Source organism: Brachionichthys hirsutus, chromosome 18 (assembly GCF_040956055.1).
Source record: "Brachionichthys hirsutus isolate HB-005 chromosome 18, CSIRO-AGI_Bhir_v1, whole genome shotgun sequence".
NCBI classification, from domain to species: Eukaryota; Metazoa; Chordata; class Actinopteri; order Lophiiformes; family Brachionichthyidae; genus Brachionichthys; species Brachionichthys hirsutus.
Window position 1 is genome coordinate 8,645,100 of NC_090914.1, and position 220,501 is coordinate 8,865,600.

Genomic DNA, 220,501 nt, shown 5'->3' on the forward strand with positions numbered 1-220,501 from the left:
TGTTGGTAAAGCTGCGTGTTACAAGGCACCAGCTGCAGAAAGGTATGCGATGCATTGAGGGTTAAAAAGTTGAGCAGGATGAAATATATCAGATGGATAAACTAACGCTTCGGGAGCTGTCCGTGGTGCTGAAACTCGGGGGGGGGGGGGGGGGGGGGGCACTGGTTAGGGAGCTGTCCGTGGTGCTGAAACTCGGGGGGGGGCGCACTGGTTAGGGAGCTGTTCGTGGTGCTGAAACTCGGGGGGGGGGGGGGGGGGGCGGGCGCACTGGTTAGGGAGCTGTCTGTGGTGCTGAAACTCGGGGGGGCGCACTGGTCCAGACGTTTTTTGCATTTCAAATCCAGCATTTAGATTAAAGCTTTTAATCTATGAACACCTTCTTCATAGGATGTTGCATAATTTAATGTGTATTTTTGATGCTATTTTTTTAAATATGTTTTCAGTCTCCTTTGCATGATTTGTTATAGAAAATGATGGACATTCCACGCTTTTTTGCATTTTTAGAGTTATGATGCGACCTTCTAATAAAACAAAGATAGATAGAGACACCTGCAACATTTTTAGTGCGACAACTACATGCATTTTTCATGATTATTCATGTGAACAATGCATAGCACCATTTTCTAGAGACGGTTAAGTTTATTCAATACAAAGAAAAGACTTGTATTTGTGATGTTGTAATCAAATTTTGAAAATGACTGAAATTATTTGATGCATCACAGTGTTGCAGATTGTGTGTTTCTTTTTTGGTCATATCACTGAATTAATGCATTCTGTCTTACACCCAGGTCTTGTGTCTCACACACAGATTGAGAAAGGAGAAGCACCAGAGTTAATTCCCTCTGTCATCTAATAGTGGATTGATGGACCTTCATTAGGTCCAAGTGGAATTGATTCACCACCTGTGGCGCTATGTTGAATATGATTTCCCTGATGCCTGTTTTACTGTTTGAGGCATTTGTGTTGACCAAGGGCAAATATGAGAGGTCAGTGGTGCCGAGTTCTGCCTCTCGTCTGGTGGCGAGGATGGATGGGGATGTTATCATAGGTGCCCTCTTCTCCGTACACCACCAACCATCGGCAGACAAAGTAGCAGAAAGGAAATGTGGAGAAATCCGTGAGCAGTATGGCATCCAGAGAGTGGAGGCCATGTTCCACACGTTGGATCGGATAAACTCAGACCTGAACCTACTGCCCAACATTACCCTTGGCTGTGAGATCAGGGACTCTTGCTGGCACTCCTCTGTGGCTCTGGAGCAGAGCATCGAGTTCATACGAGACTCTCTCATCTCAATCCGGGATGAGGGGGACGGTTCCAGGTGGTGCATCGAGGGGGAACCTTCCAGTCAGCCACCAGCATCCAAGAAACCTATCGCAGGAGTGATTGGTCCCGGGTCGAGCTCAGTAGCAATTCAAGTTCAAAACCTCCTGCAGCTGTTCAACATCCCACAGATTGCCTATTCTGCAACCAGTATTGACCTGAGTGACAAAACTTTGTTTAAGTACTTCCTCAGGGTTGTTCCCTCCGACACTCTTCAGGCCAGGGCCCTCCTGGACATCGTCAAACGATACAACTGGACCTACGTGTCTGCAGTGCATACAGAGGGTAAGTCACATTTGTTTTCAGTATAACACAAATAGTCCCGCATAATGTGGGACATCATGGTCAGTAGAGTACAATAAAGTTGTATCTTTTCTTTTATTTATTTAACCTCTATTTAACTATAGGAACCGTCCCATTGAAATTTAAAATCCCAATTTCTATGAAGTGTACAACGTCTTCTTGCGCTGTCGGCGTTTCTCAGGTAACTATGGTGAGAGCGGGATGGAAGTGTTCAAAGAGCTCGCCTCGCAGGATGGTCTCTGCATCGCCCACTCTGGCAAGATCTACAGCAACGCCGGGGAGAAGCACTTTGACAGGTTGCTGAGGAAGCTGCGTGAACGTCTGCCTAAAGCCCGAGTTGTTGTGTGCTTCTGTGAAGGCATGACGGTCCGAGGGCTGCTGATGGCCATGAGGCGGCTCGGGGTGGTCGGGGAGTTCCTCCTAATTGGCAGGTTTGTTAGAGACACGAAACATAAAATTGTATATCTTTTTATTATATCAACTTATTGACTGACACAAATTGGTGACTTTTGTGATGATAATGAAGTCAAAGTCAGGCCAAATTAGTTCTGAATCATTTGGTCATATCACTTGATATTCCTCAGCAAATAGAGCTGATCCAGTTGTCATGGAAATCTAAAAGCTACATTTTGGCTTGCTTGAGATGAACTACATTTTTGGAAAGTGGACAAGGGAGCAGCAGCAGTGTTTGGAGACAAAAATCTGCAGTCATGCAACTATGTCAAGGCAAAACGTTGAACTTTGCTGTGCTGCCATGGCAACACCTTTCAAGTTTTGCAGAGTTCTTTTTCACGATTGAGGTGATGAGAATGTACTGACTAAATTTGAAGTCAATCTGATTAATTGTCAAGGGTGACCTTGCTGAAGGTAAATGGCAAAAAAGAAGACTTGGACACATTTTGTACCTTGTGGTTAAAACATCCAGCGGCAGCTACTTCATTGAACCTTTCTAGAGGGCGCTTTGGAGTTATTATTGCCACACCCAATTCTGAAACTCATACCAGCTCAAAATATTGACCAACTGTGATGAGTGCAACAATTTTCGTGAGTTTTCTAGTAAGCCCCTTAAAATTTAGTAAAAAAAAGAGCACAAATAATAATAATGACCTCTACAAAACTCAATAGTTTGGTGGACCCTTTGTGCATGAGCCTTAACAATATTCATCCATGCTCAGAATGATCTGCATTTGCAATGCTAGAAACAAAATCTTTTCCCTTCCTGCTGGGTGGGTAGTTCCTCTGAAAGCCAAAAACGGCTTTGAATCAGGCACAGTAATGAATAATGCATCCACGCAGCGAGCTCTCCTCCTCTCTCTGCCTGTCAGATCACAGGCAGGATGGGCTAATATGGGACAGCACCTCAAGCATAAGCTGGGGCGTGTGGAATAGTGAACACCGCAGCGCACAACAGCACTTAGACAAACACCGGTGCACTGAGGCTCACCTCGTGTCCTGTTGTAACAGTCACAGTGTGTCTGATTAAAGCGCTCTATGGTTCATTTACTGAGAATGGCTCTTTGTTATGTGGAGGCTTTATTCTAAAAGGCTGATGAGAAGGAGTCAAAACCCTTAACTTCTATCATGCGTGCGTGAAAATAGTTTTTTTTTTTTTTTTTTTAAACGAAACGTGCTCTCACCCCTTTCTAGATGAATTTGTGCTGCTTAAGTCTCAGCGGAAAGACAACGAGGACTTGAGTTTTGTATAGCGGTGTGTGTGTGTGTGTGTGTTTTCTGGGTCAAGGAGACAACTGAAAAAGGAAAATGTTTTCAGATCAACGCAGCAAGTGAACATTTGCAGGAAATGTGCAACGAGCCAATTGAATATGCCTGAGCTGCTGGTCATCCGTCTTCCCTTCTCACAGCGCAGATCGTCCACATCTCACTCAAATCATTTGATCAACTGCCGAGCGAAGCTGCATATGGCTTTGGATTGAACAATGCATCAGTTTTATGATGCAATGCTTGACAGATGATGTCTCCTCGTAAATGATTTACGGACGTGTGACATTATTAGAACTGTGTTATAAATCTGCACTGCGTGGCTTGACGTCAGGGTTGTAGGTTTTTGGCACTCATGGTGTTGGACTGGAGGCAGTGCGATGCTGTGAAGCAAATGGCCAGGTAGAGTTGATGCCGCCACTCTGGGCAGCCATTGTCGGTTCATCCTTGATGTGCGAGCCAATGCAGACATATCATGATGAAAGCAATATTCAGTGTCTTAAAATGTCTATCTGCCCAACCATCCATCTGTCAATCTGTCCATCTGTTTGTCCATCCATCCACAAATACCAACCTCATAATAGTGCTAAAATAAAGTCAGTGAGTCTGGCAGCCGGTAAACACTGAGGTACTCTATATTCAGAGTTTAGACTCCTTCCTTGGGGTGGGAGCAAGCTAACAGGCTACAAAAAAAATTATCTGTAAAACACTGTGCAAATATTATCCCTTCAAAACAATGTGAAAACTTGAATCAGACGGTTTGAACTCTGTGGGTTCATTAGATTTTTGTTTAAGGCCTCAGCATCTTCCTTGTTTACTTCTTATTCCTGCAGTAACAAATGTATGCAAATGTCAATAATTCTGCTTTGAAGATTCTTAAGCAGCATTTGCAACTCAAATGAAGGGATGCTCTTCATTAAGTGTGATTAAAATCTGCGTGAGTGAAGGTGTGCGGTACAATTCAGAATAGATTATCATAAAACAGAGGCTGCAAATGCAAATGACACAGCAGAGATGTAAAGTAACATGGAAGCGTCTGAGTGTGTGGAAGGTGCAAGCTTGTTTTCACCAGGGCAGATTGTGCAGCTACATCACTAATCTGTGAATTCTCACTGCACTTGTGATTGGTGTGGGTTTTTTTTTTAATTATTATTCTTTCAGCAAGTACAGTGAGCCTTTCCACGCCCTTCAGTAAGACAGGGGAGAAGGTTTCTGAAAGCTTGAAATGTCAAAGTTTGAAATTAATCCATGGGAAACCAAGATAAGATTGTTGAGGAAGCCAAATTAGTAACATGCATTAATGGTACCTGAATGTGCAGAGGAGGAGCGAGAGCGGTCGAGAGAGAATCTCAGGACATCGTGGGAGGTCATAGTCAGAACATTCCGTCCTAAAAACATCAATGATTTATAATCCATCAGATTCACACACATTAATGTTTAATGCTTTTGTGCCTGCATTGCTTTAACTGAATGGATCTACATGTATGAACCACAGCGGCATGGCATTGGAGGTATTTTGCTTGCAAACCCAAATCCATAAAAAAAAATCTAATCTGTGGTTGTGTTTAAGCAAAAAAAAAAAAGAAAAAGGCATTTTGTTTTAGGTTAAGGAAAGATATTTTCTATAATTTTATGTAATCAATGCATTTATCAATTACCCATAACCAATTATTTCAGGGCCGAAGGGTGCTGGACCCTCAGCAAAAGGCAAGGTGCAGCAGTTTATTACAGGGCCAATAATCATTTGTGTCCACATTTACATTTCATTACAGGAAATTTAGAGTCTCTAATTCACCTAAACTGCATGTTTAGCTCAAAGTTAACACATGGGATTAACAAACTGGTGCTGGTTCTCTTGTTACTACCTGCCCCGTGCTCCTCTCTGCAGCGATGGCTGGGCCGACCGAGTCGAGGTGGTGGAGGGATTTGAGCAGGAGGCTGAGGGCGGCATCACCGTGAAGCTTCAGTCTGAGGAGGTCTCCTCCTTTGATGACTACTTCCAGAGGCTGGGGCTCAGCACCAACACCCGCAACCCATGGTTCCCTGAGTTCTGGCAGTACCGCTTCCAGTGCCGCCTCCCCGGACACCCACAGGAGAACCTGAATTATGCACGAAACTGCTCAGGTAGCTGAACAATCCGCCAGATGCTTCCTGCAGTTTTTCAGTGTTTTCCCACCAGCAGGAACTGCTCGTCTTTTTGAACTGTGTGCAATGCCCAGAGGACGATGCCACAAGGCCCTGGAAACTGGAACACGTGGTTTAATAATGAATTAGAGTGCCAGAGGGCAGAATACTCTTTGCCTCAATTCAGTAACGTTTGTTTCCATATTGTTCATTTCCATGACACCTGGCTTTGCAGAGGATGATCATCTAGGTAAATTAAACCCTCCTCTTTCACAAGGCGCAGAGTTCTTGAAACAATGCTCAAAAAAGCATGTTTCTCAAACATCATCCTGCTCATACATGTTTTTTTTTTTATTATACAACACAAGTTTATATTTTCAATCTTGATTTTTTTTTGGGTTGATAAAACATTCAGTATTTCTAAAATCTCTGCAAATTCTTTAATATCAATGAACATGAATATAAAATAATGCAGTACTCAAGGTTATTCAGTTGTAATCCAAAATGCAGACATTAGTGTATGTTCTTTTGTCTCATTGGCATAGATTGAGTTCATTTTTTTATTTTTATTGCATATTTTTATTTATTTTTTGGCATAGAACTCCAAGATGGTGATTGAATCTGCTGAATGGAATATAAACCTCCTCACTTTGGGAATATACATAGAGGTTGACTGACATTGAGGTCAATCTCAGTTAACCTCTAATATATGAAGCTATTGGGATGTTTTTCCCCCCCTTACTCTGTGATGAAAACCCAACAATTGATTCCGATCTGCTCTCACACAATTTGTGTTCTAAGACGGTCCTGTCAAACAGCCCAATAACACTGAGTGAGATGTTGGCGGCTGATCCAGCTTAAGTTGCATGCAGCCACAGCAATAGCGAAGCCATACTGCGGCAGATGCGATGAGATTCATTGTATTTCTATTTGGACAGAGATGGTTCTTGCAGCCGACTAATCCCGACGTGCAGCAGTAGGTCCTCTGCTTGCATGCTGACATCATTTCATCATGACTGAAGCTCGCACAGCTCAGCGAGTGTCGCAGCCAAGGAGCTGTTAAACTAGGTCATCGCCAGCAGCTCCCATCGGACACTCACCCAGCTGCTAGCCAAGTGAATTTCCCATTTATGTGTTTATTTTTTGCGAGTCGTCAGGTTCCTGCCAGTCCTTTTCACCGATGATTCATTTAACACATGAAACTCACCAGCCTCGGTACCCAACAGTTAAATGTTGTGTGACTCTTATACAGACTTTAGAGAAATTCGGCAACTGCCAATATAAATGGGAAGTTATGTAACAGGAAAACACAAAAGAAAGGGCGAATATCTCCTCGAGTCTGCACACAGACCGGTATCAGCTAAAGCACAGTGATGGACAGTATGCCATTTCAACGAGTGTCTCGGCATAGGTTTGATGCTGAGACACCACTGTAAGAAGTTTGCTTTGTCCTTACCGAACTCTCACTTGTGGACAGGTTATGAAAGTCTGGAGGACAATTATGTTCAAGACAGCAAGATGGGCTTTGTCATTAATGCCATCTACGCCATGGCCCACGGGCTGCATGACATGCAAGCTCACCTCTGCCCTGGTTATACGGGGCTCTGCGGTGACATGGAGCCCATTGACGGCAGCCACTTACTGGACTTTCTTTTCAAGACCAGCTTTACGGGGGTTTCTGGAGAGGACATATGGTTTGATGAGAACGGAGACTCACCTGGGAGGTAAAACGCACTCTCCTAACATGAAGATGATGATGAATATATTTATTAGATAGAATGTTAGAGTACAAGTACAGTCACACAGTAGCATGTATTACAGTACAAATAAAGTCAAACATCCTGTCTAAGAGGAGCATTTCAAAAAAGCCCTTGCGGTCTTGTTTCCGTTGAAAGTCGACATTCGTCTAGAAGCGCTGTTGTTTAATTTGCCAGCTACTTTGGTTTACCGGCGGTGTATTTATATTATTTACTGTAATTATGGGACCTACAACTAGTGATGAAAGACTGCAAAAAATATGAGCTAAAATACTTGAATTAAAGTACGAGAAGATGGTTTCTGAGTAATGAAATTATTGTTTCATGTGGCAAGATAATTTCACTTTTCAAGAATCTTAAAATACATTGGTTTCAGTGTCGAAAACTAATAAGCAGACCCCCAAAAAGTAAACAAACAAACCAACTTGAACGAAACTTTTAAAATGAGATCATCACTCCACTCTTTCCACTCCCAGGTATGAGATTATGAACTTCCAAAATATGGGGCCTGGAGTTTATGACTACATCAACATTGGATCTTGGCATGAGGGAATACTCAGCCTCAATGAAGAACTGAGTCGGATAAATAGCAGTGAGATGGTCCGGTCTGTGTGCAGTGAGCCCTGCTCCAAAGGAGAGATCAAGGTGAGTGACGTATCCTTTACATACTCTTCTGCTTGCTTGGTGACTTCGGGTTGAAACTTATGTCACAAAAATGGGAGTTATTTAGTGGAAGCAAACAAAAGTCATTTTAGCTTCTTGATGCAATCCTTTCCAGATCACCTGCAGCCATTCTCTACAAATAGAAATGGTGAAACCAGTCGACGGGAGATTTCACAGCTCACGAATTGTTATACTGGTGTCAACAGAGAGTGGAGCTCCGTTTCACTTGGAGCTAACTACAGATGGGTACTTGCAGGAATGTATTTAATGGTTGTCTTTGTTGACCAGGTCATCAGGAAGGGAGAGGTGAGCTGCTGTTGGATCTGCACAGCCTGTAAGGACAACGAGTACGTCCAGGATGAGTTCACATGCAAGGCCTGTGAGCTGGGCTGGTGGCCGGACGAAGAACTTGAAGGTAGGCTGAGTCGACGCAGGCGATCAGAGACCAGTGCCACTACAGTTCCCCCTTTGGGAGACTTCATCTCCTCAGCAAGAAAAGCGAACAAACATAATTCGCCATGCATCTGCCGCTTTAAATAATCTGAAGGACATTTTTCTGCAGAATTAATCCAAGATAATGATCCTTATCATGTTGAATTTAAATCAAAGTAATTTTGAAGAAATTAATTTGGATGAATTTGAAAGAAGCGGCACAGTGGCTCCCGTGACCCTCAAAGTGGAAAAGCGACTGTACAAGAAAATGGATGGATGGATGAATTTTAAAGAAAGGTAAAGAGCTTGTTGCACGACTGATGCCTTCAGAGAGAGGAGTAGATTATTTAATCCTACCAGAGGCTCAATATAAATTTATGTTCATCCAGGCCTCTGTGCCTTTATTCCTCACTCTTATACGATTTCTGCAGCAGCTTTGAACAAACCTGTCCTGTCCTATTTTATTGGCTTCCCATGACACCTGAGAAATATTCATCCTCTCATAGTCACCTGACAGCAGCCCTACTTGCCACTCTTCTGGCCCACTTTCAAAGCCCTCTGCTCTGTTCAAAGACAAGACACGTTCTCATCCAACAGCCACAATCTTTCATTTTTCATCACAAGACCTTCAGATGCATAAACAAAGAAAATATATATATACAGTATACATAAAAATGTATTGGTTTCCAGACTTTAGTTATTGTGCAATACATAAATGAACAATCAATATCCGATATTCAGTGTTTATTGTCACCACGAAGAAGAAAGCTCGTATTTGGATGAGGAAGTAAGTGACTTTGTCCTCCTCTGCTGGCAGCAGCTCAGTGCGGCCATGGCCGAGCAGAAAAGGGGTTATTTATAGTTGAGCTAAAAACCTACTTTGAGACTTACTGTATTTTCTGAGGCTAAAATGTATTTGATAAATTATGAATGTGTCCATATGACAAAGCCTTAAAAAGTTTCCCCCTACTTTGAAAATGTGTTTTTATTTAGGCTTTTTATTTCTCTCCAGATAAATCAGAAACACAAAACATCTCATTCATTTCTTTCTCCTTCAGGCTGTGAGCCGATTCCCCTGCGCTACCTTGAGTGGAGCAACCCAGAGTCCATTATCCAGGTGGTTTTGTCCTGCATGGGCATCCTGGTCACGTCCTTCGTCGCTTTCATCTTCGTCGTATATCGTGACACACCTGTGGTCAAATCCTCGAGCAGGGAGCTTTGCTACATCATCCTCGCCGGGATCTTCCTGGGCTACCTCTGTCCTTTCACCCTCATCGCCCATCCCACTGTGGCCTCCTGCTACCTCCAGAGGCTCCTTGTCGGACTCTCGGCTGCCATGTGCTACTCTGCCCTGGTGACTAAAACCAACCGCATTGCGCGTATTCTGGCTGGCAGCAAGAAGAAAATCTGCACCAGGAAACCAAGGTTCATGAGTGCTTGGGCTCAAGTGGTCATTGCTTTCATCCTGATCAGTGTCCAGCTGACCCTGGAGGTTACGCTCATCGTCATGGAGCCTCCTGAACCCATCAAATCCTACCCCAGCATCAGAGAAGTCTTCCTCATCTGCAACACCAGCAACATAGGTGTTGTGGCCCCTCTGGGCTACAATGGCTTACTCATCATGAGCTGCACTTATTACGCCTTCAAGACCCGAAATGTTCCGGCAAATTTCAATGAAGCCAAATACATTGCCTTCACTATGTACACCACATGCATCATCTGGCTGGCCTTTGTGCCAATCTACTTTGGCAGCAACTACAAGATCATCACCACATCCTTCTCCGTAAGCCTCAGTGTGACTGTAGCCTTGGGCTGTATGTTTACCCCAAAGATGTACATCATCATCGCCAAACCAGAGCGGAACGTCCGCAGCGCATTCACCACCTCTGACGCCGTGCGCATGCATGTTGGCGACGGGAAAATAGCCTGCCGAAGCAACAGCCTGCTCAGCATGTTTAAGAGGAAGAAGAACACTGGAAACGGCAGGTAGGTTCCTTAACTTAGCGCGTGGGTCGCGCTCCTGAGGCACCTCAGGGATGCTGGTTCGACTGCAATTCCCTCTCTGAGGGAAGCTGGTGCCTTTACTGTATTCACCTTCATGGGTACACCTGTTGTAAAGTCTAATGATGTGGCTCAGTGCTGAATTCACAGTTAACCTTTGACCTGTCGGTAAAATTAAAACGGGTGTGCTCAGGGACGCCAAGTGGATATTGAGAACAGGGTTTCTGCAGGGAAAGAACAATTCATCCAAACGTTTCTTAGTATCTCGGGGCTTCAGGAAGCATCTGTGGAAACTAAATTCAATGGTTGTTACGATTTTTAAGACCTGCAGATACCCTGGATTAGGTCCACAGCATTATACATTTTTAATGTTTTAAACTCATCATGAGCCAGAGATGCTGTTTTTATCTCCACTGTGCGGGGTTCCTAAAGTAACAGCCATTTTCATTTTCTTCATAGTTCTAATGGAAAGTCTGTGTCATGGTCTGAACCAGGTGCAAGGCATCCTCCCAAAGGAGATCACATGTGGCACAGGCTGTCAGTGCACGTGAAGAGACAGGAATCAGGTTCTAATCAGATGGCAGTCATAAAACCCTTAACTAACACGCTCCAAAACAGAGGCCTGGACTTCTCAGACCTCAGCACGAAAACCTTGTACAATGTGGCTGAGGAGGAAGAGGGTGATTCTGTCAGATACCATCACCCCGCCACTCCCACTGTGACGGCTCACGGGCAAAATCCTGCTTGTGAGCTGATGAAAGACGTGGATGAGGAGATGGAGCTCTACGCGACAGAGCACTTGCAGCCTAATAGCGTCAACCCCCAACTGGTCATACTGGACCACCTACACGGGGAGATGGTGGTAAAGCAAAAATTCAACAGTCATAATAATGATGTGATTGGCATGCCTGAGGCTGCAAGCGGCAGCGTGCCCTTTTACCACCAGGCCGACCTCATCCAGCAGGACCCGTTCCTGCCTGTAAACCTCGACCCGTTTGATGAGGAGCCCGCCTCCCTCTTTGTGGAGGAGGGAATGGAGGATGAGCAGTTCGGTCTTCTTCAAGGCTATATCTACAACAACGTCCAGATTCATGAGGAGGACCTGCTGGAGGTCGCATTAGCCACTGAGGACTCTGTGGCTCTGATGCCCCCTTCTCCTTTCCGAGATTGTGCGGATCCGCCGCGGAGCCCCTTTCCCAATTCACCACTGTCTGAGTCCATATTGTGCTGCACTCCAAATGTGACATATGCCTCTGTCATTCTCAAAGACTTAAAGCAAAGCTCCTCAACTCTCTGAGGACAAACTAAACATTACCGGTTTTACAATATTTAAAATTTGATAATTACATGTGTTGTACCTGTATATGATACAAAAGTGAGCTTTTATTTAATATGGGTGAACAAGACAACAAATCTTTAAAAAATCATTTTAGATGTTGTCCATAACAGTAAAGAATTAGCATATATTACACGCATATGTTCAAATTTTAACACAAGCTTTTAGGATAAAAAAAAAGATTTTGTGCTTCAGAGACAACCGGCGTGTGTGTACATTTGTTAACAGATTTATTCATGAACATAGATGACATAACAAGCATATGAGCTTGTTGAATTTAAATTTTATAACTTAATAATGAAGATGTAAGTAAAGTATTACTGTTACTCTTATTTCAGGTATTTGTAGCCTGACACACAATATAGTCTGCATTTTTAAACAATGAACTTATGTAGAACATTTAATATGACACCCGATTGACTGGAAATAAATTTCCTTTGTACGCTTTGGGCTCGTTTTTTATGGTGAAACGTGAAGTAGCTCTGTGGTGCAGCTCCAATAAGAGTTTTGACTCAAAGGTCAAACATTTATGGGTTTCGGTTCAGAAAAGAATTCACAGCAGGAAAACTAAGAACTATTCCTACAGGGAGCATGTAGAGTTGAGACCTCGAGGGTAAATGCAGACTATTTGCAATGTGATTCTGGGATATTATCTGTAAAACTGGATACGAGGAACACTTACTTTTGGAATACTAATCGTAACATGGCTGGAAGTGCAACAACTTCATGGACAGAGAGGCTGTTTAAAGTTTTAGTCATTGGGGATTTAGAAGTTGGAAAGAGCAGCATTGTCTTGCGTTATGTTCATAAACGCTTTAATGAAACATATAAATCTTCTCTTGGAGTTGATTTTGCTCTTAAAACAATTGAATGGGGTCCCAAGACTCTGGTGAGAATGCAGCTTTGGGATATTGCAGGTGAGTCTTAAATTCATGAAAGTCTGTTGCAGTTTTGTGCCCTGCAATTCCAAACACAATTATATATTGACTTTTTGGCGTCTGATTTTCAATTTTAAAGGTGATTATTCCTCAGACATGTGTAATACCCCAGAAATAGCGTATAAAACCTGCAGTAACTACAAAACACCAAGCTAAAAAAAAAGGAAAGCAGTAAAATTAATTATCCAGTATTTTAATGTGTTTGGCCGGTTTCAAAAAATAAATAAATACAAATGGGCCAGGAGCCATTCTATACTGTTTTGTGAATGATAATTTTTCAGAGGTGTCCATTAAGATATACCCGGTCAATCATAACAAATGTTTTATAAAATGGGGGCAATGCAGAGCAAAAACTTAATATGTGTGAGATGACTTTAAAGAAATGTCCTTCAAAGTAATGTGCTATTTTTATGCCATTCTTTGAGCTCATCTTCAATACAGTGACTTCCAAAAATACAAAATAAATCACAAGACAATCTCCAAAGTGGTTTTTTTTTATTATCTGTTCATGAACTACTTCCTCTGTTTAAATAAAAGGCATTTTTTAAATAAAATAACGGTATTGTAACCTTTTCTAAATTGCTAGTCAGTCTTTTTTTCAAATATATGGAAATGACTCTCACTACAAGATAAAACATATGCAGGTTTAACTCTAATACATCTTTTGCTTTGACTGGATTATCACTGCTGAATGAGTTCAGCATACATCTTTCAGTCTGTGGAAACTGCAGTCAGACTGCAGCCTTTCTCCTCGCTGTTATCTCACGTCTAATTTTAATCCTATCCAGTGTCCATGGAAACATTCTATTTTACTTCAGAAAATGAATGTTGCCTGTCCCTCATATGCTCCACAGCATTTACTCAAAAGTCTTATAAAACTTGATTTCATGATGCATACATAGACTCGCCTTTGTGAGCTGTGTGAGGGCCAATTTTAATTTCCTCTTCCCTCCAGGCCAGGACAGGTTTAAGAAGATGTCCAGAGTGTACTACAAAGGTGCCATGGGAGCATTAGTGGTCTTTGACGTTACAAACAGCTCCACCCTGGAGGCTGCCGCAGAGTGGAAACGGGATCTCGACAGCAAACTCTGTCTTGACAGCGGGTGTCCAGTCCCCTCTGTCCTGCTGGCAAACAAATGTGACATGACAGGAAGAGACAGAGACTTGGTGAAATCTATGGATGACTTCTGTAAAGTCAACAGATTCACAGGCTGGTTTGAGACCTCTGCAAAGGTGTGTGCTATATTGATCAAGCCTGATTGGATTGGAGTTGATAAATATGTTCCGAGTGATTCTGAGAAAAAAAAATCAGGTTGCCTTGTTATTTTGGGGGGTAAGCCTGACTTTAGGTTAAATAAATGGACAATAAGTTAGCCTGTTTTTATTTCCTTTTTGATGCCATACATTCGAATACATTATATAATGATATATTATTGCATTTCCTTTACAAATAAATGCTTAAAGTCCAACTCTAGGTAAATGAATGGCATAGTGTACAAGTCCAACTTCACCTTTGTTATGATGACTTTTACTGATGAATCAATGAGATCTAATCATCTATTTATCCTTTTAAACTACCTGAGGAAATGCATCAACATTGCTGGGACATTCGTCACCAGTGGATCATGTGACCAACAATTAGAATTGCACGAGGTTATAGTAGACTGGGTGAACTTTGACACTGCGTGCAATAACATGCTGGCACTGCTCATAAAATGAATTCAAATATTAACAAATCTGCAGTCAAGGTTTGAGCCAGACACTTAACTCAACTGATGCATTCACAATGTTCTAAATCACATCTCCCTCTTCACCATTTGTAGGACAACATAAATATTGATGAGGCAGGCGCCTTCCTTGTTAAACAAATGATGCTCTGCGACACTGGCCTGTCCAATGAGGAGCTTCACCTGGACGGGATCAAAGTGGGCCTGACATCGGAGGAGAGTCAGAGCCAAACATTGTGCTGCTGGAGTCCCCGGCTCTGAGGCAAAGACCCAAACAGTGGAGAGAGAATTCCAAAAATCAGAATTCACATATTGCTTTAGGACTTATCAGAGATTGTGTTTGATTGATGATTTATTTGATTATACCACTTGTGTATTTTGATTTATGCAAATACAATTAAAAGGCAAATTTAGAAACAGCCATTTACACACTGATGTGTGTATATTGCGCAGGTTATTTTTGCACACTGAGCTGTGATTTTCTGTCCTGTAGTTTTTAATTTTCACTTGCCTTGCTGTGCATCGAGGGAACTATCCTGCCACCAAGTACATAGACTCAGTAGCTTTTGCTGAAATTCCCTCTAGAAATGTTGTGTCTTTGTATATTAAACTCGCAAAAATCCCCTCTCTGATTTATTAAACTGTCAGTTATATACTTTGCTGAATACTTGAGTGCAACATGAAAGGCAGGAGAGGAGTTCACCTCAATTTTGCCTGAGGGAAAGTGAGGGAAGAAGTAAAACTCATTATGGATACTGTCCCAGATACTAGAGACCTAAATTCAAGAGTCAAACAGTGATGCCGTTCTCTTTTTGTGTCTTGAGTGGCCCGTTTTATTCTAAAGTATTCTCTGTCTGGTGGAAAGCAAACTGGTAATTTATGTCAGGGAATTGAACAGCCTGTTCCTGCACAAAAATGGAACCTTTTAAGCATTTAACCAAATGCCTGAAATGTGAATTGATTAACCCATTGACCACAAATCCTCTCCTACGCTGTCAAAGCAACCAGAGAGGTCAAAAAGGAGGAGGGATCTTTATTTTGCTGTCCATGGTGCTGGATTTAGGTCCTAAAAGGATTCTTCCGATACAACAGCCGCCAGATTGCAGGATGGTTTGATATTGGTAGACGACTCCATCTTGTGTACAAAATATGGATGTGCAAAAAAGGTTCTCCATTTGAAAGAGAGAGTGAGAACGGCTGAGTAATGTTTTATTTTTGGCCATTTTAAATGCTCCGCCTTATAGGCAGACTTCAGGTCATTTTAACGTTAACGTCGTAATACCATATTGTGACAGTCATGTAAAACAGAGAGAGGAAGAGAGAAGTAGAGAGAGAAGGAGGAAGAGATAGATGGGGAGACAGGAGGATTGATGAACAGAAAGTAGACAAGTACAACAACAATGGCAGGAGATAATAATTATTAGTATTTATACAACTGCCAACAACAGCCATAATAATTATCACCATAATAACAGTGACTGCGATGATGATGATAATAATAACAGTAATAATTATAAGACAACAACAATCTATCATGCAGTTTACTCCATGGGAACAACCAAGAAACCTCATATTAACATCTCTTCGGTGTATTTTTTAGATGTACTATTATGTAATGAGGTTTCATAATTAATGTTTCATTTGCATTCAATATCAGTAAAAATAATAAGTGCCAAAACAAAGGGCCCCCTGAATTCGTAAAAGGTAACCATTTATCTAGGTTTTCTGGTTTTTGTCCAACCAGACTTTCTGGTTTTCTAAATCTCTCTGAAGGCAAAATGACCCCCCCTCCTTAGGGAACAACAGAAAGGAGGAAACATGGCCTGTTTCCCTTGCTCTCATAAAAGGTTGACTCCTATCAAATTTCCACGGGAAGGTCCTGTATTGAATAGTGTTGCGCATGTGCGCCCCCAAATACTGTCCCGTCTCCACAGCATCACTACTAGTCAGTGGTTAAAGTTAGTCACTTGTTGGTTAAAATACAGCTTCAGATCTTTCTAACGAGCCCCTGATTGTCTCTGTGTGCAAAGAACTCATGTTAATAACCCCGTGCGTAAAGTGCGTGATGTCTTACTCAGCCTCACACATGCTCTCCCACTCTTACGCGCTTACTGCTTATACCGGAGGACAGATAACTAAACCGTGTATATTTACTAAACCGCCGGCTCATTGTGATTAGACACTGACGAACTTATCGACTGTTCATCATTTGGGGACGCTGCCTTGTGTCGCTGCTTTATTTGCTGCCCCCCCCCACCAGCATCCGGGTGACTGCAGGGCGCAGACGCAGTTCCTGCCGCAGCTCACTGCGTTTCCGTAGCCGCTTTGCTACCCGCTGAGCCCTGGCCGGGGAAGCAGCTCCAGGAAACGATTGATCCCGATCGAATAACGTCAGCGCTGGTCACACAAATGCCTGGATTAACGCGGATATCGGAAAACTGACTGAATCGATATCCATGACGCGGGTGCTTTTGGAGAGTGCGCTGGCAACACCCTCCGGAACCTGTAAGATGTATCCAGAAAGATATTAACTGTGCGTAATTTCGGCTATCTCGCTAGCAGCTACCTCCTACATCCGATTCGCGGTAGCTCGCCTGATCCGTTCCTTAACCCGTCGCGTCTGCACCGGAGGAAAATGAAGAAGTTCAACATCCGAAAGGTGCTGGACGGCTTGACGGCGGCGTCCTCCTCCCCGGCCGCTGCGCATTCGGGCATTTCCAGGGAAAACGACGCCGTCCAGGAGACTCTCCAGTCCGAGCATTTCCAGCTTTGCAAGGTGGGTTTGCGTGTTTACGCGCAGTGACAGACAGGTGACAGCGGCGCGACCGCGCTCTGGGGCTTCTTTTCAATGAGGAAATCTATTCAGCACGCAGAAACAGCCTGAAAATGTGGATCAGCTGGCGCGTAGAAGTTGAAACTGTGACACCGAATAATAATATTGACTGTCCCGTCGCAGCGCTCGTTGTTTGCCTTGCACAGAATCGTTGCCTGAAGTCACAGTTTCATTATTATTACTATTACGCGTTGAGTGGCTGACACACGCAGCTCCCGCAGGAGTTGGAATATTGAAGCCAGTTTAATGCAGAGTCAGTGGCTGCTGGAAAGAACCTCCCTGCAGCTACTGACCGTGAGGGAGAGCCCAAGGACGAGATCCATAATTCTCATTCAGTGGACGAAGTCAGTTAACCTGCAGTTCAGATCAAAAATGATGATGATATGTATGAGATGAGACGTGCAAACCAGAATACCCCCCGAAATAATCCGCTTTATTTCAGTCAGGTTTTAACTAAGATTAAGTGTGTGGCCCTAAAATCATAATCTGCAGATTTGTGTGTGGAACAAGTTGTGCACACACACACACACACACACACACTGAAAATATCAACGGCAATAAAAGGACTAGACCGGAGGCTGATATAAATTCTGCTCTTTCCCGCAGACGGTGCGTCACGGATTCCCATATCAACCGTCCTCGATGGCTTTTGACCCCGTGCAGAAAATCCTGGCCGTCGGGACTCAGACTGGAGCTCTGAGACTGTATCCTTTTTTCTTTTTTTACACCGGACAGTGGAGGAAACCACATGAGGAAAGTAAATGAATGATGATTCCTGGGACACACACACAAACTTAAAACTTAAAACAAGCTCATGCCTAAATCCGTCCTGTGAATTCACACAGGAAGTGAGCTAACATTGCGACACGTAAACAGCGACGCCGTGTTTATTTTGTTCAGCCTCCTTCTCCAGGAGCACCAGGCTCATTATCTCTGCAGGAGCATGAACAGCTCCTCTGCCATATGCTGGAGAGCCAACCTCATTTACTGTGGTGCACCAGGATACCACCCAAACACGCCCAAGGCGCTACAGCGCTGTGTGGCCCTCCAGGCAGTTGGAACTTTAGTTCACATGCGAGGATAAAACATTAAGAGGCGTGTTCCAGCTCAGGCACATCTAAACAGCACAAAGTTCCGTTCATGCAGGAGAGTCAGGAGTCGAATATTGAGACGAGTTGTAGCGTGATGGAGGTCTCCCTGTTTCCTGTTAATAACGTGGGTCCGTGGCAAAAGCAGAGGAGTCAACAGGCGGTTGATGGGAATGTTTGATTACAGCGTGTCCTCAGGGTTACAGGCCTCCTGGCATGTAAGCAGTTTCCCTTAGCGCAGACCGTCCTGCATCGGGTAGCCCTTCTGATTTATTTAGATTTTAATTAGACGCGGCTCCATCCTCGTCTTTATCCACTCCCCCCAGATTAAGACAGCTTTGCGTTTACAGGGCGACTCCCAGAGAACACGCGCCGCTTCCGCGCTGCCCTGATGTGCGAGGTGGAGCTGATGGGCTTACTGTCATTCAGGCGACGGGTCCATTTATCAAAAGACAGGCGGTATTGATCCACCTCATTGCCGCCGGCGTTTGGAAACGCTTCCACGGCTCGGTAGACAGAAGCTCAATGAGGTGTCTACAAGCAATAAATGCCTGCTTGTGAAAGATCTGTCTCCGGTACAGTGTTTTAATCAGCGTGTTACTGAAATGAAAAGGCATTATTGTAGTTCAACGTGAAAGGGTCAGGCTTCTGTAAGAACGACCCGCCAGCCTGCGGCTTCGTGTTCCTCACGCGACACTCTCAGCCAGGCTTTTCGAAAATGCCCGAACATTCATGTGATGTTTGTTTCACGGAATGTGGAAGTGTTGATGATGAAGAAGTGTGACCTAATCACGCGATGTGTTCAAACTCCTCATGAACCTTTCTCCCGTGCTTCTAGACGAGAGCAACAAGAACTTGTGATCTGGGCGCACGTTAACATACCATTGATTACTTGTTGTCCAGACATGTCGAGAGAGAGAGAGAGAGAGCTGATCAAGTTGATCTCATCTATCTGTGCAAGTCTCATCTGATGCTCCTTCATTAGACGGGTGTGAAGCGGATCCGTTTTGCATCTCAAGGTGTTGGGAGACCTGGATTTCTAATATGAGCTACATGGAGCCGTTTTATATTTACTTTCAAATCCTGAAATTCATTCATTCATTTTCTTATCCACCTAATCTGAAATCCTCTCGCCTGCAGTCAACACGCTCATTCAGCCAAAAAGCTGCTGATGAACGGCGCGTGGTGCCAACGATGAAGCTCACGGGACCTCTATCCCAACTATTTTCCAGTAATGAGGGAAGATATTGACCAACAACCGATCTGGCGAGAATCCGGGACGAGGACGCTGCCCTTTATCCCGCTCCGTCGCGCCCGTGTCCCATTCTTCTACCAGCGCCTGTGTGGGAGTCTGGCATGCTTGTCTGTAATCTTGTTAACAAAACAGACACAGGAGAAAACACGGGCTAGGAGGAGGTGATTGCAGGCAGCACCTTGCATCTCCATTGATCATGCCGTTGAAGCGATCTTACTCATGAATATAATTAAAGTGTGGCATGTTTTTCCTCTTTAGACTCCTTATTAATCGCTGCCAGAGGCCACGAAGCAGACTAAGTGACTCATCGTCCTCCGGTGCGGAGACACAATTTGTGTTTCTGACGAATTCCCTTTCCTCGTTGGACAGAACTGGCTGCGCTAAGAGCTGAAGCCGCGCAGAAAGGTCACGGGGAGAAAGCGAGCCCCGTTGGCAGCAGCCTCCGACTGGCGCCGGCTTCGGCTTCGCCCCCATCGTCCTGCAGAAGCGATGCCCACTGTCGCGCCTGAAATGCTGTTGCAGCCCCACCTTAGTTTGTTTAAGGCACCGAGGGATTGTTTGAGCACCGCTCGGTTCATCCTGTTCAGGCAAATGATGCCGTGTCAGCGCAAAAAAGGATTCACATAGTGAAACGCGGCCCGTCCGTCTGTGGCGCTTGTCTTTGGCATTAAGAAAATGAGCGGCACTGCTTTATCCCCCCCCCCCCCAAGAGATTCTCTGCATGATTAGATCTCACGCTGCTGCCTCATCCTTCTTGTGTGGGTGTACATGATTAGTGCAGACGCTTTCTGTCTGCAAAAGTGATTACAGGCGTCTCGTTTCTGGGCCGTCAGAACTCGGTCGGATCTTATTTGTCTACACGTTCTGGCATCAGTATGTGGCCGCGGAGGTTTCCTCTTTATCTGAGGGTTGACATCTGCCGCTTCTGTCTGTCTGTCGTAGCAGGCGGAGATTCTCCGGCTTGAATAATCCAATAGGAAAATGACAAGCGTTTAAATAAACTGAAATAATCCACACTTGGTTTGCTTTCATGATGTTGCGGGTGTTGAGGAATGTTTGCGTTTTCCAACATGACGTTTTCATTTTCCTTTGACTGAGATGACTTTTAGCTTCGGCCGTGCAGGTGTGGAGTGCTACAGTCAGCACGAGAGCGGCGCCGCTGTCATCCAGCTCCAGTTCCTGATCAACGAGGTTCGGTGTATCACCTGCTCTTTGTTTCCTTGTTTGCTCCCCTTTCACTCTGTCTCTGGTAACTGTCTCTCCCTGTTGTTCCCTTCACACACCGAAGGCCTCGCTTTGGTTATTTTAGTGTCCTATGAAGCCACAAGTAGCCTAAAATAAACCGTTAATATCAACAAAATGTGACCCCGGTCTCACATTGTCCTGTGCTTGATCAGTTACTGATTTGAGTTTTGCATATTTAATTGCTTTGAATTTGATCCAGATTTATTGACATCCCTGGTATTCATTCCTTCATCTTTAATTTTAATTAAATTTGTTCAGTATCCCAGTGTTGAATTCTCTCTCTCAGATTCTCAGTTTATTTCTTTATCATATTTGCGGTTTGTCCTGACAAGGAAATCAACTTGACCCCTGCTGTTTCTCCCTGTAGGGGGCGCTGGTGAGTGCCTTAGCTGATGACAGCATCCACCTGTGGAACCTGAGACAAAAAATCCCAGCGATCCTGCACTCTCTGAAGTTTAGCCGGGAGCGGTACGTTTTCAGCTGCGTGTGTCGTCAGGGGCAGCTGCGAGTCTGAGGCATTGTTTCACGAGTGATTTTGTCCCAGATTGAACGAATTATGCAAAATATCATATTGTCAGGCAGAAGACGGCTAATGAATTGACTTTGCATGTTTGGCTTCAGGGAGATCAAACAACAGAATAAGTTAGCGAACAACAACCTGAGACTGGAACATTATACGGAGCTAAATGAACAGGGGATATTAGACCAACATGGATCAAGTGGCTGGAAATGTAACTTCAGTTATGATGAAGATGAGAGTATGGCATGCTAAGTGCTAATTTGGTTTCTCCACCCCAAGTCCCATTGTTTTCCCGTGGTCCTCCAGACATCCATTCCTTTCTTGCACATCTTGTTGTTTGTTAGAGGCGGATTAAACATAGCAGTCAAAGCGTTTCAGTGCTTTCCACTGGTTCTCCACGCTGGTGTTTTTCTGCCATGCTTACTCCTTTACACCCCCCCACTGCCTCCACTGATCTATATATAGTCTGGCTTCATTAGTGAGACACAGAGCAGGACCTTTGTAATTAAATCTTAGTCACTGGCTACTCCTTCCGGTTGTTGCAGCATGATTAGAGACGAGGGCGACTCTTTGATGGGGTCGAGCGATAAGCTAATGAAACGCTTGTTGTGATGTTTCCTGATCTCCTCTTTCAGAATCACATATTGCCACCTGCCCTTCCAGAGCAAATGGCTTTACATCGGCACAGAAAGAGGAAACATCCACATCGTCAACGTGGAATCCTTCACCCTCTCAGGCTACGTCATCATGTGGAACAAAGCCATTGAACTGTGAGGTTCTTTCCTTTTGTTCTCTTATCTTTGGGCTCGTATGTGAGCCGAGACTGCAGCTCTGCTCGGTGTGAGGGTGGGCCGGGGGGGGGGGGGGGGGGGGTGATTGTACCAGACTGTGTTGTTCAGGCTTCCGGAGGCGTTCCAGTTACATTTTAAGACTGTTTCAACCATGTCAATAAGAAGGAACTCCATCTGTGATGAAGCCAAAGTGGTCCAGGGCATCACTTCTAACCTGAAAAAGCTGGATATAAATGAAAGTTAAACATTAGATCATGGTAGAAAGCCAAGACGTGAGCAGGTCTGCAGCCAGCGCCGTGCTCCATCATTGGGAAATGATAGCATGTGAACTGCATACTATTTACACCGAAATATTACAGTAGCAATTCAGCCGGTTTTCTTCTTCTTTGGTTATTTCTGTCATCTAGTGCTGATGTTTTATCAGTTATGTAGGTATAAACGTTTTCTCTAGCTCCTCCCAGGTGTGTGAACGGCGCCCTTTCCCGAAGCTGCTGCTAGGACACGTCCAGCTGAAGCTACGTGGTCCTGATACCATTTCTGTGTGTTGTTACCGTTATTAGTTCGGTCCAACTTGAATTGATTAGGAGCCGTTAACCACCTTGGTTGATTAGATAATTGCAGGGTCTGATTCTGTGCATGAAAAAAAAAAAGACAGAAATGGAAAAATGTGACAATTATTGGGGGGACGCCTACGCTAGTAGAGGTAGTTCTCACAACACGCCCACCAGGGAACCGAAGATTGATTATTTCAGACAGTAACTGGTTGCTAAAATTGGAAATACAAAGGTGTGTGTGTGTGTGCGTGGGGGGGTGGGGGGGGACTGCTGGGGAAAGCTTCTAAATTGCTTTTTTAGATCGGGATAGTAAATTATGCCGTCAGCTCACATAAATATCCCTGAAACAGAGATGGGCAATGATTTTGACTGTCTGTGAAAGCGATGAAGGAGAACAGCTCTTGGCTGGTTTTGTTTTCTGTTTGTTAGGTTTTTTTTAACTTGATATTCTGCAATTTTCTCTACTTAAAATGAAAATTGTTGCATCTACTGTGCAAGCATATGTATATTTGAGCTATTTCTGAAGTCGTGTTTCACCACGTGTTCACAACTCATGTCTGGTGCATCGTGTGGCGATTAGTGGCCAGAGTCCTTCCCTGCTTTTATTTGCTGCTGCATTTCCGACTCATCAGCAGCAATGAGATCATTAGTCGATGGAGCCAGACCATGCTCAGAGGCAGCAACACTTTCTTTAAACCTCCTCTGTGCCCCTTGCTCTGTTGCCACGGTGATGGCTGTCTCCTCACTATAATCTTACGTGGGCCCTCATGTGACCCGGCTCTGCCTTCCTCGCTGTCTCACATATCAGATCTCTCTTCTGCCCTGATGCAAATGTTAGTCTTGTCTTTCTTTCCTCTCTTTTTGTAACTCTTCCCTAAATAATAACTTTTACTGAAGTTTTAGCAATATGCAAATATTCCTTAATGAACTCTCTGGATGTGTCCGCTTGTGTCTTATCTGCCCCTAAACGTGTGCACAGATCCACGAAGACGCACCCAGGGCCTGTCGTGCACATCAGTGATAACCCCATGGACGAAGGAAAGGTAACAGGAAGTTGGCTGCTGCTTTGCTCTTTCTCTCCTCTTTGGAGAGCTGCTCGGGCGCAGATGCCACAATGTCAATACGGCTCATGCAGCTACAATGGAGAATGATAAGGCAACATTTTCAGCTAATTAAAATATCCACGGCGAATGTCGGGTTTGGGTGTTAAATCAAAGAGAGAGGGTTTCTCCTAGCCTAATTGCTAGTAGACATGTTACACAGAGGCAATTACGGCAGAAGAGATGGGAATATTGATTGAGGCATAAATAGACCAGAAAGTTTTGCACCCTTTCAGAGTCTTCTAAATTCATACAAATTACACATTCCTTTAAACCAAAAGCAGTTCGGGGTAGAATAAAGTATTTGAAGCTGAGTTCTAGTGTGTGTGAGTTTGGTTTGGCTGTGATCAACTGAGTTGTTGTTTTTTTTTTTTGCAGCTTTTGATTGGATTCGAGTGTGGCATAGTGGTGTTGTGGGATTTGAAGTGCAAAAAAGCTGATTACCGCTACAGCTATGATGAGGTAAGGCCTTAGTTCCTTTCCACTCACTTCTTGGGAGAGGTAAATACCTCTCCTAATGTGAAAGTCTATCAAATCGTATGATCTGTGCCATAAAACGAGGCTACTTCAACATGCTAGTGTTATTTTGACAGCTTGAAATCGCACTCTGTTGGTTATTTTATTGGTCTGAGCCCAGCGTTGTGTTCTAGTGGTTTGACTCGCAGAGCTTCTTCAAAGCTTGTTACTTCTTGTTGCGCAGCTGTAAATGTGTGTGTTTATCACACTGTAATGATCTGCTGCTGTGTGTCTTTCAGGCCATCCACTCGGTAGCCTGGCACCATGAGGGCAAACAGTTTGTCTGCAGCCACTCCGATGGCAGTTTGACCACATGGAATGTCAGAGCTCCGGTTAAGCCGGGACAGATCATGACACCACATGGTAGGAACTGTTGTGTGTGTGTGTATATATATATATATATATATATATACTTGTATTTTCATCAAAGAAGAGCCACATTTTACTTTTTGTTATATCTTAAATGTGTTTTTGAAATTTGACATCCATTAGGAAAGCAGCCTAAGGATGGAAAAAAGCCAGAGCCGTGCAAGCCTATCCTGAAGGTGGAATACAAAACGACAAGGGCTGGGTAAGGGTCGATGGTAGCGAGTCCCCGTGCCACCCTGTGAGTTAACTGACTAGTTTAAAATGCACGTCCTGTACTGAGAGGCCTTTCCTGTTATTCTATCAAAACAGCATAGGACAGGTCCGTCCTGCTGTCTGACTGCTTCTGCTGATGGGAATCAGCTGGAAATCTTTCATCACAACAAATCATTTTGGGGTTGCGTGTTAATCAGTAACGACACATTTATTCTGGAAGAGCTTTCCAATATCTCAAGGTCACAAAGAAAAGCACAAAACGTCCCGATAAAAACACACCAAACCTGATCCAGTTATTACCCTTAACATTGTTTCTCCGGTAATCGAGGACGAGGATTAATATAGTTATCATTATAAATTAAAAGTAGGCGCCTCCTGTCATACATGCTCATGAAATGGGGGCAAAGAATCTCCAGAGAAAGCGCAAGAGTCAAATTTAACACGGATTATAGCTTTACAAAATGTACCGACGAAGCACTTAAGATGCATTTGTGTTTTCCCGCAACTCAGAGACCCCTTCATGGTCCTGTCTGGAGGTCTGTCGTATGACACAGTGGGGAGGAGAGCCTGTCTGACCATCATGCATGGGAAGAGTACTGCTGTCCTGGAGATGGACTACCCCATTGTAGATTTCCTAACGCTGTGTGAAACTCCTTATCCAAACGGTGAGCAGCCAGACGCCACTCAAGCAGGACGCGTTTGTCCCTTTGTCTCCGCGTTATGTATGAGCTTGTTACTTTTGCACGGTCTTTATCTTCTCAGACTTTCAGGAGCCGTATGCCGTGGTGGTCCTCCTTGAGAAGGATTTAGTCGTAATAGACCTCGGACAGACTGGGTAAGTATTCTGAATATTGTTGGTATACGCCAAAGCACACGGATCAGACTGGCCTTTCTCAGATACAGGTGAAGAGAGATGGCAGCATGTGGCTAGTTAGCTGAAGCCTCCCCCAGATAGCCAATTAGCGCAGCATTGCACTTCTCTTGTCCACTAGAGAGATGTCTCACCAGCAACAAGTTTCTGCAGGCCATGAGGTTCAATGCTACGATGCAAATTCTCCTTTGCTCCGCTGTGTTTTCCCTGTTACTGTGTTCCCAGCTAATAGCACACTTCCTGTATCTGTTTCAAATTAAGAGCATCCATCTCAATAGACTCGACCATTACAAGACAGACGCAGTTCGCCACCACGTCTCCGTTTGGATGAAATCACGCAACGTAAATGTCCTGGTGGCGGCATGCGCCTCTCTCTCGTCCTCTACTACTGGGCATTTCAATCAGCATAACACAGTAAAGACAGTTGAACTAAACTAACCTGCTTCTAAAGGTCATGTAATAAACACAGGCGTCTATCAACGTCGAAGACAATGGTTCCACTTTTCCACAGGAAGTTGAATTAGTTTACAGCAACGTGGCATCAACAGACGAGCATCGTGGCGACGCGCATTACCTGCAGAGTCATTAGGAACGTTTATTTCATTGTTAGTGTTCGTCTTATTATGAGTTCTGTCAGGTTATTCCACTTTTAGTCCACAGAGACTGAAAGGAAACTGCATGATCACTATATTTATGTTTGCCCCCACGCGTCTCGTGTTGATGTGCTGAAGCTCTCAGGCTGTAACCAGTTTGCACATCTAACCTGCGTTTTTTGTTGGCACGGCAGGTACCCGATATTTGAGAATCCATATCCTCTGAGTATTCACGAGTCGCCAGTGACCTGCTGTGAATACTTCGCCGACTGTCCCGCTGAACTCATTCCTGCACTTTATTCTGTTGGCAGCCGGCAAAAGAGACAAGGTTACAGCAAGAAGGTGAAGGGCCGCCCTGCGTTTCGATCACTGGAGAGATGTGTGTGGTGTTAAACCGGTGACGACATGTCTTCTCAATCATGCATAAAGTTTTGTTCTTTTTGCAGGAATGGCCCATTAATGGAGGAAACTGGGGCCAAGGGACGCAGAGTTACCCAGAGATCATAATTACGGGGTTAGAGATCAACAACGTGTTGATTTAGTGATTTTCTTTTATTCAAACTTGTTGCAAAGATTCAATGAGCTGATATTCTATCGTTTCATTCCCCCGCCCCTGACATTAACAGACATGCTGATGGGTCAATTAAATTCTGGGATGCCTCTGCTTGTAAGTGATTACTTTTATTTATTTTATTTCCCTTTAAATAAAAAATGTCAGTCATATTTATTATTTAGATGGCATATATTATTCATTTACCTTCCCTGTTATATGTTTTTGTTGATTTTATTCTTTGATTTGGATGTTAAATAAACTACACTTGCACATTGTGTTCCCTTTATTAATCTGTCAGAAAGGGTTAAATGTAAAGACACACTCAGCGTCAGAGCGAAACTGTTTTATATTTTCTTTAGTCCTATTGATGTTATCTTGGATTTCTACAGCTGCTGCTGATACTTTGATTCCTCTCCAAGTTATGCTTCAAGTGCTGTACAAGCTGAAGACTGCCAAAGTGTTTGAGCGAGCTCGCGGTAAGGAGGAGAAGCCAAGTGCGGACATCGTGGAGGAGGACCCGTTTGCCATCCAGACCTTGTCCTGGTGCCCCGAGAGCAGGATGCTCTGCGTGGCCGGGGTTTCGGCCCATGTAATCGTTTATCGCTTCAGCAAGCAGGAAGTCACCGCTGAAGACATGCAGGTCAGTGGTGGATCATTGACAGAGATACTAAATGTGCAGGTATCATCAGAGGAGGTATAAATAGGAGCCTTTTAGTGACGCATCATTTCTCCTTTTCCAGCTCTTGGAGGTGCGGATGCAGTGTGAGTTTTGTGACGGAGACTCCCCTGACCCTGGAGGGGAGCAGACCCCCACCCTGCCCACACCGGGAGTGTCCTCCAGCCCCCAGGAGAGCGAGCCTCCCACTCAGCCCTCCACAGGCAGCAATTCCTCCGATGGGCCCAGGGACAATATACCATGCCTGCAGTACAGAGGATTACATTTTTCTTTTTTATTTATTTGCTAGAAGTAAATGATTGGAAAATGTTCACAGGGTCAACCATTCACTCTGAGGACAATTACAAAAATTCTGTCAGTGTTTGACAGCAAAAGTCTCAAAGGGGGATTAAGAATATTAAGGAATGATACTGTCAGCGTGCTTTAGCAGCAGAGCGGTCCCTCATTCATTCACACTGTGCTTTCGATGCAGGGTGCGGAGTTCCCCTTTGAAGCAGTCTCCAGGCTACCAGGTGGAGCTGGTGATCCAGCTGGTGTGGGTGAGCGGGGAGCCGCCTCAGCCAATCACCAGCCTGGCTATCAACTCCTCCTACGGCCTGTAAGTCTCCACACGTCAGTGATGCTTCATCCTAATACAGTATTATGCGTTTGTGCGGCTTATTTAGATTTTCAAAGCAAACGCGTCATCCTGGCGGGAGCTCATTGCTTTCTGCGTGTTTCAGGGTGGTGTTTGGAAACAGTAACGGCCTGGCTGTGGTGGACTACCTCCAGAAAACGCTCCTCCTCAACATGGCCACATCAGAGCTGTACAGCCCGTCTGAACCCTACCAGAGGCAGCCTCGCTCGCCGCGCAAAGCGAGACAGCCCTCTGGAGGTGAGCTCCAGCAAGTCCCCGTCGCCACGGCACTCGCCTGCCAGAGCAGACTGAGTAGTTAGCGGAGCCTGATCTGACACTTGGCTTTAGCTCCTATCCCTCAACAGGGGGCATCACTGACGGGGTCGCCATCTGTTCAGTGGGACAGATCAAAGAGTGGAGCAGAACGAGGGCTGCATTCGGTTTAATGACTTGTGTTGGCCTTTCTGTTTCTGCCGCGTCTCACTGTTTCTGTTCATTCTTTTCAGTCTCGGCGGTCCGGTGCTCGACTCAAGCCCACTTTTCTTTCTGTTTTGCTCTTTGTGATTCATTCACGTTTGTGTTGGTCTCTCTCTGTGATTCGGTAAAGACATTCCAACTGTGACGTCTTGCATGCCCCGGCTATCTAACTTGTATACTGAGTCTGTGAAAAAACTACGTTCATCTCACCTCAGTAAGTTGACTTGCTTCTTGCCCTACCTACAGTAGCATTAGAGCTGCACAACATGGGTAAAAATCTGACTGGGGTGGGGAAGGGGCACGGATTTCCAGACTTCCAGACGTGGTTTTTCTATATATATTTTGTTTTATGAAGACCAGAGATTCCGCCAGATGACTAGTGCAGGCCTGGCTCTAAAGGATGATCATTCCTTCGGCATTTTTAAATGATGCCTGCTGTTTGCTTTTCCACGTAACCTCAAATGTTAAGTTCACGACTGCAAGCAGGAAGAGAACTCAAAGTTCTTTTGGGGATTTATAGCAGTGCCTCCTCCTCCTCCTCACTCATATTTTTCCATCTTCGGCGACCCGCCCTGTAGGCAGCAGATCAGTGATAGACGCTGGTCTCTTATTCACTACACTGCAGTCCCACCCACCCTTCATTCAGAGAGGTGACCCTTGAATCTTTCCATCTCACGTACCATCGGCAAGGGCGCAGATCTCATTAGAACGTATGGGCAGGCAGGAAAGAGGGGAAACTACTGCTGGAGTTTCTGGACAGACCCAGGGGTGGAGCAAATTAATATTAGAAGTCAAAAGTTAGGAATGTCCAAAACTTCTGGCGCTATGCTTTTCATTAAAGGGTTTGAACTTGATGTTGAAACTACCAAAGAGAGACTACAAATATGTCTTTATCATGCTGCACATCTGTCCAGTGTGACATCATCGTAATCGTTGGTTCAGACCATTTAGATGTATAGAGGCAAAATGAATTATTTCACAACTGAATTGGCCATGTTTGGTCTGCCCCGTCAGGATCTGCGCCCAAAGCTGTAGGAATCGGCATAGCTTTAGTTACATTTTCTGAATGTGTTCCGTTGTTACTCCCACAGCACTCTGCGATTCCAACGACGGGCCCAACATCTCAGAGGACCGCTGCAAGTCACCTACGTCAGGTAGGATTCCCCTCGCCCCATACAAGCAAGACCGATCCTCTAATTATAATCTTTTGGAGCTAAACATTTTCACACAATTCCATTTGGCACATAGGATCTACCTCCCCTTGCAACTCAGATGATGAGCGAAAGCAGAGGTTCTTAGAGAAGGGTACTGTATCACCAAGAGCTTTAAAGTTAAGCGTTAAAAATGTCTGCCATTGTGTGATTTGTCTCTTTGAACCCTGTTTCCAGTGAAGTCCAAAAGTAGGCGCTTTTCCAGGACGGTTGCCAGTGACTTTGGTACTGTATCATCCAGATGTGTTCACTCTGATCACGCCTTCCTCCCTGATTGACAGCGTCGCTCTGCCTTAATCCGATCTGTGCCTCTTGTGCCAATGAAGGAAAGGAGTCATTCAAGACATGGATTTGCACTAATCACTCAGTTTGTTGGGGACTTTGATTAAATTAATCGTGATTCAAATGCATGACAGAAAATCTTCACAATCCCAAACCTCAGATTTTCTATGCAGAGGGGCAAAAACAAAACAAAAACTTTCTGCTGTTTCCACATAAGAATTGGAAATATGATTCCAAATTACTTATCTGAAAGCATAGAAAATCTGCATGGCTCATTCTTTACAGTACTAATATCTAACCATGTTAGTGGATGTTGAAATCAGCTTTGTATTGATTCGCCGTGTGATTCTGATTCCAGGGTTTCAGCTGTGTTTGGCTGCCACTCTCCTCCTCCCACTCGCTTTGCATAATCATGTTCACTGGAATATAATCACCCTGTTTCTTCCCTGCCTCTCGCTTTGTTTGACATTACAGGCCCTTTCGGTTGCCATGCCTCTCAGCCTCATTTATATTCTCAGTGTTTCTCTAAGGGTGGTTATAAGGGTTAGCAATGGATCCTGGTTGTAAGCAAACATCAAATCATTATCTATTCACCCCCCCCCCCCCACGCTGATGGACTATTTGGGTAAAGGTTCTTCATCCACGGCTCTCATCAACGACATGAGAAGATGGAGACAATCTAGCACGAGTGAAAATAAGCATAAAGTGACTCCACAGAGCTCGTAGGAAATAATCCAAATCTCCAGAAGAGCTGAGATTCAGAATTGAATTGGGATTACTACAGTGAAGATTTCAATTAATAAGAACGTGGCAGTTATGCTTTTCACTATCAACTGTAGATCGCTGCACTACCGAAGACTTGGGTTGCACCTTTAGAGCTGTGTGGAGTCATCTTCGTTTAAGCAGCACAGTTTCACTGTGGCGTTCCCGAACCTGACCTTCCATCGCTATGGGGACGAGGAGATGCTGATAACTCATGACGTTGAATTCTCCTCGATGAGTGAAATGTTTCTTTGAAACATGGCATAAAAGGGCTGTGCTTACGACCAGCAACAGTTGTCTTTCAATTCGTGTCACCACTCTTTAAGAATGAATCAAACGCAGATGATTTTATATTTCATTTGATTTATTTCAAAAAGCTGTTTTTAGCCATCAAAAAAAAAAGTCAAATGGGAGTATTTGTTTCTGTTACAGCCAAGATGTCGCGGAAAATTAGTTCGTCTAGTGAGCAAAAGCCAGACAATGGTAAGCCCAACCGAGCGAGAGCCTTCGCACTCTCCTGCAAGGTGTGCGTTTTTGTAACTTGAATCTTCTGCTTATTTCAGCTCGTAGTCGTGCAGTATTTCCGTGAGAGCGCTGCTTAAGCTCTGATTGTATGCTGTTGTAAATGTGAGACTCTGTTTGCACTGTGAGCAGCGCAGAAACCTCAGCAGTGGCGCTCTCTCACGTGTCCAAAGCGCGCTCATTGCGCAAAGGAAGGAAATGTGGCACCCGGGATGATCGCGAAGGGGGGCGTCTATAAATCTAAATCCAATCCCAACTCCTGTGAGTGGACCAGTGCAGGTCCGGCTTGGTCTGAAGTGGGATAACTGGAACTAACCCCACCAATGCTTGCGTTTTGGCTCTGAAGGGGTTGGTACTAATCTTGTAGTGTACCGTTCTTCCTGAGGACGCTTCGCTGACCGGACTGTTAAAAATCTTGCTTTTCTTGTTTGCAGTGTTTCCTTGCGAGGATCACACGTGACGGGCGGCGTGTTTAGCCTTCCTCTGTTCCTCACAGATCTTCTTGTGTCTGTCAGCATCCATTGTTTTTTTGTAAATGGGGTAAAAGCTTGCGTTTCGGCCGACATCAGCGGCGTGATGAGGCCTGAATAATTCTGCTACGATAAAAGCACGTATTCCTTGGGAGTGCCCGTAGTACTACACACAAATCTGGAATGTCATTTTTAACATTGAGAATTGAATTGTAAAAAAGTGCATCATGGAAACCCTTTGAAGAAAAGGCCATCCTTGGAAGCCAATGAGAGCTTCTTGATGTCAAAAAGCTTTTTGTTGAGCTTGGTAGTAGAATCTTGCTCTGACTTACTTTTCTCTTGCTCTTCATGACCAAAAATAATTTCCACCTTTTCCTACTCCCCGTCCAGATGCCAAGGATAACTCATTCAGCCGCTCGCGTAGTTCCAGTGTAACCAGCATCGATAGGGAGTCCCGAGAGGCCATCTCAGCCTTTCACTTCTGCGAGAGTTTCCCCAGGAAGATGGACACTCTGGTCAGCCCCTGTCTGCTGGTGGGAACCACGCAGGGCTCCGTGATAATGGTGTCCCTCAGCCTGCCCCCCAGCGGCGAACAGAGGCTGCAGCAAGCGGTTGGCATTTCTTCGTGCGGTAAGACGCCGAGTTTGAGGATTCACCAGAAATGCACGGCGCCGTTCTCCGATGAACTATTATTATCCATCACTGGCAAGCTGAGGAAAAGCAGAAATACTTTTCTGATTCTCATTCTTCAGGAACTCTGACCGAGCTCAAAGGAGGCATTCTGACCATGGCCATGTTGGACGCCACTGGAGCTCTGCTGCCCCCCTCATATGAACCTTGGTATGACCAAAATGCCTCAGAGGAGGAGCGGGAGAAGAGCCGGAGGCGCAGGCCGGCCTCCCCGCCTACTTCTCAAGAGGGACAAGACTCCCAGTTTGCCGTGCTGTGCTCTGAGAAACAGGCCAAGGTCCTGGCCTTGCCCTCACAAACCCGCATCCACAAACACAACATCACAGAGTCCTCCTTCGTGCTGAGGGCCGACGTCGTGCAAACGGCCGGCGCCAACTGCATTGCCTGTTTCTGCGCCAACGGCCACATCATGACTCTGAGGTATCGTTTGCCCGGGGCAATAAGACGTCGGAATTGTATTGCATTAATTACAATGTGGCCTGAAAACCCATTCGTATGCTCCCAGTTTACCCAGTCTACGACCTCTGCTGGATATGAACTACTTGCCACTGACAGACATGCGCATAGCCAGAACGTTCTGCTTCTCCAACGTGGGACAGGCGCTGTACCTCACCTCAGCTACCGAGATCCAGAGAATCACCTACAGCCAGGAGACCTGCGATAACCTGCAGGTCAGTTACTCCTCGGTAATGAACCGGAGTATGTAGCACTGTGGTGTGATTACAGCATGGTAGGAATCATCTGGGTCAAGAGTGACACCCAGTGGAGACATTCAGGGCTTTGCGCTGGTCTTCAGTCAGACTGGATATCGAACGCTTTAAGACCGGCCTGAGATCTCTAGCGTTTTTGATTAACGTTGATAGAACATTTGTGTCCATGATTGGCGCCTAAAGTGTTTTTGAGTTGAAGCGGCCGTGTGCTGATGGTTGAGTCTTCTACAGGAGATGCTCAGTGAGTTATTTACTCCGGTGGAGACGCCCGAGGCTCCCAACAGAGGCTTCTTCAAAGGCCTTTTTGGAGGAGGAGCACAGTCCCTGGATCGGGAGGACCTGTGTAAGTACGCAGAGTACACAATCAAATGATGCTCCTTTTAGTCTTACAATCCGTCTTGTCCTTGTTGTCATGTCATTAAGTGGATTTCTCTTTGGTAGTTGGCGAAACGACTGCAGGCAAGGCCTCTCGTAGCCTTGCTCAGCACATTCCCGGCCCAGGGGGCATGGAGGGCATGAAGGGCGCGGCGTCTGGGGTCGTGGGGGATCTGGCCCGTGCACGGATAGCTCTGGATGAGAGAGGTCAGAAACTGGGCGAGCTGGATGAAAGAACGGCCGCCATGATGGCCAGCGCAGAATCCTTCTCCAAACACGCTCATGATGTAGGCACTTCCCTCGACGGCGTAAAACCATTGTTCTCAGTTTGACTTCTTGTCTTTGACTCTTCCTCTTTTCTCCCTTCAGATGATGTTGAAGTACAAAGATAAGAAGTGGTACCAGCTCTGATGGCAGCATGCGGAATGTTGGACTCTGTGATCTCTCAAGAGCTGCAGGTTCTCCCCTCTCTTTCTCTCCACCCCCGGGGCGGTCTACTCACACAGGCTTTTATTCTCAGCACAATATCATGAACTCTGCTTTACCCCAGTCTCTGGAGCACTGCAGTGGAGAAGACACTGGCTGAGCCAACGTCACCAGTGCGTCAGGAAACGGAAGAGAGGAAGCCCTTAGGAATCCCGCTTTCTATTTCACGCGAGAGCAACGATGTTCACGATGAGTCTGCAGAACAGGAGAGCGGGAAACCTTCTTATCCATAAGTCATGCACTCGCCTATATCGCGCACACAAACACACACACACATATATATATATATAGATATTCACACATTGTTTCTGCAAGAAGACAGTTGTGGAAGATGTACTTGTGGAGGCCTGATTGTTCTTGTTTCCTTTCTCTGCCCTTTATGGCGTCTGCCAAACACTTGAACGAGGAGAAAAGTCTGATGACACTGTAGTCTTTCAAAACCGGCTGTCTTTAAGAATGATTATTCAATGAAGGACTTTGCGTTCTTCTACTCTGGATATTTTTTTAAGCGTTTTGTCTGTTCATGTCACCTTTCAAGCACTTAAAGCCGCAGGGAATCGGCTGGGAGATGATGAATCTATTGCCACTCACCATGTAAGGGCTGGTAGTACGCTAGTTCATCACCCACCACTCCTCTTACAGCGTTCCCAACCTGGGAAGATGAATGGCATCGGTCACTTTTGAATTAGACTATTTATTGGAACAGTAATTTACGTTTCCATGTTGGGCATTAGACTTTAATTTCGATGTTGGGCATTAAACTATAATTTATATGACAATGCTGAAAATGTTTACCCTCCTTGAAGAGTTTACATTGATCCGTTGGAAAATGATTATACACTGGGAAACCCCTTTATAGCTTGCAAGGGGCTGCAGCTGAGTCACTTATGAAGGATGATTTATTGAAGGGCGAGTAAATGACTCTCCTCCAACAAAATAGTTTATGTAGCAGGTCATTTTCACTCATTATGAACTCTCCTCCAACCAACCAGAAATGACATCAATCATGTGACATAATCCAAGTCTGGAGAAGACTAATTGAGTTGGAGTTTAAAAAAAAAGTCTTCATAATTTTCGCTATTTTGGAGAAGACTGGAATGCTGTTTTGCCATAAAGCTACAGAAATGCAGCAGAGGTTTGGGTCGATGATATTTTCATTTTGAATGAAAGTGCTAATGCTGTTTTTGTATCTGTTGCTGCCGCTAGGAATGACCACGCAGTGCTGTCGGTCATCTCTGACCCGTTCTCTCCGCCTTCGGCTCACGATGCATTAATGCTAACCTCTACTTACATGTATGTCTGTGTGCTTGTGAGCATACATATATTCAGGAAATATGTGTATGATCGCCAATATTTATTATACATGCAGTGTAACACAATAGGTCTTTTGAGGTTTTTGCTTGACAGTGTTTTTTTCCCAGTGTGATTAACTCTATTGTAATCAGATTTCTTTTTTCATGAGTTGGACGGGGGGGGGGGGGGGGGGGGGGGGGGGGTTGCTGCTATTTGGGTCAATGTAGGAGCATTACCCATCGGTCTTTTATTTTGATAAGAGATGACGTCAGCTGCCAGTTGTAATTAAGGAGGACAGCTGGACGCAAATCTGGCAGTGCAGGTTCAGGCAATGTGACAACTGTAATGTTTGCAACCATGTTTTATGACACCAAAGATTTCAGAGTTGTCCTCAATTTATTTCCCAAACTGGTGAGAGTCCGTCCGATCTGTGTGTCCGTCCGCTCTGAAGTCAAGACTGTGCGTTTGTAAGATTGGCGTTCGCTTCTTCCTGCGGGCACCCTCATTACCCAAACTGCTGAGTTCAGAGGATGAAGCGGATTTGAAGAGTTTCATTCCGAAATCAGTTATCCATTAAAAATAAAAAATAAAAACATAAAAAATCATGGCTATTACATTTAAACTGTGTGGGGCTTTTATCTCTTGGATTTTCGAGAGAAGCGCTATCAATTATACCAAAAATCTATAATTCAAGATGGATATCAAACGTTTGGGAATAAAACCTTCCTCTTGCTGGCTAGTTTTAACCTCCTCTGTATACTACTGAGTTAAGCCCGTTTCAAACAGCAGTTATGTGGGTTTTGCACTATTTTTGTACTTAAAATGATTTTATTAGTATGATTTTCAGCTTTTTTCTCATCTCATTTTCGTATCGTTTAAAAGGACCAAATCGTGACGGAACCTATGCTTATCTATGCTGATTGCTTCACTCTCAGATTTGTTTTGTCAATGTCAGGTTTAATGATGCTAATGATATATTTCTATATTTGAAAACGTTTGTCATCTGCTAAAAATGAATACCTTTAATGTAATTATGAAATGTCGAGACATATAATTGCTGATCATCCAGACATGATAAAAAACATTTTCGAGTTATATATATATATATATTTAACATCTCAGTCCAGCTTTGCTCCTGCAGGAGGGTCACCTCCTCTCTGGGAGGCCCCTGAGCCTTTCTACAGAGCCTTGACTCGAATTTAAAGTGCTTCAGTTTGCTACATAAATGTCCTAAATGGTCTCTATTGCACATTGAAGGATGCATGATTAAGTGTTTACAACCATGAAAGAGCCATGTATTATCCCTCTTACAGTTTGTCAATTGAACAAAAATGTCCCGTCACACCTCAGAAGCGTGTCCCATTTTCATTTGATCCTGCCAAATGTGTAATTGTGAGAGAACATGTTTATTTTATTGGTACATCTGTGTGTTACCGTTTGCTTCATAACAACTTTCCCCACGCTGTATACAAAGCGAGACTCGCAGCGACGTGCAGGAGATGCTTCTCAGTCGCCATACTTCCATCCATCCGTCTGTCTGTCTGTCTTCTGGGATGAATATATCTGTGGCGTTGCAGTATTTTCTCACAGTAGGCAATTTTTGTACAGTTTTATTAAAAGAAGTTTCACATGGATGTCTGACTTGATCTGCTGCCACAAACAATTTAGACTGTAGATACAGTATACAGGATATATATAAATATATATTATTGTGCAATGGAAAAATAAATTTAAAACCAATCACGTGTTTTTGTCTTGTGTTGTCTGCGCCATCATGTATAATGGCTTTAACATTTATGGTTAGATGCGAGTTTACGGTTGTATTTTGTGGAGGAATATTTTGAAATGCTGCATAATTCTGCTTTATCATTGTGTATATTTGATTTCAAAAAGGAAGACTATTTCCATTTGTCATTTAGAATCGACTTGAATAACACATTGACAATATTTTCAAATATAATTTCATTCCTTTTTTGTTTTTAATTGGTTTGATTGAGTATCATTGCTTTAGAAATAGTCTCAATTGTCTGGAACCACATTTCCCTGAATCCCCTGCAGGAGGCGCCACTGCTCGTGGGGGGATAAAAACACCAGCAGTGAGGCTGAGCATCCTCATCCTCATCCTCACTGACCGAACCGGCGGTGGCGCGGAGAGACGGTGAAGTTGAAGCCCGTGAAAGCTCGAAAGGTCTTTTATTTTCTGCAACTATTTCGTCGGAGCGGCTGAATTTACGCAAATCTTTCCGTCGCTGCTCCGGGGGAATGTTTGAGGGACGTCTTGCGCTATTAAACGAGACAAAGAGGATGGAAACCGGCGGAGGAGACGCACACCGTTAGCCTCTACTTTATTATTTTGCCGGCAGAGGAACAGAGGATAAACTCGGTAAAAATATATATGAAATTACTTCAACAATACAAAGTAAAACTATTTGGAGTACTTTCGTCATATCCCAGCTGAAATGCTGCGTATTTAAACCCGTTTTAATCATCCCCAAAGGGCGTTCAAGTGATTTTGGAGTATATTTGCGCAGGAGATCATCTACTATTAAACTATAAGTGTTTAATGTGCACTAACTGTGCTTGTAATTGCAACTTTGCGTTCTGTAACTTCCCAAAGACGCATAGCAGCCCATTAGTGCGCATGTGCCTGAATTTCCCACCGAGGGATCAATAAAGTGTTCTGATTCTGATCAGCAACAAACAAACAAACAAACAAAGCTTTAGGAGCTCCAGCAGTTACAGGTGTTTGTCTGCTCGAACCCCATCCGGCGGCTGGTAATGGACGCGCCTGTGTCCTCCTAATGTCCTCCTAATGTCCTGAGATGAGCCAAGGTCCGAACCTCGTCCTGGGGTGGCTGTCCAGGCTCCACCTGGCCCAGTACGCGGAGTCCTTCATCGACAACGGGTACGATGACTTGGAAGTGTGCAAACAGATCGGGGAGCCGGACCTCGACGCCATAGGGGTCCACGGCGCGCACCACAGACGCAGACTGCTGGCAGCGGTGCAGAAACTGAAAGCCGAGGACCGAAGCGCCGCGCTGGGCTACTATTTCACCCTGGAGCCCCTGGATCCCTCCACTGGCGAGCCGTCCGATAGAACGCACGACCCGAGGACTTTGGGGTCCCGTCCACGGAGCAGAGGGGCGCACCCGTCCGGACCTGGGAGCCCGAGAGCCCCCGGTGACTTTGTGATTTACCCCAAGCTGAAGCTCAAAGTCCTGATCAGGGACAAACTCTCAAAAGACGGGATCGACCTGGGAGACGCGCCGTACACCTCCACGGTAGGCGGTTCCTGCGCTGTCTGTTCTGTTTGTGATGAAGAGCGATGAAGAGCGCGACGGATTTCTTTGATGGTTCTGACGTCCACTCGTGTGATGGCGCCGTGACCTCTGTGGGAAGGTCACGGCGCCATCCGTCCATCCTGATGACAGATGTTTAGTTTCACTTTGCTTTCGGGGAGCATCTTCCTTTGACAGCTGTCCATTCTGGGCAGCCTGTGGCGACTGTGGTTAATGTAATTGCACTAGATGGGTGTTATGATCGGGCATCAACCAGATCCGGGTCCTGAACGCCCTCGCCGGCTGATCCGTGCAACACGGCTGGGCACCAGGATGTATTTTATATTCACGCTTTGAAGCCGGAGGGAGAGTTTATCTTTTATCCGCGGTGGCACGTCGCCCAGAGAAATTTAATTCCTCTAATCCACATTCACTCTCATGTTGGTTTTGCCTTTCCTCAGCAAATGTGAGCTTAAAATGCGGCTCATCAACAATGAATGAATAAGCTCTGAGAGGCGGGCTTGCAGAAGGTCCTCGGTTCAAACCCAGTCATTCACAGTGTCCGTTGATGAACTGGTGACTTGTCTTGTGGGTGCACCCCTTCTCTCGCCCCATCAGCCAGGATCATGTCGTCGTCGTCCCCCCCCCCCCCCCCCAATGGGCATTTGACAATTCAGGTGCATCAGACTGAGTCCGTGGCTTTAGATGGTGTGTCTTGTGTTTTGATCCTTGTCTGTCTCCGGTTTGGTTTACATCTTTAATCCCACAATTTCTCATCCTCTCAGTTTAGCTTTGGACATACAATCAATTCCCAGTGAGCCATATGCTTTCCTGACTATTTCTTCATGCATGACTTGTTCGCACAGGCCCGAAGCTCCTAAAAGCGATGAGCGAGAGAGAGAGAGAGAGAGAGAGAGAGAGAGAGAGAGAGAGAGAGACAAACGCAATAAAAGCTTATTGAGCTGTGTCCATCATATTAAGTGTCTTACAGTCGGGGAGACGGAGCAGATACCCTTGTCTCTACATTTGAGTTTATGTGAATTATTTAATTTAGCTTCAAGTCCCAGTAGGATAAACCCGCGTGTGGATTATATTCATAATGCAAGGATGCAGGTACTTTTTTTCGGTACTTTTCAACATGACAGCTCAGATGTTGGGATGCATTAGCTGACACTTCTGTTGCTCACCATCAACTCTCCTTGGTCCTACACAACAAGATAAATATCTCCGCTTCAGGCATCGCTTGTCTCTCTATCGGTTTCTACATCTTCACAGTTTGTCATCGCTTCATGCAAACACAAGCTTACATTGACATGTCCATGTTTTAGGAAGAACCTTGGTCTTAAAGTTCATTTTTTTAAATCAATTCCCAAAATGTATAGTAATTCCCTTTGAATAGAATGTCCATTCTAAGTGCACATGTCAGTCGATGGTTAAGAAGCTCTCTCCTTGTGCATCAGCTGATTAGCTTTGTCATTTGATTACAAAGCATGCATTGTTCTTCTCAGCCGGACCCTGTTGGAACAGCTTCTCCTCATAGCTGTTTTAACAAAAGGCTCCATGAAGGCCTTGTTTAAAAAAAAAAAAACCTCTTCAGAATGGGGCACAAATCTTGGATTCCCCTGTTTTGCACTGCCGGCGGACCGGAGGGCCAGCAACACCAGCAGGCCGCTTTTGAATGAGGAAAAGCCTCCACTGAATGGAGCTCTGCAGCAGCTGCCGGCTGCCGCTGCCTTTGTCCCGTTAAAATAGAGACTGAATAGAACTGTCCAACAAGGATCATTCCCAAACACAAGCATTGATTTAACTACAAGGTGCAACATTATGTGAGAGAGGACCTGTAAATAAATGAGGAGTAGTCTGAATCCGTTTTTCTTTTGAACCAGGCAGCTTGATCAACAGGTACAAAGAGACAAGTCGTTTTCCCTAAGGCCTTGTGTGCGCCTTTCCCCCCTAACCCTTCTCTCTGCGCTGTCACCATCATGCTCTTGACATCTTTGAGCCACCGTACGCTGACCTTGATCATGTTCCATTACAAGGGCCAAACCGTACGCTTTGCTGGGCTATTTTTTTGCTGCGTGTGCGAGATTGGCCATTTCAGCAGGGCTAGCAAGTATTCTCAGTCAGTCAGGCAGAGGAACCGTGCAGCTCGGGGGCACCTTTCAAACAGCACAGTTCTATTTCTACCTTTTTATTTGGGCTTTGTAATATTGGCCACGATTTATTTGTCATTCTTCAGATTTGTACGACTCAACTTTTAAACATTTAATTCTGTAAAAGCCAGATCATTCATAAATGGATTTAGTTAAAAATCTAAATGTAAAATGTGTGTTTAAGATGAACTCTAAATACTTCGTTTACAGTCTGGCCAATAGGCTGCTGACGCTGACTGAATGTGGAACCATTAGGGGGGGTGTTGCGTTGTTAGCTGAAAGAATCAGGGCGAACCACATTTCTCCTCTCGGTGAGGCCATGCACGTACGTAAGCGTAGTAATGCTTGTTAAATATTCATTGTCACTTTTCATATCTGGCTCTGGTTCAGCAGTGCAGCTGGACGTGGCGCTGCTGCAGGCTTTCACAGCGCTATTATCTTTTGCTTACATTCTCACGTCCTCCTGTTTATTGTCGAGTCTGCTTGGAGGGCTTAGTGAAAGGGCTGCTGCTCTTGTGTGTGCTTTGACTTTACTCTTGCAGTGGGCCGTTGCACAGTGAAGTCGAGAGGTTGCTGACTGTCATTTCTACATGCGAGATTTAAAGTTTGCATGGTCACACGGTTAGTTTCGTGGGATGAATGTCTGATTTTAAGGGTCTATTTTTCTCTGTCAAGGTCAGGGAGAAATGAACGTCAATAATCTTGAGTAGGAATGTGAGTAAACATCAACAAGCATTTAGTTGTTTGAGTTATTTATAGTCAAAGGACAGATCCTTCAGCCTTAAATCTGCAACGTGCCACAGATGAGCTACCAGAGGTTTGCAAAATGCAGAACTTAATCTTAAAGGTCGGTCCCTATAAGGTCTGTTAGAGAACGTATTGTCGCGCTGTTGGCTCAACTGCCTAAACATAAATTAGTTCATGTGCAGTGTGGACGGGTGGGTTGCTGCTGCAGCCCAGACCACCCTAGTTGAGGGTGTTAATGTGATGTGTTGGAGTAGAGCCCAAATCGGTACGAGCCGAGATGGACCAAAGTAAGGTTGCCACGACAGAACGGTTTTAATCTCCGATAGGATCTTATACAAAATCTGTTACTGGATCATAACCCATGAATGGGGTTCAGTGTACATCAACAGAAATAAAATCAGCACATAAGAGTTAACTCAGTAACACCCTGGGGGTGGGGGGGAGTGGGTGAGTACTGGTTTGATATGAAGTCTGTTCTGCTGAACTGACAGGAGCCCCATTAGCTACAGCTTTCATGTCTAACCCCGGCCTGCTCTGCTGCCTGCACCGCTGCCCACTTTGCCCTGGGCTTTCCACAGACGTCCACCCAGACGTGACAGCTGCGGTGCGTGCAGAAGCCGAGGGTTCACCTTTGCTCTTGCGGTTTTCAGAAGTCAGTATATGTCATGCTGTTGGCGATTGCAAAGCTTTCACTGGGATTAATGCTGACAAGCCAGGTAAAATTCCATATGGCACATCAGCACCAGTGTTCCAATATACCTCTGACTTTGTGTCTGGTGCGTCACCGGTCATGCATCTAATGAATATTACAACATCGAGTTAAGAGATGGACAGAGCAGACTCCTTAAGACTTGGCCTGCTGCATACGTCTCTTTCACAGTGACCCCAGCAGACACGTTACACCTTTTGTAAATGTCACATAGTCACGTCACCATCACGAACCAAGTCAAGCCGCTCCTGACATTTCATTTTGAACTCCAGGGAAAGGTTGTGGACGCTGACATGGTTGAGATGTGAACGTATTGCCTTCTCTGTTTTCTTGAAACGGGCACAATGCAGTGCAAGTGTCTACAGTGATGTCTTTAATGGTTGTTTAATCAATTTGCGAGCTGATATTGATATTGTGTTGACCTAAAGCAGTTTTAGGTTGCACGCACTGGCATCTAGAGCTGCATTGATTTAGGGTCTCGGGTTTAAGATTAATCAATAATACAAAGCAAGAACGAGGAAATTGGGTTTGTGTATTTCTTTAAATGATCTCAAAGGAAAAAAAGTATTTCTGCAAAAGGGTCAAATGAACAGACAGCATCTCACTGCAAGGTCCCCAGAATCAAGCCAACACTGATGAATTAGAGGAACATTGTCAGTTTGAAATCTGATTTACGTTTGTGTGTTGACATTCCATAGTAGCGATGAACACCCCGCAGTCGTTTGTGTGCATAACGCGAGTTTTCAGGGATTCCTAGAACACTTGTTTGCCTGCCTGCAGGGCTGCACACTAAATCTATTTGTGGCTCAAATCTGCTGCGTTGAATATTTATCATGCAGATGCGCTTTCACTTTTCCTTCGTGCACCCAAGTGCCTCATTACTCAGCCGACTGTGGATCGCTGTTGATGACTTGAACTTCAAAGTGGAGCGGCTGACATTTAGCTCTCCTCTTCGGAGTTCTTCTCCACAGCCGTCGTTGCAGAAAGCGATTCGTGCATTTTACTTGGCCTGAAGCGTAGACGGACAGTTTCAGACATGACAGAATGTTTTTGTAAAGAACACCATAAAGCTTTATTTAATGGACAAGCTGCAAGTTTCTTAACTGTTGATGGGTCTTGGGTTTGACCTTATTGTTTTTAGCGATATGTCTTTATTGGCTCTTAAAACCTTTTTTCTAGTTGGAGATTGATTAGCCTCTCTGATATATGCAATAGATCAGTGTCGTAAGTGTGCACTGTGTATAAAATCAGCCATTTATAGATTGCCTTGCCTGCCTCGTCTTAATATCATCCTCAAGGTTATTTCCACATCCGACGCACTGTACCCATTATTCCGTTTTCTCTGAAGCCTACTAGTCATTATCACGTATAATTGCCGCCATGGTAGCCAATAAAGGCTAAATGAGAAACGTGACTGTGTTCATCTATTATCTCATTAGCTCTGTACAGTGACATTTATGGATGGTCCTCATGCAAGTACAAAAAAAACGTGATATTGCACAATGAGCTTTTGCTACGCTTGTTTTCTTCTGCTTGTTTTTTTTTTTTAGAGAGGATTCACTGCCCTGCTGTTCAAATTAACTTTGTTTTTAATTTAACCCTCTACCTCAGGGGTCCCCAAACTACGGCCCACCTCCACATTTGGCCCGCCCCCCCCCCTGAACAATAATAGAGACAAAAAAATAAAGGTGACATGAATGTCATTTGTACTTGTGCATTCTTGTGCATTCAGTGTTACACAATAAATAATAGTCCTTTGAGGGCTCGTTTAGAGAATGAGCAGGATCATGCAGTCGGACTCCCCCAGCGGGGCTGCTTCAGATCTCTCCACACATAATTATCGGCTAAACGCAGCGGAGAGGATCAGAGGAGCAAACAGGACTGTAGTCTGATTGAAGGATTACAGGCATAAATTACTGCATGATATTATTTTCTTGATGGGTCTGCGTGTTCTCTGTTTAAAATATAATTTAAAATGTAAAATTAAAGCGTCTTTGTCACTCAAATAGTCAACATAAAATTGAAAGGCAGCTATTTTGAAATGTTTAATCAATTCCTAACATTTTCTGCTTTACAAATTTCCCGATCTTGATTGACAGCTGCCCTTGACTCCCGCGCTGGAGGAGAAGTGGACGTGAGGCTCTTTTTGAAGGATCAGCCACCGCAGTGATTTACTGTTGGCAGCCGGGTCTCAGAGGATCACGGCGCAGTCGCACAAGGGTAATTACAGGAGCACGGGGCGTGAGGGGGGGTGGAGGATTTCAGCACCTCTGAATCACACATGGTCCGAGGAATATGAACAATCCACATCCTCCTTCACCGCCAGACCAAAGCAACCGGAGCTTCTCACATGAATTGTCTTGAATTTAAATAGAGGTCTCCGTATTTGATCGGAACACTGTTGAATTAAACATGCTTCAGAGAGTAAGAATAATATGAGGTTGCCCCCACTACAAAAACACAGTGAGGATCCAGAGAGGATGAATTTCTATGCAAGTGATTTAACTTCAATCTAGAAGGGGCGGTTCTCTGTTTGATCTCCGCTGAATTAAACATGCTCCAGAGGATGGGAACAAGCCCTTTTAATTCAATCCATGGCGTTTCTTCTAAAGAAATGATGGTGATAACGGGTTTTATGGCTGGAGCCTTTTGAGGTTTCCTGCATTTATCTCGACTGGTTTCAGCTTCCATATAAAATCCAGAACGAGATTTACGTCCGTGAACAAAAGGTTTGTTTGGTGCCCCCTGTCTGCCCTTTTAATCTTCTTTGGCGTTTCATTCACATCCTTCTTTTTAAATCTGGCTGCTTTCCCTCAGTGTCATCCATATTCATGCATTGATGCATGCCAGGAAAAACGTGTTGCAGTTTGTTTGTCTTTGGCGGAAAACGTCTACATTTTTTGTGACGTATCAGTTAGAAACTACCACAATCTACTAATCTCGGTCATGTTTCTGTTCTTTCTCCCCACCGTTTACAGTGTCTGACGTGCACTAGTGATGCCTGGAACACACAACTCTGCTCCTGACAGATCTTTCAAACACATTTCGATGTGCATTGTGCCGTCAAACCCCTCGCGCGGGGCTTGCCAAAATCCACTTACCACTCAGTCATGAATGGTTAAGCTCCCTCACTGATCCTGTTTTTCTCTGCAGGGAACCCTGGGGGGGTGTCGATCAGGACTGCGTGACACACACACGCACACCCTTCACACTTCATAGATCTAACACCACCGCTGTCACACGAGACTCTCCTTGATGACGGTGCTTAGACCTGCATGCGTTTTAGATGTTTCGTTCACACTTCCCTGCATCGATTCTTCCTCCGCTTGTCCAGCTGGAGTCCTGAGCTTTGTTTGCTCGGAGCACACGTCTTTTGTATACAATAGCTGGAACTGCACTGTTTGCATTAGACAGGGTCTCTGTGTAGATTGGATCTTCAGTGGCTTGTCCAGCAATGGCTGGATACGTACCGTTGTGTGTGTATATACACGAGTCTTTCCACTGACATGTGAATCCTGTTTCTCGCTCTCCTGATCACTGAGCGATCTCCGCTGAGATCAAAGCTCAGATGAGTGCTCACAAACCTTGACGGTGATGGGAATGGAGCTCGCCTGTCAGGGAGGAATGGCGTCTTTCTCCGATTCCCTCTGCACCTCAAAGTGATGAGCAGTCCACTGCTGTATAGCCAGGCGGGAAACTGCCCACGCTCAGAACGTAGCCCTCCACCATCCATACGCAGCTCAGCAGAGGATCTGACTCAAGTATTGTCACCTCTTGCTGCTCACTGCTCTGGAGTCAGTTAACCAAAGACGATTAGAGGAAAAGATGCTGACGGTTATCCCTCTTCGCTTTTCAAACTCCCTGACATTCAGGTAGCTGTTGGAGGACTCTTGCTTTTTGCTGCCACCTGCCGGTCAACAGGCCATTTTTCAAAAAGGCTGTGTGGCTAATTCATGTTTAGTTTCGTTTTTTTTTGGTAGTATTCTGTCCCAACTTTTTACTTTATATACATCATGCAGGATGTTCAGATGATGAGCTGCACCTCAGCTCAAAAGGGAGACGTTTTTGACCAATACATAGCATTTATTCCAAACACAATAAAGCCAGTCACGTGACTCTTCAGCCACTGCAGATATAAAATATGCAGACATAAAACTCGCACGCTAAGACTTGCGTGTTTATATGAGCATGTGAGTCAGCCGCTCCCTGAGGGCCACAGCTGGAGAGAGCGGAGCGCCCCACCCAGCAGGAGGGCATCACATGTGGTTGTAACTCCCTAACTAACCGCCCCTCCACCAAACGCCCTCTGACTTCCCCTCCCCTTCCCCTTCACTTCAGGATGTATTGTCCTCCTCTCATTGAGCTTCCATAGAGTGTCATTCACTCACAGCAGCGTGCAGCAGCAGAGGAGCAGCGAGGGTAGGGTGACTCCTGTCGGCCGCCAGATGCCCGGTTGTGGTGAGTGTTATTTTTATGTTTGTGCTGGAATGTGATCCTGCGGCTGGACACAATACTTTCCTGAAAATGAACGGATGAATATTGAATTTCGTGTCATGTCTCTCTAAAGAAAGCTCGGTGTGTTCATGGACTCTTGGCTCGTTTAATGAAGACTCTTTGAATAGGTAAAGCTTAAACAAGTCGGGGCTTGTTTGGGTGATCTATTCAGACATCCCTGAAGACAATATTCTTTTGTATTCACTGGGGTTCATAGCAAGATCTTCCCTGCTGTGCTGTGTAACAGAGCTGTCGCTTGTTTGATAAGGTTGTATTTAACAAGATAAGAATGTCACATTTGATGTAAGCACCTTGTCTGAGGTGTGCTGCCTTTGGAATGCGTTGCCAGATCCAGATTTCCCTTCAGGACGTTTGTTATCAGAGGCAGAAAGTATCTAACCCTTTACGAGCTTCTCTTCAGTGACGTTTGAACCCAAACCCTGTCTGATAAGAATGTTCTTGCACTTTGTGACCCGGGGTGTCATTGCCTGAAATATGTCAGAGGAAAAAGTAAGACCACTAATTTTGACATTCTGGGCCCTGGGGGCATCTTTTGTGCATCTTTTGTGCTCCTACAGGATGCTCGTCGCCTGAGAAATGCAACGCCACTCTCTCTTTTTCAAGCCTCTGTGGTCGATGCCTCATGCTGCAATTTTGGCTTCCAGACCATTAATTTGGAGACAGAGGGAAATAAAAAAGAGGGCTGGAATATTTTCCAAAAACAAAAAAGACTTTTTGGTGCGCCGATGGAACTTGCATTGTCTGTTTAGTCTGACATTGAGCTCAGTTTGTTTCCTGTATGCTTGAGCCGTGTTTATTTGCATGGCGTATGTACACATGCAGCATGTCTAATAAGCGCTCGGGGTGATGCGGCGCCGTGTAGCTGCGTGACAATGGGCTGTTTATGTGGATCGGTTGCGGTCGGAAGCAGCAGAGAGGCTGCAGCCAGACACGGTTCAGGAGTCCTCAGTCAGCCTCAGCCTCGTGTGAAAAACAGACACGTTTGCAGACGATTGTCGACCCTGAACGCGTCATTTACCAAAGAATGGCCCTCTTCTCTGGGTAGTTAAAGACAGTCGCAGTCTATCATTCCCAGACAAGAGAGCCCACTGTGTTATTTTTCACTCGCAACGGGCACATTTGCATACCTTCAGTGTACAACATGAGCTAATAACAATGCTATAAACGCTTGATGGATATACTGGAGGGCTTTTATTTCATTTTATTTCTCGTCACCAGACATCTTACATGTTGCATTACCCACAATGTAACCTTTTTATCTCCTATATAGTGCAGATAAACTTCAGTGTAGTAATAGCATCATTAGACGACCATTTGTAATCTCTCTTTAGTCAGGAATGAGTTCCACTGACACGGAAACGGGTCATGTGTGTCGATGAAGGTCACGAGGTCGTAAAACTCAGCAGAAATTCTCCCAAAATGATTTATCCCTCCTGTTCTCTCTTCCCACTCAGCCTCAGACACGCACCTTCAGGGGGGGTTGGAGTCGAACGGGACAAACGCTCATCCGACTGACTAATTCCGCTCGTTGTGATTTACGGCACACCGATCCGCGGCCTTGTGAGTCAACTCCTGAATAAGAGTCACGGCTGTGTCACATGATGCTTCCTTCTGGCCGGGGGGTCAGGCTCGCCGAGGTGGAGGAGGTTGCTGGGCAGGAAGGACAAACAAAGCGGAGCCGATTTCACAGCTGCGTGTCTCTGATGCTTTCACCCTGACGGGGCTCTATCTCGGTGTTTGTTTTGCTGCTGACCGTTCCAAACCCTGGAACAATGGCTGCAATCACCACGGCGGTCAGTGGTCTACCGCGTTTGCCTGATGTGTGGCTTCTTGCTCAACCTGAGCTGGGTGTCGCGTCCCCCCTCCCTTCTCTGCAGTCATGCCTGGGTGAGTGTCTAAATGTCTGCTTATCTCCTGCAGGATGGCTCTGTGGGGAAGCTCGATGACCTGGCTCGGGAGTATTCTCAGTATTACGCTACGCCGCTCAGCGACGTGTGTGAAAGGATGGAGGAGCTTCGGAAACGCAAAGTAGTGCAGGATGCAGAGATGGTAAACGGACTTCTCAGTCCTCTGTTTCTTCGTTCCTTGTGCTTGTTGATTCATCAGAAATCTTTTGAAGATTTGTCATTTGGGGAAATTAACTTAATTACCTGCTTCCTGAGCACTTGGGTGTGTTTTTCACATCTGTTCCTGCGTGCTCCAATCACAAGTGGGCAGCTAAAGGTGGCATTATAATATGTGACCACTTGCATTCTGATTTTATTTCAATGCTTGATATGCCAGTAAATACTCAGATCACTGAGACAAGCTGACACCAGTTTATAGACCCGCAGCATGAGCTGCAGGTCCACATAAATAAGATGTTGTCATCTCATATTAACATCTGTCTGTTAATCTGTGTTATTCCACGATGCGGCCAGGCCGATTCGGCTATTTCTATTTCTGTGTTATGATGACACTGTAATTTTCTCCTCTGCTAACCCGTCCTGTGATTCCAGGAACAGGTTGACTCAGCGGCCGCATCACTGCAGCTCCGATCCCAGATCCAGGTGAGCGTCCCAGTCCGGAAGAAGGTGCATCAGCAGCATCAGTGATTTGGCCTCGTCAGAATTATACTGAGCAAAACAATGAAAATCCAAAACACTGAACACGTCGGCGACACAGAGATCTGGCCTTGACGCTGTCCGGGAATGTGAGGGAACACATTCTGAAATGTGACTGCTGGTATAATATGCAGTATTTTCAAAGTACAACAACTTACCATTCAACAAATGACCTCAAATTCCTCTTTTGTTATTCCTACAGTTGGATCAGTCTATGCTAGAAGCGGCTTCTTTTTAATCTGCTTTCCTTTCTATAAAAATTAAAACTCACCCATGAATTAGATTCAAACGCCTCAGAAAGATGAATCATTTCTTATTTATGTATTCAAGTTCACGCTGTTTCCGTCTCTTTAAGGAATCCCTGGGGCTCAGCAGCAACATGTCCACTCCAGAGATGGAGAGAAGGTAAAAAGTGGATCCTGTAGTGTTTTAATATTATAGTCACATGCCAGACATTGTCAGCCTCCTTGGCTCTGGGAGCCGCGAAGCATCAGTAAAGAACTGGGACATGCGGGATGGAAGCATTCCAAGCATTCCAAGCTTTAACGTTTTTATATTTGGAGGTGTTCCTTGTCTCTTTGCCGTTGCACCGCTGTCCTTGGACACTATATTTCATAGCTGTTTCACTGTTGGGAGCTGAACTGTGATTCCTCTTCCATTAATAACGTTCCACTCCTTCCTGCTGTCCTCCAGTCACGTTCCCGAAGCGCTTGTGTGTCACCTTCCTTCCTGCCATTGTTTCTTTTGAGGGATTTCAGAGGATTAGTCATATTTTGTCATTGGACGGCTGGACGTCGCTCATGACTAATGACAAAAGCAGCATGTTGGTTTCACGAAGCTTGTTACGAGTTTTTATTTATTTATTACTCAGAACCAGGACGGGAAGGCAGCAGAGGGGCTTCATCGAAAACCTACACTGCCCCTAGTGGGATGAAAATATAACAGAGATAGAACAGTCCCACTGCATATTATTCACTTTCATGCCAAAATATTATATATGATTATTTTTGTCTCCTGTATTCCTATTCACTATAGAATTTAGAAAGCAGTTCTGTAGAAGTCTTTATAGGAAGCGTGATAAATAAATCTACACAAGCTGAAAGAGTCAGTTGACGCAACAAACAACCCTGATGGAGAGAGAGAGAGAGAGAGAGAGAGAGACGCCACGTTAGGACTGTGCTCTAGAATCCTGACTGGATGTGAAAAAGGCTATTGTTCGTGTGATGGCCGTAGAGCGCTGACTTCTGTCTATCAGCCAAGAACCTTTCCATCTGTTGTTGACTCTAATCTCTATGATGCTAGTGTCATGAGGGACAAAACACTTTTGTGTATTCTTTTTAATTTAGCGCAAGTCTAGAGGATAGACAGACGTGCAAATGTGGATGTAAATGGATATCAGAGAACATGAAGAGAATCACTTTGGACAGCAGGTAGTGTTTGGTTCAGGACTTTGAGTCCACATTTAAACTCTTTTTTTTCTAACAGATTCTTCTTTCTTTTAGGTTTCCTGTGCACAAATCTAGCGCTGATGATGGATCAGGAGGTAAGTTTGAAATTCAGATGACTTTTAGATACAGGCTTCCTATGCTTAGTTTAAAATTAGATGCCAATATTCCCCTGAGCTACTTTAAACCTGTTAAAATATCTTATAATCCACTGGTCTCTTCTTCGAGAGCCGCAATATTTTTTTTTATTATTAATGAAATGCTACAAATACGACAGATATACTGGATCACACATTAATTATGTGATGCTGTTTATATGTTTTCTCTGCACTAAATCAAACTGAATTATCTTGTGAAGGTAAATTGGACGGAAAGAAAAAGAGCAAATATTTTTGGCAGAGTTTTAGGAAGTCACAGAAAGAAGTGGTGCGTCAGACTTCAAAAGGTATGTTCAGACTTTAGTTTATCCTTTATAATGTGAAAACTGTCAGTTGAGGTTTCTGCTTTGTTTTTTACCTGACAGGTGATGACGTTGGTTTTGTGGCCAGTGAAATCACCATGAGTGATGAAGAGCGCATCCAGCTGATGATGATGGTGAAGGAGAATATGATCTCTATAGAAGAAGCCCTGGCACGGGTATGATGTCAGATTCTCTGTCGGATCGAATGTGACATTCTTGTTTTTTGTGCGAGTCCTGACGCAGCAGGGTTTGTGAGTTCTTTGTGAGCTTGTCCAGCCCATCATGTGCAGGACTTCATCACACTTAATGCTCCACTTTAGACTCCACAGTGAAGCTTGCAGCTTACAACATCTTTTCGCTCGGGATGTGTGAACATTAAAAACGCTGTAAATTGTCTGTTCGGCCTCATGAATAGGATCAAACCCTGATTTTATCTGCACGATTAAAGGACTGCAGTTCAAATGAATCCTCAGTTCGTCTCTCTTTTCAGCTGAAAGAGTTCGAGATACAGAACAGACAGACGAGCAGGTCCGATCCTGCAGACTGGACCGAACCCTCCAGTCCCACCTTGCATGAGATGATCGGCTGCAACGTGAGTCTCTCAAGCGCCCGATGGCATCTTTTTACCGTTGAATCACAACCCCTGATCTATTCGTGCCAAGGCTGCTGAGCTGTTCCCTCTATCCCTCGGATGAACTCGGGGCCCCTCTAAAGCCCCACAGCCCAGGGCCTTCCCCCCAATAGCAGGGCAGTAGATGGACTCCTATTCATTGCTGTCAAAGCGCTAACCCCCTATTATGCTGTAGTGGGCAAGTGGATTCAGCTCAGGGCCCTGTTGTGCAGGCCGCAGCTCTTTTATGCATGGATGGGGCGATTAGGGGGCTCAGGTTCAGGCACATTTTTCAGATCTGTGGTCTGATGTGTGTGTGTGTGTACATCTTATTGTGTCTTTATTCATTTATTAATAATTCGAAACTGTCATATTTAAAGCTGCAAATCTGGTGAAACCTGAGTAGGCGACTCAAGTCTTTTAAATTGCCATCATTTATTCCTTGGGTTTCTGTGATGGAGGGAGGGATCCTGTTGTTGTTGTACAACTAGCTTCACCAAACGTTGCATTAACTATTATTGAAATATGACAAGTATTTGAATTCGTTGACTGGAATCACAGCATGCTTTCTTTAAATACATATCATCCTGTTCTTTTCGTTCAGCCTTGCGACCTGTCCGACCCCGAACAAGAGGAATCTGTGTCGTTCCGGAGACTCCATAAATTGGTCAACTCAACCCGGAAGGTGAAGAAGAAGCTGATCCGCATTGATGAGTCTAAGAGGCCTGGAGCAGAGGGTACTGAAGGGCTTCATTTCATCGAGTCTCTCTAGACAACGGTCCCAGACTGCCCACGCTCTGGCCGTGTTTTTACTATGTATGCCGGGGGGGGGGGGGGGGGGGGGCAAGTTTTAAAGCAGGTGTTTACAGTAGAGGCACACGTTGTTTGAAGTGGATGTGGTGCGCCGCAACGCTGCATGTGACGCAGAGTCTAGACCAAACATCAGCTGCATCTAATTACTGTTTGACTTAGTATATCTACTACGATAACAATATTTACTGTGTGGTTTCACTAGTGGTGAAAATATGTTTTGAAAAATATCTCCTCCAACTTGTTTCCAAAAGACCCCCCCCCCCCCCACAGCATGCCATGAAATGGATAATAATCGGGGGTGGAAATGTAGAAAAGTCTGTATTTTTCCTTCCAGAGAGATTTAACATAGACGGTGTTCCTGGGGGAGATGCCAGCACATCCCTGGGTGCAGGGCTGCAGAGGAACTCAGCCATGAGCTCCCTGGCCTCAGCTCTGCGGGACCAGCTCGCCTATGACAGGGATTCTGACAGCCGGACCACCTGCCCCTCCTCCAGCAGCCTGGACACCTGCAGCAGCCAGAAGATTTTCCAGGTCTTTGCCAGATCCAGCGGAAGCCCTGTTCATCAGGAGACGAGTGTAGCAGGGGAGGCGAGGGAGGCGAGCGGAGGCAGCGGCTCCTCCTTTTCTGAAACGGAGTGTTGCAATCGCGAGGAGGTCAGAATGGCTCGCTCGGTTACCGACGGAGAGCTCCGTCATCGGATCCTCAACACGCTTACCCACCATGGGGTGAGTACAGAGAGACGCAATGAATGAATATTTTCACCCTCAGGCTGTAAAATGTCAGTTCCATCCTTCAAATATAAAGAAATGAAACCCAAGTCAGAAAAATGATTTTATTTAATGGGACTAGGGGCTTTTTGCTTTTGATTATTAGTCATTTATACTTTTGGCCTGAGTTCCTGAAACTCTCTGCTCATGCATGTCCTTTCTTTTGTTTGACAGAGAGCCGGCAGCTTTGGCGGATTTGACTTCTCCAGCCGCTCAGCTCACATGGTGACTTCTGACAATGCAAACTTTGTATGCATCACTCGCTTTCTCAATTTTCCACTGAATCAAATAGTTCTTTCTCATTTGCCCTTTTCTGCCTTATGTGTGCACGCTAATTAGAATAAAGACAGTGGCGGCTTGAGAGATCCCGTGAAGTCTCCACCAGCATCTCGTATTTCTCTGGGTAGAAAAGTCAAGTCAGTGAGGGAAACGATGAGAAAACACATATCCAAGAGATACCACAGCTCTCTGAGCGAACATGTAGGTACAGCCAGTAATGAAGCATCCGTCCGTGTTGCTGCTACAGCTCGTCCATAACTCTTTCATCGCCCGTTTCCTAGTCAAGCCCAGACCACATGCCCAGCTGCCCTCATTCACCTCAGACGGACGCAGACTCTCTGGAGAAACCCAAACTGAAGCCTGGAGGCTCTGTGGAGAGTCTGAGGAGTTCCCTCAGTGGACAGAGTTCCATGAGTAAGTCTGGGTGTGCATGAGCCAGATCCAGGTCTACTTTCAAATAATTCTTTGTTTGAACGAGAAGGTAAACACATCTGGTGTGAAAGAGAAAAGCATTTCAAGAGGGAGAGTCTAAACTTCCTAGTTTCACTGTCTGTGCCGTGACACCTGGCTCTCCAGGCGTGTGTGTTAATAGACGTGTGGGTGTGAAGTGGCTCATTTGTCTTCGTGCGGTCGTTTCAGGCGGTCGGACAGCCGGCACTACCGACTCCTCCAACAGCAACAGAGAGAGTGTGAAGTCTGAGGATGGGGAAGAGGATGAGATGCCTTACCGCGGCCCCTTCTGTGGACGCGCCCTGGTTCACACGGACTTTGTCCCCAGCCCTTACGACACCGACTCCCTCAAACTGAAGGTACAAACGCCTTATCCATCCCCCAAAAAACCATGCAATACATACACGGGAGCTGGTTCCTTCTAAGAAACTCTCACGCTGCAGAATGGAGACCTCATCGATATCATCAGCAAGCCTCCAATGGGGACGTGGATGGGGATGCTCAACGGTAAAGTCGGCACCTTCAAATTCATCTATGTGGACGTCCTGAACGAAAAGGAGGCGAAGCCCAAAAAGACGCGTAGGAGGAGGAAGGCCCGGCAGCCCAAACCCACATCTGTGGAGGAGCTCCTTGAGCGCATCAACCTCAAAGTAATGAACTCAGACTCGTATCAGGATCTGACACACACACCGGTGGAGGAAGAGCCTGATCTTTAAAAGGATTTTGTGGCTCGCGTGTTGAAATGGGTCTGAACAATGAGGCCAAGCCATTTCAGAATGGCCAAAACCCAAAAGCAAAATATAAAAGTGTTCTACAGTGTTTGAGAATGTAGAGAAACACAACTAAATCTGAGTTGTTGCAACAGGATTCGTTCTCTCATTTTCAATCGCCGGTTATTTTCATTTCATTCAGGTTGTGTGTAGATTTGTGCCGTTCTGTCTGAGCATCGGACCCCCCCCCCCCTCTCCACAGGAGCACCTCCCCACCTTCCTTTTCAACGGCTACGAGGATCTGGACACATTCCAGCTGCTGGAAGAGGAGGACCTGGACGAGCTGAACATCAGAGACGCCCAGCACAGAGCGGTGCTGCTTACTGCTGTGGAGCTGCTGCAGGAGTACGACGGTGGGTCGGGTGACCAACAGCACATTTAGTCTCACCCGAGCGCCGGATAGACACAACAACACCGTAAACAATCAGATGCATTCACCAAATGTAGCAATATTCAAAGAAGATTGACGATTTCAAAGATACTGGCCAGGCTGTCTGATCTAATGAAGGGACATTCAGGAATGTTATTTCAGTGTTGTGATTATTTTACCTGGAAAGAACCTTAAACTATTTAAGTATTGCATTTACAGCACTAACCGAACCCCCACCCCACCCCGTATAATTTGTGTCTGTCTTTGCCCTGCAGGAAGCAGCGACCCAGAGCGAAGCAGTCAGTGCGGCGGCTCACAGGAGAAGCTGCTCTCGGATGGATGCGGCGTCCCGGGCGACTCCCCGCGGGACTCCGGTTGCTACGAGAGCAGCGAGAACCTGGAGAACGGTAACCTGGACACCTGAGTCACCCGTCAACGGGCCCCCCCCCTTCCCACATCAGAGAGACGTGGAACATTTCAAGCCACCAGGCTCAGTTTTCGTGCCGTCTGGGTCAGACTCCGCTGATGTCGGATTCACTTCTCCAAGTCAAATCTTTCTGGTCTTCCTGCATCAACTAATGAACAAACTATTTTACTTTCACTTCTTGTCTGCTTTGAGACATTACACGCCTTTCTTTAAAGCGTAACATTTAAGATGGGACCAGGCGTTCTGTTATTATGGGACTTTATGCTTTCCAGAGGGCATGCAGTGGTTTTTGCTGTTGAACTGGTGATAATAGCTCCATAGTTTGTTTGTTTTTAGTTATTGCAGTGCATTTTCTGTGAATGCTTGCTTTACTCATTGCTATCACTCTTATATATATTATTAGGGGAGACTTAAAGGAACACCCATAAATTAGAAACATTAGTCATTGTCTATATCAGCGGAAACAACTAAAGATGAAGACAGCAAAAGCTCATGTGGCATAATCCACATCTGGTGAAGAGCCCATAGCGACGAGAAAATATGTTATTTACACTGTTTTTATGATCAAATTGCTGTATCTATATTCATAAGCAGGAAGGGAGTTTTCATTTTTGGCTTAACACTTCCTTTAAACTTAGACGTTGCAAAATGCAGAGATCAGTGTTTCCTGTGAAGGAGGGTCCTTGCAACAGTTTGTGTGTTCAAAGAACGACGTCACATTGTCGTTTGTGTATATTTTTTTTAGTCCAGTAAAAAAAAATCCACAATTTTTTATCATGTGCCTGAACGCTGCATAGTCATGCAGAATAAGTCAAATATTTACTTAAACTATAACTTGTTTCAAAGAGGCATTTTGTATACTTGTAAATGCACTGAAATGCAGAATTTAAAATGATTTAATGCGTTAAAAGCTGAACTTGTGGCAGGTTGAGGTTCTGAAGTCATTTCCTGAAGTGTGCTCCTGTCACGGCTCAGCGCGAGGAATAAATTGCTCCTTGCTTTACCAGACTGGATTGCTTCCTTCTTTTCTTTCACGCACCGAGCAAGAGGTTGCCATCCCTCCTGCATGGAGCTGAGAACGTTCTTCCTGACCACCCAGACAAACCACAGCACATGGGAAAGCACTGTGAGGTCGTGTCTCAATTCTCCCAATATTTAATCCGATCATATTTAAACACAGCACTTCGAACTCACACTAAATGCTTTTGCACAAAGAGGAGCTGCATCCAATCATCCTGTATTTTCGGAGAAGACGTTCATCTCATTAAGCCGGTTTGAGGCCTGCTATCAAAAATTAGAGGGACTGGAACCGGTGATATTCATCATTCATACAATGAATGTGAGTTTCCTACATCATAATCTGTATTATTTCGTTTATGGATTGACATTTTAGCAAGCAACCATTTGTGTATTTTCACAGCTATAAAGTAAACTAACTGGGATATGATTGCAATCATTCAAATTGCATGCGGTCGGTGTGGGCTGTTTTTTTGCCGGTGGACATCAGTTTTATGTGATGCTGAAATAATTTGCTCATGAAGATTTTTTCTTTTGTGACTGCATTTTTTTTTATTTAATCAGACAAATATTCATTGTCATAATATATAATATATTCATACAGAATAATTTACATTGTGATGCACTATTTCTTTTAAACTTCTGTGATTTTAAATTTCCTCCCATTTAATTTCTCACAATGAGACAAACGGCATGATTTGCTGTTCGTTTATAGTTTAGCCTGTGGCTGCATTTCATTAACGCACTGCCGGACCAGCCCCAGCACGTCCACGCTGGTCCCCCAGGCGAGAGTGACTCCCCAGCCTCCGTGACCGTAGTTGTGGATCACCGGCACACGGCGACCCCGAATCTGCACCACCTCCCTCTCCACCCTCGGGTTCCTCCTGCTTGGCCGCAGTCCAACCAGCTGGCTGAGAACTTTGGCTCTTTTGAGTGATGGCGCCAGCTTGCTGCAGCGCTTCAGGATGCTTTTAGCATCATCTTCGTCGAATTCTAATCGCCAATCGTTCTGCTGCCTTGTGCCGCCCACTGTGATGCTGCGTGCACCTGGGAAGATGTAAGTTAAACCATCTCCACATCTGATGAAGTGCTTTAGCCAGGGTGCCTCCACCTTGAGGATCTGACCTCTGATTGGGTAAACCTCGTCATCACCCACTAGCGTTTTGGACCCAAGCCCCACGCAGTTGACGATGATGTCATAATTCAGTTCCTCCAGGCTACTGATCTTCTTGCTTTCCACCACGCCTCCAGCCTTTCTGAACCTTTACGAATCAAGTACAAGACAAGAGATTGTCAATAAACAAACTAGTCACAAAATTACACGGTTCCCTGTAAAAAGCCATTTTGTGAATGAGGCCCACAGTGAAAGTTGAATGCAAAGGACAGACCTATCCTCCATCCACGGCAGGTAGCTGGAACATTCACACAATAGGGTGGTCACCGCCTGGCCAAACTTGTAACCTTGAAACCTCTTCAGCTCAGCCTCCGTCATGAACCGAAAGCTCATCACATGATTGGACCAGAAGGGCTTCTTATTGGCGGGAACTTCCTTGAAAATTTGCCATCTGGGAGGGGAAACGAAATAAAACAAAAATCAGTTATATAAAAGGTTTTAACGCTGACCTGGCGGAGTATTTGTAGAACAACGTCTACCCCGACAACAGCATCACTCCAGCGTCTGCTGCGTGTTCGGACTGAGCAATGGCCGACAGGTGATCGAAGCTGTCCATGACCCAGCGTCTCTGTCTTTCCAAGGGAACATCTGTTGGAGACAGAGACAGCAACATTCAACAGGCTAAAGTAACCTGCGCTGTATATGTACATATATCCACTATACAACCTCATAGAAGCTGCTTTATGAAGTAACACTGCTGTTAACTGCAAACAGGCCTCCCAGGAGGAGGTAATTATTTACTACCGTATACTATAATAAACGCATCACTAAATCATGAAGCGCTTGGTGGAGGTTGAAGTTCAATACGCCTGTGGGTTTCATAGAAACTGATGCTGTACTTTTTCTGTAATAATGAAAACAACCCCACTGCCGGTTGGACAGAATCATGACGTGAACAGAGGTGGACTATAACAAAAGTGCCAAATACTTACTTTTGCCACGTCTGAGGTTCAAAATCAGAGACGGACTATAAAATACCTGGAAACTCTGTAGGAAAAAAGATCCCTGCAGCTACATCGCTGGTGGTGTCCGGACTGAACTTGTCAGCCACCAGAGTGACGGAGCACATAGGAAGAGCCTCGGCGATGCAGACGGCGGTGGATGATCCGATCACGCCTGCTCCCACCACGGCAACCCGAACCCGCTTCATCCCGGACAGACTGGAGGTGAAACGATAATCACATACTACTTACAGCGAGATCACCGCGATGATTGGGTCTGGAAAACAACCAAGCCACAGTCCAAGGCTCAAAAATAAATAAGTTGCTGCTGTTAATTTTTTATTCCCACATGAGTGCAAAGGGCACAAATATGCAACACAAACACGTCTGTCTACGAGTCCTCAGAGGCTGCTGGACAGAAGTCAACGTTTCACACACGTTTTGTGCATCTCATAATCGGTTCCCTCAACTTGCTTATCTTTACAATTTGTAAACTACCACTACCCAAATGAACAAAAAAAAACAGGAATTTATATTTGAATCTGCTTAAATGTTCTGCTAAACAGTTGTGCACAAGTTCTTATTATTATTTTTGTTTTTACTTACAATATAGAACTGTAAAATATCGGCAGGCCAGAGGTGGAAAAAGTGTTTTGTTCTGCAACGCAGACCAACAATGTGACAGCGAGAGGGCGCTGTCTGATCACACGCCTGATTCACCGGTCTGCGTTTGATCGTAAACAGGATTACCTACACAAAAACACTTGACAGATTCTGATGAAACTTTTCCTGGACAAACCGAACCCACTCCAAAGTGAATATTTCCTGTGACATGTCCCTGACTTACAGTTTCATAGTAGTCCCTCAAGCAGTTTGTGTAGTTGACAAAAATACAAGTTTAAAAAGACAAAACAACAACGACCTCGCCGTTTGATCCGTGGGGAGTTCTTCTTTTCCACACGACAATCCTGGCCGAACAAACAAACCCACACCCTTCGTTATCGATAGATTTTGCACTAATACATAATCTGTGTATTATACTAAACTAAAAGTCACACCGAGACTCGTCCGCTCACCTGTAATGTTGCTTCTCCTGCACCTTGAAGGCGCGTAAATATTTAACTAATTTATTTATAATTAATTGTAATTAGGATAAATAAGATACACGCATTATGCGGCTTTTAATTTGTGTTCGGAATCTCGTTCCGTCTCATTCACAAAAGAAGACTCGTCACATTCAATGCAGTTCTCGCGAGAACAGGATCTCTTTCACGCCCTCTGTACAACCACAGACGTCGGTAAGGTCCTAAAAGATCAATATTTTTAAATTACAACTCGTTTCTAACGCCGAGTTGTGCCGGTCCGGTCACGGAGTGAAACTCGAACCGAACATTTATATTTTTAAGACATTTTTCCTGCTGCAGATTTCGTTATTTGTGCTAGTGGCCTGTTTCTGTTTGTTAGCTTGTTTGCTAAATGTAGCGTGAGGACAAGCTAGGGCAAAGTTAGAAATACTTTCTGTACTCGTTTGTTGTGGAAGATCGTGAATAATGTGTTGAAATATCTTAATTAATTATCCATAAATAAGAAAGAAACTCTTTATTTATCATGTGTGTATATAAGGTATGCACACAAAACAAATGCAATCAAATACGTTTCATAATCAGTACAAAAATGACCTAATTTCCAAAAATGTGTCCTTTTGTTTACTTATTTTATTACATTATTACTTAGTGTATTCACCACTTTGAGCTCTAAGTAGTATAAAAACCTCATTTTCCATATTTGGTGTAAAAATAAATAATTTCTTACCTTTCTCAGATACTTACTTCATATATAGTAACTTAATCTACTGGATTATGATTATGATTAGGATCTTGAACCGATTGGACATATTAGTGGAACAACATCATTTCCCCATGCCTGCGTTTTGTTTTGGGGTTTTTTGTGGGTATTTTGAAGTTGCCAATGTATTACTAACATCATATCATAATGTTGAAGAAAAGTGACCAGGGTTTAGCCCTGAGGTGCAACCCTCTATGACATTTCATCAGAATAGATGGATCAAAGTGCTTTAATACAAGATGTTTCTGTCCCTTGCATCATTTAACACTGCTTTTCATTCTGTTCCACAGGAACGATGACTTCAACAGCAAGAACGTCGTCACTCGTGGCTCTTCATTCCGATTCCCACAAGCAGAGCATCCTGAGCAAATTCAACAAACTCAGGCAAAGGGAGCTGCTGTGCGACATCACCCTCGTCGTGGAAAATGTTCACTTCAAGGCACACAAAGCCCTGCTGGCGGCGAGCAGCGACTACTTCTCCTTCATGTTCACAGCAGGAGATCGGACCGGTCAGCCCACCTATACAATTGACGGCATAGCGGCGAAGATGTTTGCAGCGGTGCTGGAGTTCATCTACAGCGCCCAGGTGCTTGTGGAGGCGAGCGCCGCAGAGCAGCTTCTGGCCACGGCTCGTCTCGTGCAGGTCGGCGACCTCGTGAAGGCGCTCGGTGAACTCGCACGACGCACTGCGACGACTGGAGGAGAGGAAGTGAATGCAAACACAGCCGAGGGACCGGATCCATCAAGACGCAAAAGAGGGCGACCGAAAAAAAACGCAGCTGCGACTCAGCCGGAGGGGAGAAGCGGACCGCATGGGAGCTCAGAGGAGGTGCAGGAGGAGGAGGAGGAGGAGGTGGCGGCGGCGGCGGCGGCGCGACCTAAAGACGATGCAGGAGCTCACCGGCACAGCAAACGCAAAATCCGGCCTCCGGTTAAATACAGGAGCTACAAAGTGGGTACTGACTCAGCACAAGGAAAAGAGCTCGGGAATAAAGGCAGGAAAAGGAAATACCCCAACACGGAGGCCCGATGCGAGGACTGCAGCAAAGTGTTCCAAAACCAGCTCCTCTTAAGGATTCACCAGAGGACCCACACGGGTGAGATTATGGAGCCGTTCTGGAGCAGAGCTTCACAAACGTCATTTTTCTTTTCCTCCTTTGCATTTGCTGCTAATGCTACTGATTCTTAAGTCGTCTGGTTGTACTATGATGTCAGAATGTCCCCCCCCCCGTCCTGCCGTCCTGCCCCACAAATAATCTGATTTTCCTCTATTTCAGTGTTAAAGAAAATAGAAAAAAAACACAACCTGTCTTTCTTTCTCAGGGGAGAAGCCTTTTCAGTGTTCGGTCTGTGGAAAAGCTTTCACCCAGAAACACGCTCTGCTGGCTCACCAGCGCATACACACCGGAGAGAAGCCCTTCGTGTGCTCCGTGTGCTCCAAAGCGCTCTCCTCCAAACACACACTGCAGGAGCACATGAACCTCCATGAAGGTAGAGCCGGACTTTATCGCTTTTGGGTCTTTGTATGTTTACCAGAACTTAAATCGTCTCTTTACCTGCATCTTCAGAGAAGAAATCCTTCAGGTGTGAAAAGTGTGGAAAGACGTTCAGTCAGAAGAGGCAACTCAAGAGCCATTCCAGAGTCCACACGGGTGAGATTCACACCAGCCTGTTGTTGTTGGGTTAGTTATTGTTGACATACCTGCTATCGTGACGCTCGGCGTGATTTTTATTTATTCCCTAAAATAAAAGGCAAATCATTACCAGAATGCGCTCAGTGCCATCACAAATTCATGGACACGGCTCAGCTGAAGAAGCACCTGAGGACTCACACAGGTAAAGGCAAAGGGCATTTTGTGAGCTGCTTAAAGTAAGATAAATCACTGCCAGTTAATGAACCAACATTAATATTCCAGGTGAGAAACCTTTTACCTGTGAGATCTGTGGAAAGTGCTACACAACCAAGAGCACGCTGCAGACGCACATAAGAATTCACAGGTAGGAGTAACACATATGTAACACACTTAGTTTGTGTAGCACCCTTCTGATTACGCTTTATTTTCACGTCAAAACATCCTCCAGAGGCGAGAAGCCGTACGGCTGCAGCATCTGCAACAAATCCTTCTCGGACCCCAGCGCCAGACGACGACACGTCACCTCCCACTCCGGAATGAGACCCTTCGCCTGCTCCGTCTGCAGCCTCTCCTTCACCCGCCTGGACAGTCTGAAAACACACGGCAAATCTCACAACAAGGAGAGAGCTGCACCAGCGCAAGCGCCGCAGCAGGAGGAGGAAGAGGAGGAGCCTAGCATCCAGCAGCTGCAGCAGTACCAGCTGCCTTCCAGCTCTGAGCAGGAGATCCAGCTGGTGGTGACGGGAGACGATATCAATTTCGTGCCGTCTCAGGAGCAGCAGTTCAGCATCATCACTACCGTGGGGGAGACGGCAGAGTCCAGACTCACCCTCCTCACCCGGTCGTCGGGAAACATGCAGAACATGGCTCTGGTTGCCCAGGGCGGCACGGCGGACCGGAACCCTCAGATCCAGGCGATCAGCATGCTGGAGGGGCAGCAGCCCGAGCAGATGCACGTCATCACTCTGAGCAAAGAGGCGTTGGAGCAGCTGCAGGCGCACCACAGCCCCCCGCAGCCCCTCCAGGTGATGCAGCCGCCGGGCGTCGCTCAGGAGAACCGGGACAAACGCAGCCAGACCAGCGAGCAGATCTCCAGCCACCACATCCAGGGACAGACGTTCCAGATCCAGGCGGGGACCGTCTCGTACCTGTACACCACCGGGCTGCACCAGGAGAGCTGAGCCGCGGGCCGGACTGGACCGGGACCGATAATGAACTAAACTCAACGAACGGAGGAAGACGTTCTTCCTGGCTCACTTCATCGGAGCCTCTATTTCACTCAGGCGTGCATCAACGACAGAAATCATGAGTTTATATAAGCTACGTTTCTCTAAATATTCTTCACAAGGACCAAACCAGGAGAATCCTTCAGAACAATGTGACCTGGGACTCGTATTCAAGTATCTTCCCTCAAACCACTCCTCATGTCGAATGGCAGAAAACCTGTTTGGCGTGTTGAATTTACGAAAAGGCCCGGGGACACAGTTCTGAGTTCTGGTAGCGTCTCTCTGGAGACGCAGGCGAGACGGATCCTACAAGAAGGAATGTGTGAGGGTTGATGGCGGGTCCGAGCAGACATGGAGTCTCTGTTGCTCTCATGGAGTCTCTGTTGCTCTCGTTAGAGGAGCTTATGCAGCTTCCTCAGATGAGACGATCTATTTAAACTGCTTTCATATGATTTATTTATTGCTCCGAGCTATTTGAGTTAAACACCAAACAGAAGGTGAGGGTTATAAATAACCTTCCTGACCTGGAGGGCATTGCTCTTTGTGGGAATCCACTCGCTTCTATTTCTTCCACGAGTGCTGAGAGTTGACGGGACGCCTCCGTCCAGCAACACCTTTAGGAACGGGGACACGTTTGTGGAAATACACATCGTCGAGTCCTACCTCATCTCTGCTTCCACATGACTGACTTGTCGTGGTGTAACCATGGAGACAGCATCCGAAGAATCACCATTTCCTGCCCATCGTGTGGGCAGTGGCTGGCCTATAGGGGGCCCTATCGTCACAGTGCAATCCTGCTTTTGCTAGAATATGATGTCATAATGTTGGGCTTTTATGCTTATCTGTAATATGCAGTGTATTAAATGTGACATCATGCAGAGCACCGGTTCTTCAGCAGCACACACCTCACCCGTCACGTGTTCCATAACCTGCACTTAATCTCGTTCCTCTTCGATACAGTGTGTGATTGGTTCTTAGCTCATGATGCGATCATCCAATAGGAAATCAGCCTCTTGGTGACTGCAGCTGTTCCAATTCCTCTAGAGAGAAAAGTAATATAGAAAAAGCAATTGTCAGTGGTTCTTTAAGCTTTATTTACACGCACCATCTCTGATACAACCATGATGGGAATGGTGGAATTACAGCTTACAGTGACGTTTCTCTGTTTTGTAGGAGCAATAGGAAGACATGATTGGCAGTGAGCGTTATCAAAAATTAAAGTGGACAACAACAAAAAAAATCATTGTGTTTTAGGATGAAAAACAGGGACATTTGGAAGCACTGTTGTGCAGATTTTATTGTGAACACGATATTTTCCAATTAAATTTAAGTCAGATTACAGACGTCATTCATCAGTTCAGATATTCCATGTTCAGAATTAGCGACCAGCTCCAACGGGAACACATCTGTCTCCCAGAGCGGCAGGCCTGCGTGCATCGATCTGTTTTTACATGAGTCGTCTGGGTCACCTAAAAAAAAACACACACACATTTGTGAGGCAACTCTGGAGGACGGCAGACGCTTTGTCAGCTTTTCAGAGGCAGCCGGCGGACAGGAGACGATCTGCATTGCTGTCATCGCTCCATTCTGGGTGAAAACACAAATCTCAAACTGACGAATATTAAGCCAGGGGTCAGAGATTAATCGAGCATAGGATTCAAATTTGATTTAAAAAATACCTTCATAGTCACAAAATTCTAAAATAAGTAAATATAATTTGACGAGTCGTAGCCTTTCATATGAGGTGCTGCACCAGAAACGTATTCAATTCATGGTAACAGGAGAAACACCAAGAGTCGTCACGCGCTGGACGTTGTTGTTGTTGATGCAGGTGACACATTCAGAAGCTAACAATGTTAGCATGCCTGCTGTTTTGGAGGACAGATGTGTTCACAATAGTGATGAAGGTGAACCGTTGAAAACCAAATGAACAAGGTTCGTGATGTGAAAGTAGTGAACGTCGAGCAAGCCATCAAAACAAAAGTGCTGCTACGCCGGCCCAACATGTCACACTGAATGAAATCACACACGTGCTCGTGGAAAATAAAATACATTTACTAATTCTGTTTTCCCAATGAGTAAAACAAATAATGGAAAAGACAAATTCATCCTGATGTTCCTACAAAAACTGTGCTGATGTCAATTTGTTGTTTTGCTCTCACAGCACCGCTTCTTCATATTTATACACTGCTTATCCTCTTATTTCCACTTTAGATGCAGAAATATTTTGGCAATATTTAAAATACTGTTTCTTTCTCAGATGGCGAAAAAAGATTCTACATCTCTCGTCATTCCTCCTTTCTCAGCGGCTGTTTTAGTGTTGATAAAGTTTAGTGCTCCATGTGCAGCCCCCCCCCCCCCGGCTTATGTTCTTATTTATAGCACCAAGAACTCCTTCAAATGAACACTGAAGCGCTGCAGTTGAGTTCTGTGGAGTCGCTACGGGCGGTCAATCGATCTATATAGCTCTGATGCAAGTCAAATAAATCTAAATCATGCTGCTCAATAAACATTTATTCTGTCCTAAACTCTGCATTGATCTATGTTTTCAATATTGCAATAAGTGGGAGGGGAGGAGCGATGGAAAGGGCCCTGCAGCGGAAACACCCCGTTATCAAGACTTGAGTGACGCACCTCTGTAAATGAACAGAATTCACAGTAAAGTCACTAAAAACAGGGTCAAACTTACAAAACAGAAGTAAAACTTTACATACATACGTACTCACACAGTGTAGATAGCACATCTGGATAACACCCTAGCCTCTACAGATCGATATTTGGTGCATGATTCTGTATCAATGAGAAAGATAAAACGTCAAGTATCCCCCGCTGGAGCGTAATAATGCAACATTCTCTGCAGCTTTTTCTGTAAACAGGCCGTCACCCACTCTGACGGCTGGTTTGGCAAACGTGTTGAACGAGGAGAGCAAGCCGGGCGGAGACACCGTTCGTCTTCAGTGTCGTGTATCATTTGCGATACTATACTAGCGATTTTCCCTGAGACTGACATGAGTCGATGCTTTTTTTTTTTTTTTGAAATGGTGTCGAATGAAAAGTCCTGCACTTCCCACCCCCCCGGGTCGTTCTCGCCACACAGCCGTTGTCTTTCCGTGGAGACGCCAGTCAGTGTCTCAGACACTTAGAATACAGTACCAAATGTAATGCCTCACGTGAGAAATAAGGAAGGAGGAGGGGGAGAAAAAAAAAACCTCTACATGATTACACGTTTACATACATGTTCTTTCTACAATACGGGACGGTGAAACTCAATTTACAGTGTCCAAACTCCCCAAAACGGACTTTTTCAGCTTGGGACCCAGCTGTGAGGGGACGTTGGCTTGGAGCTGGAGAAGCTTCCTGCACTCCTGTTGGTGTTCTGGGCGGCGGCGAGGCGAGAATCAAAGCTGAGGTCCAGGCAATCGGCTTCCATCAGCTCATTGCGGATGATGGAGTCCATGTCGCACTCCAGACTGCCGTTGAACACGTCGAGTTCCAGATCGGCAGGGAAGCGGTCCGGGGCCGACAGCTGCATGGAGGCGTTCTTGCTGGGAGTCTTCAGGCGCGGCTGCTTGGCGCCGTTGTCCGGGGCCGACACGCTTTCGGCCTGAACTTCGCCCGTGGGGTCTTTGCGGAGCAGCATGGCATTCCGGCGGGAATTTTGCAGGACGATGGAGGCGCTAGCTTGGGACATCAGCGGATCAGACTGGGTGAGCATGACGTTGGCGTGGCCGTGGGAATCCAGGCTGAGCAGATCTTGCAGGGTCTGTTCATCGCCGAAGTGCGAGACGCAGGAGAAGGTGGTCTGCTTGTTCTCCTGGATGGTCTGCATCGGCGACTGGCGCAAACTAGTGATGGACGGCGGGCTAAAAAGAGGGTTGGGCCCGTAGCCGCCGGAGGGGCTGCCCAGACTGCTTCCGGAGCAGCTGAAGGTAAACACTGTGGTCCCCTGACCGTCAGCGCCGATGTCTTCCTCTCCGGGAGGAGGCTGCTGGGAGGCCGTCAGGCTGATATTGTCCAAAAGGTCGTCCATCAGGTTGTCAGAGAGCCCGTCATTGAGGTTCATGGTCCCTGCGAGATCAGACAGCCCCGTATGGCCGGTGGAGGGGGACATGCTGCTGGGGCTGGAGTAGAGCATCGGGGAGAGGGGCGCGTCATCATCCGGCACCTCATCCAGCTCCAGGTTGGCCAGGATTGGGGACAAGCGGCCGCTGAGAGTGCTGGCGTTAGAATTGGTCCGAGAGCGGAAGTCTGTCCAGGCGTCCAGCTCGTCGCTGCTGCGGGAGGTGGGACTTCCTGTCCATTTGGCGAGGCTGGAGGAGCTCTCGGAGCCGCCATCCTGAGCCGCCTGCAGCGAGGCTTTCTTCTTGGTGGCCCGTCCTCGGGCTCCTTTGATGTACTTGCTGTTGTCCATGGATACGGCCCGCCGTCGGGGGGCTTTGCCTCCTTTGCCTCCTTCCGGGTTGACCATCCACCAGGAGCTCTTCCCAGTTCCTTCATTCTGGACTTTCACGAAACGGCTGTGGAGGGACAAGTTGTGCCGGATGGAATTCTGCAATAAGAACAAGTGAAAATAATTCGCTTTTAAGAAAGATGATTGTCATTAATGGCCTCAAACAGAGCTGACCTTTAACCTTCGTTGTCATTGGAGTGACAGAGCAAACACCATATAACATTTTAGGGAATCAAAATGTTAGTTTTGTATCTGACGAAAATGAATACAAAGTAACCAACTTCAAAAAATGCACACAAGAACGCTGCCCGTGCAGTTCCTGCTACGACACACTCCGCCTCACACTGTGCCCTATTTCTGGCAGTTCCAAAAAATGTGCAGGATTTCCCTGGAGGCGTTCCCAACCATGTACAGTATTAAAAAGCTGGAGCCAGAACGGGGCCCCAGCAGGTCACACTGCGGTAACAGAGGAACTCTGCAGCCCAGGGGAGCCAGGATTCAGTAGGATCCTCTGAAACTTGAATTAACACGAGTTTATTTCTACCCAACATCTGGAAAGGTTAAAGGCTTATACCAATGAAGCACTTTGGCTTCCCCACCAGGGGTGCGTTTAAAAAAACTAAACTTGAATATGTTGTCCCTGTTAATTGCAATTCTTGATAACTGCACGATTAAAATTACAAGATTAATGAACTCAATTAAAAAAAGTAGCACGATTTATATGTTCAGTTTGGATACATAAAAAAAAAACCCTGCATGCTCTTTCATCTGAGACAAATTCTGCTCGCTGAATGAGCCAAAACTGAACTAATGGTGGAATTCCAGTGCTAAATGTTCCTGAATAGCAGCAGGTACCACTCCTCCTCCTCCTCCTCCTCCTCCTGCATGATGTGAACGCTGCACAGGTACGATCCACACAGCTTTTTAAAGGATAAATCACAAAGAGCGACTCCTGCCGGCCTGCCCATCCCCCACGCAGCCATAGCAGCGCCCTTTGAGCAAAGCCTCGTTCTGAGCGGGGGGGGGGAATGGAGCAACGCCAGTTTAACCAGTGCCAGATCCAGAGAGAAACAGCGAGCGTCTCTCACACTGACCTACATAATTCAGAGTCAGCTGATCGATTCTGGTGCCACATGAAGAGACCGTGGGCCGCCGGCTCTCTAGCTGGATCCTCACGTTGGAGCTTTGGGTTCTGGTGTTATACTGGGTCCAGTCCTTAACTGCGTCTCGTGCCCATGTCCAACAGTCAGGCTGATCTCTGAGTGTCACACAGCTAGAAAGTGTCTCAGAAAAACTGCTGACGCCAGCAGTTCTGAAACATTAACCCCTTCCTCTGGGGTGGGGGGGGCTACATCTGAAGCATCAACCAGCTGATTGTGTGCAGATTAATCAGGTACACACACAGCTCGTATTTTAAAGCACACTTCCACACAAAAGCACAACATCAGGGATTTAAGGTCAAACATCTGACGCTCATCCAGACGAGTTCCAGACGGGGTCAGCTGGTCAAGATAAGCCCCGGTTACTGATAACAGCCCTTCTGAGTAGGGCCGACCCCCCCCCCCCCCCCCCCCCCACACACACACACACACACACATTATCATTATCATACTATACACACACCCATGTCTAGGGATGTAGATATTTTAATAAAGTTTCAAACCATTCCGCTACCTTGATTTGTAGTCATAGTAATTCTTTATTTATAGGAATACCTAAAGAATGTATTCAGATATTATTTCTTCACGTATTGCTGCATAGTTCACCATTAACGTTGCTACTATGACATCATTGAGGAAAACTTGTTTTAAGCCTGAAATATACAATTAATGGCATAATTAGGTGGAAATATTTATCTGAAACTATGTTGGACGTGATCTCGCAGACTAGCAGGAGGACAGAATAAATCAGACTAACTGGATTAAGTTATGGACCAGACCTCTGCATCCGCTGGATTACTAACCTATTTCCAGCGTTTCTATAAATCCTACAAAAGCTTCCATCAGACTTCAGTCCGCGGCAGATGAATTGGTTTTCCCAGGCCAAACTAATCCTTCAAAATCAAACAGAAGCAGGATCTGGTGAGAAGAAGAAGCCCCCCCCCCCATTGCTGTCGTGAGCAGCTTGAAAGTGAAATTAACTGTTAGGAGGATGATGTAAACGCTACAGAGCGGATTACCGTGAAGCTTGGTGGGAGGATGGAGCGGAATAAACCTCATTAAGTGTTGGAGCAGATACGGATCAAGGAGAAACTGCTTTACGGCCATTTAATGTTCCTCTAGTGCCCAACATCTCGTCATTCTCTCACGTTCTTTTACGTACTTTACCATCTGACGGCTTTACAGCTGGATTTTGGACGAGGTTTGACTGAAACGAAGGGGACCGTTTTGGATGTGGTGGAGGCATGCCCTCCACTCGGGGGGGGGGCCCACATTTCTTATAATAAACCTGTGTCTGCACCATCTGCATCCCATAATAACAGTCTGTTCTTTGCAGTGATGACAGCACCAGCTCACCTTCCAGCCAGCAGAGCTGTTGCTGTCGCCTTTGTCCTTGAAATAGGGCACAGACCTCACCATCCAGTCGTAGATCTGGGACAAGGTCAGCCTCTTCTCGGGGGCGCTCTCGATGGCTTGCGTGATGAGGTCCGCGTAGGAGTAGTTGCCCCACGCGTTCCTGCGGGCGGAGGACTTCCGAAGCTGCTGGGAGGCAGAGCCGCTCAGAGCCGCGGCGGCGGCGGCGGCGGGGGGGGTCTGCGCATCGGCGGCCTCCCCCTCCTCCTCATCCTCCTCTTCCTCCTCCTCCTTGCAAGGCCCGCGTTGGACCTCCACGGGCTTGGAGACGGAGATGCTACTCGGCTCCCCGGGGTTGGTGGCACCACCACCGGCTTTGTGGGCATCGCCACTCCCCTCATCATCATCATCATCTTCCTCTTCGGGGATGACGTCAGTGTCATTCGCAGGCTTGCCCGCGCCAGACTCCGGACGGGGAAGGGGCCAAGTGCAGGAGCGTGGCCGTTTCTGGGGCTCGAAATCGGGGTCTATGTCTAGCGGGGGCTCGTTGCGGGGGGGCTCGGCCATGTTAAGCGGTTTCCATCAACGCATGCGGGAAGCAGAGACAATTTATTTGCTATGCGCGACGCGCAAACGTCCGTCCGGCTCAGTCCCAGCCCGCGTCCGTCTATCTGTCCCCCCGCAGGGCGCAGCAAGCAGAAGCGAGCACCAGCATCGAGAAAGCCTCCCCCCGCGCACAGCCCCCACCCCGAACAACATGCATTGCAATTTGCGTGAAATGTGCAAAACATACACGGACTCAGCAGCGTTCCTCCACGCGCGTCCTGTTGCGCGATCCTGCGACGCGCATTCCAAAGATTCCAAAAAAACGAGCTAACGCCACCACATCAGCTTTATCAGTCCGCGCACAGCTGCCATCTTGACCGCCTCCTTCTCTCAAGTTCTTTATCGTCCAGATAGCATCAAGGCGGAGACCGCGTCCTCAGGGCCGGGCTTGCTGCGCCTCGAAAGCGGGGTGGCGCTAGTGCAACCTGGCTGCACATCTCTGGCACCTGAACGCACCAGCGCGGCGCGACCAACTGCCCCGCACTTCATTCAATCCGCTGCAGCAGCTGTGCGTAATGCAAACGCTCCGAGCCCAGGGAGGGGGAGCGGGGGGCGGCAGATCCTGCCCCATGACTGCAAATTAAAGCGACAGGATGAAGAACCCAGTGACGTCACCGTGTACACATTTACTGTAGGAGTCTCAGCATAATACAACTGGGACTTAAATATGTAAATAGAAAAAGCAGAAGTGATACTATCAGAATATACATTTGATTTGATTTTTTTTAATTGTGCAACGTTAAATACAAGCTTCTACTCTTTTATTTTGTCAGAGTACAAGCTTGTATTTTCCCCTTCTTTTTTTTTTTTAGAATATGTGGACACAGAAAAAGTATCTTCTCAGATCAAGTTGGAAATCTCGGCTTCAGAAAATGTCTCTTTCTCCTCCCACACTAGTTTGTTTTTAGTATTACATTTGTGCAAATGAGCAAAAATGTTCATCAACTCTCAACAAGAACAGACAGTACCCTGAAGTATGCAGTATAATTCCTTTATATGTGAAACACTGTCAGATTTCATTGATTGGTACATCGATGATGACTTTAAAACATCGACCACAGCTGCCAGTCTTTAGGCTTCCACTGGGATAACAGACGATATGCTTTATACTGGGTTTTAATGTAGAGATTAACGTCCATTAACTTTTCTCCCAGCTCTTCCATGGAGTTATAAAACATTTGGCCCACAACGAGTTAAACGCATCGTGACACCATACAGTACATATTATTAATGATCCATAAAGTGCACCATCAAAATAAAAGGCCTTAAGATCGTAATAAATATTCTCTTTACAGCATGTGCTGTTGAGTCCCATTCGGTTTGTGCTGGATAGGAGTGGTTCCGTTTTACAGTTTATCTGGAGTCTGCTGGTTTCGTAGCGCAGTCGACCTTTCCAGAGGTTGCGCCTCACATTTTGTGCTTCGGTCTCCTTCCAGCCAATATTCCTCAGTCTGCATCTCTGTGAGTCGAGATACCGTCCTCTGGAAGGCGAACTTTTCCTCTTCGCCAGTGAAGATGGACAGATTGCTGGCTTCATCCTGGGAAAACCACAGCAGAGTCATTTTAAAGTCATCAGCTCAGCGTGCATCAAGCTTCACTTTAACCCGAAGAACGAGGAGTCAGCCGTTTGATGCCAAAAAAAAAAAAGTCTGAGGTCTCACCCTTTTCAGCCCCAGATCGTCCATCAGAATGTGGCTCTCGTCGTGACTGTGATCGCCGTCGTGGATGAAAATGTCCTCCAGTGGATGATCCGCTAGAATCACCACCCGCACCTGCAGCACCATTCAGTAATTAGACAAGAGCAGAAGTCTGGCACTCCCGGATGCCTGCGGTTGATGCCAGCAGAGAACCTTATGGTCGTAGAAGGTGTCCACAAGCGTGATGAGCCGCCTGGTTGGAGTCTTCTTGTTCAACGTCAGCAGAGGGATGCGTCGAATGAAGACGGTGTCAAACAGCTGGGACATCTCCAGGTAGTCGCTGGCACCTAAAGGCTGTCCCATTCGAGCACAACGTGCATCCAATAAAGATCAGGGCACGACTTAAATCACAAACCAGATGTCACCAGTTCACACTGGATTCGATTTGATCCGAGATATAAATGAAGTGAGAGACTCACTCTGTCACAGAGCTCCTCAAACGTACAGTCTGCGATGGTTCCACATGCCTTGTTCAGACGCACTTTCCTGTTGTTAACATTCAGAACTCGTGGTCGCGTTACTGCGGAGACAGTGCAACATCCACATCAGCTCTAAATGACGCCATCAGCAGAACGGGACCCACTTACTGTCATTCTGCTTAAAGGCCAACTCGTCAAACATCTCGTCCAGACTGGTTTCTGCATTGGCCTCACTGGAGCTGCACATAAAAGTAAAAGGGGAATAATTGTTACGTTCATTACATTTAAACAGAATGATCGTTATTGTCATTGCGTGGACTTCTTACAGGAAGTAGAGTTTTCCAGCAGACGGTCGGTTCCTTCTGCGGTAATCGATCCCGGAGTCCAGACGAAGAGTTTCACAATAATTCTGCACGAGTCAAAAAGAAAAAAACATCAGCGTTTAAAAGCAAAAACAAAAAGAATTCAAAATGCTCGTCTCCTGGTCTCACCTGCAACACAGCAATAAAAGGCACGAAGTTGACTCTCTGCAGCCCGTTTTTATACAAGTCTGAGGAAAAGATTGTTTCTTTATGAACTCTCATCAAAAATATATTATAAATAAGTTACACCAGTCACCACTGACCTTCAGGGGGACGATTGGAAGTGGCCACAACAACAACACCATTCAGAAACAGATTCTCAAAGAGCTGCTTGAGAATCATGGCATCAGCGATATCCGTCACCTGAAATACATGTTACTTGAGAAAAGCACATGTACGAGTACATTTAAAAATGTACTTTAGAAGAACAAAGATACAGTCCTCAGAATGTCCCCAAACATCCTTACCTGAAACTCATCGAAGCACAGCAGGCAGGCCTCCTCACTGATCTCTTCAGCAATTGGAGCAATGGGGTCATAGGATTTGGCCATTCTCCCCACTTTCCTCTTTGGCATACTCTGTTTCAACCGATGGATCCCTTGAAGGCCAAAGAGGAGCAGGAATTAGGTCCGTCTCACTCTGCATCCGCAGCAAAACTTCACACTCACTTTTATGCACGTCCAACATAAAGCCGTGGAAATGGACCCTCTTCTTCTTTTCAGTCTCGACATAAGAATAAAACATGTCCATCACCATAGTTTTTCCTGTGCCTGAAATGACAAGGAGCAGATGAGTTTCAGGAAAACAACAGAAATAGAGTGCATACAGTGAAGCTCTCACCAACATCGCCGTAGATGTAGTAACCTTTTGGAGGTTTTGGTTTTGTGAATAACTGGAAAAAGGGGGGAGGGGGTGATAAAGATCAACAAAAACTATAAGCCAATCAAAATAAAAAGGACAACCAACAACAACAAAAAAAAAAATAGATAATACCTAATCAAAAGATATAAATGTGTATTTGTGGGGCGTTTCACTCTACCTTGGAGAAGATGGACGTCGGCGTGTTGTTGTATCCTCGGAGTGTTCTGTGGAGCTGGTCCAGTTTCTGCAGCACCACTTTCTGGTGCTCATCCTCCCGCAGCGACCCGTCTCTAATCAGCCCAGCGTAGTGATCCAAAGGGCTCCCGAACCCGGTCTTCTCCACCACCGCCTGGGCTTTCCCAGAGTAACCTTCAACAAAATGTTTACAACGGATAGAATAAGATTTCTTGATTTTAGGTATTCAAAGACACCTTGCAATAATAAGAAAGCTGATGTGGCCGGGGACCAAAAATTAGCAAGAAAGAACTAGTTTGACCGCTGGCAGAATAGATTACAACCGAAAAACGAAACGGTAGGGTTGTGTAAATATCAAATATATTGTGTGGTAACAAGTTAACGTACACTGAACACCACAGCAATTTACTGGGTAATTTAACATATGGCTGCCTTGACATTTCAGAAGAAATTAGCGATACAAAACCGAACAGCTGCTTTTAAAATCATCGTGACTCACCAAAAACTGGTCTCACCTCGTCTACAGAGTTCCGTCAAACATCTAAACAACGTTCTGGATGAATATTCCTCTGTTAGAAGACACCTTACACCCAGTAAAGCTGAGGGTGACATCTTTAAAGACAGTGGTACGCGCGCCGCCATCTTTACTTCAAATTCCGTCAATAACTTTATTAACCAACTCAAAACAAACAGTTTTTACTGATGTGTACCAGTAGGGGGTGTAGTTTCATTCAAATCACGATCCCGGGCTTTATTCCAACAAACGGAATTATTCAAAGATATAACGAATGATTATTGATTAATCTAATGTTAATCTATGAAATATCAGAAAATTGTGAATGTTCTTTTTGTCAACCGAAAGTGACAAAGTAATATTTAATTCACAATGATGCAACAATGTCATATGTCAATGTGTATTATCACATCGCAGTTTTAATTATATATATACAGTATATATATATATATTTGTCCCCACAGTTCAAAGTGAGAAGTCAAGCAACAGTGGAATCTTAAAGAATAATATGATAAATAATCTACATTCATACATTTCAGAAGCTTTAGCAAGAAAATGTTTCATTGATTTTTTTATTTAGTTATTATTATTAACAACATTATTCTTGGCCTATTCTCCTCTCTTCTGTTCATATTTGTCCTTATTGTTGCTAAAACCATAAACGACATGTGAGCGTAAAACATTTATAGATGGAATATCCTCACTATAAATCTAATTATAACCTACACAGCTATGAACAGACCAAACATGGTATGAAGGGTGTTACAAGGCTTACAGGCTTGTTGCCATGACAACAGGAGAGCCGTTCTTCCTCTCGGTCTTCAATGGACACACACACACACACACACACACACAGAGACTACAGTGGAATCCACCTTGCTTTGAGCTCCGCCACTGGAGCAGATACAGTTAGGTGTGTAGGGGACACTCCACTGCGTTGGATGGTGAGTGCTGCTGACCGGCTTTTCTTTGTTTTATTTACATTTAATTCTGATAAACCTGCTTAAAATGAGACCTGCGTAAATCTCCTATTGTTATCCCTGCTGCACATTTTCCTTGTAGCTCCGTCTTTATTTTGAAAGAATAGGGTGGAAGCTGTCATCGTAATGCTAATTCATAGCTGGGTAGCCATGGTGAAGTCAATTTCCTCCCACCTCCCCCTCCTCCTGTGCCGCTGCTGAATGCATTAGTCTAATGAGATGTCTGCAGCCTGAGTGCTGAGCAGCAGCAGCGGCGGCGGGCGGCAGCGTGTTCTGCAAAAGGGAACGAAGGAAAAGCTACACAGAATTAGAGGAAGATGGCTTTGCCTGCATTGTTGGGGATTTAGCTTCACCGTTCCTCGCCTGGGATTGGAGAAAAAAGGGCTTGGCTCTAGGGCTTTCACAATAGGAGACAGCAGGTAATAGACACCCCCTCTTCTTGGTGTGTTATTAGTGTAGGATGGAGATGCTGTTTCCTCCAAAGCTAGTGCACGGCTACCTTTTTACGCCAGTTCTTCTGCGCTCGCTGCAGCTCAGCATTCTGCAGTCTCAGCCTCTCTGCTTCCCGTATTCCTTTGCATTTCTATAGCTTGAGCTTGTTCCCTTTGTCTCCAGCTCCAAATGAGTGTACCTGCAGCGGCGTCTCAGAAAGCAGACGGCAACAACAGTGAGATGCAATCAGCCGCAGTGACTCCCTCCTTCATCCCCAGCCAGTCGGGGAAAATCCCGGGCAGGAAGCGAGGGAGACCTCCGCTCCGCAATGTCGCCAAGATGGATTTTCCAAACCGGTATCCAGAGTCGCTCCCTCCGCTCAAAGTGCCGAAGAAGAGGGGGAGAAAGCCAGGCTTCAAGGTCAGCCACTTTGGCGGGGGCGGCATTAGATTGATGTGTGAGTGCAGTGTGTTTAAAAATGCATGTGTGTACCGACAGGCGCAGACACACATGCTCCATGCCGTTCAGAATTTGTGGTAGTTGACATCTGCTGTAGGTACGGGACACAATGTGGGACAATTCCAGGTCTGAAGGGCGAATATCTGACTAAATTATCCCTAAATTCCCAACACTTAGCATAAAACTTGGAGATTTAAATTACATTATCCACCATCAGCATCCCAACAGGATTCAGTTGATAAAGGACGCGCTTAAAATAGCGACGCAAATACTTCCTTCTTCTGCAGCTCAAGCCGAGGATGGTGATGATCCCGTTGGCCATCTCCCCACCCAGCAGCACCCCTGAGCCCGATATGAGCTCCATTCCACAGGACGCCGCCACCATCCCCCACTCTGCCACGCCCCAGGTGCTTACAGGTGGGTCACTGAACGCTCCGTGCCAGCGAGCATTAATAGTAGCCCTTATGTTTACAATCTGGTCCCGATTGGCTGACCGGACACTTCCTGTGTTTTCAGTCTGCATCTACATCAACAAGCAGGCCAACACGGGCCCCAACCTGGACAGGAAGAAGATCCAGCAGCTCCCCGACCACTTCGGGCCCGACCGGCCCTCTGTGGTGCTCCAGCAGGCCGTCCAGGGCTGCATCGACAGCGCCTTCCAGCAGAAGACGGTGTTCACACTCCTCACGCAAGGATACGGCGGAGAAAAAATATCAGGTGTTGTACAAAGACCTTGATTTGTTCAGACAACATCAGCAAAGATTTCGCTCGTAGATTTGTGAGAAATTGTCCCCCCCGTTTCGCTCTTCCAGCCACGTTTGACGGGAAGCAGCACCTTCTCAGCCTCCCAGTGGTGAACAGCATCGACTACGTGCTCCGCTTTCTGAAGAAGCTCTGCCGCAGCTTGCACTCTGAGAACCTGTTCAGCGACGAGCTCATTGCCCAGCACAGTGGTGGCTCCTACCACTCAGATGGTACTCCCAAATGTTCCGTCGGTCAAACCGAAGCTGCCGCTTCTTCCAGCTAATTCTCCCTCTGCCCCTCAGCCGAGACATCGATGGTCGACGGCTACCATTTAGACCAGCCCGAGGGCAAACGCTACCCCATGGACCCTGGCGATTCTGCCTTCAACACCATAAGTTCGTCCTACGCTCCGAAGTCCTCCTTTGGGTTTCGTTCTTCGCAGCAGTTCTCCAACGGCTCGGCCTCCATGAGCATGTGCCGGCCGTCGTCGGCCAATCCCAGCACGTTTCCAGAGAGCAACAGGACAGGTGGGAAACCCTGAATTGATAAAAGCCAGCGTTGTTTAGGTTGATTTCTGTAAGGGACAAAATGAAAGTTCCTTTCTTTCTATTATGTTCCATATTTAGGCTATAATGCATCTTCAGAGCACCAGGAGTCCAAGGCACCACCTAACAAGGACCCGACCACCTGGACTGTGGAAGATGTTGTCTGGTTCATTAGGGGCGCAGACCCTCATGCTCTCAGCCCCCATGCAGACGTCTTTAGGAAGCATGTAAGTCTGCATGAGGCCCCTTTTCCATTGGATCTGTACTCTAAACTGTGCACAGTTCATGCTAACTCACTTCTTTCCTTTGGGTTTTCACATGACCACACCAGAACCCGGGGACTGTGCGGTGGGCAGCATGTGGTGTATAAACCAGCTGCATTATGTTGTTGACAGACTGTGTTTCTCCTGCTTCTCCCAGGAGATCGATGGAAACGCTTTGTTGCTCCTGAAGAGCGACATGATCATGAAGTACCTCGGGCTGAAGCTGGGGCCGGCCTTGAAGCTTTGCTACCACATCGACAAACTAAAGCAGACTAAGTTTTGAAAACCGTCTCAGACAGTAGATCACTCGTTTAAATCCAACGGCCCGTTCGACTGTGAGACGATGAGGGTAAATGCTGCATCCCCCAAAAGTAAGACGAATCACTGCCTTTTGTCTGCCAGGAAAAGTAGAGCAGGTTTTACACTCATAATGAGCGGATAACAGCACTGAAATATCCGTGTAAAAAATCAGCAGGGGTGTGGCCCAAGTATGGCGCTAATTTATGTAAGGGTCCACAAAGTACACGCATGCAGAAACCTGTCAGAATAACGATATACAATATGAGTTCATTACCACCATTAGTCTTATGGTTTATTACATTTCGTTATTTATATGCTGTATTTATTTTTTACATGTCCTCCAAACTCAATCGCTGCCATTAAACTGGAGCCTGGTTGAGTTGAAGCCCGTTGCCCGCGGTGACGATCCAAGGTAACATTGGAGCGGCTTCTTCAAACAAATATAGCAACAGCAGCCAAGACAGTAACCCATGGCGAAGGCGGCCCCTTGTATTGACGAGGCTTCCTGAGAAGTATCATGTTTGCCACTTGGGGATAACATAAGTAGAAACGGCAGCCATTTTCCTTTGATTTGTTTTTTAATTCTAATTTGAATATTTAAAAAAAAGTATAATCTAGACTGAACAGCCTACATAGTAGCTCTCTTAATATATATAAAGAAAAAATTGTGAACGTGATATATTTATGTTTAAATATGCAAAATTGTTACATGGCAATTATCTCCATAGAGGGTTCATGTACACTCGTTTTTAACATTCCTACGTTTCTATCGTGCACCGGTGTTGACACAAACGACACCAAAGCTCATTTGACAATAAAAAAATGTTACTTTGAGAAAACCTAAATGAACATGTAAATGGGTATATATTATAGTATTGCTTTTGTACGCCACTTTAAGTGTACAGTATGCATCCTTTTTTAATCAATTAACCTTTGTAAGTGAATGCTGATGCAAAGACATGTAAGCCATGCCTAGCTAAAGGTGTTTTATTTTGAAAATCACTATGCGTATGGGTTTTAAAGAAAGCTGATTGGGTCAATATCCTCTGCTGGTGCTAAAGTTATCAATGTATCCGTGTTTGTGATATGTAAAATAATATGATGTGTATATTGTACTGTATGTGTCTATTAAATGAAGAATTACTCAGCGGTTTCTTCATCAATCTGGGTTTTTATTCTAGTAGCCACATCATCGGTTGTGATTGAGGATTTATTTGAACCTGTTTTTGAGGTTGAAGGGATCCGTATTTGGATGTGGGTCCACTCTGAGGATTACTTTAGCTGGTGCTGGTTCCTCAGAGAGATCATACCTCAGCCAAGGCTGCAAAGAGTCCCATGACAGTTTGACCCTCATTAACTGACTCACTGACCATGAAATCATCCCAGCAGAGTCTTAAATCCCATTGATGTCAACCTTAGTTTGATATTATTCCAGTGAAATAATCCTGACGATATAACGGATCGCCCCTTGGGTCTTAACCTGCCTCTCAAAGACAAAACAAAGAAGAGCCACCAAGCTCTGTTCTGAGTCATCCTGCTGACAGACGAGCAAAAGCGTAACCTCCAGGAGGACATTTCATAACTGGCCAGACAAAACAGCCAACTTTTGGAGGCACATGGAGCCGTGTGGATCTATTTAGAGGTTCTTGGCATTAAAATATTTAGGGCTTATGTCATCACCGATGAGTCACGATGAAATATGGGATGGCTCTTGTGCTCGGGCTTCTGTTGACACTCTTTTTCGTCCCCGGTCATACAAGCATCTTCTCGGTATGTTTACTCTGTCATTGTGCGATCGGCCGTGAGTTTTTTTCTGTTTGTTTACAACATATTCAAAAAAACAAACTGTTTTGAATGGATTTCAATTGGATTTTGAAAAGGGACAAGGAAGCCAAGAAAGCATCGACTGGATTCTAGAGTTGATCCAGATCTTCTTCTTTAATAAAAAAAAAAAGTGAGATAAGGTATATTTAGATATTTTACAAGAGCCTCAAAAGGAGTTAATACCGTGTATTACTTCCTTGGAAGGCTAAGAATATTCCAAGGACACTGTGTCTTGCGATGTGAAATCTATGCCCCCCCCCCCCCCCCCCTTTACCAGAATTTACTGCTGCAGTGGAACTACAGGTAATCCTTCTGATGCTCATTGTCTGTCTAAATGCAACTGATTTAATGAGATTCAGATTTCACAGATGCTTCTTTTTAAGTGTTAATCATTCTCTTGCCTCTGAATATCTATCGGAAGGCATTGGAGCTGCTGCTTAAAGGCAGTGATAATATATTTCAGGCGATCATTTATGAGTAGATCTGGCTGTGCATGGCTATGCTTCTCAGGTTTCTACTGCAGTGGAGGACGTCTGCGTTCTCTGAGTACGTTTGAGCTAATTTATTGATTCAGCTTGGAGCTAACCGTCTGTCAGGGCAGCACGGTGGCCCAGCGGTTAGCGCTGTGGCCTCACAGCAAGAAGGTCACGGGTTTGAGTCAGACTTGCGGCCTTTCTGTGTGGCGTTCTGTGTCTGCGTGGGTTCTCTCCAGAGTTCTCCGGGTTCTCCGGGTTCTCCGGCTTCCTCCAAAAACGTGTAAATTAGGTGAATTGGTTACGCTACATTGCCCATAGGTGTGAATGTGTGTGTGTCTGTCTTTGTGTGGCCCTGCAATGATCTGGCGGCTTGTCCAGGGTGTACCCCGCCTCTCGCGGCTTGATTTCATAAAGATCTAAATCTTAAAATGTTCTTGACCGGGTCTGAAGCTTTAAGCGGTCAGAGGGAACCCCACAGTACCCCAGGTTGGGGTCCAAACCCAAAGCCTTCTACTCATGAGGCCACAATGCTATAATGCTGCACGTTGTGATGCCCCCTATAAATAAAATATGAAAAATGTCTCTTCATCCTAATGCCGCTCACAGGACCAAAACATCCCCCTTGGATTTCTGTTACCAAAATGTTCCTGATGATGAAATGTCCGGCTGATCATCATCATCATCATCACGATGAAGGTTATAATAACGTAACAGGATCCCAGCTGAGCCCAAACCGAGCGGCGGCAGAGCATCACTGAACTTATCAGGCTGTGATGCGCACGGGTGACGCCGCGCTTTTGTAGTCGCAGAGCCCAATACTGGCGTGGGATCGGTCCCTGCTGCGCCTCATCTGGAATAGCGACGGAGAATCCACTAATTTCTTTAGCGGCTGGGTTTTTTTAAGGAGAGGAGTAGAAAATAATCCCTCAGGGACCAACGTTTTCCATCGGAAGAGGGTTTTCTGTACTTTGCAGAAGCCACAGCAGATTTATTCCGATCAATCACCAAATACAGGCGGCAATAAGGTAAGTGCGTTGTCTGCAGATGTTGGATTTTTCCGATTATAGATGGCGAATACGAATGTGTGTGTGGCACGCATTATTCTCCATATTCTCCATCTGTGGTTGAAGAGGGATCAGCTCACTGCCTGGAGACAAGCAGAAAAACAGGAATAAAACAGCTCGGGCTCTTTTGACGCAAGATTTGCGCAGTTAATTGGCCTTCATGCGCCACCGCCGTGGCTGTGCCGGAAGCTGCCTTTTCGTATGAAAACGGCTCTGTTTGACATTTGTGACGTTGTCTTTCCATGCAAAGACGTGACGAGGCGCAGGACGGGGGGGATCTCGCCTGAAAACAGCCACTGCGTCGTTTCCATCGGAATGCAGCAGCGGCGGCTGCTCTGCGCGCTCGCACGCAGGAGGCTGCGCGCTCTGACGGCAGTAAACGCGGACGGCATTGCCCAAAGCGTGGAATAAAACGAGCACCTTGCTCGGAGTCGTTGCTCTTAAACGCCGCATGATGGTCGAGCTGGTTTCAGCGTTTCTTCTGCGGCGTGAGCAATTTGTGCACAAATATTTGTCCTCAAGGTCATTCGCTGTGACCCGCTTTTGGGATTAAACCCAAAACCCGTTCTGATAATTACCAATCGAGCCGGGCTGGACGGGTTGTGTATGTGGCGCGCCAGAAGCTGCACTTTGCACTGATTGAGGTGGTTTGTTGCGGAGCGCCTGAACCAATGCGCGCCCAGCCTGCTGCTGCTGCAGAGATGTGGATCAAGTGTTGGCGGTGGATTTCCCGCAACGCCACGCACGACACGCCACGGCCTGGTTTTTATTAATTGTGTATTGGGGAATTGATTCATCCTTGGCCACTCATGTCATCCGCCACACCGTGAGTCAATAGTTGATGGATTTCATGATATGCAGGGGTGTCTCTAGGAGCTTTTTTATTGGTGCCCGTGCCCCAGAATTAGCCATTTTTTTACGCAGATCTTGCACCGCAGAGAAGAGTCTCTCTATTCCGCCGGTGTTTATTGACAATGAATACAGTATTTGCAGTATAATGCCGTGTTCTCCAAGCAAAATGAGGGAGGACATATTCCACAACAGCATTGGTGTCTCGTGTGAAGTTTTAAACACACACACACACACACACACATCCTACACAAGGATACAGCGCCAACCTTCGCTCCTTGTTACATGGCGGTTGCTCTCTCTCCTCCCTCTGCTTAGAGGAAAAGGAGCTAACGCTGGTAGTATCCTCGTAGTTGGTCACACACACACCTAAAGGGTTATGATGATCACCTTTCTGTCACGCCTTTGTACGATGCAACAATCTGTCGTTGATTCGAGCCTACAAACGGTGTTCTGTTTGGCTGCGTGGCAGTAAAATCTCACGTTTGATTTGTTCAGCTTGCTCATATCGAGATGTTGTTCATAATCCACAACGACGAGGGCCGAGGTGTGCATCTCACAAACTGTTTGGAAAGTGCCTCGAGATAAATGACGTTGCAATTTATGTATCATACAGAGCTAACATTTTCTTTAATTTTGTGTTATAAGAAAATGATTCTTTATTATTATTACTCTAAATGAATCTTCTGCCAAACAGAGGAGATTAGGAGACTTGAATGGGGCACGGCAGATTAACACGGGGCCGTATGCCCCAGTAAAATGGGCCTGGTGGCGCCCCTGATACAAACACACAGTTCCAGTTATATCTGGCCCCTGGTCTTTGTATAGCAGTGACTTCCCAAACAGGAATTGTCTTTGCTGTCGCACTGAGTTTATTGAACAGCGCTTGCAGTGGAAAGCTGAAAGCAGCGATCGAACATTTGATGAACTGCCCTGACAGGGACAATCCGGGTCAGCGCTGCTCGGGCCACAGACGGGCACAAACAGGATGGATGGACAGAAATAGACCATGAGCACCAGGGAAAAAAAGCACACATTCTGCACTCGTTTTTGAAGAGGAAATAAAAAATAGCTCTGCTGCGCTGCGGAGTTTCACGCATAGGTAAACGCATTACTCACGTGTTCTTGCACCACAGGAACCATGGGAAAGCAGAACAGCAAGCTGACTCCTGAGGTGATGGAGGATCTGGTGAAGAGCACAGAGTTTAATGAGCATGAGCTGAAGCAGTGGTACAAAGGCTTCCTCAAAGACTGTCCAACTGGCAGGCTGAATCTGGAGGAGTTTCAGCAGCTGTATGTCAAGGTTTGTGTCAGCGATGTCTTCATCCTGCGCCGCTTGTCAACGTTTATTGCTGTCCTAAAAAAACTGCTGCCGTTACAAAATCGTGTCATGAATCATTGAGCACGCCTCTGCTACATTTGCAGTTCTTCCCTTACGGCGATGCATCGAAATTTGCACAGCATGCCTTCAGAACCTTTGACAAAAATGGAGACGGAACGATCGATTTCCGAGAGTTCATCTGCGCTCTCTCCATCACGTCCCGCGGTAGCTTTGAGCAGAAGCTCAATTGGGCCTTCAACATGTATGACCTGGATGGTGATGGCAAAATCACCAGGGTGGAGATGCTGGAGATAATTGAGGTAAGTGATTGCCAAATGATTCCGCCCTCGCTGATCCGGGGGGGGGGCAGCTCTGGGGCTAACGTCTCACCGTACCTAACCCTCAGGCTATCTACAAAATGGTGGGCACTGTGATCATGATGAAGATGAACGAGGACGGTTTGACACCAGCGCAGAGGGTGGACAAGATCTTCAGCAAAATGGATAAGAACAACGATGACCAGATCTCATTGGACGAGTTCAAAGAGGCGGCGAAGGGCGACCCGTCCATCGTGCTCCTGCTGCAGTGTGACATGCAGAAGTGAGCCCTCGCTGCTCACCGCCGCCCTCCCCGTCTGTCATCCACGCACACGGGACGGCGGCACGTTCAACGCAATCATTAGGTTCTCTGCCATTTCCACAGGAAAAAAAAACAACAACAACAACAAAACAATGCCTGGACTATTTTTCAATGGACTCGCTTCTTGTGGTCGTATGCATGAGAATGTTAAAAAGCTGAATCATTTTGAATATAGCTATAAGATATCATTCATTTTGCAGAAGATGTGATTTGTGCACAGTAACCCCGTCCATTCTCTTTCGCCATTAGCTTGTCTACCAGTGGAGCACTGCATTCAACTATGTCCCTGCAGTATTTAGGATCCCCAGTGTTGACTGCTGCAACTACTGTACGCTTTACATAATAGCAACGAAACAATAACTCCTATGATAATTGTAACTGTCTCTACTATCCAGACTTGTTGGAGAAACACGGAGACGTTTTCACATGATGGAACCAAGAAGAGTAGGTTCTTTGCATGCATATATTACGTGTCAAAAAATATAATCTCTTACCTTTTACATCTTTAGGTGGCTATAAAAGAGAAACCCTCCAGAATTCATTTAGTATTGTTGCATGGGATGTACAGTATGTGACTCGCCGGCCCTCCATTAGTCCACCTCCCGTAACGTGGGAGCAAGCTTCCCTCGATTTGATCCACGCATGCGAGTTGCTTTGAAAGGACTTTTGGGTTGCAGTCTCAAAAGAAGAGCTTTCAGGTTGTGTCACTTTTTTTTTTATATATATATATACTTCTGGGATGAGGAGAAATATATTTATGGAGCTGAATTCCTTTGATTAATTTATTCTACTGTGGCACTTACTGCAGAAGAAAAGCTAAAACGATCGCAGTAATTAACAGGCACAGCACTCGTGCATTATGCGCCACAATGATCCAAATTTGACTGAAGTCTTTACATATCAACATGTTTACAGAAAGGAAGCAAATTGATTTCAGTCTTTTGACCTCGTTGCTAGGAGCTTCCTCTCGAGGCTCCTCTTCAAATGCAGCACGTATTTTTACTGCAATCCTTCTTTATGTAAGGATAAACTTGAATTGAAAGGTCTTATCTTCCAATTATTCCAACAATTACTGAAGATGCACGACCCCCCCCCCCCAGAGTTTGACAGAGCTTTTCAGTGCGAGACGGGATGATGATGATGATGATGATGATTCGGAGCTTGTCAGTTTTGTTTTCCTAATTTTTTGTGGCTATGCAAGAACGGACTGAGTCTGCTTGTGGCAGAGGCGCTTCACTGTTTTGTCTGTAACATAACTGAAACCGACCCTCGCATAATTAAAACGAATGTCTGTATTATTTCTACCTTTCAGTCCAGTCACTGTGTCAGATTCTTGGTCCTGTAAATGTTTATATCAAATATGAAAAAGTCATCATGCAAGTGGCTGTATTCTTTTATACATGTGGCATGTGTTGCACCCAAAAAAAATATTTATGTAGTGATTAAAATGAATAAACCATCAGCAGGCTTTTTCAAAAGAGACTGTCTAACAGGCGTGATCAATGGAAACAACCACAGAACAACCAGGGTCGTCCAGGGTCGTCCAGGGTCATCCCCCCGCTGCCTATTTCGGATAAGCGGTTAAGAAGATGAATGAATGAATGAAGGAAACTTAACAAATTGCGAAAAGGCTGAGTAGAGGTTCACATAGTAAAGTGTATTATACATTTATAACATGCAACGTTAGCACAATTATTTTAAAAAGTGCAAATATGACTCAAATCTATCAAAGATTTTGTATGAAAGCATATCAATTAACACCCCTGCCCCAAACGCTTTCTATTCTGTACACTCACGCACCTCGTCAGCAGAACGCAAGCGCCAAACGATGAGAGCACAAAGAGTTGCATAGATCAACACAGCCACACAAACATTTTCATCTGCTTTGGAACAAGCAGATGAATCCTGCTCATGAAATCATTTAGGATGAATATTTAGATTTTTATGTTCAAGACAAACGTTGAGTCTGCTGTTTGCAGCTCTACAGATCAAAAACAGCCTCAAGATTCACTTTTCATTTATATTTCCTTACACATTGATGAGCTCATCCCAGAAACCAGTCATAAACAGTCACACTGAAGATAACAGGCAGCGACTGATCACGCGAACCAGTTAACCATCTTCTTCTTCTTCGCTTTGAATTCTCTCTGGATCCTGGAGCTGGTGAATTTTGATTAAGCTGGTTCTGGGCAGATGACTGAGAAGCACACACAAAGATTAGCATCTGATCAGTTACCGATCAATAGTGACACTGTGATTAAAGCCTTTCTGGAAACAACAAGACTAGATCAAATGGCGGTGCAGCTGATCAAAGCCCAGCAGCTCGCTCCGGATCATTTCAACACAAATATTTACAGTTTGTTTTTACAGCTTGATGACTAAGTCCTTTGGCGAGATCAAATTGGTGTTGTCTGCAATTAAGTCACTAAATCTCTTGGTATATTGAGAAGAATTAGAAGTTATATTCATAGTACTCTTATGAAAACCTGCTATTATTCGTAAATTTCTACCTATATTTCGTATTGTAATATGATCTGGGCAAGTACATTTCCTCGTTATCTCAAAAAAGTATTTGTTCGCTTAGCAACCTTTTCAAATCATGATGCAAGGAGGAGAAGAAGAAGAGCACCACCTGATGTTGAGGGGGGTGATGAAGACGAACTGTCGAAGGTGCTGCCGCTCTGACAGCTCCAGCAGGAGATCCAGAGATCTCCTGCGATTGCGCATATCCTGAATAGAAGAAAGAAAGAAAGCTCATTCATGAAAGCGACTGGAAGCCAAAACCATGTGTGCGTGTGCATGATGAATATTTCCATTCACTCACCATGAAGACGTCAAATTCATCGAGGCACCTGAAGGGAGATTCGGTGATCTCCCACAATGACAGCATTAAGCAAATGGTAGAGAAGGAGCGTTCGCCACCAGACAACGACTTTGCGTCGCAGACGCCGCCGCCGCCGCCGTCGTCTCTCCCCGGCGGGTTCACCTTCACCAGGACAGACGTGCGTTTTAGCGTTTTCTCCATGAGTTAAAAAGATGTTTGTCAAAACTGACATGAATGAGGTAAACCAGAAGAGCTGCTTGTCAGTATTACGTAAGAAAAATAAAATAAACAGACGTACGGAGATTGTGAGCGTTTCATTGTTGTGGTCAAACGCCATCGAGCCGTCGCAGTCCATCTTCGTCAGAAAGTTATTAAAGTATAACTTGCATCTGACAGAGAGAGACCTTGATGTAGAAAAAGAGCCAATCAGACAGCAGAATGAACTTCCCAAACCAAACATGAATCCGATATTTGGAAGTGTTTCCCATTAAAGGCTATTTACCTCCGCAGGACTTTATATCTGTTCTGCCGGTCTAATATGATGTTATTGAGCTGCCCGATGAACCGCCGCAGATCTCGCACTTGGTTGGTTGTCTTTCTGTAGAGCTTTAGAGCCTCGGCGTACTCCCTGGTGAGGACAAAGGAGGACACGGCCTTTATGTTTCTTACTCCACAGTCGGGGCAGAAGAGGATTTCTTGATAGTAGAATAATCAAAACATGCAGAACCTCTGACAAACACATTTGAAACAGAGACACAAGCATGAAATCCTTCAGAAGGTAGAATTCACCTGTCGCAGAAATCAAAAGAGAACTTTTAATAATAGCTCTGGATTAGTGAAACAGATTCTAATCTATAATCTAATCTGTACCAAGGTTTCTCCAGGAGGATCTAACTCATTAAACTATTCATTCATCCAAAGTGGGAAGTGCTCCTCACCGGACCACCTCCTCCGGCTTGCCGTAGTTGCTCTCGTACACCTTGACTTTCGTCTGCAGCTGAGTGATTTCCGTGTCAATGCTGCTGGCGCTCCGGGTTACCTCCTGCGGCTCCAGACCGATCTCTTTGGCTTTGGCCAAGTATCCCTGTCATCACACGTGAGCCCGGATGACAACTGTGAATTTTGCTGCGTTCAACCGGAAGCTAATCTGTCAACTCCGTTACAGCTTTGTCCAAATCATCGGCTGACGTGTCAAAGACGAAACTAAATCAGTCAAACCTCACCCAACATCCTATTCACTGCCCTGGAAGCAGAATTAAAGGTCGTTGGGTTCATCATAGGTGACCAGGAAGTCAACAAAATAATGCATGTAAAATCAGAATCAGGAAGAGTTCAAATTCTTATTTCAAACTGCCGCAGAGTTTCTCTCCTTAAATGTGCCAGATTCATTTCATAAGCATCATTCTGGGAGAAATAAATTGGGATCTCAGGGCTTCTGGAGACTTGGAGTACAAACTTCACAAACACTGAGTGGACTAATAGTCCAGAAATGTTTGTTGGTCAAGCTGAGAAAGGAAAAGGTGTAAAACTGAATAGCACTCGTGATATTCTACAAGCCCTCTGAGCGTGTAAGGTGTGGTTCTTCTTACCTGTAACTCTTCTTCTTTTTGGGCGAGGTCACTTCTCATAGTTTGGAGGCTTTTTTCATGAGCTCCGAGCTTGGTTTCCAAAATCTTGGATTTTTGTTTGTATTTTGCAAATTCAGCTTCCAGCTTCAGCTGCTCCTCCTTCGGGTAACCAAACAATAATCAATACACAGTACATGCATATATAAATATTCACATCCTCAGTGAACATATAAATGCATTCACATTAAAATAATCCAGCATAAATAAAGTATATTTTAAACAAAGCTCTGCTGTACCTTTAACGGCTCCATGTCTTCTGTGATCAGATCGATCTGCTCTCTGACTGCTTGGCACTTGGACTCTACATCCTTGGCCATTCTTTGGCGGTTGTCCAGTTCAGACTTTGCTTCAGAAACGGTCAGCTTTTCTGCCTCGATCTTCAGTCGGTTCTCTTGGGCGGCTGCGTCCTGTAATGGATATTTGAGGGGGTTCGACCTAGGTTTTGATCTCCAGCCTGTTTTGAAGGAAAACAAATATAAACTCTATTTACCAATGAGCTGACGTCATCGATTTGCTCCTCATTAGCCAGCTCCAGCTCGATGATCTGTGCCTTGTTGTGATTCACAGAAGCCTACATTCAAAACATAAGAGACAGTTTTCAGTTTATATTCAAAGGTCTGGAATTAGGATGGTCGGTTGAATCCAGGGTTTGGGTTTGACAGACCAGGATCTTCTTCTGGCTCGTGATGGTGCTCTTCAGCTTGCTCTCCATGCTCCGGATGTCATCGGACACTGAGGCGCTGTGGAGCTGAAACCTGGATAACTGGTCCCGGTAGTTTTCCAGCTCCGACTCCAACACACTGGGAGAAGCAAGATTGGTTTTAAATCACAGCAACTATCCACACCATCTTAAGTTCATCACATTAAATAAATAAAATAATTAAAACCGCAAAAACATAACCTCCTTGGTGCAGGTAATGATCAAAAGAGGTGCAGAAAGTTACCAGATTTCAGCCTCGAGATCCCCGCTGAGATATTTGGCCATGGTGAAGTCCGAGGCGTAATACCGGTTTGGGTACACATGATCTCCCTCAACGGTGAAAGCTTCCCGGCAGTTTCTGGGTGGCTTTCCTTGCTGCATCACCTTCCTCGCTTTGCTTTTGTCCTTTTACATGAAACGGGTCAGGTGACAAATGAAGAAAAAAAAAAAAACATCAGTCAAAAAGTGGCTCCGCATTGAATGATTAATGCATACTAACTTTGATAAATAAAATGGATTCAATCCCCCTCATGTCGATTAGGCAGTTGAGGATGACTGGCTCCGACGTTGTGATCAAGTCCACAACAGATGGATAATCTGGATGATATGCCTTCCTACAGAAGAACAAATCAAAAGTCTCAAACGTGGAAGTCAACGAATACGAGGACGCTGCTGTTGCTGGTTGCTGACCTTTCATCAACGTCGTAAACTTTGTCAGAAAAAGTGCTGACGATGATGAGGGGCCTGCTGTCCTTTGGACAAAAGCGAGACATTAGCTCTTGGAGAGTCTTTTCGTCCCTGTGGTTGTCGCAGCAGAACGCCTTGATGAAGCTCCGCAGACAGGACTCCACGGCGACAGCCAACGAGGGATCCTTCAGACTGATGCACACCCCTGAGGTTGAACACCGATTGTCAGCTTCAACGTGCATTTATGTGAATTCACTGTCTTACTGCACATGTATGATTGTAAAGTAGAATTAAAATGCTGGACTATTGGCTAATTAATGAAACTAGACTACATGATGTGAGATTTGACATCTTATATAATAGTGAAATTAAAAGACAAACAGTCGTCACCAATTGGACCGATGGGCTCCTTAATAAAGTGTCCTTCAGCAGATGCCTCAGCAATGGCAGTCAGCAGGTCAGGTATGTAATCGCCAAAGCGCCTCAGCTTGTTTGAACGACTGGCAAGGAGTTGATCTCTTCTCTTCAGTTTGGACATGCACAACCTGTGGATGTCCCGTTCCTCCGATCTAAAGGAACATGCCTTGATCAGGAAGTGTTGCCATGCTCTTATACGGCAGAATCTACCTCACCGGACGCACCTGAGCTTCTCCTGCTCTTCCTTCCCTTTGAGGACAGCCTGGTGTTTGTTCTCGATCTCTTCATTCAGCTGTGCGCACGCTTTCTCGAGCTCTGCGAGCTGATCTTTCAGCCTGGATACTTTCTCCTGCTGGTTCTTATACTCCGACGGTTCGCCGCCGATCATGCTCGCGCTGCAGTAAAGAGAGGAAGAGGCTGAACGCATGCATTGGTTGGAATGAGGCTTAACTCCTCCACTCCCTTACCTTGCTTTTGCCATTCCCTCCAGAAGAGTCTTTTGCTCCTGCTCTGATTGTTTCAGTTTGTTCAGAGCCCGAAAATAAGCAAGCTATAGAAAAGATAACGTCCCATAAACCACTATATATTGTGCATTCAGGAAATAAGATCAATCTTTGCACGGACGTATCACCTCCTGTTCCTTGTGAGCTTTCTTACTGATCTTTATTTCCTGTTTCAGCTTGACACTCTCCCCCAATAGAGACGCTTGTTCCTCTCTCAGACTGTCAACTCTTCTTTTCATGCCCTGAAGCCGATTTTCTACATCTGGGATTTTCCTCTGGTTGAAATAGAAGAGGGAAGTACTTTAAAATCTAAACCTAGCATCTGGTAAAAGTCTTCCTTAAACAGGACCCAATCCCATCACTCGCCTTACAGAGCTGAAGGTCATCCTGATATTTGGAATTGCTTTCCTCCTTTTCCAGATTCTCTTTCACCTGCTGTATAAACTGCTGCTTCTCTGTGACCTGAAAGGGATTTAAAATGATCACAATGCATCTTTAACACAGAAGAACACTCTAAATAATATATATATTTTACAGTTTTGTCAGATCAGCTCTTACCAAACACCATGCCATCGTTTTCTTCAGATTCTCCAAATCCAGCTTCATCTCATTGAGAGATGACATATTCTCGTACCTCTCTTTTGTTCGTAGAAACCGCTGCTTCAGTTCCTTGAGAGCCTGAAAACAAAAACGTGTAAGCTTAAATTTTAGTTCACATTATTCGGGTCAACGTCAAATTCTTTGCGTAGGAAAACGTTGGACTGCATTAAAAGACTCCTCCCACTGGTTTTAGCTACAAATAAATATCACACATGAAGTAAATCCTACCCTTTTTTTAATGTGTTATGTGACTAAAACTATTTGTACATTCCAACGCCTACGTTTCAAGTGATGCCGTACCTCCTCCTGTCTCTCAACCTGCTGTCCTGTGATTGTTTTAGTCTGTTTGATGTGGACGTAATCTTTCTTCATCTGGTCCAGTAGAGTGGCCTTCATGAAGAACTACAGAAAAGCATACTCATTGAAACACGCGGAAATAAAAACGTTGGCTTCAAAGCTCAGAAATAAGATAGCAGTGCAGTACTTTATACTTCTCCGATTCACTTTTTGAATGCAGGAACTGTTTACTCATTTCTTGACTGAGGATGGACACAGGGTTGTCCAGCTGCCAAACAAACAAACAAAGAAAGAAAACAAGTTGCAAAAGCTTCAGGTTTCACTGACAGGAGAAGCAAAATAAATTCTGCACATTAAAGTTCAGTAAGGAGATTAAAAGCTGCAGGACGAGAACATTCATGTAAGTACCTGAATGTTGAAGTGTTCCAAAATGGCCATCAACTCTTCCTTCTTGTTAGAGATTAGCTGTCCTAAAATACAAGACACACGAGAAACATTTTAAATCTTTGCTCCGTTTTAGCAATCTTTCAGTAAAACGTCGAACAAACGTCCGGAGCCACTAGTGAGGGCTGAGCAGTCGTCGTCTTCACTGCTAGAGAAGATGGCGACTAGTTTAAAAGAAGAGCAACCAGAAAACAAATGAACAGATTACAGTTTGCGCGCCTCAATCAGATGAAGTGTTGTCGAATGCTTTTACCTTCAGGAATCAGGAAGTGTCGGTTGATAATATCTGAATTTAGAATTTTTGGTTGAATTGTTCCTTTAATGTTTCTTGATTAATGAAAAAAAAAACTGGATACATTTGAATTTCAGACTGTTGCATAAAACAATATAATATTACATTTCCACTGATTTGTGACATTAAATATAAAATACTTTACTAAATCAAGAAGATCATCTGCTGTTGAATCTGAAACCCTTCATAGAACTGCGTTCACATCTGATACGCCCAACGTGGTAAACAGATCACAAGGTCAGTTAGAGTTCAGGCGGTAACCAGCCTGCAAGGCTATTTGTATAGCACTTAGCCACAACAGGGTGATTCAAAGCTCTTTACATAAAAAAAATACAATAAAAGCATCAAAACAATCCATGAATTGCATTTAAATAAAATAGCATAAGAATGACATAAAAATAAGAAAACATTAAGGTGTTAAAAATGTATGTCAGAGCAGTAATTCAGTTCCTACAACGAAACATTTACAACCGGTGTCAAACATCAGTCCACGAGCGCATTAAAAACATTTACATTTACGCGCGAACGGATGGCATCACATAAAATGCAGGCATGCCAGTTTTAAAGAGGAACATTCTTGATGAAGAGTGAAGAATATTCACAGCTTGGAGGGATGAAGGTCTGACTGAAGCGCCATTAATCCCAATCGTTTATTGGACAAATCGGGGAAGGTTTAATGAGACTTGGACACAGCACAGACTCAAAAAGCAAAAGTACCTGATTTACTCTTCAGCCTGCAGGTTCGATTTCCATCACTAGAGATCCGGTGCTCAACTGAGATGCAGCTGCCGTAGACGTTGCTTCTATAAGCGTCCGGGCCTCTGTTGGTCAGGTTTACTGTAATATCAGCAGTACTAGAAAACACACAGCACCAAAATGACATGCTAAGAAATGACAGTATTTATATCACGCTAACAAGGATTACACGGCCGTACTCATTGAGGACTTACCTTTCGCCGATCTTCACAAAATCCTTCAGTGATATTCCTCTGTTGGTGAAAGTTGCTATTCCTCCAAGGCCGACAATAAGAGCTGTCAGGATCGCAGTTTTCCCACCTGAGAATTAAAGGAGGAACAGAACAGAAGAGGGAAATCACTGCATTTAGCAGATGCTGCGTGTCCAACATGCATCCGTCAGCCATCAAACGCTACCTTCCAAGGAAGCAACAAAGAAAATAGGAATTCCAGAATCCAGGCTGCCTGCAATTCACCTACAACCAAACTACTGTACTTTTGGCTTGTCCTTTGCATCGTCCTCGCCAACACCAGCCACTCTCATCATGTCCTCCCTCACTACGTCCATGTATCTTCTCCTGGGTCGTCCTCTCTCTCTCTCTCTCTTTCTCTAACGTCAAATGACATTTAACGATTGGGCTCTTACTTCCATTGCTGCCAACGATGAAGTTCACATTGGGCCCAAACTGGCACGGGCCAAGCAAACGATGACACATGAAATTCTTGACAGTGATGCTTTCGATGAGGCCGATATCTCCCTTGAAAAACAGAAAGAGGGCAATATACAGCCGATGCAGAGGAATTGAGAGGAGATGGTGCTTTGTGGGGGGAATTACTCACTGCGGCGCCGTGAGGGACGCAGCTGGACGAAGGCCTCTGGTGTCTTACGTCCTCTGGCACGTCTTCAAGAGTCAACCGAAGTTTCTTCACAGCCTTCCCATCACAGATCGTTTTGCTTTTCCTCTTACTCATTTTGAAACAGGTTGCTGAACCCAGAGTTTGCGCTTGGTTAAACGTCTCATTACATTGACTGGTCCGTGGTTCTAATGAGAATGTGTCGTCAAAGAGCAGACACGCTCACATTAACATGTTTTTGCAGAAATTTGTGTCACAAATTATTTATTTATTTATTTTTACATATTTTTGAGAGAACGAATGGTGTTAAAACCGTGTTAGTGACAAAACAGAGTAGTGCAGTGGATTGGAGCTTGCCTTTACTAAAACGCAAGCCTTGACTTAGTCTGTTGCACGTTAAAACCAGATAGACAACTATTTTTGAAGTCATGCATTGTCATACGTGCAACAAAAGCTTCAATAGCCCATAAAGCATTTTTGACACATGAGTCACAGGTTTTCACGAGTTAGAAGGCAGGCTATTATAGGATTATAAAATGCAGTGACAGACTAACGACAAAGAGCCTTACTATATCAAAATATATTTAAAAAAAAAACAGGTTTCCAAAGGTGAACAGAGAAGAATGGGGCATTGTAGCAATAACCTAAAAGCAGGTAGCAGGGGTTACTACAGGTTGACTTTAATATGTTCCCATACTTAAACCACGATCAATAATAATCCTACTTCCAAATATTTTATGAATGAATATAGACAGCTATGAAACCTTTTCAGCAGAATGTTTCCAGTCTGCCAAATCACCCCCCCCCCCAAAAAAAAGGATATCTGGCAAATAGCTTCACTGCAACTGGTGAATTTAAAATGACCAAGTAAACTTGTACATCATTAAAACTAGTTCGTTATACTTTACTTACCACAGGACAGCGTGCGCGTTCTGTGAAGAGGCCTCCTGAGTACTGAGACTACCGAGGCGAGGTGAACTCTACCTGCGGGTGTAACGTGTCTAGCAGGAGTGTGATTGGATCAGCGCTCATTAGGTATGGGTGTGTGCGTGCGCGTTCCTGTCACAAAAACGTTCTGTGCTCGTCCACATAGCAGTTCACAGCTCGTATAAAGTTCCCATTAAAACAAGCGTAACCTAAAGATAAAAATAAAAACTTGGAACCACCTGCTTCTCTCATTGACTCCTGAATACGCGTGCCACCGGAGGGTTTAAAGGTTCGCGTGAATGCGCGCCTCCGGCTCTGACCGCAAGCTGAGTCGCCTCTAGGAACTATGCGGAAAGCGTCTCGCGTTCTTCAGGTTGGTGCAAACAGATGCGCGTTACGCAGATGCGGGATTATTCCTTTCACACCCGTTCAGAAGTGACAAGATGTGCGTGCGTGTTCCGGATTGTTTTCTGCTGTAATTACGCTGCGTAATTTGGAGTTTCCACAAGGACGCCGGAGGCAAAAGTGACTCCCGTCTCATTTTTATTATTTACAGTGTGGAGGATTTGCTCAAGCGGCAGACGGATTTCTTTAATTATAGTATGAAAGCGGAAAATTAGATTTAATCTGTAAATATTTGATTCTTCCTTGGTTGGCAGTTCAGATTCATAACCTGAAAAGTGCATCGAGTCGAGGCCCAACAGTCCATCTTGTTCAAATAACACAAATTACTTTTTAGCATACTGTAACCTGAAGGCAACATTTTTTATGACGCACATCCTGTTGTGCGTCAAATGTATCTGCATTTTTTTATTTGGAAATAATTCAAATGGCAACACATCAAGGATGGAACAAACATTTCCTCTGGAAAAACCCGTTCCCTTTCTCGCCTGTCTCTGGCATGGCAGGCTGCACATATTCACATACGAGTAACACAAGGTATTTGTTGGATACCGTCCATCTTGACTCTCCAATCACAGAGCTCGAATTGTGTCCATTTAAAATGAAATTTCCAGTGTTTTCTTAATTGAGCCCCAAATCACCATAGGTGAAGTTTCAGCATGGGACCCCCCCCCCCCCCCCCCCCCCCACACACACACACACACACACACCTGCAACTGAAAAGTGAATCCCCTGAAAGAGCTGTGATGGTGATGAATATATTTATTGGATGGAATGTTGGAGTACAAGTACAGTCAAACAGTAGCATGTGTTACAGTACAAATACAGTCAAACATCCTGTCTAAGAGGAGCATTTCAAAAAAGCCCTTGCGGTCTTGATTCCGTTGAAAGTCCTTTGTACATAAATCATCGAGATTTAACAATACCAATTGTTAAATGTAAATTCCTATACTTTTGAAACATTTCCTTTCAGTGTTTTATAGAAATATTTTAAAAGGCTATTTGTCTGATATTAATGCATCTAATTTTTTTGCTTTGCAGGTGTGTTGTATAGCCTCTGAACTTCACAATGTGCTCAATTCCTGGCCTTCCTACTACGGGAGCAGAATTACCGATTCTCATCACAAGGGTTAGCCCAAAGCCCAATTATGGTCTTGTGGAATTCTGGGTAAACCTGGATGATGGAAGGAAGCATGTTTATGAGCAGATGAGAAAAGACATTCAGAGTCCTGGAAGGAAGTTTAATGGATCAGAAGGCAAACCAGAGGACCTTTGTCTGGTCCGCATCATTGACACGTGGCACAGAACTCGGATTGTGTCCATTCAAAATGAAAGTTACAATGTTTTTCTCATTGACCAGGGAAGGCTCCATATCACCAGGGGTGACGCCTTAGCATGGGGCCAGCGTGACGTTTTTCTATTCCCTCCTGAAATTGAAATGTGTATCCTTGCAAACGTCGTCTCTCTGGAAAACAACTGGCCTGAAAGGGCTGCAAGGTTCTTAAACTCGCTGCCTGGCAATAAGTGCAAGGGGCTGGTTCAACAAGTACTGATGCCAGACCGGGTCATTCTCCTGGATATACCAGTTGTTTCCAGGCACATTTGCAAACGTGGATTGGCAAAGAAGATATCGGGAGACGAGTTTAAAACGCTTGTATTGAAATGTCTGCGATTACCCAAAGGAGAGGATTTAGAGCCGTACCCCAAGCCGCGTGATTGTAACCTGACTAGTGGTTGCATGCTGGAGGAATGTCACGGGTACTTTTACCCGGAACTTTTGACAGACGCTCTCGACACTGTTGTTGTTGCAGAGATAAATAATCCGCTAAATATTTTTTGTAAGATCTTAATTTTTTCCAAGGCCTTGAAGGTGTTATCGGCACAGATCCAGCAGCATTATGAAGAGCGCTCAGATTTTGCAGGGCCGCCGCCGCCGCAGACCCCTGGGGTTCCATGTGCTGCTAAAAGCGTGAACGGCAGGTGGCATCGCTCGTTGCTGAAGCAAAACATTACCTCCGACGGTGCTGTAGAAGTCCTGCATGTGGATGAAGGAAGAACTGAATTGGTCCAAGCTGGAGACATCAAAGCGCTGGATGGAAAATTCCTGCGAATGCCAGTTGTCACATATCGCTGTTCTCTGGATGGGCTGAAAGATACAGGAGCAGTTTGGACTGCAGACCAGACTAATTACTTGAAATCGCTACTCCAGCATCGTACTGTTGTTGCAAGCTTTAACCGCTACGATACAACTCGAGATGTCTATGCTGTGACTCTGTATGCAGATAGTGCTGTGTGCATAAACAGTTGTTTTATGGAGCGGGAAGGACTTCCATACTCGTCGAATGAAAGCGATTCAAGTACTTCCAATGGCTCCATTTCCTCATTTCTCCATTCACATTGGACCAAGCAATGCAGGAACGAACAAAGCAAAGCCAACTCAGATGTTGGATTATTTGAGGAAACTTTGCCAAGCCCAACAAACCAAGCAATCACTGACAGGATAGACCATGTGACCATGTCTGTTGTCCATTATCTTGATGCTAAAGATGGTTTAAATGTTCCAGACCAATTAGTACAGAGCAGTGAGCATCAAACAACGGACATCTCTGCGCCAGAAGCTCAGCGATGTGTGCCAAGCCCTCCTCAAGCCCCATCAGATGCATTCAGGTACTCCGGATTCAACATTGAGGTGGGTGGAAGAGAAAAGGTATCCATAACCTGTTCAGAGAATGTCCATCATTTTTGCTGCCACTTGGACAAGAATTCAGATTTATTTGAAAGCGTTATAGCGAATGTTACTCAATTCACTGGCCAGCCACAACACACCGATCACCCTCTTGGACTCGATAGCATTTGCTTTTCTAAGTACACTGACAATAAATGGCATAGAGGTCAAGTAGTTGAAAAGTCTACAAAACGTCTGGTGCATTTTGTGGACTATGGTCATGCCCTCGTTGTGAAAGACTCTGATATTTGCCCCATTCCAACCGAAGCAAGTCTTGCGAGGTCTATTCCTGTGCAAGCTGTTCAACTTGGACTGTTCAATGTACCTGAAGAGGTGCCACCAGAGGTCAACCAGTGGTTTAACCGACATGCTATTGGAAATAGTTTTACCATTTCTGTGGTTGCAAAAGGGGAAGAAGGAAAGCTATTTGTTGAACTACTGGACGGAACGCTAAACGTAAATGTGAAAATCAGGGAGATGGTGCGTGAAAGAATTACGAGTTTTGTTGGGGAGTCTAAACGACTGCACCCGAGCAGCTCCGAATGTGCTAACATTCCAAATGAGGACGGCTTGATGCAAGAGGTTGTGAATACATTGGTGGCAATGAAGACGGCAGAACAAAATATCAACAGCGGCAGCAGAGTGTCAGCTGGAGCTGAGCTGAAGATCAGTTCACAAGATGAGTTCATGAAATATGAAAAGACTCTGGATGAGGGAAGAAAACTGGATGTCATCCCTGAGGAAGGACGCGAGTTGCCCGAGACTTTCATAGATGGTGCTTGCAGTTATTCAGAAGTGTTGGACATTTCCTTTCCTTGCCGCGAGGGAAATGTGAAAACCTGCACGTACAAGACGCCAAACATTTCTCTAAACAAGGCAGAGGAAGTTTATGCTTCCTGCATTGTTGGTCCGCAATACTTTTGGTGTCAGTACAGCAACACCAAGGATCTGGACATGGTGTCGACACTTTCTCAAGAGGTTGGACAAGCAAGACCGGATATGCTATTCACAAAGACTTTGGCTCCTGGCAGTCCATGTCTTGCGCTTTTTTCCGATGACGACCAGTGGTATCGAGCTCAGGTTATTCAGATAGCTGATGATATAATCCATGTTTTTTTTATTGACTATGGAAATGAGTCTGATGTTGACATCAAGAATGTGAAACCGCTACCTCAGTGTCTTCTCAGCGTGGCTCCTCAGGCATTTTTGTGTTCTTTGAATGGGTTTGATGAATGCAAGGGCTCCTGGGATGAGAACAGTTATGATGAGATCTATGCTCTATTGATTGATAAACCACTGAGAGTAAAAGTGCTGGATATGAAAGAAAGTTCAAAGATCATGGCTCCTGAATATGCAGTCCAAATAGAGTGTGAAAATGGAGTTGTAAATGATGCAATGCTGAAGTACTGGAAACCAGCTGCCAAAGAAAATCTTTTGATTGAAATCCCCGCAGAGAAATCACTCCAGAGCGAAGAAACAGAGTTCAACAAGACAACTCTAAGATTTTCTGAAAGAAACGGGAGCACTTGCGAGGACGACAACCCAAACATGTCCAAAAGGAAAAAGGAGGTGCTTTACGCTTCTTGTATTGTGGGTCCCCATTTCTTCTGGTGTCAGTATGACAACGCAGACGTACTCGAAAAAGTCTCAAGGCTTGCTCAGGAGGCAGGACAAGCCCAGCAGGACTCAACATTCCCAGAGACGCTTGATCCTGGCAGCTCATGCCTTGCTATGTTTTCCTCTGACAGCCAGTGGTATCGAGCTCTAGTAATGAGCAGAACTGACAACTTGTTCAATGTAGTGTTTATTGATTATGGAAATGAGTCTGCTGTTGACATCGAGCATGTGAGACCACTGCCTCAGAGCCTGCTGGATATAGCTTCCCAAGCCTTTTTGTGCTCTTTGAATGGATTTGATGAGTCCCAGGGCTGCTGGGATGACAAAGTTTACGATGACTTCTACAATCTACTGGTTGACAAACCTCTCAGTCTGACAGTGATCAACACGGGTTCAGCACACAATTCAGATGTTGGAGTTCCTCAGTATTCAGTTGAAATCGAGTGTGAGGGTGAAATCTTGAATACATTGATGGAGAAATATTGGAAATAACTTGAACAAGGCCACGGCTTGGAGGAAAGTCTGAAATCAGGTGAGCAAACCCTTTATACTGGGTGAATTATTTTTTTCTTTATTGCTGATTTGGCCACCTTGACGAGAATTAACCCCTTTCTTGTAAATAAAAATCAAAGCAAAAAAAAAAACTAATTTGATGTAATATGTGAAGTTTTCTGTTTTGAAAACTAAAAGAATAAGAGGACTTTTAAATGTTATGTTTGTGATCTAATTATTATTTGTATTTTTCCTGCAGTTGTGGACATGGATACATGGCCGTGTGCAAATCAAGCTGGGGCAGAACCGTGTTGAACTCTGATTAGAAATTGTGCGTTTGTCTTGTTTCAAATTTTACCATGTAAGTTTGCCAACTAAATGAAATGAAGCTTGTAATGTGGATAATTTGTCAATAAAGATGATATAATGCTCGCATGGCTGTATGAGATGTGATTTTAATTGTATGTATTTAAAATCTTCCATCAAGATTATATTTTCACTCATTTCAGTATATATTAAATTGCTCCAAAAGGTTTATTTTATTTTTTTACGCAAATGAAAAAAGAATGACGACACGAATAAAGCTTTAAAAAAAAAAAAAAAAAGGTTGGCCATCGGCTCCGTCTTCGTCTCCTAGCACCGACGTGACAACATGACAGAATTGCACCAGGCTGCAGCAGCGGGTGATTTCGATCAAGTCGAGGAAATTCTGGTAAAAAATCAATGCAATCCGAACCACCGAGACGTGGACTGGAGCTTCAAGACGCCTCTTCACTGGGCAGCGGAGAAAGGTAGGAGAAAAAGGCCAGCACACCTTCAGGTGGTGAATATATAACCTCCTTTTATTGGTAATAAATATACTAAAGTGAGTTTAATATTGAACAAACTATTCTAATTTAATGATCAGTCAGCCTATCCATTTAAAAATATCTCCACATGACTATGGTGGGAATGAAGGATAATTAAGATGTGTGCTTTTCAAATGCTCAGAATTGAATTGAACACACAACTACATTCTTCTGTAGTTTAAACTTGTTTTACTGAAGTACAGCATCAGAAGCATACATTTAGAGGATTCATTTGCTCAAAGTTTTTTTTTTTTTAATGATAAATTTTGGATGAGAGGTTACAACTTGTCTTGAGATCAGCTTCTTGAGTTACAACCCGACACGTCATCCAGTTTAATGTGAGCAGCAGGGCAGAAGCGATACCACACCGTAGAAGGCAGAAACACGAGCGTGTTACAGTAGTAAATACTTTTTTTTGTCCTCTTCTCAAATGCGTGTGTATGGAAATGTGATGCAAGATTGTATAAGTCATTTTGAGACACCTTAAAATGACCGTATGATTAAATGATTGGCCAAGCTTGAGCTGTTTTCATTCCTTTGTGACTTTATTTTTTAAATATTTCTCATTTTGTGAAAGCTTTTGACAGTTTTCCCCCCATCTTTTCCACAGGTCATACGGAAACAGTCCGGCTCCTCATTGAGCATGGAGCCAGGGCCTGTCTGCGGACGGAGCATGGATGGACCGCTGCACACTTTGCTGCAGAGTCTGGCCGGCTGGCTGTGTTGAGGCTGCTGCACTCCTGCCATGCTCCTCTGGATAAGGAGGACTGCTGTGGCGACAAACCAGCACGAATAGCTGAAATATACGGACACCAGGACTGTTTCCAGTTCCTTAAAAAGTGTGACACGAAGGACATTTTTCCACTTATGGCATTTTGTAAAATTGTAATTTCTGTGTCAGATCATATTTAAAATGTTCAACCTTTATATATTCGTTTAACAAGTAAACTGTGTGTTTCAGAGCAGAAATTGAGTGCCAGGCCTACCGCAAGATGGCAGCAGAAAAAGGGACTTCACTGGACGAGTCGGACGAGGAGTGGGCAGAAATGACCAAAGAGAAGGAAAACATGGACTCTAAAAGCGACTCTCAGACGTAGGCCCGACTCACGCTGACTTTGAACTGAGCATTAGGACAATTAAAAAAACATGTAAGATGCAGTATCATTTAAACTACATTTGACATTCATGTTACATATATCGAGCTACATTTACATTAAGAACTCGGCTTGAACTTTGTTCCTGCAAAAGCAGTAGAATCAGAAGGAAGTCTTTGTGCTTCTGTGGCTTCAAGGGTAAAACTTGCTAATATTTCCCTCTTTAAAGTTGGTCGAGGGTTAAGGAATGATGTCTAGACTGGATTCCCTTGTGACAAAGCTGCACCAGTGATTTTGTTCTGTCACTCTGCTGTGCTGTCTGTATGTCTTATAGTGCTTGTGCAAAGAGATATACCCTTGTTAAATAAATTAAACATTGTGAAAAGAAATAGTAAACCCACATATGCTTTATTAAATTACTAAGCAGAAATGTGTTGAAAAAAATACATAACATTCCATTACAGATTCATAATGTTTTTCTATTCAACTCACTGGGATGGTTTTATAGATATATTTCACCAACTGTGACTTATTATAAATAGTTTTACAGAAAACACCAAAATAAAGTAGAAAATTTAATAGAATGTAAAAGTTAAAAAATGATCCTCATAAATAGTGCATTCTGTCGATCCATGGGAAATTTATTTCTCAATCTGAGGTAAATATATTTGTTCACAACATTTTTTTCTTTCTTTTTTACAAAAACAAGTCAATTTGCACATGAAAATCTTGACGTAAACAGCATGAGATGACAAACATATGCAAATAAAAGTTGTGTTACTGTATGAAGTTGATCGATAAAGACAATTCCTTCGTTCCAAGGCATTGTGTCGAGATGTTTCAACAGGAAATCAAATGACCGTTTCCCACTCCACCATAGAAGTGTGCGTCTCAGGTCCGTCTCCTGTTGGGAAGGCCGAGCCGTTCATTCCTTTGTGCTGCGAGGCTCGTTTTGGTTGTTGGAAGCCCTAAAAAGACAATAATAAATGAGCTTGAACTCCTCCTCAGGACCCAAACGTGATCCTCCGCAAACAAAACGTGGCAGAAGACTAAAACCCATTCCTCCATCTCCATCCTTACCTTTTTGACCGCACTGTGCCAATACTGCTGCTTGTACAGGTATAATGTTTATTATGTTTTACCAACTCAAGCTACAGGTGCGACTAGTCTTGACCAAGGTGCTGGACTAACTTGACTTAGCAAGATTTGAGTTGGCCTTTAATTAAATGCTTGATTTTACTTACAGTTGGGCAGCAGAGCTTGTTTTTGAGACATTCAGGTATAAAATAATGCAGCTTCCTCATCAATGGGTAGGTTGTGCCTGGGGTCACCTCTTCTTCTTTCATTGGACCTAAAACACATTTGATTTTTTTCTTTTATTTAGCATTTTAAAGCTTGAAATGAAACATTCTGGGGCACAAGTGGACATGTAAGAACTAGCTACCCGTCAGAAAGCTGATGACCAGGCCTATCAGAACGACGGCGACGCAGCTGAAGCCGCTGTACCACATGTAGGACAGGGAATAAAATCTCTGCAGTCCAGACAGTCGGCTAAAGAGAAAAGAGAGGTCAAATAACGTGTGAAATGAGTGCTTTCAAGTCTAAAGTCGTCACGTCACTGTTCCCGGCACCTCAGAGTGGCGTCGCTGAGTGCGTTCTGAATGCTACCGGTTGTGTTGGCCGACAGTAGGCTGCTTCTGCAACCGTGTGGCAGCGGACTCGGGCTGGAAGTTCGAGTGATTATGCTGCCAATGCCAACCCAGAAAGCCAGAGCCAGACCAGCCCCCAGACCCGTCACGGCCCCCTGGTGACCACAGAAAAACACTTTGAATGCTCCACATGTTTGCCTGACCCATCCCTCCAAGACATTTTGCAGAAATCAGTTCTGTCGTTCTCAGAAACTCCCTTTATATGGAGCCACAGAATAACTCGACGCTGTCTTTCCTGAACCGTGTTAAATTCTATGGGTTTGTCGTGTGTGTAAACATACTGGAAAAACTAATCAAGCAACCACAATCATGGCTGAAAACCATAACCAGAGGCAACTTCATGACAGGTCTCGCTGGTGACGCCACTTACGGTGCTGTTGGCCGACGGGAAGAATATCCCAAGACAAAACAAACCAAGAATAGGACCGCCGACCACCCCGAAGATTTTCAAAGCCACCTGCAGTTCAAACATACGTGAAAATAAAGCCAGACGTGATGGTTGTTATTTATCAAACAGCTCACCTGTAGAATGGAATCGCCCAGGAGGTGAGTGAGGTAGGCCATGGCCAGACACAGCAGCCCGTATGACATCGCTAATGGAGGAGACACAAGCTAAAAAAATCATGTCGATGTCACACGGCTCCGTATCGAACGCTGAATGTTAAGCCTCAGGGAGACAACCTAAGGTTTTGGACAGCAGGGTCGCTCTCTTCTCCGTCATGACAGGGAAATAGGGTTTAACGATGTCTTCCATTGTCACAGTGGCCAAAGAGTTAAACGCAGAAGAGATGGTGCTGCAAAGGACGAGAGGAACGCATGCACCATTAACGACATCATTCAGTACACAAACTAACAGTCCAAAACTGCCTTTGTTGATACTCTTCCACAAAGGTTTTGATGTATGGATCGAAGGAGATGTATGAATTTGACTCGAGAGCCCTTGAGGTGACCTGCGCTCATTTGGGGATGACGACTTGGTGCAGGATATGCTGCAATACGTAGAGTACCGTACATACTACCATAGTACTCAGTTTACTTTTAATCCGCTCCATTCAAGTTACTGCAATACAAATTCAATACTTTATTTATCTAAGATCAAGGACTTTTACATTGCTTTATGGAAAAAAAAATATATTTAAATGTGAAAACTTGTGCTCCACCCCAGTTTAAGGACTCAATAGCGACACCTAGTGGTGATACGTGACACACAGATTGAACATAATGCGACTGAGGGAAGTGTCCAACCTGAGAGCCGCACTGAACAAACATGCGATAAACAGTCCAGGCAGTCCGGGAAGTCCTTGCAGCATATCCATCACAAAGTATATCACCATCTGTAGAAAAATGTCACTCTCATTTTTACTGTGAACTCTTTGATGCCAGAATAAAACGCTTGAACTTTAAACTCGCCGCATCGCTTGAAGAGGCGCCCAGCTTGTGGGAGTGATCCTCTCCACAGTAGCGCGCAAACATGACCAATCCCATCACGCAGCTCAGAGCCAGCGCCAGCTGCAGGCATGGAAACACCATGTAGCAGGACCTGCACACAACTTATGATGTGTGGTCTGCGTTTGCTTTCTGCGCGCTAAAATGTTTTACGATCTTGTTGAAAACAAAACGATGAACAACATCTTGAGCACCTGATGGCTTCTTTCTCGGTGCGCGAGCTGAGATATCTTTGGACCTGCGCCTGGTTCACGCCGTACAAGGACAGCATGAGGAAGATGCCACCAACGCCCAGAGTCCAGAAGGTGTGTCTCTCCGTAGGATCTGGGTTTAGGCTGAACGCAGCACAGAAAACAAGAAATAAATACAATCACTGCAAAATAAAATGTAATAAATACGTACAAGTACTCCCACACCCAGGGAGTAAAACTGGAATCATTTACCTCCACTCACGGAGGTCAGATTCATCAGCACAGTAACAGTGGCTGTTTAACCAAAGACCACAACTCCCATGATCCCATGAGTATGGGCCATTACATTTGGAATGACATCCTGAGGAAGGTGAAATGTGAGTATTACAACGCAAAGGTTTCCATACCTCACCTGAGAGACTCTAATCTCCATGAAACGTGCTCCCTGCAGATGCGTCCCACTTAATAAATGAATAAATGCCGTTACGTTCTCGGACTCACTCCAGAGCAGCGATGCGTTTTCCTTCCCAGACTTTCCTCCAGACCTCAGACGTCCCTCCACTCTGCTGCACGCCCACCACAATGACAGCCAGCTGTCCTGCAAACATCACCAGAGTCTGGAACACGTCTGTCCAGATGACGGCCTTCAACCCCCCCTGTCAAGAGAAGATTCAGGAATTCACACAATGCTTACGATTACAGGCCTTCGTTCAAAACGCTGCACTTCTGTTTACATTTAAGCTTTACTTTAACGCCAAAACATTCGATCACTTTGGCCGGCCCACCCACTCACCAGTGTTGTGTATAATGTGCAAACTAGTCCAGTGGCCAGCACGACTCCCCACAACTCAAATCCAGTAACTGAAAGGCAATAAAGAAAGTCGTTAAACCGCAGGAATCATCCATCCAGAGTCAAATATAGGAACTTTTCATACCTTTATTTAGTGCAAATGCAGGCGTGTATACACAAACTCCCATATAGATGACCTGTCACAGAGTAAAAGACAATTTATGGGCAATAGCACAACAACAAAAAAAGATCAATTAGTTCCATATATGTTTTGCCATAAATTAGACATTTGTGGAGAAAGAGCCCCGTCATCAGATCGGTGCAGGAAGCTGCAGATACCCCGACTTTAGACACTGGAATCGAATTGGGAGTTTGGTGAAGTGTTACACCCACCATCTGAAAGATGAAGGTCACCGTCCCACAAACGCGCACGGGCTTGCTGAAGCGCATTTCAAGGTACTGTGAAACAAAGCAGCGAGGGAACCATTAGAACTTCATTTCAAACCTGGAGACTAAACTGCTCCCTGTTACCTGGTAGACACTGGAGAGCTGAAGGCGGTAAAACACTGGAATGAAAACATGAGTCGGAATGAGGAGGCCCAGAATGTAGGCGCAGCCTATGAACCAGTACTGCGTCCCGTGAGTGTAGATTTCGGCCGGTACGCCTATGATTGCCACAGCAGACTGGAACGAAGCAACGAGCGAAAGCGAAACAGGAAGACAAGTCATGCTCCTGTCTGCCATCAAGAACTCCCTCGTGGTCCGCTGACGGCCTCCCGACAGGGCGTGGTACAACCCGATGGCTAAGGAGGCGGCCAGCAGGAGCGCAAACACCACATAGTCTGCGGCTGCAAAGTGCTTCTGCTGGGATGGATCCATCTTCTTCGAGTCTCTGCTGCAGGTGGAGAGAGTTTTTTTTGTTCTCCTGCAAATCACACTGTCAGACGGGTGGAAGAAATCTTCATCTGCTTCTGCACCCACCGGGCAGGAGAGTCCAGCAAAACCTGAAGACAAATACAGCGAATAAATACGTGTGAGGGGAAAATACACCTTCCTGACCCTCATCCAACAGAGAAGGTGAACTCCTCACTGCTGTCGGTAACAGATAACAGCCCACTGCTGTTGATAACAGAGCGGAACTGCCACATAATAACGTCATACACTTCAGAGGTCACACAGAATGTTTACATTCCATGCTTGTGTTGATTCTAAGATACCGATACTGCTTTAGAAATGGGGGACTAGACTAGAGGACCTGCTAGACCGGCATCTCCTGCCCGTACTACCTCTGAGGCTGCTTGTTGCGATTCCAAGAAAAATAAAGATAAAAAATACGGGGACAGAGACGTGACCCTGAGTTTGGATACTACTTTCTGTTTTCTTTTCTATAAATCTACTAATTCCTTCCTAGAAACCCCAAAAGCAACCAAATGGGACAGCAACAAACCAAATAGTAGTTGTAAGTTGTACAGGAATGCGATGTTTACTACAATTATAATAGAGTCTGCTGCCTTAACTTACCTTCCAAACATATTCGTGCTCTCCAGAGTTTCTTCACGCGCAAAACTTTGCGTCATGAGCGCCTCGCATGTACGGTTTCAGTGCTGATTGGCTGTTTTGTCCGCGCGATGGCTCTGCGTGCAACCAATCAGATGATGTTCCGGTTGGGACAATGCTGGAGAGATATCGTAGTCAGACAAGAGCCCAAAATAAAACAGTTTTAAGATCTTATCGGCCGATATGTGTTAACATGCTGGATATCGATCGATCGATCGATCCCTACTATATGAGGAGGATGCACAAACTGAGGCAGCCTCACCTTTTACTCACTTGATATCTGTGCGGCTCGCAGTCAGCGTCGCCATGCTGTTTGTTTACTGGCACGCGTTCCAGAACGCTACGTGTCTTTATTGAAACAAAGATGAATTAATTAATATAACAAGTTCGTCCACTATTAGATTTGTAATTACGTGGTTTTATGTATTATTATTTTTAGCTTAATCGGCATTAAATAAACATTCCCTTACAGGTTAAAACCATCCGTGCCAATGTGATCGCAAAGTATTCTGAATCTCCTTCCGGGTTCGAGCGGGTGGGCGGGGCTGTGCGTGATGACGCAGGAGCCGCCAAATTCCGAAAAGCTTGTAGCATCTTTTCGCTGAGGAGTTTCCGTAGAAAACACGGAGAAAATATTAGAAAATAAGGACAAATACGTGCGAAACATGGAGGCGGCGTCTGCGAAAGGTGAGCAGAACTGTTGCTACGTAGCTTCCTCACTGCTAGCTAGCTAATAAAGGAGGTTGTTGTGGTGCACCGTTAGCTAAGATGCTAATTGCTACGTGGTCTCCCGCAGGCGTCATCGGCCATCTGACTCTGCTGGAAGCTAAAGCCAGAAGCCGTGAAGTTCAACCCGAGCAACGGAGCAGCGTGAGCGGACTGAGGGCCAAAGTGAAGGCGCTGACTGCCCAGAGAGATCGCCTGAAGGCCGAGATAGAGACGTACAAGGTGGGGGTGACGTCATGGTGAACCAATAAACATTTATGGCGGAGGAGGAGGTTGTAAAGATGAAGAACATAAAGCATTACGAATGATGACATGAGTATATATAAAATAAGAACTCTGTCGCTAACTAGCAGCGCTTGTGTTTGTCGGTTTCACAGAAGCTGCAGAAAATAAGGTCCGTAATGGACGAAGAAGAGGAGGACATGGACGAAGACTCTGAGAACTCCGAGCTCCTGCGGCTGATGGCCAGACACGAACAGCTGAAAGACCTTCTGTACGCTCATCGCCTCATTGGTACTCGAAGCGTGTTGCTTTGCCGATTGTGCACGCGATCGCCCGCGCGCAGTTTGTAACGCCGTTCAAACGCTCTGACGTCACCAGGCCGGTACGACCTCGTGACGACTCATCAAGGCCAAGGGCTGTGCGTTTCTCTGCCGACCTGCTACCAGGGCGTTTTGTTGGAGACCTACAACCTGGAGATAGACCTGAAGCCCACGCTGAGGATCGCTCGTCACAACGTCCCCCCGTTCATTCCCCTGAAGAGCCTGGAGGAACGGAGCGGCCTTCGGACGGACCCGAGGGCCTTTCTGGACCTCCTCGGGCGACATCTGAACGCCTTCGTCGGACGCAAGCAACAGCTGAAGTTCGTGAAGGTGCCGTCGTGTTTTTTTTTTATTACACAAAATCTATTCAATGCGTGCGACATTTCCAACCAGCGCGCTCCCCCTCCCCCTCGTCGGTAGGAACTCCACCCGTCTGTGGAAGTGGCGGAGAGTAACATGTTGTGCTCCAAACTGGTGATGATATTCGCCGCGCCTGCGGGGAAGAAAGCTGTCCTCTGCTCGCTGGACTACACCGACCACGCCAGATGTCTACCCACAGGAGTCCGCGTGGAGTCGGAGGGTAGGAGTTTCTGACGTTGCTCCTCTGGCTACATTACTCTGACGTAGACGCAGGTTTTTGTTTGATCGACTTGTGGCCAAATCGCTCAGGACAGCTGTCAACACCGGAACTGAACAAAATGTTTTTTTTTTTGTTTGTTTTTGTTTGTTTTTTTTGCAGACGAATCTCTTCTTGATTCTTCATCGTGGAAGAAAGTCCATGGGCTCCTGATGGAGACTCCTGTGCACCAGGTTTTGATAACCATGAAGAAGATGAAGATTATTGTGTGATTTCTTCAGAAAATAAATCAATAAATGTTTTACATTTTATTGTAAAACATGTGCACTGTCATTGTTTTCCTACTGAAACACAGCCGGGTAAGCCTCTAGCTGGTTCTAACAGAATGTCACCTTTCCGGTTCCTTTACGGAGGGACCCATGCGTCTTTTGTCCTTGAGTTTTTCCACAAAGGCTGCCACCCTCTCGTGTAAAGCTTCCCTCTGAAGCTGGCGCAGCCTCTCCAGCTCCTCCCGGGCTCTCTGCTGTTGTCGACGGAGCTCCTTTTCTGATATTGAGTCAATTTTTGCGATTTCTTTCATCTGCATGAGAGAAACGCTGCTCTGGATGTTGCCTCTGTGTCTCACGGGTGCTGATATGGATCGACTGTGGTCAGATCCCCTGTTGTGGTGCTGGGATACGCCGGAGTAAAATCTTCTGCCATTGGATGTTTGGATCCCTCTGAAGTGCGACTGTTCTCCGATTTCTTTCATAGCGATGCTGACGATCGCTTTGGGCTCACAGACTTTGACCATCACGACTCTTCTCTGTTCTTTTAGCAGAGAGTCTGCTCTCTGATGAAGCATCTTCAGGGCGTACCTGTACTGTTTGTCCAACAGGTCGAGTTTCTGCTGGAGGTCCCTTTCCACCTTCTGGTTCAGCACTCTTAGATTTCTTTGTAGCACGTCAGAACTTCTGTAACTTTGATCCATGGAGACTGCAAGCAGAAATGTGTGTTTCAGAGGCGAATTTCTTTCCTTAATTTAGTTGTTTTTTTCTTTTGTAACATAGACGATGTCATTGTCTTACCTGATCGGTGTCCCTGGAGAGTTCTGTTATCCAGGTTTGTTTGCTGCTATGGCTGTAACGTAATATCCTGTAACAGCTGAACAAATTGGACTGAATTGTTGTTCATTGTGTTCTGTCAGTCTGTATGAAGCTTTACTTTTTGAGGCGTTGATTTTGTTGTCTGTCATGAAATGTTTTGATTATAATAATTTTTGTATAATAAATAAAATAGAGCTATGTTTATGAACTTAAAAAGAATATACATATAAATGTTTAATTCCAACGCACATTTTTCATAAAGACATTTGAGTTGAGCAAATAAAGAGCACCTGAAACTAAATATTTCCTTACTTTTTTTTTTCGATCCACTACGCATCTCAGTAAATCCTTTGTTTATTAATAATAATAATAATTATTATTAATTTAAATATTAATTATTTACTTTACTTTAAAATAATTTGGCCACTCTATAGTGATTCGCAATACTTTTTACACGTTTACATTTTATTTCCTGCGTATCTGACACGCAGTCGAGCGCGTTTCAAATCGACCCGTGACGTCACACGTCAACTTCCTGATTTTCACTTCCTGCTTCTCTCCTGCGGCTCTGAAGTTTGTGTGCGGTTCACGAAACGACAAATGTAACGATTAGAACCCCCTTACCGACCTGGATTCACGTGGAACTCTTTGATACAGTTAGTGGACATATTCCGGACTCTATGAATCGACCAGAAACAACCATTTTGATTCATCCAGTGCGTAAAATTGAGCTTTCTTCTCACGTATCCCGCTGAAGTTAGCCAAGTTAGTTAGCAGTGAGGCGAGACTCGAGTTCCGTTGAATATTTGACTTAAACATGTGTCCTTTTATAAAGTTCTTTACTAATGGGCTTCAGGGACGGTTATAGTATCGATAACGAGAGATGTCAGAACTTTTCGAATGACTTGCTTCATCCTTATTGTGATCTCTGCTTTATTTACGTCACAGCTTTCAGATCCTGAAACATGGAGGAGCAGAGCGGACCTCAGCGGAAGATGTCGAAAGCAGGAGACAGCCTGTACAAAGTCCTGGGCCTGGAGAGAGGAGCGTCTCCCGAGGAGATAAAGAAGGCGTACAGGTGTGTCGAGGATCATTATTATTGATTTCATTTGTGAACCTGACCCAATAACAAAAATGACTGACTTGTTTCCAGGAAGCAGGCGTTGAGGCATCACCCCGATAAGAACCCAGACAGCCCAGAAGCTGCTGAGAAATTCAAGGAGATCAACAACGCCAACTCGATCCTCAGCGATGAGAACAAACGGAAGATCTACGACGAGTACGGCTCCATGGGCCTCTACGCCGCCGAGCAGTTCGGGGAAGAGGGCGCCAAATACTACTTCCTGATGTCCAAGTGTTGGTTCAAGGTGAGAGACGGCTGACGTGCAAAAATGGAAATGTATTTTAGTTTGCACTCTCGATATTTCTTTCAGCATTTGAGCTTGAAGTTCTGTAAAATGTCGTTTAAATGCATGTTAATTTTGAGGGGGGGTGGGGTTCTCTCATTGCTTTCCCCCCCCCTGCCCAGACTCTGCTGGTGTGCTGCAGCATCGTCACCTGCTGCTGCTGCTGCTTCTGCTGCTGCTGCTGCTGCGGGAAGTGTGCATCTTCCGAGGAAGAGGAGTTTGCTTACATCGACCCCGACGACCTGGAGGCAGAGATCAGACAACAGGACGCAGGTGAGCGGATCGGATTCTCTTCGGCCCGTACAGAAACGAGCTGCTTGCCTATTTATCGTCTCTGGTTTGAGTTTTATCAGCAGGTCTTTGTTTTGAGGGGAAGTTTGGAGATAATGAAAAGGAAAGTCGCCGTATTTGTTTGCTTGGTGTTAAATGTTTGTTTCACAACAGGAGACCATGTAATAATTATTCAACCGAGTCCTAGCAGCACTCCGGGAGAAGTTGTCTCTCCTCCAGGTAAAGTTCACCTGCCCTCAGCTGATTGGCTAACCTGGCAGAACTTGATGCAGCGCTTCCCTGTTCATGTATCGGCAGCTTCCAATGCCGGCATGGCCTGTATCTTCATGCATTAGTGTTTTTACCTGTACTTATACCTGCAGGCTGCACAGAATCTACAGAGCGGTGACTAATACTTCTCTTCGCTTATGCTTGTCTCTGTTAAAATGGAATGAACCTGCATCAGAATTTAATGAACGCTTTCCTGGCCTCATGCTTTTTACTAAGTTCCGCCTTGGCTCCAGAAAGTCTCCCGGATCTGGATCTTAATGTGGATTTGCCTCAGAATCTTATTGCCTCTTCTCCATTCTAAAGGCAAGAGCTCTAAAGCTCTAAGAAAACTGCTGAGAAGCTTTTACAGTTCTGCTGACTAACAAACAAACAGCGCTGAAATGTTTTCTCATCTGTGTGACGTCATCAGAGCAATGAGTGGAATACAGTTGAACTCAGAGGTAAAACAAAAAAAGGCACGGGTGAGAACGTCGCTGAGGAAACGATCACAAATGGAAATCACTAACGATTCATTTGAGATCATTGAAATTCGCTTTTCTCCAAACAAACGACTCTTTTGGTGCTTTTGCTTGGAAACAAATGAAAGTATAAAAACTCAATTAGAGCTTGTTTTTCCACACCTGTAGGTGAGAGTGCGCCGATTGTGATTCAGCCTCAGTCGACTAACGGCACCTCAGGGCCCTGATCCAGACGGGAGCCGGTGGGCGGAGTCCTGCAGCATCCGGACCGCCTCATAAAACCCATCATCGTCGGATCCATCGATCGGCGTCGGCTGAAAACGGGGATAAATTCTGGGTTTAAATCTGTTTGGCAGAAATCTGTTTGTTCAATTATATCTGTGCCATACCCCCCCCCCCCTCCCCCCTCGTGCCATATCTTTTCTTTTTAAATTTCGGCCGGTATCTGAACTGCAGAGACAAAGCCAAGCAGATCATACCTCAGAAATAAATATTTTTCATGTGCACTTTAGTTTCTCAAGTTCGTAAACCCGCCACGATGATCTGAGAACGTGACTTTGATTCAGAAATGTTTTAATGTCGTTTTAGTGGCTCTTTTTTTCTCTGATTATTCCACTTTGTCACGCTAAACAGTCACATATCAGTTCACCTTTCTCAAATGTCAAATATTTTGGAGGCGAATGAGCACGATTCTTCAGCGTTTTGGGAGCGATGGGTGATTCTGACACATTTTATATTATTGATGTATAAACTAGCAAATTTTGGGTGATTGAGTCTTAAATTTTCTGCTTTATTTTTCCTTTCTTTTTTTTGAGATCCATGAACATATCTGTGGAGTTTCTGTGATGATTGATATCGGCATCAATGTGTGAAACCCTCTATTGTACATAATGAAATAGTTTATGTGCAAAATCTTTGTGCCAGTTTTGTATATTTTGAGTGAATTACGAATGAACGTTTTGGTTTTATTATTCTACTTCATTCTTTCTTCCTCAGGTTTTAATTTTTTTTATGTCATAAGAGAAGCTGTACATTTCGTTCCATCTTGACATTCCTGTATTTTATTCTAGTTGCACATCTTTAATGTTGCCAAATTGATCATGATTTGTCTGACCAAATAAAAATGGGTGATACTGGAAGTTGTGTCGTAGTTTTAAACGGCTGCCATTTGCTCCTGTCCTCCGATCTCAAGGTTCACAAAGGACGTTTTCAGGATGCCGATGGAGGGTAAACGCAGCGTTGTGCTGTACGATCATTTGTATTGACTGTTTGCGGCTCTGAGCATCGCCCATATCTGCAGGTGTTCCTCAGGGCGCTCACACATGGAGCCTCAACATGACTCTTTCCTCTGCGCACCTGGCTGCAGGTGATCTCACAGCAGGACCTGGATTAATCTGGGGTCTACTCTGTATGGACTGACCTCCATTAAACTTCCACGCGAGACAGCTTGGAGAATTCCTGTATTTGTGTCCACAGATGAAGACACTGATACACAGACAATCCTGACGGAGGCAACAACGCTCAGAATCACAGTCCAAGTGGAGCGATGAAGAGGCGAGTGCAGGACGAGGCTTCTTCACCTCCAACGTTTCAGTCTAAGCAGTTTAGTGAATGTTGCTCCAGCAAAGGCTTCCTGCAGCTCTGCAGCTATAGAGGCGTCTCATTAGAAAAATGTTTGCACACATTCCTTGAGAAAATATTTATTCAGTCTGTTGCAGTAACATGGTAAAGATTTCATGTCAATAAATCACAGACTTGATCACGATGACAGGCGACAAAGCTTTGGGACGTGTCCCGCCTCCCGGAGACCTGGATTAAGCCGGTTTTTCTGCAACACTGCAGAAAAGTGAAGAAACTTCGCTGGACTCAAAGGAAAGCAAAAACCTGTTGGGAAGACTGGAACCGTGGGGTTTCACCCACATTTGATCCAACATGAAATCATTTTTCTTTGATGCCAGCTTTCAACATCAGTGACAATATAGTTCATCAAAGCGAAAGTTCTAAGGTCGGACGGAGAACTTTCCTCGACGCTTTAGAGACGTATTCATCAGGTCGTAGAGTTAGCATCACAAATACATACAGGCACCCGTTATCTTACCAGAAAGTTCAAAGCGATGGCAGATATTCTGATTTTAATGTACTAAGTCTACCTGATGAGTCAGCACCGACAAGTAGAAAAAACAACAACACTATTTACCACGTGGACGTGATCTGGCCCAGGACAACCATCACAGTTAGGAATGTGCGCGTTAAATTATTCGTACAAGGCATTTTGTAAAGCTCATTTGGTGGCGCCGGGGCGTCCGTCTCTCCAGTAGTTGCTGTAGGCCGTTTGGAACATGTCCTTGCAGGAGATCTTCGCTTTGAGTTTGGAGCAGATGAGGAAGGCGCCGCCCATCTTGCGGTGAAGTGAATACGTCTCCTCGGGAGGCGGCGTGAGACGTTCCGTCAGCATCACGGGGACCAGGGTGTGGATGCGCTCGGTGGTGCTCTGAGTTCCGAAGTCGAAGGGCTCGGAAGAGGAGAAGGCCTCCCCGAGGATCATCACTGCGTCCACGTGGGCATTCTCCATCGTCTAAGCAAAGGACACAGCGGTTAGTCGGCATCAAAGCTCGGCGGCCGCTCTCATTGCACCTTTTAAATAACGATTGTATTTAAATGTTTTCCCTAATGAATAAGACCGACTCTGTGCTCCGGAGACCGTTGGTTGATTATTGTCCTCCGTCTTACCACCGAATGTCATACGGATTGGATTCATTCATAAAATCAGCTCCACAAACGCTCTACCCGTGTCTGATCTAAGGAAAACGAATCGTGGCTCGCAGCCCCCCCCTGAGGGGGCAGCGGGGGGAGAAATAGCATCAAATTGTCTGTAGAAAAAGGAGCGACCTTTGGAGACGGGTCACTAGAGTGGGCTATTAAACGGTCTCCATAGAAACCGCTTCTGGCTGAACATCATGGTTCGAGACGCTACCTTGGACTCGTATCCTGTGAGGAACCCCATGTCTCTGGATCGCTGCAGGACATCGTCTCTGCTCCGATCGGCAGCGGAACGAATAATCTGGAGAAAGAAGCAACGACATCAACCCTCGTCTCAGGATGAAAGGAAAGAAGCGCGATTCACCTCCGTTCCAAATCATCCGGCAATACTTTAACAGTAAAGGAACAGAAATCAGTTTGATGTGTGTTTAAAATCAAATAGACTCGTCGAAGCCCCACTTTGCACTCCTGCAGCTTCTCACCTCAATGTAGAGGTCGGTGAAACTTTCATCAAATCCTCGCGTCCCTCCAAAATCCAGCAGCGCAACCTGAGGAAAAAGACGCCTCTGAGAAAAGGAAGTGCGTCTAATACGACGACGGACAGCGTGGATGAGACGCAAACCGACCTTGTGAGCTTCGGGATCATAGAAGAAGTTGGACCAGTTTGGATCGGTCTGCATGTATCTGAACTCAAACAGCTCCCTCAGGCACAACTGCAAGATCTGCTCGCAAATCTGGCACAAGCAAAGAACGACAAAAACTAAGATCCGAGGAGGAAGAGTAACCTGCGGGACGCCGCGTCTTTAAGAAAGGTGGCATAAATCTGCTTTTACAAGGCCGAACCGCTTCGTCTAAGGCGGTGCTCGTACCTCGTTCCTGAGCTCCTGAGAGAGGTCGGCGGCCCGGTCCAGAGGGAAACCCGGCACCAGTGTCGTGGTGAGGACGTGCTGGCTGCTCAGCTCGTCAATCACGTCAGGCACGTAGAAGAAGGGGTGATCCTTCAGCAGCTCTCTGCCGCACAAGCAACAGGTCAAAAGAAACGTGAGACAGAAGACGCAGAACAAAGCGTCATCGGACGACTCTGGTTAGCTCGATAGCCGAGAGCAGACGCCAACATCTGGATTACGCAATCTGCAAGCGTCATTCGTGTCTGGGCCAACTGTTCTGCAACTAAAAGCTGGAAACACGAGGTTAACTCGTTTTTAAACCCGATTTCTACACAAGAACAAACTCATTTTAAGTGACAAAAAATCCTCTCGCTGCATTAGCGCCAAGCATTTTTCCTCTTTTCCTGCACGCCGACTCGGCTTTTGCAACAATCGTCAACAACTCACTGGAATTTTCGGGCACATTTGGCCTCTCTTATGTAATCGCACTCCAGCGCCAGCTCGCGGCTCATGACCTCGATGAGGTGCTCGGGAAACAGCCCTGCAAAAAAAGAAAAGATAGGTGGTAAATGTTAAGAGGCTGAAAATCATGACATTCAGGTTGCTGGTGGAGACCGCTTGGATAAAAGTCACCTTTAGGCAGGGTGTTGGTCAAACTCAGAGCAGTCATGATATTATGCACGTCGCTGTCGATACTCTGGGAGACTCCGGGGTACTGAAAGAAACACGTGATTATGGGATGTTTAAAAATGTGCAGCGTTTTGCGATTCCTGCGTTTAAATTCCGACCTGGATCTTCATGGCGACCTCTCTGCCGTCCGTCAGCCGGGCTAAATGCACCTGGCCGATGGACGCCGCTGCAAACGGCTTCTCCTCGAAGTACTCCAGCTTGTCTCTCCAGTTCGGGCCGAGGTCGCTGCCGACGGCTTTCTGCACAGAGGACAGAAGCCGTCTCGCGTCCGAGCTCGGTTTCGCCGGCCTTCGCGTTACCGTAGCGCCTTACCATCATCTGCTTCGAGGGCATGAAGTCCGCGCTCTGTCGAACACGCTCAAAGATTTTAGCCAGCTGTGGGTTAATGATTGAGTCGTCTGGGGGGGGGGAGGAAAAATACTCAGTGGACTGGGAGGCGGGGGGGACGAAGAGCGTCCATCACCCGAGGATCTCATTCCCGTTCAGAAAACAACGCTCCAGTCCAGACTGACTGCTCATGGCAAAACACATCTATAAATATTTATGGGACTGCATAAGAGCTTTAGAATGTTTAAATTAGACCCTAAATGACCAAAGTCAACAACAAAGAATCGCAAACCAATAAACTTTACTTGTAGCCATTATCAGTAACACAAAAACAACATTCACCGACGTGACGGATGTGAAGAAGTACCAAATGCTATATTTCTACGTGCACGATGGCGTGCTTGATGAGCTCACCCTGAATACTCAGCATCTGTCCCAGTTTCAGAGCGGCGCCTCGCACTTTGCAGAGAGTCCGGACGATTCTTTCGGCGTTGGCTTCCGACATGAAGGGGCTCGAGCCCAAAACGGATTTCTTATTCCCTGAGAAATACAAAGCGTTTTAAGCTTTCTCTCTCTCCCCCCCACCCCCAAAGCGTGGCATTCAAAGGCATCGTGCAAGCTCAGAAATGTGTTGATCAAACGTTGCATCAATCTGTCCGAATGAAAGACGCGCGTGTTAAACAGAACAACCTGACAAACCCGTTACCCCATCACATCGTCTCTTTCAGAATCTGTATATGGGGCCATGGTGTGAATGTTTCACCCCCCCCCCTCATACAAGAAGAGTGAAAGGTCTCATGCTGTGAAAACAAAGGTGACGCCTCCTCTTCCTCACCTTGCCTCCAGGGCATCAAACTCTTCTTTGCGATTTGAGCGATCGCTCCGATGCCGAGTCCAACCGCCAGACCTGCAAAGAGGAAGTACGGTAAGTAAAAATTGATCATCTTGGAAAGATGAACACTACTTGAAAACAGGTTGTTTTTTTTTACGTTAACCGTTACCGAGGCGGACGTAATAACAACAATCAGTAACGCGAGGAGGCGCCGGTTTCAGTCGGTGTTGAGGAGGAAATGGCTGACACTCCCGACATGTTTTACATTCTCTGGATTCTCAGGAGCGACTCCGGCATTCCCAGCTCTTGTCATTCCAGTCCTTCCCACCGCCTGACCCCAAGGTCATCTTGAGGTCATCACTCCACAACCTCTCCAGGGAATTAACAGTAAAATACCGGAGTCCAAACAGAAGCCAGCTGGGTGTGCAGAACAAATATTCTGAATTATTTAACCTATGCTTGAGATTTTAAACTGCATCTTTTAGGCGTTGTACATGGGCGCGGCCGCGCAGTAACTCCGCCCACATCACTTATATGTAAAAGCCTCTGGATTCTGACCGGGAAACACGCCCACCTCCAAAATTCATCAGCCTTCCCAGTCGTGTGACGGGCACCTTCCTCTCTCTGGCTCTGTCACACAGCTGAAGCGTAAAAAAGAAAAGACTCGGGTGAAAGAACGAAAGGAGCAGCGTGGATCGATACCGCTCAAACCGACGCAACAGCGGATACCACTTGCTTATGCCGCTTAGCGTCTGGCTTCTTGGCGTTCCCTCCTTTATAGGCGCCCGTTGACGTCGGTCGGTTCGCTGTGGAGTCGCCCGGGTTGGACAGCCTCCTCCGTCCACACAGGAGCCGCCTGCTCCAGTCGCCGTGGTTCTTCTGAGTGCCGGGTCGGCCGCCGCCGTTCGCCCGGTCGCCATTCACGCTTCCAAGAACAGAGGTGCTGAAACAAGCCCTCACAGCAGCGCGTCTCTGAGGATGATGATCGCCAGGTCAAAGACACGCTCGGCATTGTGGGAAATTTGTTTTAAGCTGTACTCTATACACGTACCATCAATAGGACACTGATCAATTCTAATTCATATGGGTTGCTATGCTACCTCTTCGCTATCTTTTTTTGCATCGGCATGAATGAAGTCTGTGTGTTTGCCGAAGTGGAAGACAAACACACCGATCCAAGCTCGACATTCCTTTGACAAAAATCCAAGTTGAAATAAAATGTCATCCAAATCTGTTGAGAACTTTTTAAGAAATTTAGCAGACGAACAAAAACAAACACGAAAGCGGAACGATGGGAAAACAAAAAGTGTGAAACCCTCGGTAGCCGGTTGCACGTTTGTGAAACGCTATCCAGCGGCTGAACCTCGCTGATCCGGCAGCGTGACGGAAGTTTACCAGCATCTGGTTCCCGGTGCAGAGAAGGCCGCCTGGTGCTGCGCTGCTGGCCGCCTGCTTCATCCAGGCGAAACTCCTCCAGACCACCATGTTTCCCGTCATGGCGTTAAGACCTGCAGGGATGGGAATGACACGGTCAGAGACATTTCCTTCCAGGATCACCCGATACGTGACGGAATCCATTTTCATCGTCTCCATTCTGCAGGTTTGAGACGGAGACTCCATGAATGATTCTTCCTTCCTCAGACTGAGGTTGATCCACATGTCCCAAATGTTCCAGGTTGGCTTCATGGAGCCACAAATCAGAATCCCAAAACTTACCGTTGTGGTTCTTAACTCTCTGGAGATGGCTTTTCTTGATCTTCTGCGTCAGCAGCAGTGGACGTCAGGAAAAACCACCAGGAAAACACGCCTAAAACGAAAAAAAAACTTTAAGGCTCTGTTTACTTAGGTTTATAAACAACAAGCTCTGATGAGTCTCTTCTGAATCATGATATTCAGCGGTTTGAATCATTTCCAGAGCGCAGTATTCAGTGGAAGTTGCATTTTATGAACTACCTGTCCCAAGGCCCCGTTTAAACTGCTCTCGCGTGTTTTAGTTTTTGCAAACATCCAATCAATAACGGGATTTATGCGCGTCATTGTTATTATTATTATTATTATGTTTTGTTCCACTGCATGCAGAAACACAAAGCTGAACAAAGAAGACAATGAAGGCTCACTGAAACAAGCGTGCGCTCACCCACTCTACACCACAAGTCCTGCTGGTCGCGTGCGCGCGGCAAACATGATGAAACGCGAGCCTTCCCTTTGATCTGGCTTCAATCACGTCGCAATGAACACCTGAGTTCCAGCACGCGGGAGAACCGTCGAAGGACACGCCGACCCCCCCCCCCCCGCGCCCGCGGTGGAGGCTTTAACGAACACCGGCCAATCAGGCGCGGTCCCCCCGCCTACTGCCAACCCATTGGGTCCGACGACCGTCAGTCGCTGCTCGTTAAAACTGCGGCCGATGACGTGGCGCTGAAGGTGGGGGGGGGGGGGGGGGGGGGGGGGGGTCCCCCAAGGTAAACGCGTGGGGCTTTCATGGAAATCCAATTTTTCCCCTCTTTATTTCATTTTCAATTAGATTTTTATTCGCACCAGCATTTACACTTTTACATAAATTGAAATTCTTATTCTTGCATATTTACTATATAAAAAAAAATCAATTTCTAATAAATTGCACATCATGTAATTAAACGCTGCACATGAGGAAAAAAGGGAGGACTGTTTGGAGGCAATATAAATGAAAGTTATGTCAGAGCGCCAGCTAACAAATATAAAGAAAAGCGGTTTTAATGGTGCGTTCAAGTGAAAGGTTTTTCAACTGGAACATTTAATTTTGAACAAAAAAAAAATAACGTGGACACACCTGACATTTTTATTTATTGAAAGCACTTTTCCAAATTCCTTATGTATCCTGAATGCAGTTGAAACAACAGTGACACGTGTCTAAAACTTCAAAGCAGAACATGAATGCAGCAATACTCCATTAAGATGGCTGGGTGTTTTAGACGCAACAAGCACGTGATAAATATGCAACTTCTGTATGTAAATGCTATTCCATCTTTTACTGAAGAGATAATCTACAGAACGAAACAAAGAGCACTGAAACTAATACTGATTTCTGACTCACCTCTCTGATTTTCATTCATTTATATTTCTGAGATTTTGAAGAAGTTCTTGAAATGGATTTTGCATCCTCCTGCTGCTAAACAAAGCACACAAGTGAAAGCCTCCTCAAGGGAACATTAGAGCTGCCAGGGCTGTTGGACACAAGGATTACAATGGATAAGCTGTGTGGAGTAATTTTACTTCATTTATATTACTTAAACAAGTGTCCATCTTCTTCTGCTGTTGCAACCAGGCTTAATCAGGCTCTCATGGCGGATTTCAGCTTTGGAAAGAGCCTGAGAGCATTCTGCGTCGTCACCTCCATCACCGTCTGCAGCGACACTCCTTTGATTTTACTGATGTACTCAGCAGAAATGCAGATGTTTCTGGGCTCGTTTCTCACCTGCAGTCAGGACGCACAAGGAGATGACACGAGTAAAAAATAAGATTTTATCTTTATGCCTCACAAATAAGAGAGATATTGCAAATACTCTCTGACAAATGCAAAAACAAGATGAGTAATAATTCAAATAAAAACAAAAAATCAATTTCTAGATTTATTTTGAGCATATGAAAAAAATACTTGACCTGCTTTTCTGGACCAAGAGCAGGTGAATCTGTTTCTAGACAGATGTTTTCCAATGGCAACTGTTTCACAAGTTTTTGCTTCTTGGTGGAAAACACACAAATACATCAATCATTAACGTTCAATAAGATAAAGTGAACCAATAAAATAAGAGGAAACACACAAGACAGCGTGCCAGTAGCTGTGTAAGCTGAACACGCGCACATCTGAAGGGTAAAAGATATGTTGATAAAATCTCTATTTACACACCTGAACAATTAGTTATAATATATAAATGCATATTTATGTAGGTTAGTTTCACTGAAAGGAAATTTAAAATGGCATTATTCAACATATTCAGGTTCTACCTGTTCACTCCTTATAATGGAAGGTGGGATAGAAAACAAATAGCCAGCCTTCACTCCCTCCATGGCGACAGACGGCTTCCCATCGAAAGCATGGAGCAGGGCTTTTTCAACACCTAGTGGCAAATCAGAGGAACAGCGATTCACGTCTCAAAGCTTGCAGCTTATCTTCAGGTGAACTGAGAATCTAGATCAGGTGTGCAACAGGACAGGTCCAGTGAACAAAGGATGAAATGCTTTGCAAGAAATGTTGGAATATCTACTCTTTCACAACATGCCTCTGTTTGGAACACTTCTCTTGTTATACTTTCTGCCTAGATAAAAAGAAAACATTATTCATGAATTAAAAAAGGGAACAATACAATGCCTATACGAGACAAATGTGGAAACCAATATTTTTATTTCCTTCCTGTTTTTTCTCCAACATTAATCCCTAAAAATAGTACAAGAATAATACTAATAATAAACATGTATAAAAATATAAACTAAAGATGGATTATTAGCGGTCACATACATTACATTGCTGCACTTTATGACATTAACTGAATAAAATAAACTTTTATATTCTACTTTCCACTAGAAAAGTGAATGAAAAAAATGATCCTGTTACATCGGAATGCTTCCGAGTTTGCGTATAGAAACCTCTCTGCAGGGGATGACCTCAAATCCAAACCCTACCTTGCTCCTTCAGGAGGTGGATGGTGGGTCTTCCTGCAGATCTTGAATGAACATTTCTAGAAATAAAAAGTGTTATGGAAATTTCATTAAGTCTTCCATGCTACTGAGATTAATTTAAACCAATAATACAATTATGACATATGATTTTTTAAAGTATTATTATTATTAATGAGAAGGGACAGTTAATCCTGGTTTATAGTTTTATTTTATAGTCACCAGCTTCATTTCAAAAAGAACTGTTTAAAAATTTGTTTTGATGAAAAACTGGCACTAACATAAAATTCAGCTAAACTGACTGTTTTGCTGTAAATGAGAAAGATTTTCTCAAAGGTAAATATGAGGAAAAAGGCAGTCACAAAGTGACTTGTGAAGCCTAAACTCATATACTAATAGACTACCAGTAGAGGTCATGCGTTCTCCTCTACAGTATGACTCACAGTGGGAGATCCAGTTCTTTGGCGATCTGTGCCTGGCGAATGAAGACCTTCCTCTGGTTCTCTTTGCCATCATCGCTGCTGACATATCGTGGTGTAAAATCCAAACCAACCTAAGGTAACAGAAAAAAGAGTTTTATATACCGGTATCTTGTCCGTATCACCTTCTTCCAAATCCCTCTGTCTCCAGTATCCTCCTTCCTCCCTAGTCTTATTCTTCTCATGTGTATGCATATATATATATATATATATATATATATATATATATATACACACATCAAACACACATACTTAAATTATTACCTCTCCAATGGCAACAAGGTGGTCTTTGTATTTCTCTATTATGGGTAGAGCAGCATCTAGATCCTATAAAAAAATACATGATATCACAACTTCAGAAATTTGCCAATGTTACAAAAACTCAAATATATATATATATATAAATGGATGGAAATGTGAGGTCCATTGACAGCCAATAGTTGAATGGTTACGTTCCATAAATTAACATTTATTTTGTGTCCAAAAGCTTATTAATAAAAACATCACTTTTATTTTCTTTAAATCGTTCACTAGTACTTTGTGTTAATATAAAAAAAGACCTATTTTGGGGTAAACCAACCCATGACACTGACAAACCTGAAGAGACGCTCCTCTCTGTGTCTCCGGGGACACACGTTGAACAGGATGAACTCCCAGGCAAGGAAAAATAAAACCTCGAAACCTGGAGCAAAGTAGAAATATTAGTAAGGAGAGAAAAAAGACATTTATTTTCAGATAAAACTGTTTCAAGTACCTTTGTGACAACTCAATAATCTTTTGAAATTCTCCAGCATGCTCTGCAACGGCTAATAACGCCAACAAGCCAGCCTTGAAACAAAGCGAGAATAAGTTAGTTCAAGCCATAATAAACACTCAGGATAATATTAGTTAGCTGACATGATTCACCTGTTTTGAATTATCAATAACGTCGTCAATGTCCTAACAGCGAAAAGATGAATACAAATAAAAAAAGTTAACAACTTATACTTACACTTAAGGGATAAAATATTCAGTAATATAGTTAAAGTAACGCTCATACCTTGTCAAAATCTCCAGCGGAGATATGACAGTGACAGTCAACAAAACCATGCATGGGGTCAAAAGCAAAATATTATACTTCCGCTATGGAGGAGGGGGTCACGCATGCGCAGAGAGCACGTGGCGAAGGCGGAAGCGCTCCGTGGGAAGCCGGCGCTGTTAGGAATGTAAAGGGTTTTGTTTCAATGGTGAGAGCTAACAAAACAACCCCAGACGCTCCTCCGCCTTTATGATTAATATTATGTCATTTACATCGTAATGCCACCAGGTCTCCCCATCTTTTATCTGAGATAGAAAGGGGTTTGTTTACGTTTGTCTTTTTGTAGGCGTGGACTTCCGCAAACAGAGGCTTTCGTATCCTCATCGGAGCGCGAAGTAAACACCTCGGCGTCGCCCGCGAAGGCGGAGCTTCATTAAATTCCATTGTTGAGGCGACCGCGGCGCACTGCAGTACTTCCTTGGCGTTTGCTCTGTCATGTGATTGTCATTCAGGTTTGTATTTTAAAATGGATTCTTTAGTTATTAATATCGTTTTGCTTGTGTTGCTGTTCGGCATCAGCGGTGCACATTATGAACCGACCTGGGACTCACTGGACTCCAGACCGCTGCCAGGCTGGTACGATCAGGCCAAGTTCGGCATCTTCATTCACTGGGGTGTCTTCTCTGTCCCCAGCTTCGGCAACGAGTGGTTCTGGTGAGACTTCCGTCCATTTGAAGACATTTAAATTGAGACTATACTCATCATGATCGATATAAAATTGGACAAAATCTCTGTTCTGACAACGTCTAAGAAAGTGGACAAAAACAAACTCCTAGATTAACTGCTTTCTTTTTACACAGATAACAATATACTGTGCTCTCCTTGGCAGTAGTAATAATTATACAGGATAAAATATGCTGCCATCTTAGAATAAACATAAATGCTCATGTTTTGTATTGTTTTCTCTTCCAGGTGGAGATGGCAGGAGCAAAAAGTTGAGTCATATGTTGACTTTATGCAGAAGAATTATCCTCCAGACTTCAAGTATCAAGATTTTGCTCCGCATTTCACTGCCGAGTTCTTTGATGCCAAAGAATGGACAGATCTCTTTGTCTCCTCCGGAGCAAAGTACATCGTCCTGACAACAAAGCATCATGAAGGTACAGGACAGGATCGACAGGGAATAACTGCAGCTTGAGCTCTAAAACGAGGTCAAATGTTTTATGTTCTTCAGGTTTCACACTATGGGGCTCAAAGTACTCCTGGAACTGGAACGCGGTGGATGTCGGTCCAAAAAGAGACCTGGTGGAAGAAGTGGCGAGCTCCGTCCGCGCTGACAGCGACCTGCATTTAGGGCTGTACCATTCTCTCTTTGAGTGGTTTAATCCACTCTATCAACTGGATGCTGCCAATAACTTCACTACAAACTACTTTCCCATCAGTAAAACTTTGCCCGAGCTTTATGAGCTGGTTATGAAATACAAGCCAGACGTGTTGTGGTCTGATGGGCCTGGAAGTGGCACTGATCAGTACTGGAACAGCACAGGTTTCCTATCCTGGCTCTACAATGACAGGTAAGTTCAGTCCTACACATCTTATTAGATTCACCATCGCCAGTGTGACAAATTCTCGTCTGTTGCAGTCCTGTACGAGACACTGTGGTTACAAACGACCGCTGGTGCGGCGACTGCCTCTGTAAACATGGGGGGTATTACACCTGTAATGATCGCTACCAGCCGGGACATCTGATCAAACACAAGTGGGAAAATTGCATGACCATCGACAGGAAGTCCTGGGGCTACAGACGAGAAGCTACTCTCGACGACTACCTGACCATCGAGCAGCTCGTAGCGGTGAGATCTGAATATCCACGCCAACCATTGAACTGCTTCATGTAAAATTATTAATGGCTCCATGATTTCTCTACATCGTCTATACAGATGTAGAATGTGAAACATGAACTATAATTTTGTGAAAACGTCTCAACTATCTAGACATTGGTGGAGACTGTGTCCTGCGGGGGGAACCTCCTGATGAACGTCGGTCCGACGCACGACGGGAGGATCATTCCCATCTTTGAGGAGCGTCTGAGGCAGATGGGTCATTGGCTGCAGGTCAACGGGGACGCCATCTACAACACGACAGCATGGCGCTCTCAGAAAGACAGCGTCACCCCCAACATCTGGTGGGCTCATGTTTGTCAAGTTGATACAGGAGCCCATATATTGATAATATTGATGAATATAACTGTACCTGTGTTTCTTTATAGGTACACCTTCAAACCCCAGGAGAAGAGCATCTTTGCCATTTTGTTGGAGTGGCCTAACGATGGCTCTGTGATTCTGAGTGAACCTGTGGTTGCACAAGGACAAACTCAGGTAAGACGACTGTAGTTCCTGCTGACGTGTCTTATTGTCTCTGAGATATACTGATAGTGTGTATACAGTACATGCACAAAAAGTATCCTCATGAAAAATAAATGTCCCTTTATTTCCATGCACTGGGATAAATGTTAGGAATGCAAGTGTTTGCCTCATTACGAAGGCAGACGGGCTTTATTTGAGAGGCAGGCAGCAAAACTTAAGACTGACATGACAGGAGAGTTTGGAAATTCTACATCAGGGTGCAGCTGGTTGGAGGACGGGTTGATCCGGTTGAAGACAGGAAGGCGCGGTACTGATGGAACCATGCATACGTTTAGCAGAAACACAACAACAATCCAAGGACTTCCTGTTGGAATCGCAGCTCAAAGCTCTTTAGCCATGTTCTTTGTGCTAGGCTAGCAGCTGCCTCATGCTAACTCACTGTAACTCACTCCAGCTATGCAAACCAGGGATTACAATAATGTTCAGTATTGATTTAGCCAATAAAGCTATAGTTAAAGTTTGAAATCATTGCAGTGCATTCTGGGAAATGACCCCCCCCCCCCCCTTATTTCACCTTGTCAGCCTTGTTCTCATGTTGCTCTCGTGTCATACAAAGGTGTCGCTCCTCGGTCACGGCTCTCTGCAGTGGCAGCCTGTAAAGCCCGGCGGACTGCGGGTCGTCCTGCCCCAGCTGTCCTTCAGCCAGATGCCTTGCCAGTGGGCCTGGACACTGATGCTGACGGGTGCCAGTTAAAGAGGAAGAGCAGAGTGAACACAACTCACAAAGCTGTACTGTCTGACTCTATCCTCTGTCGTTATCCTTCTGAAATGCATAGGATAACAGTAAACAAGGTCTTTTTAAGTTGGGTAACTTCTGATTCATGACTTTTTACTGTGGGACTTAAAACTCATTTAAATTGAGCTTGGTGGAAGGGTTGGCCCGGTGGCAGAGAAGGGTAGTGTGGTTATCTTTGAACTTTTCTTTGTTAGTAAATTCTATCAGTTAAGATGTTAAAAGTGTAAAAGAAGAGTCAAACAAATCAGATGTTTTGAGACGATGACAAATATGAACGCCAGTTCAAAAGTCTCACTGACTTTACTATGTGAACTTTGAATCAATGTTTTTGAAGGAGATTGTAAAAGGCCAGTCTTTTGAATGTCGCACAAAATCGAACTGTTGGATGTTTAGACGGACATGATAAATATGCGACATGTGTTTGTAATTGTTTGGCCAGATTTATTGAAGGTACATGAATGAACGGTACTGATGTAACGGTCACATTGAGGGATTTGAGCTTCTAATATGAGTCTTTAATACCGATTTCTACATTGTCTCTCTGATTCTCATCTCGTTGGATTTCTTGTTATCTCAGTTCAATAAGAGTCTATTAAAGGATCAGTTCAACGGAATGTGAAAATTCCTTCATTGTCTTCTTGTCCAATGTTGACAGACAGAGTTTCTTTAGAAAACATTCCTGTGGCTTCATAGCAAAACAGCACTGAAGATAAACATCATGTGACTCCATACAGCTCATACAGAATAGTTCAAGTCTCCAGAAGATTACAAATCAAATCTGAAACGATGCTGCACCTTTTTCAAATCGAATTCTTCACTGCAGCCTTTATTAAACTTAAAGCAATAACATGCACCGTCACCGTGTCTGTGGAAGATGACCAAATGTTTTGAGTGTTTTTACATTAAATGTGTCGACTGGACATGTCAAAATTACTTTGTGTGGGACTCGATCTGTGTTTGCAAGTACAAAACTACATTTTGAAAAAAATAAATCATACACTTTCTGGAAACGGTCCCTGTAACTCCGGGATGTCCCGCTGAACAGTTTGTATTTTAAGGTGAATTATAAACATCGTTATCCTCCCTGCTTTTTTCTTGTCTAACGTCATCTCATTTTCTTTATCATGCCACCCGGTCTCCTTTCCTGTATTTGAGTTACTCTGGGTTTGAGTACATTTTATTTTTGTAAACAGTTTACTCTGTGGCCTTTCCTGCTCTGCATTGTTTTGGTTTGTGAAGACGTGACCTACTTCTGCAAAGAGAGGCGTGCTGCACATGCGTCCCTTTGTAGTTGCGTGAAGTTATTCGTACAGCTTTGCCCGAGCAGGCGGGGCTTCACTGCTTAACATTTTTCATACTGATACCAACTCATCGCACTGATTTATTATTACTTCCTTGTGGCTTACCTGTCGCACGTCGTTGCGTTTGCTCTGTCATGTGATTGTCATTCAGGTTTGTATTTTAAAATGGATTCTTTAGTTATTAATATCGTTTTGCTTGTGTTGCTGTTCGGCATCAGCGGTGCACATTATGAACCGACCTGGGACTCATTGGACTCCAGACCGCTGCCAGGCTGGTACGATCAGGCCAAGTTCGGCATCTTCATTCACTGGGGTGTCTTCTCTGTCCCCAGCTTCGGCAACGAGTGGTTCTGGTGAGACTTCCGTCCATTTAAAGACATTTAAATTGAGAATATTTTAAACTCAAGGGTCTTGTGAAAACGGGTACATCCTTCAACATATTCTCATCATGATCCATATAAAATTGGACAAAATCTCTGTTCTGACAACGTCTAAGAAAGTGGAAAAACAAACTCCTAGATTAACCGCTTTATTTTTACACAGATAACAATATACTGTACTCTCCTTGGCAGTAGTAATAATTATACAGGATAAAATATGCTGCCATCTTAGAATAAACATAAATGCTCATTTGTTTTCTCTTTCAGGTGGAGATGTCAGGAGAAAAAAGTTGAGTCATGTGTTGAATTTATGCAGAAGAATTATCCTCCAGACTTCAAGTATCAAGATTTTGCTCCGCATTTCACTGCCGAGTTCTTTGATGCCAAAGAATGGACGGATCTCTTTGTCTCCTCCGGAGCAAAGTACATCGTCCTGACAACAAAGCATCATGAAGGTACAGGACAGGATCGACAGGGAATCACTGCAGCTTGAGCTCTAAAACAAGGCCATAATTTTACATAAAATTCAGCCATGCAGGAAATGTTTTATATGAATAATAATAATAGTGCATTGTTATATGGCTTTTTCTTTCTATACAGAAACTCAAAGCGCTCTTACATTGTGCAATATTAGAATAGAAAGCCTTTATTGTCATGGTATAGTAGCTACACAATGAGATTAGGAGCGCTGCTCCATCTGGTGTTTAAAAACAACATGAAATACAACGATAAAGGAACATTCAAGTAATTGCAGGATGTACAACATAAGTTTAAAGTGATAAAACAGTGCATGCAGAGAGATTGACCAGTACTTTGCATATGTTAATAGCATACATTTGTTATTGCACATAGTGAGTAGGCGTCCTGTTTAGTCCTGATCGTTGTTCAGAGCGCTGATGGCTCTCGGGGAAAAAACTGTCCCTGAGTCTGTTGGTCCTGCTCTTGTGCAACCTGTAGTGCCGTCCGGAGGGCAACAGGTTGAACAAGGTGTGTCCCGGGTGGGAGGAGTCTCTGACAATGTTTGTAGCTCTGCTGAGGTAGCGAGAGCTGGCGATACAGTCCAGGGGGGGCAGAGAGCAGCCGGTGATCTTCTGGGCTGTGTTGATCACTCTCTGCAGGGTTTTCCTCTCCGCTGCTGTGCACGCGGCGTACCACGCCGTGATGCAGTACGCCAGGATGCTCTCCACGGTGGCTCTGTAGAAGGCCACCAGCAGCTTCTCCTCCAGGTGATTCCTCCTGAGCACCCTCGGGAAGTGGAGTCGCTGCTGGGCCTTCTTCACCACCGCCGTGGTGTTTGCAGACCAGGACAGGTCGCCTGTGATGTGGACGCCCAGGAATGTGAATGAGTGGACCCTTTCAACGCAGCCCCCCATGATGGTCAGTGGAGCCGGGTCTGGGCTGCGCTTCCGGAAGTCCATGATGAGTTCTTCAGTTTTCGTGGTGTTCAATGAAAGGTTATTCACCGAACACCACGCCACCAATATTCATTCACTCCATACTTGGTGTTCTTCAGGTTTTACACTATGGGGCTCAAAGTACTCCTGGAACTGGAACGCGGTGGATGTCGGTCCAAAAAGAGACCTGGTGGAAGAAGTGGCGAGCTCCGTCCGCGCTGACAGCGACCTGCATTTAGGGCTGTACCATTCTCTCTTTGAGTGGTTTAATCCACTCTATCAACTGGATGCTGCCAATAACTTCACTACAAACTACTTTCCCATCAGTAAAACTTTGCCCGAGCTTTATGAGCTGGTTATGAAATACAAGCCAGACGTGTTGTGGTCTGATGGGCCTGGAAGTGGCACTGATCAGTACTGGAACAGCACAGGTTTCCTATCCTGGCTCTACAATGACAGGTAAGTTCAGTCCTACACATCTTATTAGATTCACCATCGCCAGTGTGACAAATTCTCGTCTGTTGCAGTCCTGTACGAGACACTGTGGTTACAAACGACCGCTGGTGCGGCGACTGCCTCTGTAAACATGGGGGGTATTACACCTGTAATGATCGCTACCAGCCGGGACATCTGATCAAACACAAGTGGGAAAATTGCATGACCATCGACAGGAAGTCCTGGGGCTACAGACGAGAAGCTACTCTCGACGACTACCTGACCATCGAGCAGCTCGTAGCGGTGAGATCTGAATATCCACGCCAACCATTGAACTGCTTCATGTAAAATTATTAATGGCTCCATGATTTCTCTACATCGTCTATACAGATGTAGAATGTGAAACATGAACTATAATTTTGTGAAAACGTCTCAACTATCTAGACATTGGTGGAGACTGTGTCCTGCGGGGGGAACCTCCTGATGAACGTCGGTCCGACACACGACGGGAGGATCATTCCCATCTTTGAGGAGCGTCTGAGGCAGATGGGTCATTGGCTGCAGGTCAACGGGGACGCCATCTACAACACGACAGCATGGCGCTCTCAGAAAGACAGCGTCACCCCCAACATCTGGTGGGCTCATGTTTGTCAAGTTGATACAGGAGCCCATATATTGATAATATTGATGAATATAACTGTACCTGTGTTTCTTTATAGGTACACCTTCAAACCCCAGGAGAAGAGCATCTTTGCCATTTTGTTGGAGTGGCCTAACGATGGCTCTGTGATTCTGAGTGAACCTGTGGTTGCACAAGGACAAACTCAGGTAAGACGACTGTAGTTCCTGCTGACGTGTCTTATTGTCTCTGAGATATACTGATAGTGTGTATACAGTACATGCACAAAAAGTATCCTCATGAAAAATAAATGTCCCTTTATTTCCATGCACTGGGATAAATGTTAGGAATGCAAGTGTTTGCCTCATTTCGAAGGCAGACGGGCTTTATTTGAGAGGCAGGCAGCAAAACTTAAGACTGACATGACAGGAGAGTTTGGAAATTCTACATCAGGGTGCAGCTGGTTGGAGAACAGGTTGATCCGGTTGAAGACAGGAAGGCGCGGTACTGATGGAACCATGCATACGTTTAGCAGAAACACAACAACAATCCAAGGACTTCCTGTTGGAATCGCAGCTCAAAGCTCTTTAACCATGTTCTTTGTGCTAGGCTAGCAGCTGCCTCATGCTAACTCACTGTAACTCACTCCAGCTATGCAAACCAGGGATTACAATAATGTTCAGTATTGATTTAGCCAATAAAGCCATAGTTAAAGTTTGAAATCACTGCAGTGCATTCTGGGAAATGACCCCTCCCCCCCTTATTTCACCTTGTCAGCCTTGTACTCACGTTGCTCTCGTGTCATACAAAGGTGTCGCTCCTCGGTCACGGCTCTCTGCAGTGGCAGCCTGTAAAGCCCGGCGGACTGCGGGTCGTCCTGCCCCAGCTGTCCTTCAGCCAGATGCCTTGCCAGTGGGCCTGGACACTGATGCTGACGGGTGCCAGTTAAAGAGGAAGAGCAGAGTGAACACAACTCACAAAGCTGTACTGTCTGACTCTGTCCTCTGTCGTTATCCTTCTGAAATGCATAGGATAACAGTAAACAAGGTCTTTTTAAGTTGGGTAACTTCTGATTCATGACTTTTTACTGTGGGACTTAAAACTCATTTAAATTGAGCTTGGTGGAAGGGTTGGCCCGGTGGCAGAGAAGGGTAGTGTGGTTATCTTTGAACTTTTGTTTGTTAGTAAATTCTATCAGGTAAGATGTTAAAAGTGTAAAAGAAGAGTCAAACAAATCAGATGTTTTGAGACGATGACAAATATGAACGAAAGTGTCGTCTGTTAGAACGCCAGTTCAAAAGTCTTACTGACTTTACTATGTGAACTTTGAATCAATGTTTTTGAAGGAGATTGTAAAAGGCCAGTCTTTTGAATGTCGCACAAAATCGAACTGTTGGATGTTTAGACGGACATGATAAATATGCGACATGTGTTTGTAATTGTTTGGCCAGATTTATTGAAGGTACATGAATGAACGGTACTGATGTAACGGTCACATTGAGGGATTTGAGCTTCTAATATGAGTCTTTAATACCGATTTCTACATTGTCTCTCTGATTCTCATCTCGTTGGATTTCTTGTTATCTCAGTTCAATAAGAGTCTATTAAAGGATCAGTTCAACGGAATGTGAAAATTCTTTCACTGTCTTCTTGTCCAATGTTGACAGACAGAATTTCTTTAGAAAACATTCCTGTGGCTTCATAGCAAAACAGCACTGAAGATAAACATCATGTGACTCCATACGGCTCATACAGAATAGATCAAGTCTCCAGAAGATTACAAATCAAATCTGAAACGATGCTGCACCTTTCTCAAATTGAATTCTTCACTGCAGCCTTTATTAAACTTAAAGCAATAACATGCACCGTCACCGTGTCTGTGGAAGATGACCAAATGTTTTGAGTGTTTTTACATTAAATGTGTCGACTGGACATGTCAAAATTACTTTGTGTGGGACTCGATCTGTGTTTGCAAGTACAAAACTACATTTTGAAAAAAATAAATCATACACTTTCTGGAAACGGTCCCTGTAACTCCGGGATGTCCCGCTGAACAGTTTGTATTTTAAGGTGAATTACAAACATCGTTATCCTTCCTGCTTTTTTCTTGTCTAACGTCATCTCATTTTCTTTATCATGCCACCCGGTCTCCTTTCCTGTATTTGAGTCACTCTGGGTTTGAGTACATTTTACTTTTGTGAACAGTTTACTCTGTGGGCTTTCCTGCTCTGCATTGTTTTGGTTTGTGAAGACGTGACCTACTTCTGCAAAGAGAGGCGTGCTGCACATGCGTCCCTTTGTAGTTGCGTGAAGTTATTCGTACAGCGTTGCCCGAGCAGGCGGGGCTTCACTGCTTAACATTTTTCATACTGATACCAACTCATCGCACTGATTTATTATTACTTCCTTGTGGCTTACCTGTCGCACGTCGTTGCGTTTGCTCTGTCATGTGATTGTCATTCAGGTTTGTATTTTAAAATGGATTCTTTAGTTATTAATATCGTTCTGCTTGTGTTGCTGTTCGGCATCAGCGGTGCACATTATGAACCGACCTGGGACTCACTGGACTCCAGACCGCTGCCAGGCTGGTACGATCAGGCCAAGTTCGGCATCTTCATTCACTGGGGTGTCTTCTCTGTCCCCGGCATCTGCACAGAGTGGTTCTGGTGAGACTTCCGTCCATTTAAAGACATTTAAATGTTTCACATGTTGTTATAAAGTGTCTTGGGGAAACTTGTGCATTACACGTAGTTCTTGCATCATTATGGGAAATGTTAAAAAAAATTCTAATTTCATAAAGTAAAAATAAATAAATAAATCTGCCCCTCTATTGTGTTTTGCACGAAAATGTATTTTGAATTGATCCATCCCTCATTCTTCTACCGAGTTTTATGGAACTTTTTTTTTTTTGTAATCCTGTTAATACACCAACTCATCAAATGACACCAGTAATAGTAAACCGCCTTAGAGGAAATAATTTTATTTTGATATATGGGGTAACTATGTGTTTTGCCATCAGTGGACAAAATAATGTTTAAAAAAATATATATTATTCTAGGTATCTGTGGGAGAAAGAAAAAAGACAACCATGTGTTGACTTTATGCAGAAGAATTATCCTCCAGACTTCAAGTATCAAGATTTTGCTCCGCATTTCACTGCCGAGTTCTTTGATGCCAAAGAATGGACAGATCTCTTTGTCTCCTCCGGAGCAAAGTACATCGTCCTGACAACAAAGCATCATGAAGGTACAGGACAGGATCGACAGGGAATCACTGCAGCCTGAGCTCTAAAACGAGGTCAAATGTTTTATGTTCTTCAGGTTTCACACTATGGGGCTCAAAGTACTCCTGGAACTGGAACGCGGTGGATGTCGGTCCAAAAAGAGACCTGGTGGAAGAAGTGGCGAGCTCCGTCCGCGCTGACAGCGACCTGCATTTAGGGCTGTACCATTCTCTCTTTGAGTGGTTTAATCCACTCTATCAACTGGATGCTGCCAATAACTTCACTACAAACTACTTTCCCATCAGTAAAACTTTGCCTGAGCTTTATGAGCTGGTTATGAAGTACAAGCCAGACGTGTTGTGGTCTGATGGGCCTGGAAGTGGCACTGATCAGTACTGGAACAGCACAGGTTTCCTATCCTGGCTCTACAATGACAGGTAAGTTCAGTACTACACATCCAGGGCATCTTAATAGGTTTATCATAGCCACAGGTAATGCAGCCTCATAGGCAGCACGGGTACCAGGAGATAGTGCAGCACAGCCAGTGTCTCCCTTGAGCCGGTCCCAAGAATGGATAAAGGCTGAGGGTTGCGGCAGGAATGACATCTGGCATAAATCTTTCCCCGAACTTAAAATGCAATCAACTTTAATTATGAAAGTCATACCGGATCGGTCGAGGCCCGGGTTAACGACGACCGCTATCAGCTCTGTTAACTAACAGGATTGGATTACTGTGGGTCGATGAAAGAGACACAGTAGAGGAGGAAGACGGGTGCATCAACAGTGAGAGAAGAGGGAATGGAAAAGATTAGGATTGAGAGTAGGGACTTTGAATGTTGGAACGATGACGGGAACAAGCTCGAGAACTAGTGGACATGATGATGAGGAGACCAGGTGGAAAGGAAGCAAGACTAGAAGCTAAGTTGTTTTATTACGGAGGAGGTGGAAAGAGGAAGGGAGTAGGGGGTACAGTAGATGGCAGGGCTAATATCAAACGCCTTGTGTTGTTTTCTATGGCATAAGTATGTAATAGGGCGTGTACGCTTTCAGCAGGAGTTTATATTTAATTTGTTGCCTGTTTAAAATTCATATTTTCTTCCTTTTTCCAGAATAATTAGCAATGCTAACTCTAGCAAAGCTAGCAGCAACGCTATTTATTTACAATCAATAAAGCCCATTTCCCCCCAAAAATATTCTGCAGCAGCGTCGACATAGTTTAAATATATTCTGAAACTACACTTTAACTAACAGGAGACATTTTAACACCATGAAATATTCCGTAACTCGTAAGAAGACGAGAAGCAAGGCTTCCTGTCGCCATACCGGATGTTGTGAAACGTCATATCCGGTCACCCGGTCAACGCTTGTATACATTGTTGCATTTTTGACCTACATTCCGCACATCCGGTCAACCTTTGACCTACATTCCTTCCACTCTGTCAACGTTGTTACATTTTTGACCTACATTTTTGACCTAAATACCTAAACGTAATTAGAATGCTCAGAAATTAGATATTATTATTTATTATTATATATATGCTATTATATATATATATTGCTGTCATATCATAACATATATATAATAAATAATAATTACAATTATTATTTTATATATATGTATATATATATATATATACATGCTCAGAATTATGAATATTTGTAAAAATAATAATATATATACAATTTCTCATCTGTTGCAGTCCTGTACGAGACACTGTGGTTACAAATGATCGCTGGGGCGTCGGCTGCCTCTGTAAACATGGGGGGTATTACACCTGTAAAGATGGCTACCAGCCGGGATATCTGATCAAACACAAGTGGGAAAATTGCATGACCATCGACAGGAAGTCCTGGGGCTACAGACGAAACGCTACTCTCGACGACTACCTGACCATCGAGCAGCTCGTAGCGGTGAGATCTGAATATCCACGCCAACCATTGAACTGCTTCATGTAAAATTATTAATGGCTCCATGATTTCTCTACATCGTCTATACAGATGTAGAATGTGAAACATGAACTATAATTTTGTGAAAACGTCTCAACTATCTAGACATTGGTGGAGACTGTGTCCTGCGGGGGGAACTTCCTAATGAACATCGGTCCGACGCACGACGGGAGGATCATTCCCATCTTTGAGGAGCGTCTGAGGCAGATGGGTCAGTGGCTGCAGGTCAACGGGGACGCCATCTACAACACGACAGCATGGCGCTCTCAGAAAGACAGCGTCACCCCCAACATCTGGTGGGCTCATGTTTGTCAAGTTGATACAGGAGCCCATATATTGATAATATTGATGAATATAACTGTACCTGTGTTTCTTTATAGGTACACCTTCAAACCCCAGGAGAAGAGCATCTTTGCCATTTTGTTGGAGTGGCCTAACGATGGCTCTGTGATTCTGAGTGAACCTGTGGTTGCACAAGGACAAACTCAGGTAAGACGACTGTAGTTCCTGCTGACGTGTCTTATTGTCTCTGAGATATACTGATAGTGTGTATACAGTACATGCACAAAAAGTATCCTACTGAAAAATAAACGTCCCTTTATTTCCATGCACTGCGATAAATGTTAGGAATGCAAGTGTTTGCCTCATTACGAAGGCAGACGGGCTTTATTTGAGAGGCAGGCAGCAAAACTTAAGACTGACATGACAGGAGAGTTTGGAAATTCTACATCAGGGTGCAGCTGGTTGGAGGACGGGTTGATCCGGTTGAAGACAGGAAGGCGCGGTACTGATGGAACCATGCATACGTTTAGCAGAAACACAACAACAATCCAAGGACTTCCTGTTGGAATCGCAGCTCAAAGCTCTTTAGCCATATTCTTTGTGCTAGGCTAGCAGCTGCCTCATGCTAACTCACTGTAACTCACTCCAGCTATGCAAACCAGGGATTACAATAATGTTCAGTATCGATTTAGCCAATAAAGCTATAGTTAAAGTTTGAAATCATTGCAGTGCATTCTGGGAAATGACCCCCCCCCCCCCTTATTTCACCTTGTCAGCCTTGTTCTCATGTTGCTCTCGTGTCATACAAAGGTGTCGCTCCTCGGTCACGGCTCTCTGCAGTGGCAGCCTGTAAAGCCCGGCGGACTGCGGGTCGTCCTGCCCCAGCTGTCCTTCAGCCAGATGCCTTGCCAGTGGGCCTGGACACTGATGCTGACGGGTGCCAGTTAAAGAGGAAGAGCAGAGCGAACACAACTCACAATGCTGTACTGTCTGACTCTGTCCTCTGTCGTTATCCTTCTGAAATGCATAGGATAACAGTAAACAAGGTCTTTTTAAGTTGGGTAACTTCTGATTCATGACTTTTTACTGTGGGATGTAAAACTCATTTAAACTGAGCTTGGTGGCAGGGAGGATAATGGGTGGTACTGGGCCAGATTCAGGAATTTCTAAAATTAAAAATATAAGGCGACACCTTTCCATCTCTCTGTCCCATATCTGTCTATCCATGATTATCGGTGTATGGTCTGTCCTTATCTCCTCAAAAAACGCTGGACAGAATACAATGAGGTTTTGACACACGGGGCACTAATGGTGTACATGTCATATATGGTTTTTCTGAAGTTTGCTTAAAATGCTTTTTTCTATGTCCTTGTTTTAGACATTGTTGATTTGTGCTTTGTTTGCAAGATTAAACCAAACTCTTTTCAGGAATTTCTTGAGACTTTTGTGGGATGTTTCTGGGATTGAATCCAGCCTGTCTGAGTATAATCTGCATGTTGTGCAACGTCTGTTCTTGAAACATTCCGTTTCCTTCCAGTTTTTCTTGTTATCAGTTTGGCTTTTGCAGTCCTGCCATGTCGGGTGTTGTTCGCGCCCCCTGCCGCCGATATCTGCAATAACAGCTGTGTACGACATTTTAAAAGCAAGGTGTCCGCGCAACAACAAAAAAAGAAAAAAAGCGCTCCTTCGTATTTCCCATGCACGGCCTACCCAGGAAATCAAACATCCGACGTGTCGGTGCAATGAGACCATCGGCGACCGGTAAGAACGCTTTCCGGTCGCCGCCTCCCTCCGAGCGCACGCCGGGTCCGACCCGAGACGCGTTTTGTCCCCTAAGATGGTGAGTCCGGCTGCAGGGCTGTTCTCTCTCTGTTGCGTCTGCTCGCTGCTGCACGCCTTTAAGGTGGGAGGTTCCTCTTCGGTAAATGTTCCATGACGCACAGATGGGGGGGTTCGCGAGGGGTTCTCACGTCCGTGAATTGCCCCACTTTGGGAGGCTATCCCCAGCCTGAGAGGCGCATGACAGCTGATCCTCAAAACAACAACAGAACGACGTGAGGACATTATGATGACGTAACTTTGTGGAAATGACTGCGTTATGGTAGTTGCAATGAAAAGCCAAGATGGTTTATTTAAATGATGTTTTTACGTACAGTATGACTCCAACTTATTACCTCACCCAAGCAGAGTTAGAGGATTGTACGTGGTCGTATTTGTGCATGAGATCTTCTCTTTTTTTGGACAGGTAATCCAATAAATAAATCAAATAAATTGATTTCTAGTCGGCTCGTGGGCGAGGGAGAGTCTGATTTGAGGTGGATTCGGGTACAGACAAAGATCCTGAAATGTCTCATAGTTAGTCTGGGAGACACTTAACTCTGCTGGCTCGTAGTGTAAACTGTAAATGAGTTGCATGCAAGTCGGATTCGAACTTGCATGCTGTGAGGCGACAGTGCTTACCACTGCGTCACCGTGCCATCCAGGAGAAGAACAGCAGGAATGTAAATAAGAGTTGTTACCATGTTATTTAGGAAGCACTGCTTAATGCATATTTAAATTGTCACGCCAGACACGGCCCTGCTGTGGGGAACATCACGCCTCCTTTGCTTGTGGAACGCTGCCATGCGGTCTGAAGCCAGACGCTGCTGTTTCGTTTGGTGTAAATGCACCGCAGCACTAAGCTGACCTGCTGACCCATCCAGGGTGCAACGCACCTCCTGGACAATGTCGGCTGGGATTGAGCAAATATGAGCAGTTATAGATGGTGGCTGGACGTGGGATTTGTGATATGTGGGAATAAAATAAAAAATACAGCAAAATGAATTACATGCTAAACACAATCCTTCTCATAAATGATTCCGTATTAGCAGCTCTATGCTAATATGTGCTCTGTGAGCACACATTCATGCACCATTTTCTCTGCTTATTTCTGGTGTCTGGGTAATTATACATGTAGATAGGAAGTGGGGAAGCTGCTACAGACGTTGGCACAGTTGCCATGGAAACACACAATCATGCCAGATTATTTTCAGGTACCGCTGTGTTACAGGCTCTAGTACGCCGTGAGGATAAATGTTCTGATTGATCAGAAATCAGATAGAGATTTGTGAACGAGGCGGAGATGACCTGCAGGAGGGGAATGCACCGGCTGATCTGTTCAACCCCAGCGTTCGGCATCTGCTGTAAATGATCTCTCAGTATGGCAACCACTACAGCCAGGAGGTAGTAAAACCTCATTCCTTCCATTCATAAACCCCCTCTCTCTCTGTGTGTGTTGTCCCCCATCTGTTTTAGCTCTAATAGCATTAGAGGCCAGCCAGTAGGTGCATGTGTGGCATTCAATCACATGCAAATTTGTGGTAGATTTGAGCCCCGGTGCGGTTTTAGTTTGTGGAAATGCCGGGCAGCGTGGAACGTCCTGGGGGGGGGGGGGGGGCAGACCATTATATTTATAGAGACGGGTGACTTGACCTTCAATGCACATTGACTATCAGCCATTTTAGTGCTGCTCTTCCAGATACTGAATACAGCATCATGGAACTCGGCCGCAGTGCAGTTAGTTTGGCTTGTCGGAGGCTATATCTAATAATAACTCTCTGCAATTCCATACTATAGAGGGACTCTGTCAATGCACGGCCCCTGCATTTACTGCTTCGCTGGCATACAATGAGATTCCTGAGAGAACTGCAGGAAAATGAATGCTTGGGAATCTGACTTCAGAGGTGGCGTTCAACTATACGCTGTTAGGTTTAAACCAAGTTTTACGTTAAGAGTGATCTATCGTAGCCCAAAGCCAACGGCTTCCTATTCGTAGAGGCACCCAGTTGTTCTCACCTGCCGGCACGGAGTGAAATTGAGGAGGAGGGCTGAGGTATTTATAGTTGTGTAAATTATATTGTGCTGAAAGGCCACAAGTTTCACACAAACGAATGAGATCATGTTATCATAACGGAGAGAAAATTTGTTGTACAGTGTTCTGGAGCAAAAAAAAAAAAAAAGGCTTCCATTAAGTGTTGCGTAAGATATTTTTACACATGTCTCTTTGTTGGATTGTTTTTAGAGGAATTTTGCAACAACAAAAAAAAATGCTGAACAGATTTCCAAAAAAACTTGTTGGAAGGAGGGGGCAGTCCAGTGGAAAAACTCCTGGCATTTTGGTTTGTTCATTTTCACCGTCAGATGAGGAGTTTTACACCGTCTTACTTTACATCTCAGAAAAGAATCCGTAAAGCGTGATGTAAAACACGGACTCGTGTGGGATCGCTCTCGGAAGAGTGTGCCCATTGTAGGGCTAGATAGGAATTAGACATAAGAGTTCACATATTGGCATATATCCAACTATCACTGGCAGCAGAGAGCACAGAGTGCAGCCCAGTGATCCCAGTGATCCCAGTTCAGCTGTTAGTCGAGGCTTTGTAGCTGAAGCTGCAGCTCCGGTGAACATTTCAATGGCGCGACTCGTGATGCGTGGATGATTGTAATTATTTAGTATTCATGAATGAAATTCTAAACGCTGGTTTTGGCGTGGTCAAATGATCTTCACACAACATTAACCGTTTATATCTGTAAATAAACAACAACAGGCACGGCTGGTGAATGTCCAGAATGCATCTGAAGTCAGGGCTCAGCATGGAGTGCTTCTCCCAGTCCATTTCTCTAACCTGCTCACCAACCCACCCCCTGGCTAAAAGTGGGCCAGTGTTTAAAACACCATTAAAACATGACATAGTCTAAATTCCAATGTTTGCACCTTATTATGCCATTCTTATTTTATTTTTTTTTAACTGTGAGCTAAATATTCTTGCTACAGATCTTCACATTTTGTCACAGCATGTTGCTGATGACAAAACGGGTCTAGATTTCTACTAAAAGCCGATATTAGCATCAGAGTGAACAGAACAAGTCATTAGCATTCTGAAGCTAGTGACCTACTGGAGGGGCCCCCGACCACAGGGCCACGGACCGGTACCGGGCCGTGAGGCAACTGTTACCAGGCCGCATAGAAAGAATGAATAATTTAAACAATTTATGTTGCATCGATTATTAGTGTCATTATTTTTGATATATTTGGTTTTTTTTGAGATACTAACTCGTTATTTTGAGACACCAACTCAGTATTTGACGCAGGTTTCATCACTTTTTTCCCTTTGTTAATAAATTTGAGGATTAACTTTACGGTGAAAATGGTCATTCATCAAGATTGACAGATTGACATATAGTTCATTCTTGATTTTCAATATAATACTGCATTAAAAAGAAAAGTATTTACATGAGGAGAATGCAGTAAATGGCATAAATAGAGCATTAAAAATAAACAGAACCATGAACATAGTTAGAATTAATCCAGCCTAATTCCACTGGGTAGTTCCGAGGCAGTAATAACAGCACGTCACGCTGAACGCAAACATCTGATTCACAGGATGAGGCTTGCAGCTGCACATAATCTGCAGCATTGTGCTGGTCTTCCTCCGCGTAATGACACCCTCATCACGACTCTCTCCATTCACAAAGCCAATCCTGTCCCGATGGGAAGAACTGGCTCCGAGCGGCCTGTGGGTGTCCAAGGATCCAGCCCCCCCCCCCCCCCCCCCCCTTTATATAGGAAAGCCGAGTGGAACCGCGCTGGAGGAAACGCAGATTGGGAGCTGCGTTCTGTCCAGCTGTGTGCGTAAATAGGCGCATTGATCCGATCCGACAGCCGGACTCCGGATGATGCGCTGTTTTCGCCCTTTGCATCATGATACCTGGACTGGACTCCCCCCACTTTGCGCGTGGACCGAGGCAGCGGCTGCCTTTGCGCTCTGTGAGCGTAGAGAGCGAGGAAAAGCGCCCTTCAACGTGGGCTGTTGTGTAATCCCTCGCAGGGCCCCTTTGCTATTTCTGTTCCTGCGTCCGCGCGTCACGGGTGGGTATTTTCTCTGGTGACCAGCGCGCATCAATAGATCTTCTAATGTACAGCCCAGCCGGCCACGCAGCTTCCTGACTGATGGGACTTTACCTCGCTCGATTATTTCCTTTTCGTTCGCCTGGACGTGAGAAATGAGGAAGTGGCCGACGCAGAATGAGGAATGCCACATGTGACTGTCGCTATGGGACAGGGGACTAGTGAAATGGCAGGTCTGTATGAGGACATTTGATAGGTGAATGTCAGCTGCTGCATGATCCATTTCTTTCTTCTCGTCAGATCATTCGCTTTGTGCCGTTTCAGTCACTCTGCCTGCTGCCATTAGAGAACACTGAGGTGCTTTTTATTTTTTTTATTTTTTTTTTAACACCACCCAGCTCCTCATAACCTTCTGATATTCATGGTTTTTGTTGTCATCGCCTGTTTCCTTCCTTCAATGGCCAACTTAGCATCTAATGATGTAATGCAGCGGCTCAGCGATGCCAGCATCCGTTTGGGGGGGGGGCGAACCTCACACGAATGCACTGCCATTCAAAGAAAACCTCTCCGTGAAATCATGTCTCCGTCCACAGGCAACCCACAGCCAGCCTGAAACACACCCACTGCCACCCACCTGCCTCCTGTTGTTGCTGCTGTGTCATATATTTGATAAAGGTTGGTGCTTGTTGCGGGGAGAGAGAAAAATCTGGTGTGCTTTATTCCAAAAAAAAATAAAAGTCTGAGCGACTTGTCAGGGAATATGTCGGCTGCGCTCCCTCCTCTCTATCGCGCTTTAGTTCAAAGGTATGCATTGTTTCTGAGGGTCTTATCTCGCTGTCACTCTGCACCCATATTCCCTCCTCTCGTAGCTCAGAGGATGGAAACTAAGCAATGGGGTCAGATCGACCTTGAAAGGGAGCTCCCGACCAGGCCTTTGATTTTTATTTTTATTTGAACCCCCAGGCACCCCGCTTAGTTTACCTCTCCACTGAAATCATCATTCTAATCTGAGGCAGCCCTTACCTTTTGTTATTTTATTTTTTTTACCCCTACAAGGAGCCCCTCAAATCTGCAAAGGGGAGGTGGTGGAAATTCTCAGAAAAACACAAATGGGAGATTTGCAAACCTTTCAGGCATCTCTCGGCATATCGAGAGTCACCTTGGCGATGCATCCTCTGGTTTACTCCCGAGGAGTGTGCGGTGCGCTGACAAAGAAAGCGAGGGAGTGCGAGGAGGGAGAGGAGGATGTCCTAATTAAGGGGAACTCGGAGGGTTTGAACCAGATCATCTTACGTAACCTTGCTAGGGAGGACACGGCGTTTGATACCGAGAAGACAGAAATGACGTGCCCTCGGAGACCCATCCCCGTGGCACGAGCCCAAAGTGGAGCAATGTAACCACGGGCTGATGATGATGATGATGATGAGTCCAGCATGTTTGTGTACAGAAGAGGAGACGGCCATACAGTGAGGTTAAAGGGTTTCGGATCCCTGGAGAGAACCTGAAGATGCAGAACATTTTGTTACTGCTTTGGTTTGTTTTGCATACAAAGAGCTTGAGAGTTCACCCCCCCCCCCCCCCCCCCCCCCACACACACACACGGCCTGCCACCTGATATATTAGCATATAGCTTTCCCTTCAGTATTTAATGTACAGGTGTATAAATGTATTTGCAACGGTTTTTCCACTCAGTCCTGCGTCAAATATCCTCAACCTGTCATTATCCTGTTTTTACTTTTAGTTGAGTAAAAGTATTTTTTAAGACATCAGGTTATTGTCAACATTTCAGGCAATCCAGTCGCTGGTTTTTGATCATTTCGTTCTTGTTTCACTTGAGGTTTATTTTATTATTTGTCTTCTTCTGATGCCACTGAGATTTTTAGGTGTGATGGGAGAACCAGGGACACATTTTTGAAATGTTCAGTAGGCAGAATGTGCCCTACAACTGCCTCTGAATCTTTACGACTATTTACACAATGGTTCTTCAGAATGTAAGATATGGCTACAGCGGTCAGAGGTTTATATCCTCAGCCCGCGCTGTCCATATGGCAAGAACGAAAACCTCATTCCTCCTGATGGCAGTTCCATTCCTGATGAGCAGGTGGTGCCTCTGCCGCCAATAAATGACTGCGATAATGAATGGGTGAATGATGGCTCAATGCTGTGAAGCTATTTGAGCAATCAGCCAGGCTATAAACAACCAAAGTCTTGATGCACTGGTTCAGTAAAACATTTTCTCAAATCTGGATTTCTTCTTCCTGGGAGTCCTATGAATTTTATGATTTTATGTAATCTTGCTAACAGAAAAACCGAGCAATACAGGGTAAAAAAAAAACATGGCTTCCTTGGTGGTGGTGATAAAATGCTGTGAACGGTTTGTAATGGCGGATGTTTTACAGCTAAGCAGGCAATGATGCTCACTTTTCTACATTAATTAATTAAAGTACTCCTTCCCATTGTTTGTCTTGTTGATGCACTTGTTACAGTAAGTCTTAAAGTCTTAATTACTTAAGCACATCAATGAAAAGGACTTTGGGGCATCTGCCAGGCATGGCATGAGACATCTTTGGCTTTAAAAGGCTGCAAGGAGAAAATATTTTTCCATTCCTGCTGTGATGGATCTCATTATGAATACTCGTTATACTCCAGTTTTACTAGGAGGACTTTTGGGAAACAATCTTGAACAGCTCTCATTCTGGCTTTAACTCCCAAAGTAACTGTTGAGAATTAACTTTCTTGAACTTTTTTTTGTTGTAAGTTTCACATGCATCTTGTATGCGGTACAGATTTTAATTGTCAATTCTGTCTTATTTCTTTCAGATGACCCTTCCCTGCAATCGGTTCACATGTATGCTGATATCACTACAGTCACATAACCAACAGCATCCTTTAAATCAACCCCAAAGAAAGTGACGGGGGATTCATGGAGTCATTGGAAACGGCCGCAGGGATGAAAAGCTCCACTGAGGGTCAGGACAGAAATGTTGCCCAGAAGAAATGGAACTCGGGGTCGGCGCAGACTAAAAGGAGTCCGTCATTTGAGCTGGAAGGAAAGGGGTGGCACCAACAACTGCAGGGTCAGAGCAGAGACACAAGTGGTCTCAAAGAAATGTCTGACTCAGGGAAATCACTGCAATTAGAAGATCAGCACTCCCAAATCCATACCACGAGCCATCAAGACTACGATGTGTCTTCATATCCACCGGAGTCTACTAAACCTTTAGGCAGACAGAAGGTTTCTGCTCAGTCTCCAGGACCTGCACCAAACATGAAGTCCACCGGTTCTCCTGAAGGGATGGATCAGCTGTCAGAGACTGTCTGCAAGGTGGAGCAGAAGCCCCAGAAGCCTGGGAAGTATGTGTGTGATTACTGTGGAAGGGCATGTGCCAAACCCAGCGTGCTTAAGAAACATATTCGTTCACACACCGGGGAACGGCCCTATCCATGTGTCCCCTGTGGATTCTCTTTCAAAACCAAGAGTAATTTATACAAACACAGAAAGTCCCATGCTCACGCAGTCAAAGCTGGAACAGTGCCACTCTCGGAGCTTGGCTCTTACATTGCCAACACTGACCAGGGGTCTTTTGAAGGGGAAGGAGAGTTGTTCTCTGATGCTGAGCAAAGCACGGACACGGACGAGGACACGCTTAATGATCCTCTGCTGTTGCTCGACTCTCCAGTGGAGGGATCGGATAACACTGCTGTAAAAGTCCTGAATCTCATTGCTCAGAAAAAGGGAGCCACATCAATGCCAGCTCAGGATGGTTCGCCCCAGCCTCCAGAAATCAATGCACCTCCGGCCGCTGCCGAGGCTAGCCGTGCAATGCAATCTTGCACTATCAAACAGCGGCTTGCTCTTCGGCTGTCTGAAAAAAGGAGCAGTGACTCCGACCACAATCTGTCGCTCCCAAGTCAGTCGAGCAAGGGTAGCACGGACTCCGGCTATTTCTCACGTTCTGAGAGTACGGAGCACCAGGCTGGCCCTCCAAACACGAACGCAAAGTCCTATCAAGAAATTATGTTCGGGAAGTGTTACAGACCAAGTCCGAAACAGACCGCGGCTTCTTTGGCTTGTGGCGCAGATTCAAGCGAGCACGCGGGCAGGCGATCGCAGAAAGTCTCCCGTGTTTTCACCCAAGAAAAGGATGCCGTTGATTCGATAAAGATAAACACAAAGTCATTCGCGAGGGAGGAGGCAAAAGAGCCACTGTTGGACGCCGATGTGGGGACGCTGATGAGGAGCAACTCAATGCCAACATCCTCAGCGGTCTGCCTGACCATGCCTCCAGCGCTCAGAGGCAGCCACTCGTTTGATGAGCGAACGAGCACCAGCGGCATGAGGAGGCTGAGGCGGCAAGCCGCTTTCGAACTATCAGCACACGATGGCCACACAGACAACGACAGCCACGGAAGGATAAGCGAGAGTGGCGTCTCACCCTTAGGATTGGAGATGGAACATTTCCACTCTCTGGCATCCAATATGAGCCATCAGAGACACGCAATGGAACTGGCAACGCGTAAACGTCGGAAGGAGAAGCGGGAAGAGGAAGAGTTGCCAGGTCGGTACGAGGGCCTTCATGAGCAGTGTGAGGAAATGTGCGATTTAAGCAGGGACTATGATACAAAACAAGCTGCGGCCGGCATTCTGGCATTAGGAAGAGGATATTCTTCAAGCACGCACATGGACAGGTGTGACATGGACATATCAGTGAGCCTTGAGATGTCCAGTCGGAAAACTTTAGGGAATGTCATTTCTGTTATCCAGCACACAAACTCAATCAACAGGCCTCACTCTGAACAGTCCGACTTGTACAAGTATCACGGGCAGAGGAGGGAAACGTTTCTATTTCAAACCATGGAGGAAGGTGAGTCTCATGACCTGGAACGGAGTGACAGCAGGCTCAGGCAATCCTTTCAAATGGGCCCCAAGCTTGTGCGGCAGCCCAACATACAAGTCCCGGAAATCCGAGTCACGGTTGAGCCTGACAGTCCAGAAAAGGCTCCAGAAGTGCAGGTGAAGGAGCCAGAGAAGCACGTCGAGGAGTTTCAGTGGCCTCAGAGGAGTGAAACTTTAGCACAATTCCCCCCAGAAAAGCTCCCCCCAAAGAAGAAACGATTACGCCTCGCTGACATCGAGCACTCCTCTGGTGAATCGAGCTTCGAGTCGGCCTGCACCAGTCTCTCCCGCAGCCCGAGCCAAGACAGCAATTTATCTTATTGCTCCACCTTTTCCTTTGACAGGGAGGAGAGCTTGAAGTCGGTCTCTCCAGCCAGACAGGACGAATTTGGCAAACCTCTAGAGCTCCTGGCTGTGCCGGGGAGCGGGCACGCCCTCTCTGTGCTCAACCAGCGTCAACAACATGAAATGAGACGCTCCTCCTCGGAGCAGGCGCCGTGCGACTTGCGGAAGGAATTCCCGGAGTTACGCAGCGTATCATTTGACTATGGCAGCCTTTCTCCGACTTCCAAACTTAGACACGTGGACATCGGTGCGGGCCACTCCGCTATGAGGGACAGAAGGAGGGGAAACTTGGTGAGACAGGAGTCATTGAATATGGACACGGAGGTAACACAAGTCCAATCACAAATGTTTCCACAGTACCTCAGCCACACCTCCCCTCCATTCTCAACAGGTGCCGTTCTGCCTCAGACGGTGCCAATATTTTCCACTGGGAATACATTTCCCCAGCTGTCTCACCCGAGCCTGTTAGTTCCCGTAAGAATACAGACTCACGTGCCGTCCTATGGCAGTATCACATACACTTCAGTGTCGCAGATCTTTGACAATCCCTATGAGAGTCCGATAACATCCACCTCTCAGAATCGAGCTTCACGCTTGCCTGGGAATCTTCTTTGCCACAACAGACCGCCTCCGGCGCCGTCTCTCGATGTCGAGGCCCTTGATTTGTCGTCAGCCCGGCTCAAGACGGGCATTCCTCTCTCTCTGACCTCCAGAACCATCTCGACCACCAACGCCTCCAGCGGCGGCACAAACAAACGGATGCTATCTCCTGCCAGCAGCCTGGACCTTTTCATGGAGGTTAAACAGCAAAAGCGCGTGAAAGAAGAAAGGATGTTTGGGCAGATCGTGGAGGAGCTGAGCGCCGTGGAGTTGGGAAAATGTAATGTAAGTGACGAGAGGGGGAGCAGGTCAAGGATGCAGGTCGCAGCCACACCTCATGCTCAGGATGACACACGTCTGAGTCAATTTATCGCACTTCATCAAAAAGTGACAGAGGCCGCTGAGCGTGGATTTGAGTCGGCTATGGAAAGCAGCTCGCCTCCCTACGCCATGACGACAGTCAGCAAAGTTAAAGAAGTGCAGATGGATATGGTGGCGCAGCTGGTTACCAGTCAAGACACCCTGATCTCAGGCACTGAGCATTCAAAACTTTTATCTCACTTTCCAAGCCTCCGCACTACGACAGGTGTGAGCTGGTGTTATCTCAACTACACCAAGCCGAGCTGCTCCCAAAGCAACGCCCCTTTCTCCTCCGTGTACGCCACCTGGTGTGTGAGCTCCCACAACCTGAACCCGCTTGAACTGGGTACCAGCGCCGCTCTGGCTCTTCTGAGGTCCAAGCAGAGAGGAGACAAGCTCATATACACCATGGCCGCCATGTGTCGTCCCGGAGCTGGGAAACTGGTGTCATCTCTCATCATGTGGCGGGAGACCATGGAACAGGTGGGATTATTATATAAGCTGTGAATCATTTTTGAGCATCGACGAAGCCCTGCGAAAAAGATATTAAATAAATAATCAAGCTGCAACGGGTCAGTTTCCGCCTTAAATGCCAGCCGTAGAAAAGGAACCCACCAAAAAGATTAGGCCTCACTGGAAGGAATTTTCCATTCGGCAGTTACACAACCTCTTCCTGTGAGTTAAAATCCGACGGAACAACTTTAAAGTTGATTGGCGTGGGGTATGATCCTTTGAAATTTGTAAACAATATTCTAGAGGGAGTTGTGGATGTATTCTGCCACACTTAATCACGAATCCCATTCGCCAGTTTCTATATCTCCCAGAAACTAAAGCCTAATCGAAGTGTTTTAAAAACCCGGAAAAAAAGTAATGTTCAAAAACAATCAGGGCTGCTTGCAGTGGCCGTTCTGGCCTCGGACATCCTTTATACTCAGGCCTTATACCATGTGTCATGCCATGTGTTTGCATATAATCCTGGAGGCATCGGGTTACATTGTCGATAAGGTCTCCGCTAAAAGTGAATGTTAACAAAATGTTTGCTCATCTGCTTCAGCAGGCGAAGAAACCGGAGCCCAAAGAGGCGGACATCACCTACGGGAAGAAGGCGAAAGACCCGAGCTGCAGAGGGAAAACCAACAAGGAGGAGTGGAAAGAGAGGGAGGCTTTGGGGACCCAGACCGCCCCGACACGTGTTAAGATCTTTGAGGGAGGGTGAGTTAAGATAACGCAACACTTTCGGCTGGCAGCTAGCTCAGCAGATAAATTTGGATTCCTGAGCTTGTGTCGTTTTTTTCTTTCTTAGGACTGCTTTATGGATCTTTTATTCTTTTCTGTCTTTCAGGTTCAAGTCCAATGAAGACTATGTTTATGTCAGAGGTCGAGGCCGGGGGAAATATATTTGTGAAGAGTGTGGCATTCGCTGTAAAAAGCCGAGCATGCTAAAGAAACACATTAGGACTCACACAGATGTGAGACCCTACATCTGCAGGGTCTGCAACTTTGCTTTTAAAACTAAAGGTGAGCGGACTCAGACAAATACAAGTCAATCTTTATTGATTATTTACAGCATTGAAAGAATTAGGTAAAAGACAAGACACCCTTCCAGAACAGTTGATCAACTTTAAAACTGTTTTCTAGGAAACCTGACTAAACACATGAAGTCAAAGGCACACATGAAGAAATGTCTTGAACTGGGAGTGTCGGTGTCGATGGATGAGACGGACGTTCAGGAACACGGTAAGACATGCAGTGTGTGCAGAATGTTGTTGCACATGCAAATACGTGCAGAAGAAATTCACCTGTTTGCTTTTTTAAAGTAGACGACATCCAACACGAGTCCAAGACGGAGGTGGTGGCTTCAACCAAACACCAGTTCTCGGACGCGGAAGACTCTGACGGCATGGACGAAGAGGAAATCGATGAAGACGATGATGAGGACGATGAATACGAGGGTGACTCCACTCCAAAGTTGCGTTCAAGAAGCACCAGTCCTCAACCGTGTGGCATTACTTCTATGTCAGTCACGGCCACCGCTGCTATCCATGGGTATTCCCTCACATCGCTGCCGGATGCTGACGCCCGCCATCAACCCTCCAGCAGGCGGACAGGCTTGGACCAACAAGACAAGTCCATGGATGAAGACTCTCTGACTGTCTTGTCTCCAGACCAGGCCAACTTCCTGTTTGACCCCTATTCTTCCTGTCTGCTTTCTCCTGGTTGGGAATCTCCCATCAGGGAGCCTTCCCCTTCACGTCTGCGCTACCCATCCCCGAGGCGAGAACTGTCCCCGCGAGGTCGCTCCTCTCCCCGATGGGATACCTCACTGAGGCCTAGTTCGCCCAGCTTCACACCCATTCAGCTTCTTTCCCCAGTTTCAGTCGAGCGGCCCATGTCTCCCGGGACGGAGATGGTTGGAAAGCGGGAATCCTCAGTCCGAGGCCGCCAGAGAGTCGTGCTGAGGGCAGTGTCACCTCGCAGAGGCTCCCATCAACACAAAGGCAGCGCCGATAAAATCCGACACCAGGCAAAGATGGAAATGGCTCAACAACAACAGGCAGCTTTTGAAATGGAAATGGTACGTGCACCTTTTTTCTTTTGCCATCTTTTTGCTGCCAGTAATCAGATTCCCTAAATAATCTCCTCTCCCAGCACTTCTCAGCCTGGTCGTACCGTTAAATACCAGTAGCTCAGACTTCTAATGGGCTGAGATCTACAGGCTCAGTTAGGATTTACTCACTGACATCAACTGAACTATGATGATGTCATATCATCTATGTGTCTCTTTGCCATTTTTAATGATGATCCTGGTGCAGTTACGTGGTCTCGAGTTATAATCGGTTTTCACATGAGAAATCATCCTGGCGCTACTGAAACTGCTCTCAACACTGCCAATATGTCGTTTCAGGATCAAAAGAGCAGCCTGGCTCCCGGTCCGCCTGCTGCTGCCAGTTCCCACCACCAGAACATCCTCAGCCACCTCCCTCTTCACTCCCAGCAGCAGGCCCACAGTTTGCTCCCAGTCGTTCCAGTCGGAGGGCTCCAGATGTTACACTCCCCGCCTGCCTCCAGTGCTGATGTCATCCCCTCTTTGGCGCCGAGCCCCCCGAGCAGCGAGGGCCAGGGCTGCGGCAGCGGGGAGGGATCCGTCCACTGGTTCGAGACTGGAGGAGAGGACGTCAGAGGCGAGAGCCAGCTGTCCTCCCACCAGGACGCTCAGGAGAAAACCATCCATCCCAGCGTCGGGGAAGGCGGACAGGAGGAGAATGTCCAAACCTGCTTGAAAGCCATTGCCTCGTTGAAGATCACCACAGAGGACCCTCATTGAAACCCCCTTGATTTGATCCCGGGAACAATTGCCCCCTGCTTGACACCCTCAGCCCTTTAGGCACATAACCTCATCTTAATCCCATTAGAGGCAATATAATGACACTTCCTCTGGTCGTGCACGGACAGCAACCTTCAACGGAGAGGATGCTCGCCCTGGTTGATGTGCTACTCTCTTATTATTGGATGAGCAGCAGGATGTCGTGCAAAGTGGCACATCATTATTGGGTGCAGGTGCAATATGGAAAGATATTATGCTAACATGCCTTTGATTGATATAGTAGTTTGCGTACAATTGCACATAAATTATATTTATGGATTCTGTACAAATGTCCTTAACATATACTCCTTCTTTAGATGCATATGAACAGCGTATTTTACTGTATGTGTACTTTGAAAATAGACTGTTGTTTAATGTAATCATATCAAGGTGTGGCACCGTAGTGAAGCAGTATACGAAGGCTATTTATAAGGGGAAACGTGTGCGTATTATGAAACAGTCCGACCAAATTCTAAGTAGATGCTTTCTTGTGCAGTTTGGTGCTTCTAATCAAGCAGCGAGGGTTTGTGCCTTTTTTGTTTTGCTTTGTTATCAGATGGTGGAAAAATACTCGTCAAGGTACTCGCTCGGAAAGGACGGCTTTCCTTTCTGTTTCAGACGGATGCGGCTTGAGTTTACGTGAAACAATCTTACAAGATGTTGCATTTTTCTTAATGTTGTGGTTTTTAATCTTGCATGGGATTTGCTATTGCACAAAAATAGAGATATGTATTATGAATACTGTAAGATGTATTTATATATTAGACCGTGAGCACTTATTGATACTGGTAAATATTTGACTACTATTTATATCTGTACTTATGCAGCAGTGATGCCGTTATGCAGTGAGCCGGGCTGGCATTGCTTTCAATCTAATGTCATTGCTACGATTATACGGCTTTTTTCTTTCTTTCTCTCTTCTACAGGCGACCATTTTTTGAGTTTTTCCAATGCACTTTCAACCTTTCATCTCTGACATTTAGCTGACCCGGTCAGTGACGATGGGGGAGGAAAACATTTTACGTTCTCTTGTGTGTGTGTTTTTTTTATTTAAACATTCCAGTTGTTTTTCCCGCTTGGTGAGACATGTCACACACAGATTTCAAGGGGCTGCGATGATCGATGGTGTGTTTTGTTGCAAGTGTAACGGAATAAATCAATATCACTTACTGTAAGTAATACTAAAGTGATGATGTTAACAGCGCGAATTGGTTGCTAAAAATGTAAGTCATTGTCCACATAATGCATTATTTCTTTTGAGTATGAATATTTTTATGATTTAATCTATTTTTGCAGTGTTGAATTCTGAAAACTTTGTATGCGGATCTTTTCAAGAGGTAAAATGTCTGCAGTTAGCAGTGGTTTGTTGAGGGGGGGGAAAGGCCGCGTGTCTCATCTCTTTCACTAATTTGAATTAGAAGTTCAAACTGTGATGGACCTCATTTACAAAAAAAGAAAAATTCTTTGAAGATAAAGTTAAAATATTACGAGAATATTTCATTTAAAGACTTCCTGTTTGAGGCAAAATGATTTATTGATTGATTTTTGTAATGCCCACTAGATCCTCTTAACTAAATAATTTCATTATAAATTGATCGCCATAATATTATGACTTTATCCTCATAAGAATTATGAATTGTAATATTTTTATTTTATCTATTTATCTAAATCGTAGATTTATTTTCTTCATATGTGGCCTCGATACTCATCATCAGTGAAAACACTTTGTTCACTCATGTTTACATAAAAAAAAAAAATTAAAGGTGCACTGCTTTAATTTGTGTTTCTGGAGATGTATTTACCTTTGATTCATGTACTTTTTATTTGTCGTGATAACAGTGCAGAACGCTCACAAAATGTGAAGGGAAAAGTGAAGCCTTCTCTTAGCTCTCGCATACAATATGTATTCAGATTGTGTTTGTTTTTATTGTGCACTCATATTTACTGAACTGCATTGTGCCTCTCATGTCTATGAAATTCCCTGTAAAACACACAGAGGACAAATCATCTTACCTCTCAGCTAAGAGTTCTTGAGGAAAAAAAAGCCTCAGTAGCCAATCCGTTGTTTCGCTATTTGCATCCAAACTGGTCAGTCAGGACGGAGTGCCTCTTTTATGCTACGGGGACTTTATTGTTTGGTGCTCTACTTTTTCAAATTAAATTCAAAAGTGTTTTAAAAAGAATATACTTCTAACCCAAGGATGTGTGTCACGGCTTATTTCATTTTTATAATTTTTTTAAATCCATCTCCACCAGCGGAACAGACGGACCAGTGGTGAAAATGATTGCTGCAGTCGCAACATGGAACAGTGTTTTAGAATAAACAAATTGTTCGACAAATTACATGTTACAAATTTTTAACATACATTTAAAAATAAGGTTTTTACATGTAAAGAACAGAAACAGGACAAGTCATTTTGTAAAGTTAAGAAATCCATTATTTTTCTCAAACCAGCCACTTTTCCACGCAGGCGAAATAGCGCCATTGTTCTTCTTCCTAGCAACAGCATCACAATCGTGAAATTGTCATACAAATATTTGTGATGAACTTTCAATTCAATTCCATGCAGCTAGAAAAGTAAACAGATGGTGGAGCGAAAGGCTAAATTTATTCTCGCACCAGGCAAATATGGAAAAATAATAGAAATATAAATGTGATAAAAAAAATGTGTTGTATGTAAAATAACTGTGGTTAACATAATTGTGATCAGATGAAGATGTAATAATTGTGTCAGGCTTAACAGCACAAATAGACGACTATGGAGTAATTTATTTAAAGACGCTACTGGCAGTTAGCAGCTAAGTCAAATAAGGGGATAATAAAGCTACCATTGCTTGTTAGGTAATAGCATTCTGGATCACCAGAGGTCTGACATACATTTTCATACAGTGGAATAAAAACATCAGCCTAGGAGGAGGACATCTGCTCTAATTCTGACCAATCAGAAACTTGTCTATAATTTTTCGTGGCGAGGCACATTTTGTTAAATAATTATGTAGATGTTCACAGCCAGTCAGCTTAAAATAAAGTGTTTTAAAGCAGCAGTGGCATCAGATCAAATGGCTGCTGCAGAGTTTTAAATTAAGGATTTTATTTCACCTTCTAAGACTGAGGTGTCCAGGATGGACGGAGACATGCAGTACCTCTGTCCTCCCTCCCTCTGGTTTATTTTGAGGCGGTCTTATCACAGCTGTTGTGTCTGTGGTAGGCAGCCCGTCCAAAACCCTCGACACTCTGCCTTTTCCATCTCTGGCCCCTGGTCCTGGTAAGACCCCGTTTGCTCACTTCTACAGGTACATTTACACTAAATGCAGTCTTGAATTCTGTCAGCTTCCAGACGTCCAGTTTATTCAAAGTTACGAATAACCGTTTGACATTTATGCAAGTTGAAAAAGACAATGTAAATAGATTCACCATCTTTTTAATGTATGTACCCGGCGTTTTCTCATGTTTCCTCAGACACAGAATGCCTTGTCCTATTTTAAGATGAGTTTTCCCATTCTATATATCTGCCTCCTCTGAAAGCACTGAAACTGGATTTGTCGCTTGTGTAACATTTTTTTTTATAGCTGCAAGCTTTGCATGCACAACCACTGACATTGACATCAATAAGTGTGGATTAGAAATAAATAAATATCTTGCCCATATTAAGCAGTTCCAAAAATAGCCCGTGGGGCCTGAACAGGTGCCATGAGCGCTGCTTGTGAAAGCACAGGCAGTGTGAAGGCTGCACTAATTTTATGCATGTAAACAGGCTGTGAGGTTTCACAACAGGCATAACATTATTTCATTTAATCACTGTGGTGCATTGATAAGCCTCCTTCTGACTTAGATTGGGGTTGAGTCTCTTTTTAGCTGATGATTTTTATAGATTTGCACACTTTTGCCATATAATTTTATCCACAGCCGGTACAAATGTAAAAAAAGAGATCACATCCCACGGAGTCCCGTCTTTCATGCCCTGCTCAAGGGTTCAAGGAATTAATTTGATTGTTTTCTCGGCGAGCATGAAATTCTCAGGATATCCATCCAGCCAAGACAGAAAACAGCTGATAACGGAATGGATAATAATTAGAGGAGACACAGCTACGCTATGATCGCATGTGTCTGAGCCCTCTTGGAGAAAGTAATAAATGTTCTTACAAATACTTATTAAGGTACAAGCAATACATACTCAAATCCCTGCCTAGGGTATGATTTCATGCAGCAGAAATCTACACATGCCGTTCTGGAATCAATAACTTGTCCTATTTAATTGCATATCTTCACCTCTCCAGGACACGGCAGTTGCGTGAATAAAGTACTCAGAAGAAAAAAACTGGCGTATGAACTAAACCATTTGACATTCGAACGTTTTCGTTTGTTCACTCTCAAGATATTCAGTTTATTGACGTATATCGTGAATAAAAGCTGGAACCACAAGTCGTAAAGGTTTTAAAGTCGGCTCATAAAACGCTGCAGAGGTATGATGAATCAGACACAGCCGTCACTTCCTGGCTCCATCCAGCTGTTAACTCTGACAACAATGGCGTCGTGTTCGCTGCCTCGCAGACCGACATCAGTAATAACCTCCTGACCTGGATGAAACAGCGAAGAAGCAAGGATGAGGCAGCGCAGTCTTCCATGTCACACCATAAACCTACGAGCGAGATATTTGACATCAGTAATGAATCAACAGTTTCAGCGTTTCAGTATTGTATCAATAGATGATCAGATATTACCGATCAGCATCAGCTACATTGTCTGTAGTGGAGAGATCTTATTTAAAGCTTTTTCGTGGACAAGAGCAGCAAGGAGAGATTTACCAGTCCGGTTCATCCCTCTAAGCGTTATTCAGAATAATGGAGGCCTGTCAGGAGAGCAGCCCTGCACCCATGGGTCCAGATGTCTCGCCAGCTGAGGACCGGCACATGGACCTGACAGAGGACCTGTCCCAGCAGCTGGAGGACATCATCGGCACCTACCAGGCCGCCGAGATCCCCGCCGAGCCAGAGGACGGAGACGAGGTCGCGGCCGTCAAACAGGGAGACGGCCGCAAAGATCAGAAACTGGAGAAGAAGATGCTAAAAAATCTAGGTGTGTTGCTTTTTCTTGAAATGATTTTTGCTGAGGTTCTTTCATTCTGCTCCGTCGGCAAAAGTCCAAGTTGTACTGAAAGAGATATATTTAAGATCAGGCACTACTTACCTTACCTTTTAGTAATCTTATGTAATTATTTTCCTATAAATAGAAGATTAAGATTATCTCAAATTGTTTCTCGTACATGAATGATGTCAGAAAATGTGTGACATTGATATTTTAGTCCTAGAAATACTCCGCTTCCCTGTGAAAGATGGTTTTTGCTCAGTAGTATTTAAATTCAATTAAAACGAAGCTCAAACATGACTGAGGTTTGTCTTGAACGTGCAGGAAAAGAAGCCATGCTCCTGATGCAAAGTCTGAACAAACTCCACACTCCAGAGCAGAAACTAGACGCCATCATTAAGAAACATGCTGAGCTGGTGAGTGGCTGCATATAAAACAGAAAGCAGGCTGGTGGTATCTTTACCTTTATGAGAATGTGTGTGTGTGTGTGTGTTTGCAGTTGGAGGGGCATCGGAGTGATCAGAAGCAGCTGAAGCTGCTGCAGAAGAAGTTGCTGCAGGTGATGAAGGAGAAGGACCAGCTGCAGAGCGAACACAGCCGGGCGGTGTTAGCTCGCAGCAAGCTGGAGGGGCTCTGCAGAGAGCTGCAGCGGCACAACAAGACCTTAAAGGTGCTTCAGCTCCCGTGATGCATGGCTTCTAATCCCAGCGCCTGAAAGCATCAGCATCTGCCGTTGCTTTTTGGAGCCCGGTTGTCGTTACCGTATGTTGCGCTCTACAGGAGGCGACAGCAGCTGGCGCCGGAGGTCAACCGTTGTGTCAAAGCCCGGAATGTGACCCTTTAAACGACCAACAACGCACGTTGCGAAGCCAAATGTCAGAGGATATAGAATGCGGCTCAATATAATGGGACATATAAAGAAGAGAATTCAGTGTATTCATGCCACAACTTTAATGTGTGATAAATATAAAGCGTAGGGGAGGTATAGGCCGATTGATTGGTCAGTCAGAGTCATCTGGGCCTGGATTTGGACTTTTTCTCCTGAAGAAATAGCAGGACTGAAATCAGCTGTGAAGACGAGGCTGCAGCGACGAAGCAGGCTGTTCATTTCTTAGGTTGTAAAGCAGCAACGGCAGATCGAAGCACAGAAATAGCAGCGTGACGAACGGCGTCTGGAGGTGCGCTGGCACAGCACAGATCAATACAGCAAAGTGCAGTTAGCATATCTTCTAGTCTCTCTCGTACTGCCCACTACTTCTGAGCCACCTGTGAATCCATTGAAGCTGACGGCTCTTTTTTTTTGGGGGGGGGGGGGGGGGGGGGCTGTACAGACGATGAAGGAAGCTCGATTCTGCCTTATCCGCATAGCAACAAACAGAACTCCTACCCGCCCAGGAGGAGTGTTCAAATCAAACGACCCGCATCCACAGGGATGAACAGGTCCATTCTCCGCGTACACCGTGAGCACGGGTGAACTTTGGCTTCATGTCACGAATGACTCGAAGACGCCATGATGCATCCGTGCACATCCGTCGACACAAACGCGCTTCTCTCTGTTCTTTGTGTCGACATCGATGTGAAAATAGTCGAGCAGTGCCTGAGGAAATGTGTCCAGTGATTAACGTGGGGCTTAAAGTTATACAAAATAAGCCAAAATGCCACCATCCATAAAGATAGACTCAGTTAATGCTCCGTCGGTATCGTGGTACAACTTGCAAAGGTTGATTCTCAGACTTCAATCAATCAATCGTATTTAATTACATATTTTCTCTGGACTGTTGTCTGACTCTGGCTGTTCTGGAATTTACCCCGCCCATCTGCTGAATCCCCCTTTAGCCCCTGCGCGTTGTGCTCGAATTAAACAGCAGCATCTCTTAAATTCCAGCTCGCATGCCAGCCTCATTCACAGTTCGCTGCCAGACGCTTCTTTTAAGTGGGTCACGCGCACACAGAACTCTTTTGCTGCCTCCGCTGCTGGCTTTTGTACAAAAACGCTGCAGCAGTCGGACACGCTGTATGAACATCCATCCCTGTGACGTAGGAGGAAACCCTGCAGAGGTGCAGAGAGGACGACCTGAAGAGGAAAGAGATCACCACACATTTCCAGGGGACGCTGAGCGACATCCAGGACCAGATTGAGGAGCACAGCAGCCGCAACACCAAACTGTGCCAGGAGAACAGCGGCCTGGCCGAGAAACTGAAGGGACTCATTTCACAGTACGACCAGCGAGAGGCGGTATTAATCCCTACCCTATTAAAAACACACCTATTCTCACCTTACACAAAACCTGGCATCTGGGCTTATGGGTTATTTGCAGATCTCACCCAAACTCCGTGAGTGAGCAATAAAAAAAAGAAAAACAGCTCATAAATGCAGCTAAAACATTTTTTTGTTTTTTTCCCAGAACCTTGAAAAGGTCTTCAAACACAGAGACCTGAAAGAGAAGCTGCTGGAGACCAAGCTCACGCAGGCCAACATGATGCTGAAGGAGATGGAGGAGAAGCACAAGCTGGAAAAAGAGCTTGTAGGCTCCCCAGATTTGTCAACGATTAGAATGAGAATGTGCAATTCCAATACTCGATTCTAAGTCTCATGGAACGCTTTAATGTTTTCCTGCAGATGCTGAAACAGGCATCGGCGCATAAATTGCAAGTGAAGGTCATGAAGGAGCAAGAAAGCGATATGAAGACGCAGGTGCGGTAACATCGCAGCTTGTTTTCCTACCCCTCTAGAGGCGAGTCTAACGCACGTCTCGCTGCTTCTCCTCAGCTTGATATGTACTCCAAGAAGTTTGACGAATTCCAGGGAACGGTATCAAAGAGCCACAGCGTCTACAGCAACTTCAAACAGGACATGGACAAAGTGAGCGCTGCTTCACGGGACATTTGAAGTCGTGATTTTAGTTTTAGACGACGTGTGAATATAAAGGGAAAAATCCCATGAGATTTACACCAGTGCTTAGAATTCTATTTTTAGCTGTGGCTTTTATAATATATTTACTTGTCATTGCAGATGGCAAAGAAAATGAAAAAGCTGGAGAAAGAGTGCCAGTCATGGAAGACTCGCTTTGATGGCTGCAACAAGAGTCTCGTTGACATGGTGGCAGATGTAAGACACAAAGATTTGGCTGTTTGTGATAAGTATAAATCTTTTTTCTTTTCCTTTTTATGGTGACTATGTTCCGTATGTTTGCAGAAAGCAATCAAGGAAAAGGAATTTGAGCTCGTTGGCATCAAGAACCAGAAGCTTGAGAATCTGTGCCGGGCTTTGCAAGAGGAGAGGAAGAGTCTTCATGTGAAGGCGCCGGGAGCCGGGCGTGAAGAAGCGGACAGCATCACGAGGGAGCCAAGAGAGGAGGAAGACTTCGAGGTGCTGGAGACCCCCGAAGAGACGGAAAACAGCAACCCAGCAACGCTCCAGGATCCGCTCACCAAGGAGCTGGCGAAACTGAAGACCGAGAAGGCCCATCTGAAGGAGATCGCCAGCGCGTTCACGATCTCTCACGTTCCACCCGCCCAAACAGCGGTTAGCCAATCACAATCGCTCCCCGAGGGACTCCAGGAGCCACAGGAGAACCACAAAGAGGAGAGTAAACCCCCCCAGGAAGTCGAGGAGGGGAGACACCAAGGAGATTTGGAAATGGAGTCCGTTGACTGAAGCTGAACGTAAACGTAGTTCATGTGAGAGCAATAAAAGGAACAATTCTGGCTTTGTCTTTGACCCCAATGTTTCATTTAAGAACAATTACAACTTTTGTTTTGCTAGTCTATACAATATAGGCAGCATCAAACAGCTATTTTAAAATGTCTGAACTATACGTAGACGGATTCAGGATTGTTTGTCCGACTGAAATCCGTCTTCTCTGCATCATCCAGACAACAATACTGGACGTCTAGTGTTATACTGTATATCTAATTAAGGGTCGCTGCTATTAAGGCTTTTGTCCCATTGAAAGTCCCCCCCCCCAAAAAAAAGATTCCGAGCAGACAACAAAAGCTGCCCTACATACATCGTGCTGGCTGAATGGGAAGAACATAAATTGAAAAATCACCGGTATGCATGAGAAGTGGGATTCCCTCGGGCGGAAGCATCCTGAGAACAGGAGGATGGATGCATCCCGTGGTTACCGTGACAATGTGTTGCGCACGGTCAGCATCACAGGGAGGGCAGCAGAGAACAGGTCAATCATCGTCATCACATGTGCAACTGGAGAGGAATAATGTGGGATTCCTTCTCCTGCCGCAGACATATGATTGGGGAACTGTTTACTTCACATAACAAAGATCCACTGACCCGTGACATGGGGGCCGGGGGGGGGGGGGGGCTTTGGGAGGGGTTGTGGGAATGAATTTAAGAACTTACTCCACAATACAGGGAGTTTAATTGACTGGGAACAGACTGCAGAAGGGGGACGGAGAGACGGCGGGACAGAAAGTCTGAACTTATCTGGTGGAAAATGCCGGAGGACGAAGAACGAGAGAAATTAGGTGAAGCAATCCGACGGTGGAATGACAACAGACTGGACCTGTTTGAAATAAGCCATCCTGATGAGGTGAGTCGCCTCCAGACATCCGACCGGATCAGGTTTGGCTTCAAGCCCTTTGCAGCCCTCTTCACAGAAGATGATGTAAAGTTCAAGTTCAACTTTAGCTTCACTGCCGTACTCTGTTTAGGAACTCAGTGGTAAAATGTTTGAATCCTACTGGGTGGGGTTTTTATTTTTATTCTACTGCATATTCAGTTAATAAAGGTTAGATTTGATCTAAACTTTTTTTTTTGGTTATCTTCGGACCTCTTCATCGGCCTGAGCAGATAGAACCGTGAGACAATCCTCAGCCTCATCGTCGGCTTGGGTTCTCTTTCCTGGCAGGATTTGGCGTTTTATGGTGTGATGCGCTTCTACTTTGAGGACCACGCCGGCGGGAACGTGGCCACGAAATGCATTCGAGTTTGCAGCAGTTCCTCAACTCGCGAGGTCGTGGAAACCCTCTGCGAGAAGTTCAGGCCCGACATGAAGATGCTGACCACGAGTCATTCTCTGTACGAGATCCGTGCAAAAAAAGGTAAGGACGATAAGGATGCGAGTTAATTCAGGGTGGTGCGGTGGTGTGGTCGTTAGCGCCGTTGCCTCGCAAGCAAGAAGGTACTGGGTTCGAACCCCTGTGAGTGTCTGTGTGTCTGGGCTCCTCCCGCCTCCAAAAAACACGCACTTGAGGTGAATTTGGTTACTCTGATCCGAAAAGACATGCGTTAATGAAAACAGAAAACATCGTCTCACCCCCCATCAGCATGGGGGGTGAGACGATGAACTTCTAGACACAACTGTTCCTTCAACTCTTCTATCCAGTTTTAAAGCTACTGCAATCGATATTAAGTTGACTTCAGCAACGTGCTCAGATCATGTTTCTGTTCACATGTGGAATAAGAACGTAAACTGGATCCGCGTGAGAGGCCTTTGGTCGTCCAGTTAAACTGGAGCACAGACGACAGAGGAAGACGTTTCGTTCTCAAGGCAGAGAGTTTGGAGGTAAGCACTGATCTCGTCTCGTCTGTCCCCTCGCATTCAATTCACACGTCTGCTGTTTCGACGAATAAAAACTATAAAAGGAAACTGTCACGAGAAGGAAAAGGGAGGCGTGATGCAAAACTTCAAGAGGACGCTGTCAAGGAAAGATAAGAAGAGAGAGAAAACCAGAGCGACTCTCAAGGATTCAGAGAAGGGGGGGTAACGAGTGTCATTGTTCACCATGGCATTTTTATTTTCCCAGACGCTCCTAACTGTTCAAATAACACCCCTTCTCCTTAAACCCAAACGCAGGCTGACTGAAAAGCACCTGAACGACGTCTGCGAGTCCGACCGTGAAATACAAACGCAGCGTGCAGAAAGCAGAACGCAGCAGGGTGAGTTTCCTGCAGGAACATGAGGATTTGCATGTTTATGTCGGATAACACTCATTTCAGGAGTTCTATTCAGAACTAAAGCAGGCTGGGGGTGTTAACCCGGACGTTTCTGATGGCCCTGGGTTACCCATCAGGCTTCAGTTCCCTGATCAATGTGAGTATGGCTTTCCGGTGAGATTTGTTCGCAAGCTGCTCTTCCTTCCTGTCCTGACATCCTCCTGCCCCCTCCTGGTGTGTTTCGGTTGCAGCTGAGGACGTCTTCCTCTCTGCAGTGATAAACTGCAGCAACAGCGCCACGGTTCATTTCAAGCTCTCGCCTGCGTACATCCTTTACGCCGCGGGCCGCTTGGCTCTGCAGCGCCAGCGCAGCGGGGGCCGCCCTCGCTCGGGGCAGATGCACGGTGTGACGGAGGCTGCTGGCCAAATGGTGGCCGCGATGAAGGAGGTCATCCAGGCAAGTGCGAGAGAATTCAACGTTGACTTGTCTAACAAGGTGACGAGCCTGCCACTGAACGTTTGCCTTGCAGACGCAGCAGGCCGGCGCCGGGGCCCTCGCCTTCTGGATGGCCAACTCCTCTGAGCTGCTGAACTTCCTCAGGCGCGACCACGACCTCTGCCCCTTGACCCGGCAGGCTCAGCTGGAGCTGTCCCACCTGGTGCACAAGGCTTACAGGTGGAGACACACGGCCCCCCACCCATCACTGGTTGAGGTTCAGAGATGGAGATTAAAAAAAAGCCAGGATGGGCTTCTACAAATCCTGTGACCCGCAAATCAGAGAAGATTTAAATGACTGTAAATTGCTACTTTATTTTTACATTTATCTTTTGGCCTCCTGGTTTTGGATGATAACTACTATGGAGTCAACAGATTATAGCTGTGATGGTTCGGCACTAATGTTTCCACTGACCTCGAGATTAATACAGAATAAATATGTAGTTCTCCATATTTATGAGATCCTCATCAAAATGTCTGTTTTGTGTTTCTGTGGGAACTGTTTTTTTTTGTAGGATTATAAAGCTAAATAGTTAATGACCGATACCTGAGCAGCGTTTAACACACGGGTTTGTTTGTTTTGTTTATTTGTTTTGCCTCCAAGCTGTTTGTCACAGGTTCTACAAAATGAGTTAAGGAAGCACTTGCACACTTTTTTGATTGATCCTGAGCACCATGGCCCGCTGCCAGCCGCCACTGGTAAGGTGAAACTGGCAGGGAAATTCTTTATCTATGACTGAGTCAGAGCGACAACGTAAAATAGAGTGAAGCTGAAAGTACAGACAAAAAGACCGTTTTAATTGAAATGTTCTATAATTTCTGATCAACTCTGGCTGCTAACGTTGCTAGGCAACAGACATTACCCTGCCTAGAATAAGGGCAGGAAGGAAGCGCTGGCGATATTTTCCATGGACCTCATGTTCTGCTTCCCCCTCTCTTTGAGTGCTGTGCACATTTCTCTTTCCTGCTGCAGAGGCGGTGCTGAACACCTTGATGAACTCCATGTCTCTTTTACGCCGCTGCCGGGTCAACCCTGCCCTCACCATCCAGCTCTTTTCACAACTCTTCCATTTCACCAGCGCCTGGCTCTTCAACCGGCTCATGAGCCCGGAGGCTGACGCTCCGGGCCTGCGCTCCAACCGCTGGGGAGCCGCTCTCCGCCGGAGGCTGATGGCCATCGAGGCGTGGGCGGAGAGGCAGGGTCTGGAGCTGGCTGCAAACTGCCACCTCGGACACATCATGCAGGTCAGAGCTTCTCCCCAGCAAATAGGATCTCAGCCAAGATGTTATGCATTTTAGTTGATGAAAAGCTTTCCCTGATGGTTTCTAGGCAACCACACTCCTGACCATGAATAAGAACTCAATGCAGCAAGCAGCACACATCCAGAATTCATGTTTCAAGCTGAACTCGCTGCAGCTGCGGGCGTTGTTGGTCGACTACCTCTACGCAGACGATGAGCCTCGCATCCCTGCTGTGAGTACTTTGTTCAGGTACTCCTCCACACCTTTCCTGCTTGGTCGTTAATAAACTTCATTTTCATTCTCCTAGCAGGAGATGGACTGGACGCCTCTTTCCCTGAAGCCTCGTCACAGGATAATAAATGTCAGCTTTCTCTGTGTCTGATGCACGTCCTCGCTGCAGGGTCTGATCCATGCCGTCGTGATGGCGGCGGAGGCCTCTGCTGATAAACTGATTCGGAGCGGAGGATGGGACATCCAGCTGGAGGAGCGCCTCGACCTCTGCCTGCCCTTCCTGCTACCGGAGGGAGGGTACTCCTGTGACACCGTGAAAGGAATCCCTCAGGGGTTGAAGGAATTTATGGAACCAATTTGCCGGAAAGGTATGGATCGCATCTGGTATAAACTCACCTGAAATAAGATCCAGATTCTTAACGGATGATGTCTTTTCTTTAGGAATCTGCTCTTTAACATCCCAGCTAAACTCCAAAGGTGACTGGACTGTGTACTTTAGTGAACCAGCACCCTCTGCAGACAGCACATTCATGGTAAGCAGCGTTCCAGATGTGGCGAAGCACAATTTGAACGCATTCATGGAGCAGTCGTGCAGTATTTCTATTGTATTTTTTCCAGCAGGCTGCACACACGGAGCCAGAGGTTGTGACTATCATGCTAAAGAAGCCTCAAAACAGCGGGATGGGTGTCAGCATTGTTGCAGCAAAGGTAGTGATCCTGATTGCATCGGGAGTGGGAATGGCACCCACTGGTATTTTCTGTATACTACTGCTGTACTTTCGGTTTGCCCCGCGTCCACTTCACCCTGTCCTTCGCATCGTCCTCCCCAACACCAGCCACTCTCATGTCCTCCCTCACTACGTCCATGTCTCTTCTCCTGGGTCAGTTTATGCTCTAACATAATAACCAACCACATCCTAAACATCCTCTAAGGTGCCTGAGCGTTTACACATTTCTGAATATCTATTACAGCATTTATTACCCTGAACTATCAGCTCTTCCTCTTCCACAGGGAGCAGGCCAAAACAACGTTGGAATTTATATCAAATCCATTGTCAATGGGGGACCAGCGCAAATGGTGAGATGTGCAAAAATAAAGAACAATTTAAAGATACAGACGGAACGATTGAAAAGATAGAAACTGTCTCTACTTCCTGCAGAACGGCAGGCTAACAGCTGGGGATCAGCTGTTGAGTGTGGACGGTCAAAGTCTGGTTGGACTCAGCCAAGACAGGTAGCCGGAGACGTTAATAATAAAGTCAAATTCTATAGCTTAAAGGCAGCAGTGAACAAAGTTCTATTTCCACAGGGCAGCAGCTCTCATCATGCAAACCGGCCCAGTCATGAAATCGCAGGTTGCAAAGTTTGGTGCCCGCTGCCATGGCCTCTGGGCTCCGTTGACTGGATCAGCAGCAGAAAGGAACGCAGGTAAACAGGCGTGCGGTTACGCCGCGGTTCGTACACCTTCTGTTCGTAACCTGTTATGACACAAACACCTTCTTTCGGCTGGCAAGGCGACAAGAACCATGTTAGTCCGAGTGCCAAGGCATTGCTGCTGCATGATGTTGTGGGTTGTGGAAAAATGAAGAAAGAGCAGGCGATGAAGAGAAACAGACAACTGTGCCAATCCAACCCCAACTTAACCAGTATGTCCAGTTCTGGTGCCGCCACGCCCTGGTGCAACAGAACAGCTCGTAAGCGTTCATGTTGTCCTTGCTTCAGCAGACTTTGGCTCCGAGGGTGGCGATGGACCTGCTGTGAGGAGGAACGACATGGCTGCTGTGTCCAATGCCAACCTCTGTGCTGATGGGAGAGTCAGGGAATACTTGACTCTTCCGACTCCCGAAGCCCAGGGCAACAAAATGTCCAGATCCAGTCGAGTGCAGAGAATGAAGTTTTCACTTTCTGTGAGTAGTTTTTATGTTCTCCCCCCCGTCTGCGCGGGTTCTCCGGCTTCCTCCCACCGACAAAGACGTGCAAATTGGGGTGAATTGGTGACACTAAATTATCCATAGGAGTGAATGATTGTCTGTGGCCCTGCGATGAGCTGGCGGCTTGTCCAGGGTGTGCCCCGCCTTTCTCCCGTAGACTGTCGACTGTCCACAAACTGGAATTACGATTAAGCGGTTAAGAAAATAAATGAATGACAAAAAAAATAAAAAATCAATTGATTATTCTCAGAGAATGAAAATCAAATTAAATTTATTGGGGCCCAGCACCCCTATACGTTGTGGATCAGTCTGGGTGCTACAGCTACACCGATCAGAATGAACTAATCAATCTCAGCACAAACTTGATCAAACAAAGATTAGCACTGCTGCACTTCCTCTCTCGTTGAAGTAGAAGTGGATAAACTGCAGGTCTCTCCATTTCTTCTTCTAGCGCCAAGCGGTGTCCCAGGACAACTTGTGCTTGGACGGTGGAGACCCCCTACTGGACAGAAGGCCAAACTCATGGGATCAGCATGCGAAGCAAACCACGAGCCACTGCTCCTCTTTCCCAATTCGTTCAAGTGTTTCTGCCCATGACATCTTCTCAGATCAGGGCAGCCGTAGGAGCGGCGTTGCTGTTTGGAGAAGTCCTTTTCCACAGAATCCAACACCTTCAATCCAGCCGATACGCATCGACGTCCCCGTGACCAGAGCCATGAATATTCCAACAAACCCCCCACTTAAAACCTTCCAGAGCTCAAAGAGCCAAACCCTTAATGGAAATATACTTCAAAACCAATCTCCTCAGTATTACGTGACTCCCACCAAGACATTTCTATCGCAGCAGCACAGATCCACCCAGCACCAGGATAAACCAGCGAAACCCCGGGTCGCCGTCCCTCCAGCAAAACACGTCTCCTTCCAAGAACCTCCAACTCACCGGAAGCACAGCTCAGGCCCTGATCCATGGAGAAGGGAGGTCCAGCGGCAGTTTCTTGCCGTGGAGCTCCTTGGGCAGGAGGTGCAAGGGCTCCAGGCAAAAGCGGCGTGCACAGCAGAGAGAAACCGGCTCCAAAAGTTAAGCCTGGAGTGGCAGTTCCAAAAGAGGCTGCAAGAGATTCAGCAGAGGGGAGAGGATGAGGAAGAAGAGGATCTGGATATGATGCTGACGATACAGCAGCTGGAGACAAGAGTGCAGGTGAGGTGCGACACAGGTGCCAGGTAAAGGGGAGCTCCGCCTCAAAATACTCTTCTCACCTTGTCCAGGCCAAAGAAACATTTCTAGAGCTTCAAGCTTTAAAGAGAAAGATGGAGATTTGCCCCATGAAGACCCAGATCAAGACATTTATTTAATGAGATTTTACTGTTTGTAAAAGTTAGTGAGAAATACTTTTATTGATTAAACTGTTCCTTTAAGACAAGGTGAACGCTGAAATATTAATATAAAGTACAAATACAAGTTACTAGCCTAAACACTAATAGCATTGATACACTGTTACTTTTGTACGATTTAAAAGTTACATTTGTATCTTTATAGAACATTTAGCACATTTGAAGAACAGACACTCAACAAAGCCACGATAACGTACCTAATCATTTATCTCCATCTTTAGAACAACAGAAGTCTTCCTGATCGGAAAGCGATTGCAAACCTGGCAGGAACTCACCTCTCCCAGGAAGACAAGGCAAAGACAGGTAATTATTCATATGGTACAGAACATTTCATATTTCGCTCGCATTTTCATGAAAGGATCTTATTTGAATTGTGCAACCTCTCCATTATTTGACAGATCTTAGAAAAAGTGCACAAAGCCAAGAGTTCAAGGCGGATTCAGAAAGGCGAGCTACGACTTAATCCATAAAACGTAATGCAAAGATGTTTTATCCCAACAAGCTTCATTTATTGCACTTTTCTATGCAGCAAGCCATATAATCATTTAATTCTTCAAAGACATTTAACAGAATTTAACGATCTTTGTTCATTTGCAGAAACGAGGAGGAGAACATCAGCAGAGCTCCTGAAAAGCTCACGTTCAAGGAGCGTCAGAGTCTCTTTTCTCTGTCGAGGGCATAAAGGAACAAAAGAAAGATGGTGGCACCTTTTTCAGTTTAAAATCTGTATAGTAGCCTCTCAGCTAACGAAACATGTACATTCAATCTCGCCGCCGTTTAACAGAAGCTTCAGGGTAGCAAAGGTTAGCGCCGAGGGATGGACAGGCGTGCAAAGATACAGGATGCTGCAACCTCTTTGAAAAGCACCATAATTATTTTGTGAAATATAATCAAGCAAAATGTGATTAAAGTCAACATTAACAGTCGTATTTGTCTTCATTCAGTCGAGCGGGACTATTTAAATAGTGTATATTTACATAAAATAATTTACCAGTGTAATTAAATACGTCTTCCACTTAGCTTAGCTTAGCAGAACCGCTGCTCTCAACTACTTTGTGCGTCGGTAAAACTGCACCACAGCTTTCTCTTGCTCCTGGGTTTCGATCGAACCGCTCCGGAGTTGGCGGATCTCCGAGATGGCGTCGATCCCAGACATCTTCTTCGTCTTCACCAGGAAGCAGGCCAGCATGGTTCCCGTTCTCCCGTGACCGTGCATGCAGTGGACTGCCACGCCCTGAAGAGGAATGTTGTTTTTTGACAGGTCATGTCGTCCGTTACGTGATCAATGAACAGCAGCTCCGTTTCACATGCAAAAATCACGGCCCGTTTACAACGCTCGACTGCTCTCACCTCGCCCTTGGCATTGGCCCGCTCCACGATAGAGAGGAATCTATCGATCTGATCTGCAGAAGGAGGAGTGAAGTCCGCTATCTCGATGTGGTGCAGCTTTAACTCTGGGCACGAGTCGTAGTGAGGCGGCTTCCTTTCACACAGGCAGACCAGGTGCACGATGCCATTGTCCAGCAGGTACCGGTATTCCGACGTCATCCTGGGAAGTGCCATTCCAGCCAGTTTTCCGGGTTCAACCCAGGAGAAATTGTGCGGAGGAGTGGAGGCCATCGTGGTGAAACTGGGAAGTTCAGTAAATATATTTTATTTAGCAGACAAAACAAATGAGACCCTCCTTAAACAGTCATTATCTTGCCTAATGAAGGCCCAGCGAGCGAACTGCTGTCCAGATCACGCGAGAAGAGAGGAGATCTGTCGTCTTGGTTGGTTTGGGGTTTCCACTCCAACAGTTTAGGTTTATGTACCGGTACTCAGAACTGAAGCCTCTTGGATGAGGGCGTGAAACAAATCATGAAGCAGTCCATGTGATTATCCCCCCCCCCCCCCCCCATATTCTTCCTCTAATAGAATAAAGTCTGGAGGCAGGAGTTTGGAAAGTATCCCAACTCAGCTAGCCAGCATTAGCTGCAGCTATCTCAGTACCCCCATGATGCACGTGGGTGGCTAATGCTAACGCTAGCTTTTTAGGTCACTGACTAAACGTGTTTTACCAACGGTACAACAAGCGTCCAGTATAAAAAGCGCAGGAAACCTGGAGGAAAAATAAGAACTTACTTCTCTCGGTGTTTGTGTGTCGGCCGACTCTTAACCAGAGTGTAATGGTGCCCGTCTGTTGCCCTCAGCGGGCACTCCCAGTGAATTTTATTACAGAGGCAGGGGGGTGTGGGGCTCAAAGTGCAACACTGGAATGCAGGCATCGTCACGAAATGCGTGTGCTGTGAGGCTGATAAGGAGACGAGCAGCACAGGTGATATGGATGAGCTGATGACAGGTGTGTTGTTGCCGCACATATTGCATATATAAAAACAACAACATAATTTTATGGACGTGACAGCCTCTGTCAGACGCCTGACTTCCCTGCAGGCGATGTTGCGACCTTGCTTCCTGCCGATGATCGCTGTTTAATAATCGTAATTTTGCCAATTACTTACAATTACCTGCCAAGCAGGTTTTTTGTATGTATTTTTGATGTATCAACTTTATCAGCTCCGAACGTCTCAGCTTGTTCCTGTGTCAGGATGGCCGAGCGGTCTAAGGCGCTGCGTTCAGGTCGCAGTCTCCCCTGGAGGCGTGGGTTCGAATCCCACTTCTGACAATAACTTTTCTTTTTTTTGGAGTCTCGTGGATCCGCGAAAAACAAACAAAAACAATAAAGCAGTGTGATAATAATATTTTCGGAAACAGAATAAATACTTTTTTTGCAAAAAAAATATAGATAGGTAAATTATGTCATGGCATTTCCTATTTCAAAAATTGTATTGATTTATATTAATTTTTTTGTTTTATTTATTTGTGAAACTTTATGCAATAAAAACCTTTGTGTTGATTTTGGACCATTTTTCAGACATTTCTTCAAAAAGATGTAGTATTATCTTTTCAGTTTCACGATACATACCTGTAGATGGCGTATTATCTCTTTCCACAAAATTATAAGGTGGGTGAAATGCTGCTGGAAAGGTTGACTGCAAGCTTCTAAACTGGGTCCATTTTAAAATCTGTAGCATTGTGGAACAACGTGCAATTTAAAGACAGACTAGTTTGTCGTAAATTGTTAAACATAGTTTTCAATTTGTGTTTAGGTCCCAACCATAAAACATGTCGTCCTAATTTAGATAACACATATGACTTGGAATATGTGCTGTCAGATGATTAATGACATAGCATTAGTGAAGAAAAGAGTTTATTTTCTCAGACTGTAAATTTATAGGCGGTTAAGTCTTGTTCTTTAATCTTAATCTGACATATTTACTTTGAGATCAGTGCAAAATCGCAATTAAATAACTCATTAATACTACCAAAATGTAAATATTTAATCCGTAACAAAATACATAATGATTGTCTCCAGCATCATCTCCGTGTGAGAGATATTGTTGCTGCGTCTGAAGTAGAATCATCCTTTTTTAAATATGTATTTCACTCTTCCAGGTGGAGGCCGGGCTTGTTTTACACACACACACACAAAGGGAAATAGAGAAGATGATCAATTTCATGCAAAGACACCAAAACAAATGTTCAGACCTCACAGCACAGCACAGTTTACTTGCTAGTCATTTTATACAAATAGTAGAAAGAAGGTTTGTATCTGAAGGAGAAACCAACTGCATCACATTTTCCAGATAGATGTCGATACACAGATTTTCAGACAGGTATTCGTAAAGAGGGTCGGAATGTTTCGCACATCCTGTTAAAAAAGCTTTCACTAACCTGTAAGAAAAGAAGTTAACAGAGCCATCTCAGTAATCACGTACAGTTATAGAAATATATCTAGGTGATAGGTAAAGTTAAAACAACTTTAAAAACATTCCAGTAATCTGGTGTCATCTAGTGGTGGGTGTGTCCCACAATGCTTGACCCCCCCCACAAACCATTTCACAGAACATTTGGAAGTCCTAAAAGAACCACAAAGTATTTTTATTCTCATTTTATCTATTCTTTTTTTTCTTTTTTTTACACATCACAACCTGAAGACGTAGTGGGCTAACTGGTCATCCGTCACATCTACCATCATCATCGTCATCATCGCCATCATCCCTTTTGTGTTATCTACAAAAGCCCCTTCAACATGCTGCGAACCCCTCAACAGAAGCAATCACTGCCCCTTGTGTGGTTACATGAAAACTCTCTGGGTTTTACATTTTCACACTCTATAGGTGGCGTTCAAGAAAGGGGCAATAATCGCCGCCCTAATAAAGAGTAGGTTTTCTATGGAATTTGAACGTCCAGGTTCAACGTCCCACTCTGAGCAGACTGCTGAAGGGCCATGCCGTGTTCACAGGATGGCGCAGAAGAACTTCTTCTCCCTGAAAGGGTTCTCTGACGCTGGGACGGGCGATAGCAGAGGGTCCTCTTTGGCATGGGCGTCACAATATGACATTAAGTCCGCCGCTGCTTTTGACACCTTTAATCAAATCAGACACGTCATACAATTAATGAGAGGCTTTCAGGTATTTCTTTGCACGCTTGATGCAAACATTGATACCATTCTTACATGTTGAATATGCAGCAGCCATTTAGCTTCACTAGTACGTCTGTTTGGGCATGGATTAATAAAACATGCAATTTATGGGCAGATGTATTTTTGAACTAGGACATGGACATGCTCACCTTTATCCTGTCTATGTTGGCTTCCATCTTTAGCTGTTCCACCAGCTTCCTGGCTTGTGCGATGCTGGCCGTGTTATTGCTCGCCATGGACGCTGTCAGTCAAGTCTTGTGTGCGCTGCCTATACGGAGGAGAAGGAGAGTCCACATCAGTTCACAGGGGCGTGGCTGCCAGTTGTGTTGACCCGTTTGTCTCCTGTTTAACAGTTTTCAGTTCGGGTTAGGGAATGTGCTTTTGACATTGACACCGGGTCGTGTTTCCAGGCGTCCATACGTAGCCACAGGCCCCGGAAGGAGCTGTCCGGTGCTGATCGGGGAATGTTCTTTATCTTTGGTTGTTTTTTTTTGTTTCATTTGTTCGTTTATTGGTCTCGGTCCCTCTTTGTATGGTCATTGTGCATAAAAAGGGCCTTGTTGTTCACCACTCGATACTTGCCACTGTGTGCACGTATATGGTAAGAAGCAAATTCACACACTCTGCTCCACTGATGGAAATGAGCCCTGTAATATCGCAGGCATGGAAGGAGGAGTAAGAGATACGTCGATGACTGTGAACATACCACATGCACAGGATATTATTTATGGTGTCAGTTGCTAGGCAGCCCTTGACAGTGAGGGGGAGGCAAAGAAGGTGGGAGGACAGTGAGGGGGCAGCGCTTTGTCCAGCTCAGTCTATAAGAGATAAACAGATAACCGGCATTATTATTTAACTCTACGCTGTTAACGGTGGTTTCCTTCATGCCACATGAGGATGCGGTGTTTCATCCTCTGCATTGGGAAAAGGAGAAAAAAAAAAGGTGTCTCACAAATGATGTTTTTACCCCCCCTGGTGATAAAACAGACGCTTTGACATTTATAGAGGCCACTGCAAGTATGAATGATCACCAACAAGATAACCAAATCTGCCAATTGTAATATGAAAATAGCCACGAGCATCTGTGTGCAGTCTTTTACAGGCCTTTAACCTGAGAGACTCATTCTGATGGGGTCGCTTCTTCTTTTAGATGTTTCAGCACACAGGATGGCTCAGATGCACATTCCTGCCTCACATTCCAACTTCTGCAAGCTAACAAGCCTTTTCTTTGGTAAACAAATGTCTTCCTGTCCTGTTATCTTTGCTTCCACATATTTATACCACAGTATCTAGCCCAGACTGCATGAAGTCTGGTTCCATTTTCACCACCTAGGTTCAGGAACAGTTTCGATGCCCCACCAAATTATTCTGGTTTTTCCTCTTAATTGGTTGAGGACCAGTTTCAGTTCCTTGTCCTCAGATGCTCCTCTGGCTTTGATTAAATGGATCAAGCTGGGCGCGCTCTGAAACAGCATCATCCTCGGGGTGTGATCAATCTGCCCTACGCGCCCTGCGTGGGGCTCAGAGTGATCTCAGCGAGGTGCTGGAGCTCAGCGTGAATATCGATGGCACACCTGTTTACCAGGACGGTGAAATGCCGCAGGAATCTCCACTGTCACGGCAACTCTGATGAAGTCTGATAAAGCCGGCACGGGGTCGCCGCATTCACTTGAGGTTCATTCCTGTTTCACACCAGAGCCATTTAAAGAAATGAATCAGATACAGCTGAGGAAAGCCTTGATCTGGACTTGACTGTAGATGCTTGGATCCTGAGAATAAAATGCAAGCCTGTGAGTAGATGTGCTGACTTTTCCTACCAGAGCATCATTTCCTAACTTGCACTTTTTAGGTGGTGCATTTGACACTTTAGGACATCCAGATGACTTCCTAGAAATACAGTCTGACCGCCACATGTTTGACTGAACCAGTCCGTAGTCTTAAGAAGAGGAGAGCGAATGACAGGGAATTTAGAGCCCCCTGCCTCTCCAAATGCACGGAAATGAAAAAGTATTTACTCAACTCACATTCTTAGGACCAGAACATTCCCTCCGAGATGGACTGGAAAGTCTCTAATCGTTGTCGGAGAAACCGAGTGACAATGTAAAGAGGATTTATGCACAGTACTAACAGTGCAGCATAAACATTGTGCTTCTTCTCAGTTGAAGGATCGTGGATTTTTTTAAATCTCTCGAGCGCTTCACCTTTTAGGGTCATGGTGTTTTATATTGGGCATAAAAAAAAACAGAACCTTTGACAAAATAAACAGACTCACAACAAATCTCTTAATCAGTTAGTTTAGCTCAAACAGAAAATTAGGTGACAAGCCCAGATGAAGCTCAAATGTTTGTGCTCAGATACAAAAAAAAGAGCCACGTAATAAAAACACATCAGTTTTTACAAGATTTGTATTATAAAGATTATCATAAGAAGCATCTAATAGAGGATGTGACTCATGAACTGTTCCTCTCCTCTCCTCTCCTTTCCAGTGTTCTGACCTTCTGCTTCTCATCCCTCCCCTTAAAACGGACACCCGTAGCCATCCTGCTGCTAACTCCGCTGAGTCAATCCGACCCCCTCTACCATCCTTCCCCTGCCATTTGGAGCCCCTTTGCGTCACTCGTTTTTGGTCACGAGGCCCTCCACAGATGTGATTATAACTCTGGGTGCTGCTGACTTTCGGGGTGATTAGGCGCTGCGGGAAACATCCTGGTTAGAAAAATATAATTCCAGGCCTGTCGGGAGTGATCTCTCACGCACTGTTACACACTCCAATCCCTTTTCTCCCTAATTCTCTTTTGCCAGCGCGCACCTTATTATCTTGGTTTTTTTTTTAAACACCATCCAATGGGATAAAGTCAGGCAGCGACGCAGGGAGTGTTCTGTCCACTGTGATGCGCAGGGTGTGAAATCTGAGCACAGTAATTAAAAATCTGTCCCAACAGATCAGCCATCTGGACCCTGGAGAGTCAGAGATTAACCTGCGAAGGTCTGAAGGATGGGACCCCTACAAAAACATTACCACGGCCAAGGGCCCGTCCCCTCAGTCTCCCACTAGTGGTAGTTTTCAGTGTTAATATTGAAATAAAACAAGGACAGGAAGAGACAAGCAAAACGTGACACACAATCAAATAGCGGCTGGTTAAATGACACCTCAGAATGTCATAGGGCCAGAACGATACGCTGTTAGCATCCTGGCCGGGCTTCCACACAGCGAGGAAACAGTCGGTGTGCTAGTAATCAATAAAAACACACGCCTAGAATATCTGGATTACAGTATGCAGTGTGTGAGTTAGCCTGACGCTAATGATCAAAAGAGGACGAGCAGAATGACGATCGATTATTTAATGAAAGCTTGGAAATAGAATAATGTTTGTCCAAGAGGATAAAAGAGGTCAAGATGCGATGCTAATATCTAATTCCAGGCTTTTGCAGCGGCCACAGCTGGAAGAAGCAACACAAAGCTGACCTCCAGAGATATTAATGAACGCAATCAAGAGGCTATTGACTAGTGGCTGTAATCCGGTACAGATCCCTGCCCTTGAGCAGGAGAAAGGACACCGCTCTGCTGCTGCTACAGCTGAGTGTCCTCCATCACTATTTCTGTCGGTGTTCTGAGAAGGACTCGGAGTCGGCAAATCAGCAAATCAAACATTGACAGCAAACGCTTGAATATCAAAAGCTCTCAAAAATAAACAGTGCAGAACAGAACAGTGTAGCTCTTATTCATGAAGGGCTAACGCTTGATATGAAACCCTAAATTCTTAATATACTGCGTATATTAAATTGCACGTTAACCCCGAGTCTCCTTGTCTTTTCCTCATGTCTCCGTCGGACCACCCGTGAATATTCGATTACACCGGACATCCGTGCCACCCCTGTGCATGGCCTGCACATCCTGCCATTTTAGAGATTGTGGAGTGTGCATTCATAAATGTGTGTGTGTGTCTCGAGGGGGGGATAATCTAGGTCCTAGGAGGTGGGGGGGGGGGGGGGGCAGTGGCCCAGGAAATGATGAATCCCCCGGGAGTCAAGGAGGCAGCGGGGAGGAGGCTTATTGCTCCAGGGGAGCACAAATGTGGCCTATTATGTTTATTAAATCAAGCGATCAAGGCCCGGCGTGTTTCTCCTTTGGCAGATTAAAGCAGAGACCAAGCGGTTTTCTGTTCGCCTGTAAAGTCTCGTGTTTATTAAACCCTTTTATGAGGTTTCGTTACGCAACAGCAATGCAGTTAGCGGCGTAGAAACAATGCATGTCACTGGTGTCACAGGAACGGCGTTAAAAAGCACGCAAACATTTTATAGTGGAAATGAACACCAGCCGCACCAGTCAAATCAGTCCAGTGAATTTGAGCGGTGAGTGAGTGGGCTGTTGTTTTCCCACTGTGGATATCCTCTCTGTTTAGGAGCCGGCGTGGCAGCACGACCTCAAAGGTGAACAGATGAGAGCGCTGTCGGCTTCTGTGCAGCGTTACGCTCTCTGTTCTGGGTGATGGGGGAGTCAGCATTTGTCTGTGAGCCTTGAGTGAGGAGGCTTAAACATACTTTTCCTCTAGAATAAATCAGTATGCCAAGAATAACAATATTACAAGCATCCGGGCTTGTTTGGATTCGGATGAGTGGACGGGCGTGCTGCTCGGACTGTTTCATGTAATCTGGGCTGGATATTGTGGTTTCTTATGGTCTTGACTGGAGACTTGCCACGAACATCTTGACTAAATATTAGAGACTTGGTTGGACACAAACTTATATTCATCTTATGGACAAAACAAATGAGGACATTCCCTCAGACTTGACACTGGTCTTAGTCCTCCTCGATTCTTTACAAGGTTATATATTTACATACAAAAACAATAATAACAAAGACCTACACTTTACACTTAAGGACCTGTTTGGACATAAAGTTGGGAGAAAAGGCTTAAAATAAAAGTCTACTAGACTCAAAGTCAGACTCAAGTCCGGAAATCTGACTTGATGTCTGTACAAGACTGCAACTCTGAAGTCTTGGAGTCAAGTGAGGCTTAGATCAGACAAAATAGGATTTGGATTTGACCAACATTCACAAAGGAGTGGATGGCAGTTCATTATTCCGTCCTTCCTCCCTCCCTGCTTTGTATTTATAAAATTCCCTTGGAAAACTCCCAAGGCTTTTGATGTTTATCGGGGGGGGGGGGGGGGGGCAGGCTGCTGCTCTATAGTCTCAACATCGCTGCATGTGCGAAACAATTTGTGGCCTTGGCGCAGCTCCCCTCCACGGAGTGCACGCCGTGCGTCCGGACGCGAGCTCTTGCGTAATGATGACTCTGTGTTGCGTTTGTGACGACGCCTGAATACACAATCACAGACAACCGCACGCGATTGGATGCTTTCAAGTGCGCTGTGCGTGACGCCGTGCCCCTGGTGACGAGCGAGAGACGGAATATCTGTTGGATTCCTCCGCGGTCGTGCGCATGCATGTGGCTGTCAGCCACACGGCATCCGTCTACCCGCCTCCTCTGCCTCATCCTGTATCAGCCCTGTGTGGTCGATTGCTTCCCCCCCCCCCCTCTCATCCATCTCTCTCTTTTCAGTCTCATTCAAATATCTGCTGCAACAGATAGGCTTAATTCCTCCTCCTCCTCATCCACATCATAAGATTTGACCTGGAGGCAGAGCAGCATTCCACCTGACGGCACGGAGGGAGGAGAGGATTCCATGATGCGCGCCAGCCAGCCTGTCCCCTGTCAGTCTGGTCCCCTCGAGCACAGAGGAAACCACAGCGTGGATATAAAAAGAAAACCTCTAGCATTTGAACACACCCTAGTTTTTGATGTGATTAAACCAGATGCTGGGATTAAAAACGGAGAGAAGAATCCTACCTTTTTCTTCGTGTGTGTGTGTGTGTGTGTGGCCTCAGTCTGTGATGCCAAACACATCCAGTCCTGTGGAGTGGTATCCACACTCTCTCCCGTCTCTCCGTCTGTCACGGTCAGTCCAGCACATCCACGCAACACACACTCCTCTATCTGTGTGCCTCTCCAGCTGAGATCCTCCCTGCCTCCCTCCTCACTGCTCCGCTGAGTCTCCACCCTTCAGCACAAGAAACTACCCTCCTCCTCCTCCTCCTCCTCCCTTTCTCTTTCCGCCCTCCCCTCTTCTGTTTTCTGGACACACTCCCTCCATCTCCCAAAAGGTCTACAGGAAAAATCCTCCCTCTAAACACCTTCATTAAAACAAATAGAAACCAGGAAAAATGGCCGTCTCTCTTGATAAAGGTTCATCAGTTTAAAGTCTTTTCTTTACCCTCCTAGAGTAGCCTAGACTAGAGTATTTAAGAGCTCCCTACTTTGTTAACTTTATTTGTTTCTGAATTGCACATAACAAAATACATTATGTATGTTTGCACGCTTTGCCTGCAGGTCAGCTCAAAGCAAATATTACTCATCTTCACCCTATTTGTCTTAAGCAAAAACAATTATCTGCTTTATTCATGCAGGAATTATTCTCTGTAAAACCCTCAAAGTACAACCCCATGGAAGGAGATAAGGAGGAGGAAGATGGAGAATTAATGAGTCATGGTTCCTGTGGAGGCGAACACAGGAAGACTGTCACCAGGATACCGCAGCGATCTGTGATCGCCTGTCCCCTAAGCCAGTGGTTTCAACCTTTTTATTATCTTAATGCTCCCCCGCAGAGCTATTAGTGGAGAATTCATTTTTATGACTGGATGATATTTAACACAATCAATCCCATGAAAACTACTATTTTCACACAAACAAAATTGAATCATCACAATTTACGTCTAAAGGACTAAATCATTTTCTAGCAAACTGCCCAGTGTTTATTGTAATCATTATTTTGATTGGATATTCGTCGCATCTTGCTAACCTTTTACACCAGATCAAGGATCCTTCATTCATCCATCTGCTTTAAAGAGAGGTTTAGCCTGTAGAAGCAGATATCCTCCAATCACAGATAGTCGAAGCACCATGAACTTCCTGACGGAAACAGAAAGTTAACAGAAAGAACCCGCCCTCCACCAGTGGGGGGGGAAAAAAAGGATAAATCTAGGGATTTGTTTATTTGTAATCTGATTACTATGTTTTATTATCGGCTTGGAGATCATCGCTGAAGCGTGCACTGTCAGTGCAGCTGTTTAGGCTAATAGGCTGGTTTATCAAGTGATGCTAATCCACCTCTTACAGCACACAGGCAGATGTGGTCACCAGTCATTGCCTTTTGTACATCAATAACTATCAGGTGTGCACCAGGGAAGATCTGAAATGCTGTCAGCTTTTCAGCATTTGAGAGAAACAGCCTCATATTCAGATTTGGTGAGGGATGCACAAATGATCCTGTAGTGTTTACACAAGTGTATATGTTTGTGTGCACAAAGGGGTGGGGTTATCACGGCTGGTGGGGGAGGGGGTCTGGATTTCTTTTCTGATTTGTGACCATCTGGCTCCTCCAGGCTGCTGCTGGGCCGAGTCGAGCAGAGCGGCCCGGCCTGCTCTGCCCCAATGCCCCATGGGATTTTCGGAGAGGTCACCACTGCTGCCGGAGACGCACCGTCACCCAATACGGCCGGCTCGGATCATCGCCAACACAGAGACACACACTCAGAAATGCATCAGAAAGGGCGGAAGCCTCTAGAAATGAATACGCAGCCCCTCTGCGGTCAGCTAGCGATGACCTCACCCGTTTTAAATTTAGAAAGCAACACGTGAGCGTGGGTCGAGATACATCTAATTCAACGAGACAAAAGACAGGAGGATGTGGCGGTAACGGAGGATGGATTCCCCCCCACCCCCCGCTCTCTCTCTCTCTCTCTCTCTCTCTCTCTCGCTCTGTGTTGCCATGGCGACAGCAGTGGATGGAGGATGACTGATTTCCTGTACAGCTGTGGAGCTGAGAAAGTAACGCCATTGGTGATGGAGAAAGGAGGTGGAGCTCAATGAGGACAGTTTGCATGTTTTCTCTTTAAAATGAAATCAAACCATCAAAAAATAAAGATAATTATCAAACCAAGACTAAACTGTTTGCCAAATGTAAATAGCTGAAAGTGTGTAAAACCAAATAGCCTGATTTGGAGCAGGGTTGACTTCGAGCTTATAATTTACCTGCTGTTTTTAGGAGTGACATTCAGTCTGATATTTAACACAGTACACACAAACCAAATACTGTGGGCTCAACTGCGCTGCTCCGTACTTTTGTGTTCATGTTAGTATCTGCTCTCAGTTGTGGTTCCTCATGATAAACAAGCTCGTTGCTATCTAAAAAAAATTCTATTATTTTTATTCATTTCTGACATTACAATGATCAGAAAAAGCATCTCAAAGGCGCTGCTGGTGTCTGAGACAATGCTGCTCCCTCCTGGCCAAAGTGGAAATGATATAACTGCGTGTTAACACAGAAGGGCAGCACTAAGGAAATAGGAAAACCTAAAAATTTCGATCAGAATGTTTTTAAATTTTAGTGTTAAGAAAGTACTTCCTCTTGTTGCATCGCAACTCACGGCTGGACAAAGAAGAACACTCTTAAAACAGTCGACTTTGGCAAATAAATGTACCTTTTTATTTACTGAATATTGAAAGCATTAGTACCCAGAAGGCACAGACAAAAGTTCATAGTAACAAATCTTTTTTTTACTACAGAGTGACACAAAAAAAAAATATTTTCCTGAAGAAATCCTTTCACAGAAAGGACGATGGACACATTCATACAGACTCTTACCAAGTGTAAGTATAACTATATAATGACGTCAGAGGGAAACATTAAAAGGACTTTAAGGGTGTGAGTTATGGCTGCATGGCTGTGTACCTTAATCATTACAGTTTTAATATCATAATCCATCAAAATATGACATTTTCCATTAATAAATTTGATCAGTAAGAGAGAAACTAATACAAAAGTTCAGTTACATAGCAGTATCAAATTCACATATTTGTTATGCATTACGTATGTACTTGTAGAAAATCTTGTTCAGATGCTGTATTGCCAGTAAATAGTAAAGTAATGAGTAAAGATGAACAGGGATGAAAAAATGACAAAAACCCAAAGTTGGAGAAAACTGTTTGTCGAACGACTCAAGAATCTGATGAGTGAATGCTAAACATTTAAAGGAAAGCTTTTCCTCATTTTCACACTGTCCTGTGTATAAATACTAAGTGTAAACCTGCAGCTGTTAGCTTAGCTTAGCATAAAGACTGGGGGGGGGGGGGGTCAACTTTACATCTTTATACATGTCTAAATCTGCTGGAGACTTTTTTTATTGACTTGTTTAAGATCTCGTCTTATTATTTGGAGTTTTTTTTGGAAGGTTGTGTGCGGAACTTAGATTAAATCAAAATGAGTTTCAGGATTAAAGTCACAGTTTTATCTTAATAAATGCATTTTTCTTTTTTAAACCTCTTCCACACCAGCCTAACCGTGACGTGACGACGATAAAACCGGTCCGTCTTGTTCAGAGTCACGAATGTCAAGCATCCCTAATACTGTGCTCGTAATACTGAAGGAGACGGCGCTGCTCAGCGGACGCAAGTCTGGACAGGTCATACAAAAATACAATATTTAATGTGAGTCCAGGCAAAATTAGATTTAAAAGTTCCAGTTTAGAATAATGAACACAGAAGAAGGAGATAAAGCTGAGCAGCGTGGACGACGTAGGCGTCAGCTTTCAGGATCACGCTTTTGTGGTCGCTGACATGTCAGGATGCGTCGGAACTCGCTCATCCTCATTCCTCCCGGAATTCCGCAGGAAATATATTTTTGACGCCGACGATGAAAACTTGATCTGTAGTAACGTGTGCACAAATAAAGGGGTGTGATTGTCAAGGCGAGGGTTTGACACTCGCACAGAGTGATGAAGGCACATCAGGTGTGAGTACAGTCTGAGAGGGGGGGGGGCTTGCGTTTTCTTTGGATCGTAGCTCCGAGTCCGCCACAGGAATGAGATGCTCCTCAGCATCCGGAGAAGGAGGCGGGAGTTTCTAAAGATTACATGATCCCTTTTTTGTTTCTTTCCGGGGGGGGGGGGCTCTGGACTTAAAGACACAGCTTCTCTACAACCCAGTGATTGTTCATCTACAAACCCTCCATGTTTGTTCATCTGTTCTACATGACTGAGGAGACAAGCCGGAGACTCCACCTGTTCTGCACCCCGTTCTCCTTCCCTGAGGACTGAGACGCCTCCGCATCCGATGCAAAGGATTGAGGAGAACATCGCCTCCTTCACACCACAAACTCCGGCACCTCCTCGTTGGTCAGGTCCAGAGAGAAGTACTTGTTGGTTCTCTTTATGGGAAATGCGTGCTGGTCGGCGAGCATGCCCGCACGCTGATCGGCGAGTCTCTGGCAGCCGCCGCCATCGCTCAGCTCCTGGGCGCAACCAAACGTGTAGCTGTGGGCGGTGTCCTGGCAGAGCTCCGCCCACTGCAGGCAGTCCTTTTGGTAGAGCCGGATATCGTCCAGAGACTGGCTGTGACGGTCTGTCGAAGACTGAGGCTTCCTGCACATAGACGTCTGCAGGGAGACGAAAAGAAGCAGAACACAAATGTGGAAAGGGAAAATAGGAAACTTTCACCCTGTTAATCATCGTCTGTATAATTATGTCTGCTCCAGCTGACATGCAGTAGTCACACTGTCATTAACTTCCCCTTCTACTGTGCTTCAGGACCACATCCTCACCACTAGATGGCGACTGCACTGAAATAATGGATTGGTTGTTATTTTCAAGAAACTTATTCACTTATTCAGGAAAAGATGACCCAATGTTGGCTAAAGTGAAAATGTGATTCAGAATCAGAACCAGATCCAGCTAAAAATCTAAAGAGCTCGGCCCAATGTCCACCGCTACACAACAAAAACACATCCAGGCCTCTTAATTGTATTTTAAGTCAATTTTGCATTAAGTCAGTTTCCTAATTTAAACCTTAAAGCTAAACATTAAAGGTGGATAAATCACACATTTGTGATTTACCTGCGGCAGAGACTCGATGCTCTGTCCTCTCATCTTGACAACCGTCTCCGAGGAGCTGGACGTGGACGAGCTGATGTCTTTCACGACCAGTCCTGTGGACGGCACATGAAAATATTCAACCGCGGTTCATCAGCCTCCCCTCTGCACAGATGATCAAACAAGCATCTGCACCCGAGTATCCGTTGCTCTGATCAGGTGACATGGTCAACATGTCCTCGGTGATGTGGATGCACAGCTCCTGGTCCAGGGCCATCTCGTGAAGCTCCTCGTAGTCTTTGGGGTCGTCGACCAGCATCTCAATCTCTGATCCAACACATGAAATGTAAAAAGGTTCAGGTATCTTTCATATTTCTCTTTATTAAACATTTTTAATTAGCCTGCTTTTACAAGATATCTAGCTTTGCCTGCTAGCCATTCATAGGGATGCTGAACTGTGCTAACGTCACGCTAGCTAGACTCTCACCGTCATCGTCCAGTATGCGCTCCTTGCCGCTACTCTCGATGCCGGACGTGTGCGAGCTCCCGTGGCTGGTCGTGGATGAGCTGCAGGTCCGTAGGGGCCTGTGCAGGGCCTGACCCGGAGCCCTGAAGCTGTCCGTCTCGATGCCGGAGGTGTGTGAGCTGCCGTGGCTTGCCGTGGAGCGGCGTGACAGGCGTTTATGATGCGTCATGCTCCCAGCGCTGCTGCCGCTAGCCCGCGAACGCTTGTCCAGATGCTCCATGTCCAGCTCGAGAGCATCGCTGATGTAGGACTCCCTGTACTGCTTCTTCTCTGGAAAAGATAGGTTTTTGTTTACTGTCTGTCTTAAATTATAGCCCTGAAACCTCCATGGGAATAATTTGCTGTCAGCAGAAATGGGGGGAGGAAATCGCTTCATTTGGTTATGAAATGAAGCTAACAACGGGAGCGTTTTAGCTCAGACTCAGGAGGTGCCAGAACGTTTCCAGCCATCAGTAATCTGCACTGAACTCTTTACCGGCCGAACGCGACGGTGTTTGGATGCGGTGGAGAATACCTTCATTTTCCTCCAAGCGACGGACTTGTTTGAGGACAGGCTGCAGGTTCATGTGGAGCCGGTGGCTGTTGCTGAGCAGCTGCAGGAGATGGCGAGAACGCACAGGACACCCGGTGTAGTAGATGAGTTTACGGGCCGATGGCAGACCGTCAGGAAGGATTTCAAACTTCTTCCCCTGAGAGAGAGGAAGGCGAAAATTACACGAGAGTGAAAGCAAACCACAGCGGAGACTTGAACTAATCTGCAGCGAAACACGACGAAGTGATCGGTCCAGGCGTTTGATCTCACAGACGCCGAAACAAAGCCTGTACGAGAAGCATCGTCGGTCCCCCCCAGGAAGATCACACCTTCACTGAATCGGCAGTGGAAAACTGGAATTTGCACTTTCTACGGCACCTTATGGCAGAGGCTTGAACCAATACCAGCTGTTCTCAGTACAGGCCTATAAAGTTTTCTGCAAGGGTCAGGACTTTCAAAGTCGACGGGTGGGTTTACTGCCGGAAAAAGCAAAGAGCTGCACATTTCTTACTGGAGATTTCAATAAAGCTTTAAAGAAACCAGCTTGATCCCTGCATGTTTAAAGGCTGTGCATGGGTTGGGAGGCCGCTCGGTACCACGGGGAAATGAATTCATGAAAACGACATTTTCTCTGGGAAGGAATTTTGAGGTTGAAATACTTCCTCTTCAAATCCCTGACCTGCAGGAAAACTCAAAGTGGGAAAATTGGCCCTCTTCCATCCCTCAAGCCTTAGCTTAACCATAAACTGCCCCCCTGCTGGCCCCCAGTGAGCTCATACTGGGCAGCGCTTTAGAGCCAATGAGCCAAACGTAGCAGGGCATCGCCGCTTTAGAGTACAAGTCTCATTTTGCTTTGTCGTTCCTTCACTCCCCCCCCCATCGCCATGATAGAGTCAAGGCTTCCTGGAAATACTCTCCAAGTTAAAACCAAAATGAACCTGACCATCAAAGCTCAGCTGTTTAGTCGGGGGGGGGGGGGAGACGAGCTGATGTCACCCCAACATCCGGCGTTTACTGACCCACCCACACCTCCACCCTGCTGCACGCTCGTTGGGCCGCAGCTCCGGCCCGGGCAGATGGATGACGTGACACGTGGGTGGAGTGAGGAGAAAGTCTGTTATTCAGGCGAAGGGTGGGACAGGGCAACGAGAGGCCCTTCGCGTCCACAGTAAAAACCAGCGCCGGCTCACTCTCACGACGTCGTAGGCGCAAGGAAAACCACGGAACGAACACGCACGAGGAGAACAGGATGTCGTCTTGATGCTCGTGGCAGATGCTGACATAAAACTAGGCCAAAACGAAACTCGCTGCTTGCGGGTGAAACCCTCGGCTTCTCAGAGGGGGGGGTTCTGGTGATGAAACCTACTAAATCTTCAGTTTCTTAAATTGTAAAAAATAAGACCGAAACTCCTACATAATCCATCGTCAAGGATGGATTATGATTCGACAGCCGCTTGCAGCAGTCGCAGGAAGCTGCTCAGCCTTCCCAAAATAACAGAAACCTGATGGATCCAAGTTAACAGAGCGCTGCGCTCAGCTTAAAGCCCGGCTGACGCCGACGTAATAGGATTTCCTTCAGAGGGACACCGGTCATACGTGATGAAACAAGAGGCAGCTGAAATCACACGTTCAGTGTCTTCAGTCAGTGTGCGTAAAGAAAGTCTTTCCAAATCCCCGATTAGTTCCAGAGGTCTCGCAGGGTTAAGATAAAACATCAGCATTTAAGAAAGAAAGCCTTGGATGAAATATTCCATGAGTCAGAGCCCGAGCTAAGCTTTGACAAACATCCATGAGAGGCTGGGGAAGCCTCCACGGCTGGAAGAGAACATGGTGGAAATGTCAAAATGTTTCTCTGGGCTACGTGCTGAAAGAAATCAAACGCACCACAAATACCAGTTTTCCCACGTTGGTCCAGGGAAAGTCGTACAACAGCTGCCTGACGGCGCCGACGTTCTGGAACACAAGTGAGGGGAGAAACACGGCAGAATCAAAGTCTGTCTGTTAGCTCGGTGTTTTACACCAACAGCTTCAAGCAGGACGATGTTTAAAGGGCCGCACGAACTGGGATTACTCTGCAAGCTTCATCTGAAATCGTGAAAGTGTCCAGATGATGGTTAGCAGCAGACATTAGAGGGCAGAAACGAGGAATACCTGAAATATCTGAATGCCACGGAGGGTCAATCCCAAAGAGAGAGAAGCCTCTACTTCCTTTTTGTCCTGATGAAAGATTAAATGAAAGATTAAGACGAGCAGGATTACAGCAGGAAAAAGATGAATCAAGGAAATGTCGCGCCGTCATGGCGGGCCGGCGTCCCCCACCTTGTACAGCCTGTAGTAATGGACTGTGACGTCGTCGAGCTGGGCGCACTCCTTGATGTACTTGAGGTGTGCCTCTGAAGCTGTGAGAGCAAACTGGTCTTTGTGCATGTTGGGGATGTGCCTCAGGATGTAGTTGCGGCCCCGCTTGGCTATCACCTGGATAGAGGAAGGGCGGGGTGGGGGGGGGGGGGGGGCATGTCAGGTTTGGCTGCGCTGGAGTTGACAGGACTCCCATCAAGAGACGCAAACACACGTCAGCCTGGAGAGACCAGAAACACTCACGAAACCTTCTGGAGATTTCCTAAGCAAACTTCCTAAGCACCTAAAGCTGTTGCAGATTCACTGCTGGGCAGCGCATCATCATCATCATCATCATCATCATCAAACAATTTCCTGCCACTGCAGGTTTCAAGCAGGCGGGAGGCTAATTACAGGAAGTGAAGGCCAATCATACGGGCGTGTCTGTCAGGATTGGAGAAGTCAGCTGCCGTATTTCTCAAGATGCAAAAGCAGCAGCAGTGTGTGTGTGTGTGCGTGTGTGCGTGTGTGCGTGCGCCACTTCCAGGGACAGAAATATACGTTGTGTCCCACTTCTTTGTCCCACTTCTTTGCTCAGGGTGATAAATGGAACACACTCTACAAGCAGGCGACGACACCGAAACACCGTGTGGCGGTCTCAAGCACGCCGTTACCGTACGCTACAATCAGAGGTGTTTCCACGACGATCCCTGTGACTCACTGGAATGTCAGACAGATATCCTGCAGAGGGATGTGCTTGCTCTACCGCAGCAATGTTTTCACGGCGTTAGTCACCGTTAGCATCACGGTTGAGCTTCCTGAGCGCCTCAGCCTTGCCCCAGAGGGGAATTAAAATATTGCACAGCAGCGAGTCCCAGTATTTGCATGCCCCTGGCTTCTCCCTTTTGATGACATCATGCTTTGGATTAGCATTAAATGTTAACCCTCTACTTATAGGATGTGCTCACCCACGGGGGGAAGTAGGCCTCGGGTTCAAAGTACTTCCCAAAGTGCTTGTTACGTTTGAAGTTGCCGAGGTCGGCCTGCAGGGCGAATGCCGCCAGGAGGAAGTAGGCCTCCTCCCTTTGGATGCACTGCGAGAGCAGCACCTGCTTCCTCAGGTGCCAGTAGTAGTAGTACCTGGCGGCGCGGTCGCTGTCCGGAGAACAAAAGGGTCAAGTTACCCGGGCTGTCTACGTCAAACAGATCTGCACTCCAGATGGAGGTTTCACGAACCTGATCAGCCTCCCGTTCTCTACGTAATACTGGGCTCTGAAGTGGATGATCATCGGAGGCCCAAACTGGTCGATGCCCTGGAAAAGAAAATCGTTGACGATTAATAAAAAATGAAACTCAACTTCGTACGCTCGCCGTTTAAGCTTTTGATTCTTACCTTGCTGGCTTCTCGCTTCCATTCTTTGGGACAGTACTTGGAAAGCTTCTGATCCAGTTCCATATAGATGTGTTCATTATCTGTGAGAGCAACAGATTCAGCTCAGAGGATCATTCAGAGTGTGTGTGTGTGTGTGGGGGGGCTGTCATGTTTGCATGCGCTTTAAGAAATCCCCCCCTGATTGCACCCTGTTCAAAGAGCGCCTCACAGCTGACAGCCGCTGCACTTCTCTTTGTTCTCCAGTCTCTGGTGATCTTCCTCGTTTCCTCACCTCGCTGTTAAAAGTTAAGTCCTAATCTGCTTCTGAGGCGACGCCTTTCATGAGTTTCTGACTGAGAAAAACGTGATGAAAACCCCGAAGAAAAGCGTAAACACACGAGGAGCAGGAACAGAGCCTCTCAGAACAGAACCTCAAAGCATATTTAGGCTTCGAGACGCAATCTCAAATGAAGCCGCGACACATTTCAGTCACAAAAATACGGATCACATCTTACCACTGCAACTTCAGCTTTATTTAAGGAAATATATCGCAGAAATCTGTGGATGGTACCAACTTCCTGTTTTTTTTTTTCTTGACTCTGATAACTGTCCAGAAGCAGGAAGGCTGTTTTGCCATTTTTTTCTCATTTGGAACCGCCCGCCTCTCCTGTTATTCCAGCAGCATTTAGTCTCGCAGACGCCGAGCTGAAATAAACAACCGCAAACTGAGAACCAAAAGAAATATCTTATTATGTAGAGAGCTACAGAAAAAAAAAAAAATCCCCAGAGAATCCGATGGAAGGAGAGAAAGTTTTCTGGCAGTGGGATTCGAACCAAGGACCTTCTTGCTGTGAGGCAACGGCACTCCCCTCTGCGCCACCATGTGACACAAAGGGAGTGGGTGGTCTCTGTTTGCATTGGGGATTTCATGCTGTTCACAAAAGCACTTCAGGAATGTCCCTCAACCAGACCCGTTGGCTCCTGCTCAACTGACCCGCCGGGCCATCGTTGGCTCATCTGGAGGCCAGCTGTCTAAAAAAAAAAAAACGCTGCCTCTGCAATCTACTCTCCTGCAACTGTCCCCTTCTGTCCGCCTCACCACAGCCCAGACAGGGTGACTCACTCCAGACGCGCGACCCTCGCCATAGCGTCACCGTAAAAAAAAAAAACACGACGTCACCCTCGCTGCACAATGGGAGCCAGTCAGGACGAGGAGGCCCCCGGTTAGAGAGGCCGGCGTCAAACGGAGACGAGAGACGTCACAATCTGGGCCCCTAGTTTCGTTTCTCAGCCAAGTTATTATCCCCGAGTGGGACAGAACTCTCCTCCACGGTTTGTGTGGAGCAAAGAGTCCGTCTTGACAAAACACACACAAAACACACAAACAGCCAAAGGATGATCCGTTCATGTGATGTTTGAACTATTTACAAGAAAACCAGAAGAACAAAAGAGCATTTAGAACGGTTCCCCCCAGGACGACCCCTTAATGGTAACTTACTCTGAATAACGCTGAGTCCAAACAGGTGACAGTCCTTCAGCCTCAGGAGGTCACACACCTGAACTAACAGTTCCTGGCACAGGGTCTTCACCTGAGGAGGAGGAGGAGGTTAGTCATTGTGGGACTAACACAATCAGGAATAATCACTATCCCATCGATGATCTCTGCTTTGAGGTTTTCCGCTACCGGGAGTGACTCAGATTTGCTATAGCAAACTAAAAAGGTTCTAATAAAGCCAATAAAGTGGCAGAACTTTATCCATAATCAGCTTCATTGATGAGCGGCTGCTGCGCGTACTCACGTTGACTATCACGTTGAGCGTATCGTCATTGGGCAGAAAGACACAGACGCAGCGGCGGTCCTGCATGGCTTTGTTGTTGTGGAAGTTCAGTTTGTTCATTTTCGTGTGGCTGCGACACGAAAGGTCCTTCGGCGAGCTGCCAGGACGCCGGGGTCCGACCTCCAACCGCCAGTCCCTGGGTCTGTTCCTCAGCTGCAGCCCGGTACAGAAATGGCAGCGCCTATGGGCTCAACGGGACGAGCAGCACTCCCCAGGAAGAGCATGGGCCCCCCCCCCCCCTCCCCCGAGCTGCGGTCGGGCGCTGTGGAGACAAGTCGCACGGCAAGGATCAAATGTTAGGAAGAAAATTCTTCAGTGTTGTCGGCATGAGAAGAAGAAGAAGCGTAAACACTCTGCAATCTACAAAAAAGAAGGCGTTCCTTTGACAACCAGAAATACAACAAAGCGTCAGAGGAAGGGTTTTAATCTCGCACCCGAGTGCATGTCGGGTTAAATATTCACACTTCTGATTAGTTTACGTCAGCAAATATATTTGTCAACTGGCGTTACCCCCCCGAGGATGTGTGACACCTTTGGGGGGGGGGGGGTGTCAGACCACACAAAGAATGTTAAAGAACAATCGATCCACATGATCACTTCCTCCTTTTCAAAGCATTCGCCTTGAAGCAGTGTTGTCATTAAAAACGCAAACTGGTAGGAGGCTCACTTTACAGGGCGCGAAGGATTAGCATTTAAAAAGGGGCTAGCAGAGAATTAAATATTCCTCACGACATGGAAAAGTTGGCTTTTGTGAGCCACCTGTTAAGTACTTGTTGCAACACCCCGATTCCATCAGAATCATGGGGAAACTTTTATTTAAATTGCTGCACGCTGAGCGTTTCGCTTTTATTTTTGCTCTGAAAAATGCCGGGTCTGCACACCTGAACAAAATGTATTTCATGCATACGACTCGGAAGCAGCGCCAGAATCAGGCTGGACCGTCGACAACACGCAGCTTTAAGCGGACCCGTGCAGTAGAACCCGTGCAGGAGAACCCGTGCAGGAGAACCCGTTCAGCGCACCTCCTGCAGATCGAGCTGCTTGTTTTTCAGGCTGTTGACATGCAGCATCAGCTGTCATTAGCGGTGTGGTAACCTCGTCTAAAACACACCACCGCTCCTCGGCACATACACACACAGAAATCAGTATCATAGTCAAAAATAGAGACGCGGCCCCATCACATGCATCCGACCACATACGAGCACAAACAACATTCCTCTGCCGTCTCGAAATGATTTGCAGAAACAGGAAAGCCTGAGACATCGGAATATAGAAGCCGTCTTTGATCTAAGCTCTCATCTTGGACCACAGACGCCCCGAGAGGAATAGTTTCACTCCAAAGTCGAGATAATTCATACATGAAGCTTAATCCCCAGGAGAAGCCCCTTGAATAGGACGCCGCTGAAAGCTACCGGTGAAGGAGTCGAGCTGCCAGGACATTTAACAGAGCAGTTAAATGGAAGGGTGCATCATCTTTCACCCACGGCGCTGTGTGAGAGAAGTGCACGATAATGAGATTACTGGTGATTTCCAGCCCCACTATGCAACACTAAGTGCTTCTGAAACGGCGAAAAGGCCAGCCAGCGGAGATTCTGGCCTTTCAGCCTCAAACAGGGATTCTGTCAACGTGGCAAACCTTGGAGCCAAGAGTAGACACCAAATCCGGCACGGAGGAAAGGCCTCCGTCACCGCCACACCTCTCCTTTTTTTTTTTGTCTTTTTCCTCCTGCATCGACATCATGGATGATGGAGCTAAAGAAAAAAAACTTGGAGGAGGAAGGAGGCTGTCAGCGTGCTGATTTAAGGATAGTTTCAAGTAGAGTACGTGTCAATATAGAAGAGAAGGACTGCATGGTGAAAATACGCAGCGAAGAGAGAGAGAGAGAGAGAGAGAGCGGGGGGGGGAGAGCGAGGCAATGTTCGAAGCCTAAAAAACTGCTGCAGTCAGGAGAATTCCTCACCAACATCTGCTTCTCATTCAAACAATGGCGCCCTTTGATTCCCGGTGCACACAATGAGCGTGGCCGCCGCCGTCTCCGCGAGCCCACGTCCCCCGACAGCATCCTAGAACCTGAACCGCTGTCCTTCCACGGGGGCTAAAACCAATCCGATCGCTCTGGTTACCTTGTTGTGTGTAATAATCAAACAATGGCCAATGATTCTTAAGCAAAGAAACGCCAAGCCATAGCGGCGCAGGCCTCCATTGTTTTGTTTTTGGATCTTTTCCACTATTACCACAGAAAACGTCAAAGTTATTTCAAAGAGGAGTGTAGACACGGTTATGTAGCGACACGCTAGAAGCCGCCTCCACCCGCGGAATGCAGATCGCTCTGTATCCTGAAAGCAGGATGACATAAACCACAACAGAGATGAAAGATTGCGGCCGTTGCCGTGGTTATTCCATTGTTGCAGACCTCCTCGCTTCCATTTGGGGAAATCCAAATGTTTCTAACCTAACCCACGATGAGCTCATAAGAAGGAAGTTCAGTTTGCACCTGTGTTTGTTTGTTTGTTAGCAGGAATATAGAGCAAAATGCTTGGTATGGATTTCCACGAATCACTGAAGGATGAAAGGGGGGGGGGGTCCAACTCCTGTCAGGATTCACAGCTTCCTTCAGAGAAAAATAAAAAGAAAGAAAGAAATGAATGAATTAAAGCCTTATATTTTGACTTGGCCTTATTTCTTTTCAAATGTGTTTGTGTTGGAGCGAGAACAGATCCGACAATGGGCTGGCAACAAAAGAGCCCGTTCTAATCTCATGTAACCCGTCCTGGGGGAGGAAACCTGTTTCACGGGTTTCACACGCTGACACAAAACTGGCCTCGCTGAAATATTTAAAGAGCTCCCTTTTATAAAGGCTGCATCCTTTAAAAATAGAGCCAACGTCTGGGTCAAGGCAGGAAAAGTTGGGGGGGGGGGGTTCCAAGCCAAAAGATGTATTTATTCAGCTGATGAGAAATTCTGCTGAGCTGAAGAGCAGCTCTTCATCGCTTTGGACGGAGAGACGGATGCTTGACCACCCAAATCTAGATCGTTTGAACAGATTTCATTCCAATTCTTTTGGCTGGCTCCTTGAGGTCTCTGCAAGTTATGTAATGGAAAAGCTGCTGCAAGGCATCGGGTGTATTACACTTGGCAAATAAAGCTGCTTTGACTCTGAAAATGTCATTTCAACGATACGTTTCCATAAATTGGACTTTCTGTGCTGTCAGAAAGTCATGGCCGGTGAAACTTCCTGGTGTGAACCCAGCCTGGAGACATGTTTAGCCACTTAACCCTAAAAAAAATACAACTGGATGCTCTGTGAATGTTCGTAGCCTGTAAACCTAATCGGAGCCGCGGGGGAAATACCATCGCATGATTTAAGACTGATTTCTTTTAGTAAGATATTCCAGAGAGGTCGCAGCGAGGATAAACATCTGACATGTGAAGCTGAGGATCAGGATCTTAATAAGGGTAATTATCCAAACAGACATTTTCTTTAGTGCAATCTGCATACTTAGTCTCCAGCATTCCACGTCTGAACTGTGCAGGGCAGAGACAGGACAGTATTATAATGTTAAAGCAAGCAAAGGTGAAGGAATTGAATGGCGTCTAAACTTGGTGCAGAAGATTTAAAACTTTTCTCGCATCTCCAATCAAATATAAACGATCCAAACTAGACAGCATTTGGGAATGTCGTCATCTCCACCATCTCCTAAAGTCCTGGTTGTTTTTTTTGTTTTTTTGGGACAGTCTCTTGAGCGTGCACGAAACCTGAATTCCTGTGACCAGATCATCCGCCGTTTCATCGCCGCATCCGATGCATGGTTCACATCACCGAGCTCTGACCAATGTCAAATAAAGTAATCCCAAAGTTCCCCCCACCCCCAACTTACCGTTAGGATTCATGCTCACAGCGAATCGGTGTTCTCTCATCGGAGGAACGATGTCTCCGTCATCGCATTATAACCCATTAAATATCAAGGACCACGGAAAAATAGCATGAAGCTCACGCGAACTGGCAGCACTGGCTGACATGTCGGAACAGAGTCAGGCGCCGCCTTCCTTCCACGCCCAGCAGCCAGGTTTGGACCGAGTGTGAGTAAATCCCACAAGCACAGTGCAACGCACCACAGAGACGTCAAACCGGCCATTACGTACGCCTGAAATAGTACAAGCAACCTTAAAGGAGGGGGTAAAAAAAAATCAGCCTCAATTACAGCCGGACCAAAGAACTCTGTGTTGTTTACACTGACACACCTGAAGCGTCGCAAGACTCGGCTTGGAATGACTGTTTCTTTCCAAGGGAAAACTTTGCAGAAAGGCGGCCGGAGCATCGCATGAAATATATATACATATACATATATATATATATATATATATATATATATATATATCTGTCAAGGCTTGAAGCTGGACGGAGTGTATAACGACACACTGCGCTTCACTCTTTCGATGCGACCTCGATCACAGAGTAAAGAATATTTAAGTTCCGATTGTTTACTGTACAAAGAAATGACAGCCGTCTCAAACGGGGTCGCAGCGACGACGTCTGATGGCTTCGTATAGAGTGAAACGGTTAGAGTAAAGCAGCATCTATTAGTTTAAAAACTCCAACAAACTATTAGGCAGGAAGCACTGCGTTGCACAGAGAAGAGGGCGAGACGAGCCGACAACATCCTCGGGGGGGATCTTGGCAAGTTGAAATCTGTTTGGTCCACTTCCTTGAGAGGAATCAACACGCCGCTGAAGACAACCAAGGAAGAATAGGACACAGAAACAATAGAAGGAAAAGGGCTAAGGAGGGGACAAATGTTCCACATTCCTGTAGTTACAGAAAGCGCATGCAACACGTGGCTAATGTTTTGGCACCGATTTCAAGGTTCATCTGGGACAATTATCCTAGCAAAAAAAACCCGCATGAAGTTAATCTTTTAAAACATTCAGTAATCTTTTTGCATCCCAAAAAAAAATCTGGGGCACATGTATTATTTACACCTGGAAGAACTGCCTACCAAGTCAAACAGATGTAATTGGATGTTAAAGGATAAAGTTTCACTGTCTTTCTGTCAATAAATCCCTTATTCTTGTTACATTGCCCCGAATAAGACCCCCCCCCCCCTGAAACCTCAGGTTATGCACTGCGTCTAACAGTTTACATATTCACATCACGTCAGAGCTTTCATCCCGAACCCAAATCACACGTCACTGAAATGAGTTCATGCAACTATGAAATTAATTTAAAAAAAGAACCTCATGTGAATATATAAGTGCGAAGCGCTCGTCTCGTTTAATTACGAGCTATCTCACCGCACATTCCAGGACGGATTAATCTGGATTACACATCATCCGATAATGCTCACACGTTTCCTTTTTGCTTTCCTAAGCAAGCAGAGGTCTTCCTGTCCCGACAACACCTGCACCATCCCCCCCCCCCCCCCCCCAACCCCACCCCACTGAATTTACTTGTGTTTTCTACGCCTGGAATGGCATGCCACGCTGCACGGTGAGGAAGCAGGACACATCAGGCAGCTGCTTTACCTACAGGTTTGGATGAATTTGACTGACAGATCCACTGGCAACGCTTACTTTAATTTGCAAATGCAACAAGCGTCACGTCTTTGCAATGTTCAATGAGCAACTTAATCCCGTTTTGACAAAGGACACGTGAGTGACGGCGTGCTGGCAACAGGAGGATATGAGTTCCGAACCAATGCATCCACGCCTTGGAGCATGAATCCACCAACAGTTCCAGGAGCTCCCAAAATTAGACCGATTAGTCTGGAAGCAGGAAAATCTGCTTCTCTAAATGGAGCTAGATGATTAAATAAGCATGTTTTAAAAAGCTACGGGAACATCTTGTTCCACAGCCCAAACTCAGATAAAGTTTTGAAAGAAACCAGGAGGATTCCCATCCGGTTCCCTTTGTCCTCTGCTTTATCATCACACAGATGAGGGATTTTTGGCATTCCCGAGTAGCAGGGGAACAACATTATAGTTTGTTGAGAAGGAACAGGGATTTGATCCAAACATGCTGGATTAACATGGATTACAGATTATTTTACACTACTGTTCAAGCAAACATGGAATATTACTGATATGTTGTGGTTTTTTTTTAAACACACAACAATAACCAGGTATAATTGTGTGTTCCTGTCCAAATGATTTGTGACTTAATCTGAGCTGGATTTTCTCGTTTTCCCTGAAGGCACCACGCCAGTAGCAAATAATTTATTCATGATCAAGATGGCAGAAGAAAAAAGTTAATTATTGTTGTGCGTGTTGAACAAAACGATATCGAGAAAAAAAAAAAAAAAAAAAGAACTAACATAAAACTGGACTCATATTTCATGGCAACATTCCCTGTAATACATCCTGGCAGCATCATCGCTGATGAAGCAACACGACTGAGCAGTCCCGACTTTAGACAGTTCTATGGAAACACACGACAATATACAAATAGTATTATTGTTAAATGTTAAAATGACGTAAAGCTGAGTTGGCAATTTAAGCTTCCATGCGTGAAGGAATTTAAAAAGAAAAGGATAAAGGATAAAGATCCTGAAAGCATCTGGGCAGTGAAGCAAACTCACCTTTAAATGAGAAAAGAGTCTATTCCTTTTAGAGCGTTAATTCAGACGGGTTAATTTATATTCTTGAAAGAACTGGAAGAGGGAAAAATTCCACAGTTCGGGAAAGTTTCTGGGAATACTTCTACCGCCCTCGTCGAGAGCCGCATTTTGTTCCAGCTCGGGCTGAACAGATTAACAGAAGGCATCGGAATACATGCGTGGATGCTGGAAATGAAAAAGGGTGAATCGGGTTAGAAAAAAAGCTGATTTATTTAGCCACTTTCTGCTATAGTCAACATATTTAATGCTATTAATAAAATATTTGACGGTTTTCAAACTTTATCTTATTGGTGCGCTTGTGTTTATAACATTAGAACCTCTTAAATGTGGGGTTCTCACAATCGATCTCCCCTCTGCAAGAAACACAGAATGGTATCGCCCACGGCTTCCACTCATTCCATTCCTGCTGAGCTGGAGCTCAGTGCCGCATTAATTTTGGAAGTCGATGAGGAGAAACGCAAACGGTGTTGCGCGCGTATAACGCGTAAAGTGCGTAAAGCGCGTAAAACGCGTACAAAAATTATATATTTCTTAATATGCCTCTTGTCACCAGCATCGTTTTGAGAGCTATATTTTACTAAATTAATAAAAAAGCGCATTTTTGCATATTTCTTTTATTGAAACGTGAGCTAAATTGTCATTATTTAAGAAACCACGGAAGTAGAAAGCCAAGAAGATAATATGTTTGTCTGGATTCGGGCACTGGATGCTTTGTAGGCTGTATCTGAAGGTCAAACTGCATCACAGCGGTGCAAGAAGGCCACCTTCAAAGGCAGCCCAAAAATGCTTTGGTCTTTTTCCAGGGATGCAAAGGATGAACACATCTGATCCTTTGCTGTCCACCCAATTCCAAGATTCATTGTTCCCCTGTGATGTGAATTTTGTTTTTGCCCCTCGGCTGAGAACTGAAAGTGAAGCGTCACAACTTCTTGTAATAAAATGAACATTCCTGGCTTCATTTTTTACTATTATTACAAGAGAGCTTTTAATAGATCTTTAACTTTAGCTCTTTTGCTACCAGCGCTGCATCACAGCTTCTACGATTTCTACTGCACAGCTTTCAATTCAACAACTTTGACTGCAGCAATTAATGTTGGAAGGTGAGAGGAGAGGCATTTTTCTTAAAAGGGTACGGAATGGGATGACGTGGTGACAGGAATGTCTCCATAGAACAGAGCAATTCATTGAGCAGCACTCAGGGACCTGTGAAAGCCACACCTTTGTGTACTTTGAAAGATGCAGCTCCCAAACTAACACAGAATCAGTGCTATATATGTATATATATTTATATGACAGAACGCAATATATATTCTGAGTAATAAGATGCACAGTTGTCCGCCACCCATCATGATGTCAGTCATAGCTTCAAAAGTGTGGAGAGCCTCTCTTAGTTGACATGGTGACCTATAATTAGTGCTCAGGGGCCCACACTCTGCTCCTGCTGCTTGTCAGGGAGAGAAATGAAGTGCCAAACATGAAAAGGGGTGCAGAAGTGTGCCTGGTCAAGTCAAGTTAAACCCCCTCTGGCCCAGACTGCTTTGAAGAGACATCAGAAAGGGACCCGTAAACAAGAAAGCTACCCAGAGACCATTATCTTAAGATGAAAACAAAACCCACACATATTCAGGATCAGACACCGTGGCGATCACATTTCTGCTGTTTGAAGCTGAGGAAAGACAAAATCTTTACTTCACACAGTCCAGACAGGAGTACAGGGACCCCCCCCCCCCACACACACACACACACACACTCCAAAGACAACACCTGCCATGCTCTACAGCGCATCCTCCCTCATCTTCGCTGTTAAACCTCAGAGCGCTTCAGTGCTGTCTTGATTTGATTAGATGTTTCGGGTCATACTGGAAGTGCAGCAGGGAGCAGGTTGGGCTTTTATGTTGAAATAACACCCCCCTCTGTGTTTCTGTCTCCCCGATCGCTTATACAAAGCTTTGAGGAAATCTGTAGAGTAGTTTTTGTGTATTACAAAAAAACATAAGAAATCAGGTCCTTGATGTGGATCCAACTCAGAACCTGAAGATAAGTCTCCCTTCCCAGTTCTCATGGCCACTTTTCTTCCTTTGCTTTGAGAACCTTTTGTGACACTCAAACTACCAAACAGCCAGAAAAATGGCAATGAAAAGATATTTTCCCTGGATGGGGAAACAAAAATAGGAAGATAATAAAAGAAAAGAGAGCCAGAGAGAATGTGTACTTTGGAAAGTTGCAGGAGTGATTGCATTTGAGGTTAAAGCAAAGCAAGCTGTTCTATACCGGCAGCATAAAAGAAAAGTTCAGCCAGAAATGAAAATCCGATCATTATCTACTCGCTATAGGTGAAGTTAACATGCAAAGCATTTCTGGAGCTTTACAGCAGAACGGCGTCAAAGCGTTGGCCATGTGCTGCATCGTGCGCCGCTGTCGATGGACTCACTCGTGTAAAGTAGCTGCACTTGTTTAGCAGTACCACTGTCTATTTTGTACAAACACAACTGTAACCATGGTAACAATTATTGCATTTGGACAATGTTGCGACGTTTTTTTGGAAGTCATGCATTCCCAGAATTTACTGGGAAAGCTGTTTTGTCATTACACTCCACAAATTATATTCACATGATAATTGAACTTGATGGTCTCTTTTTAATACTTGTTTTTGCTTTTAAATTACTGCAGTTTAAACATGTGTTTCCATTTCACGTTAAATGCAAGAAAGCATGCAGTTGATCAAAGTGCAGCAGATGTTTGGATCATCTGGAGCTCTGTTATTGAACGATGTCGGCTCAGGAGAGCTGGAAGCCTTGAGCGCCAGCTCAAACTGTACTGCCAGTATGATATTAAAGGTCATTATTATTCTTTTGTGCTGCATTTCTTCATGAGTTGGAAGGCTGATCCTTTCTCAGACGATCCGTGATTCAACACTCACCTACCGGGGATATCAAGAGAACAAGGGAGGAGTATTTAGACAAAAACGACAATGCATTATGGAGAAAAGATGACATCCCAGGTAAAGTACTGTTGAACGGAAGATATGTACAGCACAGACTAGTGAAGAAAGTAGATCAGGAGTTATTTTGCCTTTTCAGATGCTGTAAAGAAAAGGCATTAATTTGTTTGTGGCTGCAGAAATCAAGCGGCTTGTTATATTGTCCTATTATCACACACACAACACTGTTGTGGTGCAGCTTTTGATTACAAATGCCACCATTTCTCTAAGAATGCTCCCCACAGATCTAAACATTGTTTGCTCTCATTGTTAGTCAAATGCGGTTCACTGCCAGCACTTGCTTTTCTGCATTATTTAGCAGAGACAATTGCTGCAGTGTGGCTGACGTATAAAAAAAAAAAAAAAGAAGCCTTAACACTGAAGTTATTGTCACATCTGCACAGTCACCAGCTCATCAGTCAACGGCATTGTCAGCGGAGGATGGATGGATGCTGCAGGAGGAGTGTAAAATATAAACAAACAAAGAAAGTGAGAGAGTAAAGGGGGGGGGGGTGTTGGAAGAGTCTCCAGATGGTACAGTGGAAAGAATACACAATGCTAATACTACACTGGCTTCATTCAGTGTGCTTATGCAAGCCGATGCAGCGGTATAGGTCAGTCAGATGGAGAATAGAGCATCACATCATTGCCTCTAAATATATTTATAGATTATTATATTATTTATTTATTTTTTTGGCCGATATCACAGCATGAGGTTGTATGTGTAGCGGTTTTATCTCCATGCATTCACATGGGCAGCTGCCTCTTTGTTAAATCTGCTGTATGAAATTCAGATGCTGTATTCCTCACAAAATAGGCCCCGGTAGAAAGGCTGACCACTCAGGCAGCACTATTCATGCATAAAACGACCTCCAGGAATATTTCATTTGCATCCCTTTTCACATGGTGATGTTGGAATAGGTGGACAAGGTGCTTGATGCCCAGAGCAAGGAGTTCAATCAATAAGATTGCCATTAAAATAAACATTAGCACCTGATTTGTCTTGCAAACTTGTTGACTATTAATTATATATTACACAAAGTAGCTGTAAATGAGCATTTATGTCAAGTTTCAGGGGCTGAAATCAATTCCTGTTGCTCTGTGATGAAACATTTATACGTGATTTACCCGTGTGTTGCCCCATTGGCCAATTAGCCCATTGAGATGCCTAATGGACCTTTTTTTTTTTTTATCACAAATGTAAACAATCATTGATCTTCTCTGTCGGTTCTGGTCCGGCTTTACTCTGATAAGGCAGATATCAAGAGCTGAGTGTCTCCACGTTCGTCAGCGGCGCTGGTGACGGTAAGCAGTGTCTGAGTGCTTCCAGTGATAACTATGTAGAGAGCATTGGATTGGAAACAGCACCCAGCTGAACTATCTCCCCAACTGGGGCACAGCTTGTGACTTTTAGTAGCTGCTATATATTAATATTATGTGTTGTCTGGCAGTCAAGGTGAAAATGTGCCAGAGAAAAGCTGAGCAAGCATTTGTTACCGATGTATGCACCGACAAAGGACACCTTGAAAAACCTTCCCCCGTCTCCATCAACTGTTGTTTCCCAAGTTACGGATGATTAGCTGCACTCTGAGGGGGGTTTATTGTTACTTCCTCGGCGCATCCGAAGTCCATTAGCATGAATGAATTAAGGCGCATTGGTGAAACCTCAACTGCAGCTTTCTGTCAGCAGGTTATTGTCTGTCCCACCACAGGTGACCGGTTTGCTCCTGACTCATAAATCACCCTTGTCCAACATCTCGGATCAGGTTTGAGGATTGTCACAGTGGGATTAGAATGACCGTTGGGTGTTGATGTGAATCAGGGTTTAGTGGCGATTGGAATCAGTGGCTGTCGGAGGTCACAGAGCCTGAGGCCGTGAAACGTCTGGATGAACAAAACAAGCACGCCCTCTTCAGCCATACTGCATGGAATGTGCATGTAAGTTTGTTCTGGTCCTTTTTTGTTGAATCTCAGTATCTGCGCCACAATTGTTCAAATGAAAGCACCGTCTCCAAGTATAAACATCACTGTCATGAAGACCGGTTAACGCTCAAACGCTAATCCCATGCTGGATTACGGTAGGCCACAGTGTTATCCTCAGGCTTTTAAAGAATGAGTCGCTGCTGTTACGACTGCAATAAAAACACAAGTTGGGGGTTGAAAAGCAAAGGAAGAGAAAGAAGTGTGATTTGGGCCAAAACTATTCTGACAAAGTGACAAAGAAACAAACCCGATGCAAGAGTGGTAAAAACTGAATTTAAAGATCAATCCACATGGTGATTTGGATCAGCATCAAAAGGTTCTAATTTGTTAATAATAATCTAGGATCTCTTCTGGATCATCACCAAAATGTAATCATCTGTTCCCGGTAACATTCCTAATATTTCCAGAAACATTTAATCAAGATCCGTCATGAACTTTTTGAGATATGTTGCTAACAGATGGACAGATAAGGAAACCAAAGCCGGCAAAAACAAACAGGTAACAGTTTCAATGGCATAATCCTGAAGCAGCGAGTTGAAACATTGCTGGACAAAAGAAGACAACCTGCAACACGTCCGGCTGCCGTTTGAATCAGCCTCTGTCTCGTTGCTTCCTTCAGATACTGAATTTTTTTTTATCGCATCTCAGTAACAACACGTGCAGAACGCAGGTCACGGCTGGGGCACGACGACAGGAGATACCATTCTGAGGCCACACCGTCCTTTGAGAAGTCCTACTTTTACTATCTATAATCAGCAAACTAAATTCTTCAGAATAACAACAGTTGGGCACGTAAACAAGGCGGATGCAGAAAGAAAACTGTGCCGTGTAGGAAAAGGAAAAGGAAAGGGGCCAAAGCAAATATTGACCGTCACTGAGACGTGTTTGGGTTTCGACTGCTTTGTCCAAAGTCCAGATACTAAAACCGTCCTCAGAGGATTTTCATTTCTCTTCCCCAAACTCTTGTCAGTCGAAACCGAAACTCTGAGAGAACAGAGTGCAAACACAAGTCACCGGTTCATCGTTTTAACCCGACAGGTGTTGTGTGACCTTGGGTTCCCGCGTACGTGTCGTTTTTCTTTTCCTTTTTTATTTGAAGCTGCAATAAGGAAAAATAGGATATTCTCAGTGTCTGCACTGAGGATTATAAATCCTGTTGACGCATCAATGTCAAGGCTGGGAAAGTGTTTTCACATCAATGCTGTTAGAACAGCGATATAGACAAAGTCAATGTCCTCCCACGCATCCCGCTCCAGCGTGTTGTGTCTCCACAGGCAGAGATAGTGCCGGTACGGGAGGAGATCGCGGAACGAGGAGGACATGGGATTAAGTTTACTGAGATAGTGGGAGGATTGTGGAGTTGTCAAGGATTAGGCAATAAATCAGCATGAGTACTAATATCAGACTCTTATTCCTGACGTTAACACCAGGATGCTCCATCTATGTGACAGCGCTACTTTAGAATTGTATGTGACACCTAAGTGGAAATAAATCTTAAACCTACTCGTTATATTCTTTACACTTTTGCAAACGCTGTCTATCTCCATCCACGATTAAAAACATTAAAAAAACTCTAACTGATCCGCCCACTTCCAGGTCAACCTCGGCTTTGGGATGTTCCCTTTCCGTAAGATTGTTTCTGAAATGTACATTTGTTTGGGGATTTGTAGATGTGGTTTGTACATCCCGGCCACCGTAGTTTTGTAATGAACACGTCTCCTTTAGTGCATGTCTAGTGGATTTCATTCCCCTCAAAATAAGAATGCTACAAAAAAAACACAAAACGGTCTCTATGTGGAGAAACTGGACCGGACAGGAGCTGAGCGATGAGGCTGTTTGGACTACGAGAGTTTTATTGCATAAAATGAGCGCCCCGTTCTAAATGGCCGAGCATCACATGCTCACACAACGACTGGATGTTTGCATCTTATGCATCCTTCTAAATGTGTCCCACACTGTCAATAAGATAAAAATAGCAGCCTGGATGAAGGGTTTCCAGGCCCTCTGGGTAGTGTGAGAGACACATTTGTTCTGCTGTGGGCTCACTCTTGAATGTTTCAATGTTTACAAGTTGTTGTTGTTTTTCTTGCATATAAAAGGAACAAACAAGAAAAAGAACAGTTTTAACATAAAGGAGACTTTAAAAAAAACATTCAGTAAATCATCCCGCTGGTTTTCAACTCTTAATTCAATATCCAGCTGTGAATTATTCCTGTTATTTAGAAGGAAACCAAGTTTGAAACTAACCCTGTCAAACCACAAGAAATTTCATTGTTGTTAAATGTTATTTATTTCACGTCTTCAAGTGATTTCGGATCGAGAAAAGGAAAATTGCAAGGTAGGGAGCACATTCTATCACATTTATAGCAAAATCATCAGAAATGAGCATTCCATTAACAGAAGATGAGTTGTCAATCACTGGTGCAAAGTGGCTATTTTTATTATGCTATTTAAAGCCATTGTGAGTGAGCTGAAACAATATTTGATATCAAAGAGCAAAGAAATGTAAGCTGATTCCACGTTAACAGAAATAATTTATTGACTTGATGTTGACAGATCCAACTAGAGAGCAAGCGATGCAAAATTAGACAATTTCCAGCAGGAGTTTATATTTAATTGGTTTCCTGTTTAAAAATCATATTTTCGTGTTTTTCCAGAATAATTAGCAATGCTAACTCTAAGCTAACAGTAACGCTATTTATTTACCTTCTCTCGATTACATGATGCTACAATCAATAAAGCCCATTTTCCCCAGAAATATTCTGCAGCAGCGTCGACATAGTTTAAATATATACTGAAACTACACTTTAACTAACAGGAGACACTTTAACACCATGAAATATTCCGTAACTCGTAAACAGAAGCGAAGCACGGCTTCCTGTCGCCATGCCGGATGTTGTGAAACGTCATCAGGTTTAACCGGAAATCCGTACACGTCATCCGCCGCTCACCAGGTTAAAGCTTTGATACATTGTTGCATTTTTGACCTACATTCTGCACATCCGGTCAACCTTTGACCTACATTCCGCTCAGCCAATCAACGCTTTGATACTTTGACCTGCATTTCTTACCTAAATACCGAAATGTAATTAGAATACTGAGAATTGAGATATTATTTATTATATATATTCTATTATATATATATATTACTGTCATTTCATAACATATATAATAAATAATAATAATAATATCCCTATTCTGAGCATATATATAAATAAATATATATATATACATGCTGAGAATTGAGATATTATCATTATTTATTATATATATGCTATTATATATATATATATATATATATATATATTACTGTCATATCATAACATATATATAATAAATAATAATAATATCCCTATTTTGAGCATGTATATATATATCTCAGGGAGGTATACAGCTCAGTGTGGGCAGATAATTGTGTCTGCATGCAGTAAGGGGATTATTCATTGCCACAAATAAAAATCCCGGCTTAATCTGCATTTCCAACATCCTGTGCATGCATTTATAATAAATAAATATATAAAAACTAGGGCTGGCGATTGGAAAATGACTCTGAGACTCATCCAAATTCAGAGCATTTGCGACGAGCCAGTTCTGTGTTGTGGGTTTATCGCTGGTTTGGATCTCTACTGGCAGCAAAGATGTGAGGAGAAAACGTCTGTCCTTTCTGTGGACCCGGAATCTTCTGGACATTTATTATTAAGCAGTCCATCAATAAGGATGTTTACCCTCGATGCTGTTGTCGGTGCTCGCCCAGTGAATTAATAACTTTCATACTGAAACGATTAAACCGCCATCACATATTACAAACCCCACTTTTAATGAGTAACTGGCTGTAATTACAGTCCAGTGTTTTCAATGCTCTTTATAGCATAGCCGTCCTTCAGAAATGCTCTTGGGCAGGATGGTTGTTGTTGGGATATGAACTTGAACAAAGGGGATTTTGTGGGCTGTTAAATGGTTGCAGGTCCTTCTGTTTCTCTGTGATCTAATAACGGGCTCATTAAGGAGAGCAGTAACCCAGAGCGGCACCACCCACCTCGTCGGCTCCACGTTTGGACCCATACCAGTAGTCTGGTCAGAGTGGACATTTGTTTGATTGTAGTGGAAAACTGCAATTAGTGAAATGTTATTTTTCCTGAATAACCATCAAACTACGAACAACACCAATGTGACTCCAAATTCTAGTTGTAGGCTTTTGTTGGATTCATATCATGTGGGCCAAACTATCATGGCGCTGCTTTAAATGGAATGATTTCATGTGAAAACTGAGTTGCAGCCTGACAGATGTGTAGTTTCAGTATAAACCAGTAAGGAGGGTCCATCCTGTGGTTTTGGTATAACCGTGCTGGCAAGCAAACAACCGGTGAGGTTGAGCATGTTTACTACCTAATTATGGTTGCGTTGAAGTCATAATTTCAACTGGAATGGGTTCTTCTTAGGTCAAATATTAAGTAGAACAGAAATGTAGATGATTTCAAACTGCTGACTGGTGCTGCGCTATGAGGAAGCTGAAGTAATCTCATTTCATGCGTTGCTCAAATGGTTTCGTGAACACATTCAGAGCCCGCTGGTGATTAAAAACTGTCTGGCAGCCAGTAGGAATCATTTCCAGTCGGGACAGAAGCTCTAATGTGGTTGTGTGGAGGGAGGAGTCAGTCTGCAGGTGCTTTGAAGCCGACTGGTTGGGTGTTGGGAGGGGGGGGTCAGGGTTTGATCAGTGGGGTATTATATTGAAGGTGGAAGGAGGGGGAGACGGGCTAATCGCTCAGCACAAGATCACACGGAGAAGCCGGAGGTGAGGCGGCTCCCACAGAGGAAACCAGGCACCACTTAATCTCGGCCTAATGTTTTTAAAGAGCTGAAGTCAGAGCAGGAACAAATCACAAATGAATGTCACGGCGTCCGACCGGCTCGTACTCAAAATCAACAAAGAAAAGTGTCATTTGTTGTTATACATATGCATTTTATTGGCCTAGTCTGTTAGTCAGTCTGCCGTGTGATTGGTGTCTGATGGTCTTGAGAAGCACTACGACCAGGACATTGAATGCTGTTCAATGGCAGTGCAGTGGGTGCACTATACACATTTCAGTAGCAACATTGTGCTTAAAATAAGTTTACAGCTCTGAGGTCTCCATTTAATTGTGCAATATGTGTTTTTTTCTTTTGGAACAACACAAAATAGGCTTTGAACAATGGAAATGAGCACTTGTCATTTCCTCCAGTTTCTATTTCGGGCCTCCAACAGTGCAATTTTCTCCTCCTAGAACAAAGGCCTGCTTTTAAATGCTGGTGTTTTCCACTGCTGGTGCTGGTTGCTTGGTTAAATGACGAAACTTCCTGCCTCAATCCAAAACTAAACCACCTGCCTTCCCACTAAACCCAAGCACGAGACAATAAGGACAAATCACAGACCAGCTCTTGTCCGATGGTCAAGGTTTGGGAAAGCTAAATCCATTTTGACCCAGGCACAATCCTGGAGACAAGGTGGGCCTTTATCGCTGCTCTCTCATGGCTGAACTTGCATCGCCGGGACCTCGCTGCCTCTTCAGATGCGGGAACGTATTACAAACAGCCCCTGGAACGGCGTGTGGAATAAACACCGTGGTTAAGCAGAACCAGATGTTCTTTCAGGCATGAACCGGAGAGCACTGTGATCCCGCTCTGGGTTGGGCTGATCCCCCAGCGTCAGCGAGGAAAACTAACTCCAGCTTTGGGCCTTAGCAAAACAGGTCTCTTCCTGTGCCTCATTAGAGCAACCATTCCTATGCTGAAGGCCTTTATTCTGATATTTATGCATTTAATCCAGAGAATATTAATGCTAGGAACGACTGAAGGGACTCAAGTAGAAGTGCGTAACCAGTTTAGCCTTGAAGTCGGTCAATATTTGATCAAATCCGGACAAATATGCAGCGATCATACATCACAGACCCTCCTCTTACTCTCGACAGGCCAACAAGATAATGCTTATATGCTACTAGAAGAAGAAAAAAAAGGTTGTTTTTTTTAAATGCCATCCACTTTTGGTCTTGATTGCCTGAAAGGGAAAATTCCATGACTAATGCAGATACAAGACTTTAACATGCATCTATCATCACCAAGTGAATAAAGCTAATTCAAGATTCAAGATACTTTATTTATTATGTTCGCATAATGACAATAAAGTATCTTGAATCTTGAATCTTGAATTAGCTTTATTCACTTGGAATCATTTAATAGTGTAGAAGTGGGAACAGCCTAGGTAAAGAATCCTTGATCATTAAGACTCTAACAATCCACACACATCAGGATGAAAACCTTAATGGATGTCTTGGCAGAGGAAACATGCTTTGGTTGTAACTCTAAACTTGGGTTGGGGAAGTTTGGATAGGCAACAACGTTAGAGGATTAGTCTCCATGGCTCGAGTATATTTTCAGTGAAAACAACAGATTTTCACATTCCGCAGCCTCATCTATTCATCTGACAAACATCATGGCTCCTGGCTCACCGTGCGAGATGACACAAATATTTTCCTCTTGGGTGGAATCCGGCTTGATTTTCTGTTCCCAGGATGAATTTTTGAAATTCTGCAGTTCTTGCGCGGATCCACCCCTTGTTCTATGGTCGACAGCCATTCCCTCGCAGCCGCAGCTCCAAAGCCGCTGTTACCCAACTGGTTGGTTGCAGAGCCACATTCTCACACGCTGATGTTAACTACACACGCAGCACTTTCCACAGGTCAAACCCCAGCCTCTAAACCCGCAGAAGATCCATCAGATTCAAAGTGAAGCTGCTTAATTTGTGGTACAGAATTCCATTTGTGTTACAGCAAAAAAATAAGAAGATCCTTAGCTTTGTCATGGTGCAGTGATGGAGAAGTCTTAGCAAAACGCCAAAGGTGGTGATTCATGCAGCAAAGCTGGTACTTATTAAACCAATCCACAGGCAGAGGAGTGACTCTGCAGTAACTCCATATCCGTGTGTCCAGACAAAGCACAGCAGCGTTTAAGGTCTTCACAGCCTCATAACATTATGCATTAAAATTATATCACTGAAATTAGTCATACATTTATAGGTGAAAGGAAAAAACCCAGTCTAGAAACCCAAATTAAACTGAGCTCAACTTGAACAGGGATTTCCAAATGAAGAAAAAAAGAAACTTCCAGCTTCTAAGGTTCCACTTTCAGTTTGATACCATACAAATGAAAGAGAAGGAAAAAGTGAGCTCAGAGTTACTGTGGGGAAATAATCTGTTGGATTGTGTCAAATGTCGAGTCAGGCAAGCCGAGCTGGAAAAGCAGCCAAGGGCCAGCGTCCTCTCATCAGCAGAGACAACCAGTGGCACGATCATGCAAACCATCAAGAGGGCCATAAATCTGTTCACCGCTAAATGAGCTAAATGTAAACGCGACGCCAAATGATTCGCTGTGCACACAAATGCAAAGACAAGCCGGAGTGGAAATCTTCAAATGGTCCAACCCCTCCATTATCATTCCAGCGAGTCAGCACAGACCACAGAACAACAAAAATAATAACACGAGTCATTTCGCCCTCAAACATCTCGCGCGTCTGTCGCTCATGCTGAGGCCTTGATGGTTTCTGGGATCACACGCAGAGAGAGGCAGATTTCTTTTCTCAGAATAGCTGGCTGTTAAAGTCAGCGATGTGTTTGGACTGAATTGGGGGGGGGGGGGGGCTTCACTGCTTCTCCTGTAATGTGGTATTGTATAGAATCTGCACAGAAAAACACGCGACACTGGAGAAAACTTCAAAGGATCAGAGTGACGTTCGCATGTGGAATTCATTTTATTCCATGTTTTCCTTCATTCAATTCAATCAGGGTGACTCGATGAAACTTGGTGGATGGAATCTGGGAAAGAGAGGTAGTGCTAGGAATTATTAGGGCATTGCAGGTGTGATTTTTCTACAGTAATTCTGTCGACCTCATCATCTTGAAACTTTGTAGGATATCAGCGTCCGATGCTGGATGAATGGCCGACAAGAAAAACTCTCCACTCCAATGCTTGTTTCAAATACAACTGTGTTTAACTTGTGCATTTGCTCAGCTTGTCTGGGCCTGCAGGCGACTTTTAATTCAGGGATGACAGAAAACCTGCAAAGTATTTGTCGTTTCTCCGCTGCTCGGCGCCGACGGTGGAATTTGTCCAAGCAACACTTCTGTAAATGGACAAATCCTCCAAGTGCCTTTTAATGAAGGCAAAATCACATTTGTGGTGTGCCCAAAGATGAAAGACGATAGCGTTGCTCATTTCCTGTGCATGCGTGGGACAAGGCCGATCTAATGTGACCGGCCTAAAACAGCGTGGCGGGATTGGGTGACGCTGCTGGATGTCAGGAGGAGAGCTGCAAACAGGTTAAGGCCTGTCCCGCATTTAGAGGCCAGGATCTGAGCTGACATGCAGGAATGTGTCTCCATGTAGAGCTTGAAATCCGTGCAATGTGTGCTTGGAAAAAAGTCCTGATGTTTTTTTTTGTTTTTATTGTTTTGAGGAAACTCTTGAAATAATCCCTTTATAGGGGGGGGGGGGGATGCTGAAGAAGCATCAGGATGAGCCGGAGAGGAGGGGCTCCCTGTCCCAGAATGGACAGATGTGTGAAGGCGGCGTCCTTGGATGTCTTTGCAGTTTTATTTTTCATTGCGTGGTTTTCTGATTCAACTAAAAAAAAACATCCAACGCAGATTCAGACGACGCTTTCGCTGCCGACAAAGACAGAAGTCGGATAAGTCGGAAGTGGGGCAAAATATATTGCCTCTCATCTTGCTTTGTGTCTGGTGGGATAGTTCCAGAACTCATTTGTCATCATGTATATTTCTTCATTGTAGCCTGAAATTAACTTCTTTCTTTCTATTTTTCCTCTTGTTTAATTTCAATCCGTGAAGTTTTGCGTCGACAGGCCGAGCAGGAATTCTTTGAGGAGACGAGCGGTTATGATCATGAAATGAGCCTTCTTGACCCCAGATGGCTGGGATTCGACCTCTCCCCTCCTGGTTGACCCTCGTCCCATGCTGTGGAGTTTATTGTGGAATCGGAGTGCCGGAGCCCCCCCCTCAGTCAAGAGAAACAAATCTTCCATATGCTGCAGGAGGAATGCCGTGGTCCAGACAGGCTGGAGTTGCCCCTGGGGAGCTGAGGAATTTGTGCACCTGTGAAATTCTTTGGTCTTTAAGTAAATCTGTAGGCGCCAAACACTAAAACAGTTATGGCATCTGGACTAGAGTGGCAGTCAGAACAAGCAACATTTCCATCCCTAGACCTAGTTCAATAACAACGATAGAAAACAGTCAGATAATCTTTAATTACAAAGGAAATATTATCTTCTGTGGTGCAAAAGATATATAATTGTATGTCAATAAATCAAATGTGAATGAATGAGGCTGTGAGGCAGGATAAAAGGTGATATTGCGCAACAAACAGGCGTTTAGAAGTCGGTTTTAAATGACCCCAGGCTTCATTCTTTGCAGAGATCGCGAGCAGACTTTTATCACCCTCCTTTTTCAACTCAAACAGTGGATGGACTTGAAAGAGGAGGGTCTGTGAACTACGCAGGATGATAAAACCGGACTCTTTAGATGAGCGGCACGGCGGAACCAGAGCCGACTGGAGCCCGCAGACAACGTGCTGTTGTCTCGCTTCATAACACCGGCGTGTGAAACCTGTAGGACTGTGAAGCTTACCGAGATGAAACCGTAATGCATGGGAGGCAGACGAAGCAGTGAGGAAGAACACAAGTGAAGGAAATAACATAGTATAGTAATAACAGAGACGCAGAAACTCGACCAACAAACGTTCTATATAAAAACGCATTTGTCTTTCTCTGTCCTCCCACAGACGGAATCACGGAACGCTCTTTATCGTCCTCCACAGGTCATTCTGCTGAGACATGGTGTCCATCAAAGGACACCATGTCCATGAGACTGAGTCCATTTTCTTTATAGATTTATTTAGATCATTCAATTTCGTTCTAAGCCTGACTGACACACACCAACCTGACGTGATGGCGCAGTGTTTAGGGATATTCTGTCCATGCACGAGAAACCCGGCGCTTCATTGGACGATCCAACCTGAGATCTGCTGACAATCTGCTAAGTCATCCCTGCAGAGGTGGACGTGCCGGACGACGGCTGCGTCCTGATGCATCAACATGTCCCTGCAGAGAGAACCCTTCTATTACTGCCGAGCCTTCCTCTATAAATACACGCCGACAAACAGCAGAGCCCTGCCATTAAAAGACACGCTGACTGCTGCTGAACTTCAGTAATTATTCCTCTGTCATATAAACCGTGTAATTACCACATGGAGACTGAGGCCTTGCTCTCTCTCTCTGCAAAGGTGTCAGGAGTGAACAGAAATAGTCTCGGCAGCTCAAGCCCGGAGAAACACCGGAGCCGCGGTCCGGCCCTGAGCTCCTTTCCTCACCCTTTGTCTCAGATCTAAACAGGAAGTAGGAGTTCCACGGCAGAAACCGATCCAGGAAGCAGGTTTCTGAAGGCTGAGGTTGCTTGATGTTACTGGGATCAGAGGGTTCTACGTTTTATTACGCAGTAATAGACGTCCTCTTTCATTCAAAAGGCCTGCTCGGTTGATATTTGCTGCAGCTGCAGGTTGCAGACGATGTTTAATCTCTGTCGGGGGAGAAAATGTTTCCTTATCTTAATGGATAATAATAATAATGTCATGTACAATAATATGTCATTCACAGGGTCAAATGTCTGCAGGATGAGTACTTTAACTTTAGATATTTGAAGTATATTATGCCCATAATTAAGTTATATTGCAATTGCAGGACATTAACTTGTAAATGCAGTATTTTTACAAGGTTGTATTGATCCCCTACTTTAGTTCTTCCATTGCTGGAGCTCACCATGCGGCAGATAAACTCAAAAAGGATTAACTTGCACTTTTTACTTGTCAGATTTGAGGCTCAGTAAAAATCTGTTTCCTCCTGCGCTGCTCCCATGAAAGAGAGATTTAAGACATTCAAGACGTTTTATTTCCTCCTCCAGGATGTGCGTGTTGGGAATGCAGATGTCTAAACACTCTTCTGAACTTTCTGCTGACCTGTGACAATGTTTGAACAGTGGGTGTGTCTCATTTGTCAGTTTAGGGACCTTTAGATGAACCAGATGTGCGTTTCGCATCAGCTCCAAAACAAACAGCTGTATCCGTGGAAACCGCTGCGAGCATCATTGAGTTTAAAGTGTCTTCACAGAAAACACAAGACACATAGAGCAGTGCATCAGAACCTCCGCATTTAAATATATTACGCGTAGTTTTCATGCAAAATGAAGACTATTATTAGGGGTTTGTTTACGGATGGATCGGGATTAGGACATTTTCTGAGATCCTCTCTTGTAGCAGTCATCAAAAAGTTAGTTTCCATTTAAAGCAAATATATAAATAAAATAAATCTAGAGCCTCACAGCAAACGGGAACATACTGTTTAATACACATTTTAACTGTGACGCTCCAGAAATCTTTTCAGGGCTAAAGCAAAGCTTTAACGTTATTTTGCACCCTCCTGGCGGCTGGCCCGCAGTTATATCTAAAAAGGATACTGAGAGGGTGCTAGATAATAAATAATGCAACAAAATGAAGAAGCTTCGTGCAACTTTCCATAGACAGATGATTAGATAATGACTGAATTGTTCTTTTTTGGGTAAACCTTTTCCATTAAAGTCTCACCAGAAAAAGAAAAGTAGATGTTATCATTTAGGAACTATGAATGTCAAATCTCTACATCAGTCCATCAAATTAAGTGAATTCAAAGCAGCAGGGTCGCCATCTGTGTTCACTTTACGCTGCAGAGCAGCGAAACCATCCAGGCTCAGTAAACTGTTCCCGATTGATCCACGCCGGGCGGCTTCCATCCATCCGCAATGAAGGCCGTGCAGCAGCAGAACCCAATCCTCTTCATAAAGCCTGCTCAGCGATGGAGAGGACAGGGTGGATGTCACTCCGCTTCTTCCCGTGCCATAAAATGGAATCTTGTGATATTCTGGTGTCTTTCTAGGAGAGTATTTTCTTACTTCTCTGTTCCATTTGACTTTTTTCCTGTCTATCCTGATTCCTGATGTGTCCCATTTGAACATCCTCGTTGTATCAAGGCGCTACACAATCACAATAAACATGAATGCTGGGTGACCTCTGCTGGTAAAAAAAAACAATATGTTCATTTAGTTGATGCAGAATAATATCAAATCAAAAAAGAATTTACATTGAGGGGAAACAGGAAATATTCATTTACAGAGACAGGTGAGTGAAATTTCAGATATTTTCTTGTTGTGGGATGGAGCCATTACAAGATTTTAACTTCTTGCTTCATAATAATACAATGTTTGAAGAATGAATTCATTATGCTACACATTTAGCCTAAGGTCAGACATAGCTGAAGATGTGCTGATCCAGTGAGTTGTAAAATATGACGAGTCTTCAAATCAGATCTGGCTGAGTCTGTGAGGGCTTGGAAACAAGACATGGGGCAGTTTTCAGATAAACCTTTATTTCTATAAAGAAATGTTTCAACAATGAAGGAGTACAGCCGGCTTGGAGTGTGAACACTACGGGATGTTAGAACAACCGGGTCCCAAAAAACACAATCAATATTTGAACGAAATGAGACATCAGGGTTTTAGAAAGTAGGATAAACATAAACGAGTCATTAAATTGAGAGTGAAATATGTATTAATAATAACACCCCGAACAAACAGCTCCACTCGGCTTTACAAGACTCAAATGGAGATGATTAGTCTCAATAAGGTGTCTTATGTTCAGTAAGAAACACGCACATGAAGCAAAACTCATTTGGATAATTGCCCCAGACTGAGGTTTAACTCGGTAACTTTTCGAGACTGCAGTAGGACGGCTCACGCCTCCCTAGGATTCATTTGCACCCCGTTACTGTTCCAAGAGCAGAGCGGTGTGAGGATGGATCAACCACATTCTCTCCACAAATTCATCCCGAGTTGAATTCTACAAACTGTATTCTAGCACTACTGACAAGTGAGTCAACATCTTCACAACTAGGTTAGAATTCTCTAATAACCAGAGAATCACAGGTCGACAACATCGGCAAGAAAGAAAGAACTGACTTAAAGGGGTTTCCGTGGCTACAAATCAAATCAGGCCTCTCTTTTCTTAAAGCCACCGTCCGTTTTCTGTTGCAATGGCTCCAGTTCAACACAGGGAAATGTCATTTAAACCTAAGACCTTCCCAAGCTGAATTTAGTTTCTATCACTTTGATTCCAGACATGGATTTCTACTGCCTTTACACTCACAGGGGACTTTCTGCAAAGGCGTAGAACTCGCCCAGACGGCACAACACCGGGGGGTCAAACACGCAACCCGGAAGGTCGACGGTTTTGTTCAAGCAGTTTCCAGATCGCTCAGAGCTTTTATTACTGTATTTTCATACAGAGGTCGCTGCAGTGGAAACTTTCCCTATGGCAAACGGACCACATTTATTCTGTCTTATTGGTCGTGAAATGTTTTGATTGGTTAGTGCTGGTGACCAGCCGGTGAGAATAAACGGGTGAATGGCACTTTGTAAAGCTCTGCGGTTGGTCAGCCGCATCCACTAGCACGCCCAGAATAATTAAATACCGTGGAAACAGCAATTACTTACACGACTGTTGTTCAATTGAACACATCCTGGTGGATTTTCTTCCTGAGTTTAGACACGTTAAATCATGAACCTCCTTGAACATTGTGCTACTAGGACCATTATCAGGAGTATGGGACGGGGAGGGAACCCCCGATGAGACCCAACAGGTATACAAGTCGTCTGCCGTGTTGAAACAAACATTTGTTCGTGCATGAACTCTGTTATGTTAGCCGTCAACAATTGTGAAATGCATTCAACATAAAACAACATGTGTAACATATAAGTAAGTATAAGTAGAATGAAGCACGACAAACTCAAATGCTAAAACCCGGCCGAATATAACGAGATAAACACACAAATCTTTTTTTTTTTTAAAGGATGCATAGCATAAAAGAACGTTTCAAATTGCACCTCTACTGCATTTCATACCAAAACGTCAGCCAGGAGAGTCGTTTCCACCGGAGGAAACCGGCGACAGGAGTGCGTTTGGTTGTTTCCAGGTGGGGTCTTCAGCTGCCCCCCCCCCCCCCCCATTAAAAACACGGAAAGAAGAGAAGAAGCGAGGCGTTTCTGGGGACCCGGAGGAGGAGAGGACGACAGGAGAGATTTAGGGCTCCCTGCTGTAAACGCTGCTGCTGGGGACCAAAGGCTCCTCTGCTGACTCCACTCGTTACACAGGAGGAGGAGGAGGTCATGTGACTATGTGTCCTCCTCCTCTTCCTCTTCCTCTTCCTCCTCACGGTTGCCCACCACCCTCCTCCTCAGAGCTTCGTCTGAGAAACCCTGGCCTCTTGGTTCGGGCCGGCCCTCGGGGGACCCTCTCCTCCTCCTCCAGACTTCGTCCTGCTCTTCTTCATCGTCGTCGTCGTCTTCTTCGCCATCGGCCTCACCCTCATCCTCTTGTTGCTGGAGTAACCTTGCCTGCTGCATTGCATGTTTCTCTGCAGAACAACATTGAATCCATCCGTTTGCAATTTGATCAAGCACCACTCACTTTTTAAAAACCCATATTTTTTAATTGTTGTACGTCTTTAATGTGATTATGAATCTGGTAGAACGACGTCGCGTATTGAATCAGGGGAAACTCACTCTGGAGGTAATCCTGAGACGAAAACCGTCTTGACGGGAACACGAAATCGGCGATGAACACCAGCAACTGCAGAAACACAACAATTATGACAAACTCGCTGCCAATGAAAAACACAGCATCAACTTTATATATGCTTTTTTTTTTATCATCAACTGCTGGGCAATACTGACCAATCCCAATGCAAGGCCAGAGAACAGAGTGACCAAGCCAAAGATGACATACGAGCCCCAAACAGGAATCCCCAGCTGCTCCGTCATGTAGTTATGCCATTGCTGCAAAACACAAAACAGGTCAAATGAAAAATGAAAGACTTCAAAACAACAATTCACTACCTGACAGGCTGCATGTGGACTACGTTTGGTGTAAATTCTGATTTGCTTATTCACTTTCACATTGAGCAGCAAAGGGATATTTAATACCTCTGGAGATGTGAAAACATGCGTGGCGACTCACTTACCCGGATAAACATGGAGAGCTTGAACAAAACCGACATTGAATTCATTCTGCCAAGGAGAGGAAACGACAGCATGTAATTCGAGACAGATTTATCAAACTGTGACATCTGCTGGGGCCAACAAGGAAACAAAACCACAGGAAGATACGATGCTGAGAACTGAGCCAGCAGGGAAAGTATCTGAAGCTGTTCTGCAGTATTTCTACAAGACGGGATATAAATCACTGGACTCCCACTATGGTGAGATCCAAAACTGGATCTGTAAATGCCACACACTACAAGATAATCTACCCCCCCAAAAAAAGTTCAAAGCAGACTCCTCTGATTGTTGAGGTTTGGATCAGAGTAAAATCAGGCAAATCGTCCCATGATGCGAGTCTGGCTTAAGCTGAATCTGCAATCATCTCATTTCCCACTGCTCAAAAAAGGGAACCGTGACACCCTGAACGAGCAAGCGTGAAATTCACCAGGTGCGCCTATGAACAGTAATAACCTCATCTTCAAGTGCACGTGAACTTACAGAATCGAAGAAGGTCCCAACCAAGAGGAAACCGGCTCCACAGCTTTCCATTTCTGCTCGTCGACAAAGCTGAGGAGGTCCACCTTCGTGCGCGCACCCTGGTACTTCCTGAAGACGCCGTCCTTACAGCTGCAACGCAAACATTTCAGAATTACAACGCTCATTTCTGAGGTGAAACGATGATCAACATGAACCCAAGGCCGTGACAATTATTAAGTTACCACCTAAAGAAACCCGGTGAGGGATAAGATTAGAGGCAAACCTTGAATGAATCCACTTCAACTATAAATGCAGCATATTTATATAACCATTTTGTTAAATGTTAAATGCTCTTATTGCTGTTTACATGTGAGCGTATTACACATAAAAGAAGACACAGTAGCGCCGGCATTATGCAAACCTTCACAGAAGAACAGACCGACATCCACGAGACTCTAAACCAATTCAAATCACATCAACCACACGAATGAAGAAGCACTGAAACGCCAAAAAAAAGAACGCTTACTGGTAAATAGTAGGAAGCGAGGTGATGATGAATCGCCCACTCAGACCTGACAGGAAGAGGAGATGGTCAGTGAGTCGGAAACAACAGCGGGGCTTCGTGACTCAGCTGAAAGAAGCTTCAGATTTGGCAGCGACTGAGAAAAGCTGATGTTGACAATTTATACAGGGCAGGAAACAAAGCCCCAGCGTAGTAAAATAGCACGGCCATGCCACAGCTCATGTTTTATTTTGAAGAGGTTATTATTTTTACTCGCTGCAGCTTTCAACCAAATCTTTACATTTTTATTACGCCTGACCCAGACTC

At 45.1% G+C, this 220,501-nt stretch overlaps 28 protein-coding genes and 1 non-coding gene across 33 annotated transcripts in view; 18 read left to right on the forward strand and 11 right to left on the reverse strand.

Moving 5' to 3' along the window:
* Positions 1-942: 942 nt before the first annotated feature.
* grm1b (glutamate receptor, metabotropic 1b) lies at positions 943-11,617 on the forward strand. Its single transcript, XM_068751613.1, has 8 exons — positions 943-1,606; positions 1,806-2,055; positions 5,232-5,467; positions 6,945-7,191; positions 7,701-7,869; positions 8,176-8,302; positions 9,378-10,305; positions 10,780-11,617. Exons 1-8 carry the CDS (start codon positions 1,027-1,029, stop codon positions 11,615-11,617), a joined length of 3,375 nt encoding a protein of 1,124 aa, XP_068607714.1. The 5' UTR covers positions 943-1,026.
* Positions 11,618-12,359: 742 nt separating this feature from the next.
* rab32b (RAB32b, member RAS oncogene family) lies at positions 12,360-14,582 on the forward strand. Its single transcript, XM_068752126.1, has 3 exons — positions 12,360-12,573; positions 13,550-13,827; positions 14,418-14,582. The coding sequence occupies exons 1-3, from the start codon at positions 12,360-12,362 to the stop codon at positions 14,580-14,582; spliced, it is 657 nt and encodes a 218-aa protein (XP_068608227.1).
* A 2,374-nt stretch (positions 14,583-16,956) lies between these two features.
* Positions 16,957-34,024, forward strand: stxbp5b (syntaxin binding protein 5b (tomosyn)). The gene is made up of 29 exons (XM_068751598.1): positions 16,957-17,097; positions 17,761-17,858; positions 20,607-20,688; positions 21,110-21,210; positions 21,898-22,032; positions 23,587-23,650; positions 24,086-24,169; positions 24,463-24,586; positions 24,716-24,794; positions 25,316-25,470; positions 25,568-25,640; positions 26,464-26,611; positions 26,716-26,783; positions 26,896-26,936; positions 27,242-27,462; positions 27,563-27,747; positions 27,971-28,096; positions 28,221-28,372; positions 29,683-29,745; positions 29,840-29,896; positions 29,980-30,027; positions 31,279-31,329; positions 31,501-31,629; positions 32,229-32,468; positions 32,591-32,948; positions 33,034-33,199; positions 33,470-33,581; positions 33,680-33,900; positions 33,983-34,024. The coding sequence occupies exons 1-29, from the start codon at positions 16,957-16,959 to the stop codon at positions 34,022-34,024; spliced, it is 3,564 nt and encodes a 1,187-aa protein (XP_068607699.1).
* A 4,190-nt stretch (positions 34,025-38,214) lies between these two features.
* sash1b (SAM and SH3 domain containing 1b) lies at positions 38,215-55,786 on the forward strand. The gene is made up of 17 exons (XM_068752127.1): positions 38,215-38,673; positions 48,715-48,843; positions 49,293-49,343; positions 49,753-49,802; positions 50,900-50,940; positions 51,201-51,287; positions 51,366-51,478; positions 51,793-51,894; positions 52,517-52,649; positions 53,060-53,451; positions 53,668-53,733; positions 53,833-53,973; positions 54,054-54,186; positions 54,412-54,581; positions 54,666-54,872; positions 55,195-55,345; positions 55,638-55,786. Exons 1-17 carry the CDS (start codon positions 38,215-38,217, stop codon positions 55,784-55,786), a joined length of 2,574 nt encoding a protein of 857 aa, XP_068608228.1.
* Positions 55,787-57,458: 1,672 nt separating this feature from the next.
* Positions 57,459-59,130, reverse strand: ddo (D-aspartate oxidase). Its single transcript, XM_068752272.1, has 4 exons — positions 58,959-59,130; positions 58,460-58,568; positions 58,195-58,371; positions 57,459-58,068 (listed from the first exon to the last, which is right to left on the reverse strand). The coding sequence occupies exons 1-4, from the start codon at positions 59,128-59,130 to the stop codon at positions 57,516-57,518; spliced, it is 1,011 nt and encodes a 336-aa protein (XP_068608373.1). The 3' UTR covers positions 57,459-57,515.
* A 1,931-nt stretch (positions 59,131-61,061) lies between these two features.
* Positions 61,062-63,581, forward strand: zbtb24 (zinc finger and BTB domain containing 24). The gene is made up of 6 exons (XM_068752337.1): positions 61,062-61,863; positions 62,090-62,257; positions 62,335-62,418; positions 62,519-62,602; positions 62,683-62,764; positions 62,849-63,581. Exons 1-6 carry the CDS (start codon positions 61,062-61,064, stop codon positions 63,579-63,581), a joined length of 1,953 nt encoding a protein of 650 aa, XP_068608438.1.
* Positions 63,582-66,930: 3,349 nt separating this feature from the next.
* Positions 66,931-71,156, reverse strand: foxo3a (forkhead box O3A). The gene is made up of 2 exons (XM_068751791.1): positions 70,593-71,156; positions 66,931-68,175 (listed from the first exon to the last, which is right to left on the reverse strand). Exons 1-2 carry the CDS (start codon positions 71,154-71,156, stop codon positions 66,931-66,933), a joined length of 1,809 nt encoding a protein of 602 aa, XP_068607892.1.
* A 1,035-nt stretch (positions 71,157-72,191) lies between these two features.
* afg1la (AFG1 like ATPase a) lies at positions 72,192-75,377 on the reverse strand. The gene is made up of 13 exons (XM_068752006.1): positions 75,245-75,377; positions 74,713-74,903; positions 74,514-74,565; positions 74,342-74,443; positions 74,141-74,271; positions 73,937-74,036; positions 73,803-73,861; positions 73,638-73,720; positions 73,480-73,550; positions 73,312-73,412; positions 73,046-73,186; positions 72,857-72,967; positions 72,192-72,733 (listed from the first exon to the last, which is right to left on the reverse strand). Exons 1-13 carry the CDS (start codon positions 75,369-75,371, stop codon positions 72,542-72,544), a joined length of 1,461 nt encoding a protein of 486 aa, XP_068608107.1. The 5' UTR covers positions 75,372-75,377; the 3' UTR covers positions 72,192-72,541.
* A 1,467-nt stretch (positions 75,378-76,844) lies between these two features.
* On the forward strand, positions 76,845-78,949 carry LOC137907983 (sex comb on midleg-like protein 4). The gene is made up of 7 exons (XM_068752347.1): positions 76,845-77,075; positions 77,402-77,531; positions 77,631-77,831; positions 77,927-78,088; positions 78,161-78,385; positions 78,485-78,630; positions 78,824-78,949. The coding sequence occupies exons 1-7, from the start codon at positions 76,845-76,847 to the stop codon at positions 78,947-78,949; spliced, it is 1,221 nt and encodes a 406-aa protein (XP_068608448.1).
* A 5,371-nt stretch (positions 78,950-84,320) lies between these two features.
* LOC137908063 (visinin-like protein 1) lies at positions 84,321-85,104 on the forward strand. The gene is made up of 3 exons (XM_068752425.1): positions 84,321-84,482; positions 84,605-84,820; positions 84,907-85,104. The coding sequence occupies exons 1-3, from the start codon at positions 84,321-84,323 to the stop codon at positions 85,102-85,104; spliced, it is 576 nt and encodes a 191-aa protein (XP_068608526.1).
* Positions 85,105-86,548: 1,444 nt separating this feature from the next.
* smc6 (structural maintenance of chromosomes 6) lies at positions 86,549-95,238 on the reverse strand. Its single transcript, XM_068752128.1, is given in 26 exon segments — positions 86,549-87,336; positions 87,772-87,869; positions 87,964-88,125; positions 88,262-88,367; positions 88,466-88,591; positions 88,902-89,047; positions 89,553-89,690; positions 89,828-89,998; positions 90,082-90,162; positions 90,256-90,391; positions 90,536-90,696; positions 90,791-90,905; positions 90,982-91,183; positions 91,369-91,547; positions 91,620-91,753; positions 91,814-91,945; positions 92,027-92,173; positions 92,265-92,360; positions 92,457-92,576; positions 92,799-92,900; positions 92,983-93,063; positions 93,204-93,265; positions 94,249-94,385; positions 94,482-94,587; positions 94,913-95,024; positions 95,107-95,238. Coding segments are annotated over 26 exon segments (3,267 nt in total). The 3' UTR covers positions 86,549-87,251.
* Positions 95,239-97,519: 2,281 nt separating this feature from the next.
* si:ch211-189e2.3 (tudor domain-containing 6) lies at positions 97,520-101,284 on the forward strand. Its single transcript, XM_068752132.1, has 2 exons — positions 97,520-98,807; positions 99,099-101,284. Exons 1-2 carry the CDS (start codon positions 97,520-97,522, stop codon positions 101,282-101,284), a joined length of 3,474 nt encoding a protein of 1,157 aa, XP_068608233.1.
* Positions 101,285-101,936: 652 nt separating this feature from the next.
* On the forward strand, positions 101,937-103,256 carry LOC137908009 (ankyrin repeat domain-containing protein 66). The gene is given in 3 exon segments (XM_068752372.1): positions 101,937-102,075; positions 102,743-102,971; positions 103,094-103,256. Coding segments are annotated over 3 exon segments (531 nt in total).
* Positions 103,257-103,711: 455 nt separating this feature from the next.
* Positions 103,712-108,241, reverse strand: LOC137907399 (sodium-dependent multivitamin transporter-like). Its single transcript, XM_068751729.1, has 15 exons — positions 107,894-108,241; positions 107,756-107,821; positions 107,508-107,559; positions 107,366-107,433; positions 107,074-107,228; positions 106,576-106,716; positions 106,346-106,475; positions 106,181-106,269; positions 105,617-105,729; positions 105,458-105,528; positions 105,306-105,392; positions 104,858-105,030; positions 104,671-104,777; positions 104,471-104,577; positions 103,712-104,194 (listed from the first exon to the last, which is right to left on the reverse strand). Exons 1-15 carry the CDS (start codon positions 108,239-108,241, stop codon positions 104,078-104,080), a joined length of 1,824 nt encoding a protein of 607 aa, XP_068607830.1. The 3' UTR covers positions 103,712-104,077.
* Positions 108,242-109,469: 1,228 nt separating this feature from the next.
* On the forward strand, positions 109,470-111,054 carry cenpo (centromere protein O). Of its 2 annotated transcripts, none has more exons than XM_068752323.1 (6): positions 109,470-109,606; positions 109,716-109,867; positions 110,023-110,158; positions 110,246-110,517; positions 110,608-110,767; positions 110,927-111,054. In XM_068752323.1, the coding sequence occupies exons 1-6, from the start codon at positions 109,585-109,587 to the stop codon at positions 111,034-111,036; spliced, it is 852 nt and encodes a 283-aa protein (XP_068608424.1). In that variant the 5' UTR covers positions 109,470-109,584; the 3' UTR covers positions 111,037-111,054. The 2 variants fall into 2 exon arrangements, with proteins under 2 accessions (XP_068608424.1, XP_068608425.1); XM_068752324.1 differs by having other exon boundaries at positions 110,023-110,138; positions 110,246-110,507.
* Positions 111,055-112,428: 1,374 nt separating this feature from the next.
* Positions 112,429-115,403, forward strand: dnajc5gb (DnaJ (Hsp40) homolog, subfamily C, member 5 gamma b). 2 transcript variants are annotated; one of them, XM_068751556.1, is made up of 6 exons: positions 112,429-112,565; positions 112,798-112,927; positions 113,003-113,216; positions 113,378-113,528; positions 113,700-113,765; positions 114,443-115,403. In XM_068751556.1, the coding sequence occupies exons 2-6, from the start codon at positions 112,815-112,817 to the stop codon at positions 114,499-114,501; spliced, it is 603 nt and encodes a 200-aa protein (XP_068607657.1). In that variant the 5' UTR covers positions 112,429-112,565; positions 112,798-112,814; the 3' UTR covers positions 114,502-115,403. The 2 variants fall into 2 exon arrangements, with proteins under 2 accessions (XP_068607657.1, XP_068607658.1); XM_068751557.1 differs by lacking the exon at positions 113,700-113,765.
* A 1,152-nt stretch (positions 115,404-116,555) lies between these two features.
* coq8ab (coenzyme Q8A, genome duplicate b) lies at positions 116,556-121,278 on the reverse strand. Its single transcript, XM_068751555.1, is given in 14 exon segments — positions 116,556-116,849; positions 117,249-117,335; positions 117,517-117,582; positions 117,661-117,768; positions 117,904-118,045; positions 118,369-118,462; positions 118,555-118,636; positions 118,710-118,850; positions 118,924-119,009; positions 119,353-119,478; positions 119,774-119,845; positions 120,345-120,411; positions 120,500-120,774; positions 121,126-121,278. Coding segments are annotated over 14 exon segments (1,782 nt in total). The 5' UTR covers positions 121,268-121,278.
* Positions 121,279-122,518: 1,240 nt separating this feature from the next.
* On the reverse strand, positions 122,519-125,995 carry LOC137907563 (TatD DNase domain containing 3-like). Of its 2 annotated transcripts, none has more exons than XM_068751914.1 (10): positions 125,942-125,995; positions 125,809-125,841; positions 125,657-125,730; positions 125,500-125,584; positions 125,167-125,229; positions 124,867-124,976; positions 124,430-124,485; positions 123,755-123,867; positions 123,410-123,487; positions 122,519-123,224 (listed from the first exon to the last, which is right to left on the reverse strand). In XM_068751914.1, exons 1-10 carry the CDS (start codon positions 125,993-125,995, stop codon positions 123,081-123,083), a joined length of 810 nt encoding a protein of 269 aa, XP_068608015.1. In that variant the 3' UTR covers positions 122,519-123,080. The 2 variants fall into 2 exon arrangements, with proteins under 2 accessions (XP_068608015.1, XP_068608014.1); XM_068751913.1 differs by having other exon boundaries at positions 123,410-123,490.
* A 430-nt stretch (positions 125,996-126,425) lies between these two features.
* On the forward strand, positions 126,426-129,707 carry fuca2 (alpha-L-fucosidase 2). Its single transcript, XM_068751554.1, has 7 exons — positions 126,426-126,634; positions 126,893-127,080; positions 127,155-127,494; positions 127,563-127,773; positions 127,915-128,105; positions 128,190-128,298; positions 128,903-129,707. Exons 1-7 carry the CDS (start codon positions 126,447-126,449, stop codon positions 129,038-129,040), a joined length of 1,365 nt encoding a protein of 454 aa, XP_068607655.1. The 5' UTR covers positions 126,426-126,446; the 3' UTR covers positions 129,041-129,707.
* An 811-nt stretch (positions 129,708-130,518) lies between these two features.
* Positions 130,519-135,156, forward strand: LOC137907312 (plasma alpha-L-fucosidase-like). The gene is made up of 7 exons (XM_068751628.1): positions 130,519-130,736; positions 131,031-131,218; positions 132,277-132,616; positions 132,685-132,895; positions 133,037-133,227; positions 133,312-133,420; positions 134,023-135,156. The coding sequence occupies exons 1-7, from the start codon at positions 130,549-130,551 to the stop codon at positions 134,158-134,160; spliced, it is 1,365 nt and encodes a 454-aa protein (XP_068607729.1). The 5' UTR covers positions 130,519-130,548; the 3' UTR covers positions 134,161-135,156.
* Positions 135,157-135,670: 514 nt separating this feature from the next.
* On the forward strand, positions 135,671-140,094 carry LOC137907366 (plasma alpha-L-fucosidase-like). Its single transcript, XM_068751694.1, has 7 exons — positions 135,671-135,877; positions 136,270-136,457; positions 136,532-136,871; positions 138,135-138,345; positions 138,487-138,677; positions 138,762-138,870; positions 139,474-140,094. Exons 1-7 carry the CDS (start codon positions 135,690-135,692, stop codon positions 139,609-139,611), a joined length of 1,365 nt encoding a protein of 454 aa, XP_068607795.1. The 5' UTR covers positions 135,671-135,689; the 3' UTR covers positions 139,612-140,094.
* A 7,358-nt stretch (positions 140,095-147,452) lies between these two features.
* Positions 147,453-154,198, forward strand: hivep2b (HIVEP zinc finger 2b). The gene is made up of 6 exons (XM_068751580.1): positions 147,453-151,232; positions 151,804-151,961; positions 152,092-152,267; positions 152,388-152,486; positions 152,567-153,324; positions 153,655-154,198. Exons 1-6 carry the CDS (start codon positions 147,471-147,473, stop codon positions 154,072-154,074), a joined length of 5,373 nt encoding a protein of 1,790 aa, XP_068607681.1. The 5' UTR covers positions 147,453-147,470; the 3' UTR covers positions 154,075-154,198.
* Positions 154,199-157,278: 3,080 nt separating this feature from the next.
* txlnbb (taxilin beta b) lies at positions 157,279-162,914 on the forward strand. The gene is made up of 10 exons (XM_068752443.1): positions 157,279-157,407; positions 158,942-159,190; positions 159,524-159,615; positions 159,699-159,869; positions 161,241-161,435; positions 161,605-161,724; positions 161,820-161,894; positions 161,970-162,062; positions 162,213-162,308; positions 162,396-162,914. Exons 2-10 carry the CDS (start codon positions 158,956-158,958, stop codon positions 162,855-162,857), a joined length of 1,539 nt encoding a protein of 512 aa, XP_068608544.1. The 5' UTR covers positions 157,279-157,407; positions 158,942-158,955; the 3' UTR covers positions 162,858-162,914.
* A 742-nt stretch (positions 162,915-163,656) lies between these two features.
* Positions 163,657-171,315, forward strand: LOC137907775 (afadin-like). The gene is made up of 22 exons (XM_068752133.1): positions 163,657-163,752; positions 164,071-164,263; positions 164,627-164,719; positions 164,808-164,925; positions 165,019-165,101; positions 165,175-165,255; positions 165,350-165,555; positions 165,629-165,774; positions 166,199-166,293; positions 166,568-166,839; positions 166,925-167,068; positions 167,237-167,435; positions 167,509-167,600; positions 167,689-167,775; positions 168,080-168,145; positions 168,228-168,301; positions 168,377-168,495; positions 168,790-168,881; positions 169,450-170,196; positions 170,612-170,693; positions 170,789-170,863; positions 170,988-171,315. The coding sequence occupies exons 1-21, from the start codon at positions 163,657-163,659 to the stop codon at positions 170,851-170,853; spliced, it is 3,150 nt and encodes a 1,049-aa protein (XP_068608234.1). The 3' UTR covers positions 170,854-170,863; positions 170,988-171,315.
* A 123-nt stretch (positions 171,316-171,438) lies between these two features.
* Positions 171,439-172,010, reverse strand: LOC137907959 (dual specificity protein phosphatase 23-like). Its single transcript, XM_068752321.1, has 2 exons — positions 171,741-172,010; positions 171,439-171,624 (listed from the first exon to the last, which is right to left on the reverse strand). Exons 1-2 carry the CDS (start codon positions 172,008-172,010, stop codon positions 171,439-171,441), a joined length of 456 nt encoding a protein of 151 aa, XP_068608422.1.
* Positions 172,011-172,972: 962 nt separating this feature from the next.
* On the forward strand, positions 172,973-173,055 carry trnal-cag (transfer RNA leucine (anticodon CAG)). Its single transcript has one exon. It is a non-coding gene; the product is annotated as a tRNA-Leu (tRNA).
* A 1,674-nt stretch (positions 173,056-174,729) lies between these two features.
* Positions 174,730-177,512, reverse strand: LOC137907324 (guanine nucleotide-binding protein G(I)/G(S)/G(O) subunit gamma-2). 2 transcript variants are annotated; one of them, XM_068751639.1, is made up of 3 exons: positions 177,496-177,512; positions 175,065-175,143; positions 174,730-174,858 (listed from the first exon to the last, which is right to left on the reverse strand). In XM_068751639.1, the coding sequence occupies exons 1-3, from the start codon at positions 177,510-177,512 to the stop codon at positions 174,730-174,732; spliced, it is 225 nt and encodes a 74-aa protein (XP_068607740.1). The 2 variants fall into 2 exon arrangements, with proteins under 2 accessions (XP_068607740.1, XP_068607741.1); XM_068751640.1 differs by lacking the exon at positions 177,496-177,512 and having other exon boundaries at positions 175,065-175,157.
* A 7,499-nt stretch (positions 177,513-185,011) lies between these two features.
* On the reverse strand, positions 185,012-192,510 carry frmd6 (FERM domain containing 6). The gene is made up of 13 exons (XM_068752055.1): positions 192,412-192,510; positions 192,111-192,201; positions 190,634-190,713; positions 190,477-190,553; positions 190,209-190,395; positions 189,223-189,378; positions 189,055-189,120; positions 188,788-188,856; positions 186,886-187,060; positions 186,333-186,641; positions 186,041-186,172; positions 185,870-185,961; positions 185,012-185,412 (listed from the first exon to the last, which is right to left on the reverse strand). The coding sequence occupies exons 1-13, from the start codon at positions 192,508-192,510 to the stop codon at positions 185,122-185,124; spliced, it is 1,824 nt and encodes a 607-aa protein (XP_068608156.1). The 3' UTR covers positions 185,012-185,121.
* A 25,702-nt stretch (positions 192,511-218,212) lies between these two features.
* Positions 218,213-220,501, reverse strand: part of tmx1 (thioredoxin-related transmembrane protein 1) — a 4,400-nt gene continuing 2,111 nt past the window's right edge. Inside the window, exons 2-7 of the mRNA XM_068752134.1 lie at positions 220,199-220,244; positions 219,694-219,822; positions 219,177-219,222; positions 218,890-218,991; positions 218,719-218,785; positions 218,213-218,570 (exon numbers count right to left, since the gene is read on the reverse strand). Of these exons, the coding sequence (XP_068608235.1) occupies positions 218,329-218,570; positions 218,719-218,785; positions 218,890-218,991; positions 219,177-219,222; positions 219,694-219,822; positions 220,199-220,244 (632 nt within the window). The 3' untranslated portion in view covers positions 218,213-218,328. The remainder of the gene's footprint in view (positions 218,571-218,718; positions 218,786-218,889; positions 218,992-219,176; positions 219,223-219,693; positions 219,823-220,198; positions 220,245-220,501) is intronic.

Bases quoted from the DNA above. Each gene is read 5' to 3' on its own strand.
- grm1b (XM_068751613.1), top strand. From the start codon at position 1,027: ATGGATGGGGATGTTATCATAGGTGCCCTCTTCTCCGTACACCACCAA. The intron at 7,192-7,700 runs GTAAAACGCACT...TTCCACTCCCAG, and splicing joins AACGGAGACTCACCTGGGAG to GTATGAGATTATGAACTTCC. The intron at 10,306-10,779 runs GTAGGTTCCTTA...TTTTCTTCATAG, and splicing joins AAGAACACTGGAAACGGCAG to TTCTAATGGAAAGTCTGTGT.
- rab32b (XM_068752126.1), top strand. From the start codon at position 12,360: ATGGCTGGAAGTGCAACAACTTCATGGACAGAGAGGCTGTTTAAAGTT. The intron at 12,574-13,549 runs GTGAGTCTTAAA...TCTTCCCTCCAG, and splicing joins GCAGCTTTGGGATATTGCAG to GCCAGGACAGGTTTAAGAAG. The intron at 13,828-14,417 runs GTGTGTGCTATA...CACCATTTGTAG, and splicing joins GGTTTGAGACCTCTGCAAAG to GACAACATAAATATTGATGA.
- stxbp5b (XM_068751598.1), top strand. From the start codon at position 16,957: ATGAAGAAGTTCAACATCCGAAAGGTGCTGGACGGCTTGACGGCGGCG. The intron at 24,795-25,315 runs GTAAGGGTCGAT...CCCGCAACTCAG, and splicing joins TACAAAACGACAAGGGCTGG to AGACCCCTTCATGGTCCTGT. The intron at 32,469-32,590 runs GTAAGACGCCGA...CTCATTCTTCAG, and splicing joins GGTTGGCATTTCTTCGTGCG to GAACTCTGACCGAGCTCAAA.
- sash1b (XM_068752127.1), top strand. From the start codon at position 38,215: ATGAGCCAAGGTCCGAACCTCGTCCTGGGGTGGCTGTCCAGGCTCCAC. The intron at 48,844-49,292 runs GTAAACGGACTT...CTGTGATTCCAG, and splicing joins TAGTGCAGGATGCAGAGATG to GAACAGGTTGACTCAGCGGC. The intron at 50,941-51,200 runs GTAAGTTTGAAA...TATCTTGTGAAG, and splicing joins CGCTGATGATGGATCAGGAG to GTAAATTGGACGGAAAGAAA.
- ddo (XM_068752272.1), bottom strand. From the start codon at position 59,130: ATGAAGCGGGTTCGGGTTGCCGTGGTGGGAGCAGGCGTGATCGGATCA. The intron at 58,372-58,459 runs GTAGACGTTGTT...TTCCCCTCCCAG, and splicing joins GGAGTGATGCTGTTGTCGGG to ATGGCAAATTTTCAAGGAAG. The intron at 58,069-58,194 runs GTCTGTCCTTTG...TGATTCGTAAAG, and splicing joins CTGCCGTGGATGGAGGATAG to GTTCAGAAAGGCTGGAGGCG.
- zbtb24 (XM_068752337.1), top strand. From the start codon at position 61,062: ATGACTTCAACAGCAAGAACGTCGTCACTCGTGGCTCTTCATTCCGAT. The intron at 62,419-62,518 runs GTGAGATTCACA...CTAAAATAAAAG, and splicing joins CCATTCCAGAGTCCACACGG to GCAAATCATTACCAGAATGC. The intron at 62,603-62,682 runs GTAAAGGCAAAG...TTAATATTCCAG, and splicing joins GCACCTGAGGACTCACACAG to GTGAGAAACCTTTTACCTGT.
- foxo3a (XM_068751791.1), bottom strand. From the start codon at position 71,156: ATGGCCGAGCCCCCCCGCAACGAGCCCCCGCTAGACATAGACCCCGAT. The intron at 68,176-70,592 runs GTGAGCTGGTGC...TTCTTATTGCAG, and splicing joins ACAGCTCTGCTGGCTGGAAG to AATTCCATCCGGCACAACTT.
- afg1la (XM_068752006.1), bottom strand. From the start codon at position 75,371: ATGGCGGCGCGCGTACCACTGTCTTTAAAGATGTCACCCTCAGCTTTA. The intron at 73,862-73,936 runs GTCAGTGGTGAC...TCTTTTCCTCAG, and splicing joins TTCCAATCGTCCCCCTGAAG to ACTTGTATAAAAACGGGCTG. The intron at 72,734-72,856 runs GTGAGACCTCAG...TGGTTTTCCCAG, and splicing joins ACGATCTGGGGCTGAAAAGG to GATGAAGCCAGCAATCTGTC.
- LOC137907983 (XM_068752347.1), top strand. From the start codon at position 76,845: ATGAGTGTACCTGCAGCGGCGTCTCAGAAAGCAGACGGCAACAACAGT. The intron at 77,076-77,401 runs GTCAGCCACTTT...CTTCTTCTGCAG, and splicing joins GGAGAAAGCCAGGCTTCAAG to CTCAAGCCGAGGATGGTGAT. The intron at 77,832-77,926 runs GTGTTGTACAAA...TCGCTCTTCCAG, and splicing joins CGGCGGAGAAAAAATATCAG to CCACGTTTGACGGGAAGCAG.
- LOC137908063 (XM_068752425.1), top strand. From the start codon at position 84,321: ATGGGAAAGCAGAACAGCAAGCTGACTCCTGAGGTGATGGAGGATCTG. The intron at 84,483-84,604 runs GTTTGTGTCAGC...CTACATTTGCAG, and splicing joins TTCAGCAGCTGTATGTCAAG to TTCTTCCCTTACGGCGATGC. The intron at 84,821-84,906 runs GTAAGTGATTGC...CCTAACCCTCAG, and splicing joins AGATGCTGGAGATAATTGAG to GCTATCTACAAAATGGTGGG.
- si:ch211-189e2.3 (XM_068752132.1), top strand. From the start codon at position 97,520: ATGTGCTCAATTCCTGGCCTTCCTACTACGGGAGCAGAATTACCGATT. The intron at 98,808-99,098 runs GTACTTCCAATG...GCCCTCCTCAAG, and splicing joins GTCGAATGAAAGCGATTCAA to CCCCATCAGATGCATTCAGG.
- LOC137907399 (XM_068751729.1), bottom strand. From the start codon at position 108,241: ATGGATCCATCCCAGCAGAAGCACTTTGCAGCCGCAGACTATGTGGTG. The intron at 106,717-107,073 runs GTGAGTCCGAGA...TGCTGCGTTCAG, and splicing joins AAACGCATCGCTGCTCTGGA to CCTAAACCCAGATCCTACGG. The intron at 105,031-105,305 runs GTAAGTGGCGTC...TGTGGTCACCAG, and splicing joins TCCCGTCGGCCAACAGCACC to GGGGCCGTGACGGGTCTGGG.
- cenpo (XM_068752323.1), top strand. From the start codon at position 109,585: ATGGAGGCGGCGTCTGCGAAAG. The intron at 110,518-110,607 runs GTGCCGTCGTGT...CCTCGTCGGTAG, and splicing joins AACAGCTGAAGTTCGTGAAG to GAACTCCACCCGTCTGTGGA. The intron at 110,768-110,926 runs GTAGGAGTTTCT...TTTTTTTTGCAG, and splicing joins AGTCCGCGTGGAGTCGGAGG to ACGAATCTCTTCTTGATTCT.
- dnajc5gb (XM_068751556.1), top strand. From the start codon at position 112,815: ATGGAGGAGCAGAGCGGACCTCAGCGGAAGATGTCGAAAGCAGGAGAC. The intron at 112,928-113,002 runs GTGTGTCGAGGA...ACTTGTTTCCAG, and splicing joins GAGATAAAGAAGGCGTACAG to GAAGCAGGCGTTGAGGCATC. The intron at 113,217-113,377 runs GTGAGAGACGGC...CCCCCTGCCCAG, and splicing joins TGTCCAAGTGTTGGTTCAAG to ACTCTGCTGGTGTGCTGCAG.
- LOC137907563 (XM_068751913.1), bottom strand. From the start codon at position 125,995: ATGCATGGTTTTGTTGACTGTCACTGTCATATCTCCGCTGGAGATTTT. The intron at 125,842-125,941 runs GTATGAGCGTTA...TTTCGCTGTTAG, and splicing joins CCGCTGGAGATTTTGACAAG to GACATTGACGACGTTATTGA. The intron at 124,977-125,166 runs GTAATAATTTAA...CTGTTACCTTAG, and splicing joins ACCTTGTTGCCATTGGAGAG to GTTGGTTTGGATTTTACACC.
- fuca2 (XM_068751554.1), top strand. From the start codon at position 126,447: ATGGATTCTTTAGTTATTAATATCGTTTTGCTTGTGTTGCTGTTCGGC. The intron at 126,635-126,892 runs GTGAGACTTCCG...TTTCTCTTCCAG, and splicing joins TTCGGCAACGAGTGGTTCTG to GTGGAGATGGCAGGAGCAAA. The intron at 127,495-127,562 runs GTAAGTTCAGTC...CGTCTGTTGCAG, and splicing joins TCCTGGCTCTACAATGACAG to TCCTGTACGAGACACTGTGG.
- LOC137907312 (XM_068751628.1), top strand. From the start codon at position 130,549: ATGGATTCTTTAGTTATTAATATCGTTTTGCTTGTGTTGCTGTTCGGC. The intron at 132,896-133,036 runs GTGAGATCTGAA...TCAACTATCTAG, and splicing joins CCATCGAGCAGCTCGTAGCG to ACATTGGTGGAGACTGTGTC. The intron at 133,421-134,022 runs GTAAGACGACTG...TGTCATACAAAG, and splicing joins TTGCACAAGGACAAACTCAG to GTGTCGCTCCTCGGTCACGG.
- LOC137907366 (XM_068751694.1), top strand. From the start codon at position 135,690: ATGGATTCTTTAGTTATTAATATCGTTCTGCTTGTGTTGCTGTTCGGC. The intron at 136,872-138,134 runs GTAAGTTCAGTA...CATCTGTTGCAG, and splicing joins TCCTGGCTCTACAATGACAG to TCCTGTACGAGACACTGTGG. The intron at 138,346-138,486 runs GTGAGATCTGAA...TCAACTATCTAG, and splicing joins CCATCGAGCAGCTCGTAGCG to ACATTGGTGGAGACTGTGTC.
- hivep2b (XM_068751580.1), top strand. From the start codon at position 147,471: ATGGAGTCATTGGAAACGGCCGCAGGGATGAAAAGCTCCACTGAGGGT. The intron at 151,962-152,091 runs GTGAGTTAAGAT...TCTGTCTTTCAG, and splicing joins GTTAAGATCTTTGAGGGAGG to GTTCAAGTCCAATGAAGACT. The intron at 152,487-152,566 runs GTAAGACATGCA...GCTTTTTTAAAG, and splicing joins GACGGACGTTCAGGAACACG to TAGACGACATCCAACACGAG.
- txlnbb (XM_068752443.1), top strand. From the start codon at position 158,956: ATGGAGGCCTGTCAGGAGAGCAGCCCTGCACCCATGGGTCCAGATGTC. The intron at 159,191-159,523 runs GTGTGTTGCTTT...TTGAACGTGCAG, and splicing joins GAAGATGCTAAAAAATCTAG to GAAAAGAAGCCATGCTCCTG. The intron at 162,309-162,395 runs GTAAGACACAAA...GTATGTTTGCAG, and splicing joins TCGTTGACATGGTGGCAGAT to AAAGCAATCAAGGAAAAGGA.
- LOC137907775 (XM_068752133.1), top strand. From the start codon at position 163,657: ATGCCGGAGGACGAAGAACGAGAGAAATTAGGTGAAGCAATCCGACGG. The intron at 164,264-164,626 runs GTAAGGACGATA...ATGTGGAATAAG, and splicing joins CGAGATCCGTGCAAAAAAAG to AACGTAAACTGGATCCGCGT. The intron at 164,720-164,807 runs GTTTGGAGGTAA...AAACTATAAAAG, and splicing joins TTTCGTTCTCAAGGCAGAGA to GAAACTGTCACGAGAAGGAA.
- LOC137907959 (XM_068752321.1), bottom strand. From the start codon at position 172,010: ATGGCCTCCACTCCTCCGCACAATTTCTCCTGGGTTGAACCCGGAAAA. The intron at 171,625-171,740 runs GTGAGAGCAGTC...ATTCCTCTTCAG, and splicing joins GGGCCAATGCCAAGGGCGAG to GGCGTGGCAGTCCACTGCAT.
- LOC137907324 (XM_068751639.1), bottom strand. The intron at 174,859-175,064 runs GTGAGCATGTCC...ATTTGATTAAAG, and splicing joins CCAACATAGACAGGATAAAG to GTGTCAAAAGCAGCGGCGGA.
- frmd6 (XM_068752055.1), bottom strand. From the start codon at position 192,510: ATGAACAAACTGAACTTCCACAACAACAAAGCCATGCAGGACCGCCGC. The intron at 192,202-192,411 runs GTGAGTACGCGC...CCTCCTCCTCAG, and splicing joins CGCTCAACGTGATAGTCAAC to GTGAAGACCCTGTGCCAGGA. The intron at 189,121-189,222 runs GTGGGGGACGCC...ATCTTTCATCAG, and splicing joins ATTACTACAGGCTGTACAAG to GACAAAAAGGAAGTAGAGGC.